Source organism: Bos taurus, chromosome 19 (assembly GCF_002263795.3).
Source record: "Bos taurus isolate L1 Dominette 01449 registration number 42190680 breed Hereford chromosome 19, ARS-UCD2.0, whole genome shotgun sequence".
NCBI classification, from domain to species: domain Eukaryota; kingdom Metazoa; phylum Chordata; class Mammalia; order Artiodactyla; family Bovidae; genus Bos; species Bos taurus.
The window spans coordinates 32,065,089-32,353,446 of record NC_037346.1 but is presented as its reverse complement, the minus strand read 5'-3'; the positions used below and the strand labels follow the sequence as shown (position 1 = coordinate 32,353,446).

At 45.4% G+C, this 288,358-nt stretch overlaps 3 protein-coding genes across 3 annotated transcripts; 1 reads left to right on the top strand and 2 right to left on the bottom strand.

Moving 5' to 3' along the window:
- Positions 1 to 88,176: 88,176 nt before the first annotated feature.
- HS3ST3B1 (heparan sulfate-glucosamine 3-sulfotransferase 3B1) lies at positions 88,177 to 128,043 on the bottom strand. Its single transcript, NM_001193139.1, has 2 exons — positions 127,496 to 128,043; positions 88,177 to 88,795 (listed from the first exon to the last, which is right to left on the bottom strand). Exons 1-2 carry the CDS (start codon positions 128,041 to 128,043, stop codon positions 88,177 to 88,179), a joined length of 1,167 nt encoding a protein of 388 aa, NP_001180068.1.
- Positions 128,044 to 153,644: 25,601 nt separating this feature from the next.
- COX10 (cytochrome c oxidase assembly factor heme A:farnesyltransferase COX10) lies at positions 153,645 to 262,577 on the bottom strand. The gene is given in 7 exon segments (NM_001098013.1): positions 153,645 to 155,487; positions 167,381 to 167,613; positions 181,371 to 181,441; positions 239,220 to 239,344; positions 255,315 to 255,636; positions 257,395 to 257,528; positions 262,459 to 262,577. Coding segments are annotated over 7 exon segments (1,332 nt in total). The 5' UTR covers positions 262,502 to 262,577; the 3' UTR covers positions 153,645 to 155,083.
- LOC132343049 (uncharacterized) lies at positions 261,364 to 265,984 on the top strand. The gene is made up of 2 exons (XM_059878505.1): positions 261,364 to 263,071; positions 265,779 to 265,984. Exon 1 carries the CDS (start codon positions 262,411 to 262,413, stop codon positions 263,050 to 263,052), a length of 642 nt encoding a protein of 213 aa, XP_059734488.1. The 5' UTR covers positions 261,364 to 262,410; the 3' UTR covers positions 263,053 to 263,071; positions 265,779 to 265,984.
- The last annotated feature ends 22,374 nt before the right edge of the window (positions 265,985 to 288,358 follow it).

Genomic DNA, 288,358 nt, shown 5'->3' with positions numbered 1-288,358 from the left:
CACCATGAAATGCAGCCCACCAAGCTCCTCTGTCCATGGAATGTTCCAGGCAAGAATACTGGTGTAGGTTGCCATTTCCTACTCCAGGGGATCTTCCCGACCCAGAGATCAAACCAGTCTCTTGTGTCTCCTGCATTGACAGACAGAGTCTTTAGCACTGAGCCCCCTGGGAAGTCCCATAATGTTGGTAGGTTTGTGCTATATTCTTATTCTATAGATGTGCAAATGGGTGTTTAAGCAATTTATTCAAATTTGTGACACCAGGACTGTTTAGATATTAAATTCTGTTACAATGATGACCGACATTTATGAACACTTGCCATGTATTCAGCAATGCTATGCACATAGCATGAGTTCACAGCACTAATTCTCACAATAACCCTAGGAGTTAAGCATGGATATTCTAGTTAGAGACTTTCCTGGTTGCTCAGACTGTAAAGCATCTGTCTACAATCTGGGAGACCTGGGTTCGAGCCCTGGGTTGGGAAGATCCCCTGGAGAAGGAAATGGCAATCCACTCCAGTACTATTGCCTGGAAAATCCCATGGGCAGAGGAGCTTAGAAGTAGGAGACTGAGGTAGATCCATGTAACTTGCCCATGATGACATGTTTATAAGGTGCAGGAGCTTGGCTCCTACCCCTCAGTTTGTACCTTGAATGCTATGCTAGAAGACCTCTCAAGTTTTATTAAATAAATGTCAATTGATATAGGTGGCATCAACAATATTTATGTTCAGAAAAATACACTTGGATCAATCAAAGAGGAAAGCTGAACACAACACTATAAAGCAATTGCGCTCCAGTAAAAAAAATTACAAGATAAAAAATACCCCCCCACACAAAAAAAGAAGAAAATTAAATGCAGGCGGTCACCAGCTCTAATCTGTCCTAATCCTTCTGAATACTCAGAGAATGGATATTTCAGCAGCTGCTTGGAAGACAGGGTCCAGTCAGTGAACTAAACTCAGATTGGGCACCAAATATCACTTTTAAAAAGGCAAATTCATATGTTCAGTGTGGTTTACAGCTAAGATCAGCTCTCCTTTACTCACACGTGGATATAAATGGGCTCAATCGGATGTTTCCTTTACACTAAAGGAATGGGATGAAGAACTGAGGAAAACAAAGAAAGCACTTTTGGAGAAATGGGCCCTACTCTAACAGAGGTAAGAAAATGCCAACTCTAACTCATGATTTCCTTGAATTGTTTAGTTTTATCTTTCATGAGTAAAACTGTTGACCATAAACCCAAGGCATCTGCAGAAGGAAGTTGAATCTGAGAGATCCTTTGGGTTACCAAGTTGGTACAGAAAATAATCATCAGGAACACAGGATTTGGGTCATAATGCTCCAGGACTGTTTTACTGCAAGTGTGTATGGCACTGAGTTTATTCTTAGAAAAACACATGTGTTTAACTTGGGGAAAGAACCCCCCCGTCCTGATAAGGGTCCCAGATTTTATGAGTGAACCATTCCATTCCCCAGTCCTACAGTTTCACACCTCCAACGGGCTCTCTCAACATCAACAAAAACTCCAAGGATTTGATGGGAAAATGGTGTTAAGTCTCATGTTGTTTCAGGAATTTCCCAATATGCACTAAATTAACTTTGGAGCCAGATGAGTCTGAGTGGTAGGAAATCGCTCCATTGGACACAGATGGCAGACCCTAATGTTCCCAGCAGCTGTTGCACACACATGAAATCAGATTGGGATTAACACTTACCTTCAGAATGGTCACACCCGGATGCGATGGCTTCTCTGTAATACACACCGAGCTTAGCTTATGTCTCTGAAACCACATGACCTCACGGGCCTTGGGAACATTTGATCCAGGAAATCTGAACCTGGGCAGAAATCATAAAGCATCAGGTAGACGTTAAGCAGGAATTTATCTGCTTTTTGTCTGAAGTGGCTTCACATCCCTGCAGCTTTTGTCTGACGCGGAGTGAAATATTTATAGGCAAGCTGCTTTCTAAGGCGGAGTTACAGGCTAATTCAGGTTCGGTGTGAAATGTCTCTGCCCGTTGGCCACCTGCCGAATCCTCAATTCCAAGTGCAATCAGACCTAAGCTTGTTTGTAGCACCATAGCTTTTATCAATGATATCAGGTTGATAACCAAAGTAGAATTTACAATGCGATCTAGCTGTGATGCCAATGTTATTGGCAAACATTAAAATTTACCAAACTTTTATGATCACTTAAGACCATTCCCAGACCCCTTTGTCTTGTCTTAAAAAGATATATACTTCCTTTAAGGAGGCTGTGGCTCTACAACTTCTGAAATTCTCTTTGACGTTATTTTCAGAACTGTGGCTTGATCTTTCAAATAGACTTACAACTGTATCCTTGGAGGATAGATTTGAATTTTAGAAAGAGCCAAGGGTTATCCAGGGCTAAACCTGATGATTTAGGAGGGGGATCAAGTTTGGCAATATCAATATATGTCAAAATGAGGTGTGACTTTTAATTAGTAAGGCGAATTTTATTGTATGGCTTATACATATGGTCTTAAGGCAATTTCAAAACTTTTCTTTTTAATAATGCCTGTGTTGTAGCAATTTGAATGTTTAAATTCTGGAATGTTTGCTTTAAAATAACATTTTATTACTACTATTACAGTCTGTATGTGACCCTGATGAGAGCTAGCATATAGAAGGAGATCAGAAACCCTTTTCTTTGCGGTTAATCACAAAGAACTCAGAATTCCTAATGCTTAGCTCTGATACTCTTCACTTACCAAGAATATTAGTAAAGGCCCCACATTTTCCTTACTTTTCCATCTTTAAAAAAAAAAAACTACTAACCAGCTTTAAATGTTCTTCTGTTATTCCTTTTCATTATCCCAATACTTATGGTTCATCTTTTGCAACAAAGGCCAAAAGACCCACATCTAAAACCCAGCTGATATTTAGTTCTGTCTCATTGCTTTCACATTTAGGCATCCAAGGCTGATATAGTGGCCCCAGAATTTTGGAGAATTCAGTTTTCAGAACTCAGTTCATGTACGGCTTCCAATTGTTCTCCAAGATGGCGGCTCCAACAGCAGCCAACACATCCATATGCCAGCGAACTGAGAAAGTAAAGAAGGAAGAGAAAGCTTTACTTTTCTTTCACAGTCACAGCTTGGAAGTTGCATACACTCCTCTATCACTTCTGCTTAAATTCTCCTGGCCAGAATGAAACCAAAAGCAAGGTTGGGAAATAAAGTTTAACCTCCGATCGTGTGTCCAGTCAACACTTGTGATTTTGTGATTCCAGTGAGAAAGAAAGAATAAATATCTTGGAAGACAAGCAGTCTCTGACTCACATCTTTGACAAAGTTTTATTTAATGTGATTGACGATTTTAGTTATGCCTGCTTCCCAGGTGGAGCTAGGGGTAAAGAACCCACCTGTCAATGCAGGAGACATAAGAGACGCGGGTTCAATCCTTGGGTTGGGAAGATCCCTGGGAGAAGGAAATGGCAACCCACTCCAATATTCTTACCTGGAAAATTCCACGGACAATTCTATGGAATTGAATTCCAGATGAGACTGGTAGGTGACAGTCCATAGGGTTGCACAGACTTGGACAGGGCTGAAGCAACTTAGCACTCACGTAAGGAATTAGGAGACAGGAGATGGGGATAAGAAAGCAGCCAAAAGCCTAGTCACGATTGGACAAGAACAAAGAGCCTGGGGCTCTGACTGAGGTCAGGCGGGAGAGGACAGTAAGGATGGATTTGTGAAATGGCTACTTTTGTCAGGAGATCCCACAGCTAGTTAGACAGAACTTCACACTGTCTGTTGGGATTGGCACTGTCTACTGGTGTTTAGATGCTAAAGGAAAAACAATTCTAGGAAGTGAGAGAACACAGGGACATCGAGGCTTAAGCCAGTCCCTTATTGAAGTGAAGTAAAGTGAACTTTGCTCAGTCATGTCCAACTCTTTGCGACCCCATGGACTATACTGGAGTGGGTAGCTGTTGCCTTCTCCAGGGGATCTTCCCAATCCAGGGATCAAACCCAGGTCTCCCGAATTGCAGGCAGATTCTTTACCAGCTGAGCCACAAGGGAAGCCCTATTACCTGAGAATATTTGCAGTTCTGAAATACCCACCTTTCCTTCATCGGAGCAGAAGCCCATTCTGACATGCTTGCTTCCTAACAAATGGTACCAGACCAGAAAGGGGATATATTAGGTGGAGAATAATTTAAGAGCATGTGCAATCACTAGGAAACACTTTGGAAGAAATCGTTAAACTCCCTGTAGGACTTATACGCCAAATTCTTTCGAGCTGGCCCTCTAATCACCCTACAAAGTGAAAAAAGCATTTAATAAAGCTAAGATCAAGAGACCCCACAGCATCTGGCCCCATCACCACATCTGTGGATTGATGTCTCGACTCAGGAAATACCACTTGGCTGTAAGGCAAGATATTCTCCTCTGCCGTCAATACCTCAGTGCCTGTGAGAATATCTCCCACACTGCTGTGGTTCTCCAAGCCCAAGTGGATGCAGCAGCCTGAAAACTGCCCTCAGTGTGCACTTGTTGATAATCAGTGTTCTCTCCGCTTTAGAGCATCCTTACAAGAAGATGCTGACACTACAAAATTAAAATTGGGAGAGAGATTCCTTGATTATACTCTTGGCAAGTACAGCGGAAGCATGAGAGAAAAATCAGTCAAAGTTGGTGAAGAAATGTGGAAAATCCACTTTTCTGCAAATACTGCTGAAAAATCAACCGAGGGGAGGATTTTCTAGAAGTTTGCAATTAAAAAACTCAGTTTTGCAGAAAGTCAACTAGCTGTGAACTGATGGCAGGGTATCAAGACCATCCATGATTCCCCAACTCCTGGTGAAGAAGAAATTTCTTTCTTATTTATTTCTTTACTTTATCTTTATTTTTGGCTGTGCTGGATCTTTGCTGCTGTTTAGGTTTTTCTCTAGTTGCAGTGTTTGGGCTGCTCACTGCAGGGGCTTCTCTTGTTGTGGAGCACAGGCTCTAGGGTGGACCAGCTTCAGTAATTGCAGCTCCCAGGCTCCAGAGCACAGGCTCAATAGTTGTGGTGCACAGGCTGTACAGCATGTGGGATCCTCCCAGACCAGGGATCGAACCCACATCTCCTCCATTGGCAGGCAAATTCTTTACCACTGAGCCACCAGGGAAGCCCAAGGAGAAATTTCAAAAAAGGAGGAGAAAAGAACAAAAAGACCATTTTAACAATGTTGGGGAAGATAGGGAGTCACCAGTGAATCAGAAGACCAGAGAGATTTAGGAATTCTGAAACGACACAGAGCAGATAGAATCAGATCTGACATATAGAAACAACAACCACCACCAAAGGAGAAAACCACAGCACAGAATATACACAGAAGGAGCCTCACTGAGGAGACGAGGCAGTTCTGAAGGACTCTGGGCCAAAGGCCACGAGAAGCAGGAGATCCAGAGTTGTCTAAGGAGGCATGTGCTTTCACAGCTACACTTGTGGCAATTTCTCTTCCACTTTCCCCTTGTGTGCTCATCAGAAGGTAGCCGTGGTAAGGGTGTCAGGGACAGAAATACAACACAAAGCCCCAAATGCAGTAGCCCCAGGAGACACTACTATCATCGCCCCTCCTGGCAACGCTGGGGGTGGAGGTTAAAGGATGTGGGGTTTCTTTTTGAGGGGTGATGAAAATGTTACACCTACAACTGTGGGTAAGAATCCCTTAGGAGAAATGGAGTAGCCATCATGGTCAACAAAAGAGTCCAAAATGCAGTACTTGGATGCAGTCTCATAAATGACAGAATGATCTCTGTTCATTTCCAAGGCAAACCATTCAATATCACAGTAATCCAAGGCTATGCCCAGACCAGTAATGCTGAAGAAGTAGAAGTTGAATGGTCCTATGAAGACCTACAAGACCTTCTAGAACTAACACCCAAAAAGATGTCCTTTCCATTATAGGGGACTGGAATGCAAAAGTAGGAAGTCAAGAAATACCTGGAGTGACAGGCAAATTTGGCCTTGGAGTACAGAATGAAGCAGGGCAAAGGCTAACAGAGCTTTGCCAAGAGAACACACTGGTCATAGCAAACAACGCCACAAGAGAAGACTCAACACATGGAAATCACCAGATGGTCAATACTGAAATCAGACTGATTATATTCTTTGCAGCCAAAGATGGAGAAGCTCTATACAGCCAGCAAAAACAAGACTGGGAGCCGACTGTGGCTCAGATCATAAACTCCTTATTGCCAAGTTCAGTCTTAAATTGAAGAAAGTAGGGGAAATCACTAGACCATTCAGGTATGACCTAAATTAAATCCCTTATGATTATACAGTGGAAGTGACAAATAGATTCAAGGGATTAGATCTGATAGAGTGCCTGAAGAATTATGGATGGAGGTTCATGACATTGTATAGGAGGCAGTGATCAAGACCATCCTCAAGAAAAAGAAATGCACAAAGGCAAAATGTTTGTCTGAGGAGGACTTACAAGTAGCTGAGAAAAGAAGAAAAGCTAAAGGCAAAGGAGAAAAGGAGAGATACACCCATTTGAATGCAGAACTCCAAAGAATAGCTTGGAGAGATAAGAAAGCTTTCCTTGGTGATCAATGCAAAGACATAGAGGAAAACAATAGAATGGGAAAGACTAGAGATCTCTTCAAGAAAATTAGAGATACCAAGGGAACATTTCATGGAAAGATGGGCTCAGAAAAGGACAGAAGCAGAAGATATTAAGAAGAGCTGGCAAGAATACACCAAAGAACTATACAAAAAAGATCTTCATGACCCAGATAATCACAATATTGTGATCACTCACCTAGAGCCAGACATCCTGGAACATGAAGTCAAGTGGGCCTTAGGAAGCATCACCACGAGGAAAGCTAGTGGAGGTGATAGAATTCCAGTTGAGCTATTTCAAATCCTAATAGATGATGCTGTGAAAGTGCTGCACTCAATATGCCAGCAAATTTGGAAAACTCAGCAGTGGCCATAGGACTGGAAAAGGTCAGTTTTCATTCCAGTCCCAAAGAAAGGCAATGCCAAAGAATGATCAAACTACCACACAATTGCACTCATCTCACACGCCAGCAAAGTAATGCTCAAAATTCTCCAAGCCAGGTTTCAACAGTATGTGAACCATGAACTCCCAGATGTTCAAGCTGGATTTAGAAAAGGCAGAGGAACCAGAGATCAAATTGCCAACATCCATTGGATCATCAAAAATGTGAAAGTTCCAGAAAAACATCTACTTCTGCTTTACTGACTATGCCAAAACCTTTGACTGTGTGGATCACAATAAACTGTGGAAAATTCTGAAAGAGATGGGAATACCAGACCACCTGACCTGCCTCCTGAGAAATCTGTATGCAGGTCAAGAAGCAACACTTAGAACGGCACAAGGAACAACAGACTGGTTCCAAACCGGGAAAGGAGTACGTCAAGGCTGTATATTGTCACCCTTCTTATTCAACTTATATGCAGAGTACATCATGAGAAATGCTGGACTGGATGAAGCACAAGCTGGAATCAAGACTGGGGGAGAAATATCAATAACCTCAGATATGCAGATGACACCACCCTTATGGCAGAAAGTAAAGAGGAACAAAAGAGCCTCTTGATGAAAGTGAAAGAGGAAAGTGAAAAAGTTGGCTTAAAACTCAACATTCAGAAAACCAATACCATGGCATCCAGTCCCATTACTTCATGGCAAATAGATGGGGAAACAATGGAAACAGTGAGAGACTTTATTTTGGGTGGGAGGCTCCAAAATCACTGCAGACGGTGATTGCAGCCATGAAATTAAAAGATGCATGCTCCTTGGAAGAATACTTATGACCAACCTAGATGGCATATTAAAAAGCAGAGACATTACTTTGCTAACAAAGGTCAATCTAGTCAAAGATTTGGTTTTTCCAGTAGTCACATATGGATGTGAGAGTTGGACTATGAAGAAAGCTGAGTGCCAAAGGATTGATGCTTTTGAACTGTGGTGTTGGAGAAGACTCTTGAGAGTCCCTTGGACTGCAAGGAGATCCAACCAGTCCATCCTAAAGGAAATCAGTCCTGAATATTCATTGGAAGGACTGATGCTGAAGCTGAAACTCTAATACTTTGGCCACCTGATGTGAAGAACTGACTCATTTGAAAAGACCCTGATGCTGGGAATGATTGAAGGTGGGAGGAGAAGGGGACAACAGAGGATGAGATGGTTGGATGGCATTACTAACTCAATGGACATAAGTTTGAGCAAGCTCTGGGAGTTGGTGAGGGACAGGAAAGCCTGGCGTGCTGCAATCCATGGGGTTGCAGAGTCGGACATGAACGAGCGACCGAACTGAACTGAACTGAACTGAAAATGTTCTGAAGTTGATGGTGGTACGGCTGCAAAACTCCATGAATATACTAGAAGCCATTGAAGTGATCACTTTGAATCCAAGTATGGTGTGGTGTGTGAATTTGATCCCGTTAAGACTGTGACCCCATGAACTGCAGCCCGCCAGGCTCCTCTGTCCATGGGATTTTTCAGTCAAGAGTACTGGAGTGGGTTGTCATTTCCTCCTTCAGGGGATCTTCCTGACCCAGGGAATGAAACTGCATCTCCTGTTTCTCCTGCATTGCAGGCAGATTCTTTTCCCAGTAAGCCACTGGGGCAGCACCAAACAGCTAAGACTGAGATAAAGCTGTTACTGAGAAGGAAGGAGGAAAAAGGAAGGAAGGAAGGAGGAAAAAGGAAGAAAGGAAGGAGGGAGGGAGTTCGGGAGGGAGGAGATCCTGAGTAAACTAGTAATGAAAAAAGCTTCCTAATCTAATAAAGAGTAACCGTCAGAAAACTATACAAAATATCAAATTAAGTTTTCTCTAAAATCAGATTAAAATTAGAATGTCTGCTCTCATGGTCACCAACTGCAAATCAGTGTACTGTCTCATCAATGCATTTACAGAAGGAAAAACAGAGATTGAAATATTGGGGAAGAGAGGAAAAATAACTTTCCCTAATTTCACATGATAATATTATCTATTTAGCATATTTGGAAGAATCTGCCCCAAACTAGTAGGTCCATAAAAGAGCTCAGCAGAGCAGACGGATACACTGTCAACAGACAACAATTCTACACAGCAGTATCAACTTGCTAGAAAATCTTTTAGGGAAAAAACATTTTATTTACCACAACTACAGGGAACATCAAATACCTAAAAGTAATGCCTAACACCCAGATGCATAAAACTATAAAACAGCACCAAAAAACATAAAAGATGAATTAAATAAGTGGAGAAATAGGTCATTTATTGCACAAGAGCATTTTGTATTGGGAAGATTTAAATGCTGCCCAAATTAATGCACAAATTCAAATCATTCTTTTGTAAACCACAGTGCAACTTGATGGAATGTAACAAGCAAAATCTAAAGTTCAGGAGGAAGAGAAAATGGTCAAGAATAGCCAAGAATAGCAGAACAGCAGGGAGGCGTGCCTTGGGCTGGGTTAGCATCGGAGGATGCTGGTGCATTACTTTGTTTTAGTGTTTGGGTCTTTCAGAAAAAAGACTGTATTCATGTATTAATTGTAATAGATACTGGTACTTTTCCTTCCCAGAAGATTTATCTGGAGTTATCTGATATTGATGCATGCATGCATGCTAAGTTGCTTCAGTGTTGCGTCGACTGTTTGTAACCCCATGGACTGTAGCCTGTCAGACTCCCCTGTCCGTTGGATTCTTCAGGCAAGAGTACTGGAGTGGGTTACTCAGCCCTTCTCCAGGGGATCTTCCTGAGCCAGGGATCGAACCTGCATCTCTTATGTCTCTACACTGCAGGCGGGTTCTTTTACCACTAGTGCCACCTGGGAAGCCCGTATTTGATATCGATAGTGTGACTTATTGACTGCTGAGCTGCGTTTTATAGACAATGCATTACTAATTATTTGTGTTGGGGAAAAAAAGAAACAGAAAAGCACCAGGTCATCTTTATGGAAGAAGACATGGGTAAAAGTCAAGATGAACTGCAGATTCCTTCAGGAAAGCCAATGTGTAGGGACTCCCCTGGTGGTCCGGGGGTTAGGACTCTGAACTTCCATTGCAGGAGGCACAGGTTCGATCCTTAGTTGGGAAACTCAGATCCCACATGCCACGAGGCCAAAAGAAAAAGAAAGAAAACCAATGTGTGACTTTTTCTGTTACCTCCACCGAAGTCCAAAGAAGTCACCCTGGTGTTGTTTGGAGTGGTCTCTATCATCACCACCATGCGTGAAGCTCATTGCCATTTGTTTCTGCCTAATAGATTGAAGTCGTACCTTTATAAAACTGGATACTTCTGGCCAAAAGTCTTATCAAATTCCCCTGCCTCCGTCCCCCAGATGCCAACAGGTGCCAGCCACACAGGTGACTTTCCCTAAGAAGGCTAAACCCTTCTATTTTATTGGAAACAGATGCCCAGAAAGAACCAAAGAGAAAAATCAATTTCTTGGTTTCTGAAAAGACTTTTTTTACAGTTGCAAGAAACTAAGTGTAAATAAGTGATAAATCCAAGTCTGCATTTCCCCAGGGAATATCTTCAGTCCTCTACTCTCACACTTGTCTGCAATGATTTTAATTATTTGTTTACATGGACCCAGGCTCATGCTTATCAAATTGTAGACACTCCATAAATATTTGTTGAAGAGATGAAGAAAAAAGAAATGAGGCAGTGTTCCCACCATTACAAGACAGCAGAACTGAACTGTTATCTCATCACTCCATTTGTACTGATTTTCAGTCTATCACTGGAAGATGGGGTTCTGTTTAAATTCATTCAGGACCCCTCAAACTGTGATGCCTGGCTGCCCTGCCCCGGTCACCATCCTGAGACTTGACAAAAGCCAGAGGGTCCGTTATCTCTGAACCTCTGTTTCCTTCCAGCTACATGGAGGTTTCTTCACTCGGGAGGCAGAGCATCCTCCACTCAGACACAAGACTCAGGGCCCTCTTTGCCAAGCCTCAGTTAACGTGTGCCTGGTAACATTCTGATGTCTCATTAACTTAGTTACAGTTTCATTTCCTTAACTAGGCTCCAGATATCCCATTTCTATTACAATTAACCTCTGGTCCGGGGTGGTCCTCACTCTGAAACTGGGCTCTTTGGCTCCCAGACTTGTTTACATGGGTTCCCCTTCAACTGCTTCATCCCCACGCTTGTGAATCACCCTGGCCCTCAGGATGCTAAGTGGGTTAACATGCCACGGACAAATTTCTTTAGAAGTAAGCCCCCGCCTTTCAGTCTAAAATTGTTTCCAGTTTCTCATTAAAATGCCTTTTAAAGCAGAGGAAAGCAGGAAACCCAAGGTACTATAAACCCAAATTGACAAGCAACAGAATATAAGGCCTGAGGAGGCATCTATACTAAATAATGAGGCAAGTGAGTCTGGAAAATTCTATTCACACGATTCCTTTCATCAGATCTCTCCTCTCCAGCTTCTTATCATCTCTCCAGAAAATAGTACCTTCAAAGCCGCCACATCCCTTAAAAGAGTGCCTCATTCGTTCTTTATCTAATACACAACAGAGATGACAAAATAAAGTGGTTTGTTTAGAAGAGTGTGCACAGATATTATTGTTATTATTTCACAAATGACTGACTCTCCTCAGCTATTTATTTCCATTCAGATGAATGGGCATCTGAGTTGTCATTTTCAAATGAAAAAGTACTTCCAGATGTCCGCAACCTCTTAGACCTTAAGAGCCCTCCGTGGGACAGAATAATTCCTGGCAGCCCTGAGGCACAGTCAAAGGAGGGAAAGAGGAAACAGCAAAGCGTAAGGAAGAGAAAACTGGACATCACCTTCCTACCCAAATCCCACCAATGGACCCCAACATGCTTGGAAATTCCAAAGCCTCTGTCTGGTGTACTAAGGTCTGCGAGCGATTAGACCCTGTGTTTCCCTAACCTGCCTTGGCCCAGGGACCTCTTTCCCTACGAACCCATGGACTGCAGTGTGCCAGGCTTCCCTGTCCTTCACTCTCTCCCACCCGGTCACACAGACGTCTCTCCTCACTGTTCCTACAGCAGGCCCCTGCTGCTCTTGCCCCAGGGCCTGTGCATCAGCCACTAACTCTGCCAGGAACACTTCCCTCCCCACCTGTCCAAGAGACACTTTGTCTGTGTGTTTTAATTTTTATTGGAGAAGAGTTGATTTACAATGCTGTGTTAGCTTCAGGTGTACAGTAAAGTGATAGGGTTATATGTTGTTGCTGTTGTTCAGTCGCTCAGTCGTGTCCAACTCTTTGCAGCCCCATGGACGGCAGCACACCAGGCTTCCTTGTTCTTCACGATATCCTGGAGTTTACTCAAATTCATGTTCATTGAGTTGATGATGCCATCCAACCACCTCATCCTCTACGCTTCCTTCTCCTCCTGCATTCAAACTTTCCCAGCATCAGGGTCTTTTCCAATGAGTCAACTCTGCATCAGCTAGCCAAAAGTACTGGAGCTTCAGCTTCAGCAACAGTCCTTTCAATAAATATTCAGGATTAATTTACTTTAGGACTGATTGGTTTGACCTCCTTGTTGTCCAGGGGACTCTTAAGAGTCTTCTCCAACACCACAGTTTGAAAGCATCAATTCTTTGGCCCTCAGCCTTCTTTATGGTCCAACTCTCACATCCATACATGACTCCTGCAAAAACCGTAGCTTTGACTAGTTGAACCTTTGTCTCCAAAGTGATACTTATACCTGTTTTTTTTTTTTCAGACTCTTTTCCCACATAGGTGTTTTTTAAATTAAGTAGTTTAGTTAAAAACTAGTTGTAATATGATTTCAGCCTGAAATCAGATCCATTTCTCCCTCGAAATATTGGAAGATTTGGCAATGCCAGTCACTTCTGACATGTTAGCTCAGGCTTGTGGCTGAGTAGCAGCCACTTGCTGCCCTACTGTGTACTGTCCAGTCTCCCACAGTCCCCACCCGTGTCTCCAGCTTCATCTCATGCTGCTTCACTTCACAGATGTAACCAGCCAAGGATCATGCTCTGTGTTGAAGATCCGAGGTTGGTTGAGAAACCGTGGATACAGAGGGCAGAGTGTAGGACCTGAGTGTGTGCAGATTTGGTACGAGAGGCAGGCCCTAGAACCAGTCCCCTGAGGATACAGTGATGCGTGTGTTGTATAAATACAGTTGGTGCATATGTCATAAATGTGTGGCTCAATTTAGTTTCACAAACTGAACACCCTCATGCTAACACACCAGATCAAGAAGCAGAGCTCTCCAGAATCCCAGTGTTCTCCTTTGAGACCCCTCCCAGTTATCACCCCCTCCCAGGGGACAAGCTCTATTTCTTTTATAAAAATTTTATGTATTTACCTACTTATTTATTTAGGGCTGCACTGGATCTTCATTGCTGCCAGTGGGCTTCTCCCTAGTTGCAGTGAGCAGGGGCTACTCTGTAGTTGCAGGGCACAGGCTCCAGGCTCACGGGCTTCAGTAGTTTCAGTTCTCAGGCTCTAGAGCGCAGGCTCCACCGTTGTGGACCACAGGCTTAGCTGCTCCGAGTCATGTGGGATCTTTTCAGATCGAACCCACATCTCTTGCACTGGCAGGCAGATTCTTTACCACTGAGCCACCAGGGAAGCCATATCATGAGTTCTTGTGCGTGGATTCTTTCTGCCTCTTTTGTGCTTTATGTAGATGGAACACTCAGCGTGTCTGCTTTTGTGTCTGGCTTATGTCACTAACATGATGTTTGCAAGATTTGGCCATTTATCAATGGTCCAATCTCATTGCTCTACAGTATCCTGTTGTATAAATATTGCACAATTTCTAGATCCATGGTAGGCAGACTTTGCTATTGATATTAATACATTTTGACTATTACCAATAATGCTGCTACAAACCTTTTAGCATTTATGATTTGGTGACCCTGTGTCTGCATTCCCGTTGGGTGTATTCTTATGGATCCAATGACTAAGTTATAGACTCTGTGCTTCAGTTGAGACTATGAAACACTTTACAAAGCCATTGCATCAAATCACCCTTCATGTAGCTGTGTTGCTGCCTGTTCTCGCCAACACTTGGCATTGTCAGGCCTTTTGGTTTTAGCAGCACTGGAGGGGGTGCTATGACCATAACACATAACAATTTTTATTTGCATTTCCCTTTAGACTAATGAAGAGAAGCATCTTTATATACTTAGTGGACATTTAAATATTCCCTCTTATGAACTGTCTGGCCAAGTCTTTTGCCCATTTTTTAATTGGGGTTTCTTTTCTTACTGATTTGTAGAACTTATTCTTTTAGTGGCCAGAAGTCATTCATTGAGTGGACAAATAGGGCCAGGGATGACAAATAGAGAGAATTTCCTCTCACTCTGTTAGTTGCCTTCTCATTATTTTTTGGTTTCTTTTTTTAAGTTGTTAATTTTTAAAATAGTTCTATTTTTTTCTCCCTTCAGGGCTAGTACTTGTATTCTGGTAAAATAAGTATGTTTTTCTGTCCCAGGGTCATGAAGGTGTTCTCTTGAGTTGCCCTTTCCTCAAAGCATTATTGTTTTACCTTTCACGCTATCTGCAGTCCATCTGGAACTGATTTCGTGTATGGTGTGAGTTAGGGGTCAAGATCGTTTTCTTTTTCCATACAGTTACTCAATTGACCCAGCACCGTATTTTGAAAGACCGCCTTTCCTCACCATTATTTTTTACTTTTCATTCTGCTGACTCATGTTGAATTTGTGGTCAGCCATACAGTACAGGTGCTTTTCATGTGGACCACATTAAACCGGGTCTCTGCCATCCTGTGTATATTGCACAAGTGTTTTATATTTGTGTGTGTTTGTTTCACCTAAACAGGGAGTTTGATGTTTATTCCTAACAAATCTCCATTTATTCCTTTCAACCTATTATTTTTGCTGACCAGAAAACATAAAATTTCATGTCACCATCCAATATATTTGCTATGCCCAACAGGTTTCATAAGCAGGCGTTTTTTTTTATTCAACCAAAATACTTAAAATACTGAAGAGGATTAGGCCTTACATTGTCCCCATGTTAGCCACTAAGGAATGTCCTCTAGGAAAGCACTAAGTCAGTAATAGTTTGACAATATAGATGATTAACCAATTGCATGCTCAGTCTTTCAGTTGTGTCCAACTCTGTGACCCCATGGACTGAAACCCACAAGGCTCCTCTGTCCATGGGATTTTCCAGGCAAGAATACTGGGATGGATAGCCATTTTCAACTCCAGAGAATCTTCCTGACCCTGGATCGAACCTGTGTCTCTTATCACCTGCAAGGGCAGGCAGATTCTTTACCACCACCTGGGGAGGCCCCGACCAATTGATTACCTGCATATTTTCTGGCATGTTTACTTCTTGACCTATCTTCTACATAATTTCCATGATCATCTATGCCTAGACCTACTTTAGATCACCAATACACTTCCTCCTAGTAAGGGCTTAAAATTCAAAACAGCATCCAGATAGCCATCTACAGCCTAGTAATATTAATATCTTTCTCATGATCCAGAAAGCAAATCTTCCCAAGAAGTTTAAACCATGCTGGCTTTTCCAGAAATGGAGTCCAACAAACTCAGCCAATGACAACATGCAGGATGCCTACCCTAATACACACCATAAAGACCCTTGTCAAACAAGTGCTCACCAATCTCGTCCCCTTCCTGTGGTGAGTCGGCGTTCTTTGGGAGACCCTCTTGGGGAACATTTACTTCCCTCAGCCCATGTGCTCTGGGTGGAGTTGACTCCAACTCTACTTTTCAAGTGTAGAATACATTATTTTGACCATGGCCAGTTGGCCAATTTTTTTCTCCAGAGGGCCAGATAGTAAATATTTTAGGATTTTCAGGCCATAAAGTCTCCGATGCAACTATTTAAACCTTCCACCGCAGCACAGAACAGCCGCAGCCTTGCCATAAACAAACGAGCACAGCTGGGTTCCAAAAAAACTTTATTTGCAAAAATGGCACTACTTGCCAATCCCAGACCTAGACTGAAATGTGCTAGTCAGCACATTTGATACTATCTGACCATGGCAACTGGTTCAAGCGAGGCCAGTCGGAGCCTGTGGACCTCTATTCTGGGCCTTTGAGGAACCAGAGAAGCAGGCCTTTTTCCCTTGGACTGGACACTATGAAGAGGCAGGACTGGAGATGCTGGAAGGTGCCTGGAAATGGAGCCTTCACAGAAGAAGGAGAGGGAAGATGAGCTAGCTGGCCCTGCATCCTTCAAACCATGGAGGGGGAGCTGCTTTGCCTGAGCTCTGGCTGCTCTGAGGTCCCTAAGCGAACATGGCAGCAACATGCTGTGCAAACACGCAGACTGTGGTCTTGGAAGGCTTTCAAAGGCAGCCATGTGTGCAGCAGCTCTTGGTCCCGACTTGGGGAGGCCTCCCTCTCAAGTGCTGGGCTTTACTCCATTGCATATGTCAGAGGGGTCCTCCTTGTCAGAGCCAGGCCAGCCCACCCTGGGCGAGCCCTGGATGAGTCCAGGGTATTCCAGACTGCCCATCACAATGTAAGGGTCACCTGAAGCCCTCGTCTCCTGCCCATATGTGTGCTCCTGGATAATTTTAGAGCTGGAAAGGGTGATCAAATGGGGCCACACTACATTTTTTTCCAGGTCTCGTCCCCAGAACCAGTTCAGAGGCTACAAGCCTTGAAAATCCCTGATGGAAAATAAATATGAGCATAGAAAATAGGGAAGTGGGAGGCTGAGGGTCTTTATTATTGACAAGAAAACCAAGATCGCTTTAACCCACAGCTTTCACAGTTGAGAGCTTAAAAATTATTGCATCTTTTTGGAATAAAGAAAAAGTAAACTCCTGAATGGCAAAAACTGCACCTCATGGAGGCATCATGAAATGCCTATTAGCAATCATGGTGGCTGGTGCACTGTTCAATTCAGTTCAGTTCAGTCGTTCAGTCATGTCTGACTCTTTGCAACTCCATGGACTGCAGCATGCCAGGTTTCACTGTCCATCACCAACTCTTGGAGTTTACTCAAACTCATGTTCATAGAGTCGGGGATGCCATCCAACCATCTCATCCCCTGTCATCCCCTTCTCCTCCTGCCTTCAATCTTTACCAGCATCAGGGTCTTTTCCAATGAGTCAGCTCTTCGCATCAGGTGGCTAAAGTATAGGAGCTTCAGCTTCACACTGTAGGTGCTCAATAAACGTTTCTTGAGTAATCTCAAGAAGAACATCAGAACTGAAGGCTTTAATAGGTGGAGGCACATACAAAGCCCTCTTTCTCTCCTTCCCAACTCCTCACAAAGGGAGCATATGTTTTACACTCACTTAATGTACATCTTTAGCTTGACCTGTTCAAATAGATTCAGCAAAGCTACCCTCAACCCAAAAAGCCAGTAGTCAGCCAGGGATTTAGCAGAACAGTGTTAGGAAGCAGAACTTCCAGAAAAGCCTCCTTCCAGGTTACAAAACAACGGCACTGAGATCGCAGATCTTCATTTAAATAGAGCAGAGAGCAGACTTTAGGAGTTCCCTTTCCCTGTAGCTGGATTAATAATCTCAAGCTCAACATCTTTTTAAAAATACTACCTTGTACTGGGAAGGGAGAAGACTCTTGAGAGTCCCTTGGACTGCAAGGAGATCAAATCAGTCAATCCTAAAGGAAATCAGTCCTGAGTATTCATTGGAAGGACTGATGCTGAAGCTGCAACTCCAATACTTTTGCTACCTGATGTGAAGAACTGACTCATTTGAAAAGACCCTGATGCTGGGAAAGATTGAGGTCAGGAGGAGAAGGGGACAACAGAGGATGAGATGGTTGGATGGCATCACTGACTCGATGGACATGAGTTTGAGCAAGCTCCCAGAGTTGGAGATGGACAGGGAAGCCTGGTGTGCTGCAGTCCATGGGGTCGCAAAGAGTTAGATATGACTGAGTGATTGAACTGAACTGAAAAGGAAATTCCATTCCCCAACACCCAGCCCCTGGCCACCATCAGTGTCTTTCTGCATGTACAGAGATCCTATTCTGGATATTTCCTATCAGTGGAATCACACCACATGTGATCTTGTGTTTGGCTTCTTTCCTTCAGCATGATGTTTTTGAAGTCCAGCCCTGTTGTCACATGGATCAAAACTTCACTCTTTTTATGAGACTTTCATTATGGACTTGTGAATGAGGACAGGGCGTTCTTTCCTTGTGTCTTGTGAGGTCACTGCTCTGAAAGCCCATGAATCTGAACCCCCACTAACACATCCCCTCTCTTCTGAAGTTGAGAAAATGCTAGAAAAAACAACTTCAGGACCTTTGACCTTAGAAATACCCGACACCAGAAATTCCAACTAGAAACAAACAAAAGTGCCTACACACCTGTGAAGGAGCCAGGGTGGAGGAACACATGTTTCCATTCAGAGCAAAACAGATCTGGTTAAGATTCTTGCTCTAAATTCTGACTTTCAACAGTTCCATGTAAGGTCTGAAAAATGGAAGTCTGGTCCAGCGTCTGTGCCTAAAACACCTCAGAAGCAGAAGACAGAGACCTCAGAGCAGATGGATAGATCAGCTTGCATGCGTGCATCCATGCTCAGTCACATCCAACTCTTTGCAACTCCATGGACTATAGCCCGCTAGACTCCCCTGTCCATGGGATTTCCCAGGCAAGAACACTGGAAGGGGTTGCCATTTCTTCCTCTGGGGGATCTTCCAGGGATGGAACCTGAGTCTCCTGTGGCTGCTGCATTGCCAGTCATTCTTTACCACTGAGCTACTTGGTAAGATTGGCCTGCATCAGCCTTTAAATATCTCCTCATTGCAAAACACCTTAGCTTCTGTGAGAAAAGCAGGCACTGAAGTGGAAGGAATATTTGCAACACATACAATGAGCAAAACATTTATAGCCTCCTTCTATCTCACTCAGGAAAAGGGAGGTACCAGACTTGAAAAAGAAATGAGCAAAATATACGAACAGGCTACTCGAGAAAGGGAAAAAAAAATACAAATGGCCCATGGGTGTGGAAAAGCATTTAATTTATTTATAAACAAAGGAGTTTAAATGAAGCACCATTTTTGTCTGTTAACTTGGCAAGATTAAAAAAACTTTAAAGAATAAAGATCCCTAATTGGCAAGTGTACAGATAAGTAGACATATTTACACACTGCCAGTGGAAGTATAAATTGTGACAGCTTTTCTGGATTCACTTCGACAAGATGTTCCAGATGCCTTGAAAAATGTTTGTACCCTTTATCCCAATGTGCTCTGTGAAATTTATGCCAAGGAAAATATCATGAGGTTCCTCAAACGCAGCTGACATCAGTGGAAAATTGCGAACAGCCTAAAGGTTAAAAACAGAAACAAAAACAGAGGGCTGTTCTAAAAATTATTGTACTGATACACACGTGTGATAGAATGCCATACAGTCTCTAAACACTGTGATGTTGAAGTTTATATATTGACACGTGAAAATGCATGAAAGTGAAGTGAAAGTGTTAGTCGCTCAGTCGTGTCCAACTCTTTACGACCCCATGGACTGTAGCCCACCAGGCTCCTTTGTCCATGGGATTCTCCAGGCAAGAGTACTGGAGTGGGTTGCCATCTCCTCCTCCAGGGGATCTTCTCAGGGATTGAACCTGTGTCTCTTGCATTGCAGGCAGATTCTTTACTGTCTGGGTCACCAGGAAAGCCCATGCATATAATATAGTAGTAACTCTGTAAGTTAAGTTATGCAAAAATAACTGCATTATGGTCCCATTTACACTAAAATATAAATATTTATGGATATATATATTCTCTGGTGGCTCAGACAGTAAAGAATCTGCCTGCAATGCAAGAAACCTGGGTTGGATCCCTGGGTTGGAAAGATCTCCTGGAGAAGGCAATGGCAACCCACTCCAGTATTCTAGCCTGGAGAATCCCCAGACAGAGAAGCCTGGTGGGCTACAATCCATGAAGTTGCAAAGAGTTGGAAAAGACTGAGCAACTAATACTTTCACTGTCATACATCCTTTTGAGAATTATGGGAAGGAAAAAAATGTGTGGATGACCATCTGCTAAAATATCAGTAGTAATTTTCTGTAGATTACTATTTCTACAGTAATTATTTTGAATTCTTTTTTCTCACTTCCTCAAGAAATAAAGGTGCTTAATAAAAATAATGATGAAAACAAATTTAAAAAGAGGCTAGATGGAGCCCTAATTCTGATTCAACCATGTCTACAGCCACTGTTTGGGACCTAGAAATATGAATCCAATCTCAGATTGTGAGTGTCTAAAGCCCAGTGCAAGCAGTATTCCCAGGCTGAAATGTGTTCATCTTCCCTGGTAGCTCAGATGGTAAAGAATCTGCCTGCTAATGCAGGAGACATAGGTTCAATTCCTGGGCTGGGAAGTTCCCCTGGCGAAGGGATAGACTACCCATTCCAGTATTCTTGGGCTTCCCTGGTGGCTCAATTGGTAAAGAATCTGCCTGCAATGCAGGAGACCTGGGTTTGATCCCTAGGTTGGGAAGATCCCCTGGAGGAGGGCATGGCAACCCATTCCAGTATTCTTGCCTGGAGAATCCCCATGGACCGAGGAGCCTGGTGGGCTATAGTCCCTGGAGTATCAAAGAGTCGGACATGACTGAGGGACTAAGCATAAGCCCTTGTCTTTTTCAGACAGAATTTCTCTGGTCCACCCGTTCTATCACCCTTTCTGCGTGCCACCACAGACTCTTCTCTGAATAAATACTGACACTCACGGAGGGTCAAGGTCAGCACTCATGTGTCGTGTGGGGTCAGCCATAGGTCAGTTCAGCAAGCATCTGTGTGTCTCCGGGAGGCGGGAGGGACTGCACGGTAGGCAGAGGAATTAACAGGGAAAATGCAGAATTGAACTTTGTGGACTGGGAAGGTTTATAGGGACAGCCCAAGTAATTTGCACACCTGGGAATGTGTTACCCCAGGAGGTAAAGGAAGCCCGTGAGATGTGGGAAAGGAAATCTCTAAAGCGCCAGGTGCGTCAAGAGTGGTATCAGTCTTTATGGAACAGGAAAGGATGGGTAAAGCAGTCGTGGAGGGATGGGAAGGGGTCCATTCATCTTAAATGTGGACCATTTCCATGGCCAGAGTCAGAGTCTCTACCCGAGGCATCTCCCCACAGCCTGGGTGCCTCTGGAGAAAAGGAACTCATGGTCTTGGGGCACAAAGAGACAGTCGTGCAAAGGAAGTGCTTCCAGCCTGGCTGTGAGAAGCCTGGAGGAAACAGATGCTGCCATGTGGGCATTCCAGCCTGCATACCGGCACACCCCAACCCCTCAGCTGTACCCTTTGAAGCAAGTGTGCGTGCTCAGTCGTGTCTGACTTTCTGCGACCCCATGAACTGTAGCCCACCAGGCTCCTCTGTCCAGGGGATTCTCCAGGCAAGAATACTGGAGTGGGTTGCCATTTCCTACTCCAGGGGATCTTCCCGATCCAGGGATGGAACCCTCATTTCTTGCCTCACTGGCAGGGGGATTTGCCACTCTTTACCACGAATGCTACCTGGGACACTGGCAGCTGGTATTCAACCAGCCCAGGGGGCCTCTTCTTTTGGTCTTACTCCTTTATTTTGTGCCAAGAATCTCTGAGAATCCTGTGTCCTGAGAATCATTCATGAAATTAGAAGTGTGTGATGTCAGAGTTGGGAAGATGTGACCTGGGGGAAACAGGAGCCACCTGTGGGTCCCCACTGAGTTAGTGGCTGACCTGGTTCTAGACCCTGCACCTCCAGTTCCCCGCTGGTCCCTCCATGACCTTGCTACCCACTGGGCAGTCCATCAGGACTTCATGGTCCAGATGCTGTAGGAGCACCTGGATTTTCTCTTTTATCTATTTATTATTTTGGTGGCTCCGTGGTAAAGGATCCACCTTAATGCACAAGACACAGGAGTCACAGATTTGATCCCTGGGTCAGGAATTTCCCCTGGAGTAGGAAGTAGCAACCCACTTCAGTATTCTGGCCCGGGAAATCCCACGGACGGAGGAGCCTGGTGGGTCACGGTCCAAGGGGTCGCAAGAGTCGGACATGACTGAGCCCACACACATAGAGTGAGGGTAAGGAAGATATTTCTGATTGTATTCTGGGTGGGGCACGTACAAGGCTATTTCAGATGATCAGCAAAGAAGCATTCAACTCCTTTTACTCAGAAAAAAGAGCGAGAAACACACGAACACACATACACACAAAGCCATCAAGTGACTTCCCCAAAGCTATAGTGTGACAAACATACTGAACTCAGCATCAGTGCCCAAAGGATCAAAGGCTTTCAGGGAGAAACCATCCCCAACAAGACAAAATCTGGTACTAATTTAACTCCACGCTTGGCCATTCACAAAATTATAGGCGGTGCCAAAACTTTAAAGCACTTTGACCCAAAAGTGCAGTTTTTAAGTCCATTTCTTCAAGTCCAAAATGCCTCCAAAACATTCAGGACTGATTGGGCGTCTGAAAATTAGTGCATTTCTTTGAAAATTATTATGATGTGGGACTCTTTGCCAGGCTAGTCAATAAAATCCAGTTTCACCCACAAGATACCTGAAACACCATTTACCTCTCTGAAAGTGTCTTTTAAGGGAGATTGGATTCAAACTTCTAATTCAAAGCAAGCATGTGACACCAGACTTCCTCATAATTGTTTCACACTGTTTTATTTCTTTTTTTTTTTTTATTTTGAGAATGTTTCTTTTTTTTAAGATTTTTTTTAATGTGGACCATTTTTAAAGCCTTTGTTGAGTTTGTTATAATATCAATTCTGTTCTATGTTTTGGTTTTTTGGTTGTGAGGCATGTGGGATCTTAGTTCCCCGATCAGGGATCGAACCCACCACCCCTGCACTGGAAGGCAGATTCTTAACCACTGGACCACCAGGGAGGTCCCTCCTCACACTGTGCCTTCATTGCTTGATTACTTGCCTGTCTTCCTCCCTCAAAGGTGAGAAAGTAGGAACCATGGGTCTCTTTTTTCATCATTGTATCCCTAATGTGATGCCTGACACATAGAGATATGGAACAAGTGAACACGTGGTTTCTGTTTCTTGGGCTTGGACTTCTCTTTGATGAGCTGAGTCTTCTGTCCAGTTGTAAAGCCATGCCTCCCTGGACGGTCATTACTATGCTGCTTTGCTCTCTCCTGGATTCCTTGCTCTGTGAGAAGCCAGCTGATGTGCTGGGAGACTGTTCGAGCAGCCCTGTGCAAAGATCCACATGCTGAGGAACTGAGATCCACCAGCCAACAGCCATGGCACTGAGCCACTGTAGAAGCAACACCAGCCCCAGTCAAACCTTCAGATAAATGCATCCCTGGCTGACGTTGAAACTACGGCTTCAAGAAAGACAGTGAGTCAGAAACACCCCACTAACACACTCCGGAATTCCTGAATTCTAGCAGACACTGTGTGAGATGATACACGTTTATTTCTGTTCCAGTCCACTAAGTTTAGGTATACTTTATTGCATCAGTTCAGTTCAGTCATGTCCAACTCTTTGGGACACCATGGACTGCAGCACGCCAGGCTTCCCTGTCCATCACCTGGAGCTTGCTCAAACCCATGTCCATTGAGTCGGTGATGCCATCCAACCATTTCATCCTCTATCGTCCCCTTCTCCTCCTGCCCTCAATCTTTCTCAGCATCAGGGTCTTTCCCAATGAGTCAGCTCTTCACATCAGGTGGCCAAAGTATTGGAGCTTCAGCTTCAGCTTCAGTCCTTCCAATGAATATTCAGGACTGATTTCCTTTAGGAAACTGCATACTCTATTGGATAGCTGTAAATAACTAATATACTTCCTATAAATAAGAGAATGAGACAAACCAGTGCTATCAAATTGTTTGTAGGCTGCTCCTTAATGAAGGCTCTGAACCTAAGATTTGCTATTTCTAAGTTACAGGAGATTAACAGGTATTCAGGTTAAAGACTAGCCTCAGCATTGACTTCTTCTCCTTAAGACAGCTTTGCTAGGAGAATAGATCTTAAAAGTTCTCATTATAAGAAAAAAATTCTAACTCTGTGTCATGATGGATGTTAACTAGACTTGTGGTGAGCGTATCTCAATGTATACAAATATTGAATCAGAAAACAATAAGAATTCCTTCCCGTGGCGACCTGAAATAGATACTGGGGGTTTTGGCTTCTCATAGATGTTTTCCTAGGACGTATTTGCATTGAAAGAATGCTATGAGAATACTCATAATCGAATGAGACAGACAAAATACATGCACGTGTGCACAATACACAATATACCACACACACACACACACACACACAATCACAGCTTCAACTTCAGACTGATCTGTAGGAATAAGTTCTTCAGCAAGGATTTCACTTCAAGGAGGAGCTGTCGCTGATTCATCCTTGTGTTCTCAGAGTCTGAGACAATATTTGGAATACATTTGGCACAATCAAGACAAGAAATAGAGTTGGAATGGGTGTCTCCCTCTGCGGTTCTGTTGTTTAATCCAATCTCTTGCTCCATCGAAAATGGTTTCAGGAAGCAGCCAGGAACAAAGTCATAAACTACAGAGTTTCTAGGTCCACTTCGGACAATCCTTAACGAGCGACTCTGGCTGCAGCCCATGGAATCTAATCTCCTCACTGTCAAAAGAAGGTAGAACCAGATGACACTTGAGGAACCTTCTAGTTCTTATCATGATCATACCAGGTCAGACCCAACATATAAATAACTACGGTTCATCAGAACGTCAGAAGACAGACAAGACAACCCACACAAAGCAGTCTGCAAAACTGCTCCTTATGCAAAGCTCCAAAGATTTTTAATGTGTTTTCTTAAGTGTCAGATTTGTTCACTTGAGAGTTGAAAAATATATTTAGTCACATGCCCCAATTAAAAAAATAAACAGCATTCCTGATCTATTCATCAGAGCTGTTCTAATCACTGCTAAAAATAAAGCCTTTACCCTGAGCTGCATCCAAGTCATAATAATTAAATACCAAGGAGCAGAAGCTTGAAAGGGCTGAGGTCTGATTTCATTCCAGATGTGCATTTTTCACTGAGTATCAAAGTCACAGAGTTTCTGTGGGGCAGCCAAGGCGGCTCGGTGCCAATCTGAGAATTTTCTTTGACCTACAGAAAGCTAACCTGCTGGACCTGAAATTCTGAGTGAGCTGAGCTCATCTTCCAGGGCTGCCTAATGTTTTAATGACCTCAAGTTGACTTTAATCTACCTATGAACATATGTGTAATCACAGTGACGTATCAGCCTAGAATAACTTTCATAATATGTCCATCTCCTAGCATGTCACATCGAAGACCAAGGCAATGAGATAGTTCCTGAAGACTAACCTTGTCCTCTGCCTCCCAACCCTCTCCAGTATAACATGCCTTTCAGAGGTTAATAAGGCTACAAGGTCGTCTTCTCCACTGGCTAGTTTTAGTACAAGCCAATGTGAAAGTGGAAGTTGCTCAGTCGTGTCTGGCTCTTTGCTACCTCATGGACTATACAGCCAATGGAATTCTTCAGGTCAGAATACTGGAGTGGGTATCCTTTCCCTTCTCTAGAGGATCTTCCCAACCCAGGGATCGAACCAAGGTCTCCCTCATTGCAGATGGATTCTTTTCCAACTGAGCCATCAGGATAGGTCAAGGAGGGAAACATTTTCTCTCCCGAGGTGCTTGGAGAAAACCATCTTTGAGGATTATGTACCATTTTAAAAACAATTCCAAACGTCGATGAGACTGTTTGTCTGTTGAGATAGGTGTGTGAAACATTCAACTTGGCTGCCTTGAAGGTCAATGCTTACAAAGCTTAATTCAATAAATATTGATCATTTTCAACATTAAGGGTATGCAAAAGATGGAGAAAAAGATGAAAGAAACAAAGATGAATGGAAGAAGGAAGGACAAGAGAGTAACAGAGAAACAGGAGTAATGGGCTCAAGTGATGGAAGAACAAGGAGAAAAAAGGAAAAAATATTTTATCTGCCTTACCTCTTCTCCTTAACAAACAATGAGTTCCCTGTGACAATAGTTTAACAGATAGCAATGACGAGATGTACCTAGAAAATTTCCCAATTCCAGCCCAACCTGATCTTCTCGGAGGAGTCGCCCAAGGTCACATGAGGTCAATGATAAGACCTGTGTGCTGTGGCCCCTCCCTCCATCCAGTCACCCTAAGGGAACTCAGTTGTTGTTGAATTATTGAAGGAGCCCCAAATGATGCTTTAAAGAATTACACAACAGACCTGATCTATCTTGAGAAATTGGAAAAAAAAAAAAATTGGTAAATTTGTTGGAGTCAGGTGAAATTTCACCAAGGATGAGTGTTTTCCCAGCCTGCTAGGGTAGCTGAGAATCACCAGCCAATGTTCTTCAAAATCTGTGTGAGCCCAGAGCATCTCGGAAGGCCACCATCTGCCCAGATGTCTCGAGGACACAGTGTCCCTCCATCACTGCTTCAGGGAAGTCGAATGTTTGGGGTCACCATAGCAGGACAACATGCATGCATTTGCATTTTCTCTATAGATTTTTCTTCCTTCCCACTTCTAACTGGCAGCCAGTGTTGTGTTTTGCCTTCATGGGTTTTAGAAAGTGGAAAATCTAGAGCTGTGTTTCTTCTTATCTTTGATGAAGCCTAAATTAGTTGATGAGATTAAGCTAAGGGTCTGAAAAGAGTGACAGAGACCGGGAGTGCCTTTAGGACAGCAAGATGGGAGCAAGAGGTGCTGGGTCCTCCTTAGGAAGAGGCGTGTGGCTTTTGTCCTGGCCTGGATCTGGGTCTCTGTGGTTTTTCATGGAGGAGGCCAGAGCTCAGAGGGGACACCTGTGAAGTACAGAAGGACTCTGGCCATAAGACCCACAGGAAATTTGGAGCAGAGACAGTGGGCATCTCAGGGGGACTGGTGGTCCCTGGGTCTAGGGGCTTCTCTACACTTTGATGCTATGTCCAACCAGGTATCCAAGGCCACCGTGCATACCTGTGTGATCTGTGTCCTGCACAAAGTTGCCTGGCCATGGCGGCAAGAAGTAGCTGGATTCCAGCCTTCACTCATCTCACCAAGCTATGCCCCATGGCACAGGTGTACCTCCTCCAAGAAGAGCTGCCCTTTCCCAGCATCCTTAAAAGTGCCATATGGCTTGGCAGGGCCCTTGCCTGAGAGACAGAGCATCTCCAGTGACTACGCATCAATTTCCCATCGCTAGAGGATGATGGGGGCTTCCCTGGTGGCTCAGTGGTAAAGAACCCACCTGCCAGGGCAGGAGACACAAGAGATGTGGGTTTGATCCCTGGTTTGGAAAGATCCCCGGGAGAAGAAAATGGCAACCCACTGCAGTATTCTTGCCTGGAAGATCCCACGGACAGAGGAGCCTAGTGGCCACAGTTCATGGAGTCACAAAGAGTCTGGTACGACTTAGTGACTAAAACAAAAGCCACAGAGGAGTATGGGAGATGCTTGCAGCCGGACGTAGGTGCTTAAAGAAAGAAAGCAGTGGAGTACCAGTTGTAGACAGAAACTCATACCCTCTACACTGGACACAGCGGCCGGCCTGTTTCACATCACAGTCACAGGCCAGCGTGCCTGTCTGTGTCTTAGAAGCACATCGTCCAGAGGCTCTGTCCCTGTAGACATGCAACAGAAGATGCAGACGGCTCATTAGTTCTCACTCCCAGGGAGGCGGCCGTGGAGACTTATTAGATGTGACTCCACCTGGGTAAATTAGACGCCCTCAGACCCACCCTGGAGGCCAGCAGCTGGGATGAAGGTGGAAGACCATCTCCCACGAAAGCAGTGCCAAGTCCGGGAGGCAGTTCTGTGTGTCCTGAGGCACACACAGGCCTCCATTCACCTGGGGTATCCAGAGCGGATACTGTCCCACCTCCTTGGCCCAGGACCCCTGGTCTCTGACCCATGCAGATCTCAATCAGCCAGAGTTATTCCACTGTGTCCAGGCTCTGTCTTCCTTCAAAATCCCTAATTGTGTGAAAGCCAACATTCCCTTGAGCCACGGCCCCCACCTCCACGACTGGATCATCCCATCTCCCCCTCCCCACCCCTCACCTCTCCCAAGTGTGTGTCGCGTTTAGTTTCTTCTCTTAATGAACTGTGCCAATCATTAAGGAAATGCTGCTGGAACCTTATTACTCTTGGCCATCTTCCACTCATTAGCCAGCAAGCCAAACAAACATCGCCATTTATTGCTGCTTCCAACCTCCAAGTCCAGCCAGGCACTTCGAGATCCCATCAACTTTCCCATCCACCCCGCTGAGAAAACACAGTCGGGCCAGTGCTCAAGAAACATAAAAAGATGTTAATATTGTACCAATAACCGTGAGCAGAGCTGCACGCCAATGATTATACATCCGTTTCCTGCCTCTGGTCTCTTCCCCAGACCCTCCGTGGAATAAGTAATTAGAGGAAGAGTCACGTGACCCATAGCCAACAATAGGGATGCATTTGGATTCCCCAGTGGTGAACTCTTTGAAATGTACACACACTGTTTTGGTTTTTTTCCCCAAACTTTAAACTTTTTATTTTGCATGGGGGGGTGGGGGGGGGCAGTGCTTCCCTGGTGGTTCAGACAGTAAAAAAAAAATCTGCCTGCAATGCAGAAGACCCAGGTTCAATCTCTGGGTCAGGAAGATTCCCTGGAGAAGGGAATGGCTACCCACTCCAGTATTTTTGTCTGGAGAATTCCATGGACAGAGGAACTTGGTGGGCTGCAGTTCTTGGGGTCTCAAAGAATTGGACATGAATGAGCAACTAACACACACAGTCGATTAACAATGCTGTGATAATTTCAGATGGACAGAGAAGGGACTCGGCCATACATATACATGTATCCATTCTCCCCTAAACTCTGCTCCCGTCCAGACTGGCACAAAACATTGAGCTGAGTTTCCTGTGCTCAGTACAGTAGGTCCCTGATGGTTACCCATTTTGAAGATAGTAGTGTGTACCTGTCCACCCCAAACCCCTTAAATATTCCTCCCCACCACCCAGCAACCATAAGTTTGTTTTCCTGTGGGTCTTTTTCTGTTTTCTAAGTTCATTTGTATCATTTCTTTTTAGATTCCACATAAAAGGGATGTCATAGGATACTTCTTCTCTGTCTGACTTCACACACTGTTTTTGTTGATGTGATTAAATATCCCTTTTGAGTTGTATCTGAGTTTTGGCAGAAGGTTGGGCGTGATCTCAAACTAAGCTGAAATCTCATTACTATGATCCACTTGTACTAATAAAACTTCATCCTTGATGTTGCGTGCAGTGACCCCTTGGTAATATCAAGGCAAAGATCCAGGTGTCACAGGGGTCCCCCCAGGAAACGGAAGCTAGAGACACCGTAACTGACTACAACACCCAGAAAGAATCCACTCTGATCTGACCCAGGGAAAATAACGTCCAAACTCTCCAATTCCTTTCAGCCTTTGGGGGGCGGGAAATGCATTTAAAAAGAAAACCTAATTACATTCATCGCCAAGAAAGCAAATTTAGATATGAAGAACCAGCTAAGTTTTTCTTCTGCTCTTTCAGCCACTTCTGGTGCTTCTTACAAAACCACATCAGACAAGTGAAACCCCCACTGAATAAGCAGAAGTGAGTTTACATTAGGCCAATGAAAACAGCAGATGCTAATTCTGGAAACTCACATGAGGTCACTTTGGCTTCATCCTCTGTCTCTTTATGTAAAGCAAACAAATGCCTTCTTTTGTTTGCTCTGTTCTGTGACTAGATGCTGCTGGCCGACTGTGTCCAAAGAAAGCTGGTAGGATTAGGAAATGCCCACTCTGCTTGAGACTGCAACCTCAGTCCACTACCGCAACCCCTACTTAGAGAGTGCTCCTAGGGTGCAGAAGCCCTTGAGCATCCAAAACCAAGGAGTGTCCGAGAAGGGAAAAGTAAGAGGGGCCACATGCCCAAGACCACGAGTGGAAATAGACACCCAGGTGAAAGGCCCTGACGTGGGTCTTCTTCACAAAGGATGCTGAAAACAGACCAACTGTGCATGTGGGCAGGGTGTCCCAGGTTTCAAAGCACTTTCTCATTTCGTTTGCTCTTCACACCGGCTCTGAGAGGTTGTTTGGGCAGGTGTTATGCCCATTTTACAGATGAGAGACTGAGGCTGAGAAAAAGCAGATGACTTGTGTGAAATCCTGCGGCCAGTAAAGAAAAATAGAGGCTTTGATGCAAATCCCAGTTCCCTTCCTGCTGTTCCCATGAAGGATGGTGGTGGTGGGAAAGACAGGATGCAGTTGTGGGTAAACTCAGCCCTGGGTTCTGATTGAGAAGGGACTGCTCGCTCCTGCCTGGCTTGGGCAGCCCCCTTTGTGACCAGGGTGCCGGAGGGAAGAACACTGTGCTGAGGTTGCGTGGGCAGTGGTCCCTGGAGACACCTGGAGACAGAAAGGCACGGGGCCCACTGGAGTGGTTCACCTTGGATCAAGCACCTCAGGCCGCATGGAACTCGTTATCCTAAGGGCCTGTTTCAGTGGAGAATTAAGAGGTCAAGGAAGGCTTTGAGTAATGATATGGTCAATTGATGCAAATTGGATTATTAAGAAGGGAGCCAGGACTCTGAGGGCTTTTCCCCTTGTGCTTGGGGGTGATGCCTGGAGGAGGGACTCAGACACTAATCCTCAGATGGCCTGATAGGGGCTGAACCAAAGGGGAGTTTTCTGTGCAGACCATTTTTGTGGTTTTGATAAATAATCCCCTGGGAACAATTGAAAACACTTTGGCGCTGGGACAGGGCTGACATCAGTGATAGAATCCTAACTCTTTTTTCTTCCATTCCTACTTTTGAGTCTTTGGAATACAGCCTTTGCAATAGATTCATTTACAGCCTTTTGGAATAGATTCATTTCTGACTAATTAAAAAAAGAGAAACAGAATAGTAAGACTTCCATGAGTCACATTTCCAATAGGCTATGCTCACCTCATAGCAGGTATGGTCTGCTAAGTTGCTTCACTCATGTCTGGCTCGCTGAGACCCCATGGACTGTGGCCTGCCAGGCTCCTCTGTCCATGGGATTCTCCAGGCAAGAATACTGGAGTGGGTTGTCATGCCCTCCTCCAGGGGCTCTCCCAAGCCAGGAATCGAATCAGCATCTCTTTTGTCTCCTGCATAGGCAATCTTTCTCAAGATCTTTACCTTCAGTGTCAGTTTCTTTCTATATATATATATATATATACACACACACACACACACACACACACACACACATATACAATCTAGTGTAAATTTTTTTGCACCAGGGAGATTCTTATGCACTGATTTTTTTTTTAATCAAAGGACAATAAGGAAGCAAAAGGTGGAGAGGAGATGTGATAAAGTTGTAGGGACCGAGCAAATAGTTCTCCATACAAGGCAAACAAAACAGGGAAAACCCTAAGTAAAGGGCTCCCTCTGCATTATGTGCCTCGGTGATAAAAGCAAATGGAAAATTTCAATTAACTTGATGGAAAATCATTGTAAAGCAATGATACTCCAATAAAAAATAATAAAAGAATAAAATGAATATCTACAAGGATACTTTGTATAGCCAATATTTTATAAAAACTATAAATGGAGTATAACCTTTAAAAATTGAATCACTATGTTGTACACTTGAAACTATATAATACTGTAAATCAACTACACATCAATAAAAATAAATAAATAAAAGATATTAAAATCTTTAAAAAGTGAATGGAAAGAAGGACACTGAACAGAGATCTAGGAGAACAGGAATAAAAGGAAGTAATAAGTACCTTAGGGCTTCCCTGGTGGCTCAGCAGTAAAGAATCCACCTGCAATGCAGGGGATGTGGGTTCCATCCCTGAGTTGGGAAGATCCTCTGGAGAAGGAAATGTCAACCTCCTCTAGTATTCTTGCCTGGAGAATCCCATTGACAGAGGAGCCTGGCAGGCTATAGTCCATAGAGTTGCAAAGAGTCAGACACGACTGAGCAACTAAAAAACAACAATTAGTACTTTGGGGAAGAAAAGGATTGAAATCTGAATCATTCCAGTGGGGAACACCAAAACCCAAAGCAAGGCACTCTGTGTATAACTAAGAAAGAAAGTACAAGAGCAGATTAAAGAAAGTCCTAAAGACTGGGGTCATCGGTCTCTCCCCCAGATGACCAAGCACTCAACCATCCTGCAAGTGAATGAGTCCAGACTCTCCAGCCCACCATCTCCCCCATCACAATCTTGTACATTCTTCTTCCCAAATTATCTCCCTATTAAGTATGTCTGACACACACCACACGGGCTCCCTGGACGGCCACAATCTAAAATAAACAATGGTGAGGAAGGTTCCTGTGATACCGTCCGGTTCTAATCACCATAGGATTTCATGGTCCTTGTTAACTTGCTATCAGCAGCCACTGAGCTGAGTACCGCTTAGTCCAGTTAATCCCCCCCTGGACAGTAGGAAGGTTTCTCAAGTAAAAGCTGTAAATCTTGGCTGCTCCCACTCCAGACGTCCAGCTCATTAGAGCAGCTAGAGATGCATGAAGCTTATAATGACAGATTGTCCGCCACCTGTCTGACAGTGGGGTCCAGGCACCGTCTAAACACACCCCCAGTGGGGGGAGGAGTGGCGTTTCCCTTCTGGGGATTCCAAGACCCAGAGACGGTGAGGAGAGGCTCCGGGTCTCGTGGATGAAGGATGGACGGAACTCTGCAAAAGTCAGAGACATTCCTCAGGGTTCTGTGGTCCTCCCTCCTTCCCAGTGGAGAGGAACCAAGACACAAGACATGTTTCCCCAATGGGGAGGCAGGTGAAGGCCCAGGAAATGGTTCTGAATCCCCATGGTGGGAGAAGGAATCTCTTGTGATTTGTTGGTAGAAAACACAGCTGCTTGTGTCAGTACTCTCCTTCCCAGGATGTAAACATTGGAGCTGCCTCTCAGCTTCTCCCTTGGCTCTTTCTTCCTTGCTAATACCTGCATATACTTTCCCTATGATATCACTGCTCTCCCAACGCCAGCCTCCCAGTCTCAGTTCAACTTCTTCACCTCTGATGGAAACTGGTGCCACTGCCTGGTTTGTGGGGTTTTTTTAAGATTTTTTTTATATGGGCCGTTTGTTGTTGTTAAGTCTTTTTAAAATTTGTTACAATATTGCTTCTGTTTTATGTTTTGGGGTTTTTTTGGCCATAAGGCATGTGGGGTCCTAGCTCCCTGACCAGGGCTGGAATGCACATCCCCTGTGTTGGAAGGCAAGGTCTTAAGCACTGGATAGTCAGGGATGTCCCACCATTGCCTTCCCTCTCCCCTCCGCTACCTCTCATCCCATCCTTCATACTAACCTCTTGCTAAGGCAAAACTTTCTTCCCTTCTCGATTAACCTTGTGAATAGTGGCTCCTCTTCCCCTGCTTCTAAAATCTAAACACTTTATTCTGGCATCAAAGGCTCTGCATCACCTGGCCCATGTAGATTTCCACCATGCTACCCACAGCTCCAGCAGATGAACTTTACCGCAGGAGTCCCCCGCGCCCACACCAGATTCCCCTGCCTTGCGTCTCTGCCTGGCTTTGCTCTCTCTCTGTCTGTCTAGTCTGTAGCCCCAGGTCACACAGGATTACTGTACCCCTGAAACATAGTCTGAATTGAAATACACAGGTCCTGAGACATAGTAGGAAAGAAAGAAAACAAAACCTCACTTTTATAACCAAATCAACATGTGCTATAAGATTTCTAAGACCGAATACACAAAATGCTTTCCCCAGTAGCTCAGCAAAAAAGAATCTGCCTGCCAATGCAGGAGACGTAGGTTCGATCCCTGGGTTGGGAAGATCCCCTGGAGAAGGAAATGGTAAGCCACCAGTATTCTTGCGGGGAGAATCCCCATGGACAGAGGAGCCTGGTGGGCTACAGTCCATGGGGTCACAAAGAGTCGGATATGACTGAGTGACTAACTCACATGTTATATATTATTTTACTTATATATAAAATTGAGAGTGTGAAAGATTTATGTTAAGGAATCAGCTCATACAACTGTGGGGTGGTCATGTGTGAAATTAGTAGGGCAAGCTGGCCAGCTGGAAATTCAGGTAAGAATTCACATGGCAGTCTTGGGGAGAATGTCTTCTTTGGCAAACCTCAGTCTTTGCTTTTGAGGCCTTCAACTGATTAGATGAGGCCCACCCATATTATAGACAGAAACGTGTTATACTCAAAGTCTAAAGAGAGGGAAGGAGTTTCCACTTAAAAGCCTCAAGCCCATGGGGGCAGGAGGAGAGACGTGACTGTCGGGACCCACAAGCACAGATGAGTGGTTGGCATGCATCCCCCCACAAAGTGCTTCCTCACCGCACTAGAGGGCTTCTGCCTCTCTCTCCTGGGGCAATACCTCAGAGATCTGGCCAGAGTCCACACATGGTCCCGTGTTTCTCTGAAACAGCCCGAGGACACTCGTGTCCATTGCTTGGAGCAATGACCACAGCCCCCACCACCACTTCCACTTCCTGACGCCCACTTGCTGCCTCACACCTGAGCATCCAGTCTTCATCCCATCGCCTAGATTTGAGTGTTCTGGAATACAGTTTCCCAAGATTCCTAACATCTTGATCTCTGCTTTGCTGGTCTCAGTATTCTGTCTTCTGGGGGGGAAAAAAAATGTTGTGTGGAAAGGGAAATTAACAGTTGATGAGTTCTAACAACAGCACTGGTGCGTTTTCAATTAATCCTAACAGCCTCTGAAGCTCAGGGAGGCAAAGTAACTCTATTAGTCTGAGTTGTTTTCCATGGAAATGATAGAAACCTAACTTAAACTAGGGAAACCCGAAAATGAGATGTTGTTTCCATTGCTGAAAAGTCCAAAGATGGAGCTGATAGATCAGGCCAGGCTGACCCAGCATTTCAGAGGAGGCCCTGGGAATTTGTGACTTTCTGTTTCTCAATTCTATTTTCCTTTGTGTCGGCTACATTGATAAAAGTGGCAGACAAAGCCACTGGAGCCCTGAGTTTACATTGTCCAAACAGCTGGCAGTCCAAGCAAATGGTAATAATAACAATAATGATGTCTCCTTTCTTAAAAGTTCTTGTAAAATCCCTATGGCTGGTTCTCATTAGGCCAGAGTGGATCCCATGACTATTTTGAAGGAAGGATAGGGTTAGCCTCCCCAAGACCACATGACTTAAAGTTGGGGAAGGATGCTTTCCCCAAATAGAAAATACGTTTTCCCCAAACATATTTTTAAATGTGTTTATCGTCCTCCTCTTGTAGGTCTTGTAGAAAGAACTGATGCTTTTGAACTGTGGTGCTGGAGAAGACTCTTGGGAGTCCCTTGGACAGCAAGGAGATCAAACCAGTCAGTTCTAAAGGAAATCAACCCTGAATATTCATTGGAAGGACTGATGTTGAAGCTGAAGCTCCAATATTTTGCCCACCTGATGCGAAGAGCCGACTCACTGGAACAGACCCTGATGCTGGGAAAGATTGAGGGCAGGAGGAGAAGGGGGTGGCAGAGGATGAGATGGTTGGATGGCATCACTGACTCAATGGACCTGAGTTTGAGCAGGCTCTGGGGATTGGTGATGGATAGGGAAGCCTGGCGTGCTGCAGTCCCTGGGGTTGCAAAGAGCTGGACACGACTTAGCGATTGAACAATGACAACAAATCATCCTCCTCAAGACAAAGAGGAAGATTGACTGGGGAACGACTCCCACACCAGGGGCCACAGAAAGGACCACAGCTAATATTTTAAGACTTTCCATTATACGTATTTTTAAAGCACTCAGTTCTTCCAGCTGGTCCCTCCATTTGACACATGTTCTTGTGGCTTGGTGGTCATACCTTGGTACCTGCCCATATCTCTGTTCTGAAAATCACTACCAGCCATAAGTGGAGGATTTTAAAGCCTGGCTCTGGAGTGGGGCGAGGCAATGGGGCAAGAAGAATTAGCCTCATTACAGGATTTAAACTAGAGCATTCAAACTCAAACTTCCTTTATCCCATTTCAAATATTTGTTCTGCAGAACAGTATTCTCTTGTGATGTAACAAGGAGAAAAGTTTTCATGATCAAATAAGGTTTGGAAAATAACACTTAATATCCTCCTTCTTGAAGACTCTCCCAAACTCTGGGAAGTTCTTCAAAGAGGGACCAGTTGAACTCGTTTGATGCAATGTTTACCAAATTGCTCTGTCTTCAAAACACTCTTTATAAGAGACAAATATTAACATCTTCAGAACAAAATGATACATAATGAGAAATACTGATCTGAGGGAGTACCAGTATACCAAGGCCATGGGTTTTGGGATAGTTCAGCAGGTAAAGAATCCACCTGCAATGCAGGAGACACAGGAGACTCGGGTTTGATCTCTGGGTTGGGAAGACCACTTGGAGGAGGAAATGGCAATCCACTCTAGTATTCTTGCCTTAAAAATCCCATGGACAGAGGACCCTGGTGGACCACAGTCCAAATGATTACAAAGAGTTGGACATGACTGAGCAACTAAGCATGGCATGGCATGGATCAAGTTGAGCATATGGATAAAGCTCTCCAGTAGATTCAAATCTTTGGATAACACCTAAGGATTATTGTTTTTGTTCAGTCGCTAAGTTGTGTCTTATTCTTTGTGATTCTGTGAACTGCAGCACTCCAGGCTCTCCTGTCCTTCAGCCTCTCCCAGATTTATTTTTACCGGATGGTGATGCTGCAAAGGTGTGAGTGATGCAGGAGGAAAGAAAGCAAAGGGAGGGGAGGCATTTTCCTGCCTGCTGAGTGTCTGAGAGGCAGCAAGGCAAGGCCAGGAGGAAGGGAACCCCCTTTTTCCCTCCTGGAAAGAGAAAACAGAAACACCTGGGTTGTCACCTTGAGAACTACCTTGTCTAAATCTAGACTTCACCCGCAACATTGATCACAAAGGTTTACATTTTCACTCATAAAGTCACTCTTCTCTCTGTATGTCCGTGGGCCCCTAATTAAAACCAGACCCCAAGCTGTATGTAAGCTGTGATGAAAATAGTCCCCACTTACATACAGGATTCTTGGGACCAAGAATAATTCAGGAAACCAAATATGTGTGTGAAGATGAATGAACAAGGATATTCATCGCCTCATTACTTAGGAGGAAGAAAACTGCTCAGCGATATGGAAATAGTTAAATAAATTATAGTGTATTTGTATTATATATTACAGCTATTTAGAGTTATTGATCCTGAGGAATGTATAATGGCATGGGAAACTGTTTATAGAATTATATGCAATGTAAAAAGCAGGATAAAGTGTACACAATACAGTTCCAAATTGATTAAAAAAAAAGGGAAAATGTGTGTATATATATATATATACACACACACACACACGCATATATATATATATATGTATGTGTGTGTGTGTACATCTGTATATACACATTTGCTCCTACACATGTCTATTGGGAAATACTCTTAAAAGGTTAACTGTATTTTTGTCTCTGTGGTGGGATTGTGGGTATATTTATTTATTATTTACACATTTCCTAATCTTCTAAATTTTCTGCAGAAAGTCTCTATCATTTGTAGAATTGGAGGAAAAAAAACACCTCATCATAAAAGTTACGAAACTCCCGTTCTGCCAGGGATCAGATTCTCTTCTCTTAATATGCACTGAAAATAACTGGTTTCACCCGAGGATCAAGTGTCTCTGAAATACTCCCACCAGGCTTCCTTCCTGCTCCCCATTCTGTTGTTTGTTATTGTTCAGTCGCTCAGTCGTGTCCAACTCTGCATCCCCATGGGCTGAAGCATGCCAGGTTTCCCTGTCCTGCACCATCTTCCAGAGTTTGCTCAAACTCATGCCCATTGAGTTGGTGATGCCATTCCACCATCTCATCCTATGCCACCCACTTCTCCTCCTGCCCTCAACCTTTCCCAGCATCAGGGTGAAAACCTAACTGAAGAGAATGGGAGAAAAATCACACAGAGCTGCCACATCAGGTCCTGTTTTCCATCCAGATAATGCTTTGCGGGCACAGAGGGGAACAGAAGCCATGGACCACTTCCACTGGCCTTCTCAGTTTTGCACACTGGGTCCCTTTCTGCTCATGTGCCTGGATGGCCAAGATGCCATGTTCATGTTCTTCTCCCACAGTGTCCACCTGGCATGAGCCACCTGGCTGATGTTACCTGTACGTAACGAGTGATCCCGAGTAGAGTTACAGTGTGGAAGCCACCTGGCAGTGCTGCAGGTTTCATGAATATCCTTGGGAAGAAAGGAGCTTGCTCTGCATTCCCTGAGGCCTGTGGTCTTTCAGGAGCACTGTCTTGAATCTCATCACTTGAAAAGTGTCCTGCAGCTCCCTTCTCCACCCCCAAATCACATGCCAGCTGCTGGCAAACACCCGTGTCCCAAGGAATGCTCTAGTGGTCATCCCCACAGACTTTTCTGGCCTCTTTGATTGATCCCAACTGGTTACTTGGGAGGAGAAAAGGGGGTGTCCCATAGCTGGGCTGTGGGTTCACGTTCATTGCCCTGAAGCAGGGTTGGATACTGCAGAGTGACAGCTGTGTGCGTGATCAGGAGATTCTCCACTGGAAGCAACGCGTCACCTGGAAGGGTGAGGAGGGGTTGGAGGGGCAGCTGGAACAGATGCAGAGCAGACCAAAAAACACACAAACAGAAAAGCCTTTCATATTATACTGAAAGCAGCCAGTCTGTTTTCATTCACAGACAGCATGATCATCTATATATAAAATTCAATGAAATGTACAAAAAACACCGGCTCATTGGACACGAATTTGAGCAAACTCTGGGAGATAGTGAAGGACAGTGAAGCCAGGTATGCTGCAGTCCATGGGGTCACAAAGAGTCACAACCTAGCAACTGAAAACACACACAAAGCTACTAAACTAGTACACGGAGGATACAAACTTGATATACACAAATCAGTTGTGTATCTACGTATTAGCCATGAGCAATCAAAAGGGAAACTAAAAACACATCCTTTAAAGCATCATCAAAAAATATGAAATACTTCAGGGTAAATCAGACACAGTAAGTGTGAGAAGTTTATACTGAAAACGTCTTGCTGAGAGAAATTAAAGAAGACCTAAGTAAATGGGAAGGTATATTGTTAAGAGGTCAGTTCTCCCCAGATTGAGCTATAGATTTAACACAATTCCAAGAAAAATCCCAGCAGATGTTTTTATAGAAATTGACAAATTCTAAAGCTCTATAGAAATGTTGAGGACCTAAGTAGCCAGAACAACTTCAGAAAGAACAAAAATTTATTATAAAACTATATTTGTCCTGTAGGAAACGAGTTGCCAGTCCAGGTTCGATGCATGATGCTGGATGCTTGGGGCTGGTGCACTGGGAGGGCCCAGAGGGATGGTATGGGGAGGCAGGAGGGAGGAGGGTTCGGGATGGGGAACACATGTATACCTGTGGCGGATTCATTTTGATATTTGGCAAAACTAATACAATTATGTAAAGTTTAAAAATAAAATAAAATTAGAAAAAAAAAACAAACTATATTTGTCGAGGCAGTATGGTACTGGCAACCAGAGAGACAAATAAACCGGTGGAACAGAATTAAGCATCCAGAAGTAAGCCCAGCAGTATTAAGAAAATTGACTTTCAACAAAGGTGCAAAGGCAATTCAGTGGAAAAAGAACCGTCTTTACAACACATGGTGCTGGAAAAATTGGATATCCATATGCAAAACAACTTCAATCCATTCCTTACCCCATGTATACAATTTTACTCAAAATGGATCACAGACCTAACTGTAATATCCACAACTGTAGAATTTCCAGAAGACAATGTAAGAGAAAATTTTTGCAAACACGAGTTAATAATTCTACAGTGAATAATCTGTACACAGGATTTTGTTCTGTTGGATGTGTGTCTTCAGGGTAAATTCCTAGAAGTAGCATTGCTGGGTTGAAGGGTAACCAGGTTTGTAGTTTTGTTAGATATTGTTAAATTCCCCACCATAGAGGTTGGACTATTTTGCATTCCCACCAGCAGCATGTCTGAATAACTCATTTGGGGTTTCTTTGTTAAAAGAGTTGGTTGGGATTTACCCTCAGAAATTTATTTTCAAATAGTTTGGGGCATGAGGCCAAAGCATCAAAAGTTGTTAAAAAACGTGTAGATGATCCTGTATAACCAAAATTGAATCTTGTACACAGTATTTTGTTCTGTAGGACAAATTGAACACAAAAGATTTAACTCTGAAATGAAGAAGAGACAGAGAAGGAAAAGGAGAGCCTGAAAAATGAGACAGAGATGATGCATACAGAGAGGAAGGATGGGGGAAAGAGAGCAGCATGCCAGAGAAGACCAAGGGCAAGAACAGACAAGAGCTGTCAGGAGCACCCAGTGTCCATGACATACTGTGATTTATCATAAGAAGTACATATTTGGTCTCCGTCCCAGTTTCTGGGACAGAACACTTAAAACTCTCGGAATTTCCTAAGAGATGAGAGCTATAAAGGTGTCTTTCATTATGTTAATGAGATGACTCTTGGAAAGTACCTAAGGGTGGGGGCTGCCAGGGGGACCAATCCAGTGATTAGAGAGTTGGAAGCTTTAGTCTCATCCCAACCTCCAGGGAGAGAAGAGGGTCTAAAGATTGAGTTCAAGCTTTGGGGGGCAGTGATGTAACCGATGATGCCTGCGTAATGTTGTTGTTCTGTTGCTCAGTCGTGTCCGACTCTTTGCAACCCCCCTGGACTAGCCTAGCACGCCAGGCTCGTCTGTGTATGGAATTGTCCAGGTAAGAATACTGGAGCAGATTGCCATTTCCTCCTCCAGGGGATCTTCCTGGACCAGGGATGGAACCTGCCTGCGTCTCGTGCATTGGCAGGCTGATTCATTACCACTGAGCCACCTGGAAGCCATGGCTATGTATACAGCCTCCATTAAAAACCCAAAGAAGTTCAGAGAGACCCAGGGTTGGATCTGGGGAGAACAGCATGATCAGAGAGGGCTCAGAAGCTCTGCATCCTTTCCCCACACCCTGACCTCAGGCATCACTTCCACTGTCTGCTCCTGACTTACATCCTTTTAGAATAAAACAGCAATCTAGTGAGTCCGCAGGTTCTCTGAGTTCTTGGAGTCACTGGACCACTTAGTCACTCCCAAAGAGGGAGTCATGGGAACTTCCTACCTGTGGCCTGTTGGTCAGAAGTCTTAGGTGACAAACTGGATTTGCAATTGGTGTCTGAAGTGGGAGTGGGACTGAGCCCTTAACCATGGAATCTGATGTTGTCTCCAGGTGCATAAAGTTGGAGTCTAGTTCAACTGAAGGACACCCAGCTGGTGTCTAAGAATCACTGGGTAGTGGTGGGGGGGGAACCCCACACATTGAGATTGACTGCAGAATCTTAATGTCACTAAGTTAAGTAGAATGGGTATAAAAAATTCCCATGGGAGGGATTCCTCTGGTGGTCCAGTGGCTAAGAGTCCATGCTCCTGAGGCAGGGGGGCCTGGGTTGCATTCTTGGTCAGGGAAATAAATCCTGCTTGCTGCAACTGAAGATCCTGCTAAGACTTGGCATAGCCAAATGAATACATATTAAAAAAAAAAAAAAAACTGCCCATGGAATCTACTCTCATGCAGGCTGCAACAGGTCTTATAAGAGGTGTCCTAGTGTGGGGAGTCGGACACGACTGAGCGACTGAACTGAACTGAACTGAATGTGGGGATGGGAACGGGAGCCAGGATGAAGTGAGTTGAGAAGGGCAAGGGAGGTAAGTTGATCTAGACAGTAAGTTCAGAAAACTCCTAATAGAGTCTAAAGGTGAGATCATTTTTTAAAGGATGAGAATGTTAAAAAAAAAATGTTTATAAGTGAAGGCAATCGATGAGCTTGAGGAGAGATTGGCTGTTCAGGAGAAATAAAAGATAACTCATACTATAATGTTCCTAAGAAAGAGGAAGAGGATGAGGTCTGAAGCATGCTTAAAGAATTGGTTTCCATCAGGAAAAGAAACAGCTCACCAGTAGAACAAGAGAGAAGGAAGACCAGAAGGTACAGATCAGATTGTCTGGTAGGACCAGGATTGTTGAGGCTTGGATAGCAGGATGGTTGAACTATTCCTACTAATTGTGTCTGTTTTCTGTGAAGAACAAAATCAGGGAGTCTGCTCAGAGATTATGAGGTGGGGAAGCTGGGAGTTGGAGGAGACTGGAGAAGGCTTGGATCAGCTGCTACAGAGGGTCAGAGTACAAGTTGACCAAAGACATCTGAAAGATGGTCCAGTTTTCAAGGTCAACAGTCATGAATATATGATGGTAAATCCACCCTGTTGTGTTCTTCTCCAGCTGCTCACATACAGAAAGAGAGAAAGTGTAGAGTGGATTTCTCTAGGATTGGAGGTCAGCCAGAAGGAGCATGATCAAAGTCCAAACGGGCAGGAAGTTTGGGGAACTGGCAATAGGGCAGCTGAAATAATGGCCATGACATCTAAGTGGGATAGATATCGACAGGAAGAAGAGGGAAAACAGAAAATAAAGGGACTGGAGGTCACAATGAGATAAAAAATGACTTAAGGGGTTTTCTTTAAAAAGCCGAGCTGGTTGAGACTTCCTGGCGGCCCAGTGGCTTAGACTTCACCTTCCAATGCAGGGGGTGCAGGCTCCACTCCTGGCTGGGGAGTTAAGATCCCACATGCCTCGCAGCCAAACAACCACAAAGTAAAACAGAAGCAGTATTCTAATAAATTCAGTGAAGACTTTTAAAATGGTTCACGTCAACAATAAACAATCTTAAGAAAAAAATAATGAATTTAAAAAAATATCTGAGCTGGAAAGGGTAAAAGGTGTGGTCAGTAGAGGGTCCCTGCAATTAGTGACACTGGAAATGATGCTAAGACTCAGACAGACGGCAAGTCACAGAAGTCCCTGGAGAGAAAATTAAAGATGGAAAACGTCAGCGTGTTAGATGAGTGTGTTTGATACGTGAACTTTGTTTTCTCTGCCCTTTAGTCATTTGGAAAGTATGCTTCCTGGTTTTATCTCGACCAGTTCTTATTTTGAGGTTTAAAAACTACATCCCGGAACATTTATTTCACCAGTTATCTCTATTAAGAATAAAATAATGTCCCCCTGGGAACAATGAGGAAATTGTATTTTCTCCTATCGTTCTGTCTCTTGGTTTTTGTTTTTGTATGACAGGACATTAGACTCGAATTATATTATAATTAGAACATGATCCTTTTTCAAATGTTGCCTTTTACACTTCCATTCTGTTTTGTGATCAAATTTATTAACATAAAACAACCATCTGAAGACAGGATTTTCCCTGTGCTTCTTTCGGGGGGTCACTGCCATGACTGTCACTTTTCTAGAGTTCTGTGTTTTTCTTTATTCCACCTTTAACCTAGTGGCTCAGATCGTAAAGAAACTGCCTGCAATGCGGGAGACCCGGGCTTGATCCCTGGGTCAGGAAGATTCCCTGGGGAAGGAAATGGCTACTCACTCTAGTATTCTTGCCTGTAGAACTCCATGGAGACTATTGAGCGATTAACACTTTTCCTTTCACCTTTAACTAAACCAAGTCTTTGAGTAACTTTGTTCAAGTTCTAAGTATGGGTTGTACATCTAAGAACCTTCAGTGATTCAGATATATATATATTCAGATTCTTTTCCATTTTAAGTTATTACACGATATTGAATATAATTCCCTGTGCTATACAGTAGGTCTTGTTTATCTATTTTATATACAGTAGAATGTATCAGTTAATCCCAAATTCCCAATTCATCCCTCTCCCCTCCCCTTCCCTTTTGGTAACCATATGTTTGTTTTCTATGCCCGTGAGTCTGTTTCTGATTTGTAAATAAGTTATTTTGTATTGTTTGATTGATACTTTAATATATTGACTTTTTAAAAGTCTCTATATAGAAACATCTTAAAAATATGTCACACTTTGAATCATTCCTTTGTACGACTTACACAGTGCCCAGAGCCTGCGAAATGATCCATGCATGGGTGTTAAACAGAGCTATTGTATTAACTGTGGAAAAATTAAAAAGGAGGAATTGTCCCTCTTCATATCCTAGAAGGGCTTCCCTGGTGGCTCAGCTAGTACAGAGTCTGCCTGCAATGCAGGAAACCAGGGATCGATTCCTGAGTTGGGAAGATCCCCTGGAGAAGGAAATGGCAACTCACTCCTTATGCTTGCCTGGAGAATCCCATGAACAGAGGAGCCTGGCTGGCTTCAGTCCATGGGGTCACCAAGAGTCAGACATGACTGAGTGACTAAGCACACAGGCAAGTCTTAGTTCTGCATTTTTAGAAGGAATTGATGGAATTTATAGGAGACATTGAATGGGAGGAACAGAATTTTTTAAAGACAGAAGATTAAGGTTTATTGAAAGATAAGTATCCATTCCCCTATTTCTTTCTTTTTTTTTTTTTACTCCAGATGGTACTAGAACCCATCATTCCCCTATTTCTGATCATACATTCAGAAATGTATTCATTTCTGAAGTTGAGAATGTAGAGAAAAAAGAGAAAGAGTTTGAGGGGTTTTAAGGTCAGGAAACAGGTCAGTAGATGCGCCACCCTGCAGCCCATCCACACAGCTCAGAGCAAATAAACATTCCTGGATCTTTATTTCTTTATCTGTAAGTGAGGAAGAACAATACCAGGATGAAAGACTTGGAATCTCTAGTGAGATCATGGACAACTGTAAGGAATGGCGCACGCATCTGGGGGCACCCTGCACTGGTCCGGCGCCTCCGGGGACACCAGCCTCCGGGGACACCAGCCTCCGGGACCACCTCTATCTGCATCCTCCGCGGCTTGTGACTCAGAGCATCGTCTCCTGGGCTCCGCTGGCTCCTTGTCTTCTACGACAGACCTGGCACACAAACCATGAAGCTCTCCCTCGCAGATGTTCCAGCACACCCGTCCCCACTGGGAACTCCCGGTGGCCTCAGCCCTGCTGACCCGCGTATGTGCTAGATCCATGGCCATCTGTTACAGTGCCCTGTCCCTGGCAGAGTGACCCCAAGACTCAGGCCACGCTCTCCTGTGCTCACTCGTCTCACCCAACCTGTGAAAACACAGGCACCTCTGTTCTCTAACAAGCCGTCTCTGAGCAGAGGACCCGACAAGAAGGGGATGTCCTCTCTGGAGATGCAAAATGACTGTTCAAACATTGGGATAATATCTCCAGGTGATCATGTGCATTAACATCAGATCAAGTCCAAACTCAGCGCAACTGCTTTGTTACTTGACTGCTATCAAAACTGCAGTATTTTATTGTCAATTACTAAATTAATATCACATTACAAAACATTTGGACTAAAGAAAATAAAAATTACTCCACATTTCAAAAAAAAAAAAAAAAAAGTGAGCAGTTGTGAAATCATGGACACTCTGGCATGCGTGTATGCTTAGTCAGTCGTGTCTGACTCTTTGTGACCCCATGGACTATAGCCCGCCAGGCTCCTCTGTCCATCGGATTTCCCAGGCAAGAATACTGAAGGGGGTTGCCATTCCCTTCTCTAGGGGATCTTCCTGACCTAGGGATCGAACCCAGGACTCCTGCCTTTCAGGCAAACTGTTTACCATCTGAGCCACCAGGGAAGCCCTGGCAGTGGTCCTTTAAGAGATATTTCCAAAAATAGCTGAAATAAGCAAAGCATCCAGAAAAATGTGGTCTCTTTGCCCTCTGGCCTTCCCGGCAGACCTCCTCAAATGCCTCTATGTTGCCTCATGCCCCCAAGAGTGGGGCTATTTATTGCACCCCACACTCCAATAGAGGTTCAATTAAAAATCAAAACCTGGCAGCAAGCACCTGTTTTCTTGTCAGACACATTGTAAATTGCATAAGAACTATTTTGGTGCAATTTACAACATTGGAAATAAAAACACACTCATGCGACGATTTGTCTGCTGTAGCACTGGGAAGTCTGGATGCCTGGGCTCCTGGTCAGAAGCTGGAAAGTGGCCAATGAAAGGAACGTGCTTGGGGGTGGAATACTTCTAGTGGTGACCACCAACAACCAGGAGAAATGCTCTTCCCCTCCTCTGGGTGCTGTGTAGGAATGAAATGGACTATATATATATATATAATTGATTTATTTGGCTGCTCTTGGTCTTAGTTGCAGCACACAAAATCTTCATTCTTTTAGTTGTGCCATGCAAACCCTTAGTGGCAGCATGTGGAATCTAGTTCCCTGACCAGAGATCGAACCTGAGCCCCCTGCATTGGGAATGCAGTCTTAGCCACTTGACCACCAGGGAAGTTCTGAATAGTATATTTAAAATATTAAGCACAGCATCTGACACATTGTATTTTACAATTTTTTAAAATTTTATATTGGAGTATAGTTGATTTTTCTGGATGCTTTGCTTATTTTGGCCATTTTTGGAAATATCTCTTTAAAGACCACTGCCAGGGTTTCCCTGGTGGTTCTGATGGTAAAGGGTCTCTGCATGCAATGCAGGAGACGTGGGTTCGATCCCTGGGTTGGGAAGACCCCCTGGAGAAGGGAATGGCAACCCACTGCAGTATTCTTGCCTGAAGAGTCCCACGGACAGAGGACCCTGGTGGGTGATAGTTGATGGAGTCACAGTCAGACACGACTGAGTGACTGACACATATAACATAGTTGATTAACACTGTCGTATTAGTTTTAGATGTACAGCAGAGTGATTTGATTATACATACAAAAATCTATTCTTCAAATTCTTTTCCCCTATAGTTTATTACAGAGTGTTGAGCAGAGTTCCCTGTGCTATACTACAGGTCCTTCTTGATTGTCTATCTTATATACAATAGTGTGTATATATTAATCCCAACCTCCTAGTTTATCCCTCCCCCTGAGCTTTCCCCTTTGGCAGCCATAAGTTTGATTTTTATGTCTGTGAGTCCATTTCTGTTTTGTAAATAAGTTCATTTGTATCAGTTTTCAGATTCCCCATATAAGTGATATGATATTTGTCTTTCTGTCTGAGACAAATACTTCACTGCATACTTACTTCACTCAGTATGATAACTTATAGGTTCATTCATGTTGCTGGCACTTGTATTTTAATAGAAGCAGAGAGGATTGGAGGAGGCTGACTTTAATAATAGTAACAGAAGTCATCATGATGGTAGTGATAGTACTAATAAATCCTGAACTAGAGTCACGAAGAGGTAATCTGTCCAATCTGTCTTCCCAGAGTCTAGGAAGGCTTAGTAAAGACACAGAAAGGCAGATTTTTAAAATAGGATAGGGTACTCATGGGAGTACTTCCCAGGTGGGGCTAGCAGTAAAGAACCCACCTGCCAGTTCAGGAGACGTAGGAGACACGGGTTCAGTCCACAGAGTCACAAAGACCTGGACACGACTGAGCAATAAACAACAGCTGTTTATGTATATATACACATATAGTTGTTGTTCAGTCACTCAGTCGTGTCTGATTCTTAGAGGCCCCATGGAATGCAACACACCAGGCTTCCCTGTCCATCACCAACTCCTGGTGAGCTTGCTCAAACTCATGTCCATCAAGTTGGTGATGCCATCCAACCATCTCATCCTCTATTGTCCCCTTCTCCTCCTGCCCTCAATCTTTCCCAGCATCAGGGTCTTTTCTAAAGAATCAGTTCTTCCCATCAGGTGGCCAAAGTATTGGAGCTTCAGCTTTAGCATCAGTCCTTCCAATGAATATTCATTGGAATATTAGTCCGGAAGTTAGTCTGCTATTTTCTGCCATCTTCCCCTTTATCACTGGGAAAAATGAAAGTGAAGTCACTCAGTCATGTCTGACTCTTTGAGATCCCATGGACTGTAGTCTACCAGGCTTCTCCATCTATGGGATTTTCTAAGCAAGGGTACCAGAGTGGGTTGCCATTTCCTTCTCCAGGGGATCTTCCAGACCCAGGGATTGAACCCAGGTCTCCCACATTGCAGGCAGAGGCTTTACCATCTGAGCCATCAGAGAAGCTGGTAGGAAAGGAGAGGAAATAAAAACAACATCTCTGCTTCTCCTCCTGCCCTTCTTAATTAGATATAATATTCCTGGAATTCTTGGTTATAGGGATCTTCAGAATTTGTCTCCCATGGGCTCTAAAGGCCAGGACTTTCCACCATCACAGCTAAATGGCATTTGGTAACTTAGAGAAAGGTCCAAAGTTTTAATTCTGGGACACCCCAAAAAAATGTAAAATAGACTTCTAAGTCTGTCCACAAGGCAGTTAGAGTGTAACTGTGATGCATACAAGATAAGTTGCTCAGACTCACCTGGACTTCTAACAAAAGGACAGAAAGTCAGAGAGAATCTTGGCAAAGCTTTGTTGAGTCAGTGCTAAAAGATAGAAATGAATATGTGTAATGTAAAGCAAGGGAAGTGACTTTAGTAAGCCTTATATATTTATATACCAGAGCTTATTAAAGTCACTTCCCTTGCTTTATATCTCAGAGCTTGCTAATTTATAAACCTTCAGTCACCCACAGCTTGAAAAATTTCGCACTTCTGGTGAGGGGAGTAGTCATTCATTTATACATTTGACAAATATATAACAAGCTCAGTCTTCAGGGAGCTCACAACTCAAGCACTTGCCCTCGACTGAACAACTCACTGGAATGTCCACTAATCTTTTCCTCCCCTCCCCAGCCCCAGTCACCTCTTAATTGGGAGCCCCTGTCTCTTTTCAGAGGTAGATAAAGACCGGGATGACAATTTAGAGAGTCAGCAAATAACACTCTAGAGATTAAATTCTTATCAATTACAAAACTCAGCTCCAGCTTCTCCTTTCTTTAACAGCTCAACCTTTCTGCAATTAGCTCAATTCAAATGAGAAAAAAACCTCTCACTGTCCCTGAGGGACCGGGCTGGTTGTTTCATTCATGTGATTAGTATTGTTGCTATTGCTATTACTTTTCAGTTCAGTTCAGTCACTCAGTCGTGTCTGACTCTTTGCGACCCCATGAGTCACAGCACGCCAGGCCTCTCTGTCCATCACCAACTCCCGGAGTTCACCCAAACTCATGTCCTTCGAGTTGGTGATGCCATCCAGGCATCTCATCCTCTGTCGTCCCCTTCTCCTCCTGCCCCCAATCGCTCCCAGCATCAGGGTCTTTTCCAATGAGTCAACTCTTCACATGAGGTGGTGAAAGTATTGGAGGTTCAGCTTCGACATTAGTCCTTCCAATGAATACCCAGGACCGATCACCTTTAGAATGGACTGGTTGGACCTCCTTGCAGTCCAAGGGACTCTCAAGAGTCTTCTTTAACACCACAGTTAAAAAGCATCAATTCTTCAGCACTCAGCCTTCTTCACAGTCCAACTCTCACATCTATACATGACCACAGGAAAAACCATAGCCTTGACTAGACGGACCTTTGTTGGCAAAGTAATGTCTCTGCTATTGAATATGCTATCTAGGTTAGTCATAACTTTCCTTCCAAGGAGTAAGTGCCTTTTAATTTCATGGCTGCAATCACCATCTGCAGTGATTTTGGAGCCCCCCAAAATGAAGTCTGACACTGTTTCCACTGTTTCCCCATCTATTTCCCATGAAGTGATGGGACCAGATGCCATGATCTTCGTTTTCTGAATGTTGAGCTTTAAGCCAACTTTTTCACTCTCCTCTTTCACTTTGATCAAGAGGCTTTTGAGTTCCTCTTCACTTTCTGCCATAAGGGTGTGTCATCTGCATATCTGAGGTTATTGATATTTCTCCTGACAGTCTTGATTCCAGCTTGTGCTTCTTCCAGCCCAGCGTTTCTCATGATGTACTCTGCATATAAGTTAAATAAGCAGGGTGACAATATACAGCCTTGACATACTCCTTTTCCTATTTGGAACCAGTCTGTTGTTCCATGTCCAGTTCTAACTGTTGCTTCCTGACCTGCATATAGGTTTCTCAAGAGGCAGGTCAGGTGGTCTGGTATTCCCATCTCTTTCAGAATTTTCCACAGTTGATTGTGATCCATGCAGTCAAAGTCTTTGGCATAGTCAATAAAGCAGAAGTAGATGTTTTTCTGGAACTCTCATGCTTTTTCAATGATCCAGCGGTTTTAGAAAAGGCAGAGGAACCAGAGATCAAATTGCTATTACTTTTACTATGATTTAAAATTTTTATTTATTTATGGTTGCACTGAGTCTTCACCGCTGCTCTCAGGCTTTCTCTAGTTGCAACGAGTGAGGGCTACACTTTGTTATGGTCCATGGGCTTCTCTCCCTGTGGAGCTCAGACTCTAGAGCACAGCCTCTGAAGTTGTGGCATACAGGCATAGTTGCTCCGAGGCATGTGGAATCTTCCCAGAGCAGGGATCGAATCTGTGTTCCCCACATTGACAGGTGGATTCTTGGCCATTGGACCGCCAGGGAATTCTGTATTACTGTAAGTATTGTTCATACATATAGAGTGCCAATGATACATTGTGTTGATACATATAGGGCATATAGTGCCAATGATACCTATAGTGCCATGTACATACAGTTGATACATGTAATATACATACAGTTGATACATACAGTGCCAATGATACATTGTGTTGATACATATAGAGTGCCAATGATACATGTATCCAGTGCCAGTGATACACTGGAGAAGGAAATGGCAACCCACTCCATTTGCCTGGAAAATTCCAGGGATGGAGGAGTCTGGTGGGCTGCAGTCCACGGGGTTGCAAACAGTCAGACAGGACTTAGCAACTGAGCACGCAGTACTTACTCTGTGTCATATGGTATCAAATAAATACACATACATTTAATGTGCGTAGTGGCTCAGTCATGTCCCACTCTTTGTGACTCCACAGACTTTAGCCACCAGGCTCCTCTCTCCATGGGGAGTCTCCAGGCAAGAATACTGGAGTGGGTTTCCATGCCCTCCTCCACACACTTAATAGTAGCAGGTTATTACAAATAATAATATTATCATTCCAATTTTACTATTCTTGATTAAAATATTATTTATTCTCAATTAATATTAATAAGTGGGGAAACTGAGTCAAAAGAAATTAGGTAACCTACCTCAAATCACCCAGCCTAGTAAGTGGTAGAGCTAGGATTTGAACCCAGGCAGTTGGGTAGCAGAATTCATGCTCTGAACCACAGCAACACAAAGCAGCTAGATTTTAAACATGTTTATTCTGGCCTGTGAGAAGATAAAGTGTTTGTTTTGTTGTTGTTGTTCACTAGCTGAGTCATGTCCAATTCTTTGTGACCCAATGGACTGAAGCATGCCAGGTTTCCTGGTCTTTCACCATTTCCCAGAGCCTCCTCAAATTCATGTCCATTGAGTCAGTCATGCTATCTAACCATCTCATCTTCTGCCTCCCCCTTCTCCTTTTGCCCTCAATCTTTCCCAGCATCAGGGCCTTTTCCAATGAGTTGGCTCTTCGTATCAGGTTGCCAAAGTATTGGAGCATCAGCTTCAGCATCAGCCCTCCCAATGAATATTCAGTATTGACTGGTTTGATCTCCCTATAGTTCAAGGGACTCTTAAGAGTCTTCTCCAGTACCTCAGTTCGGAAGCATCAATTCTCCGGTGCTCATCCTTGTTTTTGTTTCAACTCTCACATCCACCGATGACTACTGGAAAAACCACAGCTTTGACTATATGGACCTTTTTTGGCAAAGTGTTTGTGCTAAATTGTAACTCTATGCAGTGCTTCCTTCACTGAGAAATTCTTGCCGTGAAACCACATTGGCTGAGCTAAACAGTATGTGTAGTCTCCTAGCTGATTTACATTCTGGTTCAGAGTCTGGATCTCCTTAGCAAACAGTTCTCAACTACCACTTGTAGACAGGTCACTAGTGAGTAGGGCCCTTGAACCACTCTACTATGCTGCTGTTCTCCCTACCTCTCCTACAAGACCCAGCATCCACATTTCTTCTGTAAGACCAGGATTGTTAGCCAGAGATGTACAGAGAAGTCAGGACGGGTCAAACACTATCAAACAGTACAAAGAAAATCTTAAATGGATGAAAAGATTCCCAGGTCCCATCTCACCCCTCCAAGTAGCATTTAATATCTCTAAGATATAGATGCCTCTATGGGAACAAATTCTTTCCAGACGGATGTACAGAAAGGCTTCTTCCAGCATGGCAGCAGGAGCCCTTTGTAATTTAGCTTAGCTTTGAACCCACTCTTGTAGGATGCAAAATAAGCCAAATTATGGTTACCCTCTCAGTAAGAGATAAGACTTCAAGATTTGCCTTTTCTTTTATATGGATGACCCGAAGCTATAGCCGGAGAAGAGTGCTCAATTACAAAGCACACTTGAAATAGAATCCTGTTTCAATCGGTCAATTAGTATGGAATTTGGACTGGAGAAGTGCAATTTCATGTGCCAAATGTGGAAAGGTAAAGAACTGCAAACACATGCAACTCTTTGATGCAACTGAAAATTGGGACCTGAAGTTCCCAAGGGCTTGTAAAGGCAGGAACGGCCACAATTTCCCTAGGGGAGCACCAGGAAAAAAAACCAGTAAGGCATCATGAAACTTTGCAAAGGATCCAGCTAATTTTGAAGATTGGATTCCCCACTGAACATATGCTGAGAGAGTACAATTTAGTGGCCAGATGCGGGCTCTGGGTTAATCCCCGGCTCTGCTGCTTATAGATTTGTGAGCAACACACTACTTACCTCCTGTGCTTCTGTTTCTTTATCTGCCATGAGGTCTGCCTAATAAAGACTTGATGAGGATTAGCTAAAATGCCAAGCAGAGGACCTGGAGCAAAGTAAGCACTCCGTTGGGGCTGACCCTTATTAGAATGCACGGATCACTCCCATTTTGGCTTCTGCACTTTAAATTTGGGCAAATGTGCACCTTTTGGAAGCCTTCATTTCTTCATCAGTAAAATGTTGGTAAACGAACCTTCCTTCCTCCACCTCCCACTGGGTTGTTATAAAGATTAAAAGAGATAATACATGTAAGATCCATTATAATGCAATACCTGGTATTTAATAGGAGCTTGGTAAGTGGTTAACTGCTGTAGCCATTACGGTCCAGTCAATTAGAAGGGGGAAAGTAGAAGCAGTGACAGATTTTATTTTCTTGGGCTCCAAAATCACTGCAGATGGTGAAAGCAGCCATGAAATTAAAAGACACTTGTTCCTTGAAAGGAAAGCTATGACAAACTAGGCAGAATATTAAAAAGCAGAGATATCACTTTGCTATCAAAGGTCTGTATAGTCAAAGCTATGGTTTTTCCAGTAGTCATATACAGATGTGAGAGCTGGAACATAAAGGAGGCTGAGTGCCAAAAGAATTGATGCTTTAGAACTGTGGTGCTGGAGAAGACTCTTGACAGTCCCTTGGACAACAAGGAGATCAAACCAGTCAATCCTAAAGGAAATCAACCCTGAATATTCGTTGGATGACTGATAACTAAAGCTGAAGCTCCAACAGTTTGGCCACCTGATGCAAAGAGCTGACTCATTGGAAAAGGCCCTGATGCTGGGAAAGAATGAGGGCAGGAGGAGAAGGGGGCTACAGAGGATGAGGGGATTGGATGGCATCACGGACTCAACGGACCTGAGTTTAAGCCAAATCTGGGAGATGATGAAGGATAGGGAAGCCTGATGTGCTGCAGTCCATGGGGTCACAAAGAGTCTGACATGACTGAGCGACTGAACAGCAACATCCTTAAAGGCCTGGAGTGAGAATCACAATTTAAAAAGAATCTGTAAGAATAGCTAGGTACTTGATAAGGTGCTCAATAAATGTTGTTCTCTTGTTCTGCCAGTTTTCATATTTATGCACAGCTCTGCTTACACATACCCAGGAAATACCAAGTAGCTTGGAATCCATGTCAAATGAAGTACAGTATTAAAAAGTGAACAATTCACTGAAGTCTTATAGTAACAGTCAACCAATCAACCAGCCAGTTGATGGGTTTGGGAAGCCCACCCACACACATCCCCCAGCAGGTGGGAACCTCTCCTGGTTTTCTCAGACACGAGGCATCGTTTTCACGGACTGTTAAATCAAAGGCAAGGTGAAAATCACTGTCATTAAATGGGAGAAGAAAAAAGAACTTGGACTGAGATTTGTACAGGAGAAAACAATATTAAAATATCCCCTGAAATGTTTCCATGTCATTAATAAGAGGAAGAAAACCCCTTCCTATCTTTATTACCAAAACTAACTCCCTTTAAATCTATTCCTTTGTTCATTTCTGATTTTCAGCAGTTCACATCTCATCTCCCCAGTGAAATCTAATTTCCATAAACGCTTTACGGAATTCAAAGAGGACAGATTGCTGAATCTTCCTAATATGATTAATAACTGCTAAGAGGGTATAACACAAAATTAATGGGAACATTTAATAATTCTCCCATTGGAATTTCCTTTGCCTTGAGTTCCCGGCTGGGAGAAAGTTAGTGTGTACTTTCTGTAGATGGTAGTGTTTAATGGAAACTTTGCAGAAATTAGAATTAGACCTTTGGTGAATGGGGATCTTTAATTTAATTTGTTTTTACTGCCAGAACACGGGGAGTGACTCATGGCGTATTACACCAGCAGGCAGCCCGTTTAGAATTCAGTTTTGTTGTGATCACCAGGGTAATGACTTCTCTAAGGCCTAGTGTTGGGAGAACAGCGTGGTTTAGTTATTCCAGGAATCGTAAATGTCATTAATAAAGTCCTAGAGGAGCAATCGCATCGCAGAGCAGCCTTATAAACACGGGACTCTGGTCACTCTTCACATACTTGAGAGGGGAGGGGGATGCCTGTACTGTGCTGGGGGAGGGGAGGAGAGAGAAGGGGGAATGGGGCCCTGAAGTTTACTTGGATTTTTTTCCCCCTTAAATTCTGTCTCCAGTTTAAAACACAAAAAAACAACCCTTTGTTGCTAAATTTTTTTTCCAGTGTATTTATTTTTTTAGTGGTATTTATCAAGCTTATTCTTTTTAAAATTTATTTGCAGTTGGAGGATAATTGCTTTCAATGTTGTGCCATACAACAAAGTGAATCAGCCATTAGTATACATATGTCCCCTCCCTCTTGAACCTCCCGCCCAGCCTTCACCCCATACCTCCCCTCTAGATTGTCACAGGGCACCAGGTGCAACTCCCTGTGTTATACAGCAAATTCTCACTAGCTGTCTATTTTGCACAGGGTTATATATATGTTTCAGTGGTACTCTCTCATTTTGTCCCACCCTTTCCTTACCGACAGATGAATGGATAAAGGGTTATGGTATGTATATACAATAGAGTATTACTTAGCCATAAAAAGGAAACCATTTGAACCAGTTCCAGTGAGGTGGATGAACCTAGAGCCCATTAGACAGAGTGAAGTAAGTCAGAAAGAGAAAAACAAATATCGTATATTAATGCATATGTATGGAATCTGGAAAAATGGGACTGATGAAGCTGTTTGCAGGGCAGGAATAGAGATACGGATGGAGAGAACATTCTTGTTGCTAATTCTTGGGTTGCTGTCTGCATTCTGATTCTGTGGTTCCCACCACTGCCAGGGAGAGCATGTCTACCCAGAAAGAGCCCAGGAAGGTAGGGTTTGAAAGGCAAATGCTTCTCTGAGGTGCACATACACACCCAAGGGATCAAAAAACAGGGACTGAAACAGATTATGCTTGTATGCCAGCGTTCATATCAGTATTTACAACAGAAAAAAGGTAGAAGCACCTCCAGTATCCATCAAGGGATGAATGGATCAACAAAATGGGGTGTTTTCATGCTGTGGAATACTACTCAGCTGTAAAAAGGGATGAAGCTCTGACACCTGCTCCAACATGGATGAACCTTGAGGATTTTGTGCCATGTGAAATACACCAGACACACAGGGACAGATAATACATGAGCCCACTCACATGAGGTCCCCAGAATGGTCAGGTTCATCAGACAATGAGTAGAATGGAGATTACCAGGCCCTGGGATGGAGACAGAATGAAGAGTTAGCCCTTAATGGTCAGTTTCTGTTGGAGGAGTGAAAACATTTTTTGGTGATATGGTGATAGTTGCACGACGTTGGGAATAAACTTAATACCACTGAACTAGACTCCTAAAAATGGTTTTTATGTTATGTATTATGTATTTTATGACAATAAAAATACTTCCTAAAGTAAGGAAAATGCACTTCAGGAATCTTTCTTCTGCTTTTTCCTCCCTCCTTCCTAAACTACCCTGTTTCTCTTCTCCTCTCCAATGGAACGCTCACCTTCCCATATCATCCTTAAATATGGGGATGGGAGAGGAAGTGCCTGCTCATAGCAGATGCTCAATTAAATGGTCTTCCCTCCCATCCATGACTCTGTGTATAAGTGAGACTACAGTGCCACAAGTTTTCTACTGTTTCTCTTTCTATCTTGTTGATTTTATTTTTTCATTCAAATGAAAGCATTTAAAATTACTTTTACTGATAGAGAGTCTGGTTCTTTCAGAACCTGTTCTTGTCCTACACTGAGATATGCTCACACCACAGTCAGTGTTGGGAGAAGGCTTTTAAAATAGCCTATTAAGAGGATGATTTTATTTAGAATTCAGCCCATAAGAGACAGCAGCAGAAAGCCAAGAGAAAAGCAATTCATATCATCCCCAATTCCAGAGGCACACCAGTTGTCTGATTGACAGTTTTTATCACAGGGACCCCGAGACTGAAATGGGGTCCCACCTGCCTTGTACACACACCTGTCACAGAGACAAAAGTTTCAGCAGCTCTTTCTTAAGCTTGAGGAGTTAACGTAAACGCTAGCAACAAAAGCTAGGGTTTTTCCCTCGCTTTTGTAAAAAGGAGTATTAAATAAACTGTTACACCTGAGAGAGTGAAATCCCCGAAATGAAATATTTTGATTAGCAGATTGAGAGCGGTGACAAAGCTTTTCCCTAGGTTCAACTTTATAATAAAATATGTGCATTCAATTGGGATTAGAAAGGCACCAGTTTGTACCTAGATTGTTTTTTATTGTTAGATTTTTTTTTTTTTTTTGATGTGAGCCACTTTTAAAGCCTTTTTTGAGTTTGTTACAATATTGCTTCTGTTTCATGTGTTGGTTTTTTGGCCATGAGTCATGTAGGATCATCAGAGAAGGCAATGGCACCCCACTCCAATACTCTTGCCTGGAAAATCCCATGGACAGAGGAGCCTGGTGGGCTGTAGTCCATGGGGTCACGAAGAGTCGGACTCGACTGGGTGACTTCACTTTCACTTTTCAGTTTCATGCATTGGAGAAGGAAATGGCAACCCACTCCAGTGTTCTTGCCTGGAGAATCCCAGGGATGGGATCACACAGAGTCAGACACGACTGAAGTGACTTAGTAGCAGTAGCAGCATGTAGGATCATAACTCCCTGACCAGGGATTGAACCCGCACCCCTGCATTTGAAGGTGAAATCTTAACCACTGAACCACCAGGGAAGACCCACCTACATGCTTTATTGATAGTTAACTCTCAGTTTTCTTACAAGGAGGAAATAATCCTAAAATACAGATTTGATAGGAGTTATTTTTACCCACCTCTTCTCCCTTCCCCCTAAAATTCATAATTTGGCTGGAGAGATAGACTGGAGAGGGTTTTTCTTTCTTTCTTTTCCCCATTTGGTGTGGCTATTTTCTTCCACAATCAAAAAGCATTCTTATGATGTATAACATGCTATTGAATGTTGCTAAGATGAGTTGTTTTTAATAAAAGGCTCTACTTCCAATTGTAGGGTCCCACACAATGAAAAAGCTGACTCTGGCCTGTTTGTCAGATCATCCTGAGATGCTTATTATTGATATCTAACCTCTGCAGGGGGCTCAGTGGTAAAGAATCTGCCTGCCAGTGTAGGAGACACAGGAGATGCAAGTTTGATCTCTGGATCGGGAAGATCCCTTGGAGTAGGAAATGGCAACCCACTCCAGTATTCTTGCCTGGAAAATTCCAGAAGGACAGAAGGAACAGAAGGAGCCTGGTGGGCTACAGTCCATTGGGTTGCAAAGAGTCAGCCACTGAGCACGCACACACTACTACCCCTAACCCCTGTCAAATGGCATGGTTTTGTATTACTCCTGGTAATAGCTTGTGCCTACATTTTAAGGAAATGAACCAAGAGTTTCTTGGGCAATGAGCTTAGGAGCATAGACCCATAAAATAAGGACAACAAACACATACATGACTGTTTTTACAGGGCTGAGTGAAGGCCTCTAGAGAGCCTAGACTCTTTGAAAGACTATGCTGTCCCCCATCTCTTTGTGATTCAAAACACAATAAAAAACAATAAGAAACTGCACTTACTGCTATTATTATTGAGGCAGATTGTTTGCATTGCCTGGGCTTTCTTGGGATTAAATGGCACACTTTGGAAGCCCAAGTCATGGCTTTGGCCACCCAGGTGCTAAACCGAGGCCCCTCCAACACAGCATGTACACGGGTCTGTGGTTTCTGCCGCCAAGAAGCCTCCTCAAATGGAGCAATTGATCCAGTGTTTCAATCATCTCACGTGACTAATTGGATCGACCATTTTAATGGAATTGTCTCATCCATCCAGTCAGTCAATTAAATCTAGCATCAGTTTAACTGATCTCCCCACCTCCCCGGCCCCTTCCTCCATGGAACAGACCCAATATCTGAACACAGGGAATTCACAGGTTGTTTTCACGTCATGTACACATGGCCTTAATGACGGAACTGGACCCGTGCCACCGCTGAGTTCATCGACTACACAACAATCACTTCCTGATACGTGGCCCCTCCCTGCCACCTTCTTTCAAACAAAATAACATCAGCTCAGTATCTATTGGTACAGCGGTCAAAGAGCTCTTGGCTTGAGCCTTCCAGGTTCTGAAATGTCTTCATACAAGTTCTGCCAAGATATACTTTAGAGGGTAGACACCTACCTACTCCGTGAATTATAGCTCCTACAAGCACTTACATGCATATCTGAGTTTGGCAATGTGACGATACCGTCCAGAAAATTCACAGCACTTTCAAGTAGAAATATGCCAGCCTGTTTCTCCCATAAACATATTTGCCCAAGTCCTCATTTTTTATTCCCAAACTGTGGTCACCTAGGTACAGACAGCATCCAAGTCTTTGGTGCTTTAACTGTCCCTTCCTGGGCACATATGAGGTCCCAAATGCCCATTAAAGGGGATTATAGAGCTGTCATAAAGGGTTGGAGTGTGTAAATTGATACAACTTCTACAGTGGGCAGTAGAGCAAAATCTTTCAGAATCGCAAACACATACATGCTTTGTTCACGAAGTTCACTTCTCAGAATTTGTCCTACAGATACACACACTCTCCGATTTATGGCATCACCTAGTCACTGTAGCTTTGTTCAACCAGCAGAAGATTGGAAATTACCTAAATGTCTGGTAAAATATGTTATTGTAAATGTGTACAATATTCAGTCATAGCAAACATGGAAACTTTTTATGCATAGATATGGAACTGCCTCCCAGATATAACATGAATGTTTCAAAAGTCAAAGTGAGGGACTTTCCTGACGTTCCAGTGAGTAAGAGTCCATGCTTTCAATGAAAGAGGGCACAGGTTTGATCCCTGATCAGGGGACTAGATCCCACATGTTTCAAGGTGCTGCCCCCACAAAAAAATTTTTTTTTCTGCACACACTTTCCCTCTTTCCTTGTTTTTAGGGTCAGTCTGTACACACTGTCAGATCATATAACCATGGAGAGTGCCGTCCTGTGCCCTTTTTAACTCCCCTTTAATCTTAGTTCCACAGTAACTTGATGTTGAAAGCTCTGCACTAGCCCTGATGCCACTGCCTCTGACTGTTTCAGTTCTAAGTGCTCATCTTCTAGAACATTCCTCAGTAAGGGATTGTCTTAAAGATGCTCTGCCTTTCCCTCCAGCATAAAACCTTGTGGTCAAAAGCTGATAATAACTGAATTCTTTTCCTGAGTCCCTGGCTGCTTTTACCTCTCATCCAAAAGCTTTATTTTTTTAATTCAAAGCCTTTGCTCAAATATGTGTCTGTGTTGGTCATTCCGGGTTGATACTCTCAAAGACACGGTGAATTTCAACGTGTAGTTTCTAATCTTGTCGTATTTCAGAAATGTTCTCTTGCTTTATAGTTCCTGCTGCTGCTGCTAAGTCGCTTCAGTCGTGTCCGACTCTGTGCGACCCCGTAGATGGCAGCGCACGAGGCTCCCCCGTCCCTGGGAGCCTCCAGGCAAGAACACTGGAGTGGGTTGCCATTTCCTTCTCCAATGCATGAAAGTGAAAAGTCAAAGTGAAGTTGCTGAGTCTTGTCTGACTCTTAGCAACCCCATGGACTGCGGCCCACCAGGCTCCTCTGTCCATGGGATTTTCCAGGCAAGGGTGCTGGAGTGGGGAGCACATCACATTGCTTGTTTCTCTGGAGACTCACGTTATCCTGAGGTCAGACGCCATGGCTGCACAGCTTGGGTTTCACACCTCCAAACACAGCTCCTTCTCTCTCTCTCCTTCTCTCTCTATTTTTCTCTTTCTCTCTCTCTCTTCCAGGCTCTTACTGACTACAACCCTCACTTTCCATTTTCCTCCCTCCCTGCTCTGTCTTTACTTGATGGCTTTTTTTTTTTTTCTTTTCCCTAAAAAGACCATACACTCCTTAATAACTAAGCCATCATCTTTTCCATCTTTTCTGTAGCCCCAAAACTGTCTCCACACTGCTCTGAGCTCCCTGCAGATAGCCATCAAATATTCTTGTAATCAAATCAAATAACCTCTTTGCCACCAACTAGCTCTTGGTGGACAGTAATCATCTACTTCTTTCAGTGAAGGAGGGGTTGTGATAGAGATCTGAAAGCAGAAAATGCCTTCAAATTTTCAATAGGTGTTTGGGAGTCATATGACCAGCTGCCCCCTCGTTGTGGGTCTTGCCTAATCTGCTGTCAGAATCCTGGTTGGAAAGCATAGACTTCTCCCGCTGGGTTTGATTGTTTGGTTGAAAAAGTAGTGCATAGCTTCATATATCATTATTAACAAGGAAGAAAGGCCATTAAAATTTTTACTTACACTCGCTGGATTTGTGGTCACTTTTTGCCTCTCTTATACACTTAACTTTGTTTAATAACATTGTTCTCAGAACGGATTCTATTTTTCATAATGTGAGTCATTTTTGTGTACTATATTGAAAAAGGTCCCTTATTTTGTCTTTGACTAATATTGTGTTAGTGTACCCCAGATAATTAAAATAGTATTCAAAGTCTTGTTTTTCATCTATTAGATTTAAACAGTTTTTTTAATCTTTTCTCATTCATAATCAAATTAGATTATTTTTATCATCCTTTTCCAAAATCACTTATAAGCAAAACAGTTTTCAAATGTTTTTGCTGGCAGGGCCCCATCCAAAATATTTTGAAAAAACATTTATTAAAAAAACTTTTATTGCACGTTTACATAATCACAAAAATATCACTTCCAGTTCTTTATATTTTATGAACATTTGTAAATAAAATGGTTATGTCGTTCAAAAAGTTTTTTCTTCAATAGGTCAATCTAATACTCAGCAGTCTAAAGACTCTTGAGAGTCCCTTGAACTGTAAGATCAAACCAGCCCATCCTAAAGGATATCAACGCTGAATATTCATTGGAAGGACTCACGCTGAAGCTGAAGCTCCAATGCTTTGGCCACCTGATGCAAAGAGCTGACTCATTGGAAAAGACCCTGATGCTGGGAAAGACTGAGGGCAAAAGGAGAAGGGGGCAGCAGAGGATGAGATGGTTAGATGGCATCACTGACTCAATGGACATGAATCTGAACAAACTCCTAGGAGATAGTGGAGGATGGAGGAGCCTGGAGTGCTGCAGTCCATGGGCGTCACAGAGCGCTGGACACGACTTAGAGACTGAAAAACAGCCACCACAATTTTTTTAGATTGCACATATGTGAATATTTTTCCTTACGTGTCTGACTGACTCCCTTCAGTATGACGATCTCTGGGTCCATCCATGCTGCTGTAGACCTTGCTGATGGCTTAAACTGGCTTGAATGAAGAACTGGAACACCACCGACACAGGGCTTTGGTGCGAGAATGCTTGTACTACACCTGAACTTCCACAAAGATAAGCCAACTCTGCAACATTCCACCGTATACTGCCTCAGAAAAAGATCAGTAGGTCCAGACTAGTCTTCGGAATGAGCCATCGTTCTGGTCTAGAGGACAGATAAAGACAACTAGTTCCCAGTGATCTGGATCTTCCCGGTCCAGGATGGATGTGAAATCTTCCTTGTTTCAGAAATGGCAAGAGAATATGTGCCTGAAAAGCTAGTTTTGTTGCTTGAATCCATAGACATCTGGGGCTTCCCTGGTGGCTCAGTGGTAAAGAATCTGCCTGCCAGTGTGGGAGATGCAGGTTCGATACCTGATTTGAGAGGATCCCACATTCCATGGAGCAACTAAGTCACAACTATCAAGCCCACAATGACTGAGCCTGTACCCCAGAGCCCGGGAGCCACAAGAACTGAAGCTCATGTGCCCTGCGGCTGTTCTCCCCACAAGAGAAGCCACCGCAATGAGAAGCCTGTGCATCACAGCTAGAGAGTAGCCCCCGCTCGCTGCAACTAGAAAAAAGCCCTGTGCAGCAATGAAGACCCAGCACAGCCAAAAATAAATACATAAATAAATGAATTTCAAAATAAACCAATAGACATTCAAGGAAGCCTCATCAACAGTAACACTGGGCCATTTCTTCTAAAAGTGCATTTAGAGAAATGATTCTTCTCAAGAGCAAGAACTCTGTTTATATTTTCCCTCTTCTGAGCAAATTTACTCAGGAACATGGAAATCCTGATGCTATCCACGTGCAAACACTCTGAAATCCAACCATCCTGATGCTATCAGACAGAGGCTTATAAAAAGAGTTTATCAAAGTCAGGGGGTCAATTAAGGTGAGTGAAAGAAGCCCGGGCCCCAAAAGACAAATACTGATGATTCCACTTGTATAAGGGACATGGTGTAGTCAGATTCATAGACACAGAAGGTAGGACAGTGAGGGCTAGGGGCTGGCGGAGGGGAGTGAGGAATTATTGTTTAACGGTAGAGATTCAGTTGAAGAAGATGGAAAGTTCTGGAGATGGATGGTGAAAGTTGTATGACAGTGTAGACGCTTTTAATATCACTGATTTATATACTTTAAAATGGTTAAAATGGTCCATTCTATGTTTTATATATATATATATATTACCACAAAAACTCGAATTGTGGTGCAAAGACTCTTGAGAGTCCCTTGGACAGCAAGGAGATCAAACCAGTCAATCCTAAAGGAAATCAACCCTAAATATTCATTGGAAGGACTGATACTGAAGCTGAAGTTCCAATGCTTTGGCCACCTGAGGCAAAGAGCTGACTCATTGGAAAAGACCCTGATGCTGGGAAGGATTGAAGGCAAAAGGAGAAGGGGGCAGCAGAGGATGAGATGGTTAGATAGCATCACTGATTCAATAGGCATGAATTTCAGCAAACTCTGGGAGATACCAAAGGACAGAGGAGCTTGGCATGCTATAGTCCGTGGGGTTGCATAGAGCTGGACACAATAGTGATGGAACAACAAGGGACTTTAAAAAAAACAGTGAAGCACAAGGAACTCGAAAAGAGTTGGACATGACTGAGCAGCTGAACAACAACAGCACAATGAATTCCATTCTATCTCTGCAAACGCTGAATGCAATCCAATATTCAAGCCTGAAAATGTAGAGGAAGGTGGTTTGGGCTTAATTTTCTTCCATGTGGCTGAACTCAGTTCCTCTGATCCAGAACCTTACTCCTCAACCAGACCCCAGGTATCATGGTGAGTGGAGGCGCAGGACTGTGGCCTGTGTGTGTGAGTGGGTGTGTGAAGGGACTGGGTGAATTTACGCAACTGAGCAGAGTGGAGGTAAACACAGGGCCAAGGAGACTACACTGCAGGTGAGAGGTCATAGAACAGCATTGGGCAACAGAGATTTCTCCTACAGTAGAGACAACTTTTAGGAGCACAATTAGACAAAATGCGTTTTTATTTTTAAAACTTGAAGATCTCATATCTACCACCTCCACTTAGAAGAATTTATAGTCAGGAAGAAAATGTAAGTATATATCCAACACTTTAGGCACAAGAACGGTTTGTTGTCGTTCAGTCACTAAGTCGTGTCTGACCCTTTGCGATCCTATGGACTGCAGCATGCCAGGCTCCTCTGTCCTCCACTATTTCCCAGAATTTGCTCAAACTCATGTCCATTGAGTCAGTGATGCTCTCTATCTCATCCTCTGCCACCCACTTCTCCTCCTGCCCTCAATTTTTCTCAGCATCAGGGTCTTTTCCAATGAGTCAGCTCTTTGCATTATGTGGCCAAAGCATTGGGGCTTCAGCTTCAGCATCAGTCCTTCTAATGAATATTTAGGGTTGATTTCCTTTAGGAAAGGGAAAAGTGAAAGTGAAAGTCACTCAGTTGTGTCTGAGTCTTTGCGACCCCATGGACGATACAGTCCAGGAATTCTCCAGGGCAGAATACTGGAGTGGGTAGCTGTTTCCTTCTCCAGGAGATCTTTCCAACCCAGGGATTGAACGCAGGCCTCCCTCATTGCAAATTCTTTACCAACAGAGCCACCAGGGAAATCTATCCTTTGACAGATTTGACCTCCTGGTCTTTGATAATTTTCAAGAGTGGTTTTGAACCCCAAAGAATCACATAGCAAATGCTCAACAAATACTTGTTGGTGACCCTCCCCTCTTCACCCCTTGTTGAGAACTGAGTAAAAAGCCAGGAATCCTAGGTCTCCACGCTGATGAGCAGAGTACATCTAGTGGGACACCTGCAGGGTGGTTCTCGCAGCCTGGTCCCCTCCCCAGGCACCAGTCAGAAGCCTGCTGTGTCCCGCTGCCCATCAAACACACATTTTCTCTGCTCATAACAACCATTTGCCAAAAGCGTCATCAAACAACTAACTGCACATTAATTGAACTTCCGAAAAGAATGTGCCCCGGGGTGCGTTTAACGGAAACCTTACACACTAAGGTAACACGATTCTGTAAAACACAAACCAACACTGTCAGAAGGCTGCTAGCCCACCGATGAACAAACTCACCAAGCAGATACGTGTGATTCCATGGCTGTACACTGAGTCCTTCTCAGATTGCTTTATCCAGATTTTTGCTGTCTTGGTTGTTGTAATGCTTACTGCACTGCCATATAATCCCGAATTTGTACAAAGGGGTGATTAATACTAAAAAAATACCCGCATTACTTGAGACACATTTCTGAGGTTTACAAGAAAAACTATCCACATAGATGGGCTGGAGTCAGGGCTGTCTGAGGAAGGGCATTCTTGCCTCTTTGGATCAACGAAATTGATGGAATGATGGTTAGGGGAGTAAGAGATGAGGACATTCTTGGGTGGTTCTCGTCTGCCTCTGTGAGTGGGACGCTGAGTTTTCTCAATGGCTAAGCACACCCACTTGGGTTTTGTAGCATTCACCCTGGGAGCTCCTCCACGTCCCGCGGCATCCACCATGACCATGAGCACTGCCTGGAACAACTCCTACCGCCCTCACCCTGATCTGCCCCTGCCATCGGTCTCTGCCTGGCCTCTGGGAGCCCCCCCAGCCAGAGTGAAGGTGAGGCAGGGATATAATGGCTCCTGCTGGTGCTGCTGCTAAGTCACTTCAGTCGTGTCCGACTCTGTGTGACCCCATAGACGGCAGCCCACCAGGCTCCCCCATCCCTGGGATTCTCCAGGCAAGAACACTGGAGTGGGTTGCCATTTCCTTCTCCAAAGCATGAAAGTGAAAAGTGAAAGGGAAGTTGCTCAGTCATGTCTGACTCTTCGTGACCCCATGGACTTCAGCCTACCAGGCTCCTCCATCCATGGGATTTTCCAGGCAAGAGTACTGGAGTGGGGTGCCAATGGCTCCTGGGAACCACTCAACCCCTGGCTGAGAAGACTTACGGGTAAATAGCTCTGTTCTCCTTCCTCTTGGGTGGGGCAACTCTGGAGTTTCCTCTGTAATGTCTCCTGGGGATCCCCAGAGGCACTGAGCTTAGGTACTCACTGTGAGAATTGCTCAATAATGAATGCATTTTTTAAATTTTACTTTTAACTGAAGGATAATTGCTTTACAATGTAGTGGTAGTGTCTGCTGTACATCAACGTGAATCAATCATAATACTATCTATCTACTTATCTATCTATCTATCTATACATCCCCTCCCTCCTGAGCTTCCCCCTGAATCCTCATCCCACCCCTCTAGGTCATCACAAAGCTCCGAGCTGAGCTCCCTGTGCTAGACAGCAGGTTCCCACTAGCTGTTTGTTTTACACATGCAGTGGATATATGCCAACTCTACTCTCTCAATTTGTCCCACCCTCTCCTTCCCCGGCTGTGTCGACAAGCCATTTGAGCACTGGTTTCCTTCCACGTCTCTGTCACCCTCCTCCCTGCTGATGTGTCTTAGGATCACCTCCCAAATAAACTACTTACACAAAATCTTCACCTGAGGACAGCTTCTGAGAAACCCAAACTAGGACTCGATTTAAAGAAGCACATGTCATAGAGAACAACTTGTGGTTGCCAAGGGGAGAGGGGTTGTGTTGGAAGTTTGGGATCAGCAGATACAAACTATTATAAATAGAATGGATAAACAATAAGGGCCTACCGTGTTGCACAGTGAACTATATTCAGTATCCTGTGATAAGCCATCATGGAAAAGAACATGAAAAAGAACGTATATATGTGTTTAACTGAATCACTTTGCTGCACAGCAGAAATGGACACAACATTGTAAATCAACTATGTTGCTGTTGTTTAGCTGCTAGGTTGTGTCTGACGCTTTTATGACCCCATGGACTATAGCCGGCCATGCGCCTCTGTCCATGCGATTCTCCAGGCAAGAATACTGGAGTGGATCACCATGCCCTCCCCCAGGGGATCTTCCTGACCCAGGGATCGATCCTGCATCCTCTCCTGCATTGCAGGCGAGTTCTTTACCAGCGTCCCACCTGGGAAGCCTGTAAATCAACCATACTTGACAAATACGTGTTTAAAAGAAGCACATGTCAAAAGTGGAGTCTTAAGTTATTATTTTTTCTCTCTCCGTGGGTCCCCTTCTAACTGGTGGAACATAGCTGAGCATCTCTCCTGCACTGAGACCCCAGGTCCAGGCATCCCACATGATCTCTCAGGGAGACAAGAAGAACAAAGCTCATCCTTTCCCCGACCCACCTCAGCACCCTGCTCTGCCCCACGCTCCCCCCTGCCAGCTGCTTTCAGTTGTCTGCACCTACAGGGTCCCCAGGCAGATGTGGGGGAGAACGGGTTCTCACCAGGGTGGAGCGGGACGAAGCACAGCTGGGACCGCCGGCAGGGGCCTCTGCCAGGAGCCTCCCCCCCGGGGTGACTGTGTGCCCGCCTGCCGGACTCTGCAGCCCTGCTTCTCTGCAGTGACCCCGGGTTTCCATGAGCCTCCCCTCCCAACCCGCTGTGTATCCTTGATCTCAGTTTGCTTTTCTGGCCCCTGACCCCTCTGTCGGCCCAAACTTCAAGTGTTATCAAGCTCTTTTGTCCTCATCTCCGCTCTGTCCTGACCGCCTGAACCGGCCGTCATCACCACACAAGCACAGAAGGAGGGGGCAGTTCATGTGGTCAATTGAGTGGTTAAGAAGAAAAGAGGTTGCTCTTATTTCTTTTTTAAAAAAGCAAGTAACTTGTTTAACTTGCATTGATCAACCATTTGACCTAATCGACTCATCGGTTCTGACGGTCAACCCGATAGAATTGGGTAAACAAATGGGGAAAAGCCAAGAGTTCAAGGCCTCCCATCCTTCCTTCCTTCTGATCTGAGAGTGAGGAAAATCGCTACCAAAGAAGTGGAGACTCCAAGCTCGTGCTGTCAATAGACCTTCTTTATTTCATGAAACAGTCGTGTTTGAGGACACATAGCTTCATCTTCTCTGGGGTTTTAAAAACATTTTGTAAATCTCTTCTAGAAAAATAAAAGCAAATTTCTCCCAAAGGCATCCATGCTTTGGGTGGTATGTTAGGTCTTAAAATGATCTCACTGAGCAGATAAGTAGGTCATCCTGAAACCACCTGGAAAGTCTTGGTTTTAAAAAAATCGTCAAAGGAAAACATAACAACAGTGGAGGGGACAAAGCGGAGGGAAAGTCCAGAATTCCATCAGCCACGCACATACATGCACATAGGTATACGCTTTCCCTGTAGACTCCCAAATAAGGCTATGCATCAGTCACCTAAAAAAACGGGGACTTATTTCCCCAAACAGAAAAATAGAAATACTTTAAAATATATTTAATATATTAAGAAAACACACATCTTGGTGTTTTATCTGTTGGGCTACAGCTAAGGCAGTGTTTTTCATTCTTTCATTTCCCAGCATCATTTAATAAATTCGTAAATGGCAACCTACTTACTTCAGTATACTTTGCTGGGAAATCCCATGGACAGAGGAGCCTGGCGGGCCACCGTTCATGGGGTCAAAAATGAGTCGGATACAACTTAGTGACTAAAACCAACAATAACATCCCATTTACAGTGAAAATAAAAGCATCTAAAAGCTCTGAATACATAAGCAAATTGATTATTTTGACAAAACAGATTCATCAACATAATTGAAGATGTGAGTAATTTTTAAAAAAAATTATATCCACGTTTCAATTTTTCTGGAAAGTAATTTGACAAAATTCAAAAAAACTTTAAAAATACTTATTCTGGGGAATTCTCTGGTGGTCCAGTGGTTAGGATTTCCTGATTCCACCTCAGGGGGCAGTGTTGCAGTGTTGACTATAATACAAACCTGGAAGCAACTTACATTCCAACATTAGAATTAGACATAAGAGCAAATTATGATATATTTATGCTATAGAATATCATCAAAATTATCACAGTGAAAAAACAGTAATAATGCTCAACTGCTGCTGCTGCTGCTAAGTCACTTCAGTCGTGTCCGACCCTGTGCAACCCCATAGACGGTAGCCCACCAGGCCTCCCTGTCCCTGGGATTCTCCAGGCAAGAACACTGGAGTGGGTTGCCATTTCCTTCTCCAATGTATGAAAGTGAAAAGTGAAAGTGAAGTCACTCAGTCGTGTCCGACTCTAGCGACCCCATGGACTGCAGCCTACCAGGCTCCTCCGTCCATGGGATTTTCTAGGCAAAAGTACTGGAGTGGGGTGCCATTGCTTTCTCCAATAATGCTCAAAAGTAATGTTAAATAAAATAGGATGTAAAACTGCATAGTTGGTGTAATTTCAACTAACTTATGAGCAAGATACACACACACATGTGATGTCATTCACCGCTGACCCACCGATGATGTTCACAGGGACAGAAGTCTGGAAATTTTGTGTTTCCCCAATTTTACAGAGAATAGAACTTTTCTAATAAAATGAGCCCTACCCATGGGTTGGTTGGTGAGACTCATTCACTCAGTACTTGATTCCATTACGCACTTCTGTGGTTTTAGAACTCAACATGCAGTGAATTTTCAGGAATATCTGAGGATAAGGGAAACCAAATATTCAATCAATGACTCAATGACTTAGCAAATACATATGAATAAAAAGGACTGGAGGAAAAAAAAAGGATTGGAGGGAAATTACCCTTAAACAACACATTTTTCTTAGGGGTGATATTATGTACATATATATATATAGAGAGAGAACATATATATAATCATTACTAGCCAAGGAATTAATGCTTTTGAACTGTGGTGTTGGATGAGACTCTTGAGGGTCCCTTGGACTGCAAGGAGATCCAACCAGTCAATTCTAAAGGTAATCAGTCCTGAATATTCATTGATAGGACTGATGCTGAAGCTTCAGCTTCAGTATTTTGGCCACCTGATGGGAAGAACTGACTTACTAAAAAAGACTGATGCTGTGAAAGACGGAAGGCAGGAGGAGAAGGGGATGACAGAGGATGAGATGGTTGGATGGCATCACCAACTTGATGGACATGAGTTTGAGCAAGCTCTGGAAGTTGGTGATGGACAGGGAAGGCTGGCATGCTGCAGTCCATGGGGTCAAAGAGTCAGACACGACTGAGCAACTGAACTGATTATTATGATAATAAATATTATATAAAATCACTACTATTATTTTATGTTCTCCTGCATTGCAGGCAGATTCTTTACTGTCTGAGCCACCAGGGAAGTCCCTTACAGTAAATATATGTACTATATATACATACATACATATATATAGGGCTTCCCTAGTGGCTCAGATGGAGAAGGCAATGGCAACCCATCCCAGTACTCTTGCTTGGAAAATCCCATGGACAGAGGAGCCTGGTAGGCTGCAGTCCATGGGGTCGCTGAGGGTCGGACACGACTGAGCGACTTCACTTTCACTTTTCACTTTCATGTATTGGAGAAGGAAATGGCAACCCACTCCAGTGTTCTTGCCTGGAGAATCCCAGGGACAGGGGAGCCTGATGAGCTGCCATCTATGGGGTCACACAGAATTGGACACGACTGAAGCGACTTAGCAGCAGCAGCAGCAGCAATGGCTCAGAAGGTAAAGAATCTGCCTGCAATGCAGGAGACCCAGTTTTGATCCATGGGTCAGGAAGATCTCCTAGAGAAGGGAAGTGCTACCCACTATTCTTGCCTGGAGAATTCCATGGACAGAGGAGTCTGGTGGGCTACAGTCCACGGGATCACAAGGAGTCAGACACAACTGAGGGACTTTCACTTTCCTCCTATCCTGGACATGGACAATTCTTTCCGCAGGGCCCACAGTGTGACTGAGTCCCCTTCACTGGCATACCCCTCCATGATCTCTCTCCTTCCCGGTCTCATGTACCCCTCCCTTTCTCCTACTTCCTGGGGTGACCTCGAATGGGAAACACCTGCACCCACATCCTTGCCTCAGGCTCTGCTCTCAAGGGAGCCCAATGGGGACACTTGGCTCACAGTGGCTTTTCAGTAAATGTTTCTGGATTGGATAGACGAGTGAATAAATTCTCACTGTGCCTGGTTTGGGCTTAACAGTGTCTGGCAAATCCTTTTCTCAGAAAGGGTGAGAAATCATTACCATAAACCAGCCTGTGGTAAAAAGAATCAACACAAAGAAATTTCAGGATAAACTTGCATCTCCTTCTTTTCATAGAACAATTTCATGCTATTTAAGTTATTTGTACAACCCATGGACCGAAGAGCCTGGCGGTTGCAAAGAATCAAACATGATGGAGTAACTGAGCACCCATGTAAGTTATTTGTTTTAATAAATAAGGCATGTTTCCCCAAAACCCAGGCCACAGTATTGTAGCCATATTTTTCCAGGTAAGGGAAACAATCATTCCAACCAGGAAGAGAGCCACCATTTTCAAAGGACCACTGTGGTCAGTGTATTTTTGATCTCCCTTCTTTCTGAACAAATAAAGGTCATGGGGTAGAAATCACATAGGTCACTTTTGACTAGTTACACATCATTAGGAAGATATTTCAGCTCCCCTATTCATGAGTCTCCTAATTTTCTTGGTGGCTGCTTTCAACATCTGTGAACAGCTGGACAAACCCAAGGAGCTGGGATTGGTTCTTATATGGCCAAATATAAACAATCATTGGGACACTGATTAATTTCTCAAGACTCAAAAATAATTAAGGTAACAGTAATCCCTCACCCACACACTCCCGAATTCTTACAACCATTTAGTGGGGGAGGCGGTGGAGGTCAGCCATGAAATCCTGTTCCCATTACTGCCCTGTAGGTTGTTACATGGTGTACCCTTGAGATTCATTAGGGAAAAAGACCCTTTGGCTGCCTGGACCTACAAGCTGGGAGCCAAACACCCATGCAAACCCCGGGGAGGGGAACACCTCCTTATGTAAACCTACATCAGAGAAGGTGCTGTGGTGTGTGCGCTAAGTCCCTTTAGTCTTTGCAACCTCATGGACTGTAGCCTGCTAGGCTCCTCTGTCCATGGGATTCTCCAGGCAAGAATACTAGAGTGGGTTACCAGGCCCTTCTCTAGACACAAGAGAATATTTAAAGGTAAATACCTGGAAAGAATTGAGAGCAGGGACTGAGATAGTTCACTCATAGCAACCAAAAAGTAGAAGCTACCCCAGGATCTGGCAACAGATGAATGAACAAAAACTGTGGTCCATACACAGAACTAAATAATATTCTGCCAGTAAAAGAAGAGGGTTTTCACTTCCTTCAGCATGGATAAACTTGCAGGATAGATGCTAAGAGAAGTAAGCCAGTCACACATACTGTATGACTCCACTTTAGAAGGTTCGTAGAGGGGTCAAATCCATAGAGACTGAAGATAGAATGGAGGTTGCTGGGGGCTGGGGGAGTGGAACAGGTGATTCGTGTCTAAGAGGGACAGAGTTTCAGTTTAGGAAGATGAAAAAAGTTCTGGAGATGGACAGTGGTGAAGGTTGTGCAACAAAATGAATGAATTTAATACTCCTGAACATATACTTTAAAATGATCAACGTGGTAAGGTTTATGTATATCTTATAACAATTTTAAAAAAATTAAGCACACATCTCTACACTAGGTCTTAGAAATTCAATGCCTCCAGGGATCAGGCAAGTAGCTCAAACAATGATACTGCAGGCTGTCTTTGTCCATTCAAGCAGCTATAATAAAATATCACAGTTGTTGTTCAGTCACTAAGTCCTGTCTGTCTCTTTGTGACCCCATGGACTGCAGAATGCCAGGCCTCCCTAACCTTCACTGTATCCTGGAGTTTGCTCAAATTCATGTCCATTGAGTCAGTGATGATATCTAATCATCTCATCCTCTGTTGTCCCCTTCTTTTGCCTTCAATCTTTCCCAGCATCAGGGTCTTTTCCAGTGAGTTGGCTCATCGAATCAGATGGCCAAAATACTGGATCTTCAGCTTCAGCATCAGTCTTTCTAATGAATATTCAGGGTTGACTTCTTTTAGTATTGACTGGTTTGATCTCCTTTCAGTCCAAGGTACTCTCAAGTCTTCTCCAGCACCACAATTTGAAAGCATCAATTCTCTGGCATTCAGCCTTCTCTGGGTAGTTTCAGAACAACAGACATTTATTTCTCACAGTTCTGGAGGCTGGAATTTTGAGATCAGGGGGCTAGCCTGGTCCAGAGAGGGTCCTCTTTCAAGTCATGGACTTCTTGCCGTGTCCTTAGCTGGGGGAAGGACCGAGGAGCTCTGTGCAGTCTCCTTTAAATGACACTAATCTCATCCATGCATCCTTTTCCCACTTTTTGCTTTGTGCCTCTCTTCCATCTGGTAGTTCCTTTGGGGAGTGATATCTTTTACAACACAGCAACTCCTCTAGATACGAATGAGTTCCAGTCTGAGAGCACATCTGTAAGTCCAATTTGTTCATAAGTCCAACAAAATTAGCCTAGCTACCCAACCAGCACAGCAGGCTATATCATTCTGTACCATAATGAACCCTAAGTTGTTTCAGTCGTGTCTGACTCTGTATGATCCTATGGACTGTGGCCCACCAGGCTCCTCTATCCACGGGATTCTTCAGGGAAGAATACTGGAGTGGGTATTCCTACTCCAGGGGATCTTCCCTACCCAGGGATTGAAACTGCATCTTTTACAACTCCTGCACTGGCTGTGCTGTGCTGTGCTTAGTCTCTTAGCTGTGTCTGACTCTGCGACCCCAAGGACTGTAGCCTGCCAGGCTCCTCTGTCCATGGGGATTCTCCTGGCAAGAATACTGGAGTGGGTTGCCATGACCTCCTCCAGGGGATCTTCCCAACCCAGGGATTGAACCCAGGTCTCCTGCATTGCAGGCAGATGCTTTACCATCTGAGCCACCAGGGAAGCCCATGAATACTGGAGTGTGTAGTCTATCCCTTCTCCAGGGGGATCTTCCAGACCTAGGAATTGAACAGGGGTCTCCCCCATTGCAGGTGGGTTCGTTTTGTTTTGTTTTTGTTTTCAGGTGGATTCTTTACCAACTAAGCTACCAGGGAAATCATAGGTGGGTTCTTTACCACTACAGCCACCTAGGAAACCCCACTGTACTGTAATAGGTTTATAAAACTTTCTACACATATAGTACATTTTTTAAAAAAAGAAGATATTTTGAATCTTACAGTATGGTACTTTGAAAAGTACAGTAGTCCAGTACAACAGCTGGCAAACAGGGGTTGGCATCCATGAACAGGCAGGAAGAGTTACTGACTGGAGGTGGGAGAGGAGGTGGGAGATGGTAGAGCTGAAGGATCATCAACAATAGGAGACTTGGAGGACAAGCTTCAGTGTCACTCATGCCTGACATGGATGGAACACACGTTCGCACCTTTGAAAGTTCACAACTTGAAGGTTCATGTATAGGGGACCTACTGAACAGGCAATTTCAGTCAGTTCAGTTCAGTTCAGTTGCTTAGTCGTATCCGACTCTTTGTGACCCCATGGACTGCTGCATGCCAGGCTTCCCGGTCCCTCATCAACTCCTAAGCTTGCTCAAACCCATGACCATTGAGTCGGTGATGCCATCCAACCATCTCATCCTCTGTTGTCCCCTTCTCCTCCCACCTTCAATCATTCCCAGCATCGGGGTCTTTTCCAATGAGTCAGTTCTTTGAATCAGGTGGCCAAAGTATTGGAATTTCAGTTTCAGCATCAGTCCTTCCAATGAATATTCAGGACTGATTTCTTTTAGGATTGACTGGTTGGATCTCCTTGCAGTCCAAAGGACTCTCAAGAGTCTTCTCCAACATCACAGTTCAAAAGCATCAATTCTTCGGTGCTCAGCTTTCTTCATAGTCTAACTCTCACGTCCATACGTGACTACTGGAAAAACCATAGCTTTGACTAGACAGACCTTTGTCTGCAAAGTAATGTCTCTGCTTTTTAATATGCTGTCTAGATTGGTCATAGCTTTTCTTCCAAGGAGCAAGCATCTTTTAATTCCATGGCTGCAATCACCATCTGCAGTGATTTTGGAGTCCAAAAAAATAAAGTCTCTCACTGTTGCATTGTTTTCCCATCTATTTGCCATGAAGTGATGGGACTGGATGCCATGATATTAGTTTTCTGAATTTTGAGTTTTAAGCCAACTTTTTCACTCTCCACTTTCACTTTCATCAAGAGGCTCTTTAGTTCTTCTTCGCTTTCTGCCATAAGGGTGGTATCATCTGTGTATCTGAGGTTATTGATACTTCCCCAGCAATCTTGATTCCAGCTTGTGCTTCATCCAGTCTGGCATTTCACATGAAGTACTCTGCATATAAATTACATAAGCAAGGTGACAATATACAGCCTTGACATACTTTCCCTATTTGGAACCAGTCTGTTGTTCCATGTTCAGTTCTAGCTTTGCTTCTTGACCTGCACGCAGACTTCTCAGGAGGCAGGTCAGGGGGTCTGGTTTTCCCATCTCTTTCAGAGTTTTCCACAGGTTGTTGTGGCTTTTCCCTTCTCCAGGGGATCTTCCCAACCCAGCAATCGAACCCAGGTCTCCTGAATTGTGGGCAGATTCTTTACTAGCTGAGCCACAAGGGAAGCCCAAGAGTACTGGAGTGGGTAGTTTATCCCTTCTCCAGGGGATCTTCCCAACCCAGGAATTGAACCGGGGTCTCCCCACATTGCAGACGGATTCTTTACCAACTGAGCTATCAGGGAAGCCCAAACAGGCAATTCAGTGAGTAAAATTCTCTGGACTGTGTGAGCCACTCCAGTGAATTAATTGAACCCACAGAGGGGATTTGTAAGATCCTCCCACCTATAGCCATGTGGTCAGGAGGCCGATGACAACCTGGACTTGTGATTGGGATCTGGAGCAGGAGGCAGGACAATCTGATCAGACTGAGACCTCACTCATGGATCTGATGCCACCTCCTTGGTGGTGCTGGAAAACCCACATAACCAGATTCAGTACTAGAATTATTTTACCTCTCAACAAAGTTTTACCTGTATGAGGTCAAGGATCACACCCACTGTCAGAATATCATAGGTCATCATTAAATGTATTCTGAGTAAGTGTATTGTAATAACTAAGACCTTTTAAAAAGCAGTATGCTTTAAAACTCTTTAGTAATTACATGCAACTTAAGTAATTGCAATTGTACTTATAACTTAATACTTTTCTCTTTAAAATTAAATGGTTCTGAATCATGGATGGATCTAATCCTGGCCATGCACCAAGCTTGAGAAAAGCTCATTTTAATTTACCTTGAACCTTTTTTTGACATGAATTATGGGAAGAAAACTTTAAGGCTTCAGCACTAAGTGTGTGTCTACTAATAAAATGTGATTTTGGAGTAATCTGGCATAAGAAGGCTTTGAAGGAGACACAGTGTAAAAAAATTCCCCAAACGAGTTGAAACTGAGTGCCTTCTGAGGTGTGGAAAGAGGCAGGTGACTCAGGGAGATGTCATTTAGGTTGGAAGCCTTGAAGAATTCACTGACATGCATAACTTTCATTTATAAAACCAAACATCTTGAAAAAAGAGAAGAAAAATGTGAATAGAGAATTTAAGGCAAACAAAAGCAGAGCATGATTAGAGGTGAACACAGCTTCCTATGGTGGCCCATAAAACTGTGTCATGGGGTGCAGGCCAGAAAGACTGTCCACCAGAAACTTTAAAAGTCTAAAGAAGTGAGTAAAAGAATTTACTACTCAGAGGCAATCACAACAATATTCTTGCATAACACATATTTCAATGTGTTTTAAATCATTGCGATAACAATGAAGATACAATTTCATATCCTACTCTTTTTCATCTGATACTACAGAAAATCCATTTTTTCCCAGATAACTATGGCTAAAAAAGAGGGAAAGTGGGACTTCCTTGGTGGTGCAGTGGTTAAAGAATGTGCCTATCGATGCAGAAGACACAGGTTCAATTCCTGGCCAGGGAACTAAGATGTCACATGGCATGGGGCAACTAAGCCCTCCTGCCTCAACAATAGAAAAAAAGATCCTGCTGCTGCTGCTGCTAAGTCGCTTCAGTCGTGTCTGACTCTGTGCGACCCCATAGACGGCAGCCCACCAGGCTCCCCCATCCCTGGGATTCTCCAGGCAAGAACACTGGAGTGGGTTGCCATTTCCTCCTCCAATGCATGAAACTGAAAAGTCAAATTGAAGTTGCTCAGTCGTGTCCGACCCTCAGCGACCCCATGGACTGCAGCCCACCAGGCTCCTCCGTCCACCTAGTGCCGCAATTAAGGCCAATAAACAAATATTTTAGGAAAATTAAATTTAAAAAAATTTAAAAGAGGGAAAGCAATTCCATGATGTCTTTATAAAGGTCATAGCCTTTGATTCTGTGTTTGTCTACTAATTCTGCTTATATCTAGACTAAGAAAATAATCCAAAATGGATAAGTATGTCTAGAATTTTCACTGAAGCATTATTTGTAATAGTAAAAAATTTGGAAACAGGTAGATTTTCCAGTAACAGGAAAAAGGCTAAAGAAATTATGATAAATGCATAAGATGGACTACCTTACAGTCATTAAAAATGATGTTTTCTAATAATGTGTATTGTCAAAAGCATGTTTAATGAGTAAACTGCTGCTGCTAAGTCACTTCAGTCGTGTCCGACTCTCTGCGACCCCATAGACGGCAGCCCACCAGGCCCCGCCGTCCCTGGGATTCTCCAGGCAAAAACACTGGAGTGGGTTGCTATTTCCTCCTCCAATGCATGAAACTGAAAAGTGAAAGTGAAGTCGCTCAGTCGTGTCTGACTCTTAGCGACCCCATGGACTGCAGCCTACCAGGCTCCTCCGTCCATGGGATTTTCCAGGCAAGAGTACTGGAGTGGGTTGCTATTGCCTTCTCCAATGAGTAAATAAGTTCTGTTAAATAATTAAAGTAGGATACAAAATTATATACTTTTTATCTAGTCTATATAATATACATGAATAAATTTATATACAACTGAATATTTGACCTATGGGTGTTCAGCATGATTAATTCCAGGTGGTAGGAATCAAATGATTTTTATGTTCCCATTATATTTTTCTATAGTTTTTAAATTTTGCATAATAAGTAGGCACTAATTTCCTTATCCAAAAGGGGAAAGATAATATTTTAAGAAAGTTTCTTGATTGAGTTAATGCAGAAAAGTCATTAGAAATAAAAAAAAAAAAAAAGACTTGGATAATTCCACACTATACATGAGTGATAACTGTAGATAAATCATACTTGTATGACAGTCCTTAATTAGGTGGAAATAGTAGTACTTAAAAAAACTTTCTTGGCTTCAGTTTTAAAGCTTTTGCTTCATAAATTCCAAGCTAAGTACTAGAGCTGTCAGACCCTCCAAATCAATCACTGCATTTCCAGACCACATTTTTTTTTTTCTTTACGACACTTTTGAAATGTTATTTCACCATCTTAGGGACTGAAGATGATCGAGACAATAGAGGATTGAATTTTACCAACTCTTCAAGTCAAAATTTATTTTTTCAGGGACATATTTATGTTTCTTGCCTCTGAAATAGGGCAGTCAGTGCACAGAACAGCCTGCCAAAGGGAAAGATGCTAATGTTCCATGAAGAGCTTAAATGGGTTTTCTTATCAGTAGTATAGTTTCCAAGCAGGCCAACCCACAAGGCCATGGGCAAGAGCAGACCCCTGAACAGGGCCTGGTGAGCTGGTTGCAAAGAAGGGAGCAGCTCTCGGCCCCAGGGAGGCACTGTTTCTGTCCACATTTGCTTTAAAAGTTGAGGCTGATTATTCTACTGGAAAAGATACAGACTCAGGGTCAGACAGGAGGGTAAGTCCTGGATGGACCACCTGAAAGGTGAGTAACTATTTCGACACTTGCTTCACCTCTCTTGATAGACTTGAGTTTATCCTTGGTATGGCAATCAGGGGGCTTCCCTGGTGGCTCAGACCGTAAAGAATCTGCCTGCAGTGCAGGAGACCTAGATTTGATCCCTGGATTGTGAAGATCCCCTGGAGAAAGGCATGGCAACCCACTCCAGTATTCTTGCCTGAAGAATTCTCTGGTCAGAGGAGCCTGGCAGGCCACAGTCCATGGGTCACAAAGAGTCAGACAGGATTGAGTGACTAAGTACACATATGGCGATAAAAGTTCTTCCAACAGTGAAAAAAAAATCTCCAGCTTTTGCAATTTTGGCCATTGATTTTTGTTTTCATTAATTTTTTAATTTGTATTTTTTGGCTGAGAGACATGTGGGATCTTAGTTCCCTGACCAGGGATCTAACCTGCACCCCCTGAATGGGAAGTTCAGAATGGCAACCCACTCCAGTATTCTTGCCTAGGAAATCCCACAGAGAGAGGACCCTGGTAGGCTACAGTCCATGGGGTCTTGAAGAGTCGGACATGACTTAGCAAATAAACAAAAAACTTTAATGATAAATTGCATTAAACCAAGTCATCAATCAGCAATTTGAAACACTTGATGCCTCATGCAATAGATTGTTTATGTATGTGTATGTGTGTGCTGAGTTGTGGCCAACTCTTTGCAACCCCATGGACTGTAACCCACGAGGCTCCTCTTGTCTATGGAATTTCCCAGGCAAGAAGACCGGAGTGGGTTGCCATTTCCTACTCCAGGGGATCTTCCCGACCCAGGGATCAAATCTGCATCTGTTGCATCTCCTGCACAGGCAGGCAGATTCTTTTCCACTAGCACCACCTGGAAAGCCCCAATAGATTGTTTGATGCTATGCAAATGCCTGGATCCCCAAGAGGCCAAGAAGCCTTGAAGAACAAACATTCAAGGTGAGATATTCCACAGCTATTGACCAAGTTATTATTGGACATTTGGTTCCATTCATAGATCACTGAAGAAAAAGAGTTCAATAGTATCAGAACAAAACCCTTTAAAAAAGAAACAATTATTATTTTAAAACTCAGTGGAATAATAACATTTTTCCCCAGGGTCCCCAGTCTGGCTAAGATCTTCTCTGATTTCCAACAGTTCAACCTGTCCTTCCAGGCTCCCAGATACTTAAAGAGCTCATTTGAACTGGTGGTGCCCATAATGTAACATCTGGGTAAGCAGGTCACCTGGAAAGGCAGGGGTTGGTCAGCAAGCCAGGATCTGCCACAGCCACCACCCCAACCAGGCCCTGATTCTGATGCCCCCCTATCACTATGGCAACGGGTGCAGCCTTCTTCTCTTCCCATCTCCACCCGGGTTTCGTTCCATTGGTTAAAGCAGTCACATCAGCAAGTCAGCATGATACCCTAGTATGTGAGTGTCAGGAGGTGTGGCTCACAGGGGTCACCATCCACCACAGGCCGTTAGAAGAGACCCTCCCTGAGGAATTCAAGCAGATGGGGGCTGAGATCTGAAAGGTGAGTGTCTGGTTAGCAGGGCAAGGAGTTAGGAGAATAGTATCCACAGAGAGAAAGAAAACTACTGCAGCTGGAGCGAGGGGACCAAGGAGGGATGTCCAAGACAAATGAGGGGGTCCGGGTTTATGTGAAATGTAACGGGAGGCTGTTTAAGTGCTTTTAGCCAAAGGAGTGCACCGTCCAATCTGAGTTGTGTTAAAAGATGCTGCCAACTTCTGTGAGCAGAAGAGCTTGCAGGGAGCAGCAGGAAACGCGTGGGCGGCCAGGTGCAGGGCGACTGCAGGAGTGCACGGATGCAATGGCAGCTTGTACCAGGTGTCAGAGGACAGGAAGGAGTGGATGGATATGGGAGACTTCTGGAAGTCGTCTTGACAGGACTCATGATGGATTGGACGCGAGGAATGTGCAGGAAAGAGATGCCAAGAAAGCCTCCAAGTTTTCTGGTTTGAGTGCTACAAGCAGGCGAGACAAGGGAAGATTTAGAAAGGAGAACCTATTGAATGGATTTCAACTGGGGGCATGCTTTTATTGGAGATGCTCAGGGAGACGTCCAAATAGGTGGGAGGTGGGGGGTGGGGCGCAACTGGCTGGAGGAGTTTGCAGCTCAAAAATAGTTGGACTGCAGTGAGCTTGCTTGCTTGAACTTGCCTGTGATACCATCTTCTGTTGGCCCCTCTAGAACCCTCTTGCCCCTCCCCCAAGGGGCAAGTCCCCATGGATCCGCCTACAGTTTCCAATTGGCTGGATTCCTGCATATTTGCATTCTTGCAAGGATTGATTCTCTTCCTCTGCCTCCTGACCACCGTCCAGCCAATCACCTGGTGGCATCCTACCGGTCCGAGGGTTTGGCCCTTCCCTTCCCCCACCCCACGTCTGGCTGGACCCCCGCTGTCCTGGCTTCCCACAGTACCTCCTCACCGCCCTTTATCACACTGAGTTGCATCTTTGCCTCACCCAAGAATTCCTCGAGGCAGGAAATGTGTCTTGTTTAGGTTGTGTCTGGAGCAGCCATAAGCACTCAGTAAATATTTACTGAATGAATGAACTCATCTCTGGCCTCAGCCTCTTCCTGCTCCAAGTCATAGGGAACAGCGCACCCCAAACAGGCATCTCTGAACTTCCCTCCCATCAGACGACTCCCCTTCCTGAGGACTTCCGGAGCCTTCTGTTGTTGACGCTTCCGATGGAGACGTGGTGGCGTCTGGTGCTCCTTCTTCTGCTAAAGATATCGAAAGAGAAAGCACGCAAATTTTGAGGTCAAGATTTGTGGAGAATGGTTACAGCTTCATCTTTATAAAGATGAAAAAGAGCCTCTGACACCTGCACAGATATGTAGGGAGGAGGGACGAGCATCAGTGTGTTCTATTCACCTTTCTCAGGACTCTATGCCCTGGGGTCCTTAAGCCCTTTTTAGTTCCCATAAGACAGACGATCCCAGGCTCTCAACTGGAGAAGGCAGGCTTGAGCCCGCAGATGTATGACTACAGCAAGTCTTGGGCAGTACCGTGAGCACTTGATCAACTTTAACCCCCAGTATAATAAACATGAGTGGGAATGAAAAAAAAAAAAAAACTAGATGCTAGTGATGGGCACTGTCTGTTCAGATAAGCTTCTTGTAATTGAGAAGGTGACCCTGAAGGAATCTTCCACTTTGAATGGCCCATCAGCACCCCTGAGGAAGTCAACTGTGTATTCAGTTGTGAAGGATAAGGAGAAATAACAATAGATCCCATACAAAGTGCCAGAAATATATTGGTGAAGACTGAATTGAGACCGGAAGACGACATAAGGGATTTCAAGGATTTGAGCTCTCTTTTTAAAATCCCTGATGATAAATCTGTCATCCCACTTTTGGGCAGTTTCAGGGACAGGTCAGTCTTTCCAGATGGTGCTAGTAATAAAGAGTCCACCTGCCAATGCAGAAGACATAAGAGACCAGGGTTCCATCCCTGGGTTGGGAAGATCCCCTGGAGGATGGCACAGCAACCACACCGGTATTCTTACCTGGAGAATCCCGTGGACTGAGGAGCCTGGAGGGCTACAGTCCATGGGGTCACAAAAAGTCGGACACAACTGAGCGCTTGTCAGCAGCAGCAGGAATAGGTTAGTGATGATAGCTTGAGGGCTGCCACATCAAAGAGGACCCAGTGGAGTGAGGGACACCAGGTGGTGATGACCACTGTTTGAAATGCTGCCAGATGGACTTTCCCTTAGAGAAGACCCAGAGTTCCAAGGGGTGACTGCTTAGTGCTGTTCTCAGTAAAGAACACGGAGCAGAGGAAAAGGTACCTGAAGAAGAATCCAAGCTCTCCAGTGTTAAACTGAAGTGAAGTCTAGGCTCTCACACGCTGGTTTTCAGACTTTAGTAGGAATCAGAACCATCTGGAAAGCTCGTGAAACCCAGAGCTTCTGACTCAGTAGGTCTGATACCAGGTCCGAGGATTTGTGTGTCTATCAAGTTCCCAGGGAATGCTGATGTGGTCCAAGAAACACACACAGAGAACCAAGGCTCTCAGCCTCAGCTCCATATTAGAGAGTCAGTTGGGGAGATTTTCATATTATAAAAATTTTTTCAGGTTTACTGAGATATAACTGACACATACCATTGTGTAAGTTGAAAGGGTATGTCTTGATTGAATATGTTTATAAATTGTAACTTAGGGAATTCCCTGGTGGTTCAGTGATTAGGACTCTGCGCTTTCACTGCAGGGGCATGGGTTTGATCCCTGGTCAGGGAACTAAGATCCCACCTGCCAGGTTATGCAGCGTGGCCAAATCAATCAATACATTAATTAAATTGCAATTTGATGATCACCACTGTATCAGCTGGGCTTCCTTAGTGGCTCAGAAGGTAAAGAATCTGCCTGCCATGTAGGAGACCTGGGTTAGGTCCCTGGGTAGGGAAGATCCCCTGGAGGAGGAAATGGCAACCCACTCCAGTATTCTTGCCTGGAAAACCCCATGGACAGAGGAGCCTGACTGGCTACAGTCTACGAGCTCCTCTGTCCTGTCCCATAACTGCCATTTCTTTTTTTGTTTGTGGAAAGAACCTTTAAGATCTGCTTTCTTAGCAACTTTCAGGTACAGAATACAGTATTATAAGCTATAATCACCATGCTATATGTTAAATACTCAAGCTTTTGTAACTGGAATGTTGTACCCTTTGACCAATATCTCCCCATTTCCTCCACTCCCGGCCCCTGGTAACCACCATTCTGCTCTATTTCCCCAAGTTTGCCGTTTTAGATTCCATACATAAGTGAGATGACACAGTATTTGTCTTTCTCTGTCTGACTTATTTCACTAAGCATAATGCCCTCCAAGTCCAAGCTCAGGGAGCTTTTGTACCAGCGTTGGGGCCTTGTCCCCTAGAGATTCTAATGTAATTGTTCTGAGGTGTGTTAGAGCGTCAGTAATTTTTAAGACCTCTCTAGGTCATCCGAGTATTTGCCCAAGCTTGAGAAATACTGCTCTAAACTGTGCCATCAGGTTAATGAGTAGATTTTAGGTCCCTTTTATTACCTTTCTGTAGAAAAAGCAAGAAATTGATGGGCTGGGGTGCGAGGTCAGGTCAGCACTCAAGACCCACAAATATATCAACCAGTGGCATACTCCTGGGTTTGAAGGAGTGAGCTCTATAAAATGCAGGCTTTTCAACACCAAATGTTAACTGGAGACCTGTTTCTTAGCTGAGCAGCAGGCATCCCCCCATTTGGAGGGGTGCTCTTCTCACTACCTTTCCAAAATGGTAAGCTGGACTCAACCCCAAAAAGCAAATCGTTCCCTCTTCAATTCTCTTCCCTCCTTCATGGCAAGAATGCACATCTCAGGTTAAGTGCAAGCCTTCAACAGGAGTGACCTTTGCCAGGAGCAGAGGTTAGCTTATGGCAAACATGGTTTGAGTTATACATAACTAGGAATTATTAGCATCAATTAGTTTTTGTTCTATTAATATTTATGCTTTTAATTACAATCGCTTCTTTATGGCATGAGAGAATGGCTATTCACTTGAAACTGTTAAGGTGTTTCCTTTTTAAATTGAATAAAATTTCAGTTCCACAAAATGAATTAAATCCAAGACACCTAATATACACCATAGTGCCTACAGTTAACAATACTATAGTGGATTCTTAAGAGTTTGCTAAGAGGGCGGGTCTTGTGTAAAATGTTCTTACCACAAAAATATAAATAAAAATAGTGGGTGGGGGGGACTTTGGAGGTGATGGCTATGTTTATGGCGTTGGTTTCACGGGTGTGTTCTTACACTAAACTCATCCAGCGGTATACGTTAAACATGCACATTTTTTGTATACCAATCTCGCCTCAATAAAGAGGCTTATAAAACAAACAAAAATAAGAGGTCAGGATTCTTGAGCCTTAATTTATTAACTTAGTGTCGGCTACTTTAAAATGCAACCAGAGGGACTTCCCTGGTGGTTCAGTGCCTAAGACTCCGTCTCCCAATGTAGGGGGCCAGGTTTGATCCCTGGTCAGGAAACCAGATCCCACATGCTAAAACTAAAGATCCCACATGCTGCAACTAAGACCAAATAAGACCACAGCCAAAGACATAAATATTTTTAGAAAATAACAATAAAATAAAATGCCACCAGAAAGTAAATCTCAATTGAAAATTTTAAAATATCAAGTAGAAGAATGAATCGAATGTTTAAAGTAGTAAATAATAAACCATATAACCATGGAGATGGTATGCTTTGTTAAAAGAAAACAGGTTGTTTGCTAAAGATATGGACCCTGATGCTGGGAAAGACTGAAGGAAAAAGGAAGAAGGTGCCAGAGGATGAGATGGTTAGATAGCATTACGGACTCAACAGATGTGAATTTGAGCAAACTCCAGGAGAAAGTGGAGGACAGGGGAGCCTGGTGGGCAACAGTCCATGGGGTCACAAAGATTTGGACACAACTTAGTGACTGAACAACAACCACCACCTCCCTGTCCATCCACAACACATAATAAAACACAGAAGTACCCACGAGTTGGTAAAATATATTTTATTTGTTCATACAAAGAAATAGTATGAATTACCAGAATTTCATTTTCCTAGAAACATCTTTCTCTGTGTAAAATTAATTTGTGTTATACATAGGACAAAATACTTGATTTAATTTTTTTTTTTCCTTTTTGTACATATTGGCTATTCTAACATCCAGGTTATAGAGGAAACAGCTAGGATTTGCACAGTATTTCAGATTACTGGGTTGAACGAAACTCAGTCATAAATTAATGTTATAAAAGTGAAAAAAAAAAAATCTAACCACACCTTGAAGTTTTATTGACCATCTTTCTTGATCAACTGAAAAGAAAAAGACATGGACTTCCACCTTGGCCTTTTCGACACTGAGTGTCTCTAGTTGAATGGACTCTTCCATTTTTCCTTTCTTATGAAAATATCCTGGCAGGACCTGACACTCTGTTTCTCCAATGTCTATAATGTACCTGTCACTCAGAGTGACTTCCTAGGAGGAAGGAGACAATTTCTCCTCCTTCATCTTCCAACTAGATGTTCATCATGCAGTCTGTGTACCTAAACACCTTTCCAGGTCCCACGTACCAAGTTCACAGACTCCTGGACAAACACCTCAAAGACAGCGTGGGCTAGATAGGAATAACAGAAACCTCCAATTATTTTCTCAGCATTTTTGTTTGTTTTTAAACACACTGAGTGGAGTAAAGAGTACCTCATGAATATCAGAGCTTTTCCTGTAACCTGGAAGAAACCCAAAACGTGTGTTAGGACAAAATTTGCCAAGAGGTGATATGGCGTTTGCCTTCTAGCAGCGAAAAAGTTAAGTTGGTGATCTTGCAGATGGCTGGAACAGGAAGAAAGTTAAGGCCTGATTTTATGTGTTGCCTGACTTCTCCAGGAGGAAGGCATGTGGGCCCTGTAATAAGTATCACGCGATGGAGTGTAACCTTGGGAGCTGTCGGGAGCAGTCAGAAACCACAAGCCCTCAGACCCCTAGGAAGAGATGCACAGGAAATATGATTTATTTGTCTTCCACGGAAAAACTCACTCTAGTCCTTCAATGCTAATTATCAACATCTGTTTGGATTCAAGGATTTGACCTAGAATGGAACCTTGACTCACTTCAGTGTTCATGACTAAATGACCCTCCTTCAAGCTGAGGATTTCCTGTTTCAGTTTTAAGGCAGAGAATAAACAACTTAATCAAAAATGGTCCAGCTTGAAAAGACAAGCAGGGACCCGGAGGGGAAGGAGAAGCTTGTGTGCATTTCCCCCACGGCTTTGTGGCAAGCCCTTCTCTGAACTACTCTGCAACTGGACATCACGTGCCACATCAGGGCACCAAAGCGGCCAGAAAGCAGACGGTGCAGGAGCAGGTGGTGGCTGTGGACTGACTCGGACTTGAAGCCATGTTCTACTGTAACGGAAAAGAGGCGGTGTTCCGGTTTTATTTCTAATTAGCTTTCTGACTGGAGAAATGCATGATCAATCAGCACCCTTATGAGGATGTCTCTGACACCCAAGCAGCAAGAAGGGAGAACCACCCCGTGATTATGGGCGTTCCCCTAAGTGCAGGTTCACCTCGGCTTGGTAGAGGCAGTAACAAAGCTATGGAATGATTATAGCATCTCAGGAATGCACAGCTCCCTGCCCCCTCCCCATGTCCATCCTCCTATACCCAACCTACATGATGACAGTTTTGCTGCTAAGCACAGACTAGCTACGTGGGCAAAGACAAATCAGCTTATCGGCAAGACATCCCTTAAAGACCAGTGTTTTGTTTCTCTAGCGAGCGAGTTATCGCATAGAACAGACAAAAGTGTCCTTTGTAACTACTGCAACCCAACCAGGTTGACCACATCTTCCCATATATTCCTTGATGAAAGTATAATGCAAATGACAGTTCTTTGATGGTAGAACCATTCTGGGTTAGAAAACTGAGGATCAAGTGAAGAGATTATTATTATTATGTCATATTGCTATACGGTTACCCAAGAGCCACTAGCTGGTCAGCATCAAATGACTCCCCCAGCCTTCCCACCCCACCCCTCCCTCCAGAGAGAAGCAGAGGAGAGCATTCCACATCAGCAGCTACTAGGCTGGTACTTCTCCTGCCGGGGCCTGGCTAGAACAAGAGATAGCCCAGGCTCGAGTGTCACAGGCAACACGGGGCCAGCGTTCCCAGTCTCTTTTTATAAGAGCCACTCCTGGTTCTGTCTGGCTGTTGGCTACAGACTATGTTGTCTGAGATGAGCTAGAAATTTCAAGGAGAGGAATTCCAGACCCCAAATGGGGGCTGGTCCTGGCATCTTGGTGGAGTCAGGAGGGAAGGCACCTGACCCCTTGAGGTCTTGACACCCAGCACCCCTGGTTTATGCTGGTCATTCTGCTAGCCGGGGGGATTCTTTGGTGTGTCAAGGCAAGAACTGTCTGCCTGAGAACAGAGCATGATGCACTCGCATGCAAATTAGAAGGGAGCATCTTTATTTCTAAAGCAGCAGCCAAGCACAGGACCTGGGAAAGGTGCTGTGGGGTGGTGGGCGGGGGCGGAGGGGGTTCTGACATTTACATACACTTCAAGCCAGTTGATGAACTGGGGATGGGGCAGAAGAGGAGGCAAGGCGGCAGCCTTCAAAATCAAAAGCTAAAGTCCATGAACTTGACCCCTCACCAGCAGGCTCTAAGAGGACATGGATGTCCCTGCCAAAGTAGCGATTCTCCCCAGTGCTGAGTGGACTTGAGGGGGTGTGGGGGCGGGGCGGCGGACCTAGCACTGTGGTCTGGAGTCTGCGCCCTTGGACGTGTCAGAAAGTGGCCGAGGAAGCTGCCACGTGGCAGTCTGTCACCTCAGAGCTCCCAGAGGTGGCCAGGCAGCCAGGGAAACTGGAGTTTCAGAACAAGGAGATGACAAATGAATCCAGACAGCGATCGAAGGCTGCATACCCGTAACAACAAAAATCTCAAGTTGTGCTTTTCTTTAAATACAATGGGTAGAAAGGAAACTCAAAGGAGGAAAAAAAAAAATGGAAGCACCATCCATTGCAAGGACAAGAAAATATCAGAAAACACTTTGGAATGTTAACAGATTACGTGACTCTCTAAAAGAGTGTGGCTAGGCAGCTCAGTGAATTAATTGCTTATGAATTAAAAATAAATTATTATAAAATAGATTTCTGTACATTTTACATACATATAATCTCTCTCAATATTTCCTAAGCCCAAGAGGGTGCCATCAGTCCCAGCCGAAGTCGTGGCCCGTCATCTGGTAGAACTTGCGGTTGAAGGGCCGGTAGAAATCCCGCAGCTGCCGCAGCACCTGCACATCGATCTCGGGGTGGGGTCTGCCCTTGGTCTTGCCCAGGCAGTGGGGGCGGCCGCTGCCCTCCGCCTTCTTGAGGCAGGGGAAGCCCTTGGTCTGGTTGAAGTAGAAGTGCTTGTCCGAGATGATGCGCTTGAGGCCCAGGAAGTCCTGCACGCGGCCCAGCTCGCCGGCCGGGTCGCGCACCAGGCGCTCACCGCTCACGAAGAGCATCTGGCGGGCGGGGAAGTGGCGCAGCCAGCGCTCCAGGTGCTCGGCGTACAGGCCGATCTGGATGGCGCTCCACGAGCGGTCCACCAGGCCCGCCGAGCGGTTCCGGAAGGCCAGGCTCTCGAAGCTGGGGATGTCGGGCCGCTTGGAGAGCGTCTGCGTGTAGTCCGACACGGCCCGGGTCACCGGGTCCCGCACCACCACCAGGAGCTTGGTGTCCTTGGACATGGCCGAGATGCGCGCGGGCGCCTCGCGCGTCACGAAGTAGCTGGGCGTCTTCTCCATGGTGATCTGGCCATCCAGGGTCCTCGGCATCAGGTCCCTGCGCGGAGTAAACAGACCAGGGAGGGTGAGAGGTCACAGCTCTTTGGTCACACGTCTCAATAGCAATACTTTTTTTTTTTTTTGCTATTCTTGCTTTTTTTTCTGATTTATTTTTTAATTGGAGGGTAACTGCTTTAAATATGTTAATTTCTGCTGTATAACATCCATGAACCAGCTGTATGTATCCATATATCCCCTCCCTCGAGACTCCTTCCCACCCATCCCGCCATCCCACCCCTCTAGGTCATCACAGAGCACCGAGTGGCAATGTCAGCACTTTTAATCGTGGCCCCATCTAATTTCAATGCAAGTCGAATTTCAGAGCTGAGAGATATAGGTACGTCCCATCTGAAGGTTGGAGGCCAGATGCTCTCCACCTAGGATGGGAAGGCACTTTAATTTAGGGTAGAAGGAGTAAGATTCGACCTTCTCTGAGATCTTCCCCCCAGTGTCACCTCTCCCTTATTTTGGGGGGTATTCAGCTTTTAGATGGCCCCGAATATCTGACTTCAGAACACAGAGACCTCTGGCCTCTGGATACGTGCCTTTCAAAATAATATCACCTGGAGCGCCTAGAGATTTTGGTGTCCACGTGTCCTCGCTTTCCTGCCTTGCTGTGCTTATCACATTGGGACAAAAACCCTGTGGACACAGGAAGGAAAATGTCCCCTGGGCCAGTCAGGGTGTACTAGCATCGACACAGTGACCACTGACCAAACGCCTTCACTGTGAAAGACATCCCTGAAGGCCTCGAGGCACACAGCTGCCAAGAAATCGGGAGGATTCAGATGAAGTATAAACTGATGCGAAGAGAGAATTTGCTGAGACACAATTCTAGAAGCCTCCAAAACTACTTCAGATTCCATTTTTTATAGCTAGCTGGTGGAAATCTATTTTTTATAGATCCCTGGTGTATGATGCAGGGAGCTCAAATTCAGTGCTCTGTGATAACCTAGAGGGGTGGGATGGGGTGGCAGGTGGAAGGGAGGTTCAAGAGGGAAGGGACATGTGAATGCCTATAGCTGATTCATGTTGATACATGGCAGAAACCAACACAATATTATAAAGCAATTATCCTCCAATTAAAAATAAAGAATTAAAAAAGAGACAGGGACTTCTTTGGTGGTCCAGTGGCTAAGACTCATTCCTTGCTGCCAATGCAGGGGTCCTAGGCTTGATCCCTGGTGAGGAAATGAAGGGTCCACATGCCACAACCAAGACCCGGTACAGCCAAAATAAATAAGTTAATAAATACATATTTTTAAAGGGAGAGAGAGACTTGTATGATATTTATTTATTGCTGCATAATTTAAATGTAACTATATAGGCAGAACTTGAGCAAATTCCAGGAGATAGTGGAGGACAGGAAAGTCTGGCAGGCTGCAGTCCACGGGATCGCAAAGAGTCCGACGTGACTGAGCACCTAACACTCAGGCTGTTCTAAACGTCCAGCTTCAAGCCATCCCTAATCTGCTGAGACCAAAAGTGCTTTACGGACATGTTTATAGAAATGATGATATAAACTCACACGAGCCAGAAAGGGCAACAGACTCCTCCTTCACAGCGAATTAGAGGAAGCGGGCGTCTCCCTGATGGGGGGTGGCCCCACAACCCTGCAACCAGCCCCAGCTTAAGCTAAAGCTGGATTAACCCACTTTGACCATGTACCACTTAGATGAAGGTAGCCCTGTCATCAGGCTAATTCGATGGAGGATTAAAGAGGGCCTAGCTCTCAACTTATTCTGCATTTCCCTCAAAAGCAGGTCGAGTCTGATTAAGTCCGAATTTTTTCCCTGTGTTCAGCCACCTACATCTAGACCAAGTCTACAAGAAGGGTTCAATAGTCAAAATCCAAGTGCTATCCCTATGACTGAAGAAAACCTCACCCGCCACATTCTCCAGGGCCACGCACGTGGGGCAGGTTTGGAGTCTGTCTGTAGAGGGTCTGAGTGACCGAGCACAGGCGCTGAAGTCCAGCCCCTGGTCTGACTTTCAGCACCCCATGGATTGAGGTGTGTGCCCCTCACCTGTCCATGCCTCCATTTTCTCAATTGGTCTGTGAGAAAAAAGATGATGCCCACCACCCAGGGTTTCTCCTTGGGACCGAGCCTGGGAGTGAATCGGTGCCAAAGAAAGGTTGTCAGTTCCCTACTGTTGACAGCGTCAGGGAAAGGGTGCAAGGAGGCAAGGGTCACACGCAGGGAGTGGTCACTCCCTTGGTTCACCTGTAGAGGAGCCATAGGGATGCCCCTGGGACAAGCAAAGCTTCAGGAAGAGTGGACGTGGCTCTCTGCCCACCTAGGCTCCAGAACCACCTCTGAACCTTTGCTGCATGCATCCCCTCGACGTCCCTAAACAAGGGCCTGGCGATCATGGAACAAAATGGCCAAGTGAGAGAGCCCATATCAGGATGCGCAGAAAAGGAACAGGAAACGGTCACCATCTTATAGTCCAAAGGCACAGCCCACTCAGCCATAATGCATCTTTGGACCAGGGTCAGATTCTTGGGTGACCCCCTGCCACGCTGCAGTATGAGCTCCAAAGGAGCCCGTCTCCCCAGGACAGTCCAGAGGTTGCACACAGATGTCAGCAAGCACTCAGGGTCTTAAGACTTTCCCTGTTTATCAATAACAGCTGGGGAACTGCTGACACGGAGTCTCAGTCCCCGTCCACTGCAGGCTCCACAGCCGCCTTTCCCTGAGTGTGTGTGGTGTGGACACAGAGAGCTGATGGGCGAATGTGCTACGGGGTTCTCCATCATTTCAGCAGGTGCTCCCTGAGTCCTCTCCATGGGTTTCCAGGTGCATTTCTGGGGCAGGGGGAGGGGAGTAGAATAAGCCACACGAAATATGTCTCTTTGGGTTAAGGATTATTTTAGGCTGATTATTTCTAAGAAACAATGGACGTTGAAAGGCTCTGAAAACCAGTTAATGCTAACTTTTAGTAAGAGACATTTATATTTATAAGGGAAATGCTGGGAAAGATTGAAGGCAGGAGGAGAAGAGGGTAACAGAGGATAAGATAGTTGCATGGCATCATAGACTCAGTGGACATGAGTCTGAGCAAACTCCGAGAGATAGTGAAGGACAGGGAAGCCTGGCATGCTGCAGTCCACGGGGTCACAGAGTCGGACACGACTGAATAACAAGAGTGTCTTCCTGTCTGTACCAGGAGGAGAAGACTGGCTATATCTCTAGAATCTCGTATCCATGGAGTTAAGTCTGCCCAACAGCTGTGCCCTTATCTACTGGGCTTTTTCCCGCCACCTCCCAGAACTGGCCTCCCCCTTCCAAAAATCTTTTGTCTCCAGCTGGAGATGGCATTTAAGATGGAGGCTTGGGCTGTTTCCAAGACTTGCTCAGGTTTCCTGGGCATCTCCCTTGTACACAGGAGGGACACATGTTATTAAACTTGTTTGTTTTTCTTCTGTTGACTGTCTTTTATTACAGGGAGCTGGGTTGGGGTGGGAGCATCTCAGCTAAGAACCTTGAAAGGAGGGAAAATTATTTTTCCTCCTCTCTCCTGGTCCCGAGGCCTGGGCTCAGACAGAGTGGGGCATCTCCCCAGCATGGCCCAAGAAGTGTGCTGTTGACCCATCTGGGCAGTTCTTGCCTCTGTCAAACAACTCTTCTGTCACCCTCCACCCTCCCTGCCTCCCAGGACCCCTGGTCCTGGAGCGAAGCCCTTTCCTATTCACTTCCTGGGCCCAGCTTCTTCCCACCCGCATCCTTCACTGGCCAGGCTCTCCTGTCCAGACACTCAGAACCTCTCCGGGCACAGCAGTGGCTCTGAGAAGAAAGGATGGAGACATGGCCGAGGGTGACCCCCCTTACGTGGGCCCTGCAGCTCACCCCAGTGACCCCTCCAGTGGTGGCTCCAGCCGTGGACGGGCCTCCCAAGCCAGCAGGTGGGTTGCAGTTAAATTGAGCAGCTCATTAGGAAAGCCAGTTTCTCAAACTGATAGCCACAGCTAATAATCTAGGCGGTGCTTTGGGGCTGTCAGAGAAATTTTCACATACTGCGCCTCACCTAATCCCTCGCGCACAAACCTTCAAGAGAGCACTGCCAGCCCCAACCTACTGAGGAGGGAGCTGGGGCTGACGGGGAGGGTCACCCGCCACCAGTAGGCCGAGAGCTGAGACCCGGAGTCAGGCCCTCTGATACCATCAACACGCCTCCTCCACCCAGCCTTCTGCGTTTACCCTATTATGATGAAATATACAAAGAGCTACACACCTGTCTTTTCTTTAAAGAGATACCTGTATTTCTTCTTCTCATTTGGAGATTAGCATCTTAATAATAGGTATTCCAGGGCTAGAATCACATGACTATGATCATAATTGTTCAAAGATGAGTCAGATTTCGAAACAATAGATGTCTTAGGCTCACACACGCTTGCTGCTAATTGCATAGGATGAGGCTGGGGGATCAGGACAGGATGGAACAGTAGTTCTTCCTGCCAGACGCTGCCCCCCATCCCCACCCCATCCTCCCCTCTCCACCACGTGGGCAGGAAGGGACACTCTTCCACACCTGGTACACATTCCCCACACTGTTATGAAGCCAGTGGACCTGGAGGTCTCTCTGGGGCAAGTCTCAGGAAGATGCATGCTCCCACCCACCCATCCTCAGGACAAGAAGAAGAGATGCTAAGCAGAGGTTTCAGGTGCCACCCACGACATTCAGGCCTGGGGATGACCAGTCTAGGAGCATCAGGGCCCTCAAAGACCTGGACCACGGAGCAGGAACCTGGGAAACTGCAGGATTTGCAGCGGATATTTCAGGCTTTCAACATGTTTCAGGAAACTCAAAAGAAAGCAATGGGCCCCTTGGCAGTGGCGGGATTCAGCCTTGATGCCGAGGGTGCTGGATGCCCGGGCCCTGCCCTAGACCCACAGAATCAGGCCCCTGTGGGTGGGGTCCTGACAGGGGAATCTCTCTGATGATGCCAACCTGCAGCCAGGCTGGAAGTTGTCACCCTGGGGCATCCATGAGCTGGCAGCTGCTCTGTACTTCAGCCCCTTATTCTTCGGATGCCCTGTGCACCTACGGGTGTAGGGCACGGTGCTGGGTGGTGATAGAGGGCCCCCATGATCAAGAAAACAATATTGTTAACAGAACAAAAGCTGTTCAGCTAATCCAAGGCAGGATTTGAACCAAATTCCTGGAGTAAAGTCTAGAGAACTTGGGGTCGTATCCTCCCTGCCAAAGCAGATCAGGACCCAAAGGGAGGGTGATGCCCACCTGCCAATGCATGAGACACAGGTTCGATCCCTGGGTCAGGAAGATCCCCTGGACAAGGAAATGGCAACCCACTCCAGTATTCTTGCCTGGGAAATCCCATGGACAGAGGAGCCTGGCAGGTTACAGTCCACGGGGGTCACAAAGAGTCAGACACGACCGAGCAACTCAACAACAACAAAGACATGCCTGTGTGCAGATGCAGAGAGATGCGCGCGTGCGCGCACACACACACACACACTACACACACACACACACACACTACACACACACACACACACACACTACACCGAGCTAACTCTCAAACACAAATCAGGCTCTGAGTAAAACAAAAGGAGGCACACTGAAAGAACTAGAAGAAACTCGCGTGATGAGACTAAAAGATGCATCTAACTCTTTCATCATCTAAAGTTAGATAATATCAACACAAACAGAAGAAAAAGAAAAACAACCAGGTGAAGAAGAGTACAAGCCCCGAATTATCTAATTTACGCTTTTGCCAAACTCATGGCTTAAAATGAGACTAAGGTCTCTTCATTTTTGAAAAGCTCATGACACTAAGATGCATTGATGTCAAAATGACCACTGGGCCGTTTCCTCTTTCACAGGCTTGTGGCAGGTGAACCAGGAGGATGTCTAGAGTCCGGTTTGAGGACACAGAATCTCAGCCCCGGGTCTGGGCGCTCACCTGCACCTGTGCCTTCGCCAGACTCAGGAGTAGCTGGGAGCCCACCTGTGGACTCAGCCTCCCGAGGGGCGTGGCCGTCACGGGCTTTGGAGAAGCCCAGTGTTTACAATGAACAGCCCATGTCTCGACGGGGCTCTTATGCGTTACCTCGGAAAGCAGACTCTTAAAAACAAACCTTCAAGCCAACAGGCGGAGGAAATTTGAATGAACCAGACAAGTTCTAAAAGCCTTGTAATTCTGATGTTCTTCAGCAGCCAGTGTTGCCCTAATTTTCTTTTTCTGCTTCTTTTCTCTCTTTGGATGGCATGTCGGCTCCCAGAGTCCAGCAATTGAACTTATTGTTGGAACTGGCAAGTTACACAAGAAAAAAGAGGAAGATTATTGAGATGGGTGTAACCCATCGCACTACAGCCAAACAGATGCTGAAACACTGACACAAAACAGATGATGGAAGTGAATGAACTTGAACTTCAGAGAGCAGACAAAGCTGCAAGCCGCAATGGGGTGGGGTGGGCCCAGCTCCCTCTGGGACTGAGGAAAACTAGAAAGAGGGGAGGATGGGAGGATGACCTCTTTGTTTGGTTCCAGAAACACCATATATATATATATATATATATATATATAGACAGTAGTATAGATAAAATAGATAAACAAGTACCTGCTAGATAGCACAAGGAATGCTACTCGATATTCTATAATGATATATATGAGAAAAGAATCTGAAGAAAGATATAGTTAAATAGATGCTAAGTCGCTTCATTCGTGTCCGACTCTGTGCGACCCCGTAGACGGCAGCCCACCAGGCTCCCCCGTCCCTGGGATTCTCCAGGCAAGAACACTGGAGTGCGTTGCCATTTCCTTCTCCAATGCATGAAAGTGAAAAGTGAAAGTGAGTCGCTCAGGTTGTCTACTTGAAAGTTACACAGTCTTCTAGCGACCCCATGGACTGCAGCCTACCAGGCTCCTCCGTCCATGGGATTTTCCAGGCAAGAGTACTGGAGTGGGGTGCCATGGCCTTCTCCAATAGTTAAATAGATAGAGACGGGTATATGTATAACTAAATCCCTTTGCTGCACACCTGAAACTAACATAAATTAGTTGTAAATCAACTCTACTCCAATTAAAAAAAAATAAAAGAAATAGTCTCATGTTTCCTGACCTCCAATAAAGATCTTTTTTCTTCCTTTTTAGAACCTACTTTTTAACCTACTTACATAAATCATCATCCTGTCCAGTTCTATGATTTTGGAAAATGCACAGAATTGTCTAACAGCCAGCATCACAGTCATAATCCAGCTCAATTCCCTCACTCCCCACTCTTTCTCTTGCACTGCTCCTTTCCATCAAAATCTAAAATCGAACTCTGTGCACAAGGCAAATCCCCTTACAAATGGCCCTAGGCTGCCCAAATCCTTGTGTTGATACCATTGGGACGGAAATATTGATTGAGAAGAGAAAATGGTCAATAGACTTAGACGATTTGACATCACAAATCTATTTACCATTGCTTTAAAAGAAGAAGCAGCTACAAGTTGTTTCCAGGTCTCTGTCTTCCAGTTCTGGCTCCTAACTAGCTTGGCCCCCATCCCCCACCTCACCCCCACATCCCTGCGTCCTTGGCTTCCTGGTCTGTAAATCAGTACCACAGAGAAGGTCAAATTCTGATAAACTGCCCTGAGGACAAACTCAGGGTGGGGAGGACAGGCCAGGGAGCCACGATGCCATATCATCTTTAGACTTCCCAAAGCCCACATCCTGGTGGCTCAGATGGTAAAGAATCCACCTGCATTGCGGGGGATGTGGGTTCGATCCCTGAATTGGGAAGACCCCCTGGAGAAGGAAATGGCTACCCACTCCAGTATTTTTGCCTGGAGAATTCATGGACAGAGGAACCTGGCAGGCTACAGTCCATGGGGTCACTGAAGAGTCAGAAATGACTGACTAACACTTTCACTTTCAAAGCCCACATCCAGCCTCTGAGAGCTCAAAAGCCCATGGTGCGGCCAGGAGAAACCTTTACAAACAGAATAATCAGCCTCTCTAGGAAGGTTACATCTCTCCTCCCACCCTGCAAACAGATAGTAAACAGTCAAACCTCCTCTCACAGTCCCAAATCGGTGTGGGAAGTAAGGATACCCCCCTTAGAAGGGCTAAACAAATAAGGTGCCATTTTAAAAAAATAGCTGTTAAGTCGCAAGTTTCAGCTGCAAAACTCAAAAGCCCTGGGATCCCAGGGATGCAGGGAGTGGGACGCTGAACAGAGCAGAGAAGGGTGAAAACACCTTGAATGATACATCGTGATGGACATGTGGCAACATGTCACACAGTCAAGCCCACAGAACACAGCTCAGCTAGGGTGGACCCTGCTGTGAACCGTGGACTTGGCGTGACGCCTGATGTGTCGGTGTGAGCTCGTTGTGACCAGTGGACCACTCTGACGGGGGGTATCAGTGGTGGGGGAGGCTGTGCTTGAGGGGGAGCAGGAAGTGCATGGGAATGTTCTTGAACCCTCATTTGAATGCCCATGCTTGGTTTCCAGAACTCTGCCCTTTCTGCTTGATTTTGCAATGAACCTAAAACTGCTTAAAAAAAGAAGAAAAAGAAGAAGAAGGTTGAGATCCTGTCTGTCCTCATCCTGTCTGTGGACTACGGCTTCCTCCTTGGGAAGGCCGGGGTCACGCACCCTCGTGTCCTCAGCCTGGGCCACCAGCACTGGTGGGCCGTGCTCATGTGAGTCTTTTCCGTACCCTCGCCTTCCCCTGCAACTCTGGGCCGAGGGCTCCTCCTGGGATGCTGAGGCCACGGCACCTTTGCATTCTCTATGCTGCCTCCTTCACCCCCAACCACTCAGGAAGAAAGAAAACCCTTTCCTCCTGGGGTTTGTCCCTGATATCTTGACCTGTGAACACAGGTAGGACATCTTAACCTGTAAGCAGCATAAGGGACTAACTCTCCAACTTCCTGCCTTGAAAATATATGACAAAAAATAAACTCAGAAGACAAACAAAAAATAACAAGCCTTCTTTTACGAAAGGATGCCCTTGGGTTCTTGGGATCTGACTGCTCTCCCTTAGCCTTTCCTCCTGGGCTCAGAGGCCCACTGCCCTGCCTGGTCCGCAGGGGAGGGAGTTAGGCTGAGGTTGGCTGAGTGCCTCAACCTCCCATCACTGAGGCCAGGGAAGCACTCAAGTGGCCAACTTGAAAAGGGTAGAAAGGGCTGCTGGGGGCGTGGAGGTGGGGGGGATGCTGCCTGGAGGAAAAGTGCAAAGCTGCTGACAGTCCAGGAGGTGACAGATGCTGACAGGTTGGGGGGAGAGGCAGGGGGACATGTCCCCAGGCTTCAGCGGGCACTGGGTGCTCTGGAGTTAAATCATTTTAAAAGAAAAACCGGGGAGAGGGGCTTCCTTGTTTGTCCAGTGATTAGGAATCCGCCTGCCAGTGCAGGGGACGTGGGTTCAATCCCTGGTCTGGAAACTAGGACCCCCTGTGCAACGGAGCAGCTGAGCCTGTGAGCCACAACTGCTGAAGCCCACGCGCCCTGCAGAGCCCGTGCTCGAGAAGCCACCGCAAGGAGAAGCCCACACACCGCAACTAGACAGCAGCCCCCGCTCGCCACAACTAGAGAAAGTCCACACAGCAATGAAGACCCAGCAGAACCAAAAGTAAGTAAAAAAAAAACAAACCTAGGGGGAAGAAAAAGAGCAGTCTCCAGGGTCATTACCATCCTAATCGAAGAGGTTTCTGCTGTGACAAGTGTGGGCAGCTGGGGTCCTGTTTCCCGAAGGCCTGTCTACCAGCCCTGAACCTCCATCCCAGGTGAGTACCCCAAACTGTCCCCAGGGCAGCGTCCTTCTCCCTTGGGAGTTTGTAAGTCACAGTGGACTTCAGGTGGATGGGGGACAAAGACAAAGGTCTAGGCTTGTGGCTTCTCTTCCCTTGCAGAAGATGAGAGCTGCAGAGATGAGAAAGGAACTCTTCCTGCAACCTCGACTGTGGACCAGGAGACATGGTTGCTCCTGAGACTTGTAACTCGAGCTGTAAGTGGTAACCCTGGGAAGTTTCATCTTTAAAGCAGTTTTCTTCCCTGGGGAGGAGGGAGGAGGGCTGGGAGGAAGGTGGGGATCAGCCCTCGGCCCCTTCTTATCTGGAAACTTCTTCCTTTGTAGGAAGTCTCTGAGCCCAAGGATTGGAAAGCTCCCTTTCAAAGGGCCACACATCTCCATAAATAATTATCTCCGTTTGGGCGAGATGTTTGCATATCAAAGAACTCCTTCGGGAGTGTTTAAAATAATTTAAAATGAAATTATAAATAGTCTGTTGTTCTCCTCGTTTCTCTGGTCCCTGGAGCAGTTGGGCTCCCGGAAGTGATGTCATTATTCATTATGAAGTGTACTGGGTCTTTTTACTTACTTTATTAAAAAAAGGTAATGGGTAGGAAAGAAGAGACATAACAAAGGATGGACTCCCCCAGGCCCCCTCCTCTGCCAGCCCTCGCCCCTTTCGCCCCTCCCACCCCTCAACCCCCACCGCAAGGATTTGGCCTCCATTGTATGAGAATTTCAATACTGCTCAGAAAATGAAAAGCCTTTGAGTGCCATAAGGGGGTGGTGCTCAAAAGAGCATCTCGCAGCTCTGGGTCAACCCAAGATTCCTTTCATTTTGGCAGAATCCTCCACTATAGACCCTGCTTCACAAAGGCCTGAGTTCCTGTTCCTGGAAGGGACTGGGGGGGCTGGGGGGCAGAGGGAGGGTTTCAATTAAAAGCTAATAGCCTTTTGTGTCTGGGCGCTCTGGGGCACTGCTCGTGTTTATTAGACCTCACTGTGTGCGGGCACAAACCATGTGAAATCAGAGTAATCTGTGCCCCCCGTTTCCTGGAAAAAAAAATTGTTTTTGATCAATAGAAAGAGAGGAAAAAAAAGTTTTCTGGGAAGCGCAGTCTTTAGAAAGTAAAATCAGCCTGTCTGTGGGCAGGGGGGTGAGGGCAGAGCTCAGGACCCAGAGGGAAAGGAGACCTCGGCAGCACAGACAGATGTGGGAAGGCTGTCCCTCCCTGGACAGATTCTTCTCTGTGTAGACCCGACCCGCCCTCACTTCTGATCCGTGTGGGCTTCCCCTCTGGAATCCGCTTCTTCTCCCCGGGGTGCTGGGAGCCTGGCTCTGCCTGGGTGACTCCCCAGCAACAAAGGGCCAGCCCTCAGGCGGCTGCACTGGCTGGTATGTTTCACAGGCTCCTGAAATCCTCTCCCAGCTCAGGCTTCACCCCAAGAAAGGCTTCCCCCATCCCACCCCACCCCTGTGCTCTTGGCAACCAGGTACAAATGTTAGTAAACAGACCCTCACTCAAGAACCACTCAGCACCACCAGTCAACACAGAGTGGATGGAAATCACTTCCCCACACAGGGAAGCACCCCTCTCCTCCACCGCCCGCACCCAGGATAAGGGGAGGGGGCTTCCTGACATAGCGAAGTCTACCCGGTGCTGGACGCTTGAAGCCTGGGCCTCTGGTTCCTGCGCAGCCGCTGACAAGACTTGACACTCAAAGCTTCGGGCTCAGTGTAGAAAAATTAATGGGTGACTTCCTTAACTCAGAACGACAACCTCCAGGTCCATCCGTGATGCTGCAAATGGCATGATTTCATTCTGTCTGACAGCTGAGTGGTATTCCATTGTAAACAAACGTGATACAAAGGAACTTATTTACAAAACAGAAACGGACTCACAGACTTAGAGAACGAACTTATGGTGGCCAGGAGGAAGGACAGGGAGAGCGGATAGTTGGGGAGTTTGGGATGGACATGTACACGCTGCTACATTTAAAATGGATAACCAACCAGGACCTACTGTGTAGCACAGGGAACTCTGCTCAGTGTTACCTGGAAGACTGGATGGGAGGGGAGTTTGGGGGAGAATGGATACATGTATATGTATGGCTGAGTCTCTGCTGTCTGAAACTATCTCAACATTGTTGACTGGCTATACTCCAATTCAAAATAAAAAGTTTAACCATAAAAAAAGTTGATTTTGACACTAATAAAAAAAAAGTTAATGGGAATTTTCCTGGCGGTCCAGTGGTTAAGAGTCTATCTTCCAGTACAAGGGGTGTAGGTTTGATCCCTGGTCAGGGAGCCAAGATCCCACATGCGTCGTGGCCAAAAACCTCAAACATAAAACAGAAGCAATGCTGTAAAAAAAAAAAGTCAATAAAGACTTAAAATGGTCTACATCAAAAAATCTTTTAAAAAGTGAATGGACTGGTTTAAAAGGGTTGTTGGCTTTAAAATTCTATAAGGGGACCCTTACAATCTCCATCTCTCCCACCACACCCTCATGCCACCTCCCTCCCCAGCCAGTTGTAGGTTGGCACAAGTCGGTACAGGAGAATCTATACAAATATTTTATAATGGAATAGGTGCAAAGGGTACTTTAGGCACCTTGAGGATACAGGTCAACCCCACGAATGTAATTCAGACAGAGGTTACTGTCAAGGGCACCCCCAAACTAGGCAACCTAGTGCCTGAGGAAACAGAAAGGGAAGTAGAGCTCAAGGTCAGGCTGTGGGTCCTTAGGCAAGTTGTCTAACATCTCTGAGCTGTCTCTCCTCATTTGTGAAATGGAGATACTTTAAAAAAAAAAAAACAAAACAAGAATGAGACTCAGTCGTAGTTCATACGTGAACAAGCTCCTAACACAGCGAAACCCTACCTAAGGGTAAGGTGGGATGACCTCCACTCATGTCCCCACTTTATCTCCTTTGACTTACGGCTGTAGGTGCTAGGGAGATTTCTAGGGAAATATTGCTAAGGAAAAAGAAATTCCACGTTGGTTCTCACATTCAAAGTCTCTTGTAAAACAAGTATTTGAAAGTGTCTCCATTTCCTGGAATTCTCACTTGTGCCAGGAAGGATCCCATGGGTGGACCTTCTTTCTTAATCCCCTGGTAGGACCTTGGCAACCAAGGAAAACCAAGCTCCCCCTCTTGCATTGATGTTACTGAACGGACGTGATGATCCAAGCCAAAAAGGAGCAGGAAATGAGGCAGTCTTTCATACGAACGCATCCTGCCTCAGAAGGTTCTTTCTTTCTTTCCTTCCTTCCTTCTCTCTCTCTTTCCTCCCTCCCTCCTCTCTCCCACTCTCTCTTTCATCCCTTCTTTCTCTTTCTTTCCTCCTTCTTTCCCTCCCTCTTTCTTTTCCTTTCTTCCTTTCTTGCTCTCCTTCCTCACCTCTTTCTTTCCTTGGCAGAGAATGAGGTTTACATGAAGTAAAACAGTCCGTTTAGGGGCAGGAGCCATCTGAGACTGATGAAAAGAAACAACCCAACTGCTGAAACCAGATCCACAGAGTGAAGACTTGACATAATCCGTTACCTTCCTGCCCCCTGACTGCGGGGCCAGCGGGAGTTGGGGATGAGAGAAACCCCAGTCAACTCTTAAGTCCAAGACAATGGCTCCATCCTGCTCCCCACTCCCCTTCCACTTGACAAACAGAACCCCATTTTATGGTTATCAGCTGAAAACAGTATAAAGTAAATTAGGTCAATAAAAACCCCAGACATAAGTTTGAGTAAAGCTCAACGGATGGGAAATGAGAACAAATAAACTCCCCTTATCACAGGCTCTAAATAGCTAAGAACATTTTAGAGAAGAAAAGAGGTGCTTTCTGCCCATAGAGAACATCCCTGGGAGTGTATTAAGCTGGAGACAGACGCTGCAGACAAAGAAGACCCGCGGTTTCACGGTTTCTTATCTCACACACCTAGCAGCAGCAGCACTTTCTTCCCAGTGGGTCTAGGTGCTTGAAGGTGTCTTGAGACAGGAAGTGGCACGCAAGGCTGATGGAAAGTCTAAAGACACCCATCAAAGTCTACCCTCTCCTATGCTTATGGAGACTCTCAGTTTGGAAAGGATGGAGGCTTCTAAGAGCCAATTTTCAGGAGGAGAAAGGTAAGTGCAACCTCCTCAGAGTCTCATCCACTTATTGTCACAGACACCATTTTTTATAAAACCTCAATACATCTGTAACAGATTGCTAAGCAGAGCCCAACTTGCCTGTATATTTCATGTCCGAGGAGAGGAGAAATGCAAAGTCTTGGAGGCTTGAAGTTTTGCTTAAGTGTTCTGGATTATTTGAGCATATTCCCTCATGACGGTTCATATTCTGTGAGAACCTTTTGGTAGATGGTGAGTCTTACAACTTCCAGCCTTGCTTCTGTTCTTGACACAAAGCATTCCCTCCTCCTCCCCCACAACTCCCGCAAGGGAACAAGACTGCGAGCACCAGGGGGATCAAATAACCAGATGGTTAGTGAGAGGGCTGCTAAGAATTACAAGTGAGATTAGCCTTTTACCCTGCATTAGCCCCCGTGAAAAACTAACCCTGTAACTACTTTTGAGCCTAATGATGATTTCTAAGAACAAGATGTTTGGTTCAATCTTATGGCCTGCCATATTTTGTTTTGTATTTCTTTGGACGGTACCTCGTAAGACGGTACATCTTCAAAAGAAATACAAGAAAAAGGGCAAAAAACCTGGGATAGGAAGCACTGGAAAATAATCTGCTGAATGAACACATGAAGGAATGAAAGGAAATTAACTTGCAGTGCTTAAAGCTAATGACTGGGGGTCACAGGGCAAATATGTAAAGAGAATTGGGGGCAACCTGGGATGATAAATTACCATTTGGGGAAGGTTTGAAAATGGTGACCATATCAGGATCTGAATGCCCAAAGTAATTAATCCTAGAGCAACATTTATGTACCATCACACCCATTACATTAAGTGACACTATTCCATCAGGAGGCCATCCACATAAAGAAGGTCTTGACCTTGCATGCTAAGCTACAGCAAAGAACAAGTCCCTTATTTCACCTGAGGGACAGACGCCAGCCATGAGCTCCTCTCACTTTTGAACTTTGGATGCCCCGGAGTTTTGAGGGGGGCAGTAATAAACCACCAATGGATATGAATCTGAGCAAACTCTGGGAGATGGTGAAGGACAAGGGAGCATGGCATGCTGCAGGCCATGGGGTGGCAAAGAATCATACATGACTTAGCGACTGAACAACAACAGTAAGAAAAAGACTAGGAATGTGGGCAGGATCTCTCATGGATGGTTAAAGAATCAGGGAATAGACTAGAATCAGGGAAGGACTAGGAATGTGGGTGGGATGGCGGGTGGGATGGCTCGTGGACGGTTAAGGAATCGGTGACATGGCGTGCAGGGATCATTCACAGGGACATTTCTTGCCCTCAGGGGGCTTACTGTGTATTTGGAGAGAAATTCCACATCCAGGAAGTTCCCCAATAGACACTGCATTGAAATGTGCAAAACAAGCATCCATAAGTCATGTCCTTCGGGACATCTGCAGCTTCCTTGAGCTGGTGCCAAGGCCGAGGGGAACAACAATGTCAAGAAGAAAAGATACCCAAGTGTAGGAGCATAAGGCAGTGGTTGAGACACTGGGCTGGGACTCAAGTTTATTTGTTTGAGGAATGGTGAGAAATAAGACTACAACGATTAGGAAGTGGCTGGAGTGGCCCCCTTTCCACTCTGCCCAGCCCTTCCCCCACTGCTTCCCCAACATCTTTTCCAGAAGCCAAACCTAGAAAACTTCACAGCTTCTCATTATGTTGAACAAGATGTTCAAGTTTCCTGGCCGGGAATCTCCCTACCTTTCCAAAAGGACATGCTTGTCCCATTCCTCCATTCTTACCCTTCACCCCAGCCACGGGCAAGCAGAGTCCCCCTCCTTCTCGTACGTTCCTACAGCACTCATTCCCACGCTAGGCTGGGTTAGCAATTCTTGCTCCCTTCTTATGATCCTACCCTGCCAACAGCCTCCCTGCAAATATACACATGTGCGTGCACCCACACACACACACACACATACATGTTAGCATACCCTTTCTCTAGCTGCTATTATCTACTTCCAGGGGGTTGAAGCCTGGACTTTGCCTTATTTGCACTGTGGCCCAAATCAATGGCTCTTAGATGAATGAAGGTGCATAAATAAACAATCGCTAGAAAGAACTTGGATTTGATCTCAGACAATGAGAAGCCACATCAAACATGGGAGTGAGCAACCTGAAGGTGTATCAGGAGTCGGGGAGACAGATCTGGGCTGTTAGCTGATGATAAACTCCGTGAGGCTACTGAAGCTCAATATAAGAAGGTGTAAAGAACACTGGAATAAGCAGAAAAGATTACTGGGCGTCTCCAGTGGAAAACTGAACAACACGTTATCTGGAGATAGCTTTCTTATTGCTTTTGAGATATTTGGCAACTCTGTAAATTATAGATAACAACATGGCAAGGCAACATGATTCTTGACCATAGGCATGCAAATAAGTGCCTTCTGGTAGAACTTCTGTGGGTTTCCCTCTCCACTGCCCACTACATGGGAAAAGTCAAGTTCGCCCGCTTGTAATGTCATCTCAACGTTCCTTTATTCCAAGGAAACTGAGGTTCTTTTGACTTCTTTGGACCAATGGTAACAGCTGCCATGTTCTCTCATTAATAATAAGTAAAATAAAATCCTTAACATGGTCATTAAGGAAATATAATCCTTAACATTGTAAGTGGATGAATCATGATTTTACCTTTTGCCTTTAGAAAATTATCCTTTACCAAAAGCCTGGATTAGCCATGTGCTTTTCATAAGAGTGCTATCCAAACGAAGATGTGGTTCGTATGTGTACGTGTGTGTATACACATATGGATTTCCCTGGTGGCTCAGATGGTAAAGAATCCGCCCGCAACGCAGGAGACCAGAGTTCAATCCCTGCATCAGGAAGATCTCCTGGAGAAGGGAATGGCTACCCACTCCAGTATTCTCGCCTGGAGAATTCCATGCAGTGGAGCCTGGCAGGCTACAGTCTACGGGGTTATAAAGAGTCAGACATGAGTGAGTGAATAACACTTTCAGTTTCATACATGTACACACATACAATGGAATCCTACTCAGCCATAAAGAGAATGAAATAATGCCATTTGCAGCAACATGGATGGACCCAGAGATTATCACACTGAGTGAAGTAATTCAGACAAAGGAAGCCAAATGCCACATGACATCAATTATATGTGGAATCTGAAATAGGACACAAATGACCTTATCTATGAAACGGAAATAGACTCACAGACATAGAGAACAAACCTGTGGTTGCTAAGGAGGCAGGGAGGGATGGAGTGGGAGGCTGAGGTTAGCAGATGCGAACTATTACATAGAGAATGGATAAACAAGGTCTGACTATGTAGCATAGGGAACTATATTCAATATCCTGCAATAAGCCATAATGGAAAGGAAAATGAAAAAGAATGTATATATATATATACACACACATATATATATATATACTTTTCTGTACAGCAGAAATTAACACAGCATTGTAAATCAACTATACTTCAATAAAATAAATATAAAAAGAGTGCTATCCACACCAGTGGCTTTTACCCCATAGCATCCTCTTGATACCAACCACCTTCCCATCTTAGTACCAAGAACAGTCATGCTTTCTGTTGCGCAAACAGCTCGTTTGAATGACTTCTGTAACTGAGGCCTGTCTGTCTGTGAAGGCTGCCATGAAGCTGAAGGTCATGTCCACTATGTGGCCCCCACTATGGATTCTCCTTTCTTACTCTCACATTTTATGTGTTTGTGGCCCTTTAAGTATCCTTCAAAAACCACCTGAAGTATGTGTTCAAGAAGGCGGACACAGAATAAATGCAATTCCGTAGATCTGAATGGGAACGGGGTATGGGGGCGAAAACAACGGGACAGCTGATTGGAAAACACACTGAAGGGAGGAAAAAAGGAAAGCAGGTTAGAGATGAGGAAAGACCTTCAGTTTTTTAAGCAAGATGGATCAAGATGGACGATTATGGGTTCTGAGTTCACCCACAGAAACTGTGGCTTCCAACCCACTATTCAGGATGCAAGTCAGGACACAATGAAGGTGCTCAGCCCAGAAATGATATAAACACAAGAGGGTTTAGGATTCAATGTCTATGTAAAAAGCAGAAACGGAGATAAGGTGAACATGACCCCAGATTCTAAGCTAGCTTTATATCCAGACAGATTAGCCCAGGTGGGGTGCGAGGCTCCCTGGCAGGCCAGCCTGGAGGCCGGGGTCGTGAACGACTGCCTCTCCCTGCAATGCTCAGCACTGCCCTCCATTCACTGACAAAGCCAAATAAAGACCTTTAAGATGCTACTTTCCCAAATGAATCCACTTCCAAATCCAGGGCTGGGAACACACAGCACTAAGCCTGTGAGCAAACACTCCTAAAGAGGAGAACAAGAGACTCCTCTCTGCTGCCCCATTAGCACATTCGGGAAGTTAACATACCTCCCTTCCCCCTGCTACTCCCCCCAAGGACACTGTTTCCCTGGGTTGGCTGAACGCACATCAATTAACTTGTCACATGGAGTCAGGCAGGACCGCCAGGTACCAAAACGAGGCATGGAATCAACTGACTGTAAGGATCCCAAGAACTGGAGTCCTGACCATCTTTTTTCTCTTCCCTTTTTTTTTAATTGAAGTATTGGGCTTCCCAGGTGGTGCTAGTGGTAAAGAACTCGCCTGCCAATGCAGGAGACAGAGAAATGGGGATTCGATCCCTGGGCTGGAAGATCCCCTGGAGAAGGTCATAGCAACCCACTCCAGTATTCTTAGCTGGAGAATCGTTTGGACAGAGGAGCCTGGTGGCCTACAGTCCATAGGGTGGCAACGAATCGGACACGACTGACGTGACTTAGCATGCATAGTTGATATATATCATGTAAGTTATAGTTAAACAATATAGTGATTCTGTATTTTCATACATATACTCCATTTAAAGTTATAATAAACTATTGGCTAGATTTCCTGTGCTGTTTAATATATCCTTGTAGATTATTTATCTTATATATAGTAGTTTGTACCTTTTAATCCCCTCTTTCTATCTTGCCCCTCCCTCCATCCTCTCCCCAGTAGTAACCACTGGTTTGTTCTCTGTGAGTCTGTTTCTGTTTTATTAATTTCATTTGTTTGTTTTATTTTTTAGATTCCACATAAAAGTGGTATCATACAGTATTTGTCTTTCTCTGATTGACTGATTTCACTCAGCATAATACCCTCCAGGGTCATCCAAGTTGTTGCAAATGGCAGAATTTCATTCTCCTTTACAGCTGAGTAATATTCCATTGTATATGTACATACCACATCTCCTTAAGCTGTCTCCATGAATGTGTAATTCTGAGAGATTTCTTTATGAGATAAATACAGTGTCTATCCAGGAAAGGACCCCTTTTCCTGGGGCCCCTCTTCCTCTGAAGAGAGAGGGTTCTCCTCTCACTCGGGTCAGAAATGGGGCTTATTAATTATCATTACAGAATGTTACCCTTGCTGCCTGCAAAACAGGCATGCGAATCTCAGAGTCATGCCCTCAGAGCACAGTGCTCCCACTTTTAGGGGTTGCAGAGAATCTGGGGAAAGGGCTGTGTTCTCTGGAATCTCTAAGATCTCACATGCTGCACAGTGAGGCCAAGAAAGAAAAAAATCTCTCAAAATTCCAGCGTTCTGCAGGGGAAAAAACACTTGCCCCAAATCCTAAGACCAACCTCAAAGACCAAAATGGTTCTATACGGCTCACCCAGAAAGCTCTGCTCCCCACTCTGCTGGGGACAAGGAAAGAACCAGGATTGCACACAAGGTGTTTTCAGGTACCACAGACAGAGGCTGCATCCACTCTGCTCTCCTTCTTCTCTTTAAACAAACCAGGTGCAGAAGGCAAAGCGAGCTGGTTCTAAATGTCCAGAGGCCAGAAGTCATGGCTCAATCCATCTTTAGAAGCGGGGAGATACACAAAGCTGTGCCAGGCTGAACAAGTCTCTCCAACCAAGAAAAACAGGCTGATAAATTAGTTCTGCGAAGCCACAGAGCAGAGCCCCCAAGAATCAACTCAATAGGCTGCCTCCTCTTCTAGCTCATTAACTATTTGAGATTACCATCATGTGGGGAGTCGCTTCTCAGCTGGAAATTAAATTAGCCTGGCTATAAACCAGGAATGTCGAGTGGAAAGTATCTGATGAGCCATCCTGGGGAAAAAAACTCCACCACCCAACACCATCCCCCAAGCAGCTTACTCCCACCCTCCAAGCTGGGCCCCTCGGTGCAGCGTCTCTTCTGAATGATGAGGAAAACAACACAGCCAAAGGGGCAAGACTACTTTCTTGGTTTTGATTTTCAGAGAAAAGCACAGTTCACCAGGGCCGCTCCTAGTCAAATAACCAAAGACGTGGCTTCATGAGACGAAATGGTCAGGAATGTGGCATTCAGAAAGAGACAGAGTAACAAGTGTTCAGATTAGAAAGAAAGATTAGAAAGAAAGGAGAGAGTGAGGAGGGAGAGGATAAACACATAACACACAACTAGCATCCTTGGGGATGCTCCATGCACAGTCGTCTGCCCAGTGAGGGGGCAGCAGGTCCTGCCTGCACCTTCACAACAGGTGTGTGCTTGCAAAGCCACCTCATAATTACCAGGTTTGGCATTTTGGCGCTGGCAGCTGGGTCCGCGCAGATCCTAAGATTTCAGGAACCAGCCTCTGCAGGGCTGTTCCTGCCGCGGGTCTGTGAGCCGAGAAGTAGAATTTCTAATTACACGGCTTTGGGCTTTACCCTAATGACAGGCTCCATCCAGGCAGGCAAAAAGCACGCAACTAAGAGGATATAGGTCTTCGAGCTCATCCTGAGAGGCTCCTAACGCTTGCCTTTTTTTTTTCTGGATGGCATCTTCTCTGATCACCAGCAAAACAATTCCTGTTTCATACTATTCAGTGGCACCTTGTAAATACCTCTTCCAAGCTGAAATACTTGACAGAGAGGAAAAGAAAGATGCATGATAAACTGTATTAGTTGCCCCCTGGTTGTTAAAGGCTCGCTCACCAAAGACCTCAGTCCCCTTGATGCTGTTTTCCTCGCCTTCCTTTCTTTTCTGCTGGTCCTTCCCTCATCCACGACGCTTTTTCACACAAACCTCATTGCCTTTTCATGTGTGTTCCTTCTGCCAAGAAGACCTCCTTCCTTACTTGGTCTGCACACGAACTCCTATTCATCCATCAAACCCCCCACCAAAATCGTCCTCTCTGAAGCCTTTCCAGGGACGCTCCTTCCCCACTTAGATTTAATCAGTCCTCCTTCTGCAATATTTCTTTGCCTTGAGCATCCTTCTCTTTTTGCCTGCATTACACATGACTGTATTTAGCCACCTCACCCCCTGCCTTTGCTCGCACACTCTATACCCAATATCCACATCATAGGCTAAGCCCTGTCCCCGCCCTCATTTACAGAGACCCCAATGGGCACCACTTCACACTAAGAACAAGGCTAAGAACACAGACAGCTTCCTCTCTGCCCCTAACCTGCCCTCTTTCTTTGATCTCTGATCACAGTGGCTGCTCACAGGGGCCTGCTCTTGTGGGCAGGGACCTTAGATCCTTTCTCTTCCTTCAGGTCTCTTCCCACCATCACCCCTTTAAAAAGGCCTAAAATAGCCCTTTTCTCCCATCATCCTCTCCCCCACAACTCTCCATCCCCTCTCTCTGTTTTATGTCTCTTCATGGCTCCTAATCACCGCAGGGGATCTTCTATTTCTGGTAGTTTGCTTGCGTATCGGTCTCTCGCCCATCTCCCTAGTAAATAAAATGTAAGCGACAGGAGGGCAGGATCAATGCTGACAAAATAGGCAATCAATAATATTTGTGAGATCAATAAGTGGCTGCATCCACAGAGCCTGGCACAGAATAGCTGCTCAGTAAATTAATAAAATCAATCTGCAACTAAAAGGAAAAAAGCTTACATCTGTGGCCATTCTAACCCAGGGACACCACAAGCTAAGTGAAACCAACTGGATTTGTCCGCAATTCTCCGTCCCCATAGCTGGTTTTCAAACGACACAGGCCACAGGGTTTGTGCTGTTGTTCTTCGGTCGCCAAGTCATGTCTGACTCTCTGCAACCACGTCGACTGCAGCACTGCTGGCTCCCCTGTCCTTCACTATCTCCCGAAGCCTGCGCAAATTCATGTCCATCAACTCAGTGATGCCATCCAACCATCTCAGCCTCTGTTGCCCCTTCTCTTCCTGTCCTCAATCTTCCCCAGCATCAGGATCTTTTCCAGTGAGTCAGTTCTTTGCATCAGTGGGCCAAAGTATTGGAGCTTCAGCTTCAGCATCAGATTTGTGGAGATACCCCTAATGCTTACCACCCCTAGGTGGTCCTCTCGAGAGATTTCACTGAGGAGAAAGAAGCCAAAGGATTTTAGAGTCGAGACAGAACAGCCCCAAATCTAAATTAGAATGCAATCGACAAGCAACCAGCAGTCGGCAAATCCTTCAGGGAGGTCACGTGCTATAGATGAGTGGGACTGAACCCGAATGGTGCTGTCACCCGAGAATTATCTTTACCTGCTGCCCAGACCACAGCTGCCCACTAGCGCCGGGTCCACAGCTCCAGCATTTGGGACCTGCCTCCCATCTGCCACAACTAGGGGGTGAGCAACCATGGAGGATACACGCCTTAGGTGCCAAGCCCTGGCACTTCCCATCCCCAAATGCAGAGTCCCCCAAAGACACCATCTGGGGTAGGTCCTCAAAACAAATGCAAGCTTGAGTCTCGAGGAAACTGGGACTCATTCTCCCTCCTGCACAAATGCTCCTTTAACAGAACACACACACAAAAAAGCCACAGGCCTGTTCCCTACTTCTGTTTCCAGCTGGGACTGTAAGAAAACAACCCTAAAAATAACCACGAGTGACAGAACATCCCCCTGGAGGGGACGGATGGAGAGAGACGGGGCCGGTGCACAGGGTCCGACACTGGTCACATGTGCAGCCCCCTTACCCAGAGCCCCTGGCCAGACTCTCCTGGATCCACCCCTTGACCTCTGGCTCTGGTTCTTCTAAACTGAAATAGTCTCTGGATCAGGGAAATGCAATTCTAAGCCAGGCTTGACCAATAACTCCCATCACTTTTATAAGCCAACATGGGCCACTCCCAAGCTTAACTGAGTTCCTTCATGGTAAGTGGTGGGAATAGGACTGTATCACTCTGGGAACTCTGGAAACCAGGAGCCCAGAGTGCTCCTCTCGGATCTGCCCAGGTTCTGAGGCAATGGCCAGGGTTAGACCTACCCAGCAGGGCCAGGGAGCAGGGGCAACGTGGCATTCTCCCCTGGCTTTCTCTGCTTGCTCAGAATCTCACCCCAGAGGGATGACGGGGCTGCCCCCGCTGCAGAACCGGGGACCAGAGGAGGGGGCGGGCGGTCCTGCCTGTGGGCTGCCATCTGTTCCTTCCCCACATCTGCAGCCCAGTTGGGACTTGGGAAGAAGGGCTGTCTTTCCCCCACAGCCCTTTGGGACAGTCACCCAAGTCCCCAGAGACGAATGCTGGGTTCTGTCCCTGCTCCTGACCACCACGGAGACACAGACTCCTCCTGGAATTCCAAGAGCCTCGCACAAACCATCCAGTGGGGTTGCGTGTTGTCCACCCAGAAAACCATCCATATACATTTCTTGCTTTCTCTGCCTTGGAAAGACCACATCATTTCATTTTCCTTAAAAATACATTCATATGATTCATGCATAATTTGTAAAAAGTCTGAATTTCTTCAGTATGGGAGGCTCTGCTCACCCCAAAATCTCCCAGTGAGTTGAAGGCCTAGCTTCAAGATAACATTCTGCCTCTGAGCCGGCTTCCTGCACCCTCTCCCCATCCCCAACATGTCCATATCACTCAACCAGGCCTTGCTCTGGGCCTCTGGGCCTTTTCCACAGAGCGGCTCTACCCTGAATGTTTTCTGGGATAATCAGCCAGCAAACTCCTATGCATACATCAAAGCTCAACTCAACGGTGACCTCTCCTTTGGGCCCCCTTCTCTCCGCTCCTCTGGCATTTCTCATTTTGTCCTATATTATCTATCACTATGGCCCATTGCATAAGACTGTGAGCTCCCTGAAGTGACTGACAACAGTTTAACATCTAATTTTTCCAAGTACTTTCACACCACTTGGCCCATCGTTGTTCCAAACCGTCTGGAGGATGCAATCAAATCACGAGGGAAGTCCCATTAGGATGGCCACCCAGACACTCCGATCATGACTTGGCAGGAAGGCTGTGTCGTTACTGCCTGATGCTCACAGTCCCATGGAAAGAGAAGGTGGGTATTAAGTGTCCCGGTAAAAGATACGTAACTTTATAGGAAAGGAAGTGTGATAAGAGTGAAAAGCTAGTCAAGAATACACCATTGAGGACCCCACTATGGTGTGAAACTGTTCACCTCCAGACCGTGGGAAATGCCCTAGCCAGACTCCTCCCCCACCTCCAGGCGGGGTGGGGGGGCCATGCACACAGGCACTCGGATTTCACCCAAGACGAGGAGGGGTCCTTGCTAAGTGCATCAGGAGATAACAAGGTCATTGGAGCAAGCAGAGTGCATGAAGGGAAATGCAGATCCACCCTCCTGTAACTCAAGGTTTGCACCAACAGGGAAACGAATCCCCATCTCACTCCATAAAAGGTCCCACTCATCTCCCTTGCCAGCGACACCCAATCTGAAAGTTTCCTTCGTTTCCAGTGCTGGGACACCAAAGAAGACTTCTAAGTGTCCCCCCCTTGGCCCTGACACAAAGAAGGGAAAATGCATGTTAAGAAAAAAAGGCTATTGGCTTTGTTTGCGGCTCAAGGCTGCCAGTGTTTCCACCTGGCCCTGCGGTTACTTCTCAGGCTTCTGTGCGGGGAGAGCAGTCAGCCTGGGGTGATGATAACACAGATGGAGACCATGGGGGCGACCCTGGACCAGGCAGGGTGCAAAACAGCCTCGCCCCTTTGCCCAGAATCATCAGACATCCTGCTCTGTATAAATAGCACAGAGACGAGCCCTTACCTTTGAAAACAGACATCATAAGCTTCTTGGAAAGCTGAGCCGGCAATTAGCCCGCCGAGGGCACAGCGATGGAAGCTGGCGAAAGAAGCTGGTGGCCAGATCCGACTGTGAGACAATAAGGAACAGTGTGGACTGTGTTCAAGGGAGAGACAGATGCATGCCCCACCCCAGTTCACAGACCCAGCTGTTCTCCAGCTCCAGCCAGCTGCTGCCGTGAGGATGGCAAGCCCAAAACTGTCAGATCCCTCATCAAAAACAGAAAACTGGGGGTGGGAGGATAGACTGGGAGTTTGGAATTGATATGTACACACTGCTATATTTATTTTTCTAAAGGGAAGGGGTTTTGGGGGGGGCGTTGTTTTGGCTGTGCTGGGTCTTCATTGCTGTGTGTGGGCTTTCTCTAGTCGTGGTGAGCGGGGGCTACTCTATAATTGGGGTGCATGGGCTTCTCACTGCAGTGCCTTCTCTTGTTGCAGAGAATCAGTTCTAAGCACATGGGCTTAACCACCCTGCAGCATGTGGGATCTTCTTGGACCAGGGATTGAACCCATGTTCCCTGCATTAGCAGGTGGATTCTTAACCACTGGACCACCAGGGAAGTCCCACATTGCTATATTTAAAATAGATAACCAAAAGACCTAGTGTATATCACAGGGAACTCTGTTCAATACTGTGTAATAACCTAAATGGGAAAAGAATTTGGAAAAGAATAGATACATGTATAACTGAATCACTGTGTATACCTGAAACTAACACAGCATTGTTAATCAACTATGCTCCAATATAAAGTAAAAATTAAAAGAACAGAAAATCTGCATTTGTATGTGCAATCTCCAAATCTGTCAATATCGGCAATAAATTTGCATGTTTTTAAAACACTATAAATATTGCTGACAAAGGTCTGTATAGTCAAAGTTACGCTTTTTCCGGTAGTCATGTATGGATGTGAGAGTTGGACTATAAAGAAGGCTGAGTGCTGAAGAATTGATGCTTTTGAACTGCAGTTTAGAGAAGACTCTTGAGAGTTCCTTGGACAGCAAGGAGATCAAACCAGTCAATCCTAAAGGAAATCAGTCCTGAATACTCATTGGAAGGACTGATGCTGAAGCTGAAACTCCAATACTTTGGCCACCTGATGTGAAGAACTGACTCAATGGAAAAGACCTGATGCTGTGAAAGATTGACGACAAGAGGAGAAGGGGATGACAGAGGATGAGATGGTTGGATGGCATCACCGACTCAACAGGCATGAGTTTGAGTAAGTTCCAGGAGTTCGTGATGGACAGGGAAGCCCGGTGTACTGCAGTCCATGGGGTCACAAAGAGCTGGACATGACTGAGCAACTGAACTGAACTGATAAATATTCATTCAAGCATTTCATTTAAGTCCATCAACAGGTGAACCAATCAGTAGTGGTAAGAGGTAGGACAGTGGTCATCCCTGGTACAGGAACAGTGTCCAGAAGGGAGTATGGATATGGCCCTGGGGACTCTGGAACCACTATTACACAGGGATGTGGCTTGTGAAAATTCATCAGGGTGCACACTTAACAATCGGTACACTTTTTCGTAGGCATATGAATAAAAGTTACCAAAGAAATACATATATATGTATATATGCATGTGCTAAGTTGCTTCAGTCATGTCCAATTCTTTGAGATCCCAGAGACTATAGCCCCCCAGCCTCCTCTCTCCATGGGGATCCTCCAGACAAGAATACTTGAGTGGGTGGTCATGCCCTCCTCCAGGGGATCTTCCCGACCCAGGGATCGATCCCATGTCTTCTGTGGCTCCTGCATTGGCAGGTGGATTCTTTACTACTAAAGCCACCTGGCAAGCCTAAGTATATATATGTATATATACACATATATATAGGTCAGATATACAGATAAAATTTATTTTCTTTAAATATTATTTTCTTCAAATAATACGGAAAAGAGTACACTTCCTGGAAACAATGGAGGGCCGTTTTGGATAAAGTATACAGGAATCAAGGCCACGCAGAGAGGTAGCTGAAACAGCAGAATTCCTTCAGGTGCTTCAATTTCTATACAGTTTCTCCCAGTGTTGGGGTCGGGGTGAGATGTGTTGACAGGTGCTCGCAGGCAGAGGATGTCATTCAGAAGGATCGATGCACATGGTGGTTCTGGCATGGGTCAGGGGTGGTGACAGCAGGGCTAATGACCTGAAGAGTAAGGTCCGAGTTCTTGGTGGAGGGTAGGAACTCCATGGGCCAGGGCTGCTCAGGGGGAAGACCTTCTCCTGCCAGCTACTGGGGATGATACACAACAGGGAGTGTACAGAGCGGGGGCAAGGGCGGTTAGGTGTCAGATGATGAGGTAGCAGAAGATCGCAGAGGGTTTCAGTGTCATGAGAACTAAGAACCTGAGTGTCCTGCTCGTGGTGGGCAGCTTCCGGGAACAGGTGAGAGAAAGAGATGGGCTGGCGAATGGGGATATGGAGGGGGGCTGAGGTCAGAAAAGGAGCATCAGAGATACAGATCTTATCTCGGAAGGGCATGGGGGATGACGCCAGAGGCTGGGGTCAGTGTAGGGGTGACATGCATGAAAACCACCAGCACCCATGTAAATGTCTTTGCAACAGAGACAAGGCTGAGACTGAGCATAAATTGGGGCAGAAAAAGAGGAAAAAAATATAATCCTGGGGACACTTTAATATAGAAAAGCCTGTGTTTGGGGTGGGGTGGGTAGAAAGAAACAACAAAGGACAGGGCTTAATCTGCTCCAGAAGGAATGTCCTGTTGCATTTCAGCCCGGGAGAGAAGCTCCTAGTTGTGGAGTTTGAAGGGCCCTCAGGAAGGCCTTGAGTTCAAGGGGCTGAGCCACCTACAGACACAGGTGGATGGCAGTGGTCATCTCTGTGAGTGCCCCTTTCCTCCTCTGCAGACTAGGGGAACTCACACAAGAAACAGGCTGCTAAGATGAAACAGGCTCCAGCCGCTGGCTGGCACACAGCATGCCTGGCTTGCTAAAGAGGAGCTGTTTTCTATCCCTACTGTGTCACCTAGTAACTGACATCCCCTCTCCTTCCTTCTTCTCAGCTTTCTCTGGAACATCCCCAGAAAAGTGAAATACAAAATCACATTTCTTAATTTTCACTATTTTATTGCACACTCCTTTGTCTCCTTCCAATGGTTTTTAGATGTATTAATGGTTTTTGTCCTGAACTTGCTCTGACACCTCTTTGAATCTGTAGATTTTAGTTCACTGATGAACACAGGCCCCTCAAGGACAAGCTCATGTCTCTTGATCTTCCCTGGGACTTCAAGTGCTGCCTAGGAGAACCCTTGATAAAAGGAAGTGCTCAAACAGGGCATTTTAAGGGCACTGATACAGTTCTGCTGTTGTTCAGTCACTAAGTCCTGTCCGACTCTTTGCGACCCCATGGATTGCACCACACCAGGGCTTCCCTGTCCTTCACTATCTCCCGGAGTTTGCTCAAACTCATGTCCATTGATGCTGTGGTGTATGACACACTAAAGATGGATAATTGTCATTATATACTTGTCAAAACCCATAAAATGTGTAACATCAGATGTGAATCCTGATGCAAACTAAGGATTTTGGACGATGGTGGTTCATCAGTGGGAAAAAAAGTGCAACTCTGGGGCTGCAGGTTGATGGTGGGTGTGTGGTACTTGTGAGAGGCAGGGTGTATACAGTGTTTTCACTCAATTTCGCTGTGAATATAAAACTGCTCTAAAAAATAAAGACTATGTATATGTTTTTAAAAGGAAATACTCAATCAGGACTTCCCTGGTGGTCCAACAGTTAAGTCCACACTTGCACAGCAGGGGGCATGGGTTCAATCCCTAGTCAGGGAACTAAGATCTCACATGCCACACAGTATGGCAAATAAACAAATAAATAAATGCAAGCTCTCTCTCTATATATATAAAGTAAGCGCAGTGGCTCAGTGGTAAAGAATCCGTCTGCTAATGCAGGAAATGAGGCTGGAGCCGCAGGTTCAATCTGGAATATCATCTGGAATAGGAAATAGGAACCCACTCCAGGATTCTTGCCTAAGAAATGCCTTGGGCAGAGGAGCCTAGTTGGCTACAGTCTATGGGGTCGAAAAGAGTCAGACACAAGTTAGCAACTAAACAACAACAACGAAGTAAGTGTTTGCTGGGTAAGCTTTTTTTTAAGGTACACATAATTTATAAGAATGTATTATTCATTGACTAGCAATGTAGTGCATGCTCATTCATGTCCGACTCTTTTCGACCCTGTGGACTGTAAGCCCACCTGGCTCCTCTGTCCATGTAATTTTCCAGGCAAGAATACTGGAGTGGATTGCCATTTCCTTTTCCAGGGAAATGAGCTTCTCTAGTGGCTCAGGGAGTAAAGCGTCTGCCTGCAGTGCAGGTAGACCTGGGTTCAATCCCTGGGTCAGGAAGACCCTCTGGAGGAGGAAATGGCAGCCCACTCCAGTACCTTTGCCCGGAAAATCCCATGGACCAAGAGCCGGGTAGGCTATAGTCCATGGGGTTGCAAAGAGTCAGACACAACTGAGTGACTTCACTTTTTACTTTCCCTTTCCAGGGGATCTTTCCAACCCAGGGATCAAACCCGCATCTCTTGTGTCTCCTGCATTAGCAGGCAGATTCTTTACCACAAGTTCCACCTGGGAAGCCCTCATTGACGATAGAAAAAGACTTAAAAGGGTCACCTTTCCCTTCTTCCAATCAGCATTTCAAGTCCATGACAATGTGAGGAGAGTTCCTTCCCTTGCTCTCCTACCCCAGATCACACACACATACTTGGGCATCTATAAATGCTCTTTGCTGGGACAGGATGTTTATTTCTTTGTGGATCTGTGTTAACTGCAGCACCAGCACACGCTAAGTGCCTGGAGAATGAAACAGTCAGAGGAAGGACCAGCATTCGAGTGGAATGGCTGGGCATGCTGAGCCAGGGTGCATTTCCAGTCAGAAGGGGAGGGTTTCCAGCCAGAAGGAGGAGGACTAGTAGGGAGAGACCTTTTAGCTGGGGATGAGGGAGATGCACCTGGAGTGATCTGGAGGTTACCTTTCTCTGTCAGCTGGGTGTGTGGTCTCCCTCAGGGAGATTACTTTAATGCGCACGTGGGCGAAGTCCTGTGTTCCTTCAGCATCTCCTGTGGCAGTAAGCAATGTCCTAAATGAGTCCCTGCACTTTTAGGACAGGTCATCTCCTGCACCGCTGAATAAACTTTCAGGACAAAGCTGTGTGTGCTCAGTGTCTGTGTCTGACTCTTTGCGACCTCATGGGGTGTAGCCCACTAGCTCCTCTGTCCATGAAATCTTCCAGGCAAGAATACTGGAGTAGGTTGTCATTTCCTTTTCCAAGGGAACTTCCTGACCCGTATCTCTTACATCTCCTGCATTGGCAGACGGATTTTTTACCAACTGCATGCCACGTGAGAAAGCCAAGGCTGCCCTCATCCAAACCCACAGCAGAATTCTCAGCGCCACCGTGTAAAGCTCATCCCGAGAGAAGCTCAGATTCTGCCTGAAAAAGGTCAGCTTATTAGTGCGGGCCCCCTGGCCCCCGCTCTCCAGATGCCCGCCAGTGTGGCTGGAGGAGCAGAAAGGCAGCTTCCAGGCTGCCGGTGAAGACATTCCTTCCCCTTAGAGGCAGGGGCAGCTGCAGGCTGAGGGCAAGGGGCAAAGAGACCAAGGGCGCCCGGGACAGCGTGTCCCTGAGGACCCCAAGAGCGCCGTGGGGATGGGCTGGGGAGGACGGGCCCTGACCTCAGGCCAGCAGAGACCCACGATTGGTAAGGGGGCTGAGAATTACTGGGTTTTCCTTGCCCTCCTCTCCTGTCCTTTGGAGTCTTCTCCATCTCTTCATCCTGTCACTTAAAGGGTCACATTATAGGAATGAACCTATTTTTGGTTTTCTATTTGCTGAACTGCATTTTAAATATCCCTTATAGAAGTCAATGAACTGAGAATTACATATTTCATCCCCAGTCCACCCCATCCCACCCCCAAAAGAGAAAGGTGAGGAGTGGTGGTGAGAAGAAAGCAAAGAACCATGCAGGTTGAAAATGGTCCCACTCTCTTCCCCACCCACAGTAAGGCCCGAAAAAGACAAAGCTTCCACACCCAGATCTACAGAATTCATTCATTCAGACGCACGTCCGACACCGCGGACAATGGAAAGGCAGACTCAGACTCCGGCGTCCTCACTGCTCCACCCAACAGAGGCAAACGTTCAAAGAGACACAGATCAGCAGAAAAGCCCAGTTGGTAAAGCGGCTCACAGCATCCGCGAAGCTCGCGGGAAGGATGCGCAGCAGCTAGAAGCCCGGCCCCGCCGCGGGCGGGCCCGCCCCACTCTGGGCGGGGCCACCCCTAAGACGGGCTACCATTGGCCTCCCGGCTCCTGCTCGGGCCAATCAGCGTGGGGCCAGGCCCGCCGGCACCACCCACTGCGAGCGCGGGATGCTTGACCCAGCTGCGCCCAACAGGTGAAGCCCGAGCGCGGCGTGTCGGCTGGTCACGTGGCCGCGGCAGGCGACCCGCTGGGCCGAGGGGCAGCCGGGCCGCGGGCCCCGCCCCCGACACGAGGCGGCGCCGCCATCTGCTTCCTCCGACCAGATGCGGGGGTCCCACGCGACCCAGGGGCCGTGCGCTCTAGTACCCGAGGCCAGCCGGCCAAGGAGCCGCGTTTCGCGCCCTTGACTGCACCTCGCCCACCCCCTCTAGATCCGGGGGCTCCGCGCAAACACCCCTATGGCTGCCAGAGAGCACACACGTGGCCTGTCGGGCCTGCTGGGACTTGTTGGCCACTTCTGTCACCGGACCCTCCCTCCCGCCCCCATTCCTTAAGTCGAGTGTGCGTGAAAAATCTTATCTTCCCAGTGTATATGTACCTTTTTTCCTTCCACTCTCCATTTGTTGCCCCAAGCTTCATGTTGCCTAGAACTATCTTTCCAAGTTTTGTGAGTTTCTAAGCGACTATAATCTTGTTAAGTATTGTGTGGCAAAGATCGGGGGGGGGGGGGGGGGGGAGAACAACAGGAATTCTGGATCATGTGCCCCTAAGTTGCTTGATGAACGCATATGGCATCATTCATATCTACTCAAAGGGTAGTTTAAAAGAAGTGACCCCTTGGCAATAAATAGTCTAGCTTGGGCTGAAATGCAGTGTACAAAAATTAGAGCCTTAACACATTTGCCATAGTTAGGACAAAAATATTTTTGTGCCAAGAGTTTATCTGTTCTGTTAACAACTTAAAGTCACAGCAAATTCTTGTCCACACACACACACACATACACACAGACACACTTTTAAAATGCAACAGAAGATATAAATGCCTTGCTGGCAGTACTCTTTATGCAAGTTCTCTCTCCAGACCTGGACTCATAATTTTTAAAAGCAGCTCTCTTTGGGAGGCAATAAAGTGCACTTCAGCTTTGCGATTTAAATATGCTTCATACTTGACACAGTGAAGCACAATTTTTTAATACCCCAGTAAACTTAGGCTACTTTTAGTATTTTTCAAGTCACAAAACAGGTATTTAAGGGAAGAATTTCAGATATAAAGGAAACCAGTATCACTCTTATCGCCATACTGAGAAAATTAATGGGGGATTTTATTAGCATTAGATGTATTTTCACAGTCTTTTGGCTGGAATGAAAATTATTTATTAACATATCAGTAAGCTGGTAATTGCTCCTCACATCCTAAACTTTTCCCCAAATCTAAAATCTGAAAGAAAAAGCAACATACGCTAATATTAGTTTTATTTGATGTTAGTTTTATTTTGGTATAGTTTGAGGAGAATAGGCGAGTTCTAACAAGGTCATCTTTTAAATATATATATATATATATATATATATATATTTTAAAGTTTTAAGTTCTATTCCCAAAGAGTTTTCAAAGATATCAGTATCTTATTTCTTTTTGGTCATGGTAATGTTTTCATTTGAGGTAGGCAGCATATTGTATTCATTACCCTTGAAAATATGCCACATACTTGGGGAATTCATTTTGCTGGGATGCCTGACTATCCCAACAGCTTAGCACTGAAATTTCCCTTACTCTCTGGAATCACTGATTGTTAAAAGAGAGAAGTAAGTAGCACCCTATTTGGGAACTAAGTCTATTCACAGCAAAAGAAGTGCTCATTATGCTGTGCCTTGAGACTGGACATTTTGTGTTTCTGTCAATCAACTTAATTTCCATGTTCATAGAATTGAGAGCATAAAGTATTCAAAAACTACTGATATAGAAAGCCATGGGCAGGCAGCCCTGGTCATGTATTTCAGTCGTGAAGCTTCAAATAAATGCTTTTTTTTTTTTAATTCTTGGTGTGCTTTTAATTCTAAATAATTTTGGTGATTCAAAGAGTCATCTCATATAATCAGAAAACCTTATGTCCTACAACATTTTCAACAAAACAGTATATCAGCATATATATCTGGAGTGAGGTTTTTGTGACATATTGATTTTTCAAACTATCAAAAGTTTTTCGTCAGACAAAACATAACAACAGCAAAGCAGGAAAAAAAAACCCAGAAGCTTGTGATGGGTTACTTTAAAAAATATCTAGCAATAAATATAACTTTAGCTGGGAAAAATATCTTTTATAATATAAAATATATTTATATTATAAAAGATAAATATTTATAAATAGTCTACATTAAGTTGAAAAATTTCAATAATCTGGCTCCATTAAAAAAGCAAAATCTAGTAGCTTAGTCAAATTGCAGTATTCTATTTTGATACATATTTTTAATAATGTGGGTTGCAACCTGATTTTTTAGAGACGAGTTCAATAATAGCGTATCATTTGGAAAATAATAAGTGTAATTTAATTCATGAACTTCAGCATTTTATTTACCTAAAACAAATAGGTTGCTATTTAATATTGACTATTTTATTAACTCAGAGCATCTGGGAAAACACTTATGATTAGGTTAATTTATGTTATATTTTCCCCTCAACTTGTAAAAGATTAATCAACCATTTTATGGTCTAATTTAGGTGCCTAATTGAAAACAGAATCCAACACATGCTACACTGTCTTGCTAATAAATCTTGACAGCTTTGTAACAAGATGGTTTGTATTTCAAATTGTTGCATATAAATGTAGATTTTTGATCTTCACTCAGCAGCTTGAAGTGAGCTGCATATTTGATTTAAATTGGAATGAAAAAACACAGTTACTTCAAAAAGATTATCCCCAATCAGGTCTTATCTTAAAGTTCGCTTAGGGAAGACAGAAACAGTCTTTGCCACCAAGTTTCTGAAAACAGACTAGATAAAGAGGGGAGAAATTAGTTTTCTCAGCATTTGTTAAATTTAAAATGTAGGGAAAGTTGCTATTTTCAGGTATAAGCTTTCCAGACAGAGATTTCTGAAGTTACTGGGTTTTAGATTCTAATACTAAAGCACTCTACTCAAAATGGTAATGGTCTTCTGGCTAAGAAGTCCACATTTTCAGTCTTGATTTGAAGCACTGCACATTTTTAAATGAATAAATTCATTCCAGGAGTTTCTGGAACATCTCCTTTAACCCTGTGTTCTCCCACGTCTCCCAGCCTTAAAAGAGGACAAATGGAGGAGAATAAACTTTCTCTCAGTGGGGACACTTGCCATGTTTACTCCGTCTTTATGTTTGGGGATATTTGTGTCATGTTAGTGACTCCATTGATTCTCACTGTCTGGTGCAGGCAGAGAAAGGAAACTGCCGCGGTGATGTAATTACCCTCACTTGGTTATAAACCAACTTTGGATGTCCTTACTGTTACTATCCTGTTCTGGAGCTGGTCTTCTTTTACGCTGAATGACAAAGTGAGCAACCCTCGTTGAGGTCACTGGAGGTACAAAAGAAAACTCAAACCCTTTAAAAAAAAAACAACTCAGCAACTCAGTTATGAATTCATCATATATGACCAATATCACGTTTTGTCACTTAAGCAAGGGAGAATGGCACAGTGACCTCTGGAGCAGGACTCCCTGGGTTGGTGTTATCAGCTTTGCCACTTTCTAGCTGTGAGACCTCAGGCCAGTGTCTTAACCTCTCTGTGCCTGTGTTTCCTCATCTGCAAAAGTACAGGCTTCCCAAGATCATGATGAGGATTAAATTTGCTAATCCTGTAAAACCTGAAACAGTTCCTGGCACATAGGGAAAACATTCAGTAAGTGTTAGCTGCCAACCTTACTAAACTACACACACTGCACTTTTTTTTTTTGTGGCCACAGCATTAAAATGTCAGTTTAGTTTTTATAGCCAAACATGGAAAGAACAGTCAAGGTGGAAAGTCTAAGGAATATTTCCATATATTAAAAAAAAAAATAGTTACACCATATTTGGCTAACTTAAATCCCAAACTGAGGTCATTCAAATTTGTGACAATCTACGAAACCTAAACCAAATCAAAAAGAGAAACTTATTAAAGAATATATACTTAATTTTGGGCTTCCCTGGTGGCTCAGATGATAAAGAATCTGCCTGCAATACAGGAGACCTGGGTTCCATCTCTGGATCAGGAAGATTCCCTGGAGAAGGAAATAGCTACCGACTCCAGTATTCTTGCCTGGGAAAACCCATGGACAGAGGAGCCTGGAGGGTTACAGTGCATGGGGTTGCAAAGAGCCAGACAGGACTGACTGACTGTTCACAGTTTAAATCAATGTTGAAAGCCTAAATGTACTGGGTGGGTGTTTCTCCATCTTGGCAAGTGTGAGGTTCTCTTGAACCACCTGTCTCTGTTTTTCAAACACTATCACCCCCTGCAACAGAAGGTAAGGGCCAGTTTCAAGAGAAGTCCTGATAAGCCCCTCCGGTGGGATCCTCATAAGTACCTGCTAAATTTGGGAGGCCAGATTCAAGAGTAAGCTGAGTGATGAACTGGAAAAGTAAACCCAGAAGAGTTTGCATCCCCGACTAAAACAGACTCTTAGGTTGAAGGGCAGCAGTGAAGAAAGCGGTGACTGAGCACGCAGGCAGGAAAGAGGAGGCAAACTTCCCGACTTCTGGCGGAAGGCAGGTCAGCACCGCATCGCCACCATTGTGGGCTCCATCCCACCAGGATGCCGCCCGATGGTGTCTCGTTTTGCCACGTCAAAGGAACTACTATCAACTTGGGAGCCTTCAAGCAAATCTGCCCAGGCCTTGGGTTACCGGTTAGGCCCGCACCCGGGCTGTGTAGCAGTCCCTGAAACATAAGTTTCCCTCAGCCGCTCCCTCAGACACAGGCAGAATCTCCTTCTCCAACCCATGACCAATGCTGACCCTTGGATTCAACCATCCATTCTTGCCTTTCGAATGTCTTCCCTGTTTCCTATTTTCCAGCTTTGAGGATTTGTTTTAACTACTTGCTTCTGAACTGCAACGCCGGCTAATTATTATTTATACTCTTCTCCAATCCAGTGTCTGATGGCACAGACGGAGCCGAGCAGAGCTCCTCTAGCGAGCAGCAGACTGGGGCCCGCGGACAGAACTCCGCGGGGCGGGGGAAGAAGGGAGCTTGCTTCCTGGACACAGGATTTTAGGAAAAGCCTTCTGGGTTAGGCTTCTTCTCCCGGTGTGGTCTGTTTTTCAAGTTAAAACGGCCGCCTTCAAAATAATTAAGTCCACACATTTGCCCAGACATTCAGAATATTCCAAGTTAATTTAAAAGTTGTAAGTAAGCAGATGGCATTGAAAAGATTCCTTAATCCACTAACCCTGCGGCCACGCACCGCGCGGATCGAGGCAGCCCCGGAACCCAGCTTTGGGGGAGAGCTGCGACGTTTACAGTTCGCTCCTCCCGCCGCGCTCCGCGGGGTCATCGCCGCGGGCGCTGGGCCTCCGGGCCGGACAGTCCGCCCCATCAGTGTAGCCAGGTGACTGCCGGGGGATAAGGCACTTCCCGCCCTCCCCCACTACCCCCTCCAGCCCCGAGGCCCGGCCAAGCCCCCGCGCCCCCCAAGCCCAGCCGCCCCGGGGGCCACGATGATAGCGGCTGCAGGCGCGCGGCCAGCCTTTCCAGGGCGACTTCGTTCTTTATTCAGCATTTTGAGTCAATCAAAAGGAACGTGGCAGGTGGAGGGCGGCCGCCCAGGAGCCTGCGCGAGTCTTCCTGTGGGGATTTCCACTGCCTGCCCAGGTGCTGCTGGAACCGCCCGACATTAAGGATTCAGTTCTTTTCCTGTCAGTTCCTCCCAGTCCGGCCCCCCGGCGCGTCTCATCTCCGAAAACGCCGGACTGCCTCCGGCCTACGAAGGGTTCTACCTGGAGGGCGCTAGTAACCAGCCTGCCTGTCCCAGCCCCCGGAATCGTTATCCCCCGAGGAGGAGGTGCAGTGGTGGCTGGAATAATGACAACAATACAGTCGATGACAATAGCCGGCAATTAGCGCGGCCCCCATCTGCCAGCCAGGCACCGCACGCGCCGGCGCAGTCGCTCCTTCGCGCGCCGCCCGGAGCGCAGGTGAGGGCGCCGAGGACCCCCGCTAGCTGCCGGGGTCGGGACGAGCATCCAGGCGCCGGGCTCCAGAGCCACCATTCGCAACAACCAGTGTCCAGGGCCTGAGGACGGTGGGAAGGGTGACTGTCAGGCCTGGCTAAACCTCGAGACTTGGGCAACTCCTGACAATAATAAACGTTAGGACAAAAGGGAGGGGGAGGGCGAGTTCGGGGAGAGAGCGGTTTTAATCCGCTCGGCCAGCCCCCTTTTATCTTTCGAGCTCTCCCGGTCCCCAAAGAGGGGATGGGGGCAGGGATGGGGTTTGGTTTGACTCTCTTCTTTTGTTTTCCGAAATCCCCAGCCTCTTGCAGGCTGATTGGACCTGGAGGGGTGCTGGCGAGTCGAGGGAGTTATGTTTGTGGGGGTCGGAGGCAGTGACCGGGGAGAAGGGCCGGACCCCTGGTTGGCGACGAGACTTCCCGAGACCGGAGTCTGGATCCCTTGCTCACCCCCGCCTCACCGGAAACTCAACCAACCCAACATCTCACCCCCAAAGGCTGCGGGAGGCCTTGGTAAGAGGTCGCGATTATGACCCCCGTGGGGTGGGTGGCAATGTCCCTTTGGAGCCGCACCCATAACCCGACCCGAGAACCGAGTTTACGGAAGCCCACGCAACCCACATTTCTCAAATCCATGCACCCATAATATTCTTTGCACCCCGGCGCTTCAAGGGCCCGCGGAGACACGCGTCCCGGCCCCGGGTCTCTCAGCGTCCGGGCCTGGGAGGCGGAAACCGGTGGGCCGTGCTCCGGGCGCCTGGAAGCCTTCAAAGCTGCGCGCCTCCCGCCGGCTGCAGTGCGCGCCTTTGCCCGACAGGGACCAGCACCGCTCCACGCGCCGCGCGCCTGCCCGCTCGCCCTCCGGAGCCCAGGCTGCCGGGCCGCGAGCGGCCTGACCCCCTTCGGAAAGTGAACGGACTCCCTGCGGCCTCCGCAGCACGGTGTAGCTCCCACCCTATCCCCATCCGGACAGCAGAAGCTGCTCTAGAAGTTGGTCTGGGGCGGAGACCGTCCCAAATCCGAGAGGAAAAATAAAACACGAGATTCGTTTGAGAGGCGGCCGCAGTTAGAGGGTTGCGCGCTTTTCTGAGCACCTTCCCAGTCGCTGGCCTCTTTCCTTGAGGAAAGATCGCAGGGCTAATCCCTAGGCACCGTGGGCCGCTGAGCCTGGAGAAGTGTCTCCAGACTGGGGCGAGAGCGGAGCCCAGCGCACCCCGTAAGGCGCTGCGGGCCAGCACCGCGCGGTCGTCGCTCGGTTCCCCTTCCCGCCCGGGTGGTCCGAAGTTGTACCCCTGTCAGCTCTCCGGTGTACATGCCACGCCTGCGTCCTCTCCCCGTCAGGATCGCGGCTGGAGCCCCTGGCCCTGCCCGGGACACTCACCGGTACCAGGCGAGGCCCTTGTCGTAGCTGCGGTCGAAGAAGTGGGGCTCCGCGCCCACGGCGCGCACGTCGGGGTGCACGCGCAGGAACTCCAGCAGCGCTCGCGTGCCGCCCTTCTTCACGCCGATGATGATGGCCTGCGGCAGCTGCTTGCTCCCGGACCCGCTGAAGAAGCTAGAGATGGGGCTGGGGGAGTCCGGCGTCTCGGGGCTCTGCTCCTCCTGGCTCGCGGCGCCTTCGGCCATCTCTTCGCCCGCAGCCGACTGGGTGGCTGGCGAAGCCGGGAACGGCAGCCTCGGGGGAGACCCGTCGGGACCCGGGGCCGGCGGGGCGTGGGCGGCGCGGGACCCGGAGCCCAGAAGCAGCAGCCCGGGCGCGGCGGCGCAGGAGCCGGCGCACGAGTAGACGAGCAAGTAGAGCCAGACGCAGAGCATGGCGAACAGCAGCGCGAGCCTCCTCCTCACCGGCGGCAGGGGCGGCGGCGGCTGCGGCAGGAGCCGGCCGGGGACATCGAGGCAGGACCGGCCGCCGCTCAGGCGCTGCCCCATGCGCTGCCCGCGCGCGCGGCGAGAGGCATGGCTCAGCACATGGCGCAGGGCCCGCCGGAGCAGGGAGCGCGGCGAGAGTTCCCTGGACGCCGGGCGGTTCGGCTTATTGGCCCCGCGCGTCCGCGGTCGCCGCTGTTGCTCTGCCCCAGGTGGCGGCGGCAGCTGCACTGCCGGCGGCTTTTGACATGTTGCCGGGAGGAGCCACAACTGGAACGAAGGTCGGGTGGTGGCAACTGCCGGCCTGGGACTGCGACGCCGCGCTCGGGGCCGGCAGAGCTCCGCACTCCGGCGTTTCGACCCCTCTGGACTGTGTGCGCCGCACAGCCGCTCGCCGGGGCTGCCTCCTCACAGTCGCGTGAACCGAGCTCTGAGCGCAGCCCCGGCGCTTCCCCCGCGGAGGCTGCGAAGGAGGACTGCGCAGGAAGAGCGCCGGAGACCGAGGCAGAGTGGGCGGGCCCGGCCACCGGGAGTGATGGGTCACTCCACCTACCAGAAACCCGGAGCGCCATGCAAATCCCGCCGCTTCGCTGAGGGCTCGGCAGCCAACCAGCTCCCGGAACATGGGGGTGTGGAAAGGCTCTGGGGGCGGTGGAGAGCAATCGGGGGCTGCTGTTGGCTGAGAGACAAGGGGCGGGCCTGGAGGGGCGGAACCAGGGGCTGGTGACAGGCGCAGCTGGGAGTAAGGATGCTGGAGAGACCGCGCGTGCAGGGAAAGCACCGACCTTCCGATCGCTGCACCCCGGCGCCCGCACGCACTTCCGCACTCGTTCCCCAGGAGCCGGGCTCGGCTGCATTTGCTCCTGTGTGCGGACACGCGTCCCCATACAGATGGTTCGCGGGCGGGACGGTGGTGTGTGCGCGCGTTAGAAGTAGGGAAGGGGTGGAAGCGCAAGAGTCTGGCCGGAGATGCCCGCCCACCCTACTCCGGGACTCGGAGGGGGGCCCTTCCGGAACTGGCACGGGTTTAGGAAGTTTAAGTGGAAATCGCTGTCGAACTTTTTTCTTTTTTTAAGTCTCCTTCTTACTGTTTGCTGGGAGTTGATCTCTCTCGGGCAGCAGGTTAACGCTATCGGTGGATGGTTAGATAGTTCCTGAGAAACCATCCTTAGGAAAAAGTCTTCCCTTGCTTCCCAAAGTGCTGGAGAAAGGTCGGGAGAAACTAACAGGGAGTTAAAGGCTGTGGGAATTTTTCCCGGCGCCGAAAAGTGTGTGTGAAAGTTTTGTCCGGATATTGGTTGTTGGGTATGTTGGAAAACGTTCTCTTCCCTTCCCATGAATAAATATCAAAGCCAACATTCGCCTGCATCAGGAGTCGGTTTGATTTGCTGACCTGTTACACGAAGTATTAGGTGTTTTTTCTATGTCAAAAGTCAACTCGGAGCAAATCGATCCCAAAGTTGCACATAAAGTCAACTCGAAGTCTCTTGTCTAGAGTTTCCTCCGTAGAGTGACCAGTCCCGGCCTGGCGGCGGCCTCGCTGCTGCATTGATGCGCCGCGTTCCGGTTGGAAGCTTCGGTTCACCCCGGCGGCACTCAGGAAGTTCTGGATGAGAAGACTCGGCCCCAGAGGGGTCAGCGGGCTTCCCACGCTTGGCCCCGCGTGGTTCCGGGACAGAACCTTCCTTCCGATCCCGACCTCCACGCGGCCCCAGGCTGAGCGCGGCCCCCGCTGCCTTCCCAGTGCGCGCGGGCGGGCGGCGGAACCGCCGATCCCCGGTCCCTCTGCCGCGCTGTCCCCTCCCGAGGAAGTTCCCCAAGTCCCTCAGTCTCGCCGCGAGTCCTGTTCCCCTCCGCCAGGAACACAGCGAGGACGCCCCTCGGTCATGAGCTTCTGAAGTTGGAAAGTGCTGGAGAGCGGGAGCGGCGACCCCGGAGGGTTCGGGTGACCCTGCGGCCCCCACCCGGCCCCCATGCCCAGCTGTGCTCCGGGCGACCTCCTGGTAACTCTGGAGCCCAAGACATTTTCTTATGGAGTGGCTGAGGGGGAAGTAATTTAGGAAGAGAATTCCTCCCCCTTTTATATTCGCAGGGAAATTTTATTCCCAGAGCTCTTTTCCCCTCTCCTTCGGAAGTGACTTATCTCCCCTTAGTTTTTAATTACATTAATTTATTACTAATTTATTTTAAAGTTCTGAAACATGAGAATGTATTTCTGAGCATTAGCTTAGGCCAACTTTTTCTTTTTCTCTTTTTTTAAGCGAGAGGGAAAATGTTAGTGTCTCCGAAGCGTTTGCTCAAATTCGTATTAATTCGGGGAATGAAGTCACTGCCTGCTATCTCTAGGCGGCTTCGAGTTTGGGGACGTCTGTGGATTTGGGGGTGGGTGAGAGTGGTTTATGATTTGTGCGTGTTCACACGAATTGTAGCTACCACACGGATAACTTTGGGCGTGGTTGGGTGTGAATGTTATAGTTTGGTTTTGGTTTTCTAAATCGATAATTCTGATTAAAAATGGTCCCTGTCCTGAGGGTTAGCAAAGTCCAGTGTAAAATAAGAAAAAAAAAAGTCAGTTCGCCGGATATATTTAGGATTTTTTTTTCCAGGGGCGAAGGGAAAGAGTGGGTAGAAGCAAAGACTTGGGCATCGGAAACCGTCAGGAGAGCGCCGCGGAGCCGAGCGACCCCGGGCCAAGTCGCCACCGAGGCCAGCCGAGCGCGTTCGATCCCCACCGCCGAGCGACGGGCGGCGCGCTGACTTGATGTCCTCGGTGATCCTGGCCTGAGCAGCGCCCCGCGGGCAGTTCAACAGGGCGGAGCAACCCTGCCCCGCGACCCTGCGCTTTGACCCTTCTTCCCACTCGGCTGGTCAGCCCCAAAGAGCTCCGCGAAATCCCCGGGCGCGGCGGCCGCTGCTGGCTCTGCCTTCGGTCAAAGCCGTCTCCCCCCATCGTCCCAATCAACTGATGCGTAACCCGAGGTCAGCCTGCAAGGATCTGTCGGCGCGGCCGACCGTGAACCCAATTGGAGATTCTGCCCTTAACCTGTGCTCAGCAGTGCTGGGTCCCCACGCCACGTGACCACCCAGATGCGAGAAAGGCCGCCCTTGGATACATTTATGCCTAAGTTTGGCCAGCCCCGGGAAACCGAGAGAGGAGCGAATGGGATTTCAGCACACGTGGAAGGGCTGTTTTCTCTGGGTTGGTTTTTTGCGCTTACCTAATATGGGATGCTCACCTAGGACCACGGACGGTCTAACTTGGCAGGCAGCCCCTTCCCCTTAGAAACGCACAGGCCGCCCCAGGGGCCACCTCCTGTCCCTCTTCACCTCCTGCTGCCTACCACGCTGTCAGCTCACTATCTGGAGCTAAAATCCCCCATCTGTAAAGCAGGGGACTTGCGCCAAAGTTTTCCGCCTGAAGATTTTCTGGTTCTGGGCTCCAGCCCCTGAGGCTCATCCCGCCCACCCTCCGGCTCCCCCAGCCGGGCCCCCAGCTGCTCGCTGCAAAGGTCGCACTTCCTGGGCTGCCTGAGCTGGTGGCCCGGAGCCCGGTTCCTGTCACCGGAACCCGTGTCCCCTCCCTGCCCCCCAGCCAGGCGACCCCGGAGTTGGCAGCTGCAAGCTCCCTCCACCCTATGCCCCGCTGCGCCCAGATGCCCGCCCGCAGGGGGGCGCTCCGACAGCTGCGGGGTGGGGCCGGGGGGGAGGATCTCGGCTCCCCAACTCCCAGGGGGCTGTCCCTGGCGCACCTCAGAGCCCCCTGTCCTCGCGGAGAGCGCCGGTCAGAGCTGAGGGCTAGAGGCAGGCTAGCAGACCGGCCATCAGAAACCCCTTGAAAGAGTGGCTAGAAGGAAACGGCCAAGTGGAAAGGGCTTCCCAGGCTGCACTCCAGCTGCACTTGAGGGACAGTGTGTCTAGCGGCCTCAGTTGGATCCATCACCCCGGCGCCGGGACTCTGGCAGTTTGAGGTCCCAGGAGGACCCTCAGCACATCACAGAAGAGAGATGACTGCTCCTGTCCTAAGGATAAAAGAACTCTGGTGCTCAAAAACAACAGAAAAGAACTCTTGTGGTTGATGTCCTGAGGAGTCAAGGTTTTGTGCTGATTCCAGCTCCCTCACAGTGGCCTCTGTGCTCTGGGTTTGGAGCTTCCCTTGTCCTCAGGCTTCCCTTATCCGAAGGCTCCCTCTGGGCTGGGTCATCAAAGGCTGGAAGTTTCACTCTTCTGCAAAACACAGCCCCTGGCGGGAAGTCCTTCTACACTGCCTTGCTGTCACCAGGTTCTGGAATGGCTGTCTACTCGCCTCTGCAGATCTAGGGCGGTGATGACACCTCCCCTTTCCAGCGCCAAATCCGTGCCCTCCCCAGGTTCTCCTTCCCCTCCAGCATCTTTGTAAGTGGTCCTTCTGTTACACAACCTGTGCATTACTCAGGTGATGTCCCACAGCTGTCCTGCCAGGACCCTGACTTTGTCAGTGTTAGTTGCAACCCCATGGACTGTAGCCCACTGGGCTCCTCTATCCATGGCATTCTCCAGGCAAGAACTCTGGAGTGGATTGCCCTGCCCTCCTCCAGGGGATCTTCCCAACGCAGGAATCAAACCCTGGTCTCCTGCACTGCAGGCAGATTCTTTTCCGTCTGAGCCACCAGGGAAGTTTGTCACTAGGGTTGCATTACTTTGCCTAATCTGGTTCCCAGCCACTTACCAGCTGTGTGACTTTGAGTAAGTCACACACCCCTTCTGAGCCCCAGTACCGCTGGCTGTCATTGCGCTCCTCTGCTCCAGATGCTGTCAGCCCCCTCTTTCTCCTCTTTCTCCGTCAAGGTCTCCTGGCCGTGGAAATCCTCCAAAGCCGGTCCTGCCTTCAGTCTTTCGGGCCCGCGCTGGAGGAGGTCACGTCTTAGAAATGATGGGTCCAGCTTTAACTTTTCCTCCACAAACTTCCACGGACATGTAAGGCTGCGACTCTCCTAAGTGTCTCCAGGAGGCCCGCTTCCCCAGCCCCTGAGACAGCATTTCTTATGATCCCTCTGGCATTTCTCAAAACCTCTTTGAGAACATAGATGTCCACACCTTTACACCACCAGATGAGCACCCGCCTGACTCCTCCCAACTCCTCCTTCCTCCCTCTTGTCACAGTGGAGGCAGCTGTGGGCTAGCCTGACACAGAGTGAGCCCCAGGCTACTCTGAACCTGCTCCCTTCTCACCTCCCATCTCCTCACCCATGAATCACAGCCCTTCTGTGTGGACACAGACAGGCCACCCAGTCCCGGTCAGTGAAGGACGAGCTGTCTCACACAGCCTCCAGCTGTCAGGCCCTCCAGATTGCAGAGGGTTCCTGCAGAGGCCGGAGGTCATGCCCTTTCCCAAGCATGGGTTGGGGGTGGGGACATCCAGTGACCCCGCAGGAGGAGAAGGCCTGGTCATCCTAGTCAGCTCCAGGCATCTCTGAGAGCCTCCTGCTGGGTGGGCAGAGGATGTGGGGCTCGAGTTGCAGCTGGAGTCTCCCTCTGCCCAAGCCTGCCTCGACTCCTCCTCCTCCAGGTGTTGGTCTCAGGGCAACCTGCATGCTTGTCCAGAGCCCGACCTGACGTATTTCCCTCCCTTTCTAGCTCTTCTCCAATGACTCAAGTGGTAAAGAACCTGCCTGCCAATGCAGGAGACGTAAGAGATATGGGTTCGATCTCTGGGTCAGGAAGATTTCCTAGAGGAGGAAATGGCAGCCCCACTCCAATATTCTTGCCTGGAGAATCCCATGACAGGAGGAGCCTGGTGGGCTTTAGTCCATGGGGTCACAAAGAGTAGGACATGACTGAGCACACGAGCAAGCAAGCCTCCCTCTCTCTGTTGTGCCATGTGTCAGAATGCCCTTCCTTTTTGAGAATGGATAATAGTCTATCCTTAAACCATGGATGGCATCGTGGACTCAATGGACATGAATTTGAGCAATCTCCGGGAGACAGTGAAGCAAAAGGAAGCCTGGCATGCCGCAGTCCAAGGGATTGCAAAGGGTTAGACACGACTTAGGGATGGAACAATAGTCCATCGTATAAGCCACACTTTGTTTATCCATTTATCCATCAATGGACAGTGGAATTGCTTCCACTTTTGGCTATTATGAATGATGTTGCTATAACCAAGAGTATAACCATATTTCTTCAAGACCTTCCTTTCAATTATTCTGGATATCTACCCAGGAGTGGAAGTGCTAGATCCTGTGGTAATTCTTTTCACTTTTTGAGCAACAGCCACATTGTTTTCCATGGCATCTGCCCTGTTTTACATTCCTACCAACAGGGCAGGAATGTTTCACTTTCACCAAAGTGAAAACAAAGGTTTCACTGTCTCCACACCCTCACCAACAATTGTTATCTTATTTTTTCTCATAGCAGCCATCCTAATGGGTGAGACTTCACTGTGTTTTTTAATTTACATTTCTTTAATAATTAGTGCACCTTGCAGTATTTTTACACATTCATAGGATAAACTTTTTATAGTTTATAAGCCCCACTTACAGAATGGATGGGGACATCTGATGTAATACAGAAGAGGAATTTTCAATCACATCAGCATTTAACTTTAAAAATAGAACAGGAATCCAGATTCCTTACCAATACCCTTAAAATCCTGACCTATTTGTATTTTTCAGCCATCACAATGGGACCTTTTCCAGATACCTGTCTGGTCTGTACTGAAACCCACCTTCAGAGACAGTTTCTTGCTGCACACAGAGAGAGCACCCCTAGAAAATGGTGGTTTCTACCACACCCAGGAGTGTGAATGCCCTACAGTCATCTGCTCAGGGAATTTAAAGAGCTTTGCAAGTAGCAGGTGGCCACCTGAAAACCTTTGAGCAGATTCTCCTTGCTTATTGGCTAAAGAGGAACCCTGAGAATCCTCAGCGGTGTCTGGGGGCACCAGTGCTTCCTAGAACTTATCTCCCAAAGGTCTGTATATGGTTCTAGATATTTCCTGCTGATTCCTCTTAAAGTGGCAGGCACTCGCTGGACACGGTGTCATGTGGACCAACAGCCACAGACTTGCTGTATCACACACAGATTTTTCTCAGACCAAAGCCGCTGAAATATAACTCGCGATCCCTTCTAAATCCTGAGACGTGTTCAGCCTGGAACTGTCCCCAGAGCCAGGTGTCTGTGACCCTGTTTTTGCATATCATCACCAGTTTCTCCGGTGTGCCTTTAATAAATGCAGACGCACACTACCTCTTGTTCTCTTTTGCATCCAGAAGGCTGCTGATTCCACGGGTTTCCAGCTCTGCTCCACAGTCCCTTTAGTCTCATGCCAATGTCACACCCACTTCACGATGGACGCCCTGTCCTCTTTCGATTCTGACCGTTCTTCTCTGCTTTCCACTTCTCCCTCTGGAAATCACCTTCGCAACCTATTCCTCATTTCTAATAACCAACAGTCACCAAACAGACAGATGTAACAGATAAGTGAGTTGCCCGTCGTCATAAACGCCACTTCCTGCCCCGCCCCGTCTCCCTGGCTTTGCTAAGTGCATTATGGAAAAAACTGGCTGTACAACCAACAAAGATGGATTTCCTGTTGACTTCCATTAGCGCTTGATGAATTTTGAACTTTTGGGAAACCCGCTTAAAATAGGAACACATGGTACTTTTTGTGAAGTAAGAGTGTGAATATAAAATAGTGATGCTGACTTCATCATCCACGCATGACAATTAGTTCTGAGCCTGAAAGGTGGGTTTTGTCCCCATAGTGGTCTGCCTACCTCTTCAACTCCCAGCATCAGACTTTCAACCCCATTTCCATCCGGAAGGTAAAAAAGTACAAAAGTGAGTCTACTTAAGAACCAGCTTAGTTTATAAAACCCAGAGCAGCTTCTTACTTGGTTTCCCTAATTCTGTGACCTGAGGAAGTTACTTGTGTGTTGAAAGGAACACACTGTCCTGGAGAAAAATTCTCTCTGAGGAAATCGCGTTTAGCATTAATTCAATGGGCGTTTAGCCCACAGGCTCTGCTGTGCTCATCTTAACTGTACTCATCATCACTCATTTCTGCCTGTCCCTCTCCTGCTCAAAGAGTGGTTCTTGGTTGTGTGCACTTGTGGCTCTCAATTCCGATTTCATCTGGACGAGACTATCTGGTTCTGTCACCTGCTTTCCCACAACTCTTTGGAAAGTTAGTAATCTCTCTTTGCCTCAATTTCCTTCTGTAAAGTGGGTGGTAATGCCATCAGGGCTTAGAGCAGTCCTAGCCCCATGCTGGCATCTAGAATATGCTGGCTCTCCGCATCAGAAGTAAATGACCATCACCTCACTCTCCCTTGCCACAATGCCCTCCTCTGTTCTGTAACTCATGATGGCCCATGATTCTCAGATGAGCAATTAGAGATGGGGTGCCTTCAGAACCTCTGGAGCTGAAAACACACTCAGATGTTCTGATCCAACCCCGTAGGGAGCACCCTCCCGCCTTCCACCCCCACGGACATTCCCCCATGAGCATCACTTGAATGCCTCCTGTTCAGATACGTGTCCTGAAACTTGGCCGATGGTGTAGACCATGCCTGGCCGGGTAAGAGGGGAAGGCTGAGGAGGGGAGTCTGAGGAGGCAGAAAAGCCGCAGACGCAGTCTGGGCTTGTAGGTCGGTGTTACCAGATCTTCTAATTTTTCCAGCAAAGCTAAAATACAAAACTGGGTTTTTATGTGAAATTGCCTACATTTTATATGGGAGGGGATTTAAAAAGTTATATTTGAAATAAAATTTTAAAAGAGCCTTGGGGGTCATTAGGCCAAACACAAATAGATCAGACTGAGAAACTCCAACTGGTAACCTCTGGCCTTTACAAACCTCTGTTTCTTCCAGAGAGTTCCTGAGCCCAAGCAGAAATGACAATGTTTGAGTCAAAAAGACTTCTGACTCTTGTTAACAGAAGTGAACACTGATTTCCAACAAAGTGAAGGTCATCTAAGCTGCAGCAAAAGGGGCCAGACTGAGCTTCATCCCCCATGGCCCCCACTCCACCACGCAAGAGACTCCCAGTCCAGCCTCCCTCAGGGAGAAGCCGGGGCCATTGTCGATGGTTCACTTTCTCCTGTTGGTACATTTCATCATTATCCACAGACCAACTCTCCCACTTTGTGAAAACCCTCCTCCACCCCTGCCCTGGCGCCTGGCACCATCCTAGACTGACAGTCAGTGGCCAACAAATTGTTGTTACTCAAAGTAATTAAAGTAATTAAGCACACTGGGTTATTGCATGAGAGTAATAACTTACTTAATGGCCCACTTAAATACTTTTTAATGTCAGTCTGTGGTCTGCTTTAGAGCGCCTGCATTTTAAAGTGAGTGAGATTCTGGATCTTCCACTAGCTCCAAGTCTTGATTCATTCGTTTATTCATTCATGTATTTGTATTTTCTTGAGCTACCTCTTTGGCTAGTCCCTGTGTTAGCAACAGACACGCAGTCCACTGGACTTCACTGGCCTGTGGTTAAGACTCCATGCTCCCCACGCAGAGGGCATGGTTTCGATCCCTGATCAAGGAACTAAGATCCCACATCATGTGGCCCAAAAATTTTTAAATAAAAATTTGTCATTTAGTTGATAAGTCGTGTCCGACTGCTTGTGACCCCGTGGACTGCAGCACACCAGGCTCACCTGGCCTCTCCACTGTCTCCCAGGGTTTGCTCAGATTCAACTCCATTGAATCAGTGATGCCATCCAACCATCTCATCCTCTGTTGTCCCCTTCTCCTCCTGCCTTCAATCTTTCCCAGAAACAGGGTCTTTTCCAAAGATAAATAAATAAATCTTTTCCAAAAAGAAATACATAGAAATCCAGTACATGCCTTCACACAACTCACAATCTGCAGAACCATCTTGACAGCTTTAAATACAGATATAATAAAGGTATCTATTCATTGCATTGGAGAAGGAAATGGCAACCCACTCCAGTGTTCTTGCCTGGAGAGTCCCAGGGATGGGGGAGCCTGGTGAGCTTCCATCTATGGGGTCGCACAGAGTCGGACACGACTGTAGTGACTTAGCAGCAGCATTCATTATACAAATGAAGAAGACAGATTAGCTTAATACATGGACACTAAGGGTGAATTCCATTGGAAACACATAGCCATAGACATGGAATCTCTCCCCACTTCCTGGCCCTCCTAACTGGTGGCTCAGAGACAAACAGTTATTCCCTAAAGGAACTGAGGAAGGCTGAATGATTCCTGCACTGCAAGCTGGCATTGTAGGAACACAGATCTGGAAGAGGCTTTGGTGGGCCCTTGGCTCCATCCAGGAAGAAATTAATGACCTTTGAAAGCAGCATTTCATGACCTTCCATCTGTCTTTGGCCTCAAGGACTCCTGAGTATAAACACAGATACTACCTAGCAATGATTCAAGCCATTAGATCCCATTGGGGAAGTCCAGAGAAAGTTTGTTTTGGTGAATTCAGGCTTGCTCTGGTAAGAAATGATAAAGGGAGTCCCTCATGCTGAAATAAAAGGATGCTGGAGAGCCACTTAAAGTTGGATAAATAAAGATCCTCGATAAAAGTAAATACATGGGCCAGTAGAAAAGCCAGTATTATTTTTATTTTATATATGTTTTAAAAGACAGACACATAAAAATCAAATCATATGATGCTGGACACAGTGTACAGATGTAATCTTTTGTAACAATATAACATTAAAGAGGTGGATAAGGAACTGTATGAGAGCAGAGAATGTGCTGCTGAAGTTAAGTTGATAGCAATTGCAATTAGATTGTTATAACTTTAAGACTTTAAATGTGTCATAGTAACCATCAAGAAAAGATCTATAGGTACATGGAACTCTGCTCAATGTTAGTGGCAGCCTGGATGGGAGGGGAATTTGGGGGAGAATGGATACATGTATATGTATGCCTGAGTCCTTTTGCTGTTCACCTGAAACTATAACAGCATTGTTAATAGGCTATACCCCAATACAAAATAAAAAGTTTTCTTTTTTAAAAAGGAAAAGATCTATAGAAGATACACAAACGGAAGTGAGAAGGAAATCGAAGTGTGTCACTACAAAAAAATCAACTAAGCATAAAAGATGGTAACAATGGAGGAAATGAGGTACCAAAAAACATCTATAAGATGTACAGAATCCAAATAGCAAATGCAGCTGTCCTTCTTATAAGTGGCCACTTATAAGATGTGGGATGTGAGACCAAGGAGAGGAGAGCCAGTACTTTGTGGGTGACTCAGAGGAGAGCTGAAAGAGATGGGCAGACTGACTTATTAGACTTCTTTATTTTTATTTCCCACTAGCCATCTTCAGAAGAGTGGAGAGAGGTTCACGGGATGGGATGGAGGTTTATCTACCACTGGAGGGGGGTTTCTCTTTTTCTTGTCCCACACTGGTCAAGGTTCATCAGTTGGGAGTGACTCCCACAGCTTTCCAGTCTGCATTACCTGGCCCTTCGTTGGTGCAGCACTGCTGTGTGCTGTGTTTTTCAGATTTGAAGTTGGACAGGCACAGAGGTCTGCATGGCAGTCTCCCAGAAGGAATGCCCACCCACAACTTGAGAAGGCAGCTCTGTTTTGATAAAGGGTCTCTATGGATGTCATGAAGGTAAGGATCCTGAGCTGAGATCATTCTGGATCAGGGTGAACCTTACATCTGATGACAAGTGTCCTCAGAGGGAAGAGGAGGACAGAGAAAAGTCCACATGAACATTGGAGGCATAGCCCGGAGTTTGCAGCCAGGAGCCGAGGGGCCCCAGAAGCTAGAGTAGCCAGGGACCCGTCCTCCACCAGAGGCTCCGGAACCAGTGAGGCCACCCACGTCACGAGTGTCAGGATGCGAGTAAGTTTCACTGCTTTAAGCCACCAACCGTGTGGTCATTTGTGACAGCGGCTCTAAGAACTGCATATGAACTAATACACCCATGGGGCTGTCCATACAAAGACCGGGAGAGGAAGAGGCAGCTGAGGAGACAGCGGGTAAGCAAGTGTGTGTCCCAGCTCCTCCTGTAGACCTGCATGGAGGGGGCATGACACCGAAGGAGCAGGTCTGTGTGCAAGCGCCAGGTGGAAAGTGAGGTTGGAAGAAAAGTGGGTGGAGGCTGGGGGCTGTGAGATCAAAGGGAGTCACTGGCTCTTTAAAAGTGGAGGCTGTTGTCCATGCAGATGGTGGCAGGATGGGGAGAGAAAAAGAGACATAAATACAGGGCTGAGATGACCCAAGGAGGGTGGGAAGGGACTGTTGATGGGGATTATCTGGCAAAAACTGAGCCAATGAATGAATGGCTGCAGCTTTACGTGCTGATGATGAGATTGAAAAACGTGCCCCAAAGATATCAGGCCCCAACTCCCAGAAACTGTGACTAATATCTTAGACAGCAAAAGATGTGATTAAGGTACGGGTGTTGAGATGGGGAGGCTGACCTGGGTTGTCTGGGTGGGTTCTGGCTTGGGATGTACATGTCCTTCTATACGAGAGGTTGGCGGTGGGGGAGATTCGCATACACACACACACACACACACACGGGAGACGGCAATGTGTCAGAGGAGACAGAGACTGGAGTGTGATGGTCATAAGCCATAAACCAAGGAGAGGTAGAGGCTGGAGGAGGCGAGGACGGAGCCTCCCCTAGAGGCTGCGGAGGGTGGTTACTCCTGTCAACACCTCTATTTCAGCTCAGTGACTTCAGACTTTGGGCCTTCAGAACTGCGAGAGAACACGTTTCTGTCATTTTTAAGCCCCTCCGCTTGTGGTCAGTGGTTACAGTAGCCCTAGGAATCTTACACACATGGGGTAAGGGGTTCCCCAGGTGGCGCTGGTGGTAAAGAATCTGCCTGCAGTGCAGGATATGCAGCTTCAATCCCTGGGTCGGGAAGATCCCCAGAAGGAGGGCACAGCAACTCAGTCCATCTTTCCAGGAAAATCCCATGGACAGAAGAGCCTGGTGGGCTGTGGCCATAGGGTCACAAAGAGTTGGGCATGACTGAAGTGACTGAGCACACAAGGACTGGTTTGGCCCTAAGTCATGGCTCCTGCAGGAGGACTTGGGGGCTCGTGTAGAGGAAAGGGAAGTGGGGGGCGGAGGGATGAGGATTCCACCCCATAAACATGTTCTGTAGCAGATGCCGCTGGACACTGTGAACTGCACATGCTCAGCCTTGAAAGACAAGAACAGAAATACCAAGTGCTAAACGCGCAGTAGAGATTCGAGGAGGAGGTGGGGGTGCGTGGAAGACTGAGGCCCCTTTAGGAGGCACTGTTGTGAGAAGGCGAACTCAGGACCAAAACAGAAATAGAAAGGACCAGACGCCTGCAAGGAGCAGGCAGTGGGGACGAGGAGGAGACTCAGGTAGACGCCCTGCAGGGCAGACCCACGCGCCCACCCTTGCAGGGAGGCTTTGCGGCTCTGTTTCCAATCTCACTCTACTTCAGAGCTGCTGGCAGTGTCTGCCCGAGGCCAGAACAATTGGACAATTCAGGGAAATTATTCGTCAAACAGTTCCCTGGGGCAGCCCAGTACAGAGCAAAGCATACAAATTCTTTACTCTGGTTCCCCCCTCCCGCAACTTCTAAAATGGCAAGAATTGTGCCCACTTTACAGATGGGAGCCCAGAGAGGTGGGAACACACCCCTGCCATCACAGAGTCCAGGGTCAGACAGACCCGGATTCACGTTCAGATCTGTCTGCCTCCTAATCGCGTGGTTTCACCATCAGTGTGTGGACAGAATGGATATATATGGTCCTGGAAATCTCTGAGGCAGTCAGCCCGAGATGAAACATGTCAGCGTAAGTAAGACACTTAGAAAGAGTGAAGGAAAATCTCTTAAGAGCCACCTCCACATATTAGGGGGCTTCCCAGGTGGTTCAGTGAGAAAATATCCACTTGCCAATGCAAGAGGCACAAGAGATGCAGGTTCCGTCCCTGGGTTGGGAAGACCCCCTGGAGAAGGAAATAGCAACCCATGTCAATATTCTTGCCAGGAGACTTTCATGGGCAGAGGAGCCTGGTGGGCTACAGTCCATGGGCTTGCAAAGAGTTGGACACGAGTGGGCACAAACGCATGCAGGCCCTGTATTAGACACCGGGGGGTGGGGGGTGCATGGACCCTCTGAAATTGCAGAATTGTAGCAGCATGGGTTCATTTTCTAGATGGCAATGGTGTTACCTCTTATGGGAACCTCAAAATACATTAGTCTTACTGCTCTAGACATAAGACACTGTGCCAAGTGTTATGAGTAGCCATCAGTCTTCCTAAATCTAGCTGGCTGCCCATAGCCCACAAATAAAGACGGTGCTTTGGGAAGAGTCTATAAAGTTGACATATAAATATTTTTGTTTTATTTTTCAGCCTCGGCAGCCTCCGTCCGGGCAGTTCTGGTCACATGCAGGTGTGATATAAAGATATAAAAGCTGCCCACTGAGAGGAAACCCAGAAGTTGCCAAGACCTTGACAATTACATAAAGACTCTATTAAAACTCTTTACAGCCTTGTGTCTACAGCCCTGCTCATCTCACTGAAACTTCCTAAACTGCTAGGCTCCCTTCTTAGTGAGGGGACAAAGGTTAATAAACAGGGTGGGGACTTCTTCGGTGGTCCAGTGGCTGAGACTCCGCATTCCCAGTGCAGCGGGCCAGGGTTCGATCCCTGGTCGGGAAACTGGATTCCACACACCACAACTAAGACCCAGCATAACCAAATAAAAAAATATTATTTAAAAAATAAACTGTCAGCCTCCTCTGTATCAGAGAAGTGCAGCTGAGTGAAGGAGAGAAGCTTGAGTCAGCGTCAGGCAAGGATATCCTCCTTACACATTTGTCCTGCTAAAACCCACCTGGACTAGCCTAAGTTGGAGGAGCAGAGCCAACAGGACTGATGGATTGGCTGGTTGGTAAGGAATTGGCTACCACAGTTATGGAGAATAAGTCCTAGGACCTGCAGAGGTGGCCAACGCAGGAGAGCTGACGACAGGGTCTAAAGTCAGGGGATGTTCCAGGTGAAGGACAGGGCACAGAGGGCCACTCTCCCTCCCCACCTCTGTGTTCTATTCCTGTCTTCCACGGACGGGATGGACCGTCCGCACTGGGGAGGGTAAGCTGCGGAACTCAGTCCACTGATCCAAATGTCCATTTTACCCAGAAACATCTGCACAGATACCCCCAGAATGACATCTAAGCAGATAGATATCTGGCCCCCTGAGGCCCAGTCAAGTTGACACATAAAATTAACCACCACACGGGGCAGGGCTCTCATGGGGTGGGGGGATAAAGTAGGAGTTTGGGATTAACAGACATACACTACTACATATATCACAGATAAACAACAAGCACCTCTTTGTAGTACAGGGAGCTATGTGCAATATCTTGTATAATCTTTAAGGGAAAAGAATCTGAAAAAGAATACATATGTATAATGGAATCACTTTGCAGTACACCTGAAACTAAGACAACATTGTAAATCAGCTGTGTTTCACTTAAACACACACACACACACCTAGCTCACACACCATCTGCTTCTTTACCCACTGGTTCACCCCCTCCAGACCAAGAGGAAGAGGGTCCCACTTCCTCTACAGTGAATTCCCCTTCCAGTCCTCCTCCTCGTCCTCACCCTTCAAGCCCTAAACATCCTCAAGAATTGCCTAAAGGTGGAGAAACCAGAAACTTGGGGCTTTCCACGTGGTGCTGGTGGTAAAAAAAAAAAAAAGAAAGAAAAGAAAAGAAAAGAAAAATCACCGGGGTTCAATCCCTGGCTCTGGAAGATCTCTGAGGGAAGGAAATGGCAACCCACTCTAGTATTCTTGCCTGGAGAATCCCTTGGACAAAGGAGCCTGGCAGGCTACAGTCTATGGGGTCGCAAAGAGTGGAACATGACTGGGTAACTTAGCACATACACACGTCAGTCGAGCTAAGGACGAGAAGCTCCATTCTAAGACTAGAATGCATCCATGGGACCTGTCATCTGTGTCCTGCAAAGGAAGAAGATTTCTGTCCACGTCTGCTAAGCCTGCTCACAATCTAGCAGCTTAGGAACACCTGCGGGCACTTCAAGGCCAGCAAGAGGCCATAGGTCCCTCCTGCTTCCGTAAACTCTCCTGAAGCTGAAGCCAAGCTTCCAGTCCATTCATCTGTGAATCGGGGATTATAATCATCGAAGGGACCATTTTAGGTCCCAAGTAATGAGGTGGGAATATCCTAGTGGCCAGCTTCTAAATCTAGATCTCGGGTGATAGTTGATATACCAGACGGTGGGCACAGGCCTGTGGGTCTTGGTGAAGCAAAGTGGCTTCTTGGTGAAGCAAAGAAGCACTTGTGAGCCAAGTGGCTCAGCTGCTGCTGCTGCTGCTGCTGCTGCTACTGCTAAGTCGCTTCAGTCATGTCCGACTCTGTGTGACCCCATAGATGGCACCCCACCAGGCTCCCCTGTCCCTGGGATTCTCCAGGCAAGAATACTGGAGTGGGTTGCCATTTCCTTCTCCAATGCACAAAAGTGAAAATTGAAAGTGAAGTCGCTCAGTCATGTTGGACTCTTAGTGACCCCATGGACTGAAGCCCGCCAGGCTCCTCCGTCCATGGGATTTTCCAGGCAAAAGAGTACTGGAGTGGGGTGCCGTTGCCTTCTCCGAAGTGGCTCAGAATCTCCCATCAATTCTAAGCTGCAGTGTTTGGAGGAAGTTATCCACCGTCTGTACTTACTGTCCCTTTGTCCAGATGGGCACCAGGGTCAGAGCTTCTGGAGCTCTTTCATTCTGTGGGGCTCCCAATAGTACCTTCATGTCAAATAGAAGCTGGGGGAAGCAAAGGCGATGCAAGAGTAAGAAAAGGGACCGGGCTGTGGGGGAGGTGCTAAACCGGAGGGGGTGGGGGCCCGGGGTAGGCTGGGGCGAGTGTAGCCTAAGACCCAGGGGGCCCGGGCTAGATGGGACCCTCCTTAGAGGGGGCTGGCCACCTGGCCTCCTGCTGTGCCCAGCAGCCAATATGTTTTCGCCTTGTCGATGCTGGCGGCTGAGGGTCTATCCCTGGTCTCATTTATCTCGCAGTGTAGTGGGCTCAGGGAGCAGAGGGACCATGGTTCCAACTGAGAGTCTGAAGGGGGAGGCCTTCCTCCTCTCCCGAGTCCCCGGCTGATCACAGAACAGAACCGGCTAAGCCCTCCCTCCCCAGCTGCCCAGCCTCCGTGTTGGAGCTGCTGCCGGAGCTCCGGGTGCGCGAGTGCAGACGTCAGTGCCTTTGATCTCTGAGCACGATGACATAGATTTATCAAATGTTTGCCTCTTTCTGCCTGTTTGAAAGGCTGATTTATGGGATGCAGCCTTAGCCTCCCTTCCTTTCTTGAAATATGAAGTGCTTGTGAATAGCCAGGGTAATATTTAATATCCTGCCAAGGAGCCTCTCACACCGCCTAACAAACTCACTACATCCCGCCCAGTGGACCACGTCTGTTGGGCTCCTCTTTTTGGACTCAATAAATTAGCATTAAAATGCCTCACAGATAATGCCCAGTTTCCCTTTCTAGCTGAGGGAGCGGGGACAATTCCAAGGGAGGGGACCACAGCCCAGGGTCGGAGAGCCAGGCTCTTGGCAGATGCTTTCGTGTTCCAAGTGTCCAGGCAGGAGCTGAACAGAGGGGAACTTGATGCTCACATATGCTCAGGGTCAGAGCGGCTGGAAGACGGACCCGCCTGGCTCGTTCCTGACTCTTCCATCCAAAATGTTCCCTAAACAATTTCCTGAGAATGTGGAAGTGTCTTCCAAGAAGCACTTTACTTGAAGAAGAAAGCAGCTAAAGTTGAAAGGTGCTGATGCAAACAGTCTTGACGGGAACTGACTTAGCTTTAAGGACAGCTCTGCATCTCTGAAGAGGGTGCAGGCCTGGGAAGTCCCGTGGGGGTGGCTGACTTGCTGTAAAGAGCAGATAGTGAGATGCCCTGGGTTTTCACCTTGTTAATGGCCTTGGAATAAATGGACCTTCACTCATGCCTGTATATGACGAGGTTTTTCCTTACAATGAGTTGGGAACCACAGGTGGTACATGATCAGGCTTGCCCTCGTGGTGCTGGGCATCTGAGGGTCTGCAGTCACTGGGCACTGCCCATGCTGGGCCTCTCCTGGGGTCCATTTCCTCACCGTCGGGACCCCAAGGCCTCTCTGAGGACCAGACTGTAAAGCAATTCCCCTTTGCCCAGCCCCTTCTCGGCAGGTTCCTCAAAACTTCATGATGGGCAGGGTCAGTTGTGTCCTGTACATGGGCTGATGGACGTGAACCAGGCTGATCAGATCAGGAATAAGCCCAAACCCTAAGTCAGGCTAATCGGAGCCAGCATCTCAATGTCAAGACTTCCTTTCTCTCTAGTCTTGAACAAGAAGCTGTCACTAGTCACCCAGCTGCCCACCGCAGAGGGGAGCACAGTTACCGGGTCTTCTTGTTTCTTCCCAAGGGGTGGCAGGCAAAAGGCAGGGAGGTTTGCTTTGTTCACCGTGGCACCCCCAGCACCTGGCCCAAGGCACGTAGTAGACAGATATTTGTGAATAAAGGAATGAATGAGTGTCCAGGGGGTGTCTGTTTTTAAGGGGAGAGAGACTGCTATGAGTGGGGCCAACGACAAGCAGAGAGAACATTCTGTCGCCTGGATCAAGCTGTGCCTGAAGTCAGCTGTTTCTGGATCTTTCAACTACAGGAACCAATACATTACTTCTTGTAAGCCAGTTTCAGTCGAGTTTCCTGTCACTGGTAATTATGAATGTAAATTGGTACAGGACGGTAGGTTAAAGGTTAACTAATGAGCACACACTCTGCTGTGACATTAGCTGTAAATTCTTCTCCCAGTTCTGTATAGATTATCTACATCTGGATGTGAACAAATGCCAAATTCAGTCTGAGAGGCCTGAATGAGTCTCTGCCATGATTTAGGTAGGTTTTAGGGCAAACAGCTCCATCCTTATTTGCAAAGTGAGCTCAGGTCCTCTGGATGGATGGGTCACTGGATCATTCAGATTGGAGGGACTCAGCAGGTGGGGAGAGGGAGGGAAGCGAGGAGTGTGGGGAAGTAGTTCCTGCTCTGGAAACTTTTGGGCAGAGGCTTAGGACCCTAGGCCATCCTATCACGCTTGGGGGATCAGTGAAAAGTGTGTTCGTTGCTAAGTCGTGTCCAACTCTTTGCAACTCCATTGACTGTAGCCCGCCAGGCCCCTCTGTCCATGGAATTCTCCAGGCAAGAATACTGGAGTGGGTTGCTGTGCTCTCCTCCAGGGTGTCTTCCTGATCCAGGGGTCAAACTAAGGTCTCCTGCATTGCAGGCAGGTTCTTTTCCATCTGAGCCACCAGGGAAGGACTGTTTCAGGGAGGCTGGACTAGGTGTGGACGGGGGCTGGATGACAGGGTGAGGTGGGCGGGTGTTTCCCACAGAAAGTAGGCCCAGCAGTCTGAGTCAACAGTGACTACAGACAGGAAGAGGACATGAGCTGGGGAAGGGGGCCCCCTCTTGGGGAGTGGCGCCACCCTGCCTCCCTGGCCTGGGAACCGCCGGGGATCTTCCCTCTGCAGTCACCTCTCCCCCCATCAAGGTGTGGACCTCTTTCTGTGCCCTGCACTCTTCCGCCCAGACCCCCTTGGGGTCTCTCCCCTCCTCCATCCTTCCAACTAGCTGTCACTCCAAGGCCTGAGTCTTTTTTCTAAAGCACAAAGCATCACAGTGCTTTGTCCTGAGTTGGCTTCTTATCTTGAAACTCGCTGCACTGAAGGGGAGAGAGGCCAAGGGTCTTGAAGGTACAGAGCCGGACCCTGGTTTCCTGTGGGACTTGGAACGTCTGTACAGAGGCCACCTGACCCCGTGTCCAGGGCACCGAGCAGGAGAGGGGCTCACAGCATGAGATGGAGCTTGGTGCAAACTCAGGTCTGGAAACTGACATGTCTCTTACTGCAAGGAGAAATTTTAGGGAAAAATAAGCAGCATGATGCCAAATGAAGAGGTGAATCCACAAACAATATAAGAAAAAAAAAAAAAAAAGGCTAAGACTATGAATGAAAGACTTGGAAGATCAGCACTGAGGTCCAGTCCACAAAGGACATTAAGTTATTTGCACAGTATTGCCATGAATCTGTATATCTTTTACTTTTTTTAATTTTAAAATTTTTATTTATTTTTAAAAATTTTAGCCATGCCACACAGATTTTGGGGTCTTAGTTCCCCAACCAGGGATTGAACCCAGGCCCCTGGGCTGTGAAAATACTGAGAACTAACCACTAGGCTGTCGGGGAATTCCCTATATATTTTTTAAATGTATTCAGGTATTTTGATTTTGCAATAGTCTAATTTTGTTACTCATCTCATTGTGTCCTTTTCAAAGTCCCTCTTTTATTTTTCTAGCAGAGCTTCCTTATGGCCAATTAATTATTTGGCCAAAGAACCTAGAACCTGAGAACTCCGGGGCAGAAGCAGGAATGGCCTGTTTGTCTACTTCCCGCTTCTGCCGCAATCCCCAACCCCCCTTGCCCCAGAACTCTCCAGACGGTAAGCTCCTGGGGTTGGGGCTGAGTCTGGGTTTGCCCCTTTGTCCCACACCAGGCCCAGCTCATGGCACCTGGATGGTCACTTGCTCAGTGGACGAGAGGGGCAGGCTTCTTCCCTCGAGGATGCCTTGTTTGATTTGTGTTTGTCTGTTTGTTGAAGCTGGGGTGGGGGGCTTGTTTGTGTTCGCCTGGCTAATGCTCTGAGGATTGTTTATCTTGTCACTTGGCCCCTCTTTAGATGTTTGGGATGGAGTTACTCTGCCAGGCACTCCTCTCTGCCACTTTCAGAGTTTCCTGTCTCAACCCCTGCTTTCCCCACCCCCACCCTGAACAGCCTTGGCGGCTCTGTTCTGGACTTCACTTTAGAGAGAGGAGCTGTGGGTAGAGCCGGCCATCTGCTGAGGACAGGCTTCTACCGAGACCCGGAAGCACCATCTTCACTCCCCAGTCTGGCTGACCTGCTGTCTTGCACTTGGGGTCTACTTCCCGCTTCTGCCGCAAACCCCAACCCCCCTTGCCCCAGAACTCTCCAGACGGTAAGCTCCTGGGGTTGGGGCTGAGTCTGGGTTTGCCCCTTTGTCCCACACCAGGCCCAGCTCATGGCACCTGGATGGTCACTTGCTCAGTGGACGAGAGGGGCAGGCTTCTTCCCTCGAGGATGCTGCTTTCCAATGGGTGGCTTTAGGGAAGGGGCCGGAGCTGGAGGAATACTTGTCTCTGCTCCACTGGGACCAACACGAGGTGGGGGCATGGGGTACAGGCCCTGTGCAGTATATGCACAGATTCTCTGTGAACGTGTTTGGAAAAAGCAAAGCGAGAGAGAACGAGAGAGAGAAATTGTGGCCAAGAAGCCAACTTGACTAAGAACACCTTGCTGCTAAGTTGTTGGGCGTTGGGCCAAGACAGCCCTGAAGATATAGGAAAGAGTGAGCATATACTGCACTTTGGAAAACAAAGGCTGAGTAACTTAAGGAAGGAATGATAGTAACTCATCTTGGCTGGACTCTGGCCATTTTCTTCCCGAAACAGTGAGAGCTGTATCTGCCCTGGACTTAGTCCCACAGGGCCTGTACCCCACGCCCCCACCTCGTGTTGGTCCCAGTGGAACAGAGACAAGTATTCCTCCAGCTCCGGCCCCTTCCCTAAAGCCACCCATTGGCTCCTTTGCTCACCGAAGAGGCGCCACCATGCGGTCACTACTGAGTCCCTTCCATTCCAGGTGCTGGTGGACCCAGCAATGAGAAGCTGGCGTGTTTTCCTCACTGAGCTTGGGATCTGATGGTCGTGGGGAGGGGAGGCGGGGGGACTGTGAACGGAGGGGTGAGTGACACGCGCCGGCTGCACACCGACAGGCGCTCCAGGAGACGCCGCAGGAATGGCGGTGGGTGGGGGGTGGTCTGCAGTTAGAGAAGGCAGACCCCAGAAACGAGAGAAGCTGTGGGTGGTGGCCTGGAAGCGGGGGGAGGGCCTCTGGTTAGTGCAGTCCCAGACTGTCCCGTGCGGGGTGGGGGTGGGAACAGGGACTGCCCCAGCAGTGGGGTGAGGGCAGTTTACAAGCTATCTGCTCTTACCTGTTACAAACGGCTTTCCAAGTCGGTTCTGTCTTGATCCTGGGCTAACAGACTGACTACAGGGGCCTCTTGTAGCCAAGAAGTGGTTATTAACTCAAAAAGCACTTCCTTGAATAAAGAAGATGTGTTCATAGACATTAAAGAGAATGAAATAATGCCATTTGCAGCAACATGGATGAACCTAGAGATTATCATACTGAGGGAAATAAATTGGACAGAGAAGGAGAAATATCATTATGACATCCTTTATATGTGGAATCGAAAAAGAAATTATACAAATGAACTTACAAAACAGAAAGAGACTCACAGACTTAGAGAATGAGCTTATGGTTGCCAGTGGGGGGAAGGATGGGGGGAAAGGATAGTTAGGGGGTTTGGGATGGACATGTGCACTCTGCTGTATTTAAAATAAAGAACCAACAGGGACCTACTATATAGCACAGGGAACTCTGCTTAATGTAGCAGCCTGGATGGGAAGGGAGTTTAGGGGAGAATGGATACATGTATGTGTATGCCTGAGTCCTTTTGATATCCACCTGAAACTATCACAACATTGTTAATCAGCTATACCCCAATACAAAATAAAACATTTAAGAGAAAACAGTGTGCTTATAACAAGGGGAAAAAAAAAGTACTTCTTGAGCACGTAGTCTGGGCCGAGAATCACTTGAGATACTGGAGAAGGTGCTGAGGAGATGACGGCCCTGCCTCCACAGGGCTTATGCTCTACAGAGACAGATAATGAATTAGTCAGGAGATAAATACAGAGATGGACACAGAGTGTCTTACAGCCATTTCAGTGAGGCCAGAGGGTGATCCAGGGTGAGGGGTGGTAGAGGAGCCCAGGAAGAGGGAATGAGAGGCTTCCGGCAGTTGAGAATTGTGGCGCAATGGGCAGGATGGTGTGGGGGTGGGGGGGATTGGCAGAGGGGAGGTGGTTCTAAGATCAGAGCGGGGAGCAGAGCTAGATCATGGAGGGCCTCACAGGTCTTGTAGAGATTCTGCATTTTATTCATGGAGTGAAGAGAAGCCCTCAGGGGATGGAGAACAGGGGCGTGTTGTGATCAGCCTGGAACCTTGGCAGGATAACAATGGCTGCTACATGGACAACTCAGTGGTGGGGACAAGGGAGAGAGAAATTACGAGGCCATGAGGGTGGCAGTGGAGGAAGTGAGGGGAGGTCAGACACGAAGAATGTTTACAGGGGGCTCAACCTGTGGCCAGACGCTGGCCTCCTAGACATCCTGTGACGTGCACAGGGGGGACCAGCAACAGAGTGACAGAACCTGAATTAGGAAGTGAGTGTCGGAGGTTCTTTGATCCAGAACACCTCTTTACCTCTCACATTTGCTTGGAAATTGTAATCTCTCCAGCATGAGGTCAATTATGCGTGGGTTTTCAATAAAAAAGAAGCAAGTAGGGCCTTCCCTCATGGTCCAATGGTTAGGACTGCACTTCCACTGCAAAGGGGTGTGCGTTAGATCCCTGGTTGGGTAACTAAGATCCTGCAAGGAGCGAGGCCAAAAAAAAAAGAAGCAAAAGTACACTGCTCCCACTTAACTTTTCCTCTTGGCAGTTTATAAACTTATTTAAAATGTTTGACAGCTGATGGGAGAAGACCTAAAGCATGCGTGGCAAAGCTGAAGGCAATCGCTGGACCCTGTTTGTCTTCCACTTGCTTTGTATTTAGCTGCCTGTTGGTTGTCACCATCGATCCTATAAGACGGATGGAGAAAGTGTGCCCTAGACAGATGAAGTGCATTGGCGGGGATCGCCAGCTGGCCGATCATGGCAGGGAAAACGCTAAGGCAGCAGCACTCTGACCTACTTCTTAAGTGCGTTCTCTTGGGCTCTGAGCATGTTGTTAGAAAGGTCAAGTGGGCATTTCCCCAAACATTTTCTCCCCTGAGTTCCTCCTGTGGTCAGTTACAAGGGTCCTACTATTTAGAGTGTGTCCAGAGGGGTGGGTGGCTGTCAGAGGACAGAGTCTCCAGCTCTACCTAAATTCAGAAGTGTGAGTGTCCCATCACACTGGAGTCAGCAAGCAGAACAAGCTCTGCTCAGGTCCTGGCACTGCATGGGGAACAGGAGTGCTGTGTGTGCGTGCGTGCTCAGTTATGCCTGACTCTGTGCAGCCCCACGGACTGCAGCCCGCCAGCTCCTCTGTCCATGGCATTTCCCAGGCAACAATATTGAGTGGGCTGACATTTCCTACCTCCAGGAGATTTTCCCAACCCAGAGATGGAACCTGTATCTCTTATGTCTCCTGCATTACAGGCAGATTTCTTACCACTGTGCTACCTGGGAAGCCCTGAGTCCCAAGCTACTTTCTTAGCAAAACAAACAGCACATGAGGATGGATTGACAGAAAAATAAACTGTCAGAGGGATATTCAACTCCATACATCCTCAGAGCAAAGCAGTCTCCAACAGCCTTGTATTTCTCCTTCAGCATCAGGGCCTGGGGCACTCAAAACGTATTTAAAGTGCAGTGAAGATATTTGTATTGGGCAAGATGTACCCCATTTTTCTGTTTGAAGACAAACCAACTGTGGGACCGGGCAACAGCGTCCCCCTCACTGTGGGCCCACGGAGAGGGACCCTGGGTGAAATTAGGTTTCATCCATAATGGATGCAGTGTTTTTACTAAAAGGAAGCTGGTACAATTTTCCCAGTCAGAAGGAATATTGTGTTGAGTCGTGTTTTTTAAAAAGCTAAATAGGGAATTGGAACGACCCTTTTCCTTGTCATTGGTTTGCTGTATTATGAAATAACCCAAGTTCAAGTGCAATCCTGTTGAAGCTCAGGCTCCTGCTCCTGCCTGCATGGCCCCTCTAGCCTTGCAGCCCGGGGCCTGATGGCCTCACGGCTGAGTGACGCTCACGTCCAGACCGGGCATCCCAGGCTGGGCTCCCGACGTAGGCAGGGAAACGCTGGGGTGAGCAAACTCAGACCTTCCTGTCTTTAGCCTTCAGTCTTAGGAGGCCCTCTGTATGCGCTCGTGCCACCCCAGCATGGACTGCAGGCTTACCCAGTGACCTGCCGGAAGGATGCTTGGGCGCCCGGGCTTCATCCGCCTGGCAAGTGCTGGCGGTCAACGGTCAGGGCCAGAGCCCCCGGCTCTACAGGTGAAGCCGCAGGATGTCCAGAGGCCTGGATGAGCAAGCAGCGGTCTGGGCTCTTGGGAGCGTGAATACCACATTCCCGTGAGGGCCAGGGGACAGGGTTTGGGAAGGTGGTCCTCAGAGGGTGGCCCCTGGGAGGTGTGAGAGCAACGAGGGCGGGGCAGTGAGGGGTTATCGAGGTTTGAGCGCTGAGGAGCAGGGGCGCTGTTCCTTATGCAGACCGTGCAGCAGGCACTGTATATTCCGAGCAGGAGAACAACAGGTAAGGAGGTGGGGAGGCCCCCAGGCCCACTTCCAGGGCGATGGAAGGGAGACTGGGTGACTGAGCAGAGGGTGGGGGGTGGGGGGATTCCTTCAGGCGCGCCGGCTGCTCGTTTCCACCCCAGCGCCTGCCAGTCCCATGGCCGCTCGTGACAGTCAGGCAAGTGTCACCCGTTCTGCCAGGAGCCGCAGACGAGTGGAATGATGCCACACACACTGCGGCTCGAGGTGCAGGTTTATTGCAGCAGAGAACCCACGCGCCTTACAGATCTTTGGGCTGGGGACCGCCCGCCAGACGCGACTTTGTCAGTTCCCGCAGCGCGACCTGAACACGGCCAAGTAAGTGCAGTCAAAAATCAGATGCTACCTGCAATCGCTTTGGGCATTTTCAGAGAAGGGACATGTTGAATGTGGCTGAAACTCCCAAATAAATTCCTCCCAGGGCAGCAGTGCCCCGGAGACAGAGTAACTAAAACATCCTGTTAAACCTCAAGGCCTTCAGGCAAATGGGACATCCGGTAACTGGATGATGAGGCGGACTTGGGGGGCTGGGGGAACCGCTGGTGTCGGAGGCCACCCCTGCCTGCGGGGACCCATGCACCACCCCCCCTTGGAGGGGGGGACCAGAAGCATCCCCACTAGGAGTCTGGCTTTTGCTTCTGGCTCTCCAAGCCGCTGGCTGTGTGGAGGCTACTTTCTAAGTCCTGAAGATAGCAGGGTGGAAATGTTTTTCACCAAAGGAACAAGGATGTGAGCTGTGAGGGCTGGCTGGCCCAGCTCAGCCCCTTCTGACTTCCCTTCTCACTGGACCCTGAGCCCAGCTGACGACTGCAGCAGTGGTTGAAAAGGGAGAGGTGGGTCAGAGCCGGAGGGGCTTCTGGCTTTAAGTCTAACGTGCCCCTTCTAGAAAGAACCGCTCTGACACCACCTGTGTGGGACAGTGGACTTTAAAGATGCCCTCGGTTCCCTGGGGTTTCTGAAATGCTGCTCCCTAACAGGATGGGGACAAGGGCCGGTCTGAGATTCCCAGGTAACCGTTTGAATCCTCCCTGAGGTGGGCGGCAGCCAGTACTTGGTGTTCTATTAGCATTTGAGGGGGTATGAGGCTGAGAACATGGGGCAGGAGCTGGGCCCGGCTCATTCACAGAAGGAGGGCTGCGGCCGGCAGCTGCATTTACTCTGACGCAGCCTTTGAGGGACCACAGGCCACAGAACCACAGATGCCAGCGTGCGAGTGAGCACCTTGTCTGGCCTCCCTGGCCGGCAGGTGGGGAGGGCCGAGAAGCAAGGTGAACCTGCACTTCGACCTGAGGGAGAAGACGAACCAAGTGGTGGGGTCGGAGGAGGGCCTCTGTAACAACCCTCAAAGGAAAACAAGCAAACAAACAAAAAACCCACCCTCTCCTTGTGTCAATCCACAGAGCCACTCCGATTCTCATTTGGGGAACATTTTGGATATCACCATGAAAAAAGTCCAGTGGTCACTGAGCACCAAATTATTTTACAGCCTCGTTTCAAACGCAGCAAGTTTGCTCCTGGTGCTTTGGAATAACCAAAATATTTCTTGCCTAACAGCAGAGTGAAAAAAAAAAAAAAAAACCGAAAACCCTGCACGTCTCCCTGGACGTCTTCTGCTTTTCCCAGAGCGGGCGGCCGTCAGCTCTGCGGCGCCCCCGTGCCCTCCTCCCCCGCTCGCCGCTTGCAGGTAAGCATCAGCAGCAGGAGCAGAGGCAGGTGCCAGAGGCTGCAGAAGAACAGCTTCCGGGAGCTCTTCCGGTCCGCGTCCCGGTAGAACCGGAAGCCGAGGTAGGAGATGTACAGGTTGATGGGCAGGGCGATGACCGGGAAGGTCCAGGTGGTGACGTCCAGGGCGGGTGCGGCGACGCACATGGCGAGCAATGCCAGGCAGTGGCGCAGGGCGACGCGCCGGCACAGGGCCGGGTGGGTGACGGACATCATGCAGTAGCCGCCCCGGGAGTAGTCCTCACGGAGGCCCCAGCTCAGCGCGTTGAAGTGAGGGAACTGCCAGGAGTAGAGGATTCCTCCCAGAAGACAGGCCCCTGCATGGAGGGGGAGGCGGGGAACCAAGACAGGCTGTCGTCAGAGGTTTACACAGGCATCTCCTCCGCCCGCCCCCAGATGGCGGCGGCCCGACCTGAGCGCTGCACCCCCTCCCACCACACTCCCAGCCTCCCCCGGGTCCTCTGCTCAGAGGCCGAGATGGATATGGAGGAGGAAATGGGCTGGGGCGCTGAATCCTCTACCGCATCCCACGTCCTCACGGCGGGGGAGGGAGGCTGGGCACCTGGGCACCTGGGTTCCCACGGGGCTGAGCACCTGTGGCTCCTGCCCGCTCTCTCCGCCCCCACCTCCCCCCCGCCCCAAGTGCCCACACCATGACAAGGGAAGACACGTTCAAGGGCAGCACTGTCCGGTGAGAACGCTGGGCTGCGCTTTTCTCTCTGCTTCCCCCAGCTGGCTTGCGAGTGAGGGGCTTGGGTGAGAGATGGAAGGACCCTGCTGGCAGCTCCCTAATGGGCACCACCAACAGAACCTGAGTGCCGTGGGCAGCCCGGGAGATGCGGGGGTGGGCGCCACAGACAGGGCGCACAGGTACACGGCCGGCACCGCCAGGAGGGCGGGGTACTCCACAGCAGGAGTGGAGAACCCAGAGTGGCACGGGGGTGCTGTGTCCAAGGCAGGGCAGACACCTGCCTGTCATCTGCAGTTTTTTAGGACAGGTGAACACCTGAGCATCTCTCCTCTGGAGCTGGGTTTTCCCTAAAACACCCTGGGGTGAAGGCTACCAGTTACTGAGCACCTCCTACTAACAGACACTCTGTCACCTGACTTAATGTGACTGCAGGACTTTAGGCAGATTTTATAATCCTCATGAGGGCTCCCCGGTGGCTAAGAATCTGCCTGCAATGTGGGAGACCTGGGTTCAATCCCTGGGTTGGGAAGATCTCCTGGAGAAGGAAATGGCAACCTACTTCAGATTCTTGACTGGGAAATTCCACGGACAGAAGTGCCTGGTGGACTACAGTGCAGAGTCACAGAGTTGGACACGAGCGACTAAAATAACACATAATCCTCATGAAGCAAACGAATCAAATGATGCTAAGTTCTCTAACAAGAGGTGAAGGAGGAACTCGGCAGGAGCATGTCTGATTTTCACCCTGGTTCCCCCACTGCACCGGGGCTGTGTCTCCCCAGGGGGCCGCAGCCATTCCTGGGAAGACAGTTCAGGTTCATTCCTCCTCTGCGCACACAGGACATGTTCCCCGAGTGCCTACTAAGAGGCCAGCATGGTCTGGGAAGGCTGTCAAGTCCCCCCATCCATTCTGACCCTATCTGTAATTAGCACATATACATCTTAGTTCATGCAAACACTCCAATCTGAACAGTAAAAGAAGCAGCTTCTATTTGTTGAATCTGCTGGCAAAGAAAGGATGGTGCCTGCCACCCACTGGGGATGACCCTGGATGTCAGAGAGGCAGCGGCCAGCAAGGAGTCCAGAGGGCGGGGAGCGCGCAATGCAGTGACACTGACGGCTGCGACTCAGAGACTCAAACAGGGCGACAGGATGCATGACCTGGGAGTGACTGCTCAGGGAAGACCTTCCCAAAGGTGACGGAGAGCCACGGCCAACTCCACTATCCTGCGCAGGGTGGCTCAGTGTGTGTCCGGGGCGACGTGAAGGCTGCGGTCAGGCTGTGTGTGTGTGTGTAGACAGGCTGGTGAGGGTGGAGCCCCCAGTGCAGGGGTCACCAAGGAGGGGTGACGGGGGGCAGACGCTGATGCCTTTCCTCCAGGCGGTGGACATGCACAGTTCTTGGTGGAGACGTGGAGGTTCTCTTAGAGGCCGTCTTAAGTTTGCCCATCAGACATCTGCCCCATGAAGACCTGGCGGCTCGTTCACAGGCCCCGTGGAGAGGAGATACGTCCGGACTCTCATGCTCCCAGCACCTTCCTACGGGCAGGGCTGCCCTCACCTCACAGATGAGAAAGATAATCAACTTGCCTGAGGCTCTTCTGCACCCCTGGCACCTTCTCCTACGAAGTTGCTGCCAAACAGCGACTGACATCGTTTGGTGGTCGGGCTTCCCAGGTGGCACTAGTGGTAAAGAACCCGCCTGCCAATGCAGGACACATAAGAGATGTGGGTTCAATCGCCGAGTCGGAAGGTCCCCTGGAGGAGGGCAGGGCAACCCACTCCAGTATTCTTGCCTGGAGAATCTCATGGACAGAGGAGCCTGGTGGGCTACAGTCCATGAGGTCGAGAAGAGTCAGACATGACTAAAGAGACTTGGCACACACGCATGCCTGGTAGTCATCAGAATGTTGGCCACATTATGGGGGAGAGGAAGGCTTGGACAGACAAAGTCCGTTTATTAAGTAAGAGTGCTGGTACCTTAAAAAAAAAAGTTTGTTCTCCTGCAAACACACAGACGATATTCTTCTTGACAGTGAGCACCCTCAGGGAATTAGTGAGACAGAAGCAAGGCTGGACCACCCAGGTACAAGTGAAGTGGGAAACAGGGCGACAGAAGGCCCGCTTCTCCCTCGTGGTCTGATGACAAAGTAGAGCCGCCCCCGGATGTCGGAGGGACCAGCACGGAGGAGGCAGTGTGACTGGTTCTTGGGGCACCAGCCACTGAGAGGCTCTGAGCACGGCGCCAGCCCAAGGGGGACCAACAGGACAAGCTGTGTCCCCTGGGCACCGACATCGCGATCATTAGAGGTGGGGGAGGGGACAGGTAAGCCAGGGCTCAGGAGCTGTGCTGCTCTTGAAATGGCCGAGAAAGAACCAGCACAGCTGGGAAACCAGCCTGGAAACGGTGGAAACATCAGGCTCCCATGTGGAGTCTCGCTTGTCTTTCTCGAAAGCCCTCTTTTTTCGTGTGCCAGCCGGACTGTTCTGTTTTGCTCAATACACATTTTCAGGTATGCTTCTCCTTAAAATAACATAATTTAAAAAAAAAAATCATTTTCCTAAGAGTAGCATGCTGCTTCCTCTGGGGGGAGGAAATTGGGGTAGGGGTTTGGCTCCTGTCACAAATGAAAAGAGCTTTAGAAATCACAGCTGAGCCTTAATGGACTGTAATCACACGTCCCCACCCCCGCCCAGTTCTCCTCCGCTGCAGCGGCCTCAGCTCCTATGAAAGATGTGAAACAAATGACCGTCTCCATCGAGATAAGGCGAGTGAGCACAGGAAGCCTGGAATTAGTCTGGGGGCTTGGGGGAACCCACCTTCCTTGTGGGGGAAACATAGAGCCCTCAGTTTCCTGACTCAAAGGCCTCTGCTCACCCTCGCCCCCACAGAGCAGTCAGCTTGTACTGGGCCTGTGTTCTGCGACAACAGATACTGACTGCACACCCACTGTAGGGCAGGCTTGGTCTGCCCTTGAGGCCCTTTTTCTGCTAGCGTCTCCCCACGGACAGAGACAATACAGGAGGCACAGGCCGGGGGATGCCACCTTCAGTGCAGGGCTTGAGGGGAGCTCACAGGAGCAAGACCTCAGTTGGCCCTGAGGAGATCAGGGAGGGCTTCCTGGAAGAGGTGACATGTGACCTGAGATCTGAAGATGGTCTCTTTGAGTTTCAGTCCGTTCACTCAAGCGATGCGTGTTCTTGTTTTCAATGTATTTCCTCATTTTCCTGCCTAGCCGCAGAATCTTCTTATCTACTGGGTTTAATCATATCCAGAAGGCATGTCTGCTTCCTTTCTTTTAAGCAAATATCTGTGGGTCAATGAATACACAGAATACGGCAGTCTGTGATGGTTGCCGCAACTGTGCCTACGACTCTCCAGAGGATGGGTGAGGATGGATGACTCCACGATCCTGTTTGCAGGCAATTCCGGAGGAGGTCCGGGGGTCGGGGGCCTTCCTTCCTTCCCTCCGCACACACAGAGAACACGGGAGCTCGCCAACTGTGCTGTGTGTGCGGACGTGAGGAGAACCCATATCTCCCGGCCCCTCCCCGATTAGGGGGGCACCTAGGTGAGCAAGGCCAGCCAGAGTCTTCCCAGCCACTCCTGGAAAATACTCTTAAAGCCTCTCTCAGCCACCTCCACACCACCCTAAGGTGCGGAGAGCCTCACCCTGTGCTGGGGCCCATAGCATGAAGCACTTCTGTGTTTTGTGGCGAACCGAGTCAAGGTGATCCCAGCCGAGCAAGTTCCCAACACAGCGGAGATGAGATGCTCCAAGCTAGAGCTCCAGCTCTGTCGGAACTCTTCCAGAAACTAATCCCTTCAAACAGACTGCAGTGGTTGCAGCTCACTCGCTCTCTCTGCTGCCCTGCGGGCTCACATTCAGCCCTTCCCACTCCGACCCCAACCACTCGCGGCCAGCCGCTGTCCACGAAGGGCCTTGAAGAGCAAGAGACGCGGCCCCAGCAAAGCCTGTGCTGGGCTCAGGGGCCCTCCCCTGCCGACAACGGGCTCCTTCTCCACGCGGCCCCCACCCCTTGGGAGCTTTGGGGTGATGGCTCATGTAAACTGGGGGCTTGCTGGGGGGTTGGGCTTGGCCAAGCCTGAAGCTTCAGGGCCAGCGATTTCAAAGCCTTGTTTCCGAGGGTGAACACGAAGGCGCCCATGAGACCGATCAGCCTCTCCCTTGTGATGAGCCTCCAGGATGCTGCAGAAGGGGCATGGCGACACAGGATAGGTGAAAAGTCCCCTGAAAATAGGAAATGGGGTGGCAGTGGCCGCCTGCCCTTGAAGGTTCTCCAGAAGGGACAGAGAGGGATGGAGAGGCGAGGCAAGGAGGGGGAGATGCTCACCCTTTCCCCGCTCCCCTGGCGGTCCCTGCCCGCCATCCACGAGCAGCCCTTCGCAGTTTTGTTTGAAGCAAAGTCGAGAGCAGAGGCAGCACAGAGCCCTGACTCCCAGGAAGTCAGGGCTTCCCTCCCCTTCCTCCCGGTCCCTGGGTGTTTCCTCACCTGCTCCCCACGCCTCAACTCACACTTGAAGGTCTGGCCCTTTATCACACAAACACAAATCTGTTTGCTGAACAGAACTGACTCTACTCCGGGCCGGGTGGCATCCGCCAAGGCCCAGCTCCTGTGATCCTGACCAGCTATGTGACCCAGGGGTGACAAGGCCGGATGCTGTGTACCCAACGGTCGCCAGTTACACTGCTGAGCTCCGGCTGGCGGTGTGTTTCTCATCCCTCCCTGCTTAGGAGTTTGTTTTTTCGGCTTAGAGCTCTAAGTATTGTTTGGTTTGCTAATATTCCCATAATGTTCCCTGTTTACCCTGTCTTTAGAAATGTCATTTATCTTAATCATCTCGTGGTCTAAGGCTAGGTATGGAAAAATCTCACACGAAAGGAGCTCACTCGTTTTCTAGTCTGATTTCGAAGCGAGGCAGCACTTTAATGAGAATCTTCAAAAGTGCTTGGGTTAAACAGCAGCTGGTACTTGTAAGCCCTCAATAAATATTTGCGGAATGAATGAGTGAATTCTGTCCTACCTTCTCATCCTGGAATAAAGGAGGTAAATAAGGTGAGACAGTATCTAGCATTTTGTAGTTTACCAGCAGGGGCTAAAAATCCTCATTCTCTGTTTGTTACTAGAACCATCCATCTGTTGAGTGTCACTTCCTGATAAGAGCTTGTTCCCGAGTCCTCATTTGTATCTGAAAGTTGGCTGACATAATTAATGTCAACCACACAACGACATCAGAATTACAGACCAAAGGCGACTCACAGACCTCTATGAGCCAGTCACCAGACCCATCCCATAAACTCCCAAGACCTGGGACTCACTCAGACTTAGGGAAATGACAAAACAGAATCTGAGCCTTTTTAAGAAATGGGGGGCGGGGGCGGGGCAGTGGGAAGAGAGGTGGCTTTGGCGTGGAGGAGGCGGAGGAGGGGAGGGCAGGACTGTAGCCTGAAGCCTCTGAGATAAACTAGACAGTCTCTGGAGGTAAACACTGTCAAGAGGCTAATGCGTGTGGCTCCAGAGCCAGAGTGTCTGCTGTCGGGCCCTCACCCACGGTCCCCACCCCCCCGACCCTCCCTAAGGCCCTCAGGTCACCACTTTCCTCGCTGGCCACTGCCTGCAGAGTCAAACCAAGCACTTCTGTGCCTCAGACAGCGAGCTGGCTGTGCTAGGGGCTGGCCCTCTTACTCAATCTTCCTGAGTTTTAGGTGGTAAGCATTTTTAATATTTTCTGCTAACAGCAATGAAGCCAAAAAAAAAAAAAAAAAAAGGCAGCAAAGTCATTGGGTAGGTGGGAAGAAGGGTCTCAGAGGAGAAAGGACACAGGAAAACCCCTTGTCATGGTCACCTTTATTGGCACAAGAGTGTTTTCGGGCTGAGCCCTGGCCGGGCCCGGCCCCTCTGAAACCAAAACTCCCCTGGGAGAGAAGAGCCACCTCTTTACCGTTCTTTGTGCAGCTGCAAACCAGCAGACACGGAGAACACCTAGCGTTTGTTTAGCTTTGACAGTTTCCACCCATTAATCTGTTTGTCTTCACCTTCCACCTGGCCCCCCAGTCCTGCTTCACAATCACCCCTCCCACCCTAGGCTGGATTCCCAAGGGGCGGGTCAGCACGGGCTTTGTACCCTCACCACTGGGGCATCGAGACCACCTCCGGGAGAAGTTCTCTCTCATGTGTGATGAAAACCAAGCAGACAGCAACGATGCCATCGTGGGAAAAAGAAACTAGAGCCCAGGGCTCTCCTCACGCTTATCTTACATCTTCGCTGGAGGCCGGACAGCAGGCCCTTCAGTGTTCGGGGCCCTGAGGTCTTGATGGCCCCGTGGCCACCACAAAACCACAGAAAGATCCAGATGCTAAGAAGTGAAATGAAGTTGCTCAGTCGTGTCCGACTCTTTGCGACCCCACGGACTGTAGCCTACCAGGCTCCTCAGTCCATGGAATTTTCCAGGCAAGAGTACTGGAGTGGGTTGCCATTTCCTCCTCCAGGGGATCTTCGCGGCGCAGGGATGGAACCCAGGTCTCCCGCATTGCAGGCAGACACTTAACCGTCTGAGCCACCAGGGGAAAGGATTAGATGCTAAGAAGGGGGAAGGGTGATTCCAAACATGGGATTTCTTTACTCCGTCAGCCGTCTGCGAAGCACTGTTTTCTGCAGCTATTTAATCTGGTATCTTTCCTCCCAATGGGGTGGCCAGTTCCTTCGAGGAAGGACCTTCAAGGTGAGGCTTGGGGATCCCCATTGCACATGGCCCAGAGCTGTGGCCCCTCACTTGCGATCACTGTCCACCAAGCCCCAGGAAAGGGCTTTAGCACAGGTCTGCCTGGTCAGGGGCAGTGTCTATAGAGTGCTGGGGCTGGAGTGTGAAGTCCTAGCTGACCAGCTGGGGAAAGTGAGCTGGAGTGGGGAGGGCATGGATGACGTTCTCATGGAGGCACTCATGCCTCCCGGCCCCCACGCACACGCTCTCTTCTCGGAAAGCACTTCCCCTCTTCAAGTAAATGGGACGTGATTTAGTTCAGAAGTCACTTGGCTCCAAAGTCTTTGTGGACAGACTCGGGGGGCCAATTTAAGAGAGCCCAGAGGCCCCGCTAAAGCTCTCTGCTCAGTGATCACCTGCCTGCCTCTCCCTGAAGATGCTGAGACAGGAGGAGTCCGTGGGAACTGGACTGGGTTTGGTGACTGCATCTCACAGGGCCCTGCATGGAGTCGGCTGTGGGGATGGTTCAGCAGGGGAGTGAGACCAGCAGCCCGGCCTCTGTCACCACCTTGCCCCTCTCCGCAAACGCCACCCCCCGCACTGTGCCCTGCAGCAAGTTCAGCAGAGATTTCCAAACACCTCTGTCCTCATGGCTGCTCATGGTGATCAGTCTTTGGAGGTTTAAAGACAAGAAGGGTTGGAGATGCCACAGAAGAAAGGAAAGATTTCTGGCTGCTTTTTTTTTCCCCTCTCAGAAGGGGTCCTTCAAACAAACACGACCCCTAAGATAAGAACCCAGAAGAGATATGACCACCTCGGTGGATAACAGAAATGGCCCCGATACCGCATCAGTGACAGGACCATCTGCCACGCCCTCGGTCCAAATTCCTCTGTGTTTCCAGAGCATTCTGCAGTGAGAACACTCTCTGGTTCTATCTGTTCAGACTGGCGGTTCTCAAATGTGGTCCCTGGATCAGAGGCATGAGTATCACGTGGGAACTTGTTAGAAATGCAGGTTCCCAGGCCCCATCCCAGATCTACTGAATCAAAGCTCTGGGGGCAGGGCCCAGGAACCTGAGTTTTAACAAGCCCTCCATCCAGGGACAATGATGTATACTGAAGTTTGAGAACCATCGTTTTGGACTCTGGCTGGTGCCTTCCATGTTAGAAAATGCAGTTCTAGAAGGTGACCAAACTATATAAAATGCTAGCCAACTTAGTCCCTAAAGTCCCAGCGATACAAATCTTTCAACTGTATTCTCTCAGATTCTGCCTCATCTTTTTGTGTGTCATTTTCTCCTGTACTCACAGCTGATGCTCAAGAAATATGTGTCGATCGATATCTGGTGACTGACTTCGGAATATGTTAATTTTTCCATCTGGAAAACGGAAGGTACTTATTCACTGATTCGTTATTTCATTTATCCAATTCATTCCAAGATTTATGGCTTAGCTTGAGTTGGCTCTGCCTATCAAATCAACGTTTTGAAACTTTTGAAGCAATCTACAGCATCACGTTAAGTAGAATCACTCTTTTTGTATAAACCTGACAAGGCTTTCTGTTGTTTCAGTCACCAAGTTGTCTGACTCTTTGCGACCCCATGGACCGTAGCCCTCCAGGCTCCTCTGTCCATTGGCTTTCTGGGGCAAGAATACAGGAGTCAGTTGCCATTTCCTTCTCCAGGGGATTGTCCTGACCTGGGGATCAAACTCATGTCTCTTTCATTGGCAGGTGGATTCCTTACCACTGAGTCACCTGGGAAAACCCGATGAGGCTTCGGGTGTATGATTCGATCTGTGCTGGATTAGGATTCTGGGGGCAGTAAACCATGCCGTTACCGTGTGCCCCTCAGTGCATCTTAGAGATCTGTAGCGAAAGGATGTAACAGAGTCAGTTTCAGAGGTCACAGAAGGACCTTGTGTGTGTGGTTACTCAGCCTGTCAGGCTGCTTTGCGCTACACCAGGGTCAGTCCAGGCAGTCACAGGCTTGTTGCTTAGGATTGAACATGCATTCTCGGCTGTGGTCTAAACAAAGCACAGCCTGGCCTGAGCTGCTCTGTGTGAATGAGTTTGTACACACATGATGAGATCTGGATTGCAGAAACACTATAACTCAAATTCAAGGGGGAAAAAATTTACTTTAAATATGACTGCTAGTCGTTTAGCCAGACCCAGACTGTGGCTGAACAAGGGCTCTGCCTGGACATGCGTCCTAAGTGGGAGGACCTGAGGAGCGCTTGCTCTCTGGCCTCCGGGGATGGGGCTCGAGCCAACGTGTCCTGAGGCCCAAGCTCCTCGCGGGGAACTGCTGGGAGGATGATGGGGCCTCCAGCCTACAGCGGGAACCGTGGTCCTTGCACCCTGCATGAAGAGCTGGCCGAGTTCTCCACGGCCGCAGACTGACTGCCCTCGCATCCCTCCAGAGGCACCTGCCCCTGGGGCTGTCACACTTGGCCCTGACCCTGGCCCTGGCTGGGATTCCCTAGACAGAAAAGGCACTTTGGGGTGCCTTGCTCCTTGTGCCAGGTTTGAGGAAACTGAATAGGACCTGGGGCTGCGTCCAACAGATGGGTGGGTGGCCTGGCACAGGCGTCCATGTGTTGGGGCAGCAGGACCCGGGTGGGAACAGAGCACATGGGGGAGGCAGAGCCGGGGAGCCACCTGCTTGCTTTCAAATGTCTGGGCATCACTGGAAAGGCCTGGAGGGGAGAGGCAGGAGAGGCTAGTTGGGTCAAGGCTGGGGCTCCAGGCAGAGCTGAGCAGCAGGAATCTGAGCAGGAGGTGCCCAGATGTGCACTTAAAAGTTTACAATTGAAAACCGGGGGAGAAACTCACACGTCATCCAGTCCAGGGATGCCAGACCTGTGCCCTCCCCTCCCTCTTCCCTCACCCAAGACAGAGGTCACTATCGGACCCTGTTAGTGACTTGGTTTTTCCAGTAGTCATGTACAGATGTGAGAGTTGGACCGTAAGAAGGCTGAGCGCTAAAGAACTGATGCTTTCAAACTGTGGTGCTGGAGAGAACTCTTGAGACAGCAAGGAGATCAAACCAGTCAATCCTAAAGGAAATCAACCCTGAATATCCATTGGAAGACTGATGCTGAAGCCGAAGCTTCCAATACTTTGGCCCCTTGATGTGAAGAGACGACTCATTGGAAGAGACCCTGATGCTGGGAAAGACTGAGGGCAGAAGAAGAAGAGGGCAACAGGATGAGATGGTGTGGGGTTGCAAAGAGTCGGACATGACTTAGCAACTGAACAGCAGCAATGGACCCCAGCGCTCTTCCCTGCTAAGCCAGTAGACATCTCCTTGTCTGCAAAGCCACAGCCAAGTCACTAGGAATTAATTGCTCAGAGTCTGCAGACGAATGAAATCTCACGACCTTCCTTCATTTGCAGTAATACACCATCTCTATGAATGAGGAAGACTTAACAACAGCTCACTGAGTCTTCACAACAGCTCAGGGAGAGAGGCCGTGACAGCCTCGTGGGAGGCGAGGAGGTGGCCACCTGAGGAGGTGAGGTTCTGTTCTGAAGGGCAAAAGCTAAGCAGGGAAGGGGGCGCCAGGGTTCCAAACCCAGGCCCCCTCCCCCAGGGCCACCACTGCCTCCCACTCGCAAGAGACTCTGGTTTCAGGTTCGTCACAGAACAGACCGGCAAGGACGCATTAGGATATTATATTTGCAGATTCATGAGACTCCGCCATTACAGGATATTAAAGCCTCTCTAAGAGACCATCCAGTCAAGGTGTCCTCGCCTTTGTGAGCTTGCCAGGATGGAGTGTAAGGGCTTTTATGAAAGTCTCAGGGATGTGGCTTCTGGGGCAACGGTTTATGGTCACCGGCCTTCTGATCGCTCATTTGAAAAATATGTACTTAGACAGACTGCAAGAAACCTCACCACTTCCTTCCTAAGTGTCGGTCAGGAACACTAATTACTTGACTAATTAGACTGTGAAACTTCCCTTACAGATGGTAAGAAGGACCTATTTTCACCCCACAAATTTAGCCGTGACATCCCAGCCAAAAACCTGGAGGAGTGTTTCAATGGTTTTATTGTAGACAGCATGAACAATTTAAGCAAATCATATAAAAATAAATTAGAAACTAATGAAAATAGTCTGTCCTCTCTGAAGAGGGGGAAATGACCTGGTTCTGGGGGAGGGAGGAACCTGCTGACGGGGCTGCGTCTGCTGAGCCAGGCGGGTGGGGGCCCAGCCCCGACACCTCCTCAGGATGTGGGCCGACCCTCCGCAGACAGGCCTCACTTGGCTCCTGACTTTCAGGCACTTTCTTCTCATTCTACATGTCGTCCTGTTTCCTCCCAGCCGTTCCCCATGCAGAGAGCGTCTGCTCACCCAGAGGCCAGGCCGCACGGTCGCCCTGCAGCTCTGCACTCAGTGCTTCCCATGGCCACATTCATTCGATTGCCAAAGGACTGCTGCTGTTCTTTAGCTGCTAAGTCCTGCCCGACTCTTTGTGACCCTGTGGACTGTAGCCCACCAGGCTCCTCTGTCATGGGATCCTCCAGGCAAAAATACTGGAGTGGGCTGCCATTTCTTCCTCCAGATTCAGGGATCAAACCCGTGTCTCCTGCATTGGCAGGTGGATTCTTTACCACCGAGCCACCGGGAAAGCCCCTGGCAAAGCACTAGCCCAGAATAAAACGTCTACCACCAAGCACCGCAGCCCAGGGAAGGAAGCAGGCTCTGACTCGCGGTGGCCACTCATGGGAGCTGCTGCGGGGGGCACCCACGCCTCGGGCCTGTGGAGAAAGAGGCTGAAACACTCACCAGCATCCAGGCTGCCTGTGGCCGCAGTCCAGCCCATGACAGGGGGGATGGCCCCCACGACCGCCCCCACCCACGTGTTGGCGATGCTGACCCTCTTGAGCGGGGTGTAGCAGCAGGTGTACAGGAAAATGTTGAAGAGGCCCAGGGCGCCCGTGAGTGGGTTCACGCCCCAGGTCAGCAGGGCGACTCCAGGAACTGCACAGCATGTGGCGAAGGACACGGCGAGCAGTGGGCTGGAAGAGAGAGCAGGGAGCACAGGTCAGTGTGCGCGGTCAGAGCCGAGCAGGGGCGACTGGGCCTGGGGCAGGGAGTGAGCTGGAGGCAGCGCTGGCCTGGCCTCCTCCTGGGCCCAGGACATCCTCTGGATGTCATTTAACACGAGGAGGGACTTGCCTGCCAGAGCGCAGCTGCTCCTCCTGTATTTGCCAACCGGGGTTCACAGAGCGAGGAGGGCGGAGGCCTCTGAACCCTGGGTTTGAAGGGAGGCCCTGCCCTACCCCTCCCTGGCCAGGGGTTGTCCCAACCTCCCCATGCCCATCTGGGCAGGAGCGATGACGACCCCCCACCCCGGGCTGAGGGGAGGGCCGCCCGATTTGTGCCTGTTCTGCACACAGTTAGGCTGCACACCTGGTGGGAAGCAAGCGGTTGTGACGGATGAAGCCCTCGGAACCCAGTATTTAAGATATGGGCACAACCAGCATCTTACTTCTGGCAGAGTTCTCCCCATTTATTTATCCTTTATTTAAAAACATCACCCAGTTAGCAATAATGGGTAAGACTAGCGTGTCTGAGTACACCTACGTATAATAAATTACAGGCTCAGCATGGCACCAGCTCCACACAACGAGGAGACTGTCCGCAGTGACGGCACTTCCTTGGCCGGAGCACGGTTTATGGACACGTGACTTTCAAAAGAGGTGGCACAAGGCTGTACGTCAAATAAACGTCTACAGCGTAAAGATGACTGCAAGCCTGGCCCTCAACAGAGCCTGCTTTCTGAGGTGGACTTTGTGTGGCATCTTGTGAAAGGCTTTGTGGGAGCCTGGATGAACTGGGTCCACCAGTACCTGCCTGTCCTCATTCTTCCCGAAGCAATCTAAGCAGGTGCTCGAGCCCGCTTCCCCGAGGAGAAGCCACGGTTCACTCCTGGGCTCCAGCATGTGCCCACAGGGACCTGGGAGTCGCCAGTGCACAGCTCTCAGGGTCTCTGGTTTTGGTGAGGCCATAAGGGCGAGGGTGGCCGTCTGTCCCCTGCAGACACGGCCTGTGTCTGGGACACTGCCCACCTGCCCCTCAAGGAATAAGACGAGCTGGGGGTGGGATAGGAGGGCAGCAGAGCCCACCTGCCAGAGACCAGGGGGTGTCGAGGTGCTGGCATGTGAAGGGGGTAGGACCCTTGCAGAATCCTGGCTCCCACGCTGACCTGGGGACCAGCACTGACCCCTCTCTCCCAGGCTATGATTGCTTGGGCCTGCAGGTGGAATTCAATGAAATGGGAGTCTTGATGGAAAGAGAGACCATCCGAGGGGTATGTTGTCCTGGCAACGGTGATGGAGACCCTCTAACCACACCCGAGACTTGGTGCATGTTCAATCTGACAGTGAGTTGCCATCCCCTTCTCCCAACCTCCTTTGCATCTGGCATCTGTGAGGCCCCCTAGAGGCTGCTCAAGCCACCCTGTCCCCCCTCCATCCCTCCCACCCGAAGACCCATAGCTGGGGTTCCTCCAGGGCTCATCTCCCTTCCCAATCCTCAGAGTGATGGTGGCAGCTCCTCTCCTGCCTTCTCAGACTCCAGCCCTTCAAGAGACAGCTTTCGCTCTTCTGTAAGAGTGACAGATGCCCTCATCTTGACTTCTTCCCCCCATTTTTGCTCTCATTTTTCAAGGTGGACTCTCCAGTTTTGCTCTTGCATAATCCCCTCCCTGGTTGGGCTTTTACCTTCTGCCTCCACAGCCACTGAGCGCCTGCATCCTCACCTCAATGGCCTTGTTTACCCTTCCCCCAAGGTTCCAGCCATCCTCTCCGAAGCCAAGCCTGCCCGCAGAACGACTGCGCCCACGGTTCCACCTCCTGGTCCCCCCCTCTCCTGCTGCACACCATGGAGCTGGACTCCCTAGTGTTCCTGTCGGGCAGCACACACAATCTTCCAGAGGCAAGGGGAGGGGGCTGCCTGGGGTCACTTCTCACACTGCTCTAGAAAGAAGACCCAAAATGGTTGAAAAGCAGGGCAAGCATTATATCTGCTCTTCTTTCAATCAGGTAGTTCATAGCTTATAAGAAAGATATTTTTTTTCCCTATGGCACTCTAAAAAGCTAGTTTTATTTTGGGTGGGAGAAAGATGTGGCTCATAAACATTTTTATTTTTCCTGAATTGGACCTTGTGTAAAAAAAGAAAAAAAAAAAAGACTGTTCACTCCTTCTCCAAGGGCTCTGGAAGCCCATCAATTCAAAGGTATTAGTGTTATGAAAAGACCTTTCACAAAAGCACGTTTGAATTTAAATGATTGAGATAGGTGATTTTACCCGGAAGTTTAGTTTCTGATCTTTGTCAGAATCACAGAGAATCATGAGGTTCAAGTTTGGTGTTTAAATCTGCGCTCAGGGGCACAAATGAAAACTGGGGAGGCTGACAAGGCACGTAAATAAGAATGAGGATATTTACCCAGGAAGCCATGACCATCCTCAGCACCTGGATCCTTGAGGGACCCACTTCCTGCTGGTCCAAGGAGCTGGGGTCAGCTCATGTTGTGGGCAAAGGTGCTCCAGTGGCTAATTCTGTGAAGTTTATGTTCCTGTGGTTTACTTTTCATAAGCATATATGTTTATCAACAGAGGGATGGATAAAGAAGATGCTTCACACACACACACACACACACACACAATGGAATATCACCCAGCCATAAAGGAGAATAAAAGAATACCACGTGCAGCAACATAGATGGTCCTAGAGATTATTATAGTAAGTGAGGTAAGTCAGACAGAGAAAGACAAATACCATACGATACCACTTATGCGTGGAACCAAAAAAAAAAAAATGATACAGACAAACTTATTTACAAAACAGAAGTAGAGTACAGAGGTAGAAAACAAAATTATGGTTACCAGGGGATGGAGCGGGAGGGATAAACTGGAAGACTGGGACTGACATATTCACACTACTGTATGTAAGGTAGATAACTAATAAGAGCTTACTGAATAGCACAGGGAATTCTACTCAGTGCTCTGTAACGGCCTATGTGGGAAAAGAACCTTAAAAAAGAGTGAATATATGTATATGTATAACTGATTCACTTTGCTGTATACCTGACACTAACACATTATAAACCAACTATACTCCAATTATGTGTCTCTATAGGAGGTTTTCTGAGAGACTCTATTCTTGTATTTAAGGGCTTCCCTGGTGGCGCAGAGGTTAAAGCGTCTGCCTGCAATGTGGGAGACCTGGGTTTGATCCCTGGGTCGGGAAGATCCCCTGGAGAAGGAAATGGCAACCCACTCCAGTATTCTTGCCTGGAGAATCCCATGGACGGAGGAGCTTGGTGGGCTACAGTCCATGGGTCGCAGAGTCAGACACGACTGAGCGACTTCACTTTCATACTCCAATTAAAACTTTTTAAAAATAAAATAAAAAGTATGTATTCTCACCCTACATTTGAGAAAAGGCGGGGGGGGGGGTGGCGGCGGTAAAAAACCATGTTATAAAAGTAACGTACATTCATTTCAGAACATTTAGAACTAAATTTAGAAAATCACACAAAATATTCTAAATTAGCTATTCAAAGAAACATGTTGGTTTATATCTTTCTAGCTTTTTTTCCAATGGGAAAATATGTCTACTTTTTGTCTACTTGATATGTCTACTTTTAACTGAGAACACAATGAACTGTGGCTCTGTTATTCTATTTTCAATATATCTTAATAATTTCCCTATGCCATTAAGAATAACTACATCATTATCATTAATGGGGCTTCCCTGATAGCTCAGGTGGTAAAGAATCTGCCTGCAATGTAGGACGACCTGCAATGTAGGGTCAGGAAGATCCACTGGAGAAGGGATAGGCTAACCACGCCAGTATTCTTGGGCTTCCCCTGTGGCTCAGCTGGTAAAGAATCCTCCTGCAATTATCATTAATAGCTACATGGCCTATTTGGTGGGCAGGCCATGATAAATTCAGTCAGTATGTCCACTTAGTATTTTTCCATTGTTTTAATTAGAAATAATGTTGGGATGAATATGTTACAGACAGGTCAGTGTTTACAGCTCTGATTACGATAAATTCTGAGACTAGGTTCCCAGGTCGCTAGGGCAGATGACGTGCACATTTTTAGGGGTTTTGACTTGTACCCCAGCCTGTACTCGAGAGTTTATTCTCTTTACCTCCCTCCCAGCGGTATACGAGAAAGTCTATTCCCAGGATCTGTATCAATACTGGGCATGAAATTCAAAACAAAACAAAACTGAACAAACTCAAACAAGTTCGCTGAGACAGTCTTATCCCCATTTTACAGATGAGAAACTGAGATTCGGAACCAGGACCTGTACTCAGGTTTCCTTCTGGGCTCATTCATGTACCCTGGGGGTTCCCCTCTAACCAATATGTGGGGGACACTGGTCTAATGCCACCTACTGACCATTTCTGGGGTCTGCTGGAGAATCCCATGGACGGAGGAGCTTGGTGGGCTACAGTTCCTTTAGTTCACACCACTTCATATGTAGCTAACTTCCTGCTGTATCCCCTGAGATGGAAATGACTGGGAGGCACAAATTATTTTCATAAAAAGGGACAGACTTGGGATGTAATACACTGAGCAAGACAGACGTGGTCTTCATCCTGGGGGCGATTATCCTGGGCTGGGAGACAGTAAGATAGGCAGGATGTCGAGTGGGGAGTGAGCTGCCAGGGAGCAGGAACCTAGTTCTGGGGTAGCAGGGGTTTGGGGTGGACACAGGAAGTTCAAGGACTTTTAAGCCAAGCCTGGATGGACAGATGGGGGGTGGGGCAGGCAAAGGGTGGGGAAGCATGTTTCAGGGGTGGGAGGGGTCAGAGAGCATAGGTCGCGGAGGCCATGGGGAGGCCTCTGGGCAGAAGTCCTTTCTGCTTCTTAAATCGAGGAAGAAAAGGGTCTGACCTGCTTCTGAGAAGGAGCCCTCTGCCTGCCAGGGGGGACACCATTCACTTCCCTCTCAGAAGAAGTCCGCGTTAGGTACTTTTTTTGAGGAAAGTGACTTGCCATCACCCCACTATATAATTTTTATCACATGCTTACTTGAGAGAGGGCTTCCCATGGCTCAGATGGTAAAGAATCTGCCTAAAATGCAGGAGACTCGGATTGGATTCCTGGGTCAGGAAGATCCCCTGGAGGAGGGCATGGCAACCCACTCCAGTATTCTTGCCTGGAGAATCCCATGGACAGAAAGCCTGGCAGGCTACAGTCCATGGGGTTGCAGAGTCGGACACAAGTGATTGACTAAACAACAACAAACAACAGCCTGTAATCTACCCTCCAGATACCCCCAAACCCACGTGGAGAGAGGGAGGGTGGCAGGGAGTAGGCCCCCTTCTGCCCAGTGGCCTTGGGCAGACTGACACCAGGGCTGTCTCTCTCAAGGCTTCTTTTGACTTTTTTTTTCCTGGACAATTTTGTTACATTTTGAGACCCGGGTTCGATCCCTGGGTCAGGAAGATCCCCTGGCAAAGGAAATGGTAACCCACTCCAGTATTCTTGCCTGGAGAATCCCATGGAGGGAGGAGCCTGGTAGGCTACAGTCCTTGGGGTTGCAAAGAGTTGGACACAACTGAGCGACTTCACTCACTCACTCACTCACAAGTTAAAGGAAACCTTGTTTGAAATAAGGCAGAATAAAAGAGTTAAATAAAAGAAACGTGAGGGTTTTGGTTAGAATCTTTGTTTACAGTGAAAATACATCAGTGAAAGAAGCAAAGGGCTCTTTTTGAGACTGGAAACAGGAAGAGGAGGAGCAAGAATAAAGAGAAAATAAATCAAGTGGGGTATCTGGTTTATTTTTTTAAAATTCTGATTTACCATGAAATCTTTAAATATCATGGTGATACTAAAAGTTGCTTAAGTTTAGCTGTTTTAATAAAGACATCTGTTTTTGATATAGAGAAAGATTAGAAAAGAATGATCATGTCTCATCTTGGTTACATACAACTATGGTTTTCTGCCTTACTCTCATAAAATATGCTCAGAGCTAAATCTCAAAGACTTGAAGGACAATTTTGTCAAGCACCGATTTCTTATTATTTTAGGTCAATTATTTATCATACCCTTTCTCCTAATCATACTGCTCAGCCCTTGATCAAAAGACCAACCTCCTCTCCCTGTTCCTATGGGTTCTGGTAAGTACCCTGAACCTGGAGAAGGACACCCTTTGCCCCGTTATTTCTCCTTTTATCAGTTATTCTTCATTTAAAATTTTTGTTTACATTTTTATCACTCTTTATTGCTCCATTCATCATTTAATTTCCTTAGCAGTTCATCTCCACTTCAAGTGCTACTCTGAGGCCTGATTTCTAGACCTAAGATGGGAAGGAAGGTTAATAAGGAAGCTTCCTTGGGTTTCCTCAGGCTGGGGGTGACCCCAGAGAAAGAGGGCCTCCAGAATGTCAATTATTAATTATAAATTATAAAGGTGAGACAGTGTGAAACATGTTTCTAAAGATAACAGTTATAACGGAAGAATATTTCTATTTTAAATTAAAACTTTAAATCAAGAATTTGATTATAGCAAGTCACAAAAATATAAATCAGAGCCAGAAAAAACTAGGTTGATCACATGCAAAACATTTTTAAAAAATGTGCTCTTACAAATCTATACCACAGTAGCTGTGATGGCTTTCATTGAGAAACGAGGAATTAATATGTCTGTGAGTGGATACTGCTGAAACGAATTTATGAAGGAGAGATCATAAAAGCAGGTGAATGGGCATGATGATGTTGCGAACATTTCTAATTGTCAATAAAACAGGAAAAAAAAAGTACAAATAAGGAAAACAGCATTACTTGATGGATGGGGAACAGAGGTGGGAAAAGGTCCAGCAATTTTCTTGAACTAAAAAAAAAAAAAAAAATTCTTTCATATCCGTTTACTCATTCATGCAAATAGATTCACGGCTCATGCTGAGGGTGGAATGATTGTTCATTTCTAAACTCACATTCAAAACTGAATTACATTTTAAATGGAGAGACCTTTCTACTGAGCACCAGTGTGAGGTCTTTCTACTCCCGAGTTTCCTGCCCAAGGCTACCACGGAAAAGAAACTAATAGATCCGAGTGGCGGGGAATTTGCTAACACGTTTCTATGAATTATTTATTCTTCCCATAAAATCTAGTACTTCTTTGTTTACTAAACACCAACCTTTACTACCTCTATCAAAGTGTAATTTTCTATAGAAATTAGGAACAAATGAGAATATACAAGCTTTGATATCTACTTATTCCATTTAAACACAATTTAAATTGCCTGACTTTTAAATGAGTTACTGGAGAAACGTGGCCTTTCTGTTTAAGTAATGTGTCAGAGAGGTCTATAAAATGTTATATGAAATCAAGAAGGCATTATATTCTAAGCAGCTCTGTAGGTAATTGGTTTACACAAAAACTAATCTCATACTGCTTGGTCATTTTTCCAGAATAAATGATTTTTAAATTATAAAATTCCCTTTCTTCAAAAACAACAACAACAAAAAACTCAAAAGCGTAATCAAACCAAGCCAATTTAACTTTAATTTCCTGAATAAATCCCACATTTGAGCTTTGACCTGAGTTTTTTTGGGGAAGTCTCCACAAATAACTGTTTTGAAAAGAGGTGCTCTTACAAATCTACCACATTAGCTGTGATGGGTTTTATTGAGAACCAAGGAATTAATATCTCTGTAAGTGGATATTGCTGAAATGAATTTATGAAGGAAAGATCATAAAAGCAGGTAAACGGGTAAGACAGGGATCCCGGATCTTCCAGGGACCTGGGGGTGATAGAGGAATTCAGTAGGTGGTCCCTGCCCTCACGGGTGTGAGAAAACACTGAGACCACTACACTGGAAACTTGGTTTTCATGGACAGAAATAGGAATCTTCTCCTTAAGAATTCCAGAACCTTGGTGCAAACTGCACATTCTTTTTTAATTGGAGTATAAACTTGCTTTACAATGCTGTGTTAGTTTCTGCTGTACAACAATGTGAATCAGCTGGATATATACACATATCCCCTCCCTCTTGAGCCTCCTTCCCATCCCACCCCTCTAGGTCATCACAGAGCACCGAGCTCAGCTCCCTGTGCTATACGGTAGCTTCCGGCTAGCTAGCTATTTTACACACGGTAGTGTGTCAATGCTATTATCTCAATTCGTACCCTCCTCTGCTTCCCCCACTGTATCCACAGCCCCTTCTCTATGCCTGTGTCTCTATTCCTGCCTTGCAAATAGGTTTATCAGTACCATTTCCCTAGATTCTGTATAAATATATCGGTTAATATATGATATTTGTTTTTCTCTTTCTGACTTACTTTATTCTGTATGACAGACTCTAGGTCCACCCATGTCTCTACAAACGACCCAATTTCACTTCTTTTTACGGCTGAGTAGGATTCCATCGTATATACGTACCACACCTTTATCCATTCATCTGTTGATGGACATTGTACCATTCATCTTTATATGCCCCGTACCTAAGGCTGGGGCCCAAAATGTTGACTGAAATAAACCTTTACAAATCAGGCAAGACAGAGAATGTGATCTTAAGATGACTGCTCCCACAACATCAATCAACGGGAGTAGCCTTTGATGATGACAAATCTTTTCACATCGTCTAATGTGAAAGGAAATGGCAACCCACTCCAGTATTCTTGCCTGGAGAATCCCATGGACAGAGGAGCCTGGCAGCTACAGTGCATGGGGTTGCAAGAGTCAGACACGACTGAAGCGACTCAGCACAGCACATTTGAAAAGAGAGGAAGTGAAGTGACAGGAGGTTAGACCAAACGATTCCAGGTATTAATAAAGGTGTTTGCTTCTATGACTTATTTCTCACGTGACTGAAAGGATTGGCTGTGTAACTGTGATGTGATAGTTAACTCTTTATATTCATGGTTCTTAGAATATTGTAGGTATTTTCTGGTTGTAAACAGGGGCCTGGGGCCCAAAGGATCTCCCATGCCCAGGATTGCTGTCAACAAATACTGACAACTCACGATGCTTCCAAAAAGTCATGAATGCATTCTTCCTTCTTATGACAATGAGAGAAAGAGAGAGAGATTAATGTTGAGGAGATACCCGTGTCCCTCTCATTCATCCACTGTGATGATTCTGCGTGATGATATAAAAACAGACTTTCCTCTGCCTGTTTTTCCTACTATCGTTTGGCAAGATGGAATGATTTTAAGGACAAAGTTCTAGACATTAGCACCACTGTTCTTAGAGTTGAGACCAAATCTGTTCTTTCTGCCACTTTTAATGACTGGTGAACACTAAAGAAAAAGAAATTTCTACACTTATAAAATGTTTATGCTCTTATTACATTTGCAGTATATACACACCGAGAGACTAATCATAACCACCCGGACCCTGCAGAGCTTCACCCGGGCCGGTATGTGTCTACTAGACCAGCATGACAGGGGGATGAATAACATTCCCAGGTCCCCTGCAGCCCGCTAAATGTTTACATTTGCTTAAGTGCTTACTGGTAAAACCTTCAGTAAATGTGAAAAATGTCTCCTGTAAATCCCTATAATACTTTGGCTAAACCTCGTTCTTGAAGTTAATAATGCCAACTAAACAATCCATTCATTTCACTTCGAAAACTCAATCTTCATCACTCATTTCACAACCAGGTATGGGCTGCCCCCAATTCCGAGTGTTTTAATTTATCCCCTCGAAGACTAACCTTCCTCTCTGCTCTTATCGCTCCATCTCTCCGCTCACAGCCCACACCTAAACCTACAAGTTCTGGATCACTCTCGTTGGATCCATTAAGTTGGGAAAAGTAACGCTGACATGTATTCTTTCCCTGTCAATGTGAGGGAGCTGGAAAATGGATAATTCAAAGGAGACGGAAAGAAAATAACCAAGAAGGCCCAGCCCATGTCTGATTTCTTCAGGGAGCTTTCACTGCCCAGCTGGTCTTTATCGGAGTCTTCCCTTTCTGACCTCCCAGAGAACTTCTTGTTTGTACCAATTCTTTCCATTTCCCTTGATCCATGTCTATGGGCTGCCCCATCTCATCTGCTAAGCGCTTTATGCACGTGGCATAATTTTTCCACCCAGATTCAAGGCCTTTTGAGCATGATTTAACAATAAAACTGACGGTGCTGGTTCCACTCTAGGTAATCAATACCTTCTTAATGAATTGAATTAAACAAGGGAATTACTGAATTCTAAAACACAGAGATGGCCTTGACATCCTTAAGATCAATTTTAGTTAGAAGAGACCAGGAAAAAAGGTTTTTACTTAGAAAAAAAAAATACACAAGCTATATATATCTCTCTTAGAAATATGAGTCTGCAGGACTTCAAGTTAGAGAAAGATGTATATCTCTGTTCTGTCTGAAAACTAACAGGAGAGTGAAGAGAAGACAGAAAACCCCAACTAGAATCAGGAAGTGCTCCCACAGAAGAGTGGCCAGGTCCAGGAGGACAATGAGAGGATGCTCAGGTCCATGACCTGACATCACTGCTCAGAACGTCTCCCTGAGGCTCCGACTTGAATCAGAGAAGGACTGGGGAATGCAGAGGGTGCTCTGGGTGGGGGAGAGGACCCCAGTTAGAAGGCGACCAAGTAGAATCAGGGCCAAGGGTGGCGCAGGCTGCTGGATAAAGCAGCCGTGTAGGAGTGGCGTGGGTGCTGCCCCCTGCCTTGAGCCCCCCACCCATGCTTAACTGTCCTCCACTCCTTGCCCTCGGCCCTGGGCACTGGACCGGGGCTCGGCCAGCAAACATTCTCTCACCGGGCCTTGGGCCTGACACAGAGGACTCGGCCAGCAGGCCTGGGGGTCAAGGCTGAGGTTCCTAGTTTGATGATGAGTCAATTTAAGTGGAAGCAGGGTTTGAAGGGGCTTCCCAGGTGGCGCTGCTGCTGCTGCTGCTAAGTCGCTTCAGTCGTGTCCAACTCTGTGCGACCCCATAGACGGCAGCCCACCAGGCTCCCCCGTCCCTGGGATTCTCCAGGCAAGAACATTGGAGTGGGTTGCCATTTCCTTTTCCAATGCAGGAAAGTGAAAAGTGGAAGTGAAGTCGCTCAGTCGTGTCCGACTCTAGTGACCCCTTGGACTGCAGCCTACCAGGCTCCTCTGTCCATGGGATTTTCTAGGCAAAAGTACTGGAGTGGGGTGCTAGTGGTAAGGAACCTGCCTGCCAATGCAGGAGACATAAAAGACGAGGGTTTGATCCCTGGTTCAGAAAGATCCCCTGGAGGAGGGCATGGCAACCTACTCCAGTATTCTTGCCGGGAGAATCCCATGGACAGAGGAGCCTCGTGGGCTATGTCTATAGGGTTGCACAGAGTCAGACACAACTGAATTGACTTAGCACGCATGCTCGGGGCTTGAAGACCCAACATGCAGAGGAATGAGGTGGAAGCAAACAGTAGCCTGGACACGGGGGTGGAAGGGACGAGGGGACGATGCCTTCTAAAAGACTGGTGGTAAAAAGAGGAGAAGAAAGAAAAACCAGATGGAGCAGCTGACTGAACAGGCTCCTCTCCGTGACAGAAGGACTGCTCATCCAGATTTGAAGTCAGAGGGGAAGGACCCAGTGGAGTGGTAGGGCTGGCAGAAGCGCTTGGAGGCCCAGGGAGGCTGAGCTGAGGACCCGCACTCTGCAAGCTGCTCTCCTGGCCCTGAGCTTGGGGATCAGAAGACAGAAACAGGGTCCCCAGATGCCAAAAACAGGTGTCAGATTCTGGCGGCGATAACCTGCGGTGGACGACACCTGGTCCCATCCTCCCGGAAGAAACAAGGGCTATCTGAGGAGGAGTTTCTGAGGACATTCACTCTGGAGCACTCCTTATCCTCTGACCCCTCCCCTCTGCCACTTAAAAACCACAGAGTCCTCTTTATCCAGTTAGGATCAGTGTTGCAAGCAAAACTCAGAGCTTCATCACACGGAAGGTGTTCAGGGACACTGGACGCGTGCGTGACAGGTAGGTGATAAGAAGGAAGGACGATACTCGTGAGGGTGTAAAACAACAGAAGAACAGGCAGCTCGGGGCGTCAAACTCCGTCTTGATTTTGCCCACTCCCCCAACATTGATTTTGCCCACTCCCCCTTCCCCCGGCGTCATCCAGGCTCCAGAGCCCTGGTCCCCTGGGCATAGCCTTGGCCATGCTGACGCTCAGCCTCAGGGGCACAGATGCAGGGGTGTAGCCCCCAGTTAATAGAGGTCAAGTCTGCGGGGAGGAGCTGATCCTGGGGGTATGAGTGCCGTCCTGACCCGGAGCTCCTCTCTCCAGATGTCCTCAGATGTAGACGCCAAGCTCTCTACCAAATGCACCGAGACTCCAGTCCAGCCTCGGGCCTCAGGAATGCTTCCTCAGTGATGTGGAGGACACGGTACTCAAATTCATCAGGTGGCCCCCGAGCCATTAAAGACTCAGATAGATAATTCTGCCACAGAGGCCCGGAGCCAGAGGAAAAAAAGCAGAGGGCCTCGGGGTCAAGTGTTTCCATAGGAAACTGAACCAGTCACCTGCGATTACTGCTCTCCGGACGAGACCACCAGAGAAACTCACAACCGGCCCTGCGAGAGTGAAGAGGGATTCACACGTGTCATCTTAATATAAAAACACTTCTTCTTTCTGCTAAACACGTAAGAAGCAGTCTTTTCCCAAATAGTTAACGCTTTTTTTTTTTTAACCTTAAAAATTTTACACACGCAGAATTGGCATTTTATGTAGGTAACCGACAGATAGTTAAAAGTGCTGTCCTCTGTATTCTCCTTGGGAAAATGAAGCAAAGAATAATGCAATGTCATGGATGTTTATGGCCATGAAATGGCATTTTAGCTGTAAAGATTTTTTTCTCTTTGATTCTCAAAAATGTTAGAGAAAGTTTTTGTGGCCTAAGATGTAAAGGGTGTGTAACTACTTCAAAACTAGCCACTTATCTCAATATGCCTTGTTTATCAAGTATGTATTCAGGGTCAGTTTTTCCAATATCTGAAGCGTCAGAGACAAACAGTAGCTCAGTAAAAAGCAAGGCGTGAGCACAAAGTCTGGCAAACGAAGCCCCCGGGAGGACTTTCTCAAGACGCTGCGAGGCGCAGTCCATTCAGCCCATGTAGATCAGCCCTAAGGCAAAAGTAGATTCTACTCAGAGTCATCCTTCATGATCCCCTGAAGTCACCATAAAGGACACACGGGCTTACGTGTGTACAGTTCTGGGAAACAATGACTAGGCCCACTGAAGTCTGACGATGGCTGAATTAAATTAAGAGGGAACAAAAGAAAAAAGTCTGTTTACAGGGCTGGGCCCTCAGAGTATCTGCCTCCGAGACAACTCTGCAGAGGTGAGAGGTGGAGAGCTGAGAGGGTTCTACATCCGGGTGGTGGATGCCCTTCTGTCTTCATGCTGATGACACAGGCGTGGACTTTGGCTGTGCTCCTGAGGGCGGGGGTGGGGGGTGGGGGTGGGGCACGGCGGTATTCTTCTCACTTTACTACACTAGGCAAAATACAGGGAAAAGGGGACTTCTCTGGTGGTCCAGTGGTGAAGAATCTGCCTTGCAATGCAGGGGACCAGGGTTCCATCCCTGGTCGGGGACCTAAGGTCCCACACGCTATGCAGCCACTAAGCCCGCATGCCACTGTGAGAGAGTCAGACCACCGCAAGGAAAGATCCTGCAGGACACAATCAAGACCTGATGCAGCCAAATAAAATACATAAATACTTTAAAAAATACAGGGAAATGATTTGGGACGGATGCGCAATGGAACATTTTGTAACATGGAAGAGACAGACATTCATGATTTTACCTGATCTGTCCACGAACCAGAGGTCTGTTCTTTGTCCTGTTCATGTTTGAATCAAACGGAACCTCAAAAAACTGCAAAAAGATTGAAAAAACAATTAAATACAGCATGAAATAGTTATTTTCTTTCTGCTTTAGTTCTACAGTTTTTTCCACAGCAAATTTCATTTTAATTTTGATACTGTGAATACTCTCGGTACTCTTGAGAGAAAAGTTCTCTGTCCAGAACACGCAATACTTTGAAAACCATGGGTTAAGTACATGGATGTGTTAGAATCCCAGGGACGGGGGAGCCTCGTAGGCTGCTGTCTATGGGGTCACAGAGTCAGACATGACTGAAGTGACTTAGCAGCAGCAGCAGCCGTGTTCTTCAAAGCCACTGCTTCAGGTTTACAGCATTAGTGCCGTACACGATTTCAGAATCTTTCACGCATCCTGAAGACTGTGAATCAACCAAGAGTCAGCTGACCTCGGAAAATGGGCTGCTGGAGTCAAAGGCCAGGTCTGAAGGAAATATTAATAAGAAGTCAGATGGGGCTGTACACAAGCATTTAATTGTCTCCCATTCTCCTACCACTGAATAAATGTTAACAGCATTTACTCTCATGTTTCAGTATCGAAGTTACAAAGGATAGAGGGAGACCATGACTCAGCTGTACATCCATTCATGTGCTGAATACTGGGGTTGTTTCTCAGTTTTGCCTATTAATACTGGAGTGGGTTGCCATTCCTTTCCCCAGGGGATCTTCCCGACCCAGGGATCGAACCTGCGTCTCCGTGGATTCTTTACCACTGAGCCACCAGGGAAACCCCCCATTTCCAACCACTGAATATATGTTAATAGTCTTTACTCTTGTGCTACAGGATTATAGCAACAGAGAAGCAAGGGACTCTGCGACTCAGCTGGAAGAGAAATGAACATGCCCTAGAGATGAATAAAGGGGCTTTGCCTCCTCTTTCAAGGAGTCTATCAGTGACTTGTTGGTTGTAAGGGGGAGAATTTAATCCTGTTTATTAATACAATTATTTTGCCATCACCTTATCTGGAAGTATGACTGAAGGCTATGTCGAGCACCAGGCTGACCAGGGCGAGCCCTGAGGGGTCAGTGCCATGTCCATTCAGCTCACTGGGAATGAGGCTGCCCAGATGCCCCCTCCTTCCAGCTCTAGTCTGGAGCACCTGCAGAAGCACCTGGAAGGTGGGAATGCAGGAGCAGCCATGTTTACACCTGCAAAACTGGCGTGAGGTCAGGCATGACTGTGGCTACACACAGCAGCTGGGACCTGTCGGCTTGCACTGCTGGCCCTGAGGGACACTGTGCCTGCAGCTGCCCCGGCTCCTGCTGGACCTCCCTGGGCTGCAGCCCACGCCCGAGCTCGTCCATGTCTCGTGACCTTGGGCCACGTCTGTGTGCTGCTCTATGGCCAAGCGCACCGCTCTCCTGCAGGTCACCTGCACCATCAAAGCAGTGGGAAACGGACACCATGGTCCAGTTTGCTCTCCTACATCTGGGATCCTCCTGCGGATTCTGGGTCACTCGGGTCTGCTCTCTTCTGCCTTCCCCAGGCCCAGCACCAGATACAAGGCCTGCATCACACCCAGGGTTGCACCAGCCCACAGCATCCAGGCCTAACCCCTATGGTAGACCCTCGTATCGTTCACAGTACCGCATCCTGATCAAACCTTAACTGATACAGACCTCTTCTCTACTACTTTCAACAGGGCCACTGTTTACAAAAGTAGTTAATGGTGGCTCACTGGCAAAGAATCTACCTGCCATGCAGGAGTTGTGGGTTTGATCCCTGGGTTGGGAAGATGTCCTTGGAGAAGGGAATGGCTACCCATTCCAGTATTCTTGCTGGGGGAATCCCACGGACAGAGGAGCCTGGCGGGCTACAGCCCATGGGGTTGCAAAGAGTCGGACACAACTGAGCGACTAAACGACAACACAACACAACTGTTCAATATGTTCACCTTATCTATGATCTCAATGACAGGCTTCCTAAGACTGGCGAATTTATCATCCTTAATGTCAAAGAGAGCTATACAAATAGGCGCTCAATAAATGACAAAGTAAATAAACCATCCCTGAAGATAAATCTATTTGTAGAGTGAGTTACACTTTGAAATGATTTATAAGTGTTAAAAAATTCTTTGCCTGTGAGAGTCTATATTCCCTACTGAAGGAGTTCAAGTTACACACATCCCGTCTGCTCACCTTCCCTCCCTCCCTCAGTATTCAAACACATTCTGTATTTCTAATAATCTTTCCTTCATGACCTATTAATTTGACTTCACAGGACTAATGAGGATTCCAATTACAAATCATGTTATTTAAATGTGGGTAAGGTGTTATCCAATATAACACAGAAACTCTTGTGTAAATAACTTTCTTGGCAGTTCTCGAGTATCTGTGCGCACGCACCCACACACACACTCAGTTCAGGAATTCTACTGAAAATTTTCATCTGGATGAAAAAGAGATGTTATTGTTTCTATGTTCCTGGCAAGTCCGTCATCCAGAGATGGGAACTGAGGTCTAGGACGCAGCGACTGAACCCCAGGGTGCCACGACTTGGCATCAGCTTCTGTCTCTCATGGATGCTGAAATGTATCAGGACAAGCAACATCTGGGTACAAATAGCAGCTAACCAAGACCTTCGGGTCCTTTCAGGGAGGGATCGACAAGTCCTCCCAGCACCATGGGATCAGAGCTCGTTATGCTGCTTCTCATGCATTTTCTATAATGCTTTTCAGTTAGGGTCACGGCTTTGGTCTGGCTATGGAAGCCATGTTCCCAGAACATAAAGCAGTGTATCTTCAGGTGAGACATTTAAGCACTTTAGAACATAGAGCTGGTTTCATCTACTCACATTTCCCCGCCCTGTGCTTTATCATCCTTTCATAATGTTATTATCGTTTAAGTTGGCTCCAACTACTTGGAGCCAAAGAAGTAAAACTCCTACAACTGATGTTGAAACTAAAATACCAATGCAGTCTTACCAGCCCTTAGAACATACTGTTCGCCAACTTTTTCATGCATCCTCCCTGCTTTGAATAATGCCCGCAGTGGTTGGCTGCTTTGGGGAATGCACGCGGACAACTGCTCAGCCCAGGCCCCTCCTCTGAAGGCTCCGGTCATTAGGTCTCAAATGGCCATGTCACCCCGTGCTTTACCCCACACCTGGACACAGTAGCTGGTTTACTGAGGGGGTATCTGATTCAAACAGTCTCTGCTTGGGGATTTAACAAACCAAAAGCCCAGAAAAGTATGCCCTCCCCACTCCTGGGCTGCCTGTGGCCACAGAGCAGGATAAATGGAAATGGAGGAGAGGTCCCACACTGACGCCTTGGATCCATTACCTCCAAGGCTCCATCTCCACCTTTTCTAGCCTTGCGTGCACGCGTGCTAAGTCACTCAGTCGTGTCCAACTCTTTGTGACACTATGGACTGATTCTCCAGGCAAGAATACTGGAGTGGGTTGCCATGCCCTCCTCCAGGGGATCTCCAGCTTAAGCCAACCCAATATGGGCCTATCCCTTTAATTTCAACGTTCCAACAGAGGAAGACTGTAAGGACGTCAAACATGAGAGCAGTTGCATTGTCCAGGAGGGAATGATATGTGCTTTTCCCTCAGAAAACAACTTCTTTTCTACTTATGTTCATTTCCAAAATAAGTTTTTGTCCTAGTCTCTTTTCCCTTATAAAAACCCATCAACCTTTTGGAAGTCCTTTCATCAAAAACCTCCCCTCTTACTCAGGGTCCGGATCCCACCACCCACTTTCCCAGCTCTCAGATGCTCCCCATATCCTGCCCTCCACTAGCCCAGGAGCTGTTCTACGCGGCAGACTCGGGGCCGCAAGTGGCAGAAATACACCTGAAACCAGCTCAGAGAAAAGTGGGCCTAAAGGCCCTATAGCGGGCTGTGCCTGCTTTAGGATTTCTGAGTCTGGCGCCACACGTACTGCCATGATTCTGGCTCTTTCCATCTCTCGAGTCTCTTCTGGGTGCTCCCGCATGCAGAGGTCTTCCAGGAAGCAAAATGGCCCTGGCAACCCTAGACGCTCAAGCTCCTAGTCGACCCCAGCAGAAAAGCTTATTTCCTGACAGCTCCAAAACAGAAGTCCAGAACCACCATGGCCATGAATTCCAGGGACGAGGGGGTGATGTGACCACAGGGAGGGAGAGGTGGAGAGACACAAAGACACAGTACCCCACTCAAACGACGAGGATTGCCTTCTCCAAGACAAACGCTATCACCAGAAGAAAACAGGAGGACGGTAGACAGACAGATGCAGTGAAATTACCTCTAACTCACTGCAAAGCTAATGGCCCCAAATAATTTCCTTTCACATGTCACACCTATAAAATAACTTGCCCACTTTCGTCCTAGTTTAAGATGAGAAGCATTAATCAATAGAAACGTAATAAATAATTTATATTAATCTTGTCTCAGAATCAGTTTGGGAATCAATAGTTCTATCTGTTTATTTAATAGGCTGGTAAATGGATCATATTTTCCCTCCTCATGGCCACATGTAGATACAAGTCACTATTATACCAATAGATAAATATTTATTAGATGCCTAACATGGGCTTCCCTGGTTAGCTCAGTGGTAAAGAATCTGCCTGCAGTGCAGGCGATGCGGGTTTGATCTCTGGGTTGGGAAGATGCCCTGGAGAAGGAGATGGCAACCAGCTCCAGTAATCTTGCTTGGGAAATCCCATGGACAGAGCCTGGCTGGCGGGCTATCGTCTGTGAAGTCGCAAAGAGTTGGACATGACTGAGCGATTAAACAACAACAATAAACATGAGATCCTCACTTTTCTATTATACCATGCTTTTTACATTAGCAGATAATTATTATTACCCAAAGAGATGTTGCTCTGATAGAAAACATACCTATTAGCCCTTCTAACAGATAATTACATACATAAGATACTTCTGAATTTTTGTGAGCTAAAATGAAATAGGCACCAAAAGTGGGGAGAAACAGAACTCGGCCCATGTGATGAATTTCCTATTCCCACTCTGATTAAGTATACGTTATGCAAAAAGTAGACATATTCTAGAGCTGTCCTTAAGTCGGGCTCAGGAAATATTGACTTTGATAACGAGGTGCAGCTTTTTTCTTTTTCTATGCTAAATAATGGGGGTGATGCGACGTTCTTCTAAAGACTCAAAAGAAAAACAAATGCATGAACCTTGTTGGAGTTTGTTTTTCCATCCATCTTCTCAAAGCTGTCAACAAGTGTTTGTCATTCCAAGACGGCCCAGAGCCTCCCAGGTCCAAGATAATGTCTCAGACCAAGTTAAAAGGGATGTTAAATAAATAAGTTAAAGTCCTCGGAGGGGCACCTTATCCAGCAGGGTCTCATATTGCTGCTCGCAGCTCACAAGGCAGTTAAGATATGCACTCAGCCTGGTGTGTCCCACTGTCACACCAAGAATCAACAAACTAAGTGGGACTCACTGTTGCCATTGATTCTTCCCCATGAGGTATCTGAAATAAGGTGTGTGTGTTCACACATGGTGACTGGGGCAAAGTTCGCCTCCAAATCTGCTACTCAAGCCATCATTAAGCTGTGTGTTAAGGCTTCACCCCCAAAATGTCACATGACACTTATTAGAGCCCTAAACGACCACATCCTGTGAGTAAAAGAAAACTCAAAAAGTCACACTGGTTTTGAGGAGCTTCAGAAATGGTGAACCCTTTCTCCTACCAGAGGGCTCTCAATTTATAACACTGCTTTCTGAAAAAAGATGGAAGGAAAGTACACGGAAATATTTAAAACTGGGTAGAGAGGATGGATTGGAGAAGGCAATGGCACCCCATTCCAGTACTCTTGCCTGGAAAATCCCATGGACAGAGGAGCCTGGGAGGCTGCAGTCCATCGGGTCGCTAAGAGTCGGACACGACTGAGCGACTTCACTTTCACTTTTCACTTTCATGCATTGGAGAAGGAAATGGCAACCCACTCTAGTATTCTTGCCTGGAGAATCCCAGGGACGGGGGAGCCTGGTGGGCTGCCATCTATGGGGTCGCACAGAGTCAGACATGACTGAAGTGACTTAGCAGCAGCAGCAGCAGCAGAGAAGATGGAGAGGTGACTACTCTTTTTGTATCTTACAACTGTCTATAAAGGCCATGTATTTTCTACTTAGGGGGAAAAATTAATAAAAATTTTTACCTACATGAGACAAATACAAAACTTGAACAGACTCTTTTTGGATTAACCAATAATTACCAAACGTATCCAGTATAAAGCCCATAGTGAAGCCTTAGCCAACAAAGTGAACCTTGTTTCCCCCAGAAAGAACCACAGGGTGAAAAGTGGATCCTAAATATTTCCAGGGACACCCATTTCCCCATCCTCTGTGCCACTTCTTTCACTCAGGCAACTATTTTATCATTTGGCCTAGATTACAACACCTCCCAACACTTCCTGTCTGCAGTACTGACCACTCCCCCAACCCCCATCAATTTCAAACACAATAGTCAACACCATCTTTTCAGGTACAGACCTGATCATTCTAGTTCCCAGAACAAAACTCTCCATGGCTCCCTCCTGCCCAGGGAGTCAAGTCCAGCGCTAGCACATGGCATGGAAAGCCCTTCACAGAAGCTCCGGCCCCTTTACCTCCCCCAACCTTCTCTTCTCTTCCCCTGACAGGCTCTGCTCTCAGGGTCTGAACTGCTTGTTGGGTCCTCAGTTTGCTGTCAGTTCTTCCACAGTCTCCCACGTTTCTCTGCAGGGACCCATAGTTGTTGCCAGGCTGCATCCGTCATCAGTGCAGGACTTGGGGCAGGGGTCTGCCCTTCATTCTGGTGTTCTGTGTGACCTCAGCTGTGGAGTCTGCCCAACAACCACCCACAGGACCATAAGGATTCACTACAAGTTCACAGTCACCAGCGTCAAAGGGGCTTGTACCACTCACTCCCGGACCACCCCCTTTGACCTCTCTAGCCCACTGGATCTGCTCCTCTCCACAGAGCTGGTTTTTAGTCTGGTTCGCTCTTAACCCTCCCCATGGACAGAGGAGACTCGTTGGCCGCAGTCCAGAGGGTTGAATAGAGTCGGACACGACTGAAGCGACTTGGCAGGATGCATTCTCAACCCACATGCAACCTCCACCTTCCCTCCACCTGGGCTGGCGACCCCATGCCCTCCCACCTCCCAGAACACCCATTCCACGCGTCAGCCCTCTCCCTACAGCACATCCGGTCTGCATCTTTTGGCTGCGTTGTTCCTATCCATATCTCAATGTGCTTCATTTCCTCCAACCCCGCACATCTCCTGACATTATCAGCTGATGTGAACACAAGGTGAGCATTTGGAAACGAAAGGAAATGGTCTCTAAGACGACGTGAAGTCTGGGGCCCTCATCTTAGCCAGCACGATTAGTAGCAGGAGGTGTCCGTGGCAAGGTTATGAACCCTCCAGAAATCTCCCAGTAAGCTCCAAGGAATTTCTATTCTAACAGCTGCCAAGGACTATAATCCTATCTTTGCAGAAACCATTTTTAAAATAGTTAATTCTGATGGCCAGTTTTGGAGAACAGGAAACAAATAAATGCATGAATGCCCACTAAAGAAGACTTATGTGAACAGACTAAATCGCAAATATTTTCTTTAAGCCCACCTTTGAACTCAGATTTCACAAATTAAAAAAAATTAACCTTTCCTCAACTAGTGATACTTCATCCTAATCTAAGAGGACATAAGACTAGCAAGTTAATAAATTCCTGCGGATTCCTCCACAACTATTAAAAAAACAGGCATGTTCACTGAAACCATTAATGGTGATAATACAACATTCTGACCTCTGAAATAGTCCCCTAAAATACTATACAGAGTTTAAATGCCACCCAGAGCATAGAAGATGAACATTTTAAAAGGCAAGAAATAAGTAAGATCACCTTTGTCTATAGAGGAATCCACAGCAGAAGAATGATGATACTCGACAAGAAAAGGTGGTATAACAAGTTGAGCAATAAAACTGGCCAATCTGCAAAGGCTCAGATGCTGCCGTAATAACATCTGGTCCCAGCGGGGTTGGGGGGTGGGAGCCAGAGAAATCATTAAGCCATCTGAGACGCTCCAAACAAAGAAACTGTAAAATTCTGAACTATAAAGTGAAGGAAATACACTTAATCCCGGAGGGGTTGCAGTATGTATTTCAACTGGGTGATCCCTTCTCCAGTGAGGACACGGTGATATGCCGAAACCTGGAGTGACACAGAATCTCAACCGACTGGATGTGGCCCGGAGCCAGCCCGCGCCAGCACCCAGGCACCTGTTGGTTTAATCCTAGCATTACTCCAGACACCCAAGGCGGGTGGGGGTGCAGAGAGGAGGAGGCCAGGGGAATGGGGAAAAATACATCTCATTCATTCTGCCGATCAGAGAATGCATACCTTAAAAAAAATAGTTACATGTGCTTTCTGTAAATGTTCAATAACGTGTTAGAAGATTAACACATTTCTTCTAAGATTACGGTTTATTTTTTGAACTTCAGATCCTAGAGGGTGCAAAGGGAGATGTTTGTGAGTAAGCAACTACTTTACTTACTATATTATCTTAAGCAAAGTGACTCGAAACTCTCTTGAATGACCCTGTTTCCTTCTGTCACTGAGATTCTACGATGGGGGTACAATTATAGTTGCGTTTCAACTTCAATAAAATTTCTCTGCTGCCCATTTTCCCAGATCATTCTCAAATAGTCTTCTGCCAATTAGCTAAAGTTATTTTTAAATAAGCTTTTGAAAGTCTTTGTTGAAAGCAGGTGTATTACAAAATGTGCTTCTTTAGGAACTTATGTGAAAGAGAAAAAAAAAAAACTGAAATGGTAAATAAAAACAATGACTATTACATCAAAATAGTAAGAGATAAAATACTTGTATCAAAAAATAAAATAGCACATAAAATATACTGGGGTATTTTCAAAGCTTTAAGATGGGAACACAGGTGTTATATGTGTAAGTCGTCACTAAGTGGAACACTTTAGACAGCTTTTCACAATCTTTTCTGTTCCTCTATTCCCACTGCTTTTCTTTCAGTCTAATGACTGGACATGCCTCAATTCTGTGTCTGATATATTCAGAATATATATCTCAGCACAGACGTGGGCCTATGGTTCCTTTGCTGAAAGACAGGAAACGGCTGAAAATACTTTTGGTAGGGCAAGACACCTGTCATGCACAAGGATGGGATATTGGATAACTTCCCAGGACCCTCAAAAGTTGAAGTATATATAACTTCTTTCCTGAGGAGCTAAACAAAAACTAGTGATACAACATGGTTTTTATTTTTTGAGAGCGGAACATGTGCACTGACCACCTTACAGAAAGACCCAGAAATAACACAGTGGTCAATGCACAGAAGAAAAGCTTTCCATCTGTACACAGAATACCTTCAGCCCTCCTGTTAAAAGCAGACTAGGAATACATGCTTCCTTTTCTAAGATATGTGGATAAAAATTCCAGATTACTCAGAGTTTCTAGGAAGAAAAGGTAGAATAGAGTTCTGAGGTTCATTTTGAGTTTTTCAATGAGAACTTTTTAAAAGTTTTAACTTAATTAAACACAGCATATAGAGAACTTAAATATGTCTAACCTTTCTGTTAAATACTAACGTAATCCCAGAAAGTAGACAAACATTTAAAAATGCCCATGAATTACAGTAGTTGACTAGTGTCTGTGAATTTATTAGTATGATTATGCAGCTTAGATGAATGGTGAAGCCACTTATCGGCCATCAAATCCCAATACTTAAAGAACTGTAACTGATGACATGTCCATGTATTTTCTGTCTGTATCACTGCCTCAGAGGCAATTCTTGGAACATCGGGAATATACATGCTTCTCCATGTTTGCACAACTATCTGTGGGAAGTGGCAATCTAGTTTTCTAAGAGCAATGTCTTAATGAAACACTTATTAAGAAAAGGTTTTGATTTTAATGACCACCTTTCTTTTCAGTTTCTTTTTAAATACACTCTCATGGGAGGGCTTCCTAGGTGGCCTAGTGGTAAAGAACCTGCCTGCCATTGCAGGAGATGTAAGAGACATGGGTTTGATCCCTGGGTCTGGAAGATCCCCTGGAGGAGGGCATGGCAGCCCACTCCAGTATTCTTGCCTGGGAAATCCCATGGATAGAGGAGCCTGATGGGTTACCATCCACAGAGTTGCAAAGAGTCAGACATGACTGAAGGGACTTGGCATGGCACGTGGGAGGGCAGGTTTTCTAAGAGATGTGTATCCTTCCCTCTTTACTGCTGGTGATGCAGGACAAGAGCAGAAGGAAGCCTCCATGTGGCGATCAGTACAATAGCAAATGACGAGGTGCTGGCACCAGGCAAATGCTAACTAGTACCCAGGGTCACAATTTACACATGAAACATGTAAAAACTTCTTTGAATGCACATTCAATCAGAGATTTTACTTTAGAAATACCAAATGGACCACAATTCACCTATATTTTAAAAAATCTTCCATATCAGGTACTGCTTCTCTCCTGTGAGGTATTGAAATCCTTACATTTATATGCCAGGATAAAATATTAATAGTTAGTAACAACAACCACGGCCACCCCCTCAAAATCCACAACAAATGGAAAGGTAAACAGACCCTTTATAATTAAATCTGTAATGATAAAAAATCAACGTTAGATAATAAGTGTCTTTATAAAAAACAGTCTCCCAAATCACCTAACCATTAAGGCATTTATTTTAGTTTATCAGTTGACAGTGACTTTTATTCCTCAATGAGACTCAACTAACTAACATACTTCTCATTCTTTAAAAGGCAGTCTTTATAGGGATAATACAAATTAACAAGACAAGTCATTCTTGGAAGAAAGGGTTGGGATTTTGTCAATTGATCTTTAACAGATAAATCAGCACTATGACTTACAATTAGGGTTAAAGATCCTAGACAATATTTGCATATGAATTCCTGGAAGAATGTATGAGGAACAAAAATAAAGCAGAATCTAGTGTATACGAACATATTTTTCAAAATGATAGCTCTTATAATCAAATATATTTGAGACATCATTTTATTTATCATACTGACAAACATTTTTAATTTTTTAAAATTAAAATCAATTCTATTAGAAGTTTATTATTTTTTTTAAGAAAATTACCATCACAAATCAAGATTTTGAAAGCTACGCAACCAAGAGATCAGATGTAATATTGCAATTAAATGAACAGGCTGGATGAAGGTTACTGGTCACACATATTACATAATATTGAATAATCTAAATCTTGTATTGTTTCATAAGATGTCAATGAAATTACTATTAAGAATATAAAATGCTTGAATTAAAACAAAAACAAACAGGAACATGAAAATAAGAATATATTATTTCAATATCACTTACAAAAGAAAAAACATTCTTATGAAGGGCAGTAAAGGAACTCGAAACTTAACGAGTTTAGTTTGTTTTTAATAAATTCCACTTCTGAAATAACATATTAAGGAAATGATCTAGAAGTAGAGGAGAAAACTACATGATGAAAATTTAAACGGGGACTTTCCTAGTGGTCCAATGGTTAAGAATCCACCTCCCAGTGCAGGGGGGACACTGGTTCAATCCCTGTTCAAAGAACTAAGATCCCAGATGCCACAGGGTAACTAAGCCCAAGAGCTGCAAAAAAAGAGGCCACGACTAGGACCCGATGCAGCCAAACTAAGTAAATAATAAATAAATATTTTTAAAAAGTTAAGTGTCTGCAGTTGCTTCTAACAGATAAACACTGGAAGAGAACTCAAGAAATGCTTAAAATGTGGTAAGAACTTTATGGACTATCAGGCGGTCATTAAAAATGATAATTAAGACTCTAATAGTGCAGAAAAATGCTTCAAACACTAAGAATGCAGTTCATAATTTATAATTTGTCCAGAATGCTGGGTCTATGGGTTTTTGCTCTGTTTTCCAAATTTTGTTATTATTATTATGAGAAAAATAATAAGCACAGAGAATAAACTATACAGATACATGTGGCTACATTTTAAAAGATTTGCAGATGGTCTGGGAATATTTTTTAAAAATTAAATGTTACGTTACATTTTCCCAACCACATTAAATCTTTTAGGTTTTCCAAAACCCATTACATACGTAGAAGTTTCATCACAAATGCTTTTGAAGGTTAGTTTGAGGGAGAAAGTCTTTATAAACACGGCAGGTCAAACAGACTTCGAGAAGAAGCTCCTTTTAGAAAAGGTTTCTTCACTTTTAAGAACTCTCCTTTAAATTATATTTTCCATAGCTTTATTTGTTTATTCATGGCTGTAGCTTGCTAAGGCCATATTTCTCAGAATTTTTATTTTTTACTTTTACAGCGTGGTCTAATATGCTCAAGAATTTACAGACACTGAGACCAGCAAGCTAGGACTACAAGCCGAAACCCTTTCCAATATTAAATATTAGAGGCAACAGAGGGATTCTTCTAGGTGTCAACAGAAAGCCTCATATGAACACACCTGCAGTTTCCACTTTGAGCTGTGATGGTGAGGAACAAAATATCTAAGCCTGTAATCACTATGTAATTTATTTTACTTTCAAAAAAACCACTGTCTTGTTTAGACACTACAAAAATAGATAGGTAATTCCATTTGAAACATTCTTTAAATTTGTTATGAAAGAAATAATTGACAGAACCTGGCTAATCTTGTGAGGGTTCATTCAAATGTTAGCTTCTCATAATAACCAGTCACAACCTGAGGCAGGTGAAGACCTATAGTAGGTTTCATAACCAAATGAATGTAATGGACAAGCAAACACAGAACAGCAATGGGACAGTGCCTTCTTAACACTGATACGGCTAAAGCAATGCACTGACTTATTCTGAACGAATCAAGAATAACGTCCCATTAGTGGTGTCACTCACAGGGGGCTTACTATTTCCATGCCTGGGCTCAGTGTTTTGTGCATTGTCTTATCCCATCCCCCACCCTCCCCATCTTCTTTTCAAAATACAATTTTAAAAATCATGGATTGTTTTTGAAGTCTTGATTAATCAAACACATACCCCTTGCATTGGAAGGTGAAGTCTTAACACTGAACCACCAGGGAAATCCCAAACCTTATCTCTGTTAGGTAAGTATTACCACAGTGTTCCTTCGAAAGATGAGGTAACTGAGGCCCAGACAAGGAATTAACCAAGGTTGTAAGGCTTGGATTTGAAAGCGGGCAGGCTGAGTCCCTGTGCTCAATCATGGTCCTACACGCCATCCAGCACCGGAGGCTTGAGCATGAGACACCCCTGGGATGAGGAGGTTCTAAGGTGCTGTGAGACAGAAACCCTGGCTCCAGATCAAATGCTAAGTTGTGTCCGACTCTTTGTGACCCCATGAACTGCAGGCAGCATGCCAGGCTTCCTTGTCCTTCACCATCTCCCAGAGTTTGCTCAAACTCATGTCCATTGAGTCAGTGATACCATCCAACCCTAAGATCCTTAATTTATAATTTAATAAGAGGCAGCATGGTAAGATTCACAGAAATGCAGATGATCACTGCTGAAAGTCAGGTTCAGGGGGAGGAAAGACTCTGAGTCTCAGGACCAGTACATCCAAAATATGGCCCACCAGGACTGGGGTACAAGATTCCTGAGAACTTTTAGCAAAAGTTTATGTTTAAAATATTGTATAATATCACTTATAAGTGCAATCAAGAAAATCAGAACAAATGAATTTATTTGCAAAGCAGAAACAGAGACCCAGACATAGAGAACAAATGTATGGATACCAAGGGGGAAGGGGGGAGATGGGCTGGATTGAGAGATTGGGATTGATACTACCGATATCTATGTATTAAATATTTACACTATTGATACTATATATTAAATAGGTAACTAATGAGAACATACTGTATAGCCCAGGGAACTCTACCAAATATTCTGCAGTGATCTAAGTGGGAAGGAAATCCAAAAAGAGGAAATATATTTATGTGTATAGCTGATTCACTCAGAGGTACAGCAGAAATTAACACAACATTGTAAAGCATGTATACTTTACATCTATACTATACTCCAATAAATTTTTTTTTAAAAAGTCTATGTTTACTTGTCCAGCTACTGCTTAAGAATGGTTGGGCTAACCCTTCACAAGTAAGAAATAAGAACCTAAAGTAACATTTCTTGCCACCAACATGGCGGTTATCATTAGGGGTATAACACAATAATCTGGAGACTACATTTCAAATGATCTTATTCTTTTCAAAAAGAAACAAAGATATGCTCACTTGCAGTGGAATCAGTTATAAATTATTGGACACAATTCCAATATCCAACAATGTGGGCTTAGTTAATGCAAATTTTGCTTTATTTGTAAAACAGTGTAACATACAAAATTGATTAAAAAAAAAAAAAAACCTTTTAAAAGCAAATAATATTCAGTAACATGGGAAGTTCATGATTTGGTATGAAGAGAAAAAATAAAATTATGACATGCCATATATAGTATAACGCCTGTGTATGTGCATTGAAAAAAGATTAGACAAGAGCTATAAACCAATATATACTCCTTTCTAATGTAGTGCTCAAAATTCTCCAAGCCAGGCTTCAAGAGTACGTGAACGGTGAACTTCCTGATGTTCAAGTTGGTTTTAGAAAAGGCAGAGGAACCAGAGATCAAATTGCCAACATCCACTGGGATCATCAAAAAAGCAAGAGAATTCCAGAAAAACATCTATTTCTGCTTTATTGACTATGCCAAAGCCTTTGACTGTGTGGATCACAATAAACTGTGGGAAATTCTGAAACAGATGGGAATACAAGACCACCTGACCTGCCTCTTGAGAAACCTATATGTAGGTCAGGAAGCAACAGTTAGAACTGGACATGGAACAACAGACTGGTTCCAAATAGGAAAAGGAGTACATCAAGACTGTATATTGTTACCCTGCTTATTTAACTTATATGAAGAGTACATCATGAGAAACGCTGGGCTGGAGGAAGCACAAGCTGGAATCAAGATTACCAGGAGAAACATCAATAACCTCAGATATGCAGATGACACCACCCTTATGGCAGAAAGTGAAGAAGAATTAAAGAGCCTCTTGATGAAAGTGAAAGTGGAGAGTGAAAAAGTTGGCTTAAAACTCAACATTCAGAAAATGAAGATCATGGCATCTGGTCCTATCACTTCATGGGAAACAGATGGGGAAACAGTGGAAACAGTGAGAGACTTTACTTTCTTGGGCTCCAAAATCACTGCAGATGGTAACTGCAGCCATGAAATTAAAAGACGCTTACTCCTTGGAAGAAAAGTTAGGACCAACCTAGACAGCATATTAAAAAGCAGAGACATTACTTTGCCAACAAAGGTCCGTTTAGTCAAAACTATGGTTTTTCTAGTAGTCATGTATGGATGTGAGAGTTGGGCTATAAAGAAAGTTGAGTGCCGAAGAATTGATGCTTTTGAACTGTGGTGTTGGAGAAGACTCTTGAGAGTCCCTTGGACTTCAAGGAGATCCAACCAATCCATCCTAAAGGAAATCAGTCCTGAATATTCATCAGAAGGACTGATGTTGAAGCTGAAACTCCAATACTTTGGCCACCTGATGCAAAGAACTGACTCATTTGAAAAGACCCTAATGCTGGGAAAGATTGAAGTCGGGAGGAGAAGGGGACAACAGAGGATGAGACAGCTGGATGGCATCACTGACTCAATGGACAGAGTGTGAGTAAATTCCAGGAGTTGGTGATGGACAGGGAGGCCTGGCACGCTGCGGTCCATGGGGTTGCAAAGAGTTGGACATGACTGAGCAACTGAACTGAACTGAAAGGAAATTTTAATCACGTGTGTCCCTTTAATGGTCATCACCGTATGAAATACTTGAAAGAACTGAAATTAGAGGATTGTGATTTAGTTTATTTTAATGTAGTAAAGGGCTTCCCTGGTGGCTCAAGAGTAAAGAACCCGCCTATGATGTAGGAGATTTGGCAGGAGCCATGGGTTCGATTCCTGGGTCGGGAAGATCCCCTGGAGAAGGAAATGGCAACTCACTCCAGTATTCTTGCCTGGAAAATCCCATGGACAGCTCATGGGGTCACAAAAGAGTGGGACATGACTTAGCGGTTAAACAATAATGTAGTAAAATTGCTAGGTTGCAGAAATATGTTAAAGAAATGTTTTGAATGTCTCTGTTAGTCAAGAACAGCTTGGAATTAAAGAGCTCTGATAAAAATCACAAAACTGTAGGTCTGCATGGAGTGAAAAAAACCTGAGAAATGTAAGTAATTTATTTGAGAACATGCTGATGAATCTAGACATAAACTGCACTTGACAGCTGAAAACAGTGGTGATTTCCCAATATCGGACTGAAGAATCCCCACTCCGCCCCACTGCCCGGAACGTCAGGACTCAAATCCCCCTGTCCTCGGACACCCAGAGCACGGCCTTTCCAGTCTGCCTTAATGCTATTTAGTTTTTCCTACATTCACTCATTTAAAGTGATTTGCTTTAGAAAGCTCTCATAGTCTATAGATAAACATGTATCAGACTCCTAATCACACTCCTAACACTATCCTTAAGATTTTCTGTATTAAAACATTAAATATATGGTGACTCTTGCAGGGAGAATTATTTGTATTCTCCTTATCTTTGCTCAATATTTTAAAAGAAGTGTTAATTGTTTACTTCTGCTTTGTATATATTCATTTCCAAGAGGAAAATTACTAGGTTAAAAGCTATAAATACTTTTGGACCTACCAGTCAGACATACATGTATTGTGTTCACTCTAATAATCTAATATTTGTTTTATAATACAAACTTCCCATGTCATTAAGTGTTACTTGGAAATGCTGACTTTTACGATATTCATAGTATGCCATTATAGGGATAAAACATAATTTAACTGAGTCCGTTTTGTTTGTTGAAATCATGTCCAATAGATTTTAATAGGTATCGTATTTGCTATCATATCATATCTTGATAATTTACTTTACAACATTTCTAGAAATGGACTTTCTTGGTTGAAGAGAATATACATTTTTAACAATTTTAAACTACCAAAATTTCCCTCCAGAAAGATTGTCGCAATTTACATTCTCCACAGCACTGAGAGGGCCTGCCTTCCAGTGTTTTCACTAACATTATGTAAAACAATTAAAAAAAGAGAAAAACAAAACAAAAGCATATTTACCTATTTAGTTGTTAATCACCACATGTGTCTTTTCACTGATTTAAAAACAGTTTCAACATAGGATACAAACTAAACTTTACAACTTCATAAAAAGGCTTAAGTTAATAAAGCACTGATTGTGAAAATGAAGCCATCAGCACCTGCAAATATCTGTATGAACAGGCTACAGTCAAGCATGTTTTTCTGTCTTCTTTCACTATAATTAATTCCTAAATTAATTCCTAACATTGTGAGTCAAGGTAGACATCTTGTTCTGCTAACCTCATAAATAAGATAATTAAAAAAAAAAGAACACCCTGGCAAAAACTGTTTTGAAGGAGGAGATTCACTCTAAGTTTTGACACGCACATATCAAGAAAACAAGTAAGTACAGCGGGCAAACAACCAAAGACTCAACTGGGCTTTAGGGGGAGAAATTTTCTGAAAATATCAGTACACAGCTGCAGCCAAGACAACTGCAAAAAAGAGGGTGAAGCAGACTGGTAATGCATGAAGGCAAATCTAGACGTTTGGGTTAACAGCGAGAGAAATGTCTAGAAAGATGTCTACGTAATTACCCAGTCTTTCCTTGAAAGGACGCTTATTACTCAAAGGTCAAGTGCGTAAGTCACACCTCATTTTTCTGTCGTATGTGAAAAAGAAACTGCTGCACACAAATTAATTTTCTAGATTAACAGAGTAATTTTCTATTTTGAATAACCAAATGTTTGTAAAATTAAAGTCAAATTTTGATGGAAATGTTTCTAAAATTTCTATTTCTGAGCTTTCAAAACTATTTACTTCTGAGCCTCGTCTGACATTGTTTGCAGTAACTGAGGGTGCCTGTCTTCACAGACTGCTCTAATTCCTCAGGTTTTAAAAATGTATCACCTTTGTTTTCCTTTTTTGTTTAATGCCAGCGTTTTCTTCTTCTTTATCTTCATCTCTAACCCTTAACTTACTATTTTTAATTTTCTGTCCTTACTTAAACACAAAAAAGACTAGAAGGGAAAGGGAAAGAAAAAAAAAAAACAAAACAACAACCAACCAACCAAACCACTTGATTAAATATTATATTTTATATACTTGATTAAATGCAATTATCAAAGGCAGAGCTTTTAGGGTAGTTCTCAATCTCTATTCCAACCTCTTTTGTTTACTGTGCAAATGCCAAACATTTCTAGGTTTGAAAAAGATTTCAATCAGAGGTGTGACTGACTTGCAGTCCTGAAATCTAAAAGTTTCAATAAGGCTGAAATGGGTGAAGGTGGTCAAAAGGTGCAAAAGTCCAGTGAAGAAATATATCCTGGGGATCTGAGGTACAACACAGTGGCTATAATAAGACTGTGTTGTCTATTTAAATGTTGCTAAGAGAACAGATCTTAAAAATTCTCTTCACAAGGAAAACAAATCTGAAACTGTAGGGTGATCATTTTGTGATATATAAAAATATCAAATCCTTATATTATACACATGAAACTAATATAATGTTACATGTCAATTATATCTCAGCTTAAAAAGTCTAAAAATTCCAATAGGTTAAGTAGTAAGATGGTGAGAAACAGTAAGTCCAAATTTGGACAAAACTCTGAAAAATGAAGATGATGTTCTTTATATACATTTAGAGAAAAGTATAAATATTTTATTGCTTCTACAATATAATGCTAGAGACTTTCCATGTCTAATACAGCGTTTTTTTCAAAGTGCAGTTCCGGGGCCGTGTGCGTGGGAATCCTCTGCGATGCTTAATCACAAGGCCCCACCCCGACCTTCTGAAACAGAAGAACATCTAGGAGTGGGGACAGGAGTCTGCCTTCTCCATCAGCTCTACAGGTGATTCTTTATATCCATAAAACCTGAAAACCACTAATCTAGCACCTAAAACCGGTGATGTGCTTGCCACATGCCAATACGTTTTTGTTCCCAACAAAATAGCTGCATGAGCTCCAAAGAAACTTTTATCATTACGGTAACGGTTTATTGCCAAAATTATTCCAAGATTTAACTTAATATAATCTGCGTGTTCCTCTGATTTAAAAAAAAACAAAACAAGGTAAAATGTGTCAACAGAACCAATGAACTAAACTGTGCAGGAAAAAAGGGAGCATTTCACGTAAATTTATCTTTAAGAGTCAACTCTTCACAAATGAACAGCTTTACAGTATGGATCTTTGTGCCCACAACGTAGGAACAGAGATATCATCATATATATATTTAAGATAATTTTTATATGCATAGTTATGCACAGTTGCTCTTTATTCAGAATGAAAGGAAAAAACAGTGCTATAATTTGGCTGTGTGGACCAAAAAGCATTCTGATAACAAAGGCGAGCGGGTATCCTGACTCTGATGTTGCGATGGTTTTACAAGACACCACTATGGAGGGGAAGCTGGTGGAGAGTATATGAGATCTCTTTGTATCATTTCTCACAACTGCATGTGAGTCTATGATGACTTCAAGGTAACGAGTTTAATTTGAAAACAAACAAACAAACAAACCTCCAAGGGCATTTAATTTAGGCTAGAACTAGCACTTTGAAAGCTGTACCTTCTGCTACTGAAGTTAAATGGCACTGCTGGCTTTTTCAGCCCTTATTAAGCCAGTTGATTTCAAAATTCTCTCCGAAACTGTGCTACACCACACGTATTCCTCGGGAGCAGGTTTAATTTCCTTTTTATGTGCTTGCGATCCCTTTTTAAAGGTGAAAACATCTGTGTCCCACATACAAAGCAAAATTAGGCTTTGCACAGAGTCATTCTCTGCTCTGAAACCCTATCTGACAAACGCGATGCTTTTCATCTCCCAATATGAGCAACCACTAAGGTAATTCTAAGACCCAGTTAATTTTTTCCAGAAAACAGACAGTTTCTAACACACAAGTTGTTTACTAAAGCAAACAGAGACTGTAACTTTGTATTTTTATCTCGATTTTCTTTAAGAATTCGTTAACAAGCATGTAAGCGTATCATCAATAATATTCCAGAAGGTCACAAGTGTCAGCGACGACTGGATGAAATGTGAAAAACTATACTCTTTAAAGATCTAGATGGAATGGATTGTGAATAATCATTGCTTTTCCCTTCAGACATTAACATCTGTTGAATTTGAAGACATTATGCAGTCTATATCACGAAGTCTTTTGATTACAAGTAAATGAAAAATTATTATTAATATTTACAATTTAACACTGACTCAAAGAACTGTGGTGAACACCAAGTTCCTCTCTGTAAAAGTTAAGTCATTCAGCATCTATGTCATGTTTTACAAAAAGAAAAGATTTCTATATGGTAACACAGAGCCTCGCTTATGCCGCCCAAAGTCAACATAGACCAAAACTTCATGAATTAAGATTTTATTAGAGTTAATGAAAAATCTGAATTACAGACAAATTTTTTTAAAAAAGGATGTTTCCTTCCTTGATTTCAACTATGATAATAAGAGTTTCATGAATTTAAACTTTATTTAATTAGTCATTCCCATCATCCATACTGGAATCAGGGTGAAACGGACAATCACGTAGAAAACTCTTTCATTCTACAGAATACCATTTTAAATACTATTTGGTGTTGGTAGCGACAGCAGGCATTTAAAATACTTGATACCAACTGTTTAAGTGTCTTCAAATATATTAATATTTTGTCAAGTTCTCTGTATTACACATCAAGTAAAATTACAGACCATTTTTGTTAATTCAATGAATCACACCATTAGCTATGATAAGGGCATACAAACAAAGATATAGAACCCATACTCAAAGATAACTCCTAATTAAAAGAAGCTCTTCAAGCGCTTTACTATTCTGATTTAATCTGAAAAATAATATTGGATTTCTTCAGAAATATTCCATAAATTGAAGCTTTCACAAATCTAGTTAGTATAAATTAGTACAATTTAACTGTAGCTGCAATAATACAGCTTAATGGTTAACCAGAGGTTCCCTCAAAACTGCCTTTAATGTATGTCACAGAAGTAATTTATTAACAATTTATTTATTTAGTCCTAAATAGGCATTTCTAAAATACTTCCAGTTATTTTAAAAAATACATTCAACAAACTACAGTTATGACATCTTTGATTTTTTATTTTCATGGAAAGTACAAAAGTAACCTGTAGCCCAATCCAACTAGATGGATACAAAGTTTAGTTACTAAATACAAAGTTTTAAAGTTTTATTCTATCATTTCTAATCAAGAAACCTAGTGAATAAATGGCTTATTTTTAATAGGTTGCTGGGAAATTCTAGGAGAGTTTTTCAAATTCACATTCACCCAAGCGTCACCTGGTTCCTCTGGAAAGAATGTTACAAGCACCACACATCCCCTCAACAGAGGGGGAAGCTACAGGCATTACCACACTACACATTTTTAACTTAAAAAGTACACAATGTTGTAGAGTTATTATCCTCCAATTAAAAATAAATAAATTAAAAAAAAGAAAACTGGCTTTTCCCATGGTTGGCACTGCAGTCCAATCAACTAACCTGCAAGAGGCTGAGAGGAAATTATAAAAGGAAAAAGAAAACATGAGAAATTATTAGTCTTTGTCTTTGTCCTTTGTATTGTGTTTGCTTCACTGCTATTTCTTTCTTTTTTTCCCACTTTGCCTGCTTATCTTCACTACACAAAAAAATTTGAAGTTACATTTTTTTTAATTATCAAAATCAAGGATAAGATGGAATTTCTTGACTTTTCTTTATCTAAAACAAGGGATATGCTAGGTTAGACTCCACAGTCCTCTCTCCTTTCATTTCTTAGTCTCTATTTAATATAAGATGGTAGCTAAAAGTAAAAATAAAACTATATTTGAGGATTATTTTTAACATATCTTTTCTTCCCATAATAATGTTATTCATTGAAATTACATTTACAAAATTATTTAGACATTGTTTTTTAGCTTTCCGATTAAGAATATTATGAAGATATATAAAAATAATATTATGAAGAATTAAGTAAATTTATATTTATTTCCAGCTTAAAAAAAAGTTCAACAAAATCTCCAGTTGACTGAATTGTACTGTTTTCTTTAGGAACAAATCTAAAATGAACTAAGCTCAAAATAAGAACAATTAAAAAGTTCTAATGACATAATTCTTTCAACATTAGATTATTAAATATCTATAGTAACAGTGCATAATTTTTATCTATTATTTAAAGATTTCTTATGCTATGATTTAGCATATAAGTAAAAATAACCAGGATTATTCTTTGACACAGTTTCTTAAGGCAGCAAACAGTTTTTTTTCTTCTCAAATGACTTAATAGGTTAAGAGGTTAAACTAAGTGAAAATGCAACACTTTATCAAAAAACTATCCTACAATAGGCCAAAATAATTGTAAGATGGAAAACAATACATAAAATTTAATTTTTAAGATCAGGAGAACATCATGGATGGAAAATTAAAAAAAAAACAACTATTATGCTCATACACCATGACGACCATTCATTAAATTGCTTATAAACCAAAAGCAAGAGAAAGCAGAGAATCAAGTTAAGGTATAAAGGATCATACCTCCACGTTGTTTAAAACTGATACATCAGTTGTTTAACTTCAGATAAAACTTTCTCAGGTGAATAGTTTGACCATCTACACTTACCCTCCCTCGGAATTTAAAATAACAAAAGCACAGAACCTGGTTTCATATAAGTATCTTAGGCACAAGTGATCGCACAGCTGTGGAAATCTACGTCTCAAATATCAAAAATTCCTGATATAATAAAATGGTGTAAACTTAAACCACCCATTTCTAATCCAATTACTTTATCTCCTCATCTCATCTGCAATGATTTCATGATGTTTGAATAAAGAATGATGTGGCATTTTGTTCGTGATTAAATTCTAACGCAGGATGGAGGAATATTATGGAAAAGGAAACCCAGACAAAAGCAGGCTTAAGCATTTTTAAATATATACAACGGATGAAAATGTACAGATCCTTAAGGAAATGTCTAGTTAGAAGGAAGTCGTAAACAACTCATTGGTTCTTCATTTTATCATTTAATCCCCCAATTTTTTTTTAGCTGGAAAACCCTCTGAATGAAAGGGACTCTGTCAACAAGCTACTGACTTTGGTTTCAGAATCTCCTTTGTAATCACTCTCCCCGCTGATGAACATCAGCAGTGCAACTTACAAAGCAGCGTTCTTCACTGCACTGAGTCTGTCTAACCACTCCTCTGCATTTACTGCTGTCACATGCTGACAATGTTGTATAATAATTTTCAGGGAAAAACCTGTTTCATAATTTTTTAAATATCAATGCTTTCTGAATTACTGCCATTCGAGTATTTGAAATGGAATGCCATCTGCGCCCTTGGCCCCATCCAGCATATTTGATGGCACAATGTGATCACCTGGTCACATTCAGCGACCTTAACTCCCTGGGAAAAGCTGGGCCCAGAAGAGAGCCCCTTCCCAGGGGTAAAGACTTAAGTTTCCCTGAGGAAAATGAGCTGTGAATTGGAGCTTCCCTCTCCTACTCCCTTGATTTTTTGCTAAGGGGTCCTGCCAGACATGGAGGCAGTTTTAACGTCTCCCTAGGTTCTCAAGGGGGTTTCCCAGGTGGCTCAGCCTGGGAACCCGCCTGCCAATGCAGGAGACTCGGGTTCGATTCCTGTGTCGGGAAGATCCCCTGGAGAAGGAAATGGCAACTCACTCCAGGATTCTTGCCTGGAGAATCCTATGGACAGAGGAGCCTGGTGGACTACAGTCCATTGGGTCACAAAGAGTCAGGCTCGACTGAACGACTAAGCCACAACAAAAGGCCCAAGAAAGGAGAAAAGTCAGAGGCAGAGAAGTTCCTCTGGGGGTAAGAAATCAGCCGGGGAACAGAGAGGAAACAAGCTAAGACAGGGCTTTCTGTGCCTCCTCAAATTGTTTCCTGGGCTCTGCAGACGACCATACCTGGCACTCCAAGCTGCTGCACAGGTTAATTAGGGAAGCGTGTAGATACGGCATCTTCGCCTGGCATATGCTATGTGCTTATTTATCCTCACCCTAAACTCAGCATTCAACAGTTTTTTAGTTTGAATCAACCTATTCTCACGGAATGTTTGAAATTTTTCAGCCTCAAAGATTTATCAGTAAATTACCTTTAAATGGCATTTCACAGCTTACGTAATGTTTTCACGTACATTATTTCACTTGGAAGTGTTTTTTTTTTCATACACGCGTTTTTATAAACCTTAGGCAAAATGAAGACAGGAGGTCTGTGCCATTTTTCGTGTGTCATATCCTGCTTGGTTGCTTCTAGATTTTCTCTTGGGCTAAGATTTAACTGCATAAAATGCAGGTCCTTTTTGCTATAAAGACTTGTTGATGCCAAGTTTTGAACCACAACATGTCAGTGATACAACGTGGGAGCAATTCAAAATATCTAACCACCAATGCAGCATGGGCCTGGGGCCAATCCAAAGGGATGCTGTCCCCTACCCCAACTCTCAGGTTTCAGGTCCAGGGAGTCCTGGGTTGGTGGGGATGGGGTGGGGAGAGACTGCCTTATTTACCAACGCATAGCTTAACAGCCAGTGTCTGCCAACTAGCGGCCCTGAACACAAGGTTTTTATCCCTATGTTTAAAGTGGACCGTTTGGCTCTACGGGAACCAATGGGTCCTGAGGACTCATTCTTCTAATCTCACACACGGTCTTCGATGCCTTGATGTCCCTTCTTGTACATTATACAGTTTTTTTCTACTGGCTGCACCAAGAGGCATGCGGGATCAGCATTCCCTGACCAGGGATTGAACCCGTGCCCCCTGCACTGGGAGCTCAGAGTCTTAACCACTGGACCACCAAGGAAGTCTGTGCACGTTATACATGGCAGATGCCCCCAAAATGGCCTTCTGTGATATAAACTCTAACTTTTGTACATCAGCTGACAAATAAAACATCTGAGCTGTTACCAAGTGTGGTTTTCTATTTTCTCGCATTTGACTTTGGTTGTACTGTTGTTTTTGTCTCAACAGTAGTATTAGGTTTTTTACTACTAAAGGTATTTAAATATTTTATTGAGTCTTCTCGCATATTTACCTAGTGAGTGAGTGTGTGTGTGTATGTAAAGCGTAGCTACTTTACTAGTGATCAGAGAAACTTTTTTTTTTTTTGGCCGCAGCGTGTGGCATGCAGATCTTAGTTCCCTAAGCCCAGAGTCCACCAGCCCACCCAGGGAAATCCCCAGAGAAACTTTAAAGGAAAAATTTTCCCATAAACTTGCACCCTTTGGCTTCTATTTATTGGATTAAGCTGAGAGATGGTGTATTTAACTGTGAAGAAGATGTTTAAAATTTTAAGATGGGAGACGGCCGAGACAGTGAGGACCACAGAGACGACGGCCAAGAAAACAAGTGTGATGGTGAGGACGATGACCAAAGAGGAAGTTCTAAAACCAACAGACCTCATTTAATTTTTAGAGAAAAATTCTTCAGTGTACACGTTAAAGGCCTCAGTTTCTATGTGAGAAAACTGGGGTTTTGTGGGTAGTGACATATAAACACCCCTATTAAGTGGAGCTGGCATATGATTCTAGGCCTGTTCTGCTCCCAAACTTGTGACCTTCACCAGTATATGATTACAGGGGCTTTTGTCTATTAAAAGCAAGGTACTCATTTACAGAGGCAGTGATTGGGCTTCAAATCTCCCAATCATTGATGACCATTACTGAGATTTTATCTTAAAAGAGGCAAAATTACTCAATAACAAGAATATAATAGTGCCTTGACTTGTGATAACATTTTACAATTATGGGAGCAATGTTTTCCCAGAAAAGTAAAAGTGAAAGTGTTAGTTGCTCAGTCATGTCTGACTCTCTGTGACCCCACGGGCTGCAGCCCACCAGCCTCCTCTGTCCATGGGATTCTCCAGGCAAGAGTACATGGGCTGCCATTTCCTTCTCCAGGGGCTCTTCCCGACCCAGGGATGGAACCCAAGTCGCCTAGCATTGGCAGGTGGGTTCTTTACCACTGAGCCACCTGGGGAGCCTGTTTTCCCAGGAGGGAGGAATGATTCTGAGGGAGGTACAACACATTCATTCACAGGATACTTATTTCTTCAGTGCAATTTAACTGGGGAGTAAAAACTCTCCACTTATGTCCAGAGGATTTTACTTCCTTGACTTCTGTTGGAACGCCTGAGTGGCAGGGGCTGACCTTAGCATGTCCACTCCATTCCCCCAGGAGAAGAGATGAGAGAAGATGCCGGGCTCACAGGTGTGCACACGTGGGACTAAGGAGTATCACAAGCTAATCTATGTGGGCTTCTCAATATGCGACTACAGGGCTTCCTATACAAGTCGATCCTCAGGCTGAAAAAGGAGGCGGCGGCTTACAATCTTTATTTTTTAACAAATAAAAACAAAACCACTGATCCTATTTGGCTCGATTTCACCCAGTCATCCTGACCTCTTGCTAAAACACTTCTGCAAAAGTGGACTTTCCTGCAGACGTGCTTTTCATGTACGGGAGTTTGTTTTTGTGGAGCACCAATAGCCTGCATCTTCACCCCTTTTGCTAAAGGGGCACGTGGCTTACAAGCACAATGAAGAAAATGACTGAAGCGATTACCAGTGGTTTTCTCAAAGGGCCTTGAAGAAACAAGGTAAAGGCAAACAAAAATACAGGAGGCTGAAAGAAGCTGGTTTACCCAGATAAGCCTAAAATAAAAATAGCTCTCCTACATAACCACAAAGAGTAAGATCCTGGCCAAGATTATAAAGGATGCAAACACCACAGGAAGTTTTAAGCTGACTCAGGCAGTATGTGTATAACTAGAAATCAAACAACGGGATTCAGGTGGAGAAACTGGGAACTTGAATAAATAGTTCTTCATGGCAAGGGGTTCATCAGCTGAGGAAAGGTTACATTATTTATATGGTGATGCAGAAAAACAAAATACTATTTCATCAAAGGGAAGAAATTTCATTTGTGCAAACTAAAACTGAAGCCTGATGTGCCTGGCTGTATCTTAAATCTACAGAAAAAGATTTATTTTTACTAATGCAAAACGGGTGCTTAAAAGAAAATAAATGTAGAAATACAGATTTTAGAAATGCACCTTGAGATACACTCTTCTTAAAGCTGAACACTTTTGTTTGGGTTCTGTACTCCTGCCGTAACTCAGTCCAGCTGTACAATCATAAATCCATCCGTAATGTACTTAACTGACCCCTCTCAAAGCACCCTGCCCGCCTCCTCCAAGAACCTTTTTATTTAATTATCTAAATATTTGAGGTGAAAGCATTTTTACAAGAATTCATGCATGCCAAAAAAAAAAAATTAGGAATCTCCAAATAGGCACACCCTATTCGGAGAATTCATAATTTGTATCATAAGTCACTCAATTTTGATGGTTTATTCTCACCAAAAGAGTATTTGTGAAGTTATTTCTGTCCAGAAATATAAAACAGTATAAGAAGTATAATAAGCATGAATTATAATCAAGTCACAGCTGAAACAAAGATATCTGACACTTAGTGTTTTTTATTAATGACTCAGGAAAAGCTTTTTGTCAAATGGGCATGTTCAGAGCTCACATTTTATCTTGTAAGTATATGACAAACTAAAGGAAAAAAAGATTACAGCTGAAAATGTAAATGCTCAAACCTAGAGCATTAAAATGTAGATGAAACAACATTGATTTATAACCCTTTTGTGTTTTAAAATCTACTCATAAGCATATGGTAATTTTTCATATCTTTTTTAATTAAAAATTCAGTTAAGTGAAATTGCTTATTAAACTATGAGAGGTATCAAAAAGAGTAAAATTAAACAGAAAATGTTTACACTGTACAAAAAAAAAAAAGATAAATCAGATTTATATACAGCATCTGCAACAAATTTGAGGTACTGGCTAAGGCTTTAAGGTTCTACGCTGTAATTTAAAAACCACACACACAAAGATTCGAATTACTATTAAAAATGCAACTTTTGAACAAATTAAAAATACTTCTGAAGGTGGTGCTAACTTTGATGTGGCCCTGTTACCAGACTGTTTTGGTACCTGAAGGCAAAAGAGTAACTTCTCAGTAGCATCTAATTGATAGAACAATACCTAAGTGTGCAAGACAAAATTAAAAAAAAAAATTACTTTTTATCTTTAAGTACAGGATATTAATAATTTAAACATAGGGCAAAATGCATAAATTCTCAGTGAAGCACACTCACATACATAACATTTTTATTTAATAGAACTCACTAGCTCAAATAACTAGTTCTTAGTCTTGACCTATCTGAATATAAGAAGTAGAATGTATTTACTGCATTTGAACTTTTCTTCAATAATCTTAAAACTTTCTCTGCTGCAAAGAGAGTATTTAAAGTGAGTCTGGCTTATTTTCATTTATAAATGTTAAGGCTTTACATTAGAATATATCTTATCTCTCCCTCTTCACCATCAGTATGTAAAAACATCAGAAAACTGAGGGAAGAATAATAAATAGCTGAAATGTGCTTATTATGGCAGACTTGTGGCCGATCCCATTCGAATGTCTCGACGGTATAACTTTACTACCAGGAAAAGTAGATACAGGAAGAACAGTCTTCAGAAAATAAGTTACTCAAAACATTAAACTCACAAAAACATATACCTACAGTAGAGAAGTTGATTTAGTAGTAGAAAGCAAATAGCTCAAATTCATACATTGCTCCATAATCTACTTTAAAATGAACTCTCTTTAAAAGAGCTGAAGTTAATTCAAAACTTATACCATAGTCTTAGTCAAATTAAACTATTTTCTTTCAAGATTATATTTCAAAGATTTAAATACAAAGCCTGGGACTTTCAGTCCTTTGCATCAGATGTAGGATTCTATCATTTAAGGAAAGATGAATTACAGTTATTAACAATCTAGTTCTTCTAAAGTTAAGAAAAAGTCAGAAACCAAACCAATATGATTTAGCATATTTCAGTAATGCCCATACTGAATAATACTTAAATATTTCCTTGAAATTTTAAACATTAACTAATCAAACATCACAGGGAGCAAAAAATATAGATGTTAATACTGCAAGAGCTTGAGAGAATTAAACACCAAGTTACCAAAGGAATATTATCAAGTTCACCCTATTGCACCCTCCTGCATGTCCCATCCAGCAACCCCCAGTCCCCTACAAACACTCTCATAATAGTGAGCTCAATAAAGATGATTTTCATAAAAAAAAAAAAAAAAAAAAGAACTGTAACCACTGTCACCATTAAACACACTTGGTTCGATTAAATGGCTTAAAAAATGTATACCAATAAAAGTATAGAATGCCCTATTAACATTTAAACACATCTGTATAAAGTCTGAAAGTTGCAAAGAGAAAAAGATTTACTTTCAGTTAATTAGTTGTGGTAACAGGATGTTTATTAAAGCTGGATTTATTTTTTAAAAAATATACACTACACATCTTCAAAACGGGGAAGAGGATTATAGAAATCAAAAACTTCTAAAAGTGTGTTTGAATGCCGTAATTCAAGAGTTTATACACTGAACCTTTTATTCAATGGGTCCACTAAAGGAATTTAAATTAGTGAGACCCAAATGGCTTAAGTTTAAATGGATATTGATGGAGAAGTAAACATTTGGCTACGTTTTAAAAGAAAGATAAAACGGTAAAGTGCCTTCAAGCTAAACATATTTAAAATAATAAATAGAAAGTAATGAAAGATGCATCCTTATAAGGAATGAGGGGCGGGAAAAAAAAAAAAAAAAACCCCGGCGATGAATCAACACAAGTACCCCCTTATTAATCGCGGTGTTTTGTTGGAAGCATTTTTCTAATTGACACTGAATTAGCATTTACTATCCCAGAGAGGGCTCTCCGTGGCGAACACTTTAATGGAGGTTGTCTGATGGCTTTGGCTCGTATTAGAGGTGTAACAAAATAGATTTAGCGCCCGGCGTTGGCCGTGGTGGTAGGGGTGGCCCCGGGAACAGCCCCCTCCTCACCCGCAGGACTGTGCGTGGAAGCCTGCCCTTGACTCATACATCGGGTCTCCTGAAACAATGTGTTAATTATGCATTCGCTGTGAGTTCAGACACTGTGCTTAATATGATTAGTGCTGCTGTCTACCCGACTTAAGGGCTGATGTGTATTTTCAAGGCTGAGAGTGAATTGGATGCCTTCGACTACCCAGAACATTCGCTGTGAAGTCTTCTCAGGGGCTGGACAAAGGATGTGGAGACGCACAGGCCTCGGCTACCGAGGCCTGGTTCAGCTCTTCAAAGTCTAGGCATTTCCCTTTGTAATCCCTGCTCCAGTTTGTTTTCCTCCCCAAAGAGCTGCGTTTCATCGTCTGGCTCTGGACGCTGGCCTCTGAACATGTTTTAAATTTTACAATGTGGTTTTTGGTATGGAAGTAAAACTTTATTTTTCAATAGCCCAAATGTTTTTCTTTCAATGAACCTCCTTGGTCCAAGGCTAATTTGGCAAAGAATGGCTTGAACGCTGTGAGAATCACCAATAAGCACCTAAAACCTCACTCTTGATGGTTTCAGGAACCTTATTACATTTTTATTAATAAGATGACAACGCGGTATCAGAAGGGCACGCTGTCAGCTTCTATCAGCCGCAGGAGCAGAGCCTGCTATTTTCGGTGTGTGTTGAAAACTATGGCCCCCGTGAAACGTTTCAACTGGAGGTGACAGGATAAAAACATTCCTGGAGCTATTTTACCAAGGTGCATTCATCAGTGACAACCTGTGTAAATACATTTAAAGATGAAGTTCACGTTTCATTGTTCACATTTCAGGGGGGAAGAAACCCAACCAGCGTCTCATAAATCAATTTGTCACCTGCTTTTACTGGCCATTTTCTATTGGGTTTCAAACCAAAGTGAAAACTGATAATGCAGTAGGAGAAAGAATGAGACTGAAACAATTCTACATGAAAAGGAAAATTTCTAAAATTGGGGAACACTTGTTTCACGTATAACTTATACACTGGTTCTGATTCAACATTAAACAACAACAACAAAAATCCCTGGTGTTTGCCACATTCACAGGCTGAAAACATCCAACCCTCACATGGCTGCTAAGAGTGAAAGTGGAGATTTCACTTTTGACAGTGCAGGGAGAGGCGGGCAGGGGAGCCAAGGGGCACCCGGAGCATGCAGGGTGCCGGGCACTGGACCCCTGACGGCAAGACCCTGATGGACACGTCCCCTCTGTATGTAATTTCCACAAGTCATCAGCTAACAACGGGCGCCATGAGATGAATCACCATCCTAAGTACCAAGAGGCCCATTACCAAATTACACATGTGACATGGACCACAGGGACCAACAGCCACCAACAAAGGCAGCAACACCTCCAAGCTCATGTTCTGAGCGAAGTGAGAAAAAATAATCAACTCTAGATCAATTCATGGCAATCCTCCGTTCATGGAAATCAGGGGGAAAAAAACTACTGGTGGATTCTTAGAAGAAGGCGCACTTCACTGAAACTATCCCCCACTGCTCCATCCTTGATAGAGTGGCACTGATGTGTAATAAACACTAAATACCAGTCTCTCTAAAGGGGCTGCCCCCAATTCACAAAGTCTACGCCAAGTTCAAGAGATGAAGCAGCTCTTTCTACAGCTAGGATGGAGCTGTCTGAGTCTAACAGAGTGGTCACTCTGCAGTATTTGACGCAACAACTGACCTATTTATAGCAGAAAACCAGAGTCAGGTACCTGATTTATTCTTTAGAGACCCACTGTGGCAGCAGCATGAGAGAGAGAGAGAGAGACGTGAAACCAACCCCATGCAATCAACTGTAACCTCTGTAAACACTGGATCTGCTTTTCAGTAACACAGGGCAAGTCAGGTTTCACAGCTGAGTACCACTGACGTGGGCACTGAGAAAAGAGGAGAAGAGGGAAAAGCACTTGACAATGAAGGGCCAATGGTCCACGTCTGCACATCATATGATTTGACTTAAAAACAGACTGATGAGAGATCCTTAAAGCGCTCTGCACATACACACAGGCACCTGCTGTTCGCAGGCTGGTGCCCCTCCTTGGCCCCCTGAGCATGAGAACTCTGCTCTCTGCATAGAACGCCCTGCTCCCACCGTCTCACATTGCTTAACTTGGAGGAGAGCGGATTTCTTCCTCAACTTCACAGTTTCTTTGGGATCCACGATTTGCATTAGCATGTCATACCAAATAGACCACAGAAATAACATTCACATTCTCTATTGAATGCCTTTCCTTATAAACTGCCTTCCTAGTTTTATGATTGGTATAAAATTTTTCTTTTTAATCAGACAAATTAGTTTCATATGTCTCCATCCTTTTCCGAGCTACTTCATCCGCTCCGGGAAAAAAAAGCCCTGAGTTCTGAGAAAAGCTTTCATTTTCACAGCTTGTGCATCAATAATATGACCTATGTGAGTCCATTTCTAGACTCCAATAGTCTTAAGAAAACTACTGCGTTGAGGCTGCTGAGAAGAGAGTTACGATTGGGGAAATTCAGATTCATGATGAAAGATTTTGAGTCTGCAACTTAGAGAAAAGCTCTGAAACTGTCGCCTCCCCAGACCAAACGTTCACTGCATGCACTGTGAACAGGCGGACAGGTGCTGTGACAGGAGAAATGAAGGCCAAATTTGGGCTCTGGTGCCCCCGGCACAATGAGTTCAACTCTGAATCTCAGGATCCCGAGCTGTGCTCCTGCTCAGCCTCTTTCTCTGCACCTCGGAGAGCTGGGGAGGGACGGAGACCAAAGATGGGCTCAGGAGACAGCTCTGTGCACTGAGAGGGGCCCCCGAAAAGCCAGGCAGTGCTCTCCCATGGCCCTCTCTCCATCCACATCCTCTCCAGAAGCTGGACGGGCTTGGCTTCTGCGCTCAAGACCTTCTTGCAGCAGGAAGGCCCCATGTAGGGGCAGCTCCCCCAAAGGCAAGCACTAGAAACATTAGCTAAACTTCTTAAGGTTCAGGGAGGATTTAGCTGGTTTCTGGCAGATGCATACTTAATTCAACATGGTTTACTGAATGAATGGTATGCCGGTCATTGGACCATCCAGCACTTGGCTTTCATGATGACCGAGAGGCTGAGTCTCAGCCATCCCAGTCACTTGGCAGGACTTCCTTCAGTCGGCCAAGGGCATCTTTCTGCCTCAGAGCATCCCAACAGTCACTGCCACCAACCAAGATTGCGGTCAGCCCTGAGCTTAGAAGACCTCCGACTACAGGGAGAGAGTAGAAAGCAGACAGATGGGGCAAGGCTTCCGGTCCTCATGTAGAAACCCCAGAGGAGCAGGGCAGATCCAGAGAGCACTGCCAGTGAAGGGGCGACAAGACTCTGGGAGCAGGTATCCCTGGTGTGGAGGTTTGGTCAAAGCAAGGCTGGAAATCTGGTAGGTGAGTCAGGGTCGAGAGAGGGCTCTGAACTCAAGCAAACTTCCAGTTCTGTCATTTGCCCAAGTGATCTGGGGCAAATCACTTAACTTCTCTGAGCATCTGCTCTTTTTCTAAATGTTCTACTTTAAGTTGGGATTGAACCCGAGTCCTCTGCATTGAAGGGCAGATTCTTAACTACCAGACCACCAGGGAAGTTCCTGAGTATCCATTTTCTCATCTATCTAGTGGTGAAAACAAGACTTGGCTTACAGGGTTGCTATGAAGATAAAATCGGATGACGGACATAAAGTGCTTGGCGACCTAAAGTGATGCTATTATTAGCATCATAATGATCATGGTTATTTGTGGAGCAACAAGCTGAAGTCGGAGGAAGCAGTGAGTCACCTGGAGGCCTGGCAGGCCACAAGCAGAGCAAAAATATATATATAGATATTTAAATTATATATCTGAATATATATTTATTTAAAGCATAACCTACTTGACAAGGAAGAAGGAGTCACAAGAACTTAGGGGTGGAGGTACCCCTCGGCAGGCACAGGGGCAGAATCAGGGTGACCCCTGGCCTGAGGCATATGGCATTCATACTGCTTCAGTGGGGACAGGAACCAACCCTCAAAATCAATCTAGTAACAGATTAGATAGGGCGTCCCAGGTGGCTCAGTGGTAGAGAATCCTCCTACAATGCAGGAGACACAGGTTCGATCCATGAAGTCAAGAAGATCTCCTGAAGAAGGAAATGGCAACCCTCTCCAAAATTCATGCCTGTGAAATCCCATGGACAGAGGAGTCTGGCGGCTACAGTCCATGGGGTCGCAAAGAGTTGGACAGGACTGAGTGACTAAACAACATCAAAAGCAGATTAGATGGAAGATGAAAGCAGATTACTGGGAACACACTTGAACAGACAGAACAGTGTGGAATGAGAACAGGGGCAGCATCCAGCAGTTAAATGTTAGCCCCATATTTATAGCTCTGATAATAGCGAGGTTCTTAGTGGGAGGTGAGCTTTCATAACAGTCCATGGACACCCACAGGCACAATCCCCCTTAGCGAAGCAGGCCTCCTACCATCTCTTCCCTCACTGCTCCCTCGACAAATTGGACATGTGCCAATGAAAAACATCTACAGAAAGAAAAGTCATCCAAAACGAAGGATGCCAGCCGACCAGGTTCATTTCCCACTGATGTGACCAACTCTCATCAGGTCAGCAACTAACAAGTTCGTGGTCCCCCAACCACCACACTGGAGCATCAAATGGGAGTAAGAATGCGTAAGAAATGATCTTCAGGCAACCAAATGTGCCTAAAATTAGCACAGCCTAATTTTAACATTTTTGAAATTTCCATGAAAGCAGAAGTTAGGGAATTAACTACTTAAAGAAATTTAAAGAGAAAGTTTGGCGTCTCTTAGAAAAAAAAAATTTTTCCCCCCAAGTTTATGAAAATGCATTGTTGATCATTTCCTCACCATAAAAAAGTCCAGGAAAAATGTTTCCTCTCATCATAGTCTTATTTATAACTGTATTAAGCATCTCTTGAGTTTCACTATTTTTAAAACATTAAGCAAAGAAACTATGATAAAACTATGACCAACTATGAAAAGTGGGCGAGCAAGGACTCGGAGACATCACAGATGGCAGCTACCGATGGGCTCTGCGGGGTGATGGCGACTTCACATTGGAGGCTGCCAGAGCTCGTCCAGGGTTCTCAGTCCCTGGAGGAAGGGGACTCTGGTCACAGCACAGTGGCTGCCACCCAGGCCGGCAGATGCATTTGCATGCTAGTACAGTCAAAGCTCTGCGTGAACTAATTTCTCAGAACGAAGGCCCCTTTTCCCCTCAAATCCATTTCTTCGTCCTTATTATCACTATCACCTCTGAGATTCCTGTTTCCTAAGTCACTGGGGCCGTGATGACAATATGCAATTGGCCACTCGCCTCGAGGCTCTTCCTAGTCAGTGACTCTGCTACTGAAGCAGACCCGACTGAAGACTGTGACACTTGATGGCCTGGCTCCGCTCTGTGACCAGCAACTTCCCCTCTGTCTCCTGCCATCAGAAGCCCCCCTCTCCTTATGGCCCAGTCACGTCCGTGCAATGCCTGGGCTCAGGCTACTTCTTCCAACTGGATCCATCCTCTCCTCAGCCTCAAATCCTGCACACTCTACCAGGCTAAACCTCTAGAAGCCTGAGACCATCTTTCTTCTGAGACATCCTATGCAACTTTATTTCTCTTATTTATTTTGTACCTTTAACCCAAGTTACCTGTGTGTGTATCTACTTCTTGGGCTTCCAAGGTGGCTCTAGTGGTAAAGAATCCACCTGCCAGTGCAGGAGATGTAGGTCTGATCCCTGGGTCAGGAAAATCCCCAGGAGGAGGGCATGGCAACCCATTCCAGTATTCTTGCCTGGAGAATCCCTGGACAGAGAAGCCTGGCAGGCTACAGTCCATGGAGTCACAAAGAATCGGACACGACTGAAGCAACTTAGCACGCACGCACAGGCGTATCTATGCCCCACTAGGCTGCAAGAACAGACATAATGTTCCATTTGCCCGTCTCCAATGCCAGCACATGATACAGGCAGATGCCATTATTACCATCTGCATTTTACCAGCAACCGACATCAACATATACAAGACAAAATAGCTGAAAACAAGTCAAACACATGAACCAGTTGCTTCCATAAAGGTATGAACTACAAACTTACATAAAATATGCAAAGTGGGACCAGGAGATACCACCCGGGGGCAGATGAAGAGCCCCAAACAGCAGAGTTGGTGGGAAGGGGAGACAACCCATGGTGGCAAATCACCACACCTGAAGTTTTGAGTGAAACCCCGCACAGCCCGCACCAGGGCAGATCTGGGCTGCAGAGACCTCTGTTAGCTGAGTGGGGAATAAACAGGGGAAATACCAGTGGGGCCGCTGAAACCTGCCCACACGAACAGTGGAAACAGTACCGAGAGGTAGTAGAATGTACGTTCAAAAAAAATCCTACCAGTAATAACAAAAGTAATCTTTGGAAAGCATTTGCTTTTTACTCTCAATTCATAAAAGAAGTAAAAGAAGACACGACAACATACTTGTATGGGAGAAAAAAAAGCTTCTTGAGTACAGGTATATGTAGACAGAAAAACGGGAAAAATGGGACTTGATTTTTCATTCATTTGACTGCACTGGGTCTTAGATGTGGCATGTGGGATCTAGTTCCCTAAGCAGGGACTGAACCTGGTTCCCCTGCATTGGGAGCACGGAGTCTTAGCCACTGGACCACCAGGGAAGTTCTGGGACTTGATTTTAAAGGAACTAAAAATCTAAGAGCTGACTGAGAAAACTTAGGAGTGAACGTTAAAAAAAGGGAAAAGGTCTAAAGTTTAGAAATTACATTTACTAAGAATGTAAAGTGTGAGCAAACAGGAAAAAAAAACAACCCTGTGTATTCTTTTGATTCTTCTATGTGCTTTTCTCCCCTGTATCTTAAACTTTCTGGAGCTGGGATCCATTTGCACGTTGGCTGGCCTACCTAATGCTGTTTCATGTTATATCTGTACCTTCCTGCCCTTAGTCGCTAAGTTGTGTCCGACTCTTTGTGACCCCATGCACTGTAGCCCATCAGGCTCCTCTGTCCATGGAATTCTCCAGACAAGAATACTGGAGTGGATTGCCATGCCCTCCTCCAGGGAATCTTCCCGACTCCAAGATCAAACCTGGGTTTCCTGCATTGTAGGCAGATTAGCAAATAGTCTTAGGAGCTGGGAGATGCTTTTGGATAAGAAGACTGAATAGTGCAAAGATGCCTTTTCCACAAATAAATTCGCACATACAGTGCAGTTCTAATGAAAACCCCATTTCTAAAAAATACTTCAAAACAATGATTCTCAACTTCATCTGAAATAATAAGCTGATGAGAAGCACCCAAAGAAAGTCTTGAAAAAAGAACTGCACCGCAAGAGAGTTGCCCCTGACCTCGCAGATATCAAAATACATTACAAAGATAAGCTTCTTTAAAGGGTGTGGTTTTGGAAACACCAGAAGGAACAGATTAGTGAAATAGAAATACATCCAAATAAAATAGAATGGTAGCTATTTTAAGACTGGCAGTTCAAAATGATCCCTGGAAGGACAAGCTAACAATTTAAAACCATATTAAGTTAAATCACCACCTCATAACTTATTTTTTTTTTTAAGGTAGAAGGCCTTTCTAGTTAGCCTTCCCAAGGGAGATATCATCACAAAATGACAGATTTGAATATTTAAAAATGTAAGGCTTCCCTATACTCCAAAATAACAAATAAATGTAAATCAAGGGCAATATCAAGGACAGTTTTGGAAAAATATCTGCAACAAATTATTACACACCAAAGGCCTTTACATGTCATTTGAAAAGAAAGTGTCTTCATGCTAAAATAGACAAAAAGACATGACAGGACAGCCTTGGCCACTGACAAACTAGAAAGTACAATGACTAATGAATACTTGTAAATAACACACTACAAACGTAAGACTCATTTCCTTTTCTTAAGACCTAAGATGCTTCCCTGATAGCTCAGTTGGTAAAGAATGCAGGAGACCCCACTTCGATTCTTGGGTCAGGAAGATTCGCTGGAGAAGAGATATGCTACCCACTCCAGTATTCTTGGGCTTCTCTTGTGGTTCAGTTGGTAAAGAATCTGCCTGCAATGACGGAGACCTGGGTTAGATCCTTGGGTTGGGAAGATACCCTGGAGAAAGGAAAGGCTACCCATTCCAGTATTCTGGCCTGGAGAATTCAATGGACTGTATAGTCCATGGGGTTGCAAAGAGTCAGACACAACTGAGTGACTTTCACTTTCATTTTTTTCAAGATAAGTAAGATGAGAAAAGTGTGTTGGTTGATGTGAAGAAACTGAACTTGGGGGCAGGAGGTGGGATGCTCACCAGGGCCTGGGGGGGTCCCTGGCAGGCTTGGAGCAGAGGATGGCTGCTCTCATTCAGGTTTTAGGTCACCCTGGGATGTCATGGGCTTCCCAGATGGCTCAGCAGTAAAGAAACTGACTGCAGTGCGGGAACCACGGGAGCCACGGGTTCGATCTCTGGGTTGGGAAGATATCCTGGAGTAGGAAATGGCAACCCATTCCAGTATTCTTGCCTGGAGAATCCCATGGACAGAGGAGCCTGGTGGGTTACAGTCCATGGGGTCACAGAGTCGGACAGGACTCAGCACCAGAATGTTGTGCTGACAACAGGCTGGACAAGCAGCAAACCCCAGTGAGAGGCTATGCATAACCCAGGCAAGTCATACTAACCATCCTCCAGCCACTCCTCAACCTCTACAGCTGTGTGTGTGTTTGTGTGTATGTACACAATCAACATAGTGTCCCGATGGACTGAATATAGGGTCTGAGAGAAAACCAGGGACTGTGGATGACTCCCGTCTCTGGCCTGAGCAACCATCAATTGGACTGACAGCAGCTGAGACCAGCAGTCAGAGCAGGTTTCTGGGGGGGAAACCAGAAGGTGGGTTTTAGAAATTGCCTTTCTGTTGGCATCTCACAGAAATCGAAGCGGAACTGCTGAGTGGGCAGCAGGATATGTGAAGAGTCTGGGCTTCTTTATTTTTTATCTAGTTTTCCCCTCTGGTAAAGTTGTTTCTTTCTCTCTTTCTCTTTTGGCTGCACTGGGTCTCTGTTGCAATGGACGGGTTTCTCTAGCTGTGGCGTGTGTGCTGAGTGGCCCCACAGCGTGTGGGGACTTAGTCCCCCAGGCCAGGATAGAACCTGCGTGTGTATTAAAGGCTGAGAGTGAACTGGATGCCTTCAACTACCCAGAATGTTCGCTGTGAAGTCTTCTGCATTGCAAGGCGGACTCTTCACCACTGGACAGCCAGGGAAGTCCCCACGAAGTTTCTATGAGGAGATGCATCAGTGGACTAGGTTTTCACTAATAGCTACTTGCTGTAAGCACAGAGAACACATAATTCATGACCTCCAAATCATTGTGTAATACCAACTGGTGAAGAATAATTTTTAAAAGTCTTTGAATGACAAAGATGAAAGGAATAAACACTCTCTTTAGTGTTGTGTGAGAAAACCTGCTGTGCTATTAGAAATAACTTTTACATCATCATTAACTTAAGCTTGATTCTATCTGCCCCTGAAGTATTACTCAATTTTAATATAACTTGTTTTATCGCAATCTTAACGCTAACCCTTTCAAAGATGACTAATAAGTTTCCGAGACAATCTGTACAAACAATAGGATTATCCTCTTCTCCACCTTGTAAAATGTGATTTTTTGACTAACAGCTGCCATGAGGTTAGAATAACAAATGCCCAGGGCAACAATGTTGACTTAGGCCCCTTTGACCACTGAGCTACCTGATCATTTGCCAGCTCATTTTCTCATTCAACAGCCTTCAGTGAGTGCTGGGCGCCAGGGATTAAGAATAATAAAAAATAATGCCCTTACAGCCAAAGAGGGGCTCAGAGGCTAGGGAACATTCGGATGTGTAAAACATAACATGCAACCTAAAAAATGGTGTCACAGAGAGCAAAGAGGAATTATGAGACGAGAGCAGAAGGCATGAACACCCAGAAGAGGTCAAATGAAGTCCTAACACAAAAGCTTACGGAAAACACGGACTAAACAAATACTGATTAAAATGATCTTACCGGTGGAAATTTGCTGTATGACTCAGGGAACACAAACTGGGGCTCTGTGACAATCTAGAAGGGTGGGATGGGGTGGGAGGTGGGAGGGAGGTTCAAGAGGGAGGGGTCACATGTATACCTATGGCTGATTCATGTTGATGTATGGCAGAAACCAACACAAAATTATAAAGCAATTATCTTCAATTAAAAATAAAATGAAAAGAAAACAAGAGATTGGGAAAAATAAAAACAGATGAAACAAGAAATTGGAAAAAAGTGATCTTAGTGTAAAAGGTTAATTATATTGATAATATGGGAATATTTTTGTGCTACCACATACTAATCTCTAATGGCTGTACTTAAGAAAAACCATTTAAGGTGTTTTCTATCATGTCAATAAGAATTATATATGTTTATGACTGCAATTCTTCCATTAAACTACTTAATTCTGACATATTCCTCAAACACCTAGAGTAGACCTCTTTTGAATTCAATAAACAAGGAGCCCATTAGACTGAGGTATCTCTAATATCTCAGCAGCATGTATACCCAAAACAGAACCTAAGCCTGTAAATGTTTCAAGGTGAAGGAGTCAATACCTAAGAACAGCCAATCACAAACTGCCAGCCATGTTCCCAAATTAGGTGATCCCTGCAGCCACAGCCAATCAGACCGTTTCCTGGTTTTATTGGCCTCTGTCTGTGCAAAGCCTTTCCTTGGTTCTTGCTTAGTGGTTAGCACCCCTAACCACTTCTGGTTTGGTGTTGCCCAGCTTGCATGGATTTTTGCTCAAATAAACTCTTAAAATATTGAATACACCTCACTTTACCTTTTAACATCTCTTTCACAGAGGATGACAGTGTCTATGTCATTTGCTGGCAGCCTCAGACACTTTGTAGTAAAAACATCAATAGCACATCCAGAGACAAGTCTTTGATCAATGAACTATTAATGAATGCTGAGTTCTTTACTCTTACACTCTCCTCTGTAGACATTTAGAAAGCAAATCCAGAATTCTACGTTCGATGACTGTTTAGATTTCAATTTGACTGAAGTGATAAAAGTAAGGAGGCAAACAGGCATGACAAAAAAAGTAAGAATGACATGTTTATATTGATTTCTGTTTTTGTGAAAGGAACAGTGTAACTAACTGGCTAATTCAAATGATTTTGTTAAAAGTTCATGCAAATTGTTTAAAACTATGCTTAGAAAAGAATAAAGATACTTAGAGTATCATACTTCATCTGCAGGTGGACATTTGTAGGGGAAAAAAATGGGCTAATCATGAAAAGGCTGATTAAGACATGTGGATCACTATTTAAATACTTAAGCCAAGAAACATACTAATATGGAACGGCACGAAATGTAAATTAACACAGGATCTGGTCTTTTAATTTGACAGCTGTTTGACAACTGCAAAATGGAAAATTGACCTCAGACAACTGCAAATAAATGAGAGACGATTAAGGTAAAGAATTTCACATGGAATGATACAATATCCATTGTAGTAACTTCTCACAGGGGGATAGATAAATGCAGGCTGGAATTTTTATTGTCTTTGAAGGTGCTGGTGCTCAACGGACTTAAATTTCATAGAATACTGTGTGGTACTCTCTTATAATTAATGGCACTTTCTGAAACATAATGCCACCACCACCATTGGTGGAGAAATAATTGTAAACACATTTGAAATTTCCAATTTGAAAAATTTCAAATTGTTTCTTGAAGCAATTTTCAGCTGACCTTCCTCCACTCTACCTTTTGCTAAAGCAGTACCACACCCCCTTTTTTAAAATTGAAAATAATGAGCTCTTCTATGGTACAGTTTGAGAAGACACAGGTGTTCAAGAAAGCCAGGCACTTCATCTCCCAGCTAAGATTCAGTGGTGGCTCAGTGGTAAAGAATCTGCCTGCCAATGGGTTTGATGGCAACCCACTGCAGTATTCCTGCTTGGGAAATCCCATAGGCAGAGGATCCTGGCGGGCTACAGTCCATAGGGTCTCAAAGAATCGGACATGACTTAGTGACTAAACAACAACAACAAAAGATCTAGTGGCTTGATTCTATCTAATCTACTGAGATAGTTTGTACTTTGCTTTTCTTGGCACGAAGAAAATAAGGGGAGAAAAGTACACGCCACCATTTAGCTGTGAAGAATTCTATTTTCAGAAGGCAGACTTTTTTCTTCTTCTTAAAAAAAGTGTTGATAAATGATAATATATAAATTATGTCCTATTTCAAAGGCCAGACTTGGGGGTGACCAAAGAATTTCCTTGAATGTTCAGGGAAAATTCAATCCACTGGCAGGTTTTGTCTGGTCTACATGGGATTAAAAAAAAAAAAAAATTTGAGCCAACATTTCACATTGAAAGCTCAGGAAATTTCCCAGGAAAACCCAAGTGTCTACTGAAAAAAAGATGGAGGTTCTAGCTGCACGGGTTCTGCTCAGGCCAAACGTAGCAGCTGCTCCTGGGCACTCGCCTTCCAGCTCATCAAGGCCACCATGCAGCCTGACGAGAAGTAAAATGTGGGAGGAGGAGAGTCCAAAGCATCTGCCTCTGAAAATGGAAAAAACTGCTGAGGGTAACTGAGATGGGTTCCCCGTAATCACAGAAGAGCTTTAAGAAAAAATCCCTCATCTCTGAGGCATGTCTATACTCACTTTCCAGCAAGACTGCTTCCTACAAACACTGTTAAGAGTCCCAGGAACTAGGCAGCCTATCGGGAAGGGGGTTGCCCAGCCAGATCTGTGCCCAGGGAAGTCCCTCCTCAGGCCCAGATGCCATCCACAAGAAGACACAGGTGAGTGCTGAGGTCAAGCACAGGCTTCCAGCATCACTCCCTGATCACCTTCCTGCGTGTCCTGAACGCCTTAACCGCTCACCACAGTTGTGAGTTTACGTTTATCTGTGTCATTAAGAAAAAAATTTTTTTTTTAATTTAGCTGCTCTGGGTCTTAGTTGTAGCACATAGGGTCTTTGATCTTGTTGCAGTATGCAGGATCTTAGTTCCCTAACCAGCGAGCGATGGAACCTGGGACCCTGCATTTGAAGCATGGAGTCTTAGCCACTGGACCACCAGGAAAGTCTCTGTGTCATTTTTTGACATCAGTTCTCTCGCCAAACAGTAAGCAACATTCATCACCGACTTATTCATATGCTGAGCTCCTACGATGTGTCGGCCAATTTTTAAGGATAAAACCAAGGCTCTGTTCTTGTCATGCCGACATTACAAGTTGGGGAAACAGACAAGAAACCAAAGGACACATCACAGGAGAGGAGAGGAGTGCAGAGGGTGGGCGTGCCCTTTACAGAAGCGGAAGCTGGAATGAAGCCTGGACACCTGTGAGGAGGTGGTGGGCGAGGGAACCTGAGGGACTCCTGGGCAGGAGACTTCCTGAGGGGTAGGGGATGGTGGCAAAAAGCTGCGTGGCTGGAGCGGGGTGAGCAAGGTTGCCAGGAGGAGGAGGGCAACCCTTAGAGGGCACCTGGGGTTTTACTCTGAGTTGATCCATCACCCGTCTCTGACATAACTTCCTTCTGTTTGTCCAAGATCTTTATCTTTCCATCACAGGAAACACTTTGGATGTTCATGCCACTCCCAGCCCACAGACTGCAGCCCCTCCACTGTTCTCAAGTCCAGGCTGCTCTCCCCTACCCCGATGCCTTCACTCTTATCTGATGACAACCGCCAGCTTCCGGTTTCAGCTCCATGTTCTCCTTCTGTCTCCTGCTGCCTCTACCCATCTCTACACAAAATATGCAGGCCCCCCCCACAAAAAAAGCCCAAACTGAACGATCATTTATTTGCCAAGACCTGCTCCTTCTTCTATATTCCCCACCTCACTAGATGACACTCTATCCATCACTCCACATCTACCCAGTATTTGTTTTTTCCAGTGGTCGTGTACAGATATGAGAGTTGGACCATAAAGAAGGCTGAGCGCTGAAAATTTGATGCTTTTGAACTGTGATGCTGGAGAAGACTCTTGAGAGTCCCTTGGACAGCAATGAGATCAAACCAGTCAATCCTAAAGGACATCAACCCTGAATATCCATTGGAAGGAAAGACTGATGCTGAAGCTGAAGCTTCAATACTTTGGTCACCTGATGAGAAGAGTCGACTCACTGGAAAAGACCCTGATTTTGGGAAAAGATTAGAGCAAGAGGAAAAGGGGGAGACAGAGGATGAGATGGTTGGATGGCATCACCGACTCAATGGACGTGAGTTTGAGCAAGCTCCAGGAGACAGTGAAGGATAGATAGTGCTGCAGTCCATGGGGCTGCAAAGAGTCGGACACAACTGAGCGACTATATTTTTACTTTTTTCGGCACTAGGACACTGAATGAAGGATCAAGTCCTCTAACTTGATACCTCTCCTAATGGCACCCTTTCAAGCTCTCATGATCTCTGCTTCCTGTCTGAAAAGGTTTGTCCTCAAGCTTTGCTTCACAGAATGCCTAAATCAATTTTTTATAGAAAGAAAATCTGCCTACCTCCTTTCCTCATTCAGTAAATTCCTATTAATAAGAATAGTAGAGTGGGTAACCATTCCCTTCTCCAGGGGGTCTTCCCAACCCAGGGATCAAACCCAGGTCTCCCGCACTGTAGGCAGCTTCTTTACCATCTGAGCCACCAGGGAAGCCCAATAAAAAGTAATAATAATTAACGTCAATTGCCTACTTTCTAAGTACCAGGCCCTTTAAGAATCAAATATGTCATTTAACTTTCTCAGCAACCTCCTCTGTTGAGAAAGTTAGGTGCCCAAGTCACAGGTAGACACAGAGCTGGCACACCAGCCTGGTCAGGGAGCCTGGGCTCTGCCCTCAGGCTCCTGACCTCTCTGAGCACCTCTCTTGTGCAGATAAACAGACGGGGGTGATCAGATGCATCCTTACAAATCATGAAGAGCACCGTGAAGGGACAGCGCAGGTGTGATGCAGGGCAGCAGTCAGGGGGCAGGTGGGGCCTGCTGCCACTGCGCTGCCTGGTCCCTCACCACGGTCCTCCCCTCTGCCTGGTGGTGTCTCCCTGTTAAAATATCTATTGCCCATCTTTTGCTTTTCCACGTAGACTCTGAGAGAGAATCAACCTTCCTGTCAGCGCAGCACATGACACAGGTGCCCAGGGAGTGTCTGCCATGTGGCTAGCACTTGAGCTGCTATCCCTGCGGTGGAAGGAGGTGGGCGCTAGAGAGGGACCAGACCACACAGCCTCCGTGGGTCAAAGCTAGCATTTTCTTCTCTACCCTCTCAAGAGCTTGAGAGCCAGCATGGGTATGATGGCTTTATGACCACCCACCAGCGGTTGCCCAGCACCTCCAGGGGAGTCTGGGTGCTTGACCCCCCACCCCCGCTAAAAGCCCTGCAGTGGAACCTCACAGCATCCTCCCCACCCCGTATCTCAGGCTTCTGCTGTGCTGTGATGGACACACATCCTCTGGCTGATGTTTCACGTCTCTGGGTCTTTACTTATGACGTTCTCGCTGCCTGGGAAGATCTCCCCTCATAACATCCACCTAGTAAGTGCCCACCTCACCTTCAGAGGCTCTGGCCCCTTCTCCAGGAGGCTCTCCTGACCTCCAGAGGCTGAAATGACCCCTGTCGACCCCTCCCTCGTACACCTACAGCACGGCCCGACTTCTACCCCTGTGTAGAGCTGCTCTGCTGTATTGTTTTACTGCTCTTATTTATACAACTGCCTTCCTCTGCCACACTGGGGGCTGCTCTTTTTGATCACTCGTGAAAGGAGTCAATACTCGTGTGAGGATCCTTCCTGAAAATAACTTTCAAGAAGAGATGGCCACACTGGATGAGCATTTCCTACTACCTAAAGAACTTCTTTCCACCAGGCAGGGGAACATCAAGGGGATTTCAACAGCCTACCCCTCCTTGATAATTCTGACTTGAACTAAGCAGAATAAACAAAATTCTGTGCAAGTGAAAACTAGTTCAGTCGCATATTCCTGACTTTCAAAGGCATTAAAGCCAAGTCCTGAAGCCTAAATGTTCACTGAGCACTTAGGGAAAGGGTCATTTTTTAATACAAGCTGACTGTACTTAAGCCAGGATGGCTAAATATCTCTCTGCTAAAAAACTTAGGAACTGTTTTTCTTCTTCTGTGAAAACATGTCAGACTTTGAATTGAAGGCCTGTCTAACTGTTCCAGGTTAACCACGTGCTTATTTAAATAAGCTATGTTGCCATTCAGTCATTTATTCAAGAGTAAGTGAAAACCAAGGGGGTAGGGGTAGAATCCATGCTCAGTCCCTTACTAATACCCTAATTTACCAAATCCCTGAATATTTTTATAAGAATTGATAATCTGGACTTAAGAGTTTTATATTCTTAACACCTGATGTTTTGGTTAATCCCCATTATTTTAAATTAGGAGTTGACAGCATTAACTTTGGAAGAGAAATCTTTATTCACATATCTTCAGAAAGCTGTTTAAGGTAATTATACACAGCACTGTTTAATCCTTCTTATTAGTTCACCTAATAGCAGTAATATGAACGACTGCAATTTTCTACATCATCAGCCATAGTTTTGCTAAAAGCAACACCAGACTAACATAATTTTTACTCAGATATGTTAATGAAAATATTAGGATGTTACACTAGACTTTCATTTCAGCGTTACTTTCCTTTTTTATGAGCTAGCAGGTAAACATCCTCCAGGATTAAAGGAATCTCATTGGAACAAAAGCATATTATCTTAGCATTGTAAGGTTACACAGTATATTTTAAGGTACAAAGATACTCTATGTTACAAGTATACATAAATCTTATTAACTACTAAATTTTCTCTTTTGTTTCATCCTATCTTTACGTTCCATCACTCAGATCCTTCAGAATGTCTTTGTTCCCCCTTGTGATTGCTGCTTCCGGGAGAAATCTGGCATAGCATCTAAAGGAAACGCCAGCGCAAGGTTTTCCTTAAGATTAATCACACAGGTAAGCAATTTCCCCTTCTTGCCAAACAGTATTTTCTAAAACTTCTTAGAAAATCAATAAGACAGGGCTGGGTGGTCGTGGCAATGTGAATTTTAGGATTTACTTTAATCACTTACACACACATTTTAAAGGTCTGATAGCTTGCCTAAAGCAGTATGGAGCTCCTTTACTGGTTAGAAATAGCAGGAGACAAAGGATTCTCAGAAGTCAGTCTGTTTTCAAGAGCACAGGCCTCACAGACCTGTTCCACTGTCCACTGCCGACACCCTGATTCCTCTTCAAGAGTCTGGGAGTTTGGTGTGGAATTCAGAACCATCAAATGACTCCAATTCTAAAGTATAAATACTAAAGCATCCACTTTTTTCATGTGTTAAACTTTAAAAGCAGTGACTAAGGCAAAGAGAATATGAGATGGTCTCCCAGGGTCAGTCTACATGGTCAGGTTCGACAGCAGTGTCATCAATGAAGAGTCCATCTAACCCAGAAAACAGCAGGGTCAGGAGGAGGAGGGGCTGTGGTTCAGAGCAGAGAACAGATATGTTTACGGGATTCAGAACAAGCTACTGGGAAAGGCAAAACATAACTGAAGATTTTGGGGAAAGAAAGATAATTTGGGAAGAAACTCAACTTGACCCCTGCTGGCTGGTGAGATGGAGCCAGCCAGGGAGGAAGCAGGTTTCTATTTCCCAAATCACAGTCAAGCACGACCCACTACTCAGAGATGCAGCCACAAAGCCCAGCTCCAGAAACCCAGATTAGCCTCACTTCTGTTATCTCCATGCGAGTCTCAATTAAATATCTGCTTTTTTGATTTATCAACCTTTTTTCACCAATAGTACAAGTATTAGTCGCTCAGTCATGTCTGACTCTTTGTAACCTCATGGACTGTAGCCTGCCAGATTGCTCTGTCCATGGAATTTTCCAGGTAAGAATACTGGAGTGGGTTGCCATTCCATTCTCCAGGGGATCTTCCTGACCCAGGGATCAAAGGTGGGCCTCCTGAACTGCAGGCAGATTCTTTACCATCTGAGTCACCAGGGAAACCCAATATTTTTCACCGATATTTTTTAGATTTATTGGAACTGACAACGCAACTCCACAGGCCTCTGAAATGGCAGAGCACGAATGACAGCTGCTGAGCCTAAGTCACCACATGTTCAAACACCGGGCAGGTATTACACACTGCTGCTGCTACTAAGTCGCTTCAGTCGTGTCCGACTCCGTGCGACCCCGTAGATGGCAGCCTACCAGGCTCACTAGGAATACATAAATATGCATATTCACTCACACACGCACATATTCACACACACACACACGCGCGCGCGCATATTCACTCACACACCCACACACCCACACACACACATTATAGTTTGCAAGGCTAACCCAGGGCTCTGGGTTAACACTGAGGAAAACAAACACGTCTCCTTGCCATTCTCTATATTACGACCCTAACTAGAGACAAATGGATGGTAACCAGATTCTCCAAGTGGGCCCAAAACAGGCCAAACTTGTATATTAACAACAATCACAACAGCTAACATTAACGGAGCACTTGGCTTTCATAGAGATGAGGGCCTCAAATCCTCCCATCTCACTAGAGACGGAGATGTCACCAGCCCATGAAGGTCCCCTCGCCTCGGGGCTCCACAGCGAGAATGCCAGCAGTCACCTGAGCAAAGGTGACTTGTTCAGCGGCAACAGCCCTCATCTGAGTGGTGCTGAGACTAAAACATCCGAGTGAGAGGAAGAAGCAGCGAGCTTGGGGTCGCACCCACAAATCCTGCTCTCAACCCCGCCAGGCTCAGGTGTGCAATCAACAGCACAGCTAAGCGTCACTTCATTCTTCCACAACACAACCGGGTGGTGCCACCGCACAGCCAGTTAATGCGGCACGTAAATCATAAACACTGTCTATGAACCTATGTTCAGACCACTGTCGACTCTACATCTGCAGGCAGAGCTTCACCTGGAGGTATTTAGGTTATGAATTCCAGTGCCAAACTCACTCGACTCGGCTGGATCATTCTGGAGCAGAGAATCAAATGTAATTTAGGAAGTATTTGGGGTTTTATATATATAAATGCAGGAAAAGAGACTCGGCATTGAACGTGCGTTTTCTTTCTGATGTTGCTCAGTAATGCTCATCATTTGCCTTCTATGAAAAACACATTTAGCTGGAGACTCCCATGTGCTACTCAGAGACCCTGCAGACCCAACTTAGAGCAGTAGCTAATCCGGGTTGTCTGAATGAGCCACAAGTTGTGGATTTCAGAGGTCTTGGAGGGAATGCGAGTCGCCCACCAGTTAAAACATCAAAGTCCAACAAGTCACAATATTTGGGAGAAAAATACATTTCTCGTATATTGATTTTTCTTATACACACGATGTTCTATAAATCACATCGCCGGCGCTCGCTGACATCAGTCGGACTCGCCCAGGATACAACACCAGGTTCCCTAACCACTTCTGTCCACCATGGAAGATGAAAGTCAGTTCCTATTGCTTAAGGCAGAATGCAGAGTCAAAACAAAAGAAACATCAGAGAAAGCGAAAATGGAGAGAGACGCTTTAGATATTAATCTTGTATTCGCTGGGAAAACAGGAAAATCTTTATCTGTCTCCTCTCTTGCAGTTTAAAAGCCTGTGGATTTTCTTCTGCCCTGCCCACCCTATAATTCAGAGCTCTTTATCCAAAGCTCTTCCTTTTTACCTTATTTCAGCCGTGAAAAGTCTCTCAAGCATTGTCAGTATCAAACAAAAAACACGTCTCTTCTTGACCCCATTTCATTCACACCTCTTGATCTCTTTCATTTCCTTTCATAAAAATTCTTCAACATCCACAGATACACCAGACCCCAAAGATAACAGAGCCTTATCGCCTTTCCCTTTCTAATTATAACCTACCCCTCAGATCTGAAACTTGACTTACGTTTTGGGCCTTTCTTGTAATTTTCTCCAAAATAACGTCTCAGAGAACATCAATAGTTCTTCTTAGAGCTAAGTCTAAGTTATGAATTCATTTGTCATCCATTTGATCTTTCAAAAGAGTCAGTTTCTGAAATCCTATAAACCTAGATTTAAACAAGCCCTAGCTAATACATGTGAAATGCTCAGAACATGACTTGGCATCTGACAGGTGTGAAGTTAAGTATCAGCTATGACTGTTGTTATGATGGAAACTTCCTGCTACTTCCCTTCACTTCCCCCGTAAATATCCCTTTTTTCCATTATGACTTCCTGGGCAATTTCACCCTGCTGGCCCGCTCTCTGCTGTGGGAAGAGGGGATGGTTGCTCGAGATCAGGGAATCCTACTTACCAGTATCAAGGAGTTAAGCGTTCCCCTGCAACAACACAAGTGCCTGTAACCACAGTTGGAAAGTGACTGGGAGCACCGGTCATGTGGACGAAGGGACACTGAGCTTTCACAGACAGGAGAAGATGACCCGCTGGTTGAAGGCAGGAGGAGGCCGACCTCCGCTCAATAGAAGGAAGACATTTCTAGTCACCAGGTTGCCCATCGATAGAGCCAGGTACTCTGGGTTCGATCCCTGGGTTGGGAAGATACCCTGGAGGAGGGAATGGCTACCCACTCCAGTATTCTTGCCTGGGAAATCTCATGGATAGAGGAGACAGGTGGGCTACAGTCCATGGGGTCACAAAGAGTCAGACACGACTGAGTGACTAATGCACCCTGCAAGCAAGTGACAACTGTAGTAATCAATTTCTGCCAGGGATATTGTAAGAACTAAAGAATTCATCAAACCTCTTCAACAGCTTACTGATGGCAGAGTAGTAACGGAGGGAAATACTCTTTGTCTGAGTTGCAGGTGCTCACACCCAGCACCACAACTGGCACGACAGTAGGTCCAACAGGTGCCTACAGAGAGAGTGAAAGTGAGGCAAGCCAGGTGGCCTGGGTCCAGTCGGTGCACTTGAGAGGAGAAAAGCCAGCGCCTGAGCCCCGATATTCTGATACAAAGATGCTTTTAGCACAGCTCACTTATAGTGAAGGGCTTCCCTTGTGGCTCAGCTCGTAAAACATCTGCCTGAAATGCAGGAGACCCTGGTTTGATTCCTGGGTCGGGAAGATCCACTGGAGAAGGGATAGGCTACCCACTCCAGTATTCATGAGCTTCTCTTGTGGCTCAGCTGGTAAAGAATCCACCGGCAATGTGGGAGACCTGGGTTCAATCCCTGGGTTGGGAAGATCCCCTGAAGAAGGGAAAGGCTATGCACTCCAGTATTCTGGCCTGGAGAGTTCCATGGACTGTACAGTCCATGGGGTCGCAAGGAGTCAGACATGACTAACAGACTTTCACTTTCATTTACAGCGAAAGAGGTGAAGTTTTGGTGGGCTACGAATAGAAAGACTGGTGATTTCCTGTCTGAATTGGAACACTTGAGAGTCCAAAGGGGCATGAAGAGTTATTACACGAGGAACAGCAGCACAAACCAGGCCGTGTGGTCAACCTGGCCATCAGCGGGCAGAAGAAACGTGAGCCAGGCTGCCCGAGGCTGAAACCATAGCCAGGATCTCAAGTAAAATCAGAAGGAGAAATTATCAAAGCAGCAGTTCTCATTGGAGGGACTGTGGTTCCCAAGGAACACTTGGCAAAGTCTGAAGACATTTTCATTTGTCACACTAGGGGGGTCGGTGCCAACAGCACCCCGTTGGCAAAGATGGGGACACTGGGAAACACCCCCCGGTGCTGAGGACCATTTTCCAGCCCAACCGTCAGGAGTGCCGAGACTCAGAATTTCTTTATTAAAAATTACAAGATCTGACTGAGTTAACATATGAAACATCGGCATTTAAAAAACCCCGCCCAAAGACCGCAGACCATATTCAAACCCTACAGGACAAAAGTTAATCCAGTCTACAGACAGCAAGACCTCTTGAACGAAGGCATATGTCCAGCAGCAAAATGGGCTGACAAACAGAAACAGCAAGTAAGCATTTAAAAAGTCTCCTGACGAAAAAAACCCAACTCCACCTCCTGAGTAATCAGAACACCTTGAATCAAAAGGGCAACATCTAAGGACACCTATAGACCCAGCATAGGTTTCAGGGTCAGTGAGAGCAGTCCCGGGGCACCAAATGGAAGTATAAGCAGATTAAAGCAGAGACCTTCAGGAAGAAATTTAGCTGCACTTAAAACACACATCGTTTTAAATTTTAACGTTCTTTTAGTTAAATCACACAGCTTCAGCAATCTATCTAAAGAAATAGTGAAGGACGGGGTTCAAAGATTCAGCTGTAAGAATTTCAGTTCAGGATGATTTATCTGGGCAAAAACTGAAAATCCCTAAAATGTCAAACAAGGAGAAACTGATTAAACAAATCATGGTACATCTACAGAAGACTCTTAAAATCATGCTATAAGGCAAATACTGACATGGAAAGACGTTCGTGATATACTACTTAAAGGAAAAAATATATAGAAACTATGCATATTACATAAACCATTTCTGTGAGATATTAATATATGCCTGAAGGTATGTGTGTGAAAAAGGCCTATACAGCAATAACATAAATCAAAATGTTAAGCAGTGGATCTCTTCGGTGCTGGGCTACAGGCCACGAGGGCAGGGCTTGTTGCTTTTTCTCTACTGTGACTCTAACACTCAGAACAGTGCCAGGCACAAGCAAAACACAACATTTAAAATGTCAGTTTTACTTATTTATAGTTTCTTACAGATTTTGCAATAAACACTTAATTTGCATAATAGTTTCTGCCTTCCTGTGGCTTTTTTTTTCACACTCATAAAGCAATGGCATTTATTTAATATTTTTACTTACAATGATTCACCTTTTTTATTGGGATTTAATGGCACAATAATTTTTTCAATGTTGCTTTTAAAAAAAGAATAATTCAATGGTAAAACAAAATGTTTAACAATAGAAATGGAAACAATGCCACCTATCCCTCAGGGTTGTAAGGTTTAAATAATAATTTGTGTGAATACACTCTGTAAATGCTAAGGCACTGCATGAATGTTAGAAATTAATTATTCTGCTAAAATCATACATTCCAGAGTTAAACCATTGTCACACATGCTTTGGCTGGTGGCCTTCCTCCCAGCAATTTTACTTCCCGTATTTTGTCCTCTAACAACAAAGGTGTGTGTGGCATCACTTGTAGGAGCAGAGCTAAAAGGGCAGAGGACTGGCTCAGAGGCTGCGGCATAGCTGTGAAATCAAACAGTGCGTCATTATTAAAATCAACCTGTATATATGCACTTATTGACACACACTCTTGATCTTTATTTAAAAAACTCATGCATATGTAACATAACTAAAATAATCCTACTTCAGTTCAGTTGCTTAGTCGTGTCCAACTCTTTGTGATCCCATGGACTGCAGCATTCCAGGCCTCCCTGTCCATCATGAACTCTTGGCATCCACCCAAACTCATGTCCACTGAGTCAGTGATGCCATCCAACTATCTCATCCTCTGTCGTCCCCTTCTCCTCCTGCCCTCAATCTTTCCCAGCATCAGGGTCTTTTCAGATGAGCCAGCTCTTTGCATCAGGTGGCCACAGACTGAAGTTTCAGCTTCAACACCAGTCCTTCCAGTGAACACTCAGGACTGATCTCCTTTAGGATGGACTGGTTGGATCTCCTTGCAGTCCAAGGGACTCTCAAGGGTATTCTCCAATACCACAGTTCAAAAGCATCAATTCTTTGGTGCTCAGCTTTCTTTATAGTCCAACCCTCACATGCATACCTGACTACTGGAAAAACCATAGCCTTGACTAGACGGACCTTTGTTGGCAGAATAATGTCTCTGCTTTCTAACATGCTGTCTAGGTTAGTTATAACTTTTCTTCCAAGGAGTAAATGTCTTTTAATTTCATGGCTGCAGTCACCATCTGCAGTGATGTTGGAGCCCCCCAAAATAAAGTCAGCCACTGTTTCCCCATCTATTTGCCATGAAGTGGTGGGACCAGATGCCATGATCTTCGTTTTCTGAATGTTGAGCTTTAAGCCAACTTTTTCACTCTCCTCTTTCACTTTCATCAAGAGGCTCTTTAGTTCCTCTTCACTTTCTGCCATAAGGGTGGTGTCATCTGCATATCTGAGGTATTGATATTTCTCCCGGCAATCTTGATTCCAGCTTGTGCTTCTTCCAGCCCAGCGTTTCTCATGATATACTCTGCATATAAGTTAAATAAGCAGGGTGACAATATACAGCCTTGACGTACTCCTTTTCCTATTTGGAACCAGTCTGTTGTTCCATGTTCAGTTCTAACTGTTGCTTCCTGACCTGCATATAGGCTTCTCAAGAGGCAGGTCAGGTGCTCTGGTATTCCCATCTCTTTCAGAATTTTCCACAGTTTATTGTGATCCACACAGTCAAAGGCTTTGGCATAGTCAATAAAGCAGAAATAGATGTTTTTCTGGAACTCTCTTGCTTTTTCAATGATCCAGTGGATGTTGGCAATTTGATCTCTGGTTCCTCTGCCTTTTTTAAAACCAGCTTGAACATCTGGAAGTTCACAGTTCACGTATTGCTGAAGCCTGGCTTGGAGAATTTTGAGCATTACTTTACTAGCATGTGAGATGAGTGCAATTATAATCCCACTTACAGCTTATTAAAACAGTATCTGTCATGTCAAACAATCAAAATGGTTGTGATGATAATTTTCTGATAATTTTTATCTTTCAATTTGTTAATTCACTCTACTTGAGCTCACTCAGCTTTTTCCTTTTGGCCTCTCTGTTTTCAAGATAAGATCAGTCAAAGCCATCTATAACATTTTATTTTCCAGTCGCTGAATTTTATGGATTGTTTTCAGCCCTGGAAGGCACTCCCACTCTCAAGCTGCCCTATGGCTTTAAATGAAGCATGTGTATGGTTTACAAAACATGGGTGTAATTGCTTTTTACATTTTCATGTTAGTGGTTTCTTACATATACATGTATCTCTTTATGCATTAGTCAGGACTTCATATATCAGAGGCTAAATCTCATTTTCCCTCCTTAAAAGAAAGGTTAAGAACTGCTTTCCAAAGCTTTATGTTTCCTACTTTTACACAGAGAGATCACAGAAGTAGGGTATAAAGAATAAACACTCAGAACTAAATGAATAACAGCAATGAGAAGTATTTTTAAAAACATGAAATGTTACTTGAATCCTTCTGTAAATGGGACAGGGGACATTTTCTTCCCACAGAACTCTATCAGAAGCTGGAGATCGGTCTTGCACACCAACCACACTTCTGCACTCTTTTAGTGGGAAGCCAGCTCCTTTAAAAAACCAGGAAGCTCTTCCTTTTCGACTGTTTCTTTCTCTGCCTGCTTTCAAAAGCTCATGCAAATCCTTGTGGCCTTGTGCTCTTTGATGCTAAAGAAAAGCATCGATGAAAATGGCCTCACCTTCCTTTATTTTATGAGACTGCTTAACAACACTAGAATTAAAATATCCCCAACGTTATTTAGAAAATACTGTCATTTGAGAAGCTGACTCTATAATAATGATGAAATTCAATGATGGAAATCAGTGAGATATTTTTAAGTATTACAAGGCTTCCAAATGAAATCAGAGCCCAAGACAAGTGGAGGGAAGCAATTCGGATAAACAGGAGAGGATGAGGAAAGTATTTGTGTGCCCAACAACCCTGACTGAGGGTGGACACCATGCCCAACGCTGCTGAGGCCTGTGGGGGGTATGAGAAAGTTCTAGAAGAAGAGCGGGACAGTTGTGTGTGTGAGAGGCAGGCAGGGCTAGGACACAAGCCTGAGGAAGAGGCAGGATAAGACTCTTGGCATTTGTCATCACAGAAAGAATCCCCCTATGGAGGCTGTAGCTTCCTGAGCAGTTTAAAACCTACAAAACCCAACTCAGCCGCTGGAGCAAACTGTGAAATAACATGGCCATCTAAACGCATTTCAACTTCAAACATTTCTAAAACCTTGGTTTGTGTTCAGCTTCCATAATAAACTTCTGCCTAATATAAGTCATTCCACTTTATTTCCTCCAGATATTTCTTTGCTACAATTGAATGGTTTTACTCCATCATGAATCCTTGACCACCTTTTTATTCCTTTTGGTGGTGATGGTGGGGGGCAGGGGGTCAGACAGCTCCAACTCAAGGCCAGTCTATTTTTTTTAAAAGACTTTTTAATGTAGATCATTTTATTTATTTTTTTATTTCATTTTTTAAAGTGTTTATTGACTCTGTTACATCTGTTTTATGTTTTGGTTTTTTCGGCCCCAAGGCATGTGGGATGTTAGCTCCCTGACCAGGGATCGAACTCATACCTTCTGCCTTGGAAGGCAAAGTCCTAACCACTGGACTGCCAGGGAAGTCCCCCACTCTGTGTCATCTTTTACAATATCTAGGGACAATTTGATGTTTATGAGCTTGTGTTGCTATTTTCTGAGTCTCCATACTTTTGTCTGAAGCCTCTATTAAAATCTATGTAAATGCAACAGAAGACAACAATTGATATTATTAATCTTATGACCTGGATTTATAACTACTGAATACATACAAGTGATAATTTTAAAAATATTTTGAAAAATAGACCCACAAATAGTCACATAAACCCAATTTGCTTATACTGCTTTTTATTCAATCGTCATTAAAAACGTGTTCATTGTGAAACCGTCATCAATCTCTTCGCTGGGGAACAAGGGAGGGTGCAACAGGAAGAGATGGCTTGTGGTTTACAGGAGGGGTGTGGGGCGGGGGCGGGGTGGTGAGTAGAGCTGCTTGAACCTCCTGTAGCACCGTTTTGATGTAAAATCGGAACAGAAATTTAACTTTATTTGAAATGCATTGACCCTTCTCCAAGCAGCCGATAACACATGGTAAAAGCACACCGATTCTAGATGTTCCCGAATGAAAAGGCTCATGCTTTGCAGACTACCAGCGCATGCATCCACTTGGCCAACCTGTTTTCCTGCTGGTAACTTCAATTCCTGTTTTAAAACCATGCCAACTCCTCTTGGGTGTTCTGGTGAGGAGAATGACTTTCTTTACGTTTTAGCCAAGACTTTCCCACCACAATATCTTATGAGAAAGCCACAGGGCTGGGGCACACACTGCAGTGACCAGGCTGGGGAGGGGAAGGCATTTTAGAGAATTATTTTGACATTTAAAATAACAGGGAGGGGAAGAAGCATTAAAAATAATGTGCTAATTAATTTTTTTGATATATTCTGATTCCACGGGCCAAGTTTACTGAGGACTGAATTAAAGAATTTTTTTTTAAAGATGGATGTGCTTGTTTAAAATACACTGTTTTGCATAGTGGTGGTTTTAAAATGCAAACAAGTCAAACCAAAGGAAGAACAACACATAATAATGTAAGCTTGGGGGAATGTGCCTGAAGTCGGAAAGAGGAGAGAGGCTGATAGCTCTAAAGCACTTTCTAAAAAATAAACTATTTTAATTGAATTAATTAATTAGCTTGTTTTTTGGCTGTGCCATGTGGCATGCGGGATCTGAGTTCCCCAACCAGGGATCAAGCCTGCATCCTGTGTATTGGAAGCAGAGTCCTAACCACTGGACTGTCAGGGAAGTCGCTCTAAAACACTTTCCAACCTTAAACCCTGGTCATTTGAGAAAGATACTCTATTGCTCTCGCTTCTGAATATACCTGAAAACGTTTCACCTGAAAAGAAAAAGACAGACTGGTTCGGGACCCCAAACCTTGCAAGACACGCAGCGTTCCAGGCTCACAGGACCTTCCCAGCAATGGGTGTGATTTGGGAGGGGTCTTTTTCTTTTTAAATGCCACAATATGACAATCTCAGAAGAAGCGACGATAGCCTGACCCGGCTGAAAGGTGCTGCACTGACCTGATTGATGGAGTTGGCAGCGCAGGAAGCCAGGCCTGTTCCAACAAAGGTAAGCAGGAAGCAGGACCAGTCAAAAGGCGCTGGAGCCAGGGCGAAGCCAGCCGAGGTGGTGCTGACGACCAGGGCTGCAACACAGAAACAAACCAGGGGCTGTCACCAGGCAGGGCGGAGGGTCCTGGCCATGCAAGCCTGCCTCCAGGCAGACCAATCCCACCTCAAGAGCACGGACTGCAGGCTCACCTTTCATTGGAAAATTAAGCTTTACAGAACATTATTCCAATAATAAAAACTCTATGTTTACTATAGAAAAATGCCATTACATCCAAGAGTGAAAACTAAGTGGGTGTTTCAGATCCAGTCGTTCACTTATTCATTCAACACTCACTCACTGCATACCTAATCCACAACCAGTACCTACTAGACGTGAGGCATTGTGCTGAGCAGGTTAGGCTCTATTCTGCCTTGAGGTCCTTGTACTTTTTATTCCCTCTGCCTCTTCCCCTGGCTGGATCCTCCTCATCTTCCAGGTCCTGCCTTAGAGATCGTATCTTAGGGAGAACTGCCCCATCATCTCATGTGCAGGAAGCCCTCCAGGCTGACAGTGCCCTTGCGCTTCCTTTCTGGCACTTGTCACTCTCTGGCTTCCGCCTGGAATATAAGCTCCGTGGAGGCAGGTGCCCTGACTGTCTGGCTCGCTGCTACTTTCGGGGATCCCAATGCATCAGGCAAGGAGTATTTATTTTGAGCTTTGTAAATAGGTTTAAAAAATCAATTACCATCATGGTGGAAAAGACAGTACCATTATCAGTGAAATGTCAAACTAAAAATACTGTAAGAAGAAAATTCACTTTGTTTGAAATCAAAAAGGGTATGTAGTTGCACAAAACCAATGGTTTTTCTTTTTATTTGCCCCCAGAGCTTGACTGCGGAGAAGGCAATGGCACCCCACTCCAGTACTCTTGCCTGGAAAACCCCATGGACGGAGGAGCCTGGTAGGCTCCAGTCCATGGGTTCGCTAAGAGTCGGGCATGACTGAGCGAATTCACTTTCACTTTTCACTTTCATGCATTGGAGAAGGAAATGGCAACCCACTCCAGTATTCTTGCCTGGAGAATCCCAGGGACAGAGGAGCCTAGTGGGCTGCCGTCTATGGGGTTGCACAGAGTTGGACACGACTGAAGTGACTTAGCAGCAGCAGCAGAGCTTGACTGGGTGATGAGCAATAAACACAGAACATGTAATTTTTGACTAATGGGTCAACTCTTGAGCTGAGAAGAGACACCAAGTAGTTTGCAAAAAAACTGACCGAGAGAAAAGGATAATGCTTTAGTAAGACTTAGTAATGATTAAATCTACAAAATGGAAATACTGCCTCATTTAAAAATATACAAATTATAAACGGTAACACAGATTAAAAAATGACAGGGACCATTATTACTAGAGAGGAAGAAATCTGAATTTTTGTAACACATTTCCAAAAAAAGATCAAACGCTAACGAAGAATGTATTTTTACTTCATCAAAGCAATTAAAGAAAGAGAAAGGGAAAGAAAATTGATAAATTGTAAAATTGACCGAAGCAATATTCTCGCACAGCACTGCCATGATGGTAATTAAACTTTTCATTGATTTCCAGGGGATTCATTACGTGGAATCATTTTGCAACACCAGGATCTCATTAAAAGTGAATGTAATATAGTCTTTCATTAATAACACTGGAAATTATATTTTATTTGCTAATCTCGTATTCTGTCCCTTCACAAATAAACAGAAAATCAATGTGGCCGATGAAGCTTGACCCATCCAGTAGAGGCCCAGGAGCACTGTCCTGTAGTCCCAGGGGAGACTCCGGAGACCCAAGGAAGAGGGACAGCCCCACTCTGATGAACTCCCCACAGCAACCCTGCTCGTGGGTGGGTGTCTACCCCACACAGACTCCGCAGGCACCTGGGGAGATGCTGGGTGAGAAGGCAGCCCCAACACCCAGCACAGCTGCAGCTCTGACCTCTACTCTGCCTGGAACCGACACAGGGTCCGACATTAAGACTGGCCACACCGCGTCCTCCCACTGGCCAACATCACTGACGAGGAGACACCAGATACGGTCTCTGGTCTGCCTGCCTCCTCTGGGAGAAGCCCTTATGTTCTCTATAATTAAAAAAATTTTTTTTAAATTTCACAGTCACAAGCAGGCACGCCCTGGCTGGCCCAGAAGAAAGCAAACCTCCTTGAAGTGGGCTGCCTGGGGGCCATGTGGTAGAGAAGCCCAGGCGGCCCCCAGGAGCACAGCAGTCCAGGGACCTCAGTCCCAGAGACACAGAGAGATGGACTCTGCCAACAGCCGTGGGCCCGGAAGTGGCCCTGAGCCCCAGGTGAGAAGCAAGGCCCCGACCCACACAGTGACTTCAGCCTGGAGGGACCCTGAGCAGGAACCAGCCAGGTCAGGCCTGGACTTCTGACCTTTAGAAACTATGAACTAATAGCTTTGTGCTACATTAACCTGCAAAGCTGTTAATGCAGTAAGAGAAAACTAGCAATACTGTAAGGAGGGTGGCATTTGAGGAAGACGAGACTTGAGGACACAGGGGACGGACTGGAGTGGAGGGAAGATGGCTTAGGAACCACGGAGAGGCCTGCAGGGCCTCAGGGAAGGGACAACGGCCTGGGAAGGGCGGCAGTGGTGCAGAAAGAGGTAGAGCAAATCACCCGCAGGCACAGGCCTTCAATAGGGAATAAGCCTAAGAGATTACAGCAAAGGAGCCAAACAATTCAGGAACTCAGAGAACAAAAGGACCACAAAAGGTCAAAGGGAGCTTGGGGTCAGCTAATCTCTGTCCTGATGGAGGGGTGGCTTCACCGGGGCAGTCTCCTGTGGGATGGGTCTCAGTCGCTCTGTCCCTCTGTTCCAGGCCAAGTCAGGACAACTCCCTTGAAATACCTAGCTCTGGGTGTAACTCCTATCTCTGCAGCAACACTGCACAAGCTTCAGTCATGCAAATACCACCACCCCAGCCCCTGTCTCTCCAGGCACAGCATCCGCAGGGACCAGCCACACGGGACCTCCAGGCTCCTGTCCACAGCGAGTGACACCTTTCAGAGACGCACTAGTTTCTACCATAACAAGAGCGCTCAGGCCAGTGCCTGGCAAATCTAAGGGCCTAAAAAGTGGTGCTCTTGGTAACTGTTAAAATGTGGTTCGAGATGATCTATTTTTCCAGCCACTATGCTTAGACTTAATGTTTCAAAGCAGTGCCTTAAGGAACATTGACAAACAACAAAACACTTCACACAAGCTCCGTGTGCCCCAGTTTTATAACATCCAGGGGAGGGACCACAGCACAGTCCTTAATAACAGTGGACTAACTATGATGATGACAAAAACAAAACATACATTTGGGAAGCACTCTGCAATGCCAAAGTGCTTTTACATTTATTTAAACCCCGGAAACACTGCACTTCAAAGCAGTGTGTGGATACTTCAGCGTTATGGGAAGAAAACATGAGAACTTTAATTCATATTTCACTTTTTAACTCTTTCTTCTAAAACACATATTGTACATATCATAAAATGAATATAATACATTGGGATGAGCGCACATGAACTTTATTTACAAGTAACAACGATACATTTTTGTTACATATGGCATTTATATACAATAGCATAAACATTTTATAAATATACACACATGCACTTAAAATTTTTTACTGATAAAATACACGACCAACAACCTTTGGAGAGGCCTGCTCTAAAATAAGCAGCAAGGCAAGCACTGGTGGGTAGCATGTCCAATTTTATATGTGGAGATCCAGGAGCCAGCCAAGGGCGGTGAACTCAACCCTTGGCCTGACCAAGGGTCATGTAAGTTACACATGATATATGGCTCTCTGCTATATGGGTTATTCTGTAACAAGTCCTGCAAAGAAAGACATTTTCAGAATAAAATTCCACTGAAGGAAGGGAAGACCAGCTGTGCTCAGTTGGTTGGTCATGTCCAACACTCTGTGACCCCATGGACTGTAGCCGCCAGGCTCCTCTGTCCATAGGATTCTCCAGGAAATACTAGAGTGGGTTGCTATTCTCCAGGGGATCTTCCTGACCCAGGGATGGAACCTGCTTCTCCTGCACTGGCAGGCAGGTTCTTTACCAGTGAGCCACCTGAGCAAACACACACACATACACACCACCCAGCTGATGACATCACCACCAGCAGGCCGGCTGAGCTTTCAGGATATCCTTGCACACGAGCCATGATGCTCCTGCAGCAGAGATCCTAAGGAGAATGGCCACAAGTCCCCGAGCAGGGAGCCCACACCCCGGGGGAAAAGTTCCCCTCGCCCCACCCACCGGGCACACGACCCTGCTTCTGCACCTAGGGGGCTCCGTCCCTGCAGAGGGTGGCTCCATGGGTCCTAGCGCCCCAGCTCCAGCTCATGGTCTGCTTCCAGAGCAGCAAGCAACTGCTGAAAGGTTTTCCCTTTTCCAGTACACAAGAGGTTTTCTTGAAGCAGTGGCTTAATCAAGAATGATTTTTTATTTTTTTGATAAAGGCTCAATACTTTGAGAACTGCTGGTCTCTGAGTACAAGCATAATGAAGGTGCTCATGCACCTTCTGAGATCATCCATTAAAAAGAACTTTATCTCTTTTCTGAGATCATCCATTAAAAATAACTATAAAGATGATATTAAAAAACTGGTCATCTACATCCTGCTTCATCTCTCTTTCACTGCCTCGCTGTTTTTCAGCCCTGGCCCCAAAAAGAATTAGCGTGAAAAACAAAACTCCAATAAATCAATTCAGATAATTATCAACTCTGATAAAAGATTTGCTTGAAAGATGGAAACCGCTGACTAAATGAGAGTTTGAGATTCTCTATAGATTTCAAATTATCCTTGTGATCTATTATATCTCATTATCCTTGAGAGCAGGGACTATGCAATATTATAACCCAAATCTTATAGACCTGAGGTGTATTTTCTTTAAATCTCTTTTATGTACAAAGCAGCCAGAGAACAGACAGTTGATGAATTTGTGTGTGGCTTTGTTCACCGGTGGCTCCAAGCAATGGAATGTTTTCGTTAACGGATCTCAAAGTTCAAAACTATACAACTTAATTAAAAGGCGGGAATTAGGTCTTTTCTGATTTTCAAACGAACATGTATTTTTTACTTGATAGCTGTACTTATGACTTCTTCCTCTCTTTTCATTTCTGTTAACACCATAAGCTTCAAATGGCTCAATTTCTAATTTAAGTGAGTCTCGTAGGCTTCACAGCTTGGCTGCGTTCCGTGAACCTTCTGACAATTCTGTTACCCACACACGTATGGAGGAAGGTGGTAATTCTTATGCTTATTGTTTCGTTCAGATGAAAAGTCAATGGATGAGAGACAGGGTACTTTTTTCCTCAGCTACATTAAACACAATCAATCAGAGAGTAACTGACTACAAACCGTGACCACATCAGGTTAAAAGATAAAGACTTCTAATGGAGATTTTTAATAACACAGCTGCAAAACTAGGAACTTGCAGGGCCTTCTAGTTTTCCTCTTTATTTTTTTCATACTTGGTGACCAGAGGTGGTGGTCTTAAAAATCCAGGCCCAAATTCAAACTCCTAACTTCAAATTTACTGGGCATCACTATTACGAAAATGAAGCACTCAGTTCAGTCCCGAGGAAATTCCCCAGGAAGCACTTGGTTTGCATCCACGGCATTCAGAAGAGGGAAATGAAATAGCCATCAGGTCTATATAAAAAAACACATCCAGAAAAGCTGTTTGCATCCAAGTTAATTAGGCAACACTGAGTGAGACCCTAAGATTGTTCTTTCAATCACAGTTTTTCCTTGAACCATCGAAGCTTTTCTACTTTGACATCCTATTTTTAGTTTTCCTTTTCAACAAAAAAACATTTCTTCTCAGTAGACTCAATAACCAACACTTTATGATCTTTGTAATTAACTAAAAGAAGTTTCCATAAAACTGATGCTTATTAAGCTTTTAAGAAGTAAAAACAATCCTTTTGAAATATCAGTTTGGCAAGAAGAAACTGTTAGTCGAGCAGTTTTTACTAAAATAATGAAGATTGTTCTCGGTTTCATATCAATGACAACGGGTGAGGGTGACATGGTGAAAAGCAGACAGAAATATGAAACACAGTGGCCCAAGGTCACCTGTCACAGGTACAATACTTTACAGCTGCTACTAAATACTCATTGGAAGGACTCATGCTGAAGCTGAAGCTCCAATACCCTGGCCACCTGAAGCGAAGAGCTGACTCATTGAAAAAGACCCAGATGCTAGGAAAGATTGAGGGCAGGAGGAGAAGGGGTGACAGAGGATGAGATGTTTAGACGGCATCACCAACTCAGTGGACATGAATTTGAGCTAATTCTGGGAGATGGTGGAGGACGCAGGAGCCTGGCGTGCCACGGTCCATGGGGTCACAGAGAGTTGGACACAACTTAGTGATTGAACAACAACAAAATATTCAGCTATTACATCACAGGAAAATGATTATTTGTACTTAAAAAGCTAAGCTGTTTTAAATTCTACAAATTTTTGCAAGAGAGTTCATTATAGCTTTTTTCCCCATAAGCTTCTATTTTTTGAGTATCTATTATGTGCAGGGCAGGAGTGAGGCCCTGGGAACGCAACAAGCCACGGAGATGGATGTGGTCCCTGCCTCGCGGTGCCCACAGGCTGGTGGAGATTCAGACAAGCCAACAGGCACAACAGCAAAGCGCGGAAGCACGTCAGAGGGTGGAGTCACGGACGCTGTGACAGCTAAGGGCTCCTGACCTAGACACCTGCTCAAACTGAGGTCAAAGGTGAAGACAAAGGATGAGGAGGAGCTGGCCTGGGAATGGGGAGGAGGGCCAGGTGTGAGTGCTAGAGGCAGAAAAACAGCGACACAGGGCCACGGCGTAAGGGAGCACCAGCCAGCCTGCCCACCTCCTCTGAAGAGAGCACCACCCATGCGAATACAGGTCAAAAAACATGCCTTGTGTTTTAACAAAACACTGCTATGTTAGCACTCCTCTTTTCATTCTTAACCTCCAAATTTACCATCCCTTGCTTAAGATATAAAAAAAATGCTACCACGCAAAAACTTTTTAGCACTTAAACCGATAACCTGGCAGCAGCCTTTTAAATTCACTCTTGTAAGGTTCTCATTCCTTAACCTCAATAAGTAAGATGCTACCGTACTTCACTCTGAACTAGAAACTAGGCCCTTGAGGACACCCCAGAATGATAATCAGGCACCTGCAGGGCTGGGGAGCCATCGTCCAGTCCCCTCTAGAGATGCGGCTAACACAGCCGCCAGGGACGGGGGAGGCCTGACTGTGTGCAGAACCTAAGAGAATGCCACGGGTCCACAGATGCGGCTGGCTGCTGATACGAGGTGGGGCTGATAGGAGAAGAGACAGGCAGAGAAGAGAAAAGGCAATGACCTGTGAGAACCCAGATAAACCAAGAGTTCCCACTTGATGAAAACCAAAGCTCGCTTTTTGTTTGAAATGGGGAGCAAGGTGGTTTGCCGAGCATGAAACTGAGGTGGTGGAGAGGGTGTCAAGTGAGTTCTTCGGATAATAGTTTCTCAGAGTAGGTTCTGGGGACCATGCCAACCAGGGCCCTTTGTTAAAATACAGATTCCTACGCCCCCATCCCAGACCTAGTGTGAAAGAGTTTATGGAGACGAGGCACAGGAATCTGCATTTTAACAGGCACTCCAAGTAGCTCAGACCACACGTGGCGATTCAGAAACATTAAAGGGAGTGGAGTTCTCCAGGTGGATAATGGAATCTGGGGCAAAGAAGACAACTTAACAGGATGACAGGCCCTCAGTGACTTCTAAGTGTAACAAAGGAGCGAAAGAGGGGCTGCCTGGCTCGCTTCTTTGTTCTGCTGAAGTTTCGCCATCAACCTGAACTATTCAGTGTAGCCTTGGGCCAGCTGGTCTTCCTCCATGGCACAGTCCAGTGAGGACAGTGCCCCAGCACACAGGAGGAGTCTCAAACACATACCTGATGATCAAGATGGCAGGGAAGACTGCCGACAGACAGGCACATACCCATAACCAGCCCTGGGAAAGTATAGGCGGAGGCGGCAAAGCAGCTTTATTTAAACACGCCGCACAGGAAGCCCATGTGTGGTGTGGTCCCACAGCAGATCTAGAGGCGCGGTTCTACTGTCTTTGGAAAACTAGGGGCGGAAATCTGGGCAGCCCGCATCCTGTTCCTGGGAGGGGACGTGCTGCATAAAAAGACAGCCTGGTGGGTGCTGTGAGGACATAGGGAAGCTGGCTATAGACAGCATTGACCAGGCTGGACTTAGATGCTCTGTTTTTTTTGAATGATAGAGGTATTCTTTACCCCGTCCCTTTTAGCTGGAGAAGCCATGCTTGCTGTACAGCCCTGGCCAATAAAATTTAAGGAGATATTCCTATCAAAACCTTCCCCTCCCAAGTAAAAAGCCTGCCCTGGCTTGCTCGATCTTAACTCCTGGACCAGGGACTGAACCCGCACCCTCGGCAGTGAAAGCACAGAATCCTAGCCACTGGACCACCAGCGAATTTCCTAAAAAGGCCAAGTCTTGTTAAGGAGGTTTCTGCCTTTCCACATCATCCCCATCTTCATTCTTTCTGCCTGGAATACAACATGATGAGGGGGGAGTGGCAGCCACCTTGTGGCTACTACTTGAGGACAAGAGCCAGAAGCTAATGAGAACAGAGCAAAGAGCAGGGGCCAACTATGTTAACAAAATCCCTGAGCACTAGCTCTCGACTCCTAATCTCAAACTCCTTGATACGAGAGTATATAAACCCTTCATCTGCTTAAGTCACTGTTCTTCAGGTTTTCACTTACATGCAGCTGAGCCCATTCTCAACTCATAGCTTCTTCTCTTTCTCTTCATAAAAGCTGTCAATGCATTTTTGAGAATGATTACCATCCTCATGAAATTTAGCTCTACATTCCTCTAGCATCTACCACCCATCTCATACTTAAAATCAATCCAATTAATCTTGGGCTCTTTCTCTGGTAGCTGAGCTGGGAAAGAATTAATCTCAAACTGTATTTAAAGCAGTGACATCATCAGAAAACAGAATAGCCCAGATAAAAATAGTTTTCATCTAACTTGGAACACTGGCTGAAGCATCTACATGGCCCGCTCCCACCAGAAACCAACTGAAATGATGGAATAAAAATGAAAATTAGAGAAAAACCTACATCAGCAATAAATTAGGTAAAGAGTGGATACTAAAACCCTCAAGAAATGTTTGTTAAATACAGTGCAGATGAGATGAAACTGAAGACAGATGCTGAAGGATGACTTGTGCCTTTCACTATTTGAATAGCAGAAAATGACCAACTGGTGAGAAAATGGATGTGTGGTGTGTGCTGAGTTGCTTCAGTTGTGTCCGACTCTTTGTGACCCTATGGGCTATAGGCTGGCAGGCTCCTCTGTCCATGGGATTCTCCAGGCAAGGACACTGGAGTGGGTTGCCGTGCCCTTCGCCAGGGTATCTTCCCAACCCAGGGGTTAAATCCGAGTCTCTTATGCCTTCTGAATTGACAGGTGGGTTCTTTACCACTAATGCTGCCTGGGAGGGGAATAAAGGCTATCTGAGGGGACGCTGTTTTTCTGGCTGCTGTGGAGGGTGAGGAATGAGGAGCAGAGGCCAGGGTGAACTGTGGTGACCTGGACCCACTTTATGCAACAGCAGGACTGTGCTGGGGCAGCTGCGCCCCCTGGAAAGGAGAGAGAAGGGGCCGGAGCAGAGAGGATGCAGAGCCCTCCTTGATGTCGTTCTCACCGAGTCGAGGTGGAGATGACGCGGAGGCCCTCAACCCGACGGACAGGCCCCCACCCACACGGCCCCCCACAGAGGGTATGCCTGGCAGGGGCGCTGGAGAAAACGCTGAGCACAGACACCCTGTGTGCTGAGAGTGGAGGCAGACCATGGGAGAAACCAGACTTGGGAAGCAGGGCGCTGGCACGGTGGTTTCAAAACCACACTGGAAAAACCTCTTTAGAGCAGAAGTTCCCTTGCTGATGCTCCCTCTGCAGCTCCTTCAGGCCACAGGAATGTTTTACCAGTAACAGACCGAGAGTCTCCGTCCTCGAGCTGAAAACGCAAAAGAGGCACCCAGGGATGCCACGTCACACAGGGAGGGGTGTTCTCGTGCGCTTTTGTATCTTCACAAAACATCACTTATTAAAAGAAAAGGCCACCAAAAACAGTGGCACAAAAAGATATTCACAGAATTAGGATTTTTTTTTTTAACTGTAGAAAACATTTACATTATGATCTTATTTTTGTTTAAAAAGCAAAAGTATTTGAATGGCATGTATAGAAAAACATTCTGTGTGTGCGTGTTAGTTGTTCGGTGTATCCAACTCTTTGAGACCCCATGGACTGTAGCCCGCCAGGTTCCTCTGCCCATGGGGTTGATTCTCCACGCAAGAATACTGGAATGGGTAGCCATTCCCTTCTCCAGGAGATCTTTCCGACCCAGGGATCAAACCCAGGTCTCCTGAGCCAGGGAAGCCCCAGAAAGACATTCTAGAATACACCAAAATCATCAAAACAGGTCTCACTTGGATGATTATATTTAGAATTATAAGGAGAGTCCCATCCTTCCCATTTTGGCTTCTCTGTATTTTCTATTTGTTCTAAAAGTAAAACTCAGTAATGCAAATACTGCTTTAACATTTATCAAGCATACAGATATTAAGGTAATTATTTCAAAATATATATTAAAATTTAAGAAACTATAACACAATATTTTTAGGAAAATGTGAAAAATCTTTTATGTGGTATCTGAGAGCTGATAATTATAGTACATTGACCTTTAAAAACTATAAGCAAGCTAAAATAAAATTGCATCCTCTATTCTTGGGGTTTTTTTTTTTTTTTTTCTTTTAATAAAAAACAGCATTCTAGGTTCCGGAGAAAGAAGTCCAAAAACTAGCAGGCTGCAGTTCACATCAGTTCTGTCAACAGCCTAATCTATTGGCTTCAATAAACAAATTATTTTAGTGTTCTGGTCTCAAAAAAAAAAAACGTGCTGCAGCTTTTCAGCACAGACATTATTCAGGAAAACATTTCTGCTTTTTATTGACCCATATTAAGTGTTAACTTGGTTGAGTCACCAAAGTGTCTTATGATCCTAATCCAAATAAAATTTCTTCACCCCAGTGTGGTCCTTGCAACAAACTCCAAAAACATATTGTAAATAGCTCGGCTGGCAAGAGAAACTCAAGGGAGACACACTATAACTTCTTTATAAACTCAGTCTTACTTCCTTTCATAGAAAAAAAACAAATCTTTAAACGGCATTAGCTCCTTCAGACTTTGGCCCAAATCCTGGTATAAATGCAAAAGCCCCATCCTGCTGCTACTCTGCTGTCCTACAGATGAATGGGACACATGGTCACTACACGGCTCTTCCTTAGTCTACAGCTTATTATCCTTGGTGTGTTACAGCTATACACGAACGAGGCGAAGGAAGAAAGACAAGTTCTATCAAAGTGATAGCTGCCTCCCAGGTATTTCTGCCTTGGCTATCATGACCTATAAATGAATTGCCCAAGATGTAAAGAGTCCAAAAGAAACCAATTGATAAACACCAGGGATTTTCTTTAAAAAAAAAAAAAAAATCCTGCAGACTCCAAGACATGTATGAATTCAAGTCATAAAATAAACAGGGAGGTAAGAGGTCAAATAAGAGAGTTGGGGTCACTCGAAGGGTGTTGCCTCTTTAAATGGAATAAGCAGAAGGAAATGACTTGAATTCAATTAGCTCATCCAGAAACTGGGGGCAGGGAATATATAAAATGATACAAGAGACATTTACTGCCGGGACTTTTCCATCTGTGGCTGCAGGGAAGGCTGCTCCCCAACCCACGTGTGCATCTTGCCCATGCACACCTCTCCTGTGTGGTCCAGACCTCCCCCCCAAGCCCCTGCCTACAGCTGCTCCCATGCCAGTCATGGCTAGGGTTGCTCAGGCTCTCACGGGAAGGAGGGGGCGAGCCCTCCACGCCCGCCAGACCACGGGGGTCTGTGCTGGCCCTCTGCCAGCGCATCGCCTCCCTCAGTTTCTCGAAGGGTGGCCCAGGACCACCTGCATGCAATCATCTGCACCCGTGCCAAGGTGCAGAGCTCCAGGTCCCGTCCCAAGGCTCCGGGATCTGATCCCTGGGGATGGTGTCCAGGAAGCGCCACGGGAACACACACATGTGCCATGCGAGCTTCTCAGCAGACTGAAGAGTTGAGGCACATCCTACACACTGCACAACCGCCGCTAAAGAGCGATTTAGTCATGGCTGGAGATTTCAGACCACGTTTTCAGGATGAAGCCCTGCTTGGATACACATCACTCTAAAGGTACAGAACAGAAAAAGCAATACAACAGCTGGAAGGAAGGAAGATGCTCCCGCTAAGCCCCCAAATTGATCCTAAACCGACTGTCACCCTTTCCCATATACCCTTAAAGAACTAAGCATTACGAAAACAAACTTTAAGACGTCATTCGAAATTAAATATTTAAAAGTACCTCATTTGAGACTCTAAGAAGAAGAAACACTGATAATTAGTTCCTGATTTAGCAGCCTGTCAATGTTGACTTCCTAACTGCCAGATAAAACAACTCCATGGCCAGGCTTCTTAGGAGACCTCTAGCATTTAAGTGTTGATCACTTCCTTTATGGGCCCTTTCCGTGATGAAGCCCTCTCCTGTTTCCCTTCCTCTGACCACATATTCCCTTGCAGGCCCCATTACACACTCTGCCCAGTCCTTAAAAGCGGACTGGCCCCAAAGTCTTGTCCTTGGCTTTCTGCTCTGGCCACTTTACACCTGACCTGCTCACCACCATGGCTTCAGGTCAATCCTATGCTGAAGACCCTATGCTCTTCCAGCCCGGGGGTCCTGTCCTTCACAGCTAGTGTTCCCTGGGCAACTCCAATTCCGTGTGTCCAGTACTGCCCTCCCCTCACACCTGGTTCTCCTCCCTTCAGTACTGCCATTCTTAAGTCTCAACACAATCATTCATCCAGTCTTCGCTGGAAGTTCTCCAAGGGCAGGGCAGCAAAAACTCAAGGGCCTGCAAGTTACATCACCCGGGTGATGAATTTATTTTTTATTTAAGAAACGAGTGTGTAGGTTTTAACATGGTCGCCTCTATGCAGTTCCCAGATGTCATTCCATTTAACATTCAGTACACCCCTAGGAAGTAAGTTATCATTACTAATTCCACTTTACAGATGGGTAAACTGAGGCACAGACATATGGAACTTGCTCAAGGTCACTAAACTAGTAAGAGCAATGACTTGAGAGCAGGGACTCTGGCCCAGAGGTCACTACACTCTTTCCAGGCCATGACTTTTCTAAGGCAATGACTCAAGTCTGCCAAGGTTGTGTGCCATGAGCACAGAACCAACAGCTGTGGCTACGTTCCAATAAAACTTTATTTACAAAAAGAGGCAAGCCTCGCTCGACGATGCTATCACCAGTTTTCTCAGTCACTCCTACACCTTATGGTGAAATACCTCCGACATGGTCCCCAAACCTTAAAGAATATAGTAAAAATATAGAAGTGCCTGAAAAAAACACAAGTGAAGGCTTCTATAACCTCAGGGTGCTTAAAATATTTCTAAGCATTAAAAAAACCAGTAAGGCTTAATACATGAAAGTTAAAAATTCCAATGGGGCAAAATAAAACAGAACAAAACATCACCAAGTAAACATCATAAACAGAAAAAGCAAAAAGAAAAAAAAGAAAAGGCAAAATGTGACAGAAATATTTTCATGCATGTGATGGATGAAATACTGATGTTCTTTATTTATTGACTGCCAAGAACAGGCCAGAGCAGGACTAAGGGAAAACCCTTGAAAGGATCTGACTGGATATGGGGACAGACTGGTCTCCAGGGAGGCGGGAGGACTGAGCACGGTGGGGAGGACGGACACGCCCAGCTGCTAGGACAGGGGTGGGAATGGGGGACAGGGGAAAGGGAAAAAGCCTGTTTCTGGGGAGGAGCTTAATCATTCTAGGTTACCATGTTCCTTTAAACTTGGGCAGAGTCCAGGCAGGAGGCATCATGAAGGGAAGGGAAGGTACTCTTGAGTTGGTTATGAGTAGATGAGAAAAGGAAAGTCAGTACGGCAGGAAGATGGGACAGAAAGGGTAGTTAGGACCACATGCCTCAGGAGTTCTGGACCTCAGCCTGCGGAGAGGGGGTGCAGAACCTCACAGGGCTAACGAAGGAGGTGAGACTGGAGACGACGCTCTCCACGGAGAGCAAGGAATTAAGACTGACTCCAGGGTTTCCCATCTGGGGGAAGTGAAGAATGCTGGTGTTACTGACAGAAGTGGGGTGATAAGAGAAGTAATGTGCCGGGCGGGTGGGAGATACTGCAGAGCACACAGAGAAAGACGGTCCCGCTGCTGGGGGAACTCGCTTCCGACACCTGCAGACAGAGTGGTCTCATCTTGAGGGTGACATCCTTACGATTATATCTGGGGTCATTCTTAACATGTCAACACATGATTCGCACACTGCTTGTGTAAGTGACACAAGGTAACTTCTGCAGGAATGTGATGACTGCTCAGCCATCGTGAGACACACAGATAGCACCTGTGATCAGGCCCACTGTTAGTTACCCTGTGCAAGTCTGACTGTGATCCTCAGCTCCTCTGTCAAATTCCTGTGTCTATCTGTCATCCCTCCAAAAAGATTTAAAGTGAGCTTGGTGGCTGAGGAAAGAAGTCATCTCTTTACCTCCTTCTACCCTGAATTTCAGGCTCAACTCTTGAAAAACAAACAACCAACCACTACTTTTTCCCTGATTTTCTCTACTCCGAAAATGCTCTGTCTCATCTGTTCCTTTCCCAATTCTGCCTCAGTAATATTACTGACCACTTTCTGTCCTCCAAGAATACGTAGTGTTACTATATTATCCACCCATTCCCCACCTGTATTCTTCACCTTATTCTCATCCAAGGGCTTCTCTGGTGGCTCTGGCGGTGAAGAATCACCTGCAATGCAGGAGACGCAGGTTTGATCCATAGATCAGAAAGATCCCCTGGAGAAGAGAAATGGCAACCCACTCCAGTATTCCTGCCTGGGAAATCCCATGGACAGAGGAGCCTGGTAGGCTGTAGTCCATGGGGTTGCAAAGAGTCAGAGAGGACTGAGCTTGAACCACCACCATTCTTATCCAAGAAGGAAAGGAGAGACCAGGCCTTCAGTCTGCAGGGTGGGCCAGAACATGTCTTCTAACAGGATTAGCACAGAATAAGCCATTTTGAGGTTGAGCTATTAGATGAGGTGACAATAAAGCTCGGCCAGACTCCCAGGGTGGCTGTAACAACCGAACGACATGACTCATGGGTTAATACCCAAGCAGATACAATAAAATTTGGTGCAGTCTGCTAGGCTTCAGCAAAAACATCTGGTACCAAACCTCTTTGCAGAGAAGCAATCTACATCCCTGGGAACGTGGGACAATCCCAGAGGCCCTATGAGAAGCAACCACAGCAGTGAGCTGGGGGTCCCGGCGCCTGTGGGTCCACGGCCCATCAAGCCCAGCAATGCGGCCCTTCTTGGTTTCAGAACTGAATCGGGCTACATTCTCTTACTGCGTCTTTACAGGACAGCAGCTGTAAACACACAAAAGACACGGAAGCAAACAGGACAGACATTCCGTTTAACTGCAAGTAACAGACTCTTTTTAGTACAATGTGTTGTTGTTGTTTAGTCTCTCAGTTGTGTCTGACTTTTTTGCGACCCCATGAACTGTAGCCTACCAGGCTCCTCTATCCACAGGAATTCTCCAAGCAAGAATGCTGAGAGTGGGTTGCCATTCTCTACCACTGAGCCACCAAGGAAGGCCACAATATGTTCACGGTAATACTATTTACAATTCTGCATAAACAAAATTCCAAAAATTTGATTTCAAATCCCAATTAAGTTGAAAAGAGGAAAAAATACTAAAAGAGGATCTACAGTTTAAAATATTCCTTCAGGGGCAGTAAAAAAATTAGTAGTTTGTTTAACTACAAGAATAGTTTCAAGTAAATCCCAAGGTACCTGTGAGTTTGATTTTGGACAGCCGGGCCAGAATTCCTGGCAAATCATCCACACGCAGCTTCATCTCTTTCCACTGCTTCTCTTCTTTCGTCTCTTTCCCCAGATCTATGGACCCCTCAATTACTGAGGTGGGTTCTGGTTCTATCAATGCTTTTTCACTTGGCTTTCTGGACAGAGACAGGCTGGGGGGTACAAGAGGTCTCATCTCGCATATTTCGGCTTTAGCCTCATCCAAAGAAGTTTTTTCAAGGAAAGGAGATTCTGCTGGTTCTGGCTTCGGTTTTATTTGCTGCTTCAGGCTTCTGTTTAGTTGTGTGACATACTGAATTAAAAAAAAAAAAAAAAAAAGGTACACATAACTTAAGGAAACTGAGGCCCAAAATGCTCTTACGTGGTTGTTCAATAACACTTTACATCAGTCCGACTTCTACAGTACTTAAAAGATGTTCCTACACCTTTATAAATACTCGCTGAAATAACTCCTATTAGAGTATGTTACATGAGGGTCACTCTACTAAGATATGGAGAGGACAATTAACTGGTTTTCAGATTCTATGACTTAGAAAAAATCCTAGGGGTTTAAGTTCCCTGAAAGAAAGATAAACTGATTTCTTATTCATCTCCCCCAGGATTTCCCCCAACATAGACTCAGAAGCCGCAGGTTTAACATTCCAAATACAGTGCAAAAGTTTTCTAGACTCAAGAGCCCAAGTCAACCTGCTGACTTTCCCTGTGGCCCAGGGAGTAATGCAGAGAGAGGCTCCAAGGGGGCCACAACCCAGGGCTCAGGACCATCAGGGCAGTGGGTGTGTGGAGAGAACTGGGCTGAAGACTCAGACAACCTCTGTTACTTAACTGGCAAAAAGGAGCCACTTAACTGTGGCTAACATCCATGAGGCACTTCACAGTTTTAAACAACATATATCGTTAGACTTTATAGGAGACATGTCTCAGTCAGTCTTCTCAAAAACTGTGAAAGAAGACAGATGATTACTAGTATCTCTCACTTTAATTTTCAAATGAGGAAACCAAGGCTTGGAAACAATCTAACAGAGCCAAGAATAGAAAACTAGTTAGTTACAGATGCTCCTAGAACTGAAGCCCTTTCCTGATAACTAGCTAAGTGACTTTTTCCAATTACATTGCAAAGGCTTGAAATTACATACACTTGTCTGGGGAAGGACTTACAAACTCAGGAATGAATTCAGAGTTCTGTTTACATAAAAAAAGCACCCTATGTATTTGAGTTTCTCTTCTAAATATCCATTATCCTCCATCCCCAACTTTATAAGTCTGATTTTTACTAGAAACTAAAATCTCTCATCAAAATGAGTTTTATTAAGTTAAAAGATTTTAAAAGCTAACATGGACACTGTAAGGTTAAAAAAAAAAGATAAGAGAAATGTCAAATAGGACTTCAGATTATGAATTTGCTATTCTTTCATGCTTGCACTGAAATTATGAGTTTTTAGCTGTGGTTTCTTCATTTTGCGATACTTTATGATTTGAGAAAGTGGCAAATGTAAGTTACCATGCTGACGACAACATGGAGTCAACCTGGTCCAAGGTCTACAAACAGACTGAGCTATATTATGAATGCCCACTGTAAAATGCCCAGAAAATCACAAGAACTCAATTTGTTTGAATCTGTTCAGAAGTGCATGTTTGAATCTCACTGCTGATATAAGAAAACAGGGAGGTCCTACTCTTGAAGCAATAATTTCTGTATTACTGATGTATTCACAGAACTTTAAAGAATTAAAAAAGATGAATTATACAGTTCAGCTTTTCCTAACTGTGGCCTACTCAAAACACGCCAGCAACTTTCTGTCTTTCTCCAGACTTAATCAATAAGGTTGAGATCATACTTTAAACTCAAGACACCAGAGTTATTCTGGTTTCAGTTAAGCATAATCAAAACAAGGGATTAACATTGTGGAAAAACTTAAGAGGGCAGGAAATAAAAGTCTTTTTCAAAGAGTACTTGTTGCAGCTCTTCTGACAACAGGAATTTCTGAAATCCCCTTGTACAGGGAAAGTACAGGCAGAGAGCCCAGTGAGCACGGTCTTCTGAACCTACCATGTGCCGGAGGAAGTTAAAGTGTTGAAATGTGACCCACTGCTGATTGACGTTCCTGAGAAGATGCAGGAACCTACGAGGTGACTCCCGCGTGACTCTTCTTTCTAGATACCAGATGCATCCTCCTCCCCAGCCTATCAAAGAAAGAGGAAAAAAATTAAAACGGCCATTATGTATCACCAAGCGATGACTGCTGCTGCTGCTGCTGCTGCGTCGCTTCAGTCGTGTCCGACTCTGTGCAACCCCATAGACAGAAGCCCACCAGCCTCCCCCGTCCTTGGGATTCTCCAGGCAAGATCACTGGAGTGGGTTGCCATTTCCTTCTCCAATGCATGAAAGTGAAAAGTGAAAGTGAAGTGGCTCAGTCGTGTCCGACTCTTAGCGACCCCATGGTCTGTAGCCCACCAGGCTCCTCTGTCCATGGGATTTTCCAGGCAAGAGTACTGGAGTGGGGTGCCATTGCCTTCTCCGAAGCGATGACTAGACCTACCCAGAAGCAGAGCCAGCACCACGGTGGGCAGTGCATGTATGATGGGTCAGAACTCTGAAATGATCTGATCCAGACTCATGAATGAATGGTTATTGATCGGCCCTGCTCACTGTCCGAGTATAATTCTCCAGCAGTTAGGGAACTTGTTCATCTCAGGATCATTAAAAGTGAAAGTGTTAGTCACTCAGTCGTGTCCAACTCTTTGCAACCCCATGAACTGTAGCTCGCCAAGCTCCTCTGTCCAAGGGATTCTCCAGGCAAGAATACTGGAGTGGGTAGCCATTCTCTTCTCTAGGGGATCTTTCTGACCCAGGGATTAAACCTGGCTCTTCTGCATTGCAGGCAGATTCTTCACTGTCTGAGCCAACAGGGAAGCCCTCAGGATAATTATGCTTTTATTACATCAAACATTGAAATGACCAAACCATCAATCTCTTAGAGAATCAAATGTAAAACAATCAGCTTGGTCACTTTCTAAAGAGGATAAAATGAGAAGCCCAATTTTTCTCAATAAATAACTGTAAAGTGAGTGAAGTCCCTCAGTCGTATCTGACTCTTTGAGACCCCATGGACTGTAACCCACCAAGCTTCTCCATCCATGGGATTCTCCAGGCAAGAATACTGGAGCGGGTGGCCATTTCTTTCTCCAGGAAATAAGAGTAAACCAGAAAATAAATTTCAGATTAATATTTTGGCCATATCGGGTAAGCCAACTAAAAGACAGAGGAAATTGCTCTCACTAAAGTATGACTCTATCAAGCTAGTTAGGAAGAAGCTATTTTTGGTATATCCAAATGTGGCTTTTAGTCATTCATCTCTAAACCTTCTCTCAAATATCAACAAACCCAATGCTTCTGTGTAAAGCCCCATCCTGGGAAAGCCTCCGACAGGAACACAGCACAGACATTCCCTGCCGCCCCCTTCTTTTAAGTCTTACCCATCACTTCTCCGTTCCTCAAACCCTAGGGTAATTTTTAATCTTCAAGCCATTTCTAGAGTTGCTATGCCTGTTTCCATCTGCTGAGGATCTCCATGTGGATGGCTTGTAATATGTCTCTCAGAACACTTTAGTCTCACCCTTATCTCTACTCTGTCCTCTACTGCAGATAAAACCATCGCCTACTTGAGATTCCAAGACCACCTTGAACTCTTCCTTCATCACCTAATAACCATCAGCTCCAGTCAACTCGGAAACACTGGTCAAATCTGTCTACTTCTTTCCCTGCCGCTGAGAGATACAGACCCTTATCATCTCACACTTGGATACTGCAGAGTTGTGGGATGCAAACCACACGTCCGGACTTTGGTTAACTCCTTTCCTCTCCAATCCCAGTCCCACAGAGCCAGAGGGTTTCTTTCTGAAGCCCAGAATACACGTCATTTGCCCAAACATGTACGTGTGACTCACTGTCCTGCCCCACGATTTCAGTTTGTTCATCTTTGTTTATGCATCTCCTTGCCTGCAGCGTCCTGTTTCCACTCTGCCTGTCAAATGTGGAAGTTTCTTTCAAGTAGTCTGTCATTCCATACTCTTTTTTGTAGCACTTCTTAATGCAGATTGTTTCTGCATCATTTTTTTTTTTTTTTTAGTTCACTGAAAGCGGAGACTCTGTCCTGACCTCTGCTACAACAGCCAGCAGACTGTCTTCCATATAAGAATGAGATTGAGGGCTGACGACTTAGTCGCCCACATTGCTCACCTCGACAGGGGGAAGGAGAGCTATCACCACCCCATGGTAACCACGGCAATTGTCTTAGATTGGTCCCCTCTTCAGTGAAATCATATCCTCAGCCCTCAGGTACATACGACATGCTTATTTTCCACATCCATGAATATGTGGTGTCTGTATATGTGTATAGGAAGGAATGGTAGTGTTGAAATCAGTCCACTGATTGAAATTTCCTTGAATTTAGTCCTCTGATAGTCTATCTTTTTCTTGATGGTATGTATTTTTCCTTTCTTGCCTTGACATTGTTCTTTGGGATAACAGGATTTCAATATTAAAAGGTTATATCAAGAAGACACCAAGTTTTATCGTTCTACACCTTAATTTCAAAATCAGTTGTGAGTTCCACTGCTCCATTGAGAAATGTATGTTCCTGGGAGGAAAAGAACCATCTTGGAAAATATCTCTCAAGATTATGTGGATTAAAAATGAGACTTTACGGAAACAAAACCAGCTTGGAAACAGCACTTTTAAATGATGAAAACACTTCATTTAGTCAAAACAATCAGTGTCCAGAAATTTAAAGACATTTTGGCCCTGTGTAAAGAAATATAGGTTTGAAGGTACACATGGCTTATAACAAATGCATTAAAAATCTGGACACAAATGATCACATCCATTATTCACCATCAACACTGAGTCAAGATTGTAGGGCTTTAAAAATGAAGTACGTGGATATGAAATGGAAAGGTTCTGAAAGTTTTCAGTGGCTATAAAACACTGTTAAGCTTTTGAAGAACAGTCGGGCATGACCAGACCCAGGAGGGCACGTAGACACCTGACACAGTCCCAGTGAACCTTTCTGCCCGCTTCCCACCATGCTGCTTCCATACCAAGCACTTACAGTAGACCTTCCAAGTGTATCACAGCAGGCTGCACAGACCACTTAATAGCAGATCTTTTGGTGATCTTTTGGTTCATAGCTTCAGGAAGCCAAGCTGTCTATTAATTTCTCCCATACCAGCATCAAAAAGACAGATCCAGCAACAAACCATTTGAACCATAAGCAGCCCACTTCCTGAACTGGGGAATTCTGAGTAGTGAGGTAGATCTGTCCTATAGGAAGCTGAAAATACAGAAATGAAAGCAGAAAAGCACCCCATCCTGAGCAATGTATGCTGGAAAAAACCTCCCTACAGAGGAGATAATTACAGCACTAAGAAAGGATGAGCTGTCTGAGAATGAGTGTCTCAGGTCAGAATTGAACACTCACAGTCAGGGATGGGAGAAGGTCTGAGATTGACTGTCTAGGGTCAGAATCGAACATTCACAGTCAGGGATGGGAGAAGGTAACAAATTCAAAAAGAACCACAGACCCTTCAAATAAAATGTTTCATCGTGGAAAATTCCAATCATATGCAATAGCAGAAGAATCCAATGAGCCCGCATTACTGATCCCCCAGGTTCAACAATGCTCAAATCTCTGTTAATCTTGTTTTAATCATCTATACACACTCCCATTTCTCACCCTCTTTGAGCCCTTTGAACCAGAAGAGACCTTTGAGATCATCTAGCTGAACAGCCTGTTTATAGAGGAGTAAACTCAATTCCAGAAAATACAGTAGATATGCCCTGAGATCACACAGCCAAAATAGACACACAGAATAACAATATTAGGAGAAAAGAAGAAAAAGGAATTTCAGAGTAATTGTGATCAATATTGCCAGATGGGAATTCCACTGAAGGTCCAGTGTTTAGGACTCCATTCTCTTACTGTCATGGGCCTGAGTTTGATCCCTAGTTGGGCAACTAAGACCTCACAAATCCAGTGGCTCAGCCAATAAAAAAAGTTTCTGGGATTTCCAAAGGGAGTCCATCTTGAATATGGACAATCAGTGACACATTTCCCACACATCAGTTATCACCCTAAACCACTGGGGACAAAACAATGCCTAACCTCCACTTTAATGTCTCCATCAGGACAAATTTCATTCATTTATAAACAATTACTCAGCACCAACAATGCACACCGGGTACTGTTTCAGGCACTGGGGACAGAGATGAACCAGACAGAAACCATCCCAGCCTTTACAAGATTCAATCTTGCAGTTGGGAGAAACATAGTAAATCGGTTATAAGCAAGCAAGCAAAGGCTGTTCTAACCATAATGAAGGAAAGAGGGTGATGTGATAAGAGAGGGCCAGGGGTTCTACCTAGATAGTGTGCTCAAGCCTCTCTTAACAGGAAACATTCGAGCTGAGACCCAGGCAAAGGGCAAGAAAGCACATCTACACTAAACATATACTTGTGACAGGTCCTTGCCTGGTGGGATTATAGCAGGGACCACGCTAATGGTAGAAAGACAAAAACCTGGGGGGCGGGGGATGGTTATGGCCCGCAGTCCGAGGTGATCACCGTCTTTATTATTGTCATTATGACCCTTTATATTGGAACAAGGCTTCCGGGTTGGGGGGTTGGCGGGGGTGGGGGGACGGCGGGGAAGCAAAGCACTTGCCAGGTTCTTGTAAGTGCAACGTACGAGTAACTTACACATCGCTAGAACCTAAGGCCCTGAGAAGCCAAAAGGCTCGGGGAGCCCCCAGGTTCCTCTCTCCTGAACCTCCAGCCTCTGAAAACTGAAAGACGCAGCAGACATCGCGTCCCCTACCCACCTCCGGGAGCTAGGAGATGGACGCGGTGTGCGGACCACCGAAACCCCAATGCAAGACTAGGCCCTAGCTCCGAGGCCCCTTCACTTCAGGCAGCCCCGAAGGTCACTTCCCTCACCGATGCCCCAGCCGACCTCGCCAAGGGCTCCCAAGGTTGCAGACAGGCGGAACCACGGTGTAGCACGTGGCAATGAGAAGAGAATTCCCCCAAATCCGTGCCCGAGGTGGGGTGCAGTACCTGTCAGGAGGCGTGAGGAGAGAGTGTGCGGGGATGCGGCCATCACGCAAGAGTCCAGCCGCCCCCTGGGAGCCCCGTGTCCTCTCTCCTCACCGGTTGCTGGGCGCCGCCATCTTCCTTCCCCGCCCCTCCATGGGAAGAGCGACGCGTCCGGTTCGTCACTTCCGGCAGGCGCGAGGCGGAAGCGAAGAGCAGCTGCGGCAGGGGTTAGGGAGACCGCAGGTCAGAGTGGCCCCGGGGCAGAGGGGCCGGGGTCTGAGGTGCTTTCGCGGGGACGCGAGGTACCCGGGGGTGGCAGAGGCTTCCGAGGAAAGACTGCGCGCGACGGCGAGCCCCCGCCTCCTGCCCCGAGGCCGGCATCCCTGGCGGGTCCCGAGGGGCCTGGTGCTAGGCTGGGCTGGGCCGGCCGGGGGCTGCTCGCGGGCCGCTTGCAGTTACCTCTTGGTCCTTCTGGACTGCCAGGAGGAAATGGTTCTGGGGACGGTGCCTCCACCTTCCAGCACCGTCAGTTACAGTGTTACCATAGTCGCCGTTAAGGCGGGAAACGATGAACTCGGGCTCCTGGACCCCAAGCCACCCCGAGGAATCGTCTGAGCAACCCGGGATGAGGAAGGTGCGTGCAGAATTTAAGATTTCGAGCTCTGGAGTGACTTCTGTATCCCTGGCTGCACCTTCTGGCCTTCTGACCTGCTAAACAAATGGCCCAAGTCCCCTGAACCTCGGCTTTGTCGCTGCAAGACGCAGATCCTAATAGTATATATTCTTTAAGATGGTTGAGAGAATTAAATGATGTCTCTGCAGTAGGTACCCAGCCAGAAGCCTGCCACGGCTAAGAACTAAGTTAGCATCTGTGCCCTGGTTAGGAGGGCAGTGGTCAGCAGCTCTCCCTTCGTCTGGTTTTGGTGTTGGATTTCTGCAAGTAACAGTGCACTGAAGGAAAGAGATTCAGTTTCTGAAAGAGGAGAGAGAAATAGGTAACTTGGTTCTAGGAGGATGTTTCTCTGTCTTCAGTGATAAGGTTGTGGGTGGCCGTTTGGGTCAGCTGAGTAGATGCTGACTCTTTGAAAGCCTTGATGAACTTACTGCAATAGATAAAGACCTAGCTTTCTGTAGACAAAATCCTAACCTAAAATGCAGGATCACTCAGTTGACACAGAGCTATCTTTCTAAAAGCAAAATAGATTTCAAAGCCTAAGGATAGGTAAAGGATATGAATAGAGTTTTTCCAAAGAAAATATACAAGTGGCCAGTAAGTACACGAGAAGATGGTGTACATCATTAGCAGTAAGAGAAATATGACTTAAAATCTCTTTTAGATATCACTTCACGCTCCTTGAGGTGGCCCCAGGCAAAAGTACGGATAAGAGATAACACCGAAGTGAGAGTGTGGGGAAACTGGAAGCCTAGTATGCCACGGATGGGAATGGAAAATGGTGGAGCTGTCTTTGAAAACAGTCTGGCAGGTTTTCAGAAAGTTAAGGGGCTGTCACATGACTCAGCCATTCCACTCCTAAATGGAAAAATGAAGACATACTAACTCACCAATAGAATAGGTAGTGACAAGACAGGTCTTGTTTGCTTCTTGCTTGAGGGAGGCCTCCTGCTTAGAAAGGGGCCCGAGGAAAGGTGGATGCTCAGGTCCTTCAGGAGCTGGGCTCCCTGGGAGGGCAGGGGAGGCTCTACTCACACCTCAGGGCTCCTGGGGGTGTGTGTGGGTGTGTGTGTGTGTTTTCAGGGCCGCAATGTGATAATAAGCTGTGTGTGTGTGTGTGTGTGTGTGTGTGTGTGTGTGTGTGTTTTCAGGGCCACAACGTGATGATAAGCAGTAGCTTCAAAATTGCACCAGTAGAGTTTAGCGTAGAGATAAACACATACAGAGTTGTTACCCAGGTCATAGAAAGGGCGAAAAAAGAACTCTTAAGGTGTCACCCAGGTAGCAGCTTCCGGAAGCGCTCCTGCCTCTGTACCTGGGGGACGGGGACGAGTTCCGGATTATCACAGTGTAGAAACCAGGAGGAACTGCCATTCTACCAGTGCTCTGGTCTCAATGCCCACCCCACCAAGCGGGAACCTCAGGTGTTAGGAAAGCTGCATGCGGCCTCTGCCACTGCTAATGGGGTGAAGAAGCAGTGGAGGGAGGCGCCCTGAAGCCCCAGCTGGGAGGAAGGAAGGAGCCTGGGAGCCCCTCTCCTCCACCCTCACGCATCACTGTCCCTTCGTGGCAGAGCAGAGCAGTGGGCATGGCGAGCCTGCTAGTGTGGTTTGCAGACTCCCGACGATAGCACCACAGGCCCAGGATCAGGGTAAGTTTGGAGCCAGGACAGAGAAGCTCTGTGAGTTCTCAGGTGAATAGCTGTTCTGCTGTAAGTGTACAGGTTGTTGTTGTTATTTAGTCGCTAAGTCGTGTCCGACTCGTTGTGACTCCATGCAGGCTCCTGTGTCCATGAAATTTCCCAGGCAAGGATTCTGTAGTGGGTTGCCATTTCCTTCTCCAGGACATCTTCCCTGCCTAGGGTTAACCCTTGTTTCCTGCACTGGCAGGCAGGTTCTCTACTGCTGAGCCACCTGGGAAGTCTGTAAGTGTACAAATCCACCTCCTCCAAGTTCAAATCACCTAGATTGGCTCCTCGTTTCACTTAATTCCTCCAAGCTGACCAGTAGGGATCCTGGTGCAAGGTCACTCCAGTCAGACATTACCCCTCAGCTGTGACCTTTTCCAGCTCTCCACCCCAGGGCTGATTCCATCCAGGAGCTTGGGGATATCAGAAGTGGAAAAGAAAAGTTCAGGAATGCAAGAAAAGGAAAGGGCAGCAGGGGAATGCACTAGTGTTAACTCTGTTCCCTGCTGTGGCCTTCCACCTCTTTAATCAGCAGACTCTGATATTCGGGGAAGCAGTACAGGCAGCCCAGGAGATGAGTCACAAGTGCCTCCCTCCAGTCCATCAGAGAATCTCAGTCACACTTGCCTTGAGTTTCTGACAGCTAGGGAGGCCCTGTGACCCAGTTCTGGTCCCAGAGAGAGAACAGAAAGCTCTCGCTGCTTGGGCAAAGTGGCTGGGGATAATCTCCTTTACCTCTGAAGCTGGGCGTGCGTAGGGCGGGGCTCTGGCCCTTTCCCCTACCTTTCTTCCCCAGGAAACAGGGCTGAGCCGCCTCGCCTCAAAGCTGTGAAGTGATGAAACAAGCAGCTGAGGGAGGTGGGGTGGGAAAAAAGAGAGTGCAGGTTCTGGATGAAATTGCTGGGGCACCACTGGAGCTTGGCTCCAAGTGGACTGTTCTGCTCAAGCCGCTTCCTGGATTTCCTGCTCATTCCGTCCCAGATGATACAGTCACAAGTGGGACCTGGGAGCTGAGGGTCTTGCCCCAGAGCTTGCTGAGGAAGACAACGTGGAGAAACAGCCCAGATTGTTCCAGACGGCTGAGATGCATAAAGTAGCACAGACTCAGTAGGGTGGCTGTTTCCCCTAGGATGTCAATCCACAGTGGTTTAAATGACGTGCAAATAAAAGAGGCAATTTCGTGCAAACTAGCTTCCTGTCTTGTTTTCTTGGCTGTTGAATGTGTGCCCAATTCCTTTGCTGATGTCAGAATGTCCACATCAGGAAAGCATTCCTTTCCGGGTTTCCTCCTGCTCAGAGTCTTGAAGCCTGGTGAATATGGTAAGATGTTCCAAGTGTCGCAGGAAACAAATCCTATTAGGCACTACTGGTTGGGAAAATCATTACGCATAAAGAGCATCCATAAACAAGTAGGTTTCTGTTAGCTACCAGGAACTCTTAAAAACCGTTCTTACATGTTCTGGTAAGTGACCTGTTGACGTTAAACTGGAGAGTCCCAAGGTACAAGGAGATTTGCTAAAATTAATAAGAAGGATCTGAGAAAGGTTATTCTCAGGAAAAAAAAAAAGAATTAGCAAGCTACTAAGAAAGCATAAACATCACGTCTTTTCTAAATTTAGTTATTTGGTCTCATCTATGGCGGCATGATACCTCCCTGTATTTGTACCTTTAAAACAACAGTAGAAAATGAAGATTCTCAGAACAAAACTAATTAGCAAGCTACTGCTGCTGCGCTGCTGCTAAGTCGCTTCAGTCGTGTCCGACTCTGTGCGACCCCATAGACGGCAGCCCACCAGGCTCCCCCGTCCCTGGGGTTCTCCAGGCAAGAGCACTGGAGTGGGTCGCCATTTCCTTCTCCAATGCATGAAAGTGAAAAGTGAAAGGGAAGTCGCTCAGTCGTATCTGACTCTTCGAGACCCCATGGACTGTAGCCCACCAGGCCCCTCCGTCCATGGAATTCTCCAAGCAAGAGTACTGGCGTGGGGTGCCGTTGCCTTCTCCAAGCAAGCTACTAGGAAAATATAAACAATTACATCTTTTCTAAAGTTAGTTACTGGAGAAGGCACTGGCACCCCACTCCAGTACTCTTGTCTGGGAAATCCCATGGACGGAGGAGCCTGGAAGGCTGCAGTCCATGGGGTCGCTAGAGTCGGACACGACTGAGGAACTTCACTTTCACTTTTCACTTTCATGCATTGGAGAAGGAAATGGCGACCCACTCCAGTATTCTTGCCTGGAGAATCCCAGGGACAGGAGCCTGGTAGGCTGCCATCTATGGGGTCGCACAGAGTCGGACACGACTGAAGTGACTTAGCAGCAGCAGCAAAGTTAGTTACTAGTTCTCATCTATGGACCTTCTTTTCCCTACATTTGTACCTTTAAAACAATAGTAGATGAAGATGTTGATTTTTTTGAAGTAAGTATCAATGCATGTTTGCAAAAGCATGCCATTTCTTTAGCACTTACTATGTATTAAGTTCCTTAACATGACATTTACCTTTCACAGGAACCCAGATGTGTGTCATTCTCATTTTCAGAAGATGAGCTTGAGATCTTAAAAGATTTTAAAAGAAATAATTTTTCCAAGTTCACATAGCTAGGAAGCATGTACCACAACTAGAATTTAAACCTGCCTGATTTCCAAGGCATGTGTTCTTAATCCTAATTCTGGGCCGTCTCCCATATTTTATGTATTATAGAGTCCTTATTATCTGGCCTTTTCCCTACTAGTCGAGTTTCACATTTCATCAAACAAGTGAAGTTATTGAAGTCCAGCCCCCCAAAATTATTTGATTTTGCATTTTCTGACTTGGGTTCAATTTCCTCTGACCTCAGTTTCTGTGTTTATAGAACAGGAATACCAATACCAGTTCCACCACATCAATTCTGTTGCGCTTTCCAAACTTAATGACAGTTCATGTCTGGACACCTTCAAAAAAAGCTCATTCCAGAGACCTGCTGAATCAAAAACCTTTGAGGGTGGGCCTGGGCATCCACAGTTAAGCAAAATGACTTTATTGTTATTTTAAAAATCACATAAGCTTTGTATAAAAATGTCAAGAGTACCGAAAAAGAAAGCAAGACTTCCCAGGAGAAAGGGCTCTCAAGGAAGGTGGTGGTGAGGGTGGTGGCTGTAGTGATGATGAAGATGATAACACCACAGACAACCTCTCTCAGGTTCTTCCCCTTGTCCCAGAATTTACATACCTGGTCTCATCTAATAACATTTTACCTTTTTTGCAACAATCTTGCAGATAACACAGGATTATGCACATTTATAGATCAAGTCATTGGAGCTCACAGTCTTTGAGAAATCTGTTTGTACTAGAACTACTGTGACAAAGTACCACAGACTGGGCGGCTTAACACAGTTGTGTACCATCCCCCAGCTGTGGAGGCTGAAAGTCTGAAATCAAGGTGTCAGCAGGGCCGTGCTCTGTCTGAAGCCTCTCTGGAGCATCCTTCCTGCCTCTGTCTTCACCTGGTGGTCTTCCTTCTGCGTGTGTCTTCACAAGGCATTCTTGGCTCTGTGTGCGTCTCCGTCTACATTTCCCTCTTATAAGGACATGAGTCTAATTGAATGAAGGCCCACCCTAATGACCTCATCCTAATTTGATTATATTTGCAAAGATCCTATTTCCAAAGAAGGTGACACTCCTAGGTCGTGGGGTACAAGACTTCAGCATATCTTTCCTTGAGACACAGTTCAACCCATAACACTAAGGATACAGTGGGTGCAGGGCTGAATTTGAACTTGGCTGATGCTAGAATCTAGCCCTGTGGCCACCAGCCACCACATATCCCGCCTCCAGAAGGCCCTCTGAACATTTTGCCTCAAGCAGGAGGAGAAGTGATAAGTGGGGAGAAAATTCTTGCAACCATTCAGTAACAATTTATTTACAAGAGCACAAAACTTCAGGCCAGTCTCAGACATTTCCTCTGTAACAATTAGATGCCAAGTGACTCCACACAGCATTTTGAGGGGGGAAAAGTTATGAGCTAAAACCCTTATACCCAGCAATTTGTCTTCTAGTGGGCCAGGCGAGCATTCTCAAGAAATTCTAGGGCTCAGAAAATATTCCACGTGTTGAAAAACTATTTGAAGATACATTCCAGTGGTTCAGAGGGTTTGGAATTATATAGACTAGGAAAAAAAATCTCAAAAATAATTTAGAAACCAACATAGGGATTGCCAGCTTTTAACTTCATAAAGGCATTTATAACAAATCAAACTACCATCTTGTGTCCACATAATGGCTTCATAAAAGATCGACCATTTTAATGCCAAAAATATTAAAAAGGCTATAATCTGATAGCTACTTCATGGAATAGTTTAGCTTTATGAAAAAATATTTGTATTTAATATATTTTACCCCAGAGGAGTGAAGAACTTATTTCTGAAGATAAGATCTCACCCACGAACGGGTGTTTGAGAACCAGGACGTCACAGGAGCAAACGTAAAGAAGGACAAGTGAAAGTGGGTTCTGGCTAGCGCTCAGGATTCTTGCCACTGGGGGGAAAATATGGTTTGAAACTGACCATAATCATTTCCATCTCCTAAGGAAAATTGCAGTGGGAAAGTAAATCTTTGCAGTGCTACTCCCTTCCACATACAGAGAGCAGAGAGGAGGAGATAGCTGGTTCCCTCGGCTGACATCTGGATTTCCACTCAATCTTTTTCAAGCTCTTGTGAAAACAGCCATGAAAGGATCACTGGTTTAAAATAATGATCTGCATTCGCCCATTTAATGACTTCTCCCTCCCCAATCCTCTGTAAAAGAACACATCTGCCTTTCAAATCGAGGGTCTGCCCATTTGGCTATCATTTCTGCAAATTCAAGTCCAGGTGAGAAAAGAGCCCATCAATCTGCGATTCATAGCAAGTAAAGGGCAAAACTCACGTATGGAGAAAGAAGAGGAGCCGCCAAGCAAAATTCAACCAGGACCTCCCTCCCCAAGCTAAGAGCCAGAGGGGCCGGGAGCCAGGACAAACAGAACCTGGAAGCCAGTGTATCAGGTACAGACAGAGAGGCTGCTTCAAGGGTTCAGTCCCATTTACACTTGGAATGAGTTCCTGCTCTAAGGAAAGAAGGCCAGCGGTGAAGCGGGCTTCAAACTGAAGAAATGGGTCTGAGTCGGGAAATACTGCCCTGGAGTGTTGCCCGAGACCCTCGCTGAGTGTGAGTTGCAATGTCAGTCAGATATGGAGGCTTCCAGGCACCGCAGTGAAGTTCCCACCCTGTCTGTGTTCCCTTCCTCACCTGCAGGCAAATGGACCTCCTAGCTGGTACAAAGTAATATGATAATAAAGCATGATTTCCTGGAACTTCCCTGGTGGTCCAGTGGCTAAGACTCCACACTTGCTATGAGGGGTTCGGGGGTGGGGAGGGTGGGCCTGGGTTAGATCCCCAGTCAGGGAACTAGATCCCATATGCACGCTGCAACTAAAGGTCCACATGCCGCAATGAGGATGGAAGATCCTGTGTGCCACAACTAAGACCTGGGGGCAGCCAAGTAAATAAGTGTTGGTCGCTCAGTCGTGTCTGACTCTTTGTGGCCCCATGGACTGTAGCCTGCCAGGCTCCTCTGTGGAATTCTCCAGGCAAGAATACTGGAGTGGGTTGCTATTCCCTTCTCCAGGGGACCTTCCCGACCCAGGAATTGAACCTAGGTCTCCTGCATTGCAGGCAGGTTCTTTACCACTGAGCCACCAGGGAAGTATATAATTTTTTTAAAAAGCATGTTTTCCCATGTCACAATAACTACAGAGGTATCAATCTGAAGACATACTGAATAAGAAAATTATATGAATGGAAAGACACTTTTTTGATAAACAAAATTTCAGTATCATTAGGATCAAAGAAGTAGAAATTCAGAAAACCTGATAGTCTCTACCTACTGAATTGGCAGAGATTAAAGAAAGTGATAAGGGTGTAGGGACATGCAGAGTATAAATTTATTTATGGTCGGCCCTCAATATCCACAGGTTCCACATCTTCGGATCCAACTAAGATTTATGGCACCCCACTCTAGTACTCTTGCCTGGAGAATCCCATGGACGGAGGAGCCTGGTAGGCTACAATCCATGGGGTCACAAAGAGTCGGACACGACTGAAGTGACTTAGCAGCAGTAGCAGCAAGCTTTAAATTGAATATATATATATATATTTAATTCCAGAAAGTCTCTAACAGCAAAATTTGAATTTGCTGCACACCAGCGACCATTTGTGGCTCAGACGATAAAGAATGTGGAAAGATGGCAGTGCAACAGACCTGGGTTTGATACCTGGGTCAGGAAAAGCCCTTGGAGAAGGGAATAGCAACCCACCCCAGTACTCTTGCCTGGAGAATCCCATGGACAGGTGAGCCTGGCAGGCTACAGTCCAGGGGTCACAGAGTCAGACATGACTGAATGACTACACTTTCACTTTCAGCAGCTATTTACATAGCATTTACCTTGTATTGTGCATGCATGCATGCTCAGTCACTTCAGTCATGTCTGACTCTGCGACTCTATGGACTGTAGCCCTCCAGGCTCCTCTGTCCATAGAATTTCCCAGGCAAGAATACTGGAGTGGGTTGCCATGCCCTTCTCCAGAGGGTCTTCCTAACCCAGAGATTGAACCTGGGTCTTTTATGTCTCCTGCATCGGCAGGAGGGCTCTTTACCCACAGAGCCATCTGAAAAGCCCTTACCTTGTATTATGCATTTTAGGTAATCTAGAAATGATTTAAAGTGTACGGGAGGATGTGCATAGGTCCTATGGAAATACTACACCATTTTATATAAGGGACTTGAGCATCCATGGACTTTAGAAAAGACAGAGGTTCTGGAATCAATCTCCATGAATGCTGACGACTGCACTCTCTGGAGGGCAGTTTGTTAAATGTCTCAATAAGTTCCTACTGGGTAGTTTACTTCTAGGAATTCATCCTAAGGAAATAATAATACATTTGTAGAAATAATTATTTATTAAAATCATCATCCAATCTCAGTTTTAGGAGCAAAAGTTTGAAAAGTTTCAGTAATAATTCTTGGTAAATAACCAATATGTCTTGACTGAATAAGTTGTTTCATGTCCATATGAACAGAGATTGTAAATATGGTTGTTAAGGTTGTTTATAGGCATTAAAATATTCATAGGCTATATCTGAATGAATAAAGCAAGCTACCTACAGTATGTTCCTGTTTTAATTTCAGGGAGTTTATATATGCTCTAAAATTTCTAGAAACATTTGTTCAAAATGAGCCGCAGTCATCTCTGGCTCATAGAATTAAAGCAATCTAAAATCTTTTTAATTCTCTGTATTTAAAAAATACAAGTGTTTATTTTGTTGTTGTCGTTCAGTTGCTCAGTCATGTGTCCGACTCTTAGAGGCCCCGTGGACTGCAGCACGACAGGCTCCTTGTCCTTCACTATCTCCCAGAGTTTGCTCAAATTCATGTCCATTAAGTACGTATGACTGAAAAAATGAAGAAGGTGGAGGGGAAAAAAAATAAAATAGAGACTCCCGGAGTGGCCACTGCCAGACTCTGACGTGTGGATCAAAAATGAATGCCTGTTCTGCCCTCATGGCTGCCTGAAAACACACACATATTTCAGAGCTGGCCGCATACTTTGTGGTAGCTTTTTATTCCAAGGGCTGAAGTCTGCAGACAAGCTCAGCCAAGTACAGCGTGTGCCCCCTCAGGTGGTTTTTGGAGCTCAGCAGGGCTGAGGAACACTCTCTCTTTTAAGGAGTCCGTCCAGGGCGCTGAGGTGTTGACAGAATCTGCGCTGAGAACAATGTTTATTTATATCTGGGCACCATCATTCACAGCTAAATCGAGGGCTTTCTCCTAATTTGCTCACAGTTTGCAAACATTTGCAGTTCTCCGCTGGTGATCCCTGTTTGGGTTTGGCTGGGCTTGAGCAAACGGAGAGGAGCTGAGACGCTGAGTGGGGCTGAGCGCTATGCTTACATGATACGTGTTGGAGACACGAAGGTCTCCAGACTCCTGCTTTATACCTTGAGGACTTATTCACATCTGTCCTGCTCTTGCTTTTGTTGTTGTTGTTGTTTAGTTGCTCAGTCATGTTTGACTCTTGCGACCCCATGGACTGAAGCCCACCAAGGTCCTCTGCGCATGGAATTTTCCAGGCAAGAATACTGGAGTGGGTTGCCATTTCCTCCTCCAGGGGATCTTCCCGACCTAGGGGTCGAACCCACATCACCTGCATTGACAGGCAGATTCTTTACCACTGAGCAACGAGGGGAAGCACTGCTCTTGCTAGAAGTTTCTAACTATGTGACTCTGTGTGTGTATGTGTGTGTGGCCAGCTGGGGTGTTGGGGTGAGGGGACCCATTGTAATGTCCCAGTTAGGGATGAGCCATTTATATCCACTGAATGTCTTTATAGAACATGAACATTCCCATATACCTCAGTTTATTATGAAAATTTTCATAATAATATGAAATTTTATGAAAATTTTCATAATTTGAAGATTTTCAAATTTATGAAAAGCAGAGCGATCTGACCCTACCCAAACAGGGGCAGGTGTAACTCTTCAGCAACCATCAACACACAGCCAGTCTTATTCTCTTTCTAATCCCACCACTCTCCCATCTCAACTACTAGACACCACAATGCCTGAAGCTATGGAATTCAAGTTAGAAGCTACGTAACTGTGAATTGTGAGGTGAGAGAGAATAAAGCGAAAGACAACGGAGCTGGACAGACCTGACCTGAAGGGCTTGACCATGACAGTTTCCTGCCTGGTCGGTCTTAGGCCACTTAACCTTTCTGATCTTCATCTGTGAAATGGGAACAGTACGCAACTTACAGAGCAACTAAATACCTTAAACTTGTGGTCCAGTTAAAGGACCAAGCACCCTTCTCTGTGTCTAGCAGGTCCTCAGTTATCATTTCATTACTGTTTCTATTCATCTATCTAGAGTAGAGAAAGAGAAAACCTAAAACAGAGAAAGTCCTCCATAACATCAGAATTTTCAAACAGGCTGATAAATAACCACTGCCCGTTTGCTGAGGTCGTTACTCATATTCCTGAGCACAGGGTGGGAGAACTAAGAAAGCAAAAACAAAACATTTCTGATTTAAAACAGATTATGCTAGTATCTGAGTTGGGTACTTTAGATTCCAGGGTATATGTTTGAATCTGTGCACCTACGAGATGTACATCTTTGTGAAAGAGAAATTTAAATGATGTGTATTTTTTCTTGTTTTTTACTTGTAAATCAGAAAGGTGTTTTTGCATACCAGAGGCTTTTTGAGAAGTATTTACTTTTATTTATTTATGTATTTATTTGGCTGCACTGGGGCTTAGTTGTGGCATGTAGTATCTTTTACTTGGCACATGTGGGCTCTGATTCCCTGACCAGGAATTGAACCCGGGCCCCCTTCACTGGGAGAACAGAGTCTTAGCCACTGGACCACCAGGGATGTCCCCAGAGGTTTTTAAGCACAGAAAACAGAAGGAGAAAATCCATACTAGGAAAAAAAAAATGTGTCTCAATTAGGAAATAAACTTGACAACACTTCTCAGGACTTTTCCATGACTGTCCCCTTCAAATTATAGCTAGGGCAAATTTGGTGCAAATGATGGAGCTGAAGAGAGTTTAGAAAAAGAGCCAAATAGGAAAACTACTGTATTAAACAAATTTTTTGATTCACTGCTTCCAACCATTGCTTTATAGAGAGGGTAGCTAGACACCTTTATTTACCACACCTGCATTTATTTACTGGGCTGTTGCTTTCAAAACGGGTCAAATGTCCTATGTTATTTTAATTTTGTCCTATTTCATTTGAACTGAAACTAATTTGTTCCTTAAAAACAAGAAGATGAACACACTGAACTTAGGTACCTTAAGGTGTTTTAAAATTTCACAGAAAAATAGTATTTAAAACTGATTATTATTTTATAAAGAAATTATGAAATATTTATATTGTTAGAAAACTTTGTCCAAAATGTATGACTTCAGATTATATCCATTACTGAGTGTCAGAAAAGCTTGAATTTGCTTAAGAACTTCTTAAAGGTTGTTGTTGAGAATTCTGCCATTAAAAAAGAAAAAGACAAGCCAAAACCTCCACCTTTCTTTTTTAATAAACCACTTCATTTGCCAAGTTAAGAAATATAGAAATATGCACTTACTGCTGACTTAGAGGACTTCCCAGGTGGCTCAGTGGTAAAGAATCCACCTACCAGCGCAGGAGATGCGGGTTAGATCCCTGAGTCAGGAAGATTCCCTGGAGATGGAAATGGCAACTCACTCCAATATTCTTGCCTAGGAAATCCCATGGACAGAGGAACCTGGTGGGCTACAGTCCACAGGGTCATAAGAGTCAGACATGACTGCGCGACTAAATAACAATAACAAGCTGATTTAAAACATGATGTTTCATGGCGTTAGAAATCTGTCTCAAAAGTAAGTAACGGTACACAGCTGTGCAGAAAGTATAGCAGGCGTGATTCTCAAGCCACAGAGACAGGCAAGCAAGAAATGTTATTTTCTTTGGTGTATTTTATTCCTCTTTTTTTTCATAACCACTTATCTCCTAATCCAAGCTTCTATTCTACCAAGAGTGGGGTAGCTTAGCCAATTGTGGGTTCTCTGCCCTTTTTTCACTGTGACTTAAAGAAAAAGTTCAACAAGTTCTAGAACTCCCAGGACAAGAACTCACAGGGCACACTGGAGGCCTCTGACCTCTCAGATGGACTTCCTTGTCACCTCCGTGCCCCGCCCCTTGTTGCTGTTGTTTAGTCACTAGTCGTGTCTGATTCTTTGCGACTCCATGGACTTGTAGCCCGCCAGGCTCCTCTGTCCATGGGATTTCCCAGGCAAGAATACTGCAGTGGGTTGCCATTTCCTCCTCCTAGGGACCTTCCCGACCCAGGGAGGGAAGCTGCGTCTCTTTTCTCTCCTGCATTTGCAGGCGGGTTCTTTACCACTAGCGCCACATGGGAAGCCCACCCTGCCGCTTGGCTTCCCCAGAACTCTAGTTCTTGCTCAAAACACTGCGGGGAAATAAACTGCCATGCGGGAAGTAGGTTATGAGTAACAGTGTCTCCAGTGACATACTTGAATTTTCTCCTCACGCCCTGAAGAGACAAGGAGCAGATAGCCCAGCCCTGGACATCATATTTATCTTCAACTAGCCAAGTGAGTTCCCTGAATTTCTTCAACATAGCTGGTATCAGATTCCACAGGCAATAAACATTCTGCAACCATCATTTTTGAGCTTCCCTGGTGGCTCTGACAGTAAAGAATCTGCCTGCAGTGCAGGAGACCTGGGTTTGATCCCTGGATTGGGAAGATCCCCTGGAGAAAGGGAATGGCTACCCACTCCAATAGTCTTGCCTGGATAATTTCATGGATAAAGGAGCCTGGTGGGCTATAGTCCATGGGGTCGCAAAGAGTCAGACACAACTGAGCAACTAACCATTTTTATTGGAGAAAAACACACTGCACGTCTGTCACACAGCAACCAATTTCTTGAATGTTTTACTTTTAGTTTTAGCCTTATTTAGTGTATTTTAATGTCTAGAAAAAATAAAAATGTGTTGTAAAGCAACAAAGATTGCTTTTCTATAGCTCACACACTACCAATTGCATCTTAAATAACCGTAATACATTCGTCAAAACTAAGAACGTAACAGTGTACAAAATCCCTTACTGAACTACAGCTTCACCTGGACTTCCTGTTTTTTTTTTTTTTTTAATTTACTATTGTCCTTTCTCTGCTCTAGGATTCGATCCAGGATCCCACACTGCCTCTAGATATCATATCTTCTCTGTCTCCTCCAGAATGTGATGGTTCTCCATTGTTCCTGTCCTTCACGACCCTGACAGTCAATGTGCTCATTTAGAAAATCAATGCAGTCATACCCTCCTCTAGGACTTCAGGATTCCATGAAAAGTGGGGAGGAGGAGCAGATAGCCTTACAGACAGTAGCTGGTAATAGGGAGGGTGAAGAAGTTTTAGAAGCAGAAACACCCTCTTTCTCCTTAAAGCTTCTTTCATCCTCCACCTGCCTTCCCCTTTTTTTCCCCAATCTAATGAAACTCTTCCACTTGGGATTCAGCTAAAATGACCATCCTCCAAGAAGGAAGAGATTCTATTTACAGGTCAAGTTGGTCCTTGCTTGTTTCTGAAGAGGGAAGTGCAACACAGCCATAGTGAGAAGCTTGAGAATGGTTTTATGGAGAAGGCAACAACTTGGCTGCTCTGCTACAACCAGTCATGGCGTGGGTCCTCAAGAGACTCGTTTTAAAGCCAGGGCTGCTCAATCATTCACAGTTTCGTTAAAAAAAAAAAAAAGTACTGCAACAAAGTACAAAACCTGACTTAACTTTGCGGGAGCTGCTGCTTCACTGATGCGTGTGCCTTATGGTCTAAAATAGGATTTTAATAAATTTCTGCTCCCGTGGACACATTCAGAGCTGAAGTACTTTATGTCTGGGTTTCTGCCTTCCTGCCAAGGCTTACCACTCTTCCTCTCCCTCTGGGTCCTCAGGAAGGCAAAATGCACACTCACCAGGACTTAGAATCCTACTTGCCTTGGGCGCTCTGTCCACAAATCCCAAAATGTGTTACATCAAGTGTGAACAGGTCAGCTTGCTCTCCATCGTCTCCAAGGTAACTCTATTTTCATCAATAAATTTAAAGATAAACCATCAAATCAGAAATCGCCATGCTCAAAGACAAATACAGTGAAGATTCACTGAACTAGACTCCACGAACTCCAAGTCTATTGTAATCAGTCATAATCACGATAAAACACTTTAAGTTAAAAAAAAAAAAAGGGATGTTCTGTCTTTCTCTGCATATTGTCAGTTTGCTCAGAGGTAAAATAGATCTATTCAGATGTGAGCGGCTATTTCAAAAGAAGGATTGCTCTTATGAAATTAAAGATTTTTTTCTAACATACTTTAGGATCTAGAGATTTTTCTGTGGTAAGGGATTCTGGTGTATGTGTGTCCTAAGTCGCTCAACTGTGGCTGAAATGTTGTGTCAGTCCAAAAATATGATCCTACAATATCTTCCTCTCATAGTCACAAGGCAATTTAAACATATTTCTCAATAATATTCCACAGGTCATTTGTCTTTCCACTGCTGGTCATACACACTGAGGAAACCAGAATTGAAAGGGACGTGTACCCCAATGTTCATCACAGCACTGTTTATAATAGCCAGGACATGCACAATGGAGTATTACTCAGCCATTAAAAAGAATACATTTGAATCAATTCTAATGAGGTGGATGAAACTGGAGCCTATTTTACAGAGTGAAGTAAGCCAAAAAGGAAAATACCAATACAGTATAATAACACATATATATGGAATTTAGAAAGATGGTAATGATAACCCTGTATGCGAGACAGCAAAAGAGACACAGATGTATAGAACAGTCTTTTGGACTCTGTGGGAGAGGGCGAGGGTGGAATGATTTGGGAGAATGGCATTGAAACATGTATATTATCATATGTAAAACGAATTGCCAGTCCAGGTTAGATGCATGATACAGGATGCTTGGGGCTGGTGCACTGGGATGACCCAGAGGGATGGTACGGGGAAGGAGGAGGGAGGAGGGTTCAGGATGGGGAACACGTGTACACCTGTGGCGGATTCATGTCAATGTATGGCAAAATCAATACAATATTGTAAAGTAATTAGCCTCCAATTAAAACAAATACATTTATATAAAAAATAATAAAATGGTTACAGTGGTTAAAAAAAAAAAACTTTTAATATATGAACTATTTGAAACACACCAGCGAAGTCTAGAAAGTTCTGTGACAAGTAATTGTGTACGCAGTAACCTCGGTTACAAACTCAGATTAAACTCAGGGTGAATGTGTGTTCACGTGTAGCCAGATTTCCTTGCAGATAAAGCTATAGGTTTGTCCGCGTCTCTCCCCGCCCTCCCCAGAAACAACCACTGCCTTGATGAGGAGAATAATGACGATTATGATAATGACAGCCATAGAAACTGCAAATCTACTACATGCTGGCCATTATCTGAGCACTTTGCATACATTAGCCCCTTTAAAGCCTTCCACAGACATGGAGGTCATCCATACTGTTTTTATCCCCCATTTTCTAGCCGAGGGGCTCAGGAAAGATTGGTTAAGTCACTGGCCCAGGTCACACAGGTGGTGACCAGAGGAGCCAGGATTCTGGCCCAGGCAATCTGGGTGCCCCATATACCACCACGGTCCCCATGTTGCTGGGGATCAGTATACACGTCCTCTGAGTATACATGCATCTACGATAAATATACATCAGATTTACTTGTATACTTTTTTATAGTATATGATTTGATAACACTTGTGGCTTTTCCCTAGATTTTTCCTACTGTGAACCATGTCGCAATGAACAGTCTCACACGTTTTTCCTTGTGCGTGTGTTGCTATGTGGCAAACGTGTGCATGCATGGTCGTCATGTCTGACTCTTTGGGACCCCATGGACTGTAGCCCACCAGGCGCCTGTGTCTATGGGATTCTCCAGGCAAGAACACTGGAGTGGATTGCCATTTCCTTCCTCAGGGCATCATCTGGACCCAGGGAATGAATCTTCCTGAGTCTCCTGCATTGGCTGGTGGGTTCTTTGACCCCTGGAATGCCCCAAAGTAGTAGAATCAATTTGTAGCCATGCCAACACTGTATAAGCTATTCCCAGTAGCCCCACCTGTTCTTATTAGTATTGGAATTATTGACTGATTGTTGGTTATTGATTATTGAGTTTTGTCATTTGATAGGTATGGGATGGTATTTTATTATTCTAGTGTGGATTTTGCTTTGTTTACCAGAGGGATTGAAACCTCTTTCCATTTGTTTATTTGCGCTTCTTTGCTAGTATTGTTGCTTGGCTGTTTGGAATTTTATTATATTTCAGTTCTATCAAACTAGTTACATGGGTTGTATATACGTTATAGGGACTATTGACTTTCTTTTCCTTCTTGATTTTCTTTTCATTGTTGTCCTGATACACAGCAGTTCTTAGTTTGATACAGTCATATTCTAAGTATTTTCTTTTCTCAATATGATTTATACTTTTGGCACCTTAGATAGAAATGACAGTATTGAGATGTCATAAGGATAGCCTCCTATATTTTCTTTCTAAATTTTGCTTTAACATGTAGATGATTTGGGGGGTAAGAAAGGCAATGCCAAAGAATGCTCAAACTACCGCATAATTGCACTCATCTCACACGCTAGTAAAGTAATGCTTAAAATTCTCCAAGCCAGGCTTCAGCAATATGTGAACCATGAACTTCCTGATGTTCAAGCTGGTTTTAGAAAAGGCAGAGGAACCAGAGATCAAATTGCCAACATCCGCTGGATCATGAAAAAAGCAAGAGAGTTCCAGAAAAACATCTATTTCTACTTTATTGACTATGCCAAAGCCTTTGACTGTGTGGATCACAATAAACTGTGGAAAATTCTGAAAGAGATGGGAATACCAGACCACCTGATCTGCCTCTTGAGAAATCTGTATGCAGGTCAGGAAGCAACAGTTAGAACTGGACATGGAACAAAAGACTGGTTCCAAATAGGAAAAGGAGTATGTCAAGGCTATATAATGTCACCCTGTTTATTTAACTTATATGCAGAGTACATCATGAGAAATGCTGGACTGGAAGAACACAAGCTGGAATCAAGATTGCCGGGAAAAATATCAATAACCTCAGATATGCAGATGACACCACCCTTATGGCAGAAAGTGAAGAGGAACTCAAAAGCCTCTTGATGAAAGTGAAAGTGGAGAGTGAAAAAGTTGGCTTAAAGCTCGACATTCAGAAAATGAAGATCATGGCATCTGGTCCCATCACTTCATGGGAAATAGATGGGGAAACAGTGGAAACAATGTCAGACTTTGTTTTTGGGGGCTCCAAAATCACTACAGATGGTGACTGCAGCCATGAAATTAAAAGACGCTTACTCCTCGGAAGGAAAGTTATGACCAACCTAGATAGCATATTCAAAAGCAGAGACATTACTTTGCCAACAAAAGTTCGTCTAGTCAAGGCTATGGTTTTTCCTGTGGTCATGTATGGATGTGAGAGTTGGACTGTGAAGAAGGCTGAGTGCCGAAGAATTGATGCTTTTGAACTATGGTGTTGGAGAAGACTCTTGAGAGTCCCTTGGACTGCAAGGAGATCCAACCAGTCCATTCTGAAGGAGATCAGCCCTGGGATTTCTTTGGAAGGAATGATGCTAAAGCTGAAACTCCAGTACTTTGGCCACCTCATGCGAAGAGTTGACTCATTGGAAAAGACTCTGATGCTGGGAGGGATTGGGGGCAAGAGGAGAAGGGGACGACAGAGGATGAGATGGCTGGATGGCATCACTACTTGATGGATGTGTGTCTGAGTGAACTCCGGGAGTTGGTGATGGACAGGGAGGCCTGGCGTGCTGCGGTTCATGGGGTCGCAAAGAGTCGGACACGACTGAGCGACTGATCTGATCTGATCTGATCTGAACAAAGAGATAGATAGTCATTTTTACCCTCTTTCAAGTGAAAGTTAGACCTGTCTTTTCCTGTATGGTGATGTCCCAGCATAATTTATTGAAATCACTCATCCTTTGCCTAGAAACGTGAAATGCTATCTCAGCCATATTTCAGACTTCCATATCTAAGTGATTCTGTCTCTAAGGTCCTTGTTCTCTGTGGCAATAGCACATTGTTCAAACTACTACTGTGGCTTTTTAATGAGCACCAATATGAAAAAAGATCCCCCCTCTCCCTTCTCCTCCTCTTTTTTCTTTGCAATTCTTGTCAAGTTCTTTGCAAAACTCAACAGAGATTTTTATTGAAGTCATAATGAATTCATAGGTAAATTTGGGGAAAATTGTACGCTTTGTAACATTGACCCCTCCCATCCATGATTATAGTAAATCCTTTATTTCTTTCCCCTTTCCATAAGGTTTTGTTGCTTTCTCCATAAAAATCTGACACATCATTTGTCAGGTTTATTTCTGGGCACCTTAAAAGCTTTTATCATCATGGTTAATAATGTCCTTTAACAATAACCATTGATTTTTGTATATTGATTTCTAGCAAACTTACTGAACTTTCCTATTAGTACTAATATTTATTTGCAGATTCTCCTGGATATTCTATGTAAATGTGTATTCTTTGTACTATTTAGGTTATACCTTTTCCACAGACTTTAGCTTTTTATGTCTACTGTGTTTTTTAAATTTGAAATTAATTATCAACTGATTAATTAATCATTAATTAATTACTTGATCAACCAAAATCACTGCAAATGGTGACTGCAGCCATGCAATTAAAAGACACTTGCTCCTTGGAAGAAAAGCTATGACCAACCTAGACAGCATATTAAAAAGCAGAGACATTACTTTGCCTGCAAACGTCCATCTAGTCAAAGCTATGGCTTTTCCAGTAGTCATGTATGGACGTGAGAGTTAGACTATAAAGAAAGCTGACTGCCAAAGAATTGATGCTTCTAAATTGTATTGTTGGAGAAGACTCTAGAGAGGCCCCCTGGATTTCAAGGAGATCAAACCAGTCAATCCTAAAGGAAATCAGTCCTGAATATTCATTGGAAGGACTGATGCTGAAGCTGAAACTCTAATACTTTGGCCAGATATAAAGAACTGCCTCATTGAAAAAGACCCTGATGCTAGGAAAGATTGCAGGTGGGAGGAGAAGGGGATGACAGAGGATAAGATGGTTGGATAGCATCACCAACTCGATGGACATGAGTTTGAGTAAGCTCTGGGAGTTGGTGATGAACAGTGAAGCCTGGCATTCTGTGGTCCACAGGGTCGCAAAGAGTCAAGCACAACTGAGTGACTAAACTGAACTGATCAACTGATAAAATGCACTGGTCCTACCTATTTGGTTCAATTATTGCCAACAATTATACACACGTGTCCAGTGAACACCCCAATAAAGATTCAGAGTGTTTTCATCACTCCTAGAAGTTGCATGGCAGTCAATTACCTCCTCCCAACCTTAGGGAACCAACAGTCTGCTTTTTTGTGATTACCAATCAGTTCTCCCAGTTTCTAAATATTGTATTGAAGGAATCACACAGGATATTTTCTTTGGGGACTGGCTGCTTTTGCACAGCACAATGTTGTCTTCAATTTGATTTATGTTGTTGCCTGCATCAGTAATCCATCCTTATACAACTGAATAATCTTCCATCGTTTGGATCACCCGCAACTTGTTATCCCATCTCCTCGTTGATAGAATTGGGTTGTTTTGAATTTGGGGCCATTGGGAATAAGGCTGCTATAAATGTTTCAGTTTTTAGCTTTTCTTTTATTTTCTCATTATGTTAGCTAGGACCTATAGCCTAACATTTAAAGTGGGATAAGGGGGTATCATGTCATTTTTAACACTTTTGTGTTGTTTTTAACACTTCTGTTGTTGTTGTTCAGTCACTCAGTTGTGCCTGACTCTTTGCAACCCCATGGACTGCAGCATGCCAAGCTTGTCTCTCGTCCACTGTCTCCTGGACTTTGCTCAAATTCATGTCCATTGAGTCAGTGATGCCATCCGACCATCTCATCTTCTGCTGGCCCCTTCTCCTTTTACCTTCAATCTTTCCTAGCATCAGGGTCTTTTCCAGTTAGTTGGTTCTTTGCATCAGGTGGCCAAAGTGTTGGATCTTCAGCTTTAGCATCAGTCCTTCCAATGAATATTCAGGGTTGATTTCCTTTTGGACCGATGGGTTTGATCTTCTTGTAGTCCAAGGGAATCTCAAGAGTCTTCTCTAGTGCCACAGTTCAAAAACAGCAATTCAGTTCTCAACCTTTTTTATGGTCCAACTCTCACATCTATATATGACTCCTGGAAAAACCACGGTTAATGCCAATATTTGCAGTGGGCTTTTGAAGACATACTTCATCAAATTGAGAGAGTTCCCACTTATTCCTAGTTTCCTTGAGAAGATTTATTTATTTACCTGGAGCAGGTATCTTTGTTTAATCAAGAATGATTTTTGGATTGTATTAAATGTCTTTTCTGTGTCTTTTGAAATGATCTTTATCCTTTCGTCTGTTAAGGTAATGATAATACTAATCTACCTTTTAAGGCATCTTTACATTCTTGGATAAATCTTGATTAGCAGGGAGATAAGAAATTACTTTGCAGATTTAAAAAAAATAATATGTGATGTCTTACCTTTGTCTCTTTGTGCATGCATGAAAGGAGACTAAATTTTCAGTTTTGTCTCAAGGCTTAATAGCCCCATAAAATGAGCCAAATGGATTTTTTTCCCTGTTTCTCTGAAGCAATTTTATGATATTATGATAACAGTAAAATTATTCCTCTCTTAAAGGCAGAAGATACCTGTAAAACCAAGCAGGCTCGGTGACCTTGTCTGCATGCGTCTTAAGAGAGAGCATCCCCAGGAGGCATGTGGCTGATTCCGTTTCTGTGATAGCAACACGTCCGCTCACATTTTGCATCTCCTCTTGAGTCAGTTTCATCACTGTGTTTTTCCAGAAAGTTGTCCTTTCAATCTGTATTTTCAGGTTTATTGCCATTGTTCATAACATTTATCTTTTATTTTTCTACCGCAACTCTATTATGTTCTCTCAAATCAGACTGTTGTTTATTTTTACTTTAATTTCTTTTCTTTTGATCCTGTAAGCCAGATGTTTGCCTATTTAATTTGTCTTCCAAAAAAGCCATTTTTCCCCTCTCGTTACTCCTTTTGACTGTCTTTGTTTGTAATGTTATTAATTTCTGCTCTTATCTTTATTATTTCCTTCCTTCTAATTCCTTTGGGTTTACTCTGCTGCCCTGTTCTTTTTCTAAGAACAGTCTAATCTTTTCCAATCCTTCTTCTTTGTTACATCTGTGCATTTAAAGCTACATTTCAGTTGCTTACAATGGTGTCCTGGAACTAACAGTAGCCAGCTCATTTTGGGTTGTTCATTTTGTGTATTTCTTCCCAATGCCACACTTGATGTTGACAATTTGAAATAGACCTGGTGGGACACTCATACTACAGATGGGCAAATGTTACAAGTGTACTCCCCTGCTCTCGCCATCCCCACCCCAAACACACCCACACACTAGCACACACCAACACTGGGAGCCTCCCGGAAAATATTTAGCCACACAACACTTCTTGTTTTCCAAATTTGGTATTTAACGTTTGTATTATGGTTTGGTTCTAAAATTCCATTATTTCTTCTCTACTCATTGGTTGCCTAAAGATACATTTTAAAACATTTCCAATCATATTACATCATTTTTATTGTTGCTGTTGACTTTTAATGTCATTGTGACACTAGTGGTAAAGAACCTACCTGTCAATGCCAGAGAAGTAAGAGACACAACCTCGATCCCTGGGTTGGAAAGATCCCCTGGAGAAGGAAATGGCAACCCACTCCAGTATTCTTGCCTGGAGAATCCCATGGACAGAGGAGCCTGGAGAACTATGGTCCATGGGGTTGCAAAGATTCGGACACGACTGAAGCGACTTAGCAGTGACGTAACCTGTAGGATATCAATTCTTGCACATTTGTTCGGACTTCATTGGTAGCACACTATATGGTCAATTTATTTAAAATATTCTTTGTATACTTGAAAACATTCTTTAATTCTCAGGGTTCCACATAGCTCTCTTTCATCAGCTTGTTAACTGTGTTTGTGCAAATAGTCTCTATCGTTACTAACTTTTTGTCTGCTATTTTATCAGTTCTGGGAAAGGAATATTAACCTTACTCTATAGTGGTTTGTAATTTCATTTTTTTCCATAAATTTTCACTTTATATATTTTGAAGCTAAATTCTTAGCTGCATATGTGATTAATACAGCATTCTGATAAATTCTCCCTTTTATTAGAGTCGAACACGACTGAAGCGACTTAGCAGCAGCAGCAGCAGCAGTGTCCTTTTTATCTTTAACGGCATATTTTGCCTTAATTATTCTTTTATCTGTTACTTAAGTCAACACAGTGGCTTTTTTTTAGTTAATAGGTGTCTGGTATATAGCTTTCAGAACTTTATCACTCACCTTTTCATTATATTTCATAAAAAGCATATAGCTAAAATTTCCCCCATCACTTTTACTCTTCTGGTAACAGAACTCTAAGTTGCAATATTTTCTGTCAGTTCTTTGACACTGTTGCTCTGAATCTTCCAGCCTCCCATGTTACTGTAAGAAATTCTGTTGCCCTTTAAGTTGCTCTGTTATTGATAATTTATCTTTTCCTCCTGGGTATTCTGGCTTCCTCATTTCACTATGAAAAGCCTACCTATGAATGTATTTCTATCTATGCTTAGCCTTCCCCTGCTTCTTTAATCTGAAGAATTTATTTATTTTGATCAAGTCTGGAAAACTATCATCATTATGAACACTGTTTCTATTCCATTGTCTTTATTCCCTCTTTTTGGAATTGTTATTAGAAATACAGTTGACCCTTACACAAGTCGGGGTTGTGGGTGCTGACCCTCCATGCTGTTGAAAATTCATGTCTGACTTTACTCGAGATCCCTGGTTCTGCATCCAAGGATTCAAAGGAGCTTTAGACTGTGTGGTACTGTAGTATGTATTTACGGGGGAAAATCCATGTATAAGCCGACTGCTCAGTTCAAGTCTGTGTTGTTCAAGGGTTGAACGGATGTTGACTTTTTTCAATCTCTGTTCCATGTCTTCTAACTTGTCTTTTAAATTTCCTGTCTTCTAATATAGTCCCATCTGTGTTCTGGGCATTTCACCTAGATTTGGCTTCCAGTTCATCAATTCTCTTTCCACTTTATTATTTCTGTACTGTTTAAAACCCCTCCTTCTTCCTGTCACACTATGTTCTCCTTCAGATTATTTTTCACTTACATGTTTGGACTCTAGTTTTCATGTTTCCTTTCTCTGTTGACTTTCATTCACAATGAATCATTTCCCTGTGCATTTTGTAGTTTGGGATCACAAGAGGGACTTTATTTTCCTTTGGGACTCCTGGCAACCTGAGCAGTGTGTTCTGTTTGCTTCTTCTGAACACCCCAGAGCCAGCCCAGCCCAAGAGCAATTTCACATCAGCTTTCAGCTCAGGGATTTCCCACACCATGAATGCAGGGCACAGCAAACGCTAAACACACTGGCCCGAGATGCTGAGTTTTCACGGGAGAATTATTTATTGATTCAGTTTCCTGATTTTCCAGTGAGGGTCATGGCTGAGACAACTTCCATATTGTGCCTCTGGGCCAGCGGGCAGGGTTTGAGTCCCAGTTTTCACTGAGTTAGCAATCTATCAAGGGTCGAATTCCTAACTAGCCAGATAAGTCCCTACCCACGCCCACCCGCACCACCATGGCTAGGGTGTGGGGTCATGCCCCTACTTCTGGGGCCTGCACCCCTCTCCCATCATCTGACTTGTATGCTTTCCCTTCTTGTTCTTGAGCACAGTCATAGATTTTTTTTTTATTATGATAATTTTCCATAACATATAATTTACCACTTAAACCACTTTAAGTGTACAGGTCATTGGCACTTAGTACTTTAACGCTGCTGTGCAACCATTACTACTTTCTACCTCCAGAACTTTTTTCTTCTTCCCAAACTCAGACCCCACAGCTTTCTTCTTCCCAAACTCAGACCCCACAGCTGCCTAACACTAACCGCCCCGTCACTCCCCTCCCCACCCCCTAACCGCTGTACTGCTTCCTGTCTCTGTGAATTTGATGACTCTAGGTACCTCACATGCTAAGTCGCTTCAGTCATCTGCTATCTCATGTGATCCCATGGACTGTAGCCCACCAGGATTCTCCAGGCAAGAATACTGGAGTGGGGTGCCATTTCCTTCTTCGACATACCTCACATAGGGGAATCATATAGTCCTTTTTTTTTAAACTTTTTTTTTAACCCGGATCATTTAAAAAGTCTTTATTGAATTTGTTACAATATTGCTTCTGTTTTACGTTTAGGGGGAGGTTTGACCCCAAGGCATGTGGAATCTTAGTTCCCCGGCCAGGGATCAAACCCACAGCCCCTACATTGGAAGGCAAAATCTCAACCACTGAACCACCAGGGAAGTCCTTATACAGTCCTTTTGAGCCTCAGTTATTTCTCTTAGCATACCATCCTCAAGCTCCATCCATGCTGGAGCAGGTGTCAGAATCTCCTTTCTTTCTAAGGTTGAATAATATTCCATTGTATGTATAAACCATGGTTTGCCTTTCCATTCATCCATAGACAGACCCTTGGACTTTTGTTACCTTTGGGCTATCGTGGATAATACTTCTATGAACACGGACGTGCAAATATCAATTCTTCTGGGCACAGATATATTCTAGAAGTGGAGTTCCTGGATCAGACGGTAATTTTTATGTTTAATTTTTTGGGGAACTATCGTGCCATTTTCTACTGTGAAAGTCATAGATATTTAAATACCTGTAATATTTTATCCTGCATTTCTGTAGGTTATTAGTGGGAGGCTATGCATGGGATCCAAGGCTGCTACTTCCCGGAGCCAAAAATCCTGCCTCCTTTAGTTGGTATAATTCTTTCCCCCGACATTACTCCTCCCTTTTCTTACCCAAGTTCTGGGTCTTTCTGTGACTATTCCTGGT

What these genes read in the sequence shown, in the direction of transcription:
- HS3ST3B1 (NM_001193139.1), bottom strand. Translation starts at nt 128,043, where the DNA reads ATGGGGCAGCGCCTGAGCGGCGGCCGGTCCTGCCTCGATGTCCCCGGC. An exon ending in AAGGGCCTCGCCTGGTACCG is followed by an intron (nt 88,796 to 127,495) that starts GTGAGTGTCCCG and finishes TACTCCGCGCAG; the next exon opens with GGACCTGATGCCGAGGACCC.
- LOC132343049 (XM_059878505.1), top strand. Translation starts at nt 262,411, where the DNA reads ATGAGAAGAGAATTCCCCCAAATCCGTGCCCGAGGTGGGGTGCAGTAC.